The sequence below is a fragment of the Hyaena hyaena genome, unplaced genomic scaffold, assembly GCF_003009895.1.
Source record: "Hyaena hyaena isolate Hyena2069 unplaced genomic scaffold, ASM300989v1 scaffold_738, whole genome shotgun sequence".
In the NCBI taxonomy this organism is placed as follows: Eukaryota; Metazoa; Chordata; class Mammalia; order Carnivora; family Hyaenidae; genus Hyaena; species Hyaena hyaena.
This window is the reverse complement of record NW_024081374.1, coordinates 574069-811336: the sequence shown is the minus strand read 5'-3', so window position 1 is coordinate 811336 and position 237268 is coordinate 574069. Positions and strand designations below refer to the sequence as shown.

Sequence of the window (237268 nt, the reverse complement as noted above, 5' to 3'; positions counted from 1 at the left end):
GAGAGAGAGAGAGAGACAGCGTGAGCAGGGGAGGGTCAGAGAGAGAGGGAGTCACAGACTGAAACAGGCTCCAGGCTCTGAGCTGGCAGTCAGCACAGAGCCCGACGTGGGGCTCGAACCCACAAACCGCGAGATCATGACCTAAGCGAAAGTCGGACGCTTAACCAACTAAGCCACCCAGGCACCCCAAGATAGGTAAAATAATATGTTTAAAGTGCTTAAAAAGATGTCTGGTAGGGGTGATTTTGTTACTGTTTTTTTAAGTATTATTATTGTTGTTACTGTTATTGTTTTGGTGGTTGTTTTGTCAAGAATTATGAAGTCTTGTTCACAAGTTAACTAGCCACAATTTTCTGAATACTGGCAGAAGACATGATTCCTGAGTCAGAGACAGAAATCAGTTCTTTACTCAAAGCAATAACAATAACCAGCATAACATCAAGTTTGCATCCATTTCCTGAGCCCATTTCGTAAAGAGCAAGAAGAAGAAATTCAGGAGACACTGGCACACACAGTGGGTTATACATTACAAGAGAAGATCTTCCAGTTCAGGGAACCTACATATCTGGTATGGAAAATAAGCCTGACTTGTGCCCCAGAAAGAGACATTACCTTTATCATGCTGCACTGCAAACAACTTGACTTTGCTATTGTCTTTATCTTCTAAGACTATTTACTATACAAACATGTTTGAAAAGATAATTTGAAACAAAGGCAGCCAGTGCTTTTGCAGATGCACAGAAATGTGAAAAGCTCATGGAGAATTGTTTCAAAAAGATCCCTCCCTGGCTTGTATACTGTCTAGGCTTATGGTGAATTTTTCCATGAGTATATGCCACTTTATTGATTCCTCTGATAAATCATACTTATAGAGGCTTAGATTATGTCTGTTCACTTTATCTCATATAAGGTTTCACTAAGCCTATTATCAATGCTACTTTAAGAAGCAGGATGAAGCAAACCTGCAGTATTGCCCACAACAGTGGTCTCCCAGGTTCTCAACCAGCTGAACAAATCCCATAAATCATCAGGGCTTACTTTAGAAAGCCAGGAAATCTTCTCTATAAGCTTTTGTATAAAGCTTTCCACTTTTCTGACACATTAATCCATGTAGAAAAGAATGCATTAACAATCACAGACTCTGCCCAGGCACTCAAGAAGGAAGTCTTCAGACTATTCTGTCATCCCTAATAACCCCAGCTAGTGAGTTGAGGGTGAGCTGAATGTCTTTATGGGTCAAGGTGGTGTCACTGATCACTTCAGAGAAAGTCAGGAAACAAATTTTCTACTACTTTTTCTAATTGGATGACTCTCATTATAGGGATAAACTGCCCTCAGGATGCATATAAATAATGAGTCAGTTATCTCTCCAAGAAGCCCCCTTAAATAATCAAGGATAACCTCATTTTGGAAAGAGTTCTAAAGTCTGAAGTCTAAATGATCTACTGGCAATGTTGCCTTAAATATTTGAAGGTCTGTAAAGTACAATTTACCATGTGTTAAGGAGAAAAGTAAGTTTGTGCTTAGTTTCCATGCAAAAATTGTAGCCCTGGAGCACGCAGGATTCCCTTGGGGAAAAGTATTATTTGTAATTGTCAGAGATCTCCAACTGGGACCTATATAAGTTGAGAGAAGTACAGGATGCTTCTAGTGTGGCTGGAGACAAAATAAACATGAAATAGCCAGAAGAGGAGGAAAGTTATAATCATGAAGCATACTATATATATATATATATATATATATATATATATACTCTCTTCATTTTGTCTTTTTCTCCCTCTTTTGTCCATATTTCACATAACCTATAGTTGTGGAGATAGACTTCATATAATTGTGAATATCAACATAGAATTATGACTATACTAATGAAGGACTGAAACAGCTTCCAAAAAAATTTAAAGGCTTCTAGAAGATTTTCTTTCTCCTTTTGGAGCACTTTTGAGTATATTTCGCTGTTTGGTGATGGTTTCGTTAAGTTTCAGATGAGTGTATTGTTTTCTTTTTTTTTATTGTTAAATTTAAGTATGGGAAGAAGGATACTAGTCAAAATAGAAGAGTCAAATGGGCAAACTGTGGTTAATGTGGTAAACTGATAGTAGAGTGACTTCTTATATTTTGGGAGTTTAAAAGCTAAATATTATATAACCCAAGTTCTGGATGGTATATGTATGACCAATCAGATGCAATTCTCTGGGATTTGGGAGACTGATGCAAGATGAAGACTGCATCTCTTTTCACTAACTCCATATAGGCATAACACAGAGTAAAAATTTAGTTGATAAAAACCTGAAGCACCAGGTGGATCTGGACTAAGCAATATCATACTAGCTTCCTGATTAGGGGTTTTCTTGATTGTGGCTTTGGTGGATATGGATTCGGGTCAGTGATTTCCTAATCACAGAAGACATAACAGCCTTCTTGGCCTTGTCCTCCAATGTAGAAATTACTTTTTTTTTTTCTGAAAATTCATCCCAAGTTCTTTTTTATTATCCTTCCTAACAATCCCACAGGTTATTTTTTAAACTTTGTAATAAAAGTAACTTAGTTACTGCTTAAAATGCCTAGGTAGACTATTTTCTGCAAGTGAGGTATGATTAATATAGTGCCATAGGTTTACTCTATAAAAGTATTTATTTTTTAATGAGGTATACATCTTTAATGTCCTACAAACTATGACACAGCTCTTATAAGAAGAATATTCTTCATGTCCCTAGAGTTTTTTTCCCCCAAAGTTATATGCAATAGTTCTGATCCCTTCAAACCTAAAATCAAAATCAATTCATTTAGATTTTACTGCTTTGAGTAATTGTCCCCTCCAGGCACTGAATTTTTAAGCAGTTTCATATTTCAGTGTTTATGGAGATACTTGCAGTTTTTCTATGAGCAGTTAATTACAAATGAAGTGGCTTTTTTAATAGCAAATACGAACACGATGGCCCCAGCTGCATCCTGATGTATGCAATCTGAAGATGTTTTCTAGACACTTATCTCTTTAATAACATGAGTCTGCTTTGTTATTCAATTGAATAATAGAAGGCACAACTATCACAGACAATGATGCAAGATTGGATGTTTCGGCATCATTAAGATAAAGTCACTTCCCTTTGAGCTTTCAAGTAAAATCTGGCTGAAGTCAATTGCCAGAATTTCTTTTTAGAGACTTATTCAGTCAAGAAATCTGTTCATATTTATTGAATACTTAGTATATACAAAGAACTGAAGTCTGCAATAGAGCATAAGAAAAACAATAGACACAGCATCATTTTGAAAGGATGACATTCACTTACCCATGCCTGAGACTACATGCAGCAAGTGAAACAAACAAAACTCTAAGGGCTAGGATCTGAGGGCAACCAGCTGAGCTCATTTCCTTGAATCCTTTTCTAGTGCTCTGCCACAGATCACAGAGTTTCAGCCTGGCGTTTCTCCATGGGCTAACATGATTTTTGTGAAATACTATTAAATACGTAAGGTGTTTATATTCATATTAATTCCCATCAAGGGAAGAAACTTACAGAATGGCTGTGTAATTTAATGGCAAGACATGGTATTTGAAATTCAAAACACTTAAAGTGTGGTTTTAGGCAAGTCATTTAGCCTTAGTTAAAAACAAACCATCCAGAATGCAGCACACGGAGTTAAAGACATGGAAAACCAAAATAGAGGAGAGGAACCAAAAGGTTAAGGAACATGGGGGATACAACTACAAGAGTTAACATATTTAATGAACATTCCGGAAAGTGTTGAGAGAAAGGGGAAAGAAGGATTATTAAAGATATGATGGTTGACAATTTTCCAGAACTGATAAAAGAAACAACCCACAGGTTCAAAGAATCTCAGTGAATTTCAATCAAACACTTTGACATCAGATGGGCTCATGCTTGCCATTGAGAATATTATATGACAGGCATGTCCACTCTCACCGCTGTTGTTTAACATAGTGTTGGAAGTCCTAGCCTCAGCAATCAGAAGTACAGAATGAAATAAAAAGATCCAAACTGGCAAAGAAGTCAGACTTTCACTTTTTGCAGATGACATGATAGTCTACATGGAAAATTCGAAAGATCTCACGAAAAAACTGCTAGAACTGATATATGAATAGAACTGATATATCCTGAAAAATTGCAGGATATAAAGTGAGGATACAGAAATTGGTTGGATTTCTATACACCAATAATGAAGCAACAGAAAGATATACCAAGGGATCGATCCCATTTAAAACTGCACCAATAACCATAAGATGCCTAAGAATAAACCTAACCATAGAGGTAAAAGATCTGTACACTGAAAACTAAAGAAAGCCTGAGAAAATAATTGAAGAAGACACAAATAAATGGGAAAACATTCCATGCTCATGGATTGAAAGAACAAATATTGTTAAAATGTCGATACTACCCAAAACAATCTACACATTCAACGCAATCCCAATCAAAATAGCACCAGAATTCTTCTTAGATCCAGAGCAAATGATCTTAAAATCTGTATGGAACCACAAAAGACCCCAAATAGGTGAGTAATGTTAAAAAGAAAACCAAAGCAGGAGGCATCACAATCCCAGATTACAAAGCTGTAATCATCAAGACAGTATGGTATTGGCACAAAAACAGACACATAGACCAATGGAATAGAACAGACAACCCAGAATTTGATCCACAAATGTATGGCCAAGTAATCTTCAACAAAGTAGGAAAGAGTATCCAATAGAAAAAAGGCGGTCTCTTTAGCAAATGGTTCTGGGAAAGCTGGATAGCAACATGAAGAAGAATGAAACTGGACCATTTTCTTACATCATACACAAAAATAAACTCAAAATAGATGAAAGACCTAAATGTGAGACATGAAACCATCAAAATCCTAGGAAACAGGCAACACCTTTTTGACCTTGTCTGCAGCAACTTCTTACTTACATCTCTGAAAGCAAGGGAATTAAAAGCAAAAATGAACTATTGGAACCTCATCAAGATAAAAAGCCTCTGCACAGCAAAGGAAACAATCAAAGATTAAAAGGCAACTGACGGAATGGGAGAAAATATTTGCAATTGACATATTGGATAAAGTGTTAGTATTCAAAATCTATAAAAAAAACTTAACAAACTCAACACCTGAAAAACAAATAACCCAGTGAAGAAATGGGCAGAAGACATAAATATTGTTCTAAAGAAGATATCCAAATGGCTAACAGACACATGAAAAGATGCTCAACATTGCTCATCATCAAGGAAATACAAATCAAAAGTACGTTGAGATACCACCTCACACCTGTCAGAGTAGCTAAACTTAACAACATAGGCAACTACAGATACTGGCGAGGATGTGGAGAATTGGAAACCCTCTTGCACTGTTTTTGGGAATGCAAACTGTGCAGCTGCTCTGGAAAACAGTGTGGCGTTTCCTCAAAAAATTAAAAATAGAACTGCCTTATGACCCAGCAATAGCACTATTAGGAATTTATCCAAAGGATACAAGAGTGCTGATTCATAAGGGCACATGTACCCCAGTGTTTATAGCAGTGCTATCAACAATAGCCAAATTATAGAAAGAGCCCAAATGCCCATCAACTGATGAATGGATAAAGAAAACTACTCAGAGTACTGTAATACTGCTCAGCAATACAAAAGAATGAAATCTTGCCATTTCCGACAATGTGGACGGAACTGGAGGGTATTATGCTAAGGGAAATAAATTAGAGAAATACAGATATCATATGTTTCACTCATATGTGGAATTTGAGAAACTTAACATAAAACCATGGGGGAAGGGAAGGGAAAAAAAGTAGTTAAAAAGAGAAGGAGGCAAACATAAGAAACTCTTAAATACAGAGAATAAACAGGGCTGATGGGAGTGGAGAGGCAGGGGGAGGCGGAGAAAATGGGTGATGGGCATTGAGGAGTCACTTGTCGTGATGAGCACTGGGTGTTATATGTAAGTGATGAATCACGGAATCTACTCCAGAGGCCAAGAGCACACTGTACATACTGTCTGTTAGCTACTTGACAATTCATTATATTTAAAAAAAGAACATTATAGATTAACAAGGAAAACATATATTGGTAAATGTGGGCAACACTGGAGCCCACTGATAAGCACTGGGCCATCCAGTCAAGCACAAGTTTCCCACAAAGGTGACTTAGGCTTCATGCACAGTCCAGGTCAGTGGCAAGGGTATGGAAATAGCATGAGCTTCATATATAAACAGAACTCCTCTGCTCCAATACAATGTCTAGTTGTGAAATTGCTGAGAAATGCAAACAAAAAATGATGTGGAGCATAATTTTACTTAATGTGAGTTTGAGAAGTGTTATAAAAGTTTGTCGATGCTGTGCTCAAATCAAATAAATTATTATCTAGTGTTTCAGTTTTATTGTTATTAAAATATCAGCTATAGCTCCATCAGATTTAAAGTGCTAACTGGGGTTCAGTATTACAGAAATTATAAAGATGTAAGCTTAATAATGATATGTGCTTAACAAGTCATTAAGAGTGACACCTTGTATAAACAAAACTTCATTTTTCTGAGTAGAAAGTGAGGTGGTAAAATCATGCCTTCAGAAATTAGTGCTGTAGTGCCTTGAAATATGCTAATCAAATAAGTTAAGTACGTATTAAATTTTAGATGCAACCGTTATTTCTGTATCAAAATTTCTCAAGTGTTATAAAAAGTGCTCTAAGTAATGATGTTTGAATAAAGAAGCAGCAATGTACTACATGCACATTTTAACGGTAAAATTTAATATTAAGTAACAGTAACAGTAAATGGCAAATTTGAGTTTTTGGAAAGAGGGGAGACCAAGTCTTCAAATCTTGATCGCTACTTCCCTTTACTCACTTTCTAAGATTACCTATTTAGTTTCCGTTTCTGCCACTATCTAATTAAAATAGCATTGTATTCTCTTCCCAAAACTTTTATTTCATCTTATCTATTTAAGTAATATTAGTGTTACCCAGCATGCATTCTAAGTATAGGGGTAATGAAAACAAGGTTTTCTAGTTCATTCTTGGTCATCATTAGGGACTCAACTTGCTTCACTTACAACATGTGTTCCAATTCCATTCCGCTCATCTCTCAACCCTCTAAGTTTTGGCATTGTTCCTGCGATTGAAATGTGTCATTTGTAATTGTTTTATAATATTTTGTGCCAGAATAATTTCCATTTGACATTCAGCTTTGGTCTTTATCTAGTTCTGGAAATTTTAGAAAAGGAAACAGAGAAGGAAAACTTCTAACTCCATAGAAAACACTTTGATACCTCAGTTCCTCCCTTTCTGAATCCTATTGAGTAAAATAAAAATTTTGTTCTTTTATATATTGAATCTAAAAAAATTAATTTAATCAAAAATTTTAAATGTTTGTTTATTTATTTGAGAGAGAGACAGAGACAGAGAGACAGAGAAACAAGAGTGTGAGCATGGGAGGGGCAGAGAGGAAGAGAGACACAAAATGCGAAGCAGGCTCCAGGCTCTGAGCTGTCTGCACAGAGCCTGACACAGGGCTTGAACTCACAAACCATGATATCATGACCTGCTGAAGTTGGAAGTTGGACTGTTAACCAACTGAGCCACCCAGGTGCTCCAAAAATGAATTTAATTAAAAAGCTGAATTCATAGTAACTGTAGAATGGGGGTATCAAAGGCATGGATGTGGTGGAAAAGCAGGTAAAAGATAGAGTGGTAGTTGCCAGGGGCTAAAGGAAAGGGGCTCATGGGGAATACTTGTTTAATGCATACACAGTTTCAGTTTTGCAGGATGAAAAGACTTCTGGAGGTGGATGGTGGTGATGGCACCACAATATAAGTATACTTAACACCACTGAACTGTACACTTAAAATGCTTAAGGTAGTACATGTAATGTTATGTATTTTTACCACAATAAAAAAAAAGCTGGAAAAAAGAGAACACCTATGTAATATTTCTCTCCTACATTTTGTGATGAAAACATAATTCATTTTCACTTTTCCAACAACAGGATTTTTTTTCTACCAGAATAATTTCTAATAAATTTCTTTGGTGATGAAAAAAATTGTCATGTAGGTGGACCCAACATCTAAATCATGATCCACTTACCCGAGTCACCCATTACCTCCATACTTCTTGAGGAACCGTGCTGAGAGAGGCAGTTGTCAGTATCATAAAGTAGATGGCTTGTCATCCCACTGTAGACCAAGCATGGGTAACTTTGATAATGGAGACGTATATGACAAAATCTCTGATTCACATGTGTTGTCAGCTCTCCTATATGTTAATTAGTTGTTATATACATTATGCAGACATACACATATTAACAGCTCATTTATTAATTATATCATCCTTAAGTAGTTGATTTGTATCGATTGGAAAGTACAATGATATGTATATAAACATTGAGAACAATTGTCTTTTTATTGTCCCCCTTTTTTACATGTTTTTAAATTTTGTTTTCAGTTTTGGAGTTTTCCAAAGTAAAGAAAAAAAATCTTGTTCGAGTGTAATAGCCAATGTTTGAGGTGTAGCCTGAGCTTTGCCACTTTTCAGTGGACACTGTCTCTCTCTCTCTGTAGATGGGGGGCCGGGGAGCAGCTGTGCTCATCTTTTTTTACTTTATTTATTTATTTATTTATTTATTTATTTATTTTTTTTTTAAAATATTTTTATTTTATTTCTAGGAGAGAGAGAGAGAGAGAGAGAGAGAAAGAGAGAGAGAGACAGTGTGAGCAGGGGAGGGTCAGAGAGAGAGGGAGACACAGACTCTGAAATAGGCTCCAGGCTCTGAGCTGGCAGTTAGCACAGAGCCCGACGCGGGGCTCGAACCCACGAACCACGGGATGATGACCTAAGTGAAAGTCAGACGCTTAACCGACTAAGCCACCCAGGCGCCCCATCTTTTTTTACTTTAGATGATACAGCCGACTGAGATTATTTTACTCAAAAATTTGAATCAAGCTACACAAGCACTGAGTTGTTACTGTAACACATCAGTAAAGTCCATAAAACCCCAGTTCTACATTCCCCGACTTCAGGGGCTTTATGCTTACTCTGAGACGTCATATATCCTTTAGCGGGGTTCCTTTTGTACCCATAGTTGTTAGTAGTTCTTGCTCTAAGTGACTTTCAGGAAGCAGATACAAACTTTAAGAGAAATACTCTACCATAACTTCGACACTACTTAAAGTTACCTAGAGGAGTTAAAAAGTTCAATATAATTACTGGAGAGGATACCAGAACATCAAAAAGAGGAATGTAATAATCAGTATGAGATAAAGTTAAAAAAAAAAAAAGAAAAAGAAAGAAAAAGAATTAGAGAACTATAAACATTTTATCCTCAGGTGCAGACTCAGTTGTCTGGAACAAAGTGGAGTCTGAGATAAGCCTGAGGGTGACTCCAATTCACACTCATTGTGAAATCTTCCTGTAAACTGATCGGCGGGTCGGAATGAAGACTTTCAGAGATTGATAAAGTCTTTCACTTTCATATTTATCTGACCTTTCATGTGCATTTTATTTTGGAATTAAAGCTAGCTCTAATTTAAACAGTAAGTGTGAAAGCAATTCAAAACGTATTTTTCAGTTATTAGTTTATTTTTTAAAGTTTATTTTATTTATTTTGAAGGAGACAGAGAGATAAGATGAGCATGCACATCAGTGGGGGAGGTGCAGAGAGAGGGGCGGGGAGAGAGAGAATCCCAAGCAGGCTCTGCACTGTCAGCAATGGGCCACCTGGGGCTCAGTCTCAAGCACCTTGAGTTCATGACCTGAGCTGAGATCAAGTGCTAGTCATTTAACCAACTGAGCCACCCAGGCACCCCTCAGTTATTAATTCATATGTTTTACTATTCTACATGTTAAGCCATAATTTAGAAATTCTCTGTAAGACAATTTTTATTGATTCATGGAAGAAATGTATACAATTTTAAACCATTAATGGAATAGTGTTCCACCGGAGTGAGTTTTCCAAGTAAAAAGACACCAACTAATTAAACTCCCAAATGTGCACTAGCAAAAGGTTAAAATTTTTAAAAATATTAATTTCCTTGATTTCTTAAACCAAGGACCCTGGATCTAATTCAACGTTTTCTCAAGGGGCAACTGAGGGATTCAGTGCTATTTTTATTATTTGTTTCTGGTTGCTCCACTTTTCTAGTTTTCTACCTGCATTGGAAGACCTTCAAGAATTAGTATTGACTACAGACCTGAGAATATAAACCTTTCTCCATGTATAGTTTAGCAATCTTCAGGTACTACTATCATTTGAGTCTTACTACTTTCTCAGCAGTTCCTTTGGATTTACATTTTAAAGGTGGGACAAAACTTCTAACTCCATAGAAAACCCTATAAAACCTCAGTCGCTCCTTTCCTTCATTCTTCAGAGCAAACGTGACAGAAATACTTCCACTCATCGCATGCTTTCATCTACATGGATCTGCAGAGTCGGACTATCTACTGATATTGGGGAAATGAGCTGAATTCTGTTGAAGAACGTAGCATTTTGCTGGCTCTAATTTTACTGAGATGTGACTTCGGGGATGTAAATATTCACCTTAATATTAAATTTAGTGTACTTTCCCCACAGAAAAATAGTAGCAAAAACATGTTAGTCTAAATAACCTTTTTAAATATTTAAATTAAGAGTAAGTAAATTTAAATAACTATTAAATTTCAAGAATGAATACTTTCTTATATTCGGTTTGATATTATCACTTAATTAACTATATTATGTGAAAAATTAACTCGTAACATTCATTTCATTTTATGTTTTTTTCTTTTTTTTCTTTACTAATATAGACTAAACTAAAACCTATAGACAAGCAGTGTAGGACCAATTGTTTATTTTTAAACCTCCTCTAGTGATTTTAAAATGTGGGTAGAGTTGAGAAATATTGCATGAGAACTTACCGTGTCGATAAAAATTGCTTTGCTATTATACCTTTTTGACTTTTAAAATTATTTAATTTCAGTGCTACTTATAATAATGATTAAAAGAACTCATTGAAATAATATTGCACTAAATTAAACGAATAAGAAGGCTGTAAGACTTTCCATTCACACACAGAATGGTAAACTTGAGTCTATCTAACAAAAAGAAAATCTTATTTATTTTATTAAATACTTTTATGTAAATATGAACTTTTATGATAGAAGGCTGCCAGTTTTCTGAGTGAACTTGTGTTTTCCATAGCACCACTTTCTTAAAGTGTTAAAGGAATCAATATTAGCAATTCATGAACCCCTCCTAAAATTTTAAGGTAGGTTTATACTTTCTTGGTCACTGTATAATTTTTATTTTATTTTAAAGAGAAGTTTAAGAAATGAACAACATTTAAAATTGTTATCACAAAATATCAGTGTTATATCCCAATATAAAAAAATCACATTTACAGTAAGTTCAATTCTTATAAGGAAACATGTAGTGAATGATCAGAGTACAAAAAACACAATTTTCAGATTAAATGTATTTAAATTAATTTTAATAAGTACAAAAAGATATTGTTTAGCATTAATTTGCATGGGATTGATTAGCATTTTTTTTTAAACATCAAGCATGACACATTCAAGAAAGGTCAAATTATCTTACACAAGTGAAAAATAGTTGACTTTTCCCAATTACAACAAGGTCACAAATTACAAATATTATTAGCTCTCGAATGATTTTCTCAAGTGAGAAAAAACTACCATACAAATATATTGTCACCCAGGAAATCTCAAATTTCCCTAATGTGAGGAATTAATGTTTAGTGTTGGGAGCTTTATCATGCATTCCCTATGCATGTAATTTTATTATTAATGTGTCGCAAGGGAAAAACATTTCATTCCTTCCTGTTTTTCTTTTTCAAATTTAGCAACAAACATGAAACTTTCGTTAAGTTTCATGCACATCAACTCTAAAGAGAGCATTTCATGAAAAATCACATTCCTCATTTTAGAGCACACCAAAACATGAATTTGCATATGCTCAGAAGAATCTTGATGAAAATAACTGGATACCAACAAACTTGAAATCAATTATGGAGCAGGCGCCTAAGATCAATAAGTAATCGAGGACTTATCCATGGACGGTAAAGTTTAATTTGTAAAAGCTAAGGCTCAAAGTTCAGTTTCATTTACACCATTCTAATCCTACATCCAACTTCACACATTATGCAGAGTTTAAAACACAGCCAAGTGCTTCAACTACTACATTGAAGATCTATAAAATAAATAAATAAATGGGAACAAATCTATCAGCCATTATTTCTAAAGTAATTCTAGATCTGACTCCTTTATTTTGCTTTCCTAATATGATCTGTTCTCACAAATAAACTTTGTTGGAGACACTCATATTTATCCAATAATATAGGCTAGAATTTGACAGTATGTTATGGGTAAAATAAGTCTTCTAAAACAAAGCATGAAAGACTGAAATTTTCACACCAACTGACTTAATTCAACACTGACAATGCCACCACTGGCATTTATTTGGGGCCAGTTTAGACTTCTTTCTATAAATAGTAACTTACAACAAACTGGTCAAGTCAATACATAAATAATCCTTGAGTTTAAATGTCATGAAACCAACCATATGGTAAACAAAAACAAAACCTCTCTGACCCCAACAGAATTGGCAAAAGACAGAGCAGAGAAAGAGAGAGAGAGAGAGAGAGAGAGAGAGAAGAAAATAAAGAATAAAACAAAATAATGTACTTAATCAACTTTAAGCGTTTTTATATATTATCATTACTTATGAATCAAAAAAGAAAAATGCAACATATTCCTAGAAACTAAATTGTGACTGATATTAATGAATAACTAGTTTCACAAAAATGGATTCTTGGTTTCTATACAGTTTAGTGTTTGCTGTTTGCTTGTTTTTGTCATAAATAAACCCAGATAGTGGTCTTTAAAATGGACCTTTAAAATGGTGCTCCCCCAAAGGTATGAACATAAATTTGAATTAAAGCAAAGAAAAATATAGCTTTTATTTTTTTTTTTTTACTTTTTCTAAACTATGTGTTGGACTAGCATGTTGGTGTACTATATAGAAATTCTAAACTTCTCAAGAATCAACACAGTGATTTACGGCTGTTATGAGGACTGAATGAGGTAATCTATGTAAAGGGTTTAGAATATGGACCAGCATATGATGAGGTCTCCATTAGATTGAACTCAGAACCATTTCAATTCAAAAAGGTGTGAAACTAACCAGTAATGAATATAGACGACTTGTCATTCGCATACAATGAATCAGGTATTTAATTTAATGAAAGCTTTTTACAAACCTCCACTGAGAAACTTGGAATTCAAAGATTTTCTCTTCCGCCTTACAAGCAGAATTGTGATATCATTAGAAAAATGTTTACAACTTTATAGGAAGGATATTTGTAACCATACGTATGGCTCAAGATAAATTCCAACTAGTAAGTTTGTTATGGATCTACTGAAAAAAAGCCCAACTATTCTCTTGACTAAGTTAATTGCTAGCAAAAAAGCTATATTTGGGATTAGGCCCATTAATAAAATAAATGATTTAGATTTCATAAATTTGTCTAAATTCCTCAAAATGTTTTTTCATATGTGTGAATACAAACACACAAACACACTCATATACACACACTCTTCAAAGCTAAGAACTTATTAAGGATTCTTGGGGAAGATTACTATACACTGAAACATCTATCAGTTGTTCTTCCCTTCAGGCAATATTGAATGATCTTATGTAATACCTGCAACATAGAAAAAGTAATTTGAAGTGGGTATATTATTATGTATAAGAAAATGTTCTTTACATATACAGACAAATATAGGATCTTTCAATTAAAGTTGAAAACAGTGGTCTAAATACACTGGATGATTAAGAATTTTCAAGAAAAACATGATGAAACAAATTCTGATAAGAAACATTTTGAATAATTTTTTGATTACCTTTCCCACATGCCTTCACATGAGCTTCATCTATTTTAGTATTTTAATCATGATGCTTATGATAGGATCATAACTGTTAAGTGTTTCTGTATATACTTATGCATATTTAATTTCTCCCTTTTCTTGGAAGTTAAAAAGGGAAAATGCTTCACTGGGTTTAATTAGCAACAACCTCCTATTTTCCAGTGAATTTTTCTCTTTGATATTTCTTTCCCTGTTTTTGAGGTCCTGAATTTGTTTTTGAATTTATTGAAAATATGACTGCTTACACTAATGGAAAATATGTGTATTTTAATATAAATTTTGATTATAAAAGATTATGGATATTAAACATTTCATTAAATACTGAATTTCATCCTTTAAAGCATGAATTCAATAAAGAAAAAGATTATAATCTGTCTTGTCCACACTGTTATGAGTGATTTTGATACAGTGTCTCTGGTTTCCAAGCATGGATATTAAAAATAACCACATCACTCCCTAGTTCAAATGTGATGCTTCTATATAATCTGGAAACCCAAGGTGTCCATGGGACCTCAATTAAATGGAAAATAAATGCACTACAGGGTAACAATGAGTCAGCTTGATTCCCTTAAAATTCTGAATCTTTTTATATGAAAAACAAATCCTGGAAATTGCTTCAAAAATATGCAGATGGTTGTAAGACTTTCAAGATGAAGAACAGGATCAACCTATACAGGTTGGTGTTTGGTAAAGTTATTAATATTAATAAACTTATTGATAGGTCTTGGATCTCAAATTAAATAATAAACATCTCAGTGCTTCACAGGTATTGTCTAAGGCATCAAGAATGAAGCATTTGAAAAAAGTCTTAATTGATGCTGAAAAAACACGATTTTGCAGAGGGTGACTTGATTTACTTCCCTTGTCCTCCCACTGAAATAATGCCAGGCTGTGCCAAATATAATAAAGCAGACTCCATCGAGCTTTGGTGCCCCTCTACAATCTACAATATCATGGCAGAATTCAGTTCCCTTAGCTTTAGCCAGGACTATAAAAAGAACACATCATAAACACATGAGATTACATATACATCACACACACACACACACACACATACACACACACACACACCCCCCAAAGAAAAATACGAGTGAAATAATAGCATCTATGTCCTTTTTAAAGCAAACTATGAAACATTTAAGAAAAAAAATTGGAAATGTTGCTCAAGGGGCTCACTTATTCAAACCTGAGATAAATTCGAAAGAGAGAGATCCCTGAAGATTGCTAAGCAGTAACACTGGCATTTTAAATATCACTGAAGTTTAAAATAATTCCTAATGGGTTATATTTGTTCCATTTTTATATTTAAAAGATAGGAACACGATTAGGAAGAAAAAACAAAACAGACACTATCTTAGGACACACGATTTTATAGCTCATTAAAACAACTCTCAGTGCTAAATTAATTCACGTGTTCCATTTCGTCTTTGATTTCCAGTCTTTAGAAGAAGAAGATGCAATTTAATTTTTATCTAAATTCTGTGGGTGTGATATGAGTGTTATTAACACTCTTCCCATGGTATGGCACACAGCAGGAGGTAAAAAAAAATATTTGTTGAATAAATATTAGCTGAATCAGAGCAGCAGCTATACAAAAATGAGACTATATCTCTGTATATGTACATGTACTTATCTACATTTTGTACATACCGTAACTCTTTATGTCAATGTACAACTGCATAAAGTAGGCAAAATGTGGGCCTAAGAGACCTCTGTTAATATATTAAAAATGTAATTCCTGAAAAATTGGCATTATTTTAATAAATCAGTGTCACTTCTATTTTGTATCTTTAAAATGGTTTATGGAAGGGAGAATAATTTCAAACACTATGATTCTATAATTTAAAATAATTTTCCACGGAGTGCCTTCTCTCTCTCCAGAAACAGCAAAAGTTCCCTTTATCTAAACTTCAAAAGTTGAAGAAGTGAGTAAAAAAATACACGGAAGTGAGAGAAATAATTGAAAATCCCAATCCACATCATCGGAAGATCTGAACTGTCAGGGTATTATTGGGTTCAAATAGGATTTTGGCAATTAAAACTAAAAACAAGACTAACAAGCGTAATTTTTCTGGCCACTCTACCATAAATTTTAGTAAAACTAGTGCCATCGATGTAGGTGCAGCCCTTTGTCAAAGGTAAAGATGGGTCTCTTCTGTTGTCTTACAGAAACTGCTATTTACAACTATTTTTTACATATGTACATATTTATACATTTTTAATTTAGAGTCAGATATTAAGGGGAAAATGTAGAACTTACAAGAACAATGCTTTTAAAGTGTCTAGTAATGCATACCATACAAAGCATTTTTACTGCTTGCCTTCAAGCATGATGCACTTTCTCAGACTCTTATACACTCCCCTAAACTCTACAGAAGATCTATGTTATATTAAAATGTGTAGGAAAATAGGATATCTTCCATTCAAAGTATGAATAAAGTGTATATGTTGAAACTATTTACATGACAAAGAAGCTGTAATTGGAAGGGAATTAAAGAAATACATTTATTAGCTCATGTAACAATTTTATTTTATTATGGATTATGGATTACCTTTTGTGAGGGAACTTTTAACGTCAAGCCTGTCTTCACGGCAAATTCTATTAATAAGATGCATTTGTGACCTTGGTATTAATACAGTCATGCAAAGCACATAATAGAATCACGTTAAAACAAAGAAAATGAAAAAATAAATTTAAACGAGGCAAAGGAAGAGCAATTTTTGTTGTGATTTTGCTTATTTCCATAAGATACTTCTTTTATTGATTTTATGAACATACTTATTTATGCACTATACTGAAATACTGTACAAAACTGCAAGAAATGCCACTATTTGACTACTTATGTTTCTACAAAAACACCATCATAAAGGTGTATCTATTAGTAAAAGTCAACTAATAACTGCTAATGTAGATGTGAGTCAAAAGGATTTTGGGTTTGCCAAAAATGTTAAATCGAGGCATGACACACAATTGTTAACTTCTATTAACGTATTTCCGGGGCATAGAGAGTATATTTTAAATATTAAAAGAAAAATGAAATTTACCCATTAATAATTAGTAATTATATAAAATTGAAAATTGTGGTTTCTAATTTAGCTATGTTTTGTGTGTGCATTCTAATTAGTGTGTGTGTGTGTGTGTGTGTTTATATTTGTGCATGTGAACTAATCCACAATCTGTTGGTGATGCTTTAAAGTTTCTGTTTAAAAATGTTCAACTCTTACCAAAACCTCTTCTGGTATACAAAGCTATTGTAAATTTGAGTCCATGAAATTTAAAGTTGCGATTTACAAAAGCAGATTTACATAATTCTTATCTGAAAGCACTGCTTCAAGACAGAAAAATGTGCCAATTAACTGCCCTTTCCTTTGTAATTAGTGGCTTCTGTGTCCTGATGAAAAGAAGCCTTAAGGCAAAATTTGCAGTAAACAGGAAAGAAGAGAATCATATAAGTGCTCATCTTGATACCGTGACACCTATGAATTCTCATCAGGGGGAGTTTTTGGCACAAGTTTCTAATCCAGTATGAATGTTGTTCCACAGCAGCCAAACTGGACGGTTTTCCCAGTCTCCAGCACCAAGAAAATTTAGCTGATCGATTTCAATACAACACATACCTGGAGAGAGTAAGACACATTTGTCTTTTTTATTTTATGTTTTTATTTAAGGTAGTTTCCAATGATGAAAGTAATCTGTAGGATTTCAATGTTACTTTCAAATAAACTCTGATGCTAAAATGTAATGGCCGTGACATTCTGATAGTTATTAAATTCTAGGCATAATTAGCATTCTGTCAAGAGTGACTCGTAACTATTTGAGCTTGTCATGCTGTTATATGTGCTATAGATGCTATACAGAGTAATTAAAAGCTGATTTCAGATCTCTAGTTTTTCTTCTGATGTGTGCTAAAGCTTCCAATTACACTAGCAGGGATTCTGAGCACTCAGGAAGGGAACTGATGTGGCAGATACAACGTTCTATGATTTAGAAGAGTTCATCTTGGAATGATGACATTATTTTATGTTATAGTTAGGCAACAGTACAAAATAGTCCCATGTAAGACTTAAATCAGAAGAGTTCAGAAAGTGTGGTAGAGGATCCCCATTTTCATCACAATTAGAACAGTAGGAAATAAATTAGGTCATGTGAAATCCACTTTAAACGAGTTCCTAGGGTAAATCTTTAAAAAAGGCAATAGCTCTTTGGGCATGGGGTGCTTTCTGCCTGTAGTTCCACAAGTTAGCAAATGCGTGTCTCCATTAGAGGTCTACTGGTAAGCTATATAGCTATATACACACTGTACATGTTGGTTCACAAATTAGCAGTTATTAGTCAGACTGTACATAGCAAAACAAACAAAGTTTATGTTCCTATACATCCCAAAGATAACCCATGTCTAGATTCAAGGACTGACCCCTAATACAGGTTCTCTGTTTAAATATGTAGCCCAGTAAACTAAATTAAATGTACCAAACAAAACTGGGAAAACTATTCTAGACATTCTGTCAATTTTGCTAACACTGTTGAAGGTTTTCTTGGCTTCTGCTGGCTTGTTTTCCGGCTTCTTGTTGGGTTCTGGGGTGGTTGCACTCTTGGAGATGGTGGAGAGAACTGGGTCTTTTGAAAGATTCGGGGCATAATTGGCAACAGCCACCGCATAAGCATTGTTCTGTATCATGACAGAGGCTTTTTCTTTTTTCTATTGAGAAATACAAGAATTAACAGAATGTGGGTTGAGCCTGCCACTTAACATTTTCCAAACTCCAGTTCAAATTCTGCAGGAAAGCATCTTGATAAACATCATTATCCATTAGAAAAATCAACTTTAGGAAAATAAATAAAAGGAGTCCTAAAACCATGAGGAAATTCCCAGAGTAATATCAATGATACCATTTTCCTGGAGAACCATGTTTTTTATGTTATTGTTGTTTACACGGGAAACAAAACCATAAATTTAATGAATGATGCAACATTTTGAGTCTTACAAGTAGTTATCTAAATATTTGTTGAAAGGATGAGTGAATGAATAAATGGAATGTAGAAATAATTTGACAAGAGAAATAATCATCTACAACATATGACCTCAATTTCTGAACAAAGAAACTTATCTTCTTTAACTAGGTAACATCATTTCTCTCCTTTGTGTCAAATGCTTTACTCATATGGTGGTAAACTAACCATACACAGGTAGCAGTGAAATAAATACTAAAAACATAAAAGAAAGATAAAATACAAATTTTGCTTTTTGCCGAGCTCATCCACAAACTCTTTCTCCTCATATTCCTCAGTTCTGCTCCCACCCACTGTAATCTGGTTTACAATTATCTCCTGCCTGGACCAAATTAAATGCTTTGTGCTCTCCCAGCTTGGCTTGACCTCATCCAATCATTAGACACACTGTAGCCATGGGGACTTTTTTCAAGACATAAATGGGATCATGTCACTCCTCACCTTAAATCTCTTAAATATACTCTCATGGTACTGAGAATAAAATCAATACTACTTACCATAGCTTCTTTTCTTTGTCATATATCAGTCCCATGAGATAACTTGAAGTTTTCAAAATACTTCCTTGTTTGGTCCTTTTGGCCATGCTGCTCCCTAACTTGGATTGCCTTCCTTCCATCTTTCATTGTATGTCATCAGTCCTCTCTCATACTTTGGTCTTGGTTAGGCTTAGTCCTCAAAACGACTTTCCCAACCACTCTATCTAGCACAGTCTTTTTGCCCATATGCACTCCTCACAGCACTCAGTTTATGTCTATCGTGGCATTTTTTCAAAATGTGTAAGTTCTTTCTAGTGTGATTATTTGATTGACATTTTCCTTTCTCATTAGAATCTAAGTTCAGTAAAGTCTGGTGCTATTTCTGTCTTGTTTACCGTTATAAACTTACACTTACATGATGCCTTCTACCAGGTAGGCACATAATATGCATCTGAATTTATGAACCTGGAAACATCAATAACATTTACCTGCATTTCTATCTAATATAAATGTCTTCTTAGTTATCTAAATGAAAACAAAATTGAGCCAGCTATGAATTATCCAAAACACTGAAGAGTGTAAATCAACAGATGTAGAAGACCAATTGGCCTAGAATAGACTTTCAATTATCAATTATTTTCAATTAAGAATTTTCAAAATATTCAGGTAGAATGAGATAAGAAAGGTTCTCGGGAAGCCCAGAAGATCTGAAAACAGGCTTGGATTTCCTGTCCTTCACTGACACCAGGTTTCTCCCTCCTCTCTATCCCTAGCTGATGAGGCATTCTTCCAGACCTGGCTGGAGTATAAAACGAAAAAGGTTGAAGGTCTACCTTTATGAAAGCTAAAACGGCTTTTCTTCTGTAATGGCACATGCAGTTCCCGTGTTACCAGTGCAGGGGCAAACCCAAGAATATAACTGATAGCGAGATGATAACACCTGCTGAACACTAAGATGTGTCAGGTTGAGTGTTAAGACTGATAGCATTATTTGTGAAAAACTTCACTATTGGGTAGGTGGTAAGTCCAATTACTAACCCCATGTTACAAATTCCAAACTGGAGGCTAAAGAGGTTTTGTGACATAACCAGGTCTCCTGTCTGTTAAGTGGCTGAAAAAGCACAAAAACTCAGATATGTGTGACTTCTAAACCTCTGCTTTAAATATCACACTATGTAATATTTCTCTTGAAGAAGGTGTTTGAAACTTGGGAGTACATTCTTTCCTAAATTCCTAGTTTATATCATGAGGTCAATCTCCTAAAAGACTCTTTAAACCATAAAGTATGTATATTATCATTATTTCAAATATACCTAGAGATCATAAAGAATTTGGACTGACCATAAGAATATTCTTTAAACTCTACCTCTCTACCTGCTTCAGCTTCTAGTTTGAAAGCAGGGAGATAATTAAATGGACAAATGAATGTTAAAAGCACAATGAAAGTACAGCCTCTTAGCGGAGAGTAGAAATGGTTATGACTCAGTTACAAAGTCTTGATTACTGGCTTACAAGATGTACAGATAATATACTTTATACCTTTAAAAGAATACATAAACATTGTTTGGAGGAATCCCAAAAAGGCGACATGGAAGAGGGACATTTAAGTTAGGTCAGGATTTATGGTGCAGGGTTTAGACATTTTGAAAAGGAAACATAAATGTAAATGTCCTTTGTTGCAAGAAGAGTCTACAGATAGACTTTGTACTCTCACCAACACCCTTCCTGCCTGACGTAATACCTGTTGAGTGTATATAAACCCACAGGTGATGCTAAATTATTTAACAAACTCTGAAGCAGAGGCACTAACAAATCAGAATAGATACTCTGGCCAACCTGAACAAATATTGTCTGTGAACACCCAGAAGGGCTGTCCCAGAATGTACCAGACAAATACCTCCGTTGAATATTTTTGTATGTTGCTGTTTTTTTTTTTTCCTAAAACTATGGATAGTATCATAAGCAGTTAGAAATAATTTCAATGTATATTTTTAACTTTTATTGACTTAACTACTAAGAACAAAATTTCACCTTATTTTTCTCTCACTGTTCAAAGACTGGCTTCAATTTCAGAATAGAAGTATGAAGTTTAGAGGCAAGCTTAGTACCTGACAAGATGACAGCTTGGCTTCACAATGTTCTCTAGGAACTTGGAAACTTGATTATTTTCAGAACCAATACCAAGGGCAAAAGTGCAATCATCATGAGTACTATCTTTAGTCAAAACCCAGGAGTTAGCGCCTGTAAGTTCTTACCAATTCACTGAATGAAGCGCAGGGCACCCTCCTGGTACTAAACTTTCTCAATTCCTGGCTATAGCCCAGTAAAGCCTTTCTGGCTCGGATCTTATAAAGTCTTGTTTAAAAGGATAAAATAACTCCCCTCAATTCATTTGAAAATAATAATCACAAATATATAGTAAAGCAAATGTTCCTATCTATTTAAAATTAAAATCATGTAGACAGAGAAAAAATACTATTGAATTCATAGCTGACTTCCAGTTCTTAGATCTGCTAAAGCAGAGTATATAAAGTCCACATATACAATATATTCTATTACTATTCTTTGTAATTCATAGATCTGCTACTGATAGTACTAAAAAATATTAGTACTCTAGGCTATCACTAGAAGATATTACCTTGCCCTCTTCATTACTAACTTCCATTAAAAAGAACCAGATGGGTACATTATATTATAAATCCTCTTTGAATATCATGCAAGCCTTTGATAAAGGCAGACTATGACTATAAGCAGACTAGTATTGGGCCAATGATTTTGACCTTTCCAGACTAATTTTACTTTATCCAGTGTGACCCTTGGCTTACCCTCAGACCCTCAGATCTTTTAAGAGAAATAGTCCAATGGAGTCTATGGTTGCATTTACTATTTAAACCAGTACTAACTGCCATGAGATTATTTTTTATTTAAATTTTGGTTACTTAACCTACAGTGCAATATTGGTTTCAGGAGCAGAATTCAGTGATTCATCACTTACATATATCACCCAGTGCTCATCCCAACGGAGACTTTTTTTTTTAATGCTCACATCCCTATATAATGTTTTTGTTTCTTTTGGGAATTAGTCAAGCTCTGATAGTTCACACTACCTAATTTCTCATAGCCTAATTTTAACATTCTGAATTCTTGCCTTAGGTCTCTTAGGGAGGCCACTTCATTAGAATAAGGCCAGGAATGGCTGAAAATATAAGTAAAGAAAACAATGTTAAATAGAAAGAATGAAACCAAGCAGAAGAGAATGGTGGAAATGACAGCAAACTGACACTGCTATTTTCTATTAATTGTAAGTGACTCTTAAATGGCTTTTGCTACCAATACACAGACGACTGACATAATACCTCTTACCAGAATTATCACCCATTATGTTTCATTAGGTTTCTTTATCTACATGGTCCATAGGTAATTAAAACACAAAATATCCAGAAATGATTACAGGTTACTTTCACTCCCAACCTAATTCTGTACACCCTCCTTTATTCTCTAACCTGTGAAGGATACCACAATTCAGCTAGGAACTGATAATCAACCCATGCTGTTCCCCTAGTTAGATCCATTTTATACTGGTTCAGCTCAAAATCACATGTATTGAAACATCACTTCTTATTGCAATAATTACTCTTTCCATGGGCTTCCACTAGTGTTTGTCTCTATAATGGCATGTATACTTTTTTCATTTATTTTTTTTCTTCCACTTGACTTTAAGCTCCTTGAAAGCATAGACTATGTAATGCACAGCTCCTAGCATAGTTCCTGGTACAAAAGAGGCTCAAAAAATGTTTGCTTTATCATGAATGACTGTACTAGAATGATCAGTGTGACAAAAGATATATATTTAGAAAATATACTATATTAAATAAACATATAAAGTTATTTTATAGAATATTGTATTTATGAGATTCATGAAAATTAGATTCCCATAGTGTGTTCTATAATTCTATTATGTAAATGTCTTGAAAGTCCTCAATTTTACTATTCCACATGTTTGTCGAAGTTGTTCTGCTTGTAATTGAGACTTGTATAAGTGGGAAGGGGAAAATATGGCTAATCACATAATCAGTAGATATGTGTTTTTACACGTTATTTGGGGGAAAAAAGAGTAAAATATGCTGCTATAGAATTTGTTGATGGTGTAACTGAAGTGGAATGAAAAGTAAATATAACACCTTCTAATTACATTTTCTATTTTTAAACAATGTTTTATAGGATTCAGAATATTCTGAGTTTATCACTTCATTAGAATGTCTGAATATATATAAAATTTCAAGTCTGGAAAATTCTTGATTGTAGAAAACAAAATGTCTTACACCATGGAGCAAACTAGTCTTAGCTTCCTTAGAGACTTAGATAAAATATTGTGTTAGTAACTTGAGGAAATGCTCTTGCCAAAATACAGACATCTGTTAGGATAGTGACCTGGGATGTGAATAAAAATCATAAGCACATGGCTTCAGAATTGGAAAGAACTGCAGAGACTGTCCTTAGAATAAAGAAATGGAGATCTCATAAATGTAACACTAAATAAGATAGACTTTGGAAAAAACCCAAGGTTGCCAAAGTGGCAGATCTATGCTCTTTCTATATACCGTGTTGCTTTTTTAAAGTCATCGTGGCTACTAGCAAGCCCTTTTCTTATAAAGCAACAACATGCTCCTGGGTCAGGTAATGCTTTTGTTAACTGTCTGCTAACCATCCTCGCTGAGAAAAGTGATACTTACAGAAGATTGTTTGAAGGTTATACAGTCCATCCACTTCTCTAAGTACTCTAAAGTCTTTCCTTGGATTAAATTGGGCCATGAGAAAGCTATATACTTGGACCATATTAGCTTAGCTCCTTGAAGAATTGCCTTCACTGAGTTGTATGTTAATGTAATGCCTTCAGCTTTTATTGAAGGGGACTACAAGAAACATCAATATGAAATTCATTACTGCATTTATTGGGAAAATGTTGACATTACTTTCAACAGTACCCAGCTTTCCCTAATATAAAACCCATATGATATTGTTTTAAAGAATTCAATGTAGGAAAATATTTTCTCTAAGAAAATTTATGCTTCCATTTTTTTCTTAAAAATAGTAGTAACTCCCCCCACCCTACGGTTTACTCTGGTAGCCAAGAAGCTCAGAATTTAAAGCTCTACTCCTCTCACTATGGACTATAGCTAATATTCTGGCCCAAACGGTGGACATATTTGCATTCTATTTTCCTTCATCCTGATATCCTACTTCTATTTATATTTTATTTTGTAATAGTCTAAGTACATGCATTCTTTTGGTAAACTGCCTGAAATGCTTTTGGAAGAAGGCAGGATGTTGAAAAATGCAAATAAATTAAGAAAAAACTTGAAATGTGATGTTTTCTATGAATTGCATGGAGTGAATCACAAAACAATGGCATATTTCATGTTAGTTTGGATACTATGTTGCTAAGTCTTTTTTTAAAAAAAATTAACATTTATTTATTTTTGAGAGAGAGAGAGACAGAGAGACAGAGTGTGAGTGGGGGAGGAGCAGAGAGAATGGGAGACAGAGAATCTGAAGCAGGCTCCAGGCTCTGAGCTGTCAACACAGAGCCCAACACAGGGCTCGAATCCATGCACCATGAGATCGTGACCTGAGCTAAATTTGGTGGCTTAACCAACTGAGCCACCCAGTTCCCCCAAATAAGTCTGTGTTTTAAGTAATTTAATATCTAATGTGTTTCCAGAGAATATGCTTTTCTTGGTTAGTGTGGAACCATTGACTCAGATTTAGAAATGGAATCAATATCAAGAGATAAAAGTTACTTATTTTTTAAATTTAATTCAAATAAATTGTGTGTTAACTATAATGCCAGGTAATAGCAGAGAAAATGATAAGTGTGACAATACTATTATCCTCTTAGATCATTATATCATAAAATTGTGTTCCTAACACGATTGTGTTCCTAACACAATTTTATGATAAGAGTATAATATGGTAAGGTCACACAAAAGGAATTTGTGTCAGGTACTGTAGACAGATAATAGGGGGTGTTAATTAGATTCATTTAGAAAGATTCAATATTAAATAAAATCAGATGGATATTAAGAAATAAGTAGGAATTCCTCAGTTAGAGAAGGAAGAAGGGGCATTTAGTAAGAGGGATCTAAAGTCATGGAGATGTGTAGCAGCATGGATATTTGGGGAAGTTTATAATGGCTAGAGGAAGAATATGAGCATAACTTCAGATCTGTGTTCAATCTTGGATGTACCACTTAACTAGATGTGATCTTGAGTAAGTAACTTTATGTGATCATTCCTATGGTTTCTCATTTTTTTTTCCTTATTGTATTTATTATTTATTTATTTGAGGGAGGGATAGAGTATGAATGGGGGAGGGGGAGAGAGAGAGGGAGAGAGAATCCCAAGCAGGCTCTGCCCCATCAGTGAAGAGCCCAATGTGGAACTTGAACTTGTGAGTCAGTGAGATAATGACTCGAGTCGAAACCAAGAGTTGGATGCCTAGCCAACAGAGCAGCCCACATGTCCCTTTAGTTTCTCATTTCTAATAGAGAGAGTCCGAGGCACATGGTGGTAATGCACAATGAATTAACAATAGTAATTTTCTTATTATTCAACATGTAAACAAACATATGGAAAGCTATGTACTTGGACGATATTAGCTAACCAACTTGAATAATTCATTAAAGAGTTCAACAATTAATATTAAGATTTCAACAACTTATTAAAGAGCTGAGGGGCGCCTGGGTGGCTTAGTCGGTTAAGGGTCCGACTTCCGCTTAGGTCATGATCTCGCGGTTCGTGGGTTCGAGCCCCGCGTCGGGCTCTGTGCTGACTGCCAGCTCAGAGCCTGGAGCCTGTTTCAGAGTCTGTGATTCCCTCTCTCTCTGACCCTCCCCTGCTCACACTGTCTCTCTCTCTCTCTCTCCTAGAAATAAATAAAAACATAAAAAAAAAAGAGCTGAAAAATGAAATGATCAGATTTTTAGAAAGATGATCCTAAGACTAATGTAGAGAATGGATTAGAGGGAGACATGATTAGAGATAGTGAGAAATAAAGAGACTCAAAATAAAAGATAGCAAGGGCATAGTCCATGCCGAAGACAAGAAAATAGGCATCATGTGATGACACTTTAGATGTTAAGGGGTATTTCCAAGTTGTTGATATATAAGATTAGGTTTTGCCATGATTAAAGAAAGTAAATGTGGGCAAGGGAAAGATACAAAATCAATTTAGAAAGTTTTATCTTTGTTTTATTTTTTTTTGAAAAATAATATGTAAAGATTGAGATAGTAGAGTCATGTAGAAATGCCTAGGGAATAGATTGGATATATGATCCTAGAACTTAAAAGAAAGGTATGGGGTACAGTTATAGATAATAACTATGGAAGGTGAGATAAAGGCATGAGCTAACTAACCAATATATCCAAGACCCAGTTCAAAGAGCCAATGGTGAATGATTTATTGAAATAAACACGGTCATGTTATAATGATCAGTGAAGGAGATGAGGCATTATATACCATTACAAATTGTAATAAAGGATGTAATGCAAAAAATAAGGGTACTATACATACTTAAATGGGACTGAATCATTAGGGGGTTGCAGGGTTCACAAATTTCCTGAAGATTGACATTTGTGCCAAAGATGAGTAGGATTATCTATTTGGGGACAGTAAATGGGTGGACACTGCATAGTGTTGCAGATATTCCCACAAATATTATGAGTACAACCCTTAAAGTGAGAATCACATAGTGAATAGTAAAAACAAAAACAATAAAATAAGATCCAATGACTATCTTTGGGGATAAACAAAAGCAGATGTTAGGGAGACTGTATCTACTCTGAACTTGGGCAGGGACTCTTGGAATGGAATGAATAGGTGGGTGCCAAGCTTTGAGGGCAGTAAGTTGATATTCTAAGGCTTATTTTAAAGAAATGCTGCTGACTTGCGCCTGAAATGGAGCTCTGAAGCACAATATTCAAGGGTTGAATGGAGATCCCCTGAGGAAAATGAAAATTATTATCTGATTTGAAAATGTGGAGGTTATTGGTGTTCTTCTGTTACAGGGCAATAAATGGAAAGGAAATCAGATTACAGTGGGCTGAAAATTAAATTGAAAGTGAGAACATAGTCATTGTAGCAAGACTTTCAAAAAGCTTGAATGGAGAAAAAGATGGCAGAATCTGAGGGTGGTGGGAATGGGTGACACAGGCTTTAGAGAGAGTTTTGTTTCTGCCTCTATGGTAAATGAAACATATTAAGCATACTCTTTAACTGAAAAGAAGGAGGCAGCTGTAAAGGAGAAGATGGCTTTGATGAATTGAGAAGAAAATAATAACTGATGGCTTCAAGGTTGAGAAAATAACAAGAAAGAAAGAGATCAAGAGGTGGAGTGGAAGAATTAGTCTTAGGCAAGTGGAAGAATGTTGGATAGGAGGGAAGATTCCAGAAGAACTTGGGGAATTTCATAAGATACGTTCTGTGTATGGAAAGGAATAACAACTGGAATTGGAACAGTTGATCCAGCACTACAATTTTAGAGTGACAGGATTTTGTAATCTAGATTCACACCTGAGGCTCAAAGTGGTGTAACATCATGTCCAAGATCACAAGGCATCGTAGGCTATGTCTTCTAGCAGAGGGCTCAAATATAGCTTGAATATGAGTTGAGTGGATTTATGTATTTGCAAAAACTAACTTTAAGATCACCAGAGTGTAATCTACATATAAATTGTATATTAAATACATATTTCTTTTTTTAAATATATCCTAGTGGTATGTATCTTTGAGTCATTATTCTTATGATGCAAATTAATATTTGACAGTTTACAACTGTTTAAGAACTATTCATAGGCTCTTTTAGTTAACAGGCCATTTAGCTGCATTTACTTATGATATCAACTTCAAAACCAGAGCTTGTTCTAGTCTGATAAAACTGGAAAGGACACCAATATGGGCAGTGGAGAAAAATTCTGTAATTCAAGTAAATTATCATTTTCCAATTAAAAATAAAACCTAAGGAAAACTAAAGCAGAGGAGGCTGAAAGTAGACTGCACTGAAATCATTTTTCAGGCAGATGTGCCACTACTGCTACTGTGCATTCTGCCTGATTTCCTTTCACTCCTAAGGATGTGGTTATTTCCAAGCTAGGTTTAAGGAGCAACTCCCAAAATTAATTTGAATTGGGTTGAGTACCCACTGCTAAATTCACCATTGTAAAATTTTAAAATTCTTTCCATGAAGGCAAAGAAGTTTTCTCATTGGTGTTACATGTGCAGACTTCATAAAAGAAACTCATTGATTATTCAACCAAAAAATTCTTAAGTGCCTACCTAGTAAGTGGCTGTCTTTGTGCTTGGCACGCCTTGCTACGGAAAGGTGAGTAAGAACAAGCAACGTGCCTGATACAATGTTCCCTTTAACTTAACTGCTGAATTTCAACTTAGAACTGAAATAATATAAAATTTGTTAGCTGTTTTCCTGCAGATCAGATGGGAACAGCAATGATTTTGTCCTAGATTTATCTTTGCTCTGTGTGATTTGATATGTGGTTTAACTTCAATCCAGCCTTCCTCAGTACTAGGTTACTGCTTTCAGAATGCATCATCAAGAATGCAATTTTGCATTTCTAGGTACTTCTATTTTCCAAGTTCAGGGATAAAGTATTTTATTTGATATGCTAAATCAGTGTCAATTTGATTGGCAACCTCATCACATTAAAAATGACATATCAATGAATATCTATATGGAGTATTTATACCACAAACCACCATTTATCTTTGGTGACATATTTATAAACATGTCTGGCATTTATTAACGCTTCTGGCATTTCATCTTCAAAAAAAGTTAGTATGAAAGTGCATGTGTAACCAATATAACTAAAAAGAAGTAAATGCATAGATAACAATGAAAAAGCAGTACATTATATGGAAAATGAAAACATAAATCAATAATAAAATGTAATGGAAATACCGAAATAAACTAGAAGTTAAGCATAAAAAACTAATTACATTCTCTCTAATATTTACTCAGTGGCTGTCAGTATGCAAAACATTGCTTATAAAATGAAATAAACCAGTACTTATTAAAACTTACACAGTTTACAAAATTAGAAAAAAAAGCAAGACTTTAAGTTGTAACATCAACTGTTTATATGTTTAAATTGCAATATGGTCCTAAAAGTGAAAAAAAAATATATTTAAATAACTGACAAAGAAGTAAAATCATCAAGTATGTTATTCCAAATTTACTGGAAGAAGGATTTTAATAGATATATTGCTAAAAATAAAAGCCTTCCAAGTAGAACCTAACTATTAAGAATACTTCATATCTCATTGTGATACAGCCAAAACTTCCTCTTAATGCAGATGAATAATAATCCATTAAATAAGAAAGGGAACAGATGTTATATTAATGCTCAAAACTTCCACTAGCTTTAGTACTTGAAACCTAAAAATGGACACCAATAATTCCCAAAGAAATTACCCTTAAAAACAAGTAATTCTCATAGACTACATGAGCAACTTAAAATTTCTAAGCCTTCCAGAACCTAAGTACTTATTTCATACACCATGTAAGAGATAACAATGGTGACTGAACCTTTCTATCCAAGCATTAGCAATGGGGGTATGTGAAGAGTAACTCAATCCACTGATAGGGCCTGAGATTCTACAACAGGTGAAGTTAAAGGTCACGTTCTTTTCCAAATCTCTTTATTATAAAGCAGTGTGGTACTTAAGAGCATGAACTTCATGGGCAGATCTGCAGTCACACAGAGCTACTAACCAGTTTTGTGAGCTTGCGCAAGTAAATGACTTCACTAAGCCTTAGTCCCTTCATCAGACAAGTGAGAATTAAAAAGAGACGCTAGTCATAAAGTTGTAAAGATTACATGATAGAACATATGTAAAAAAACTTAGCACAGTGACTGACACACAGTCAGAGCTCAGCAGATGCTAGGGAGTGGTTTCAACAGAAATACTACTACAACAAGCACTCCTAAAGGATTTCAGGCAAAAGCATACTTTAAAAGATATCTGTATGACTCATATATATATATATATATATATACATATATATATACATATATATGTATATATATATATACATAATTTACATTTGAATGTTTTAATGTCAATTTTTAGGAACTTATTTGTTACAAACTAAATCTGTTGGGGAATTCTCACTTACCTTGTCATTGACTACACTCTTCCCATCCCAAGCCCATCCTCTTTTGGTGAAGTAGTTAACAGTTGCAAATTCAATTAGGGCAGAGAACACAAATGCGTAACAAACGGCAATAAACCAATCCATTGCGGTTGCATAAGCCACTTTGGGGAGGGAGTTCCGAGCACTGATGCTTAGAGTTGTCATTGTTAGAACGGTTGTTACTCCTGCAGAAAGACAGGAACCAAAAACATCAACAGAAACAAGAGAGCAGTGGAAATATTCTTTTTTTCAAAGCAACTTTCAAAACTACTCTATCCACTTAAAAAAAAATGGAAGAACAGTGCAAAGTTAATTATCACAAATGGCTGTTGTAATTCTTGAAGTAATAACTCTAAAATGGTTTCAGTTTGCATTTTTATTGGGATAAATCTCTTTTTTCTCTTTTTAATACTGTTAAGATTACAAAAGTTGGTGATAAGTGAAGTAGAATTTCCTAGGAGGAAAATAGGTACTTTAAATTGATCCATTGTGCATTAACATTATTTTTTTAAAAATCCCACACAAAGCCTCATATGAATGTATTCATCATTTATTTAAAACATGCTAAGCAATGGACCAATCATTCATACCAGTGATCACAATGGAATTATGATTAAGAAGTTCTTCATTCTAAGTATAGCTACCTAAATATGAAATTAATTCTGGATTGCTTAGCATCGTGAGGACATCATTTCTTTCATAATGAAGCTTAGATTCTGTAGAAAATAAAACAAGCAACTAAACCCTAAATCTTATAAAATGCAAATCATTGCATTTAAGGAATATTTTTGCCTCTGTTCATTTAAAAAATAATTTGGTTCCTTTCACTGTAAAGCTTTTCTGCCAGTAGTCAGGGAAGTCATAATGATTAAGTAAAAAAGAAAGCAATAACTCAGGAGGTAACTGCAACATCAGCCGTCAAATGTCTGCAATTACCTGTTTGATCAGAGATCCAATAGAAGTTTAATAATGTACATAGGGTATACATTAAGTTAAAAGAGATTTAAAATGTTAATGAAATGTTCATTCATATGCTAAAGTTGTATTGTATTGTATTTTTTGTTTTCCCTTAGGATAAATACAGCACCTTTTTCTTCTCATCTACAATAGAGTTAGTAATTCAAAATAGCAATAATTCTTTGATCATGAGTGAATGTGTCTAGGAATATGATGGTACTAGCAGGGGAAAAAAATAGAAAAGTCCTTGACCTGCTACTAAGTCAATATTAAAAAACACATTTACAGGAATGCATTGCCCTTTCATGCCTCAAAGTGAAAGGATTTAGACTGTGAAGATATATTCCTTTGAGAACTGGGTACAGAAGAATAAATAAATAGAAAACAAGACAGATACAATCACATATATCCACAACCAAAACCACATCTTCCCCAGCCCATGTGCTTGCACAAATGCATGTGTGCACACACGTGTACACACACAAATACAAAACAAATGATAAATCAATATATGAAAATATATTTAACTTCCTTAGCAATTAAGGAAATATAAACAAAGTGATAATAAGATGACTTTTTAAAACAATATAGTCACCAAAGTGTTAGCAAACTTCAAAAGATTTATACTATGGTAGTGTTGGAGAGGATGTAGGGACATCCTTTCTGAATACGGATTACAAATTGGTGTCAAATCTAAGAAGCTGTTGTCTAATTCAAGGTCATAAAGATTTAGGGGCACCTGGGTAGCTCAGTCAGTTAAGCATGCAACTTCAGCTCAGGTCATGATCTTGTGGTTCCTGGGTTCAAGCTCTGCACTGGGCTCTGTGCTGGTAGCTCAGAGCCTGGAGCCTGCTTCATATTCTGGGTTTCCCTCTCTGCCCATCCCCTGCTCACAGCTGTCTCTCCCTCTCTCAAAAATAAACATTAAGTTTTTTTTTAAATTTAAATGCATTTTAGGTATTTTATTTTTTAAAAAATTTACTGTTTTATTTTTCAGAGAGAGAGAAAGAGAGAGAATGAATGGGGGAGGGGCAGGGATATGGATCTATAGAGGTTTACTGTTTTTTCCCCTTGTTATTTCTTTGTCTGTTTTTGGTTTTCTTGGTATAATGACCCCATAGAATTAGTCAAGAAGGTCCCTCACTTCTGTTTTCAAAGTTTGAGAAACAATGGTGTTAAATCTTCTTTCAATGTTTGGTAAAATTTACCAGCAAAGTCATCTGGCCTTGGACTTTTATTAATATTTTGTTGTTACTGCTCACTTCATGGCTTTACTTGCTATAGATTTGTTGAGACTCTTGAGTCATTTTTGGTGATTTGTTGTTTCTAGGAATTGGTCCATTTATTCTACGTTCCTAATTTGGGGGCATACAATGGTTCAGATTCCCTTAAAATCTTTTTCATTTCCATAAGGTCAGTTGTACCCTCTGACTTCCTAAATTTAACATTTTGAGATTTCTCTTTTATTTTTTTGTTCAATCTAGCTATAGGCTTGTCAATTCTGTGGATCTTTACAGTTGTGCATTGATTTTCTCTGTTATGTCTATTCTCTATTCCATTGATCTCTCCTCGAATTTCTATTAATTCCCTTATTCTTGCTTTGGGTTGTGTTTGCTTTTATTTTCTATTTTTAAGGTGGATGGTTAGATTATTGATTTGACATCTTTTTAAACATTTTTTAATTGTGGTGTTGTTTACAGCTGTATGTTTCTCTCTGAGAACTGCTTTGTTGTATCTCACAAGTCATAGTATGGTGTATTTTCATTTCCACCATCCTAAATTTTTTTTCTAATTTCACCTGTGATTTCTTCTTTCATCCAATGGTTATTTATAAGTTTCTTATTTAATTTCTATGTATTTATACCTTTTCAAATTTCTTCTGTTACTGATTTTTAATTTCATGCCATGGGGTCAGAGGACACACTTTATATGATTTCAGTCTTTAAATGTATTGGGACTTGATTGTGGCTCAGCATAGAGTTGGACTGTGTTTTGATTTTTGTTTTCTAGCCATTCTTCTATTCTCTGCATTTTAATTGGTTAAGTTTAATCCATTCACATATAACATAATTACAGCTAAGGAAGAAGATAACTTCTGTCACTTTCTACAGGTATTTTATCTTCTTATTCTTCAATTCCTCCATCACTTCTTCTTTTTACATTAAGTAGATATTTTCTAGTGTACCATTTTAATTCCTTTAACTTCTTTTATTTTTCTTTTACTATATGTGTTTGAGTTATTTTCTTAAGGTGTGCCCTGGAGGTTCAAATGTATAGCAATCTAGTTTGCATTAATACCAAGCAAATATCAATAGTATACAGAAAACTGTTCTTCTACAGCTCCATGCACTCTTTTATGCTATTATCACAAATTATTTCTCCATACATTTTGTGCCCATCAATGCAGATGTACAATTATTGTTTTGTGCCATTGTCTTCCAAAACTGAAACAAGGGACTGACCAATAAAAAATATATTTAAACTGCCATTTATATTCACCTGATACTATTTATTTCTTCTTGTGGAGTTGAGTTATTGTTCAGTTCCTTACATGTCTGCCTCAAGGGCTCTTTTTAGCATTCCTTGTATGAAGGTTCTGCCAATGACAAATTCACTTGATTTTTGTTTTTACTGTGATCATAACTTCTAAAGAATAGTTGTGATGGATATAGAATTTTGACTGACAACTTTTTTTTTTTTCCTGTGGAGCCTTTTATTGCGATATCCTGCTGCCTGCCTTCTGCCCTCCACACTTTCTCAGGATTAGTTAGCTGTTAATCATATTGAGGGTCCTTTCTACGTGACAGCATTTTTCTCTTGCCAGTCTCAAGATTCTTTGTGTTTCCAGTTTGATTCTGATGTGTCTAGTTGTCTTTGAGCTTATTCTATTGCTAGTTTATTGAGCTTTTGCAATGTGATTAGTATTTTTCATTAAATTTGAAAGTTTGGGGCCATGATTTCTTCATATATATATTTAACCCTTCTTTCCTCTTCTCCATGACTACCCTTATACATACATTGATATGCTTGATAATGTACAACAGACCTTAGGCTCTTTTATTTTCTCTTTCTGTTCCTCATACTCAATAATCTTATTTGACCTATCTCTGAGTTCACGGATTCTTTCTTCTGATTGCTTCAATCTAGTGAGTTTCTCTAGTGAACTTTTCATTTCAGTAATAGTACTTTAGAACGACAGAATTTCTATTTGCTTCCTTTTTATAATTTCTATCTACTGATATTCTCTGTTTAATAAGACATCATAATTATACTTTTCTTTCATTCATTAGTCATGGCTTCCTAGCTCTGCTATTTTATCTAACATAGCTTATTTAAAGTCTTTATCTACTTAGTGCAATTGTACTTTTCATTAGGTATAATTTCTTTTTTTCCCTATGAGTAGTCTAAATTTTCTTTTTTTATTTGCATACTTCACATTTTTTTGTTGTATCCTGGACATTTTGAATATTAATGTGGCAATTCTGGAAATCATATTCTTGCCCTGTCTAGAGTTTGTTGTTAATTGCTGCTTATGGTATTTGTTGTTGCTTATTTAGTGACCTTTCTTTTTTAATGTTCATTTATTTTTGAGGGAGAGAGAGAGAGATATAGCATGCCTGCAGGGGACAGGCAGAGAGAAAAGGAGAGAGAGAATCCCAAGCAGGATCCGCCCTGTCAGGGCAGAGCCTGACATAGGGCTCGAACTCATGAACACTTGAGATCATGACCTGAGCCAAAATAAAGAGTTGTACACTTAACCAACTGAGCTACCCAGGTGCCTCTAATAACTTTTCCTAGCTAATTCTGTAAAGTCTGATTCTTTTTGTTTGGGGCCATTGAGTTCTCTGGGATTCTGTTTGTTTATTTTAGTGTAGTGGCCATCTGATGATTAGCAGTTTTCCTTAAATACCTGGAACCAAAAAACTTCCTCAGTCTTTGTCAAGTGGCTCTATGTGTCGGTTGGGGTAGGTCTTCAAATTTCAGCCAGGTAGTTTACAATTCTACTTTAGCATACACTTTCTGCTTCTTAGGGCTTAAGAGGTGAAAATGTCAGGCCTTTTTGGGTCTTTATTGAGTGTTCACAAAGCTCTGTGTATGCACGTGGGCTTTTAGATTCTAAAATACATGTCAGTGCTTTGAAACCACTTTTGTACAATTCATTCCTTAGCCTTTCCTCTCAAACTTCTTGTTTGTTCCAAATGTCATCCTTCACCTCAGGCAGAAGCAATGAAACATCTGCCTGTAAATACTTTCAGTGGCATCTCCTTGGTAGCAACTTTTGCACTAGGGGAATTCTGAGTTAGGTAATATACAAAGACAAGCCTTTTGCAAATGTCTTCTAGGGAGGCACCATAAAGTGATGATAATACCTTCTGAATGGGCTCCATTTCCTCACCCTCATACCAGGAGGCTTTTATTTGGAATTTCTTACTCCACCATTTTTGCTGGTATCTACCCGGAGCCCCGGCAATTCTTCTAGATGGGGCAAGGCAGTATAAAATATGAGTTAACCATGTTGTTATATCTTCAGATGGCCTCACAGTCACATGGCCTAGGTCTGAATTCTGGATCCACTATTTGCTGTTCTTCTGTGACTTAGAGCAAGTTCCTCAATGATTACTTTCCTCAAATACAAAACAGAATTATAAACTCTACCTTCTTCAGAGGTATGTTGTGAAGGTTAAGTACGCATTTGGCACAAAATCTGGCACATTAGAAGTATTCAGTAAATGTTAGCTATTTTAATTCTTCTTTTTTTGTTATCACTACTGCTATTATTAGAAATCTATCTTACTGAAATGACAACAGAAAATATAAAGTGATAAATGATACACAAGGCTTTTCACATGAACACATCTTGTAAAAGTAAAAAGGTGGCAAATATTGGCATATTCATTGATTGGAAAATAGTTTAATAATTTGTTGATTACCTACACTAGTAATATCACAACAATATTCCAAAGAGTAAAGTAGAGCTGTTAATTCGTTGCAAATATATCTACAATACATTTTGCTTAAAAATAGTTCATGACTCAATTTTCATGAAAATACATGTACTTGGATTTGTGTATCAATACAGACCCTGCATTAGCTTAGTAAATAAAAACTAAAATTAAAAAGGACACTTCAGTTACCATTTCAGGGAAGAAGGTAATATGTGGTTTGGATGGATAAAATATAAAATGGACTTGTGACTGATTTTTTATTGTTTCATTTCTTTGATATTTTCTAGAAAAACATGAAAGAATAAAATGTGTAAGGATACCATCTAAGATGGTATTATTAGTTATTTTGGGGAATTAATATTGGAGGGAACGCATTTTTTTCTTTTTTCCATTTTTTCTACAGTGAACTTGCCTTGCTTTTGTGATAAGACAAAACAACCCAAGAATTTTAATTTAAACAAGGGATACTCAAGTGTGAATTTCTGGGAATGATTGATCGTAACATTAATGCTGACTGATTTAAAGAAGATTAATCAAAAATATAAAGTTCAAATTATGGCAAACCGCAAATTTAACTATGACTCTAATTCTACGCTGCTATTTTAAAAGTAGATTTGGGTTCAGTCATTCAAACTACTAAAACATTAGAGCAATTCAATGAGTCTACTATGAGGCTATTTTTCACCATAATCAAATCTTCCCTATATCTAATTTTTTTTTTCATTCGATTGGGTAATCTTGATTAAAATTGGTAACACTGACTATGAGTTTCTACCTCTTTCCCTCCTTCCCCTTTTTTCTTTTCACTGGAAGGCTGTGATTCTCATATGCCAGCTTTTCTGTCTGTTAGTTTAGCCTTGCCTGCTCCCATCACACTATAAATACAAGATCCGGGCGTTAAATAAAGAGGTGCACTGACTGGAAAGCTCAGAGACCTTCCACATGCCTGTCCACCAACAATGGGCATTTTTCTATACCTACTAAGGGCTCCAAAAATGAATGTTCCCACATTTCTTCACCAGACTATCTCTTTCTTTATCTCTTCTGTGTGACTGCCATAACTCCATGCTTCCTTGGGGGACTTAAGTTTCTTTTTCAGTAAAATAAAAGGCAAATATCTTAAAGTGCTTTTAGCACTAAAATTCTATGTATGTATGTGAAATATATGTAAACATTTCCCACACACAGACAATATCTGACATGCAGCTCTTTGATATTCTGGTTTTATTTGATGTTAATATTTCTTATAAGGTATAAGTGCCAAGACCTCAACTCATAGGAGCTGAGCAAATAGTGTCAAAGTAAAGGAACACTAAGTGTTGGCTGCAAATATGTGCTGAGAGAATAAAATCAAATCAGGGGGAGTGATTTCAGCATAGAGACTGACACTGTGGGCTCCATGGACAGGTGCCAAATCTTAATTTTGTGACCCTGGGGGAAATTCCCTAGCCCCATGGTTCCACAGTATCTTCATTTGTGAAGTGAAGATTAAGAATAGTGTTTTCTTATAATTATGATATAGTGATCAAATGAATTACTGCATGTAAAGCAGCGTCTCTATTATAAAAAGATACTTCAGTGCATGTGCAGAAAAATATTGCCCTGAAAACACAGTCAAGATAGAGTTAAATCAGAGAAATGAAATAAAATGAAATGAAACAAAATAAATACAATACAATACAATCCCCCTTTAGATTTTTATCCACATCAAATGTTGTGTGTGAGTGTTTGTGGTTGGGGTGTAGGATGGAAGTCTTGGAAACCAAACAGTCACAACTGCAACAGAATACAAATGTAAAATTGTGTGATACCACCTGCTGGTTACTGGTAGAAATGGCAGAAACAAACAAACAAAAAAACCCCAAAAAACAAAAACAAAACCCCAGACACTCTGAAAACAAAAGTGCTAGATTTTTTTAACACTACAAATAGAATAATATATGCACTATAAGGTTATAATGTTATTTTATTTCATTTTTAAGGCTGCAATTTTAACTCACAACTGTACTACATCTGAATGATAAAAACATTGAAACTGTGTTAGGCACAGAAATGAGAACTTAGATAACAAATCTTGTCATAAAACCTAATTAATTCAAACTCCACTAAGTTAAAATTTGTGAGAATTTAGAAGCCATCAATTATAATCCAGAAGAAAATGTGTGAAAGGGGACGTCTAGTGTACAGAATATTGTGAAAGATTATATATTTTTTTCTTTTTGCTTACCTGAATGTACCCTGGACTTAATACATTTAAAACTCATATCCCTCTCCCCAGTCCTTTTCTTCCTGAAGCCCTTTTCTCAGAAAAAAAAAAAAAAAAAAAGGCCCCTATGACCTACAGGAAGCCGTTTTCATATCCGAGGTTGAAGCTTCAGTGACCTATTTCCTCAGTTTGGGTAATCTGTCAGTCTAGGTAACATATTATTTCCTCTACCTAGGATCTTTTCCTTCTTACTCATTCCTCTGTTTGAAGAACATCTAATTCTTATTCCTTCCCTAAGTACATTACTGAGTGCCTACTAAATGCCAGGTATTTTTGCAAGCTCTGGGAACATACCAATGAACACAAGTGCAAAGATTCCTGCACCTGGGAGCGCACCCTCTGCGAATGCTTATGTACACAGCGCAGTCTGCTTATTCTGCAGGATTTCACCCCTAAAGGTGCTTGTGACCTGGTCCTACTGATAGCTCCATCAAATTATGTCCTTCTTGAACTTTCTGTTGGCTTACATGACTGTATCCTTCCAGGAAACCACATGGAGTAGAGCCTTGTTCATCCCCAAGATAAAAGGGTGCTCAGCAGAGAGTAGGAGGTCATTAAATAGCTTTTAAATGAATTAATAAATATTTACTGAAACGACTTCTCCAATGATCTGCAACTGATAAGCATTAACTTATTAGGATGATTGCAAGGAATCTATTCCTTCTTTTGTAACACAAGTAAGCATTTAGTCCTCGTTTTGTGCTGCACATGGTAGAGCTGTGAATGGAATGTGAGCAAAACCAAAAAAAAGATAAAAGTTAAAAATATATTTTTTAAAAGAGCACAGAGTAACCTAACATCATAACTAGGCAAAGGTCTATGATGAACTGTAATCAAGTGATCTACCTAGTCTGGAAATTTGAGGTAGGCTTCGCAAAAAAAATAAGGGGAAAAGTTAAAGCAGTCATCAGGCAAGGGATGATAATACTAGACTGGGGTAAGAACATGCATAGGAAGCCAAGGACATAAGGAAAGCATTTAAGAGACATAGAAAGAAGCCTGGAAGGCAGGAAAACAGATCAGAGATTCATGGACAATGAGGCTCGAGGGGGAGGCAAGAGTCAGATAATTCAGAACCTGTTGGATGGTGTTAAGGTCATAAAACTTTCAAGAGCAATGGGAAACCATTATACTGTTCATTTTAAGCAAGGTAATGTCATGATCACTTCTTATGTAAGATCACTCCTTTTGATTCTTAGAGCTTCCAGTTCTTTACTTACGTTACTGATCTCTTCCATGTTGTTTACTTTTTCCATCAGAGACATTAACTGATTTAACAGATTAATCCTAGATATTTTTAATTCCTTGTCTAATCATTCCAACATCTCTGTCATAACTGAGTCTGGTTCTGCGGTCTGCTTTTCCCCTTTCAACTGTTTTGATTTTTTTTTTTCTTTTGGCATGACTTCTAATTTTTTTCATCTGTCCTCCCACCATCAAGTTTTATTGAGATATAATTTATACACATGGCTGATACTGTTTCACTGAAATTTGACAATGTTCATTTGGGTAACAGGAACTGAGATAAGCAGCTATTTAGTGCAGGATTTATGTTAGTCTAGCTGTAGGGTGGTTGTGTTTAATGTTTGCTATCATTATAGGTGTCACGGGATCCAAGTTCCTTTTGTGTTTTTGTTGTGGTTTCCCCTCTTGACTTTGAATTTCTCAAAGTACTCTTCCTCCCAGAGAGTCTGTCTTCATATCTTTCTGCTAAAAGCTATTGCTATGCCACTCCTGGAGCTTTGCTTGTGTGGTAGGAAGGTGTAAGGAAGGGGGGCTGTTCTATAATCTTCTGATTGAATCTCCGTCTTCCAGTGGGCCTGTGTGTTAGGCTGTAATCTTCACAAGTGTGTCTCCTCTGGTACAGTTTTATTCCCCATTCTCCTTGTTCTCTTCCCTGGCTGCGGCATGCCCAATCTATTTCCTTGAGGTTCTCATTTCTGTTGACAGTGTTTCATGAGTTCACACCCCTTAGATGAGGCAGTGAGGTTAGAGGGGCTGGAGTGTGAGGAATGTCCACCTATTGGCTGGGACGAGGCTCTGGCCAGTCCCTTCCCCTGGACATGGCTTCCATTATGGATAAGGCTCTGAGTGTATGTCAAAATGATTCTTCTTTCTTGCTTCTTATTCTGCCACAGTAGTCAGGAAAGCATATTTCTCAGCTCTTTACCTTGAGAATCTGGTGGGATTCCTCGAGGTAATGCCCATGAACCTGTTGGACTCCACCATGAAACTCTGGCCTTAGGAGCTCCTCACTGTTATACTTGTCCATACTCCAGCTCCAGCAATTCATCAGAATGAGCATGTAAGTGCCTCTACCAATGTGTGATGCTTTAGTAGCATCTCTTTCAGGTTAAAAAAAAAATCTTAGCTGCATCTCTCTGAATGTGCCTGCCTCTTCACAATTTGCGATGACACTTTGCCTGTCACCTTGATTCTCTTACACATACAATAAAAGTCTTTAATTTTCAGTTTGCTCAGCTTTTTCTTGTTGCAAGGATGAGAGTGACAACTTGCAAGCTCTTCACATGTCAGTGCTGAAGCCTGAAGCCCAGGATCTTGATTTTAATACATGATTTTTTTTATAACTTCCCATGTTATTAGTCAGATGTCTATATTTTTTCTACTTCTGAATTTCTGGTTGTGTTCTGGGCAGTTGAGTTTAACAGATAATCAGAAACACCGGGGAATATTTAGCAATCAATATAATATAGGCAACCTTCTGGAACTGATGTCAGGAGATGCCTGATAGTCATAAGGCAAATTCACAAATCTCTGAATTTGGCCAGCATAATTAAATTTGAAACATCGATGCTCTGACAGTTCACTGTGTTCCTGCTAAATGAATGTTAAAAGGGGAACTTTGAAAGCATATAAACATGAATCAAAATGAATTATAATATGAGAGTATTGCTGTATTTACATCATTTTAAAATTACTTGTGGAAAACAGGAAAATTCAAGAAAAACCAAGTTTTTAATCCTCTATACCTAATTTATTCAATTAGCTTACCTAATACTCCATTCCCCAACAAACACACACATTAACGTCTTGATTGTATTTTTGGGAAAAGTGTTACTTATGAAATCTGGCCAATTATTTAATTCTTTAACCATAAGCAAACTCAAAATTATATTTTAAGATTGAAAGGAAGAAGAAAGTTCATACAGTAATGTTACTAACCCTAATTTAACATCAATATACACTATTAAATTAGTAGTATGTTAAAACCTCCATAGATACAGACTAAAATTTATTTGCAACCATGATGAATAAAATAGTACATACATGATAATGTATATGAGTATTCAGGGACTCTGGGGAATCAGTAATAAATCCTCAAGCTATGAGGATCAGTTAATATTCCAAATGTGGGTTAAGTGCTCCTTCCATGTTACCAGACAGTGCACCTGCATATTTCTAGAACATAACATATCATATTTCCCCTCCCATCTCCTCAAACAGACTGTAACCTCTGTGAAGAGTAGGGATTATATCTTTCTTGTTTACCTTGTGTCTGAACAGTGTGACATAGTACCTGGCACATATTTTTGCATTGAATGAATAAATATAGTTTATGAAGCAAATATACCTATATGTTTGGATATAGACATGGAAATGAGTGCCTATGACTGTGTGTGTTTGGAGTTAAATATATCAATACATAAAAATAGCCTAATGCCAGATATTTTTTTTTCCAGAATTCAATTACTAGGAAAATGGATGCTTTGTAATATTTAAGATTAGAGAGTATGTATGATCATTGCAACAGAGTTTTTTATAAACATTTTATGTGTTCAATAACCTCATTCAAAATATTGTATATATAATAGTGTGTATGTAGTATATAGAGAATATTTGGTATATAGTGTGGATATATAAATACATATACATACATATATATAATATTAAACACATATTAATAAGTTAACCTTAGTTAAACCTTAGAAAGTTATTAAGCTAAGCATCAAGGCATCCAAGGACATTTTTTTCCATTTTTAAGGTATTGCCCATATTCTGGAAGTTGGAGAGGGCTTGCCAACACTTGATCTGCATTCCAGCAAACAAAAGGGGAAAGGAGGAGAGCCGTATCCACTCACTTTGTGGGCATGCTTCTGAGCCTAAGACTACAAATGGAAGATTATACATCTAATTTTTGCTCCTATGTATTTGAGAACTAGTTATACAACTACATCAAGCAATAAGAGAGGCAAAGAAAGGTAGTCCTGATTTGGTGTACACTGATAGAATCAAGATTTCTAGTATTCTGTAAGTTATTAAAAGACAATCATCTCTGACAGATGTATACCTGTGACTGTCCAGAAATTTTCCTATGAAAATTTGGGAAAGGAAGAAAGGAGTGTTTTGTACTGACCCTCTAACATGTCCTAATACCTGATAAATACAACTAAACTGAACAGACATACATTGGCCTCCTGCTATCCATGTGCTGGCTGTGCAAATAAAGCTTCAAGACAGCTCCAGGGCCCACTTCCAAACAGTGCAGTCCCATCTAAGGAGAGACTCCACAGTTACCAGTATTCCATGAACATTCCGTCTTTTAACTACTCTTCCATTCTCTTTGTAGCTGTCCTTTACCACTGGTCACTTAATTGTTCATATTCCACAAAGCAACATGCTGCTCTCCTAGTCTTTTTATGTTACTCCTCTTTCTTGACAATATCATTTGTTCCTATTTCCTAAGCCATATCATGAAGATCTTCAAGAATATATCTCATGAACCCTAGTCCCAAATATCTGAACATTTCCTGAATATCTCCACATGGACTCAATAAAAATTTATTGAATCTTCTAAATGACACTGATTTCTTCATTAAAAATGTATTTAGTCTACTACATGCCTGTCACTTCATTAAATATGACTATATAAAAAACATGAATTAAATGCTCAAGGAGAATATAACCTACTAGAAGGTGCAGATAAGTGATAGAGATGTTACACAGACAGTAGAGCAAATTATGGAAAAGGTTTCGGGTGCTCTAAGACTCCCTCTGGATACCTATTCATATTCTGGAGTAAGAGGAGGTTTCCAGGAAGTAGCAATACATAAAAGGAGATTTGAAAAGTCTGGGGAATATGTTTAGAGAAGGAAAAACATGTTCCTAGGTCTGATGTAGGTCAACATAGCAAAAGGAGGGGTCATAGTGGGTTAGGCTAGGGAGGTCTCACACAGATGTAATCATGGTGAAACTTTCCATCAGTGGCTGCAATGCAGAGCCACAGAAAGGATTCATGCAGGAGAGAGTTATATAACTGAATTTGAGCTTCAGAAAGATCACTTTTGCTGCACTGTGTAGAATGGAATGAAGGAAGGTAGACGAGGGGCAAGGAGAGCAGAGAAAACGTTGCTAGTAATCTGACACACAGGAGTCCAACAGAAATCTCAAATTTTAAGCCATCACAACTGAACCAAAATCTATGATGTCTTCCATAATTCTCTGTTGTAGGGAAAAACAGTACATTTATCTAGTCACTCAGTTGGAATCTAGGGGTTTTCTGCAATGCCTACATCCCTCAAACCCTTCAGACCCACCAGGTCCTGCACATCAGCCCTCCTTAGTGTCCACGTCTCGTCTGTAACTCTCTCCCCACCAATATCCATTATCCTGTTTTATGCCTTTATCATTTCTCACCCAGATGATGTCAATTATCTCTTAATCACCTTGTATCATTCATACCATTTCAATCTTTTTATTTGATATTCCCTATAAGACTCTTCTCCAAGTTCAAATATGTCAATTTTACTCCCTTGCTAAAACACCCTTCAAGCAGTTTCCATGCAGTTTCCATGGCTTTTGCATAGGATGTAAGGCTGTACAGGAACTGTCCTCCACCTGTCTAACCACCCTTACAAATAAAGGAATCCTATACCTAAGATAAACCCATCAATAATTTATTGTTTTCCATATGCTTCACGTTGCTTTTGATGACTACGTGCCCTCTGTTTAGAATATGTTCTTTCCCATCATACTAAATTAGAGGCTTGACTTGATTTTTCTTCCTTGTGGGCTTCTCTAGGTCTTCTTCCTCAGATATAATAGTTTCCTCTTTTTGCTCTTACCTTATTTTAACATATTTCTTTCTTGACACCCATAATCCTTTACTTCACTTACTTATTTACACGTCTGTCTCATTCCTCCACACTCTGAGCTGCTTGTGGGCATGTGACTCAGTCTGTCTTTTTAAAATGCTGTCACCTAACTCAGAATCTGGCAATAGTGAATACTCATTATCTGTTGGTTCACTGGTTGAAAGAACAACAAACACTGAACAGTAACAGCGGTGGACCATATTTGTAGTTGTTTAAGAAGTAAAATACAAGTTAAGAATTGAGTAAGCTTTAAAATAAAATGTAAGTTTAATCAGAACATTGTAATATAAATGTGATGTAAAGATAGTATAAATCTTGTGCACACAAGTCTCATAATCTTATATTACTCCAGAAAGGACAATAAAAAGTGTCACTTAGAAGCACCTACTACAGGTATTATCATCATACTCATTTGTGGTTGAGGAGACTGAGGTTAAATGAGTTTAACTGAAGTTCATAGTATGATCAAGTAGGGGTAGTGGGATACAAAACTCGCAGTCTGTCTCAAAAGCCCATGCTACTAAATTACACTGCCTAAGCTATAAATAGAATCCTCTTTCAAAGTCAATTGTATGTCCATATCATGTAATTTTCAAGATCATGAATTCTAACACTTGCATTTTACTGCTGAAGCCCCTAAGATCTTAAGAAATTTTAAAGTTATATCATGCATTAGAGTATTTACATTGCTTGAGCAGTGGCTATGCACAGAGAAATGTGCACTAAAATCAGGCAAGAGTTTGGATTCTGCTTCTACCACAGCAGCTAGGTGACTTTGCTAAGCTTTGATCCCTCCCCCATCTGCAAAATGGAAATGGTCTTGTTTATGGATTTGGGAGGATGGTACAAGCATAGACACAGAATTGTTCAACAAATATTAAATTCTCCCTTCCCTCTCTCTCAGCCTCAGTGACTTTATCTCTAAAATGGGAATTATGTATTTTATATGCTTGAACGTTAAATGATATAAGCAAATGCCTCTTTTGGAACCTGTCAGACAAAGGGTGCTAGCTTCTCTGTTATTTCTGAGTTTATGAAGGCCCCCAAGGTATGAATAAAGAAGCTAAGAATCTAAACCAAGGATGCAAGAGTACCATCTAGTGGTGGTTTAAGTAAAATCAAAAGACACACTTGCTGGGATGAGCCTGGGTGTTACATGGAAACCAACTTGACAACAAACTATGAAAGAAAAAAAAAAAGACAAAAAAAGTGAATCGAAAGTCAGCACCCACAGGGACACTGTTGTAGTTTGGGTAGTTTAAGTTTATTTTAGCTCCTAGAAATTTCCAGACACTTGATTTATTGTCAGTGATTTCTAAAAGGTTATGATTCAGCTCTTTGATTAGGCATATTTTGATAGCCTTTTGCTGTAACATGGGTTTAGGAGTGTCATTATGACTTAAGACCAGTGTCTTGTAAGAATCATCCACCAATCATAATTTATTATATTTGAGTGGTGATTTCTAAGAAACCGAGCATGGTTCACATCTAAGCACAAACAGTATCGGGGATGATGTAGGAATTCTGGATGAAAGTAAGACTGGATCTAAAAATGGTTGAATATAGCCGGCCACGAGGACCGCTCTGAGATCTCTGCACCTCTACTTCATTACCTAAGAAATAAGAATCTAGTCTGCGGTCACTGTAAATGTCGCAGTAATTGTTTTGGGCAGCAAAATTCGTATGTCTGTGTTCCTCCCAAATTCATATGTTGGAATCTAATCCCCAGTGTTACCAAGGGGTAACTCTGGGAGGTGATTTGGTCATAAAAGTGGAGCCTTCATGAATGGGATCAGTGCCCTTATAAGAAGCAGCCAGAAAGCTAAACTCTCTCTTTCGGCCAAGTAAGGACATAATGAGAGGTCGACAGTCCATACCTGAGGAGAGGTTCCTCACCAGAACCCCATCATGCTGGCATCCAGATCCCAAACTTCTAGCCTCCCAAGCCGTGTGAAATAAATTTCTATTGTCTCTGAAAGCCACCCAGTCTGTGTACTTTATTGAAGCAGCCTGAACTAAAACAGTAATATTCTGATTTCATGAGTTTAAAAGAAAATAATATATTCAATATGATGACAACAAGGCAATGAGAGAACAGGAGACTGCATCAAACACTATCCTGTATAAACTCTCCATTATTTTCAAATCTTTTTACTATTTCAGCCTTGTAATTGCATTGCCATAAAATGCAGAGTGACTATTCAAATGTTAATAGTGTTGGTGACTTCTTATAGCTCCCTGAGGTGATTTAGCTGGGGAGATAGTATGTTATTTGTGATGAATAATGCATTATTAAAAAAATTTTATCACAAAAAGTCACCCAAGTGGAAATCATTTCCTTGAAAGATTAGTATATTTTTTTGAGAGATCAAAAACTAGGGATAAATACCCACTCAAAATTTTGCTCTAGTGAAACTAAATATTTAATGACCCAAACCTGTGTGAACAGTAAAATACTCAGAGTATAAAAGTCATTAGTTTCCATTTTGTTATTGCAAAGCTTAAGGGAAGAAACCAAAATTGTATTTACAAAAAATTTAAAATAAAAAGCCCTCCTTTTGAAACACCTGAGTTCTCTCTCATATGTACTATAAGGACATCAGCTTTCATGGATGAGCTCAGAGAAAAAGTAAATTATAGAAAAATGGTTTCATAGACTGCAGTCAAAAGCAGTAATCAAATTCTTCACCTAGAATTAAACAGAAGTTTCTAATGACTATGGTGATGTTATTTTAAGGAGCTAATACTTTTGAAGACCTGGGTTAACCCAGTTAATTTTGCTTAAAATTCCAGAATATGACACCTGGAGGGGCGGAACTTTGAAAAGCCATTTAATATATTAGATGCTGTGCCATAATCAGATTGCATCAACTCTGGGGCAAGGACTAGGGCAAGCAAGGTATGTGAAATAACTTAATAAGTAACTGCTGATACTAACAGTTAACTGGCAAATTCAAATCTGAAGGTTCGCCTCAAGTTCTGATCTATGTTTAGTAAGCCTGACTCTCAAACAGAAATTACCTCTGTATGAAGAAATCACCTAGGATATTTCTGACTTCAGGCTCTAAAAGAAAAAGGGAAAAGAAGGAAAAAGTAGTTTCACAGCCTAACAGTGCAGTAGAAAATGTGAAAGCATTGGAATCAGAGAGCTGTAAGGTCAAATTCTTTGTTACTGACCTGCTGTCTGATAATGAAATAGTAGCTTATATCTCCAGGTTTCAATGTTCTTGTCTGAAAGGGGGGATAATTACTTTCCTATCTGGAGTTGTGGTTTTTGTTTTCTTTTCAGAATTAAATAATGAGTAAATCTGAAGTGCCTAAGAAAGTATATGAGGGACCAGAAAGTATGCAATAAATGCTATTATATTTTTCCTCATTATTATGATTACATAGATTTCGAGGTAGACAATGGGATAGGAATACCTGCCCTCATGATTTGGATGGTTATAACTCTATTGGTGATATTTATACACCCTGGACAAAATCTACAACTTAAAAGAAGCCAGACAAAACCACAGGATATACTTTTAATTCTTTTCCCGTGCCCTTACTAATAATTCACTCTCATCAATCAAGCTTAACCAGGCCACCTAGATTCCCAAAACAGCTTCTAAATCTGCCTCTAGACTAGAACTAGCAAAGCTTTCTAATTTTCCTTGCCATGGTTTATTAATGTATTTTGCCTCAGTCACTTTCCTAATTGGCAGTGGCTGACTGGGATGCGTCTCTGACAGCGGGAAGGAGGGCGGCTGGTGGGCTGGCAGCTTGCTGATTAGCATGTGCTGCCTTGTGCCAAAGTCAATTCTGGGCTGCCAGGTGTGCCTCCTGTTAGCTCTCCGCAGCCCAAGCCTTGTGGAAGACGGGGATCTGGGATGCGTTTTGCAGAGACTGCTTCTGTCCTGCTCAGGCTTTTCTTTCATTGGTATCAATTCCTGTTACCACCCAGGCATTCTACTTCCTCTGCCACCTTCTTGCTACTTTCCATTTAAAACCATCTATGTCTCCTTCCAAGGCTGCGCCAAGTGACTTTCTGATTTTCTCTCTTTGTTTTTCCTTAAATTTTTTCAGCTTTACTGAGGCATAAATTGACAAATACTATTATAACATATTTAAAATGTACCATGTGATGAATTGCTATACATTGTGAAATCCCCACCATAGTTAATTAATAGACCCATCACCTCACATATTTATTTACCTTTTCCCCTCTCTTCGGGGGAAAACACTGAGTTCTAGTCTCTTAGTAAATACCAGTACAATACAGTATTATCAACCACCATGTTATACATTAGACCTTCAACCCTTATTCATCTTATAATGACAGTTTGTGCCCTCCTACTAGTCTTTGCCTATTTCCCCCACCCTCCAGCCCCTGCCAGCCATCACTCCGCTCTGTTTCTGTGAGTTCAACATTCTCTCTCTTTGCTTTTGATTGTCTAGTTCATGTGGAATGTTCTTTCCTATCTCTTCACAGCTTCATCATAGGCTGCAAATTCCTATGTCCATAGGAACTAGGCAGGGAAAATACACAGGCAGAGTGGGCAACAGTGAGTAGTGAGTAGTAGGGTCGGTGGCAGACTAGAGACTGCATGTCCGAAGGGGCTGTTGCTACTCAGTTCCCGTTCAGTGTTGCCACGCAAGAAAAGGACTCCTCTTTTACCAAATTTTCTGATTTTTTACAATCACCCTTCTTTAAACAATGAAAATGACTGAAGCATCTATATATATAAATATGTGCCCACCATTAAATATACATATATTAAGATAATAAAAGATATAGTATATGCAAAAATCTATTTATCCATCTATCTACCATCTTTTATGTCCTATGTAACTCTATGGTATTCAGCAGCTGGTTCAGATAAAGTGAAAGAAATGGTCTTGTATACGAATATGGGAAGTAGTTGAAACCTTACAGAACTGGAGATTATAAGCTCTGGCCAAAGGAATTTGAATTCAAGAAAGAAACACACACACACACACACACACACACACACACACCATTTGGATTCAAAGAACCTTCTACAGTATCCTTGGTTCTCAGAAAATACCCAAAGTTGCTCTTTGTTAAATACATAAAGCAATAAAAGTATAGGTTTACTTTTAAGACTTAGAAACCCTGTGCATATACTGGTTCATGGATCCTCTCAGCACTACTATGAGGGAGAAGGCACACATTTTACATCCATTTACAGTGGAGAAAATGGTGTTTAGGGAGGCTCCACACTTGCTTAATCTAGAAGCAGAGACAGGACCTGACAAGAGACAGACTAAGCTCTCTTTGTTCTGAATGCAGTATTTTTTCAAACACGTAGTAAGCACTCAATAGTGTTAGCTGCTTTATAATTAAAGAAAAAAATCTATATTCATTACTTCAGATCACAATTCTCTATTTATTGAAAAACAATCACCTCATAATTAAGGAACTTTCTGCCTGACAGGTGACTAGTCTCCCAAAGTTTTAGTGGGATATTCTTCTTATGTACCAATTTTATGACCACCTACAGTATGTAGCTCATATGTTCACATAGCAGTGCACAAAGCCCATTTTGTGTATAGCTTTTTAGAACTAAATGAAGATGCAGGTTTTTCACTCACCAATTCCACTGTAGACAAGATGTTTCTGATATTAAATAACTTGCTGAACATGCTGCTAAGGGGAAAGGAATGCCCCAGAGTAGGACTAAATGTTGAGAGAATTAGACAATGATGGGGGAAACAGGCTAAAGGGAAGGTAAGAATGGGGAAGGGAGGAAGAAGACTAGAAACAATATTGACGAAATTATGAAGAAAACAGGTATATTGATAACTCTAAATGACAATCTAATAATTAGCTGTTTAACATTTGGCTTCATGATGTGTAATGTATGTTTAATAAAGAATTTTAACCATACCCAAAGAGAAGTTTGACCTTTGTCCTCAGCTTCTGGGAGGAAATGTCTAGGCCTTGGAATAACACAACTGAGAGGGGTGGCTGTTTGCCTGGGGGCTATGGGCCAGCCAGCCAGTAACAACTGGATTTAAGGCTGCAGGTTTTTTGTTTTGTTAATGTTCATTTATTTATTGGGGGGAGGGGAAGGGAGGGGGCGAGGGAGGGAGAGAGAGAGAGAAAGAGAGAGAGAGAATCCCAAGCAGGCTCCATGATGTCAGCACAGAGCCTGATGTGGGGCTTGAACTCATGAACCATGAGATCATGCATGACCTGAGCCAAAATCAAGAGGGAGACGCTTAACCAAATGAGCCACCCAGGAGTCCCAGGATGGCATTTTTTTGGTTTGTTGTTGCTGTTGTTTGTTGTTTTTATTATACCACATTAGCTTGTCCTTCCAAGCAAGTGGAAGCTGAGATCAGCCACAAGACCAGTCACCCATGTGACAGAGCCCCAGCAAAGACTCTGGACACCAAAGTGTAGGTGAGCCTTCCTGATGGGCAATGTTTATATGTATGGTCACATATCAATGTGAGGAAAGCAGTGCTGTCCATGGCTCCACATGGAAAGGACAAGGGGAGCTCTGCATCTGAACTTTGCCCACACTCTATGCGCTTCTTCCTCTGGTTGATTTTAGTCTGTACCTCTTCCCTGGAATAAACCATAACCAAGCACATGACAGCATTCAGTGTATTTTGTAAGCTCTAGTGTGTTATCAAAGCTGAGGCTAGTCTTGGGAACCCCTGATCTTAGTTAGTGTCAGAGTGACTGCAGCCCTCTGTACTGTATTCCTTCTAAACACAATTAGCTGACCAATTGCAATGGATAATTTTTATTAATTGTTTTCCCAATAGCCATTCAACCTTCTTTTGGAAGTAGCCCTCTCACTTCCAAATTTAAAGAATTAAGAAACTACTTTTTAGTTTATATGATTTTAGTTTTGCCTTCTTCTTTTTGAACTCACAAATAAAAATGCGTATCTGTCTACCTAAATCTATCGTCTATCTATTTAAAAGCAGTTTGCATTTACGTATTGTCTCAGTTCAACTTACTTTCTATCCATTTAGAAAGAGGCAAAAATAGTAACTGCACTCCTGAAATTTAAATTCTAGAGGGGGAGTCAAATTCTATAAAAAATATTTTTCTATAACATACTAAAAGATGATATGTGCAATGGAGGAAAAATTAGAGTAGACTGGAGAACAGAAACAGTTTTGGGAAGTAGTTTACAAAGTTAAGTTAGACTGCTAGGTAGTTCTCTTTGAGAAAATGACAGTCTAGAAAAGCCCAAAGGAAATTGAAGGAATGAAGCACACAGGTATCTGCGGTAAGAGTGGTCTGGGAAGTAAGAGAGACAAAGCTCATAAGTGAATGACTGGCATGTTTATGGAATAAGGAGGAGCCCAGTGTGGATGTCAGGGGAAGGATAAGAAATAAGAAGGGTAGCAGAACTAGAGCTTGGAGGTGAAAGAAGTCCATACTGCATTAAGACTTGCTGACTTATGACGGGCTTTTCATTTTCACTGAGTACATTGGTGAGCCAATGGGTTTAGAGAACAGGTGTGACATGATCTGACTTACGTTTCTAAAGTGTCCCTCTGGCTACCATGTTGGGAACAAAGTCCCACAAGAGTGGAAGCAAGAAACAATAAAAAGTCTAGTGCAGTGTTATGGATTAAATGTTTACATTCTTCCAAAGTTCGTATGTTGAAGCCTCAATGCTTAGTGTGGCTGTATTTAGAGATGGAGTCTCTAAGGAAGTAAATAATATTAATTGAGGTCATAAGGATAGGGTTCTGATTCAATAGGATTTGTGTCCTCCCTGTTTTTCTCTCCTCCCCCCTCAGCCCCATGTGAAGGCCGGGTGAGGACATATGAGAAGGTAGCCATCTGTAAGCCAGGAAGAAAGCTCTCACCAGAAGCCAACCCTGCTGGGCCTTGATCATGGATATTTAGCTTCTAGAATTGTGAGCATGCCAGAGTCCAGCTCTGGCCAGGTCCAGGGGTCCCTAAAGGATGGACGGTGTCAGCGAGAGAGAGTGAGAGAACCCCAAGATTCTTTCTGATCACCAGGCAGGCATCTCTGTCCTGTCAGTTTTGGTGTCTTTGTTTATGGGTCAAACATTAACATGGCATCAGAAAATGGAATTTTTACAACAGATAGTTCTCTGTGATAAGATGTTTTGGAAAATGTACAGAAACAGGTTTTACAGAAGTATTCTTGCAGAACTGCCCCAATTATAGTGGGCAAGATAATGTATTCATTTTGATAACACTAAGATTAAGTAATAGGTTAAGTTGTAGATACTCTTATCCATCCCCATCACAGCTGCCAGGGTAAGAGAAGGTGTTTGTGGAATATAGGCCTCAGGGAAGGGACTGCTATACATCCCCAGTTAGAAAAGTTATATGCAGTAACTTATGTTCTGCTCTTATCTGTTCCTTCTCTCTAAGTTAGGCTCTTTGTCTCCAGGCAAGACTTAATTGTCCAGTTATATTCTTTATGGCACCGGAGAGCCAACCATACCTTTAAAGAGTTTAGCTCATTTCCAATACATAGAATAGCCTCCTTGAGTGCATTTACCTTTGTGTCTAGTTTTATGATATTTTGAATAGCTAGGGCATGAGAGACATTTCTGGGTAGCTAATTTACATGTTGAGCTGTATGAGCCTCTTGGACTAATGCAATGGTAGAAACAAAATTGTACATGTAAAGGTCAATCTTTTATGAGTAAGGGTCATTAGCCTGTTTATAGCTCAAGGGAAGTATAGAAGGAAACAGGACCTGCTGGAGACACGATGTCTTTTTCCATAATCAAAAAAAGAAGTTCCCACAATAAGTTCCTTCACAAGGTGCAATCATCATACCAGGACCAGAATAAGGGGACAAGTCACTCCCAGTACCAATTGACAAGGTACCTTGGGGGCCAGTGCTCAAGCAGAAATAATTGAGTGGGGGTGGATATCAGTTGCCATCTGATGGCAAGAGACCGTGCAACTTGCTTTAACTTCACCAGGAGTTTTCTCGACTAGTGGGCTCAGACTGGTTCCCAACATGAGAAAATAAGTTTCTGTTGTTTAAGCCTCCCAGTCTGTGGCAATATGTTGTGGCATCCCAAGCAGATTAAGACATTCAGTGATCAAGGAGAGAAATGATGGTGGTTGAGTCTAGGGTATAAACAAGGTTACAGGTTTTAAGGAGGGGAGGAATGAAAGTTCAGTTTTGTGCATAGTGAATTTGAGATGTATACTAGAAATCCAAGTGGAGATATAAGGAAGACAATTGGAGGGAGGAGGTCTGAACAGAAAATATAAATTTGGTAACTTTTCCATGAAAATTGCAGCATTCCATGATAAAGGATGAGTTCACCCAAAGTAGGAAATATAGAGAAGAGAATGGCTAAATATTGAGCTCTGGAGTCCTCTGATATCTAAGTGGTCTGGGAAAGAGTGTGAAGCAAAGGAGACTTGGAAGACATGAAAAGTAAGGGATATCTCAAGACCATGCAGCTATCTTGGAAACCAAATGAAGAAATCGTTTCCAACAAATGCCTTCTCATTTAGTGGGGAGAAAGTACCCTTTCAAAGGCTGTTAGATCAAGTAAATTGATCTGAGAACTGGCCACTGGATTTAGCAATGATGAGGATTTTGTCAGCGGTAGTTTTGGTGGAACAATGGAGACAAAAGCTTAAGTTGAGTGGGTCTGAGAGATCGTGGGAGAATAAAAATTGAGGACATTTAAATAAACATAACTCTTCCAAGTAAAACTACTGAAAAGGAGAGAAGTAAAATGAGGTGGCAGATAGTGGGTTAGTAGAGTCATGGGAATTTGGTTTGAAGATGAGGTATATAACACCGTATTTGTATTTCTGTTGAGAAAGGATCAGTTCACCGCTGCCATTAGCGAGAATGGGGAGGTATTGTTGGAATAATGTCCTTGAAGCAGCTGAGAAGGGATGAATTCTAAGGACTTGCTTTTGCCCAAAGGTGATTCTCCAGAGGAAGGGGCTACAGAGGATCTTTAGCAGCCGATGATCCCAGCAGCTGGTTTACAGATCAGGAAGAAGTGTCTGTTCATATCTTCTGCCCATTTCTTCACTGGATTGTTTTTCAGAGGTGGAGTTTGGTGAGTTCCTTATAGATTTTGGATACTGACCCTTTATCTGGTATGTCATTTGCAACTATCTTTTCCCATTCCGTCGGTTGCCTATTAGTTTTGTGGATGGTTTCCTTTGCTCCCCAAAGAGGACATCCAGATGGCCAACAGACACATGAAATGATGCTCAGCATTCCTCCTCATCAGGGAAATGCAAATCAAAACCACACTGAGATACCACCTCACACCGGTCAGAGTGGCTAAAATGAGCAAATCAGAGGACTCTAGATGCTGGCAAGGATGTGGAGAAACGGGCACCCTCCTATACTGTTGGTGGGAATGTAAACTGGTGCAACCCTTCTGGAAAACAGTGTGGCAGTTCCTCAAAAAATTAACAATAGAACTCCTCTATGACCCAGCAATAGCACTGCTAAGAATTTACCCAAGGGATATAGGAGTGCTGATGCCTAGGGGCACATGGACCCCAATATTCATAGCAGCACTCTCAACAATAGCCAAAACATGGAAAGAGCCTAAATGTCATCAACAGACGAATAGATTAAGATGTGGTTTATCTATACGATGGAATACTACATGGCAATGAGAAAGAATGAAATCTGGCCATGTGTAGCAACATGGATGGACCTTGAGGGTGTTATGCTGAGCGAAATAAGTCAGACAGAGAAGGACATATACCATATGTTTCCACGTATAGGAGGATTAGGAGGAACTTAACGGAGGATAGTGGGGGAGAAGAAAGGGGAAATAGTGGGGGAGAGGGAAAGAGGCAAACCATGAGACTCTTGAATGATGAGAACAAACTGAGGACTGATGGGTGTGGGGGGCGAGGGGAGGTGATGGGCATGGAGGAGGGCACTTGTGAGGATGAGCACTGGGTGTTATATGGAAACCAACTTAATAAACTATTTGTAAAAGAAAAAAAAAGAAGGGATGAGTTCTAGTGCACTGGTGAAAGGTTCAGCATTATATAGAAACATAGTCAAGCAGAGTTTGTGAGTGGAGGCGCATTCTTGAATAGATGAGGCTGTGGGATTATAGACAGGTTCTTTCCAATTGCTTCCGTTTTCTCAGTGAAGTAGAAGTCAAGGTCATCATCACAGAGCTAAGTGAGATATAAATGTTATACAAAGAGCAGTGTGAGGAAGCGTGAGGAATTACTTCCTTCTAATAGCTCACAATTCTTCTTTCCTATAGGAACTACTCCTTCTCCATTTGCAGAGTGAATCTGACAATACCCACTGGCTCAAGGGGTGGCCTGTGACCCAAGTCTTGCTAATAATTGTGTGCCTGACCATGATAATGCATCAAGACAAGAATGTGAACTGTGTTCAACCAATGAGACTCAGTTATGGGACTCTGAGATGGAAAGCACATCTAAGATGTGTTTCTTGTCTACACCTATACAAGCTCATGGTTAATTATGAATGAAGTTAACTAGGGGGTATAAGCCAGCTTGATGTGTGTTTCATGTCACTGTAATTAAAAGAGTCTTGACTAAAATTGAATACACACTGGCATACTACACTTAAATAAAAGAATATAAAAGATTCTGAAATTCCCTTCAGACAAACCAAACACTGATGATATGATGTCAGAGAAGCTGGATTCTTGCCCAGATCTGTCTTCCTCAGAGGTTTACAGAGTTCATAACTCCTGAAATATGCCACTTGGGAAGTGATTACTGCTATTAAACCTAAAGCAAGATCTGACCATCCTTTATGTATATCCTGGTAAGAAGGGAAGAATTAATTAGTAGATAATAAATAGTAATAATAATGCAAATAACCACATAGCACTTACTATGTGCCTGAACTGTTCTAAGTGTTCCATGTGTGTATGAGTGTGTATATTTGTGTGTTTATTCCCTAAACTATGTTATGAGGGAGATATTATAATCACAATTTTACAGAGGGGTGAAACTAAAATGCAAGGTGGTTTAAAAAAATAAACTTGCCAGAAGTGACCTAAATTGATAGTAGCAGAACCAGATTTTGACCCAAGATACTATGGTTCCAGAATATGTGCTCTTAATAATTTTATGGGCTTTAGAGAAAACAACTATTTTTTTCTTATGGTAGCAGAAACTACTAGCTACCAATCTAATATTTAGTCAGAGTATAATATTTGAGCACTGAATTTGTTCCTCATGGCTATTTCTCAGACTCTCAGTTATGAGACCAAGTTGGGCTAATATATGTAAGTAGAGATTATTGGGAGGAACTTCTGGGAAACCTTATGACAGGTCTTTTTCCCTTTTTACTTATTTCTTCCTATTTTCTGGATATGAATGGGATGGCTGTAGCACCAACAGCCTTTCTGGCCCACGAAGCAAAACTCCATGCTAAGGATATCAAAGAAGAAAGAGCAAGAAAATTGAGTCCTTGATGCCTATAGTGTGGCCATACTAGTCTTGGACCATCTACTTGTGGACTTCTTTTATATGGATAACAAAAAGCCCCTCATATATTCAGCCACTATATTTTGGATTCCCTGGCAAATGCAGTCAAATTGAATCATGGATATCTGTAGAACTAAGAAGAAAAATGAGCAATCCAAATACATCCCTTTTGGAGCTTTAATTATTCCCCAATTCATCACATAAGACAAGCAGCTAAGGCCCTTGTATTTGCTGTGAATGATGCATGAAATAGAAAGCATTTGACCTCCCTGCACTCTTTTGCCTGACAAACTTACACCCTAACTGATGTTTGCTATTGGATTTTTAGTTTTTAATAGATAAAACCCTCTATTCCATGCTGAATATAATATTAAGACAAAAATTCCAATACATATTTCTTATATATAATCTTATTCATATGCTCGTATATAAATTTTTATATAAACTTAGTGATATATGTGTACACTTATCAATAAATCTGAAAAATGGTTTGAATTCAAATATAAAGATAACAATTGACAAATTTGTTATGATTATTTCTCATTTATATAAAGTTCTGAAGGATGTTAAGCAACTAAAAGGACCAGGGCCACAATTTCACAAAATAAAGAAATGTAGAGATATGTTTATACAAACACAAAATGACGTTGGTATATTGCAAATGCACTGTCTACTCATAGGAGCCTTGAAAGCACAAAGACTGAGTTATAAGGTTAAAATTACCCAAGTGATTTCTTATTCCATTGGCAACAGAGGGCAGTTACCTCATCATGAAGGGAGCTGTGTTTTATTTTTATTCAGGTACTTCCCCCCAAACATCTAGAACAGTGCTGATAAATACATGCTCAATAAGTATTTTGTTGGTGTTGAATGAATTGGGCATGAACACTCAGAGAAAATCAAAAAAGGCTCTTATCATCCCAAGATGCATGGGTAGTCCCTTTGAAAAAATATATTTGAAAAATATCAAGCTGACTTTACAGCCACAAAATAAATGCAATAGACAAAAAACTGAATCAATAAAGTCCAGTATAATGGAACAAAGTTTCTAATATCATGGGGTGCATATTGTAATTTCTTCTCCTATGCCTACCATCTTGTTTGCTCTGTTTTCTTTTTTATCTTTTATTTTTTTAATGCTTATTTATTTTTTAGAGAGAGAAAGGGGGAGAGAGAGAGAGAGAGGAGAGAGAGAAAGAGAGAGAGAGAGAGAGAGAGAGAATGAGTGGGGGAGGGGCAGAAAGAGAAGGATACACAGATCCAAAGGAGGCTCCAGGCTCTGTTCTTATTCTATTCATAGCATGAAGCCACATCTCAAAGGTTGAAAAATTTGACATCTGTCTCTCAGGGCATATTCATTTCTTAACTGTAATAGTTTTTAACCTGAGTGGGTTATCCATCACAGAAAGCCTTACAATCATGAGGAGGGCAGATGATTTAATGATCTCTCACTAGCTTATAAACCCGACATACGAATTCAGAGAGAGAAATTTGAAGAGGTTAGGAATTTGGCTTAGGTAACTGCTGTGTATCAGTCAGATGATGATGTTCAGATACAGAAAGAGGCAGAAAACAGTGAAAGATGGAATGAAGGTGTGGAGTAGGATGGCTGGGCAGCTTTCAAGTTCTACTGAGGCAAGACATAAGATTTTTGTTTATCTTTTACTTGTGCACACACACCTAACACATACACGCACACAGAATTATATTTATTACAAAACTCTACACCGAATAACTTGTAGAGATAATACTAAAAATGTTCTTATCACCTAACGGTTTTAATTGATATGAACATCTGACTTCTGGATGGATCCTTGCATCTGTATTGTAAATAATTCACATAAAACGTACACATTCAGATATGGCCTGGATTCTTAATTTTAACTTGTTACGTTTTATAACCAGTCTTTGAAAGCTTTTGTACATTTGCTACAGTCCAACCTAGCAGCCTTGACACTAACACATTCCATTGATTAAAAGTTAAATATTTATTCATCTATATATCTCTCCTGTATATTTAAGTAGAGTCCTATTAGCCTCTTTTAAAATACACATCTGTGTGATTTATGCTATGAAATCTTTCTTTGCCTCAATTTACTTTCCTCACAACCTCTATTAAACAAATACTTTCTTATTTTATTTTATCTGACCTATTATATATTTACATACAAGTTTAGATCTTTCTGGAATTCAGTAATAATTATGTAATTCTTTCCTGAAACTTTTCTTCTGTATTGTGTTCCGAAAATCATGCACCTTTACGGCTTAAACCATCTGAATGGAAGTTTTCTCTTATTTTTTGCCACATCATTTTTTTTTCTTTTTGACTCAAAAATTTGCAATTTTCGAAATAGGTATCTGAGTAGATACTTCTGAGTCTAAATCCTGGGAAATCTTTGATGTGCTTATTCCTTGCTGGGTTTTTTTTCCCAATCTTTGACTTTTAAAAATTATTTTACTGAGGTGAAATTCACACACATATACATATATAACCATTTTAAAGTATACAATTCAGTAGCATTTATGCATTCACAATGTTCTGCCAACCACCACCTCTCTCTAGTTTCAAACACTTTCATTACCCAATAAGAACATCTTGTTCCTTTTAAGGAATAACTCCCCATTTTCCCTGCCCTTCCATATACTGGCAACCACTAGACACTGTCTCTATGGATTTGCCTATTCTGGATAACTCTTATGAAAGGAATCATACAATGACTTTTTGTGACCACCTTCTTTCACTTAGCATGGTGTTTCTGAAGTTCCCCCATGTGGTAGCATGCTATCAGCATTTAGTCACTTTTATGGGTGAATAATATCCCATGGTAAGTATAAGGCACATTTTGGCTATCCATTTATCAGCTGGAGGAAATCTGCTTTGTTTCTAGCCTTTGGTTATTACAAACGATGCTGCTATAAACATTTGCGTACAAGTCTCTATGGGAACATATGTTTTCACTAATCTTAGGTATATACCTCAAGGTGGAACCCTGGGTCATATAGGAAAAATTCTATGTTGAACTTTTTAAGGAAGTGCCAAGCTCCTGTCCACTGAGTTTGCATCATTTACATTCCCACCAACAATGTATAAGGGTTTCTATTTCTCCGAAACATCACCAACACTTATTTCTTGTGTTTTTGTTTTGTTTTATATCATTATTATATTATTGCCATCCCAATGTATGTAAAATGCACTTTATTGTGGTTTTGACTTGTAAGTCTTTAATGTCAAATGTTGTTTCACAGTATTTCATATTCTTGTTTGCCATCTGTATACTTTTTTTTAGGAAAAAAAAGGGTCTATTCAAGTTCTTTGCCCATTTTTAAAATCTGCTTGTTTTTTTGTTTCTTTTTATTTTTGAGTTTTAAGAGTTCTTTATTAATTCAGGATATTAAATCCTTATCAGATATATGTTCTGAAAATATTGTCTCCCACATGTAAGTTGTCTTTTCACATTCTTGATAATGTTCTTTGAGGAACAAAAGTTTCCAAATTTAGTGAAATCCCATTTATTTTTTCTTTGTCACTCATGCTTTTGGTGTCCAATCTAAGAATCCATTGCTAGGTCTAGGGCGTAAAGATTTACCATATGTTTTCTTCTAATAGCTTTATGGTTTTAGATTTTATATTAAAGTTTTATCTGCATTTGAGTTCATTGCTCCATCTGGAGAGAGGCAGGAGTCCAGCTTCATTTCTTTGTATGTGGTGGTCTCTTAGCTGCCGGCACCCTTGCTGAAAGTCCCTAGACTGGTCTTAAGACACTCAATTCACCCTGAATGTTTGAGTGTGTTTCTGTCTTGATTTTATTCTATTGCTTTCTGTGTCCATCCTTATGCCCCTACCACGCTGTTTGGATTAATGTAGCTTTCTTTGTACTATTTTGACACTGGGAAATGTGAAGTCATCAACTTTGTTTTTCCTTTTCAATACTATTTGGGTTACTTGGAGACTTGTAATTCCATATGAATTTGAGGATTGGCCTTTGCCATTTTTATAAAAGAAGGCTGTTGGACTTTTGACAGGTATTGAATTGAATATATACCACTTTGGGGATTACTCCCATTTTAACAGTATTGTCTTCCGAACCATGAACATGGGAGGTCTTTCCATTTAATTAGGTATTCTTTAATTTCTCTCAGCAAAGTTTTGTAGTTTTCAGTGGACAAGTCCTTCACCTACTTGGTTAATTTATTCCCAGGTATTTTATTCATTTAGATGCCATTGTAAACAGAATCATTTTCTTACATTTCCTTTTGAATTATTCACTGCTGGTGTTGAAAATCAAACTGATTTCTGTGCACTGGTAAGAATAGCTAATGTTATATAGCATGTATTAAATGTCAGCCATTGTTCTAAAAGTTTTACATGTCTTCAAAATACTAAAATGGGCTGCTGTAGGCTATAAGATAGAGATACCTTGTTGTAGCCTGGGTTGCAAGGCCTTTGTCGTCTAGAGCTCAAACAATACTTCTATCTGTATGTATCTAAACTAACACTGAAGCAGTTCACTGTCACTGAACACACTATGTGATGTGCTTTCATCCTTTGATGTTACTGCACAGTTTATCCTTTCAGGTAGGATTCTTACCCACTCTCATCTGTCTGGGAAACTCCCACTCATCCTTCAAGACTTAGCTCAGATGTAAACTAAACCACTTAACCAGTTCTTTGGGGGAGGATCCTTGCTGTTCTCTTGTAATAACAACTTTTATATATCTCTTTTATAATGTCTTAATCTTGTATTGCTATTATCTCTTCTGCTTATTCTGTTGCCCTCTGCTATACTGAACTAGTTGAATGCAGGGAATGTATTTTGTATGTATGTGAGCTCTAAGGCCTGGTACATTATCCAACAGAGTGTATTCTCAATAAAACGATAAATCAATGAGAGGGACAAACACACAAAGGTAATCTACTTTGCACAAAATGTGCTCAGCCTACTCCAATTCATCCAAAAAGCAGTAATTCCCCTGTATGGGTAAAATCAAGAAAATTAACTTTGTTATTAAACACACTAGCGGAAGTGAATGAGGGGTCTCCTCCTCTTTCTCCTCTTCCCTTTCTCTCTCTAACATGAAATACAAAGATCATTTGTGTCCATCTAAACAGAGAACAAAACAGAAATAAACACAGAATGCCCAGAAATATGGTACTGTTATATTCCAAATCAAAGCTTCTAAGAATATTCTCTTTATGCCAACATGGAAACAAATGATGAAACGCAAAATGAAAAGAACAAAACAGAAAGAAGACTGAATATATTTCCATAAAATATGAGTAGTGTTTATATCTCTTATTAACGAGGTGGCACTGAGTCTGTATTTAACATCCTGAGCCTCAGCTTCCTCATCTCTAAAAGAAGCCAATATGCCCAGCTCCACACACCACAAATTACTGGTGTGAGTATCAACAGAGAGAATGCTTTTGAAAGTATGCTACGAAACATAATGTGCTGTACAAGAAAGTATGTAGTTATTCACTCACCGAACACAGTTCTAGCAGGCACAGATTCTCTGTTAAGCCAGAATGACACTTGGGAGAGAATGACAGTCATGATGCAAGGCAGATATGTCTGAATCACAAAATACCCAATTTTTCTTTTCAAGTGGAAATGAGCTGTCATTACGGTATATTCACCTAGAAGAAAAATTTAAGAAGCTTAAGGAACTGTAATAGTCAATAGTTTGAACATTTTGGAAATGGAACAGATTTGAGAAGGAACAGTCCCTGATTAAAAAAAAAAAAAAAAGAATTTATCACATATACGACATGAAGAGTATAAACCTTTAAATGCCTCTTTAGCATAGCAAGGATTTTTAAAAGAGAATTTTAATATTACCAAGAAACTTGTACTATATGTCTAAGGTATGACATTTATCTTTCTCTCCAGGTCATGCCTCTTGACCAAGGGGATACAAGATTCACAAATGCTCTCTGATCATGAATTATCTTACTTGCTCAGGTCCCTCATCCTCACTGGTACCAATTTCTAGTCTCTGCTTTGACTGTTCTAACGTGCTGGCTTTTTAAAGTGTCAGTCTCTGGTCACATCTTCAAGATCGACCCAGTCTTTTGGCCCAAATTTCCCACTTCTGACCCTGTCACCTATTTTGATTGTTTTAGTGTTGTATGTGTACTCTAATTTACTGTCATTATTTCTATCCAGTCCTTAGACCTACCTTCTTTTCTGCTCTCTGAGGTTACATCTGCCAGATATAAAATCATTAGTTCAACATGGCTGCTTTGTCTTAGATGAATGTGGCTCTTAAAAAAGGTATCAGCTTTCCCATCCAGGCCAATAGTAATTATCCATAAATTAAGAGTTGAATAGTCATAAATTGTCCAAAATAGGAGGAAAAGAATTAGAAAACTAGGGAAATTGTAACACTGTTTGAAGGTAAAATTGGCTTGTCTGAAAAGACACACGTTCTGTGAATTGGAAGTATATTTTAGACCAGTCTTTCTTACACTTTATGCACACCTCCTTGGAATCTCCTTGGAATCTTGTTAAAATGCAGATCTGGACTTAGTAAGAGGTCAGGTCTGAGACTGTAAATATCTAAAGAGCTCCTATAATCTACTAGTTCTTGGGCCCCAGGAACAAAAGTTTGTAAGCAAACTAACATATTGCCAATGACTTCAACTCATCCATTTTATTTTAAACTTGCTTTTTTGTGGGGGAAGACACCTGGGTGGCTAAGTCAGTTAAGCATCTGACTTTGGCTCAGATCATTATCTCATGGTTTGTGAGTTCAAGCCCCACATTGGGCTCTGTGCTAACAACTCAGAGCCTGGAGCCTGCTTTGGATTCTGTGTCTCCTTCACCCTCTGCTGCTCCCCCACTCATGCTCTATCTCTCAGTCTCAAAAATAAATAAACATGAAAAAATTAAAAAAAATAAGCTTGCTTCTTTTTAGGTTCATTTTACTAACCTGTACTGGATTTAATTGTCTCTTTCCCAATTGACTGGCCCAGCAGATCATACTGATTTAATCTGGAGCCATCAGGAGCAACTTGTACTGAATCAGATGCATTGTAAGTCCAGATATAAGTGACCTCTGAGGTTGTATACGCGTCTGTAGAAAATTAAAAAAATAAAATTAATCACATTAGTAAGAACCATCAACAAAGTGAAGCTTCAAAGGTTAGATATTGCATAGAATCACTGTTTATTATAAAACTTGATACTTATAGATAATATTTTGTAGGGTACAAAAAATGTCTTTGAAAAATACAACTTTCAATATGAAGAATGTGAAGCAGATCAAGAGAGAAAATCATGACCACAGAGTATTTTCATTGAAACCACTTTGAGATGTGAATGGCAAATTTATCTTTGGAGCTTGCAAAAATCACTGAGCCCTAATATCGTTAAAATATCTTCCACAATTCCAAGGTTAGTAGATGAAGTCATTGTAGTAAACAGCTTATAAATACCCAAAACCCATTTAAATGGCTTCTTTGGAAATATCAATAGCAATCATTTATGAAATAACATTTATCATTCAAAATGATAGAACTCTCTGGACATAAAAGTAACTTACTACCACATGAGAATACTGATAAATTGCATTGTATTTATTTTAAGGACTATTTTTGTAGTTTTATGTTTTTCTTCAAAACCTTCCCCTGGTTAAGAACTAAATGACTTTGCTTTCATGATACAATGTGTTTCATTAGAGGAATGAATACTAGTTATTGCAGAACGTGTAAAATAAATCGGAGTCCCATAATTTCATCAAGTTATATGTATTCCTTAAAATATGTTCATTTTAAAATCAATGCACGCAGATCTCACTGGACTACACTTTCATAGCATCACAGCTAAGTTATGGACTGGAAATAAACAAAACATATACAGACCAAGTATAAACTTCTGATTTATTTGGCCAGAGATGCAAAACTTAGCAGAAGTTAGATGATTCTGGTGCTGGAGGGCAGGCAGCATATCCTGTCTTACCTTTTCTCTGGCCTGGCATTTCCCCTGTGGCTGTATGACACTCTCCCTCTCTCCCCTCCAATGAAGACAGTCTCTACAGCAGCTGAATTAACAGACAGTCCTTGCTATACTGCTGACCTTCTGAAGAACTTCTACGTATACTTGGTCATGGGAATGTTTTAGAAACATTAGTTACTCTTGGTTCTTGAGCAAAATTCAGCATCACAGTTACATTCTCTATTAAAAGAGAGAAAGGACTAGATGTCTCCAGCAATATCCCTTGCCTAGCTCTCTGGGACTCTGGAAAGTTCATTTACCTGCCATCTACACATTTTCTAGTTTGATAACATTGTTCTGGGATGGGCCTGCTACCTACTTTGATCCAAGGTCTAAGATCACCAATAAATTCACACTTAAGCATTAGTAACAATAAAGTCAATGTTTATGAGTTTGTGTCTTATTGTCTGTGTGGTCTTTTAGTAGCATACTACAATGCTGCCTGATTTCTGAGTGTTAATACTAAATGCTCATCTGAGTGAAATACTGTTTTCATTGTATACATATTCACCTATATCCATAATTATATTCCGTGAAATAATATTTGAAATAGAATTCTACAAATATGTGTATGTCTGCTTATCTTTATATGTGATTAAATGTGTGAGTATACACATTTAATAGCAGATATATTTCTATGTTTGCATATGAATTTTAGTTACTCTAAAGTCTAAGTGTGTATTAATTTCAATGAGTTAATCACTGATGATTCTGTTATGATTACATAAGTGATGTTAGTAATGTGGATAACTAGCAATCCATTTACAGATCATCAAGTGACTTGTTTTGTTTTCCCCATGAATACACATCAGCAGTTGTGAATATTAATAAATTATGGTTTTCCTAAGTGTAATTAATGATTCTACTTTTGAGTTTTGATGTGTCACATCTAAACATCAATAAGAGAAAATAAAACCCTACATATGCAGTGACACTTTTAAGAAACTAATGAGACACCGAATGGCAGGGACTCTTATCTTGTTTGTATCTACACCTCTTGCATCTGGCACAGAGCCTGCCCAGAAAAAGTTCTCAGTTCATTCTTGCTAGATTAATCATTAAATTCATAATATTTTAATTATGTTATTTCCTTTTATGGAAGACGGAAATCTGCATAGAAGTCCAAGAATATGTTAAAGAAAATGACTGAGTCTTCTCATGTCTTTTATGAAAAAGCAATGATAGCATTTCGTTCGTCAGACAAGAATATGTTTTTTAGATTTAGAGACTGGAGAGAGTAAGCAGGAAGTTATGAAAGATAGACCAGAAAAGCGTTCCTGACTCACCAACACACAGATAAACCAGAGAAACATAGCAGTGTTTTTTTAATAAAGTGTAAAAAGAGAGAAAGATAGCTTGCTTTACAAATTTTACTATAAATTCTATCTCTAAGTTAGGCTTTCATTAAATAATCAAATTTAATTCTGTTAAATAACCCATTTAATTCTGCATTAAATATCAAACATATATTGGTTTGATTCTGACTATTTGATAACTAAAAAAAATCCTCAAGTTATTTTTAATTATTAATTTTTATCCTAGAAGATGATTTACAATTTCTTTTGGACTAATGCACAGAATATATCCAGACTCCCATTGAGGAACTTTTAAACAGCAAGAAAATATATAAAGATGTAAGGCAATAGAAATAAAGCAAAACAAAAATGAATTCAAAATTGTGAATTTATACAAAAGATGTTTCTTTAATTTGAGGACAACGATAAGTTTCCACAAATTCTATCACTTTGGGGGAGACAAGGAGGCTTGTGAGCAAGAGAGGAATAAATAAATGGCTCCTTCTGCCAAAATCTGTTGGGCCAACATTTTAAGGTTTGGGTTGGCTTCTTATACCAGGCCTAACGTGCATACTTTTAACACTTAGGAATCAGGCACCTAATATTGGCAAGGATCAGTAAGAGAATATACAAATCAAACTTTTGTTCAAAGTGTCAAAACAAACGTGAAGAAAATGAAAGAAAAAGCAATTACTTAGGGAATGCCTAACAATAAACGTGTTGTCTGTACCACTTTGAGATACAGAAAGCCATGTTCTCGAGCATGTAATATTTCACTACTACTTCACTACAAGGGATTTTTTAATTTCATTTAAAATATTTTTTAAGCATATTTATTTCATATTCAAAATGGAGACATCACGTCATTTGTATTCGGTGCCTTAATGGCACTGACTTGTCCAGTGAAAAATTCCTTCCCTTCTTATGCCATTGCTGCATTTTGAATAAATCCTTTCCTTGGTATCAAGGCTTTTCAATTTTCTCTTTAATGCCATTTATGTAATGCAAATGAGGTTTTCTCTGCTGCATCTGCTGTAGTTTTTTCAGCACCATGTTTATGTTGTATAACATGATTGACTATCTTAAATAATTTTGGAAAAAATGCCAGTATTGAAGTGATGGTTTCCATGACAATAAAGGAAGGCTTTGTAGTTAAACAAAGAAGACCTTCTCAAAGAAAACTAAGAGCTGACACCTTTTGTAGGAATTGACAGAACAAACAAGATTGAACTTCTCATTCCACAAAACCAAGGTCATCAAAATAATTAAAGGAGTTTGCCTTCACATTAGCTATCATCTTCCCTTTTCTTTCACTTGATACAGTCTGTAGGATAAAGGCACCTATTCAATCATACACCTTTTTAACCAGGTGAGGGAACTTCATTTCTATTCAAGGGAATGAAAAATCAAAAGTGCCCTGAGTTGACAAAGATACCAGGAAGAGCGAGGTTTCTGACAAGGTTAAGTAATGGGACAGGCTAACACAAGAGAGAAGGTGTATTAGCCCTGCCCATGAATTTTTCCTGAACCTGCCCTAAATGCTTTGTGGGCCTTGGGAGATGATTTAACCTCCCCTCTTTCCAATTATTTCAGGAGAGTGGATGCTTCTGCTTCACATACAAGATATAACCTCAGTGACCTAAAGAATGGTCAAATGCACCGAACGTTTTCTGAAATATTTCATATACACAGAAGACGCCTGCATGTAGCAATTTAGCCACATCATCTCCTTCAAATTTATTTTAGGAAATTAAAAAAAATCACTTCCATTTAGTTGAAAAGTAGGAAGGTAATTGTACAGATACAGCTTCTGGCCTGCCATTTGCAACAGGCTGATTACAACTTTAATAAACAATAGAATCTATCCCTTACAATTCATTCCTGGTTACAAAAAAATATATTTTGCATTTTTAATGTGCTAGCACTTGGAAAAAAAAAGGTGAATAACATGGCCTGGACCTTGACAAGGAGCTTCTAGACTACCTTTACCCATGTATAAAAACACATGATGGTCTTCATCAGCAGGAAAGCAAGTAATAATTTAAAACCCATGATTCAAATATAATGATACTTGAGAGTACTATAGGACTAGCCAATTAGTTCCTTGAGGGAAATCAGCAAGTTTTTTACTTCTATATCTTTTTGGGTAAATATTAAGCATTCCACAATTCTAGAAGAAATGCTACAGTGAAGCACTGCAGCGAGCTCTCCTTGATTATACAGACCCAAAATACGTATTTTGATCCCCATACTTACAGCTGCCAAATTTCAGAGGACATGAATGAGCATCCATAGGAAAATCCTCCAAGTGCATTGGACATTCAGCTTGAACCGTAAGCCTAAAAGTGAAAATTTCACTCTTTGTTTAAGTAAATTGGCAAGTCAAGACAAATCACTCCTTACTGCTGGGAACAACAGCATCAGCGATGAGGTGGGATCTTCATTATAGCATTGTTTTAGGCTAATTCATCTTTCAATGTTTTTGATCTTTCACATTTAGGTGATCCTTCAGAAGACATTAGCATATACAAAAATCTAAGCTCAAATAACAATATTTCTTTACAAATATTTTTAACCAATTTGTACTCTGTGATTTGTTAAGAAGTAAAGAAATTACATATGCATTTTTGAAGGGCTATTTGCACAATAGCATTCACTATTAACATTTGAAATCCTAGAGGAAAAAAAGAGAAAATAATCTGTAGTTTGAAAAGAACACTACTTTCACCCATCAGCTCATCAGCAACCTTAGTGCAAAACTGACACAAGAATTCAATATCGGCTCAAAGGAGCTCCCTTCAAAAATATGTAAAATGAGTATCACATACTACATATAGGTACATGGATTCAAATGTAGAAGTAGAAAAATAGATGCGCCTCCTAAAAATATCTTTTTGAAATTAGGCTATCTGCTAAATTATGGACACAAGTTATGTACTGTTAAACAAATACTTTTTCTGGAGTGATATGACCAACATTAAAGAGTAATCATAGCAACCTTGTTATAAAGAAAGTTATCAATTATTCCACGTCTCACATAGGTAAAGTAGATAGAAAAGGTATCAAATCAAATTTATAGAAGACTCTTAACATGAGCAAAAAAATGTGGCCAACAATTTAATTATAGCTTATATACTTCTAAGAGATTATTTAAGTGGAACTCCATGCAATATTTTCCAAAACTCTGTGTGTTCTCTGCCAATATTTTGTTTAAAGCCAAAATTTCCAGTCATTGACTTAACCCACAGGAATGATCAAAGTGTAGGGTCAATAGGGATACTGCATCTGTATTGCAGAATTCAGAGAGAGGGGCAGAGAATAGCTAGCATCTCCATTTTAGGCAATGGTCATTTAATAATGAGTCCTCAAGAGTTTCTTCTTTAAAGATGATGACTCTATTATTGTCACTTCTTAAATAACTTACACAAACTGAAATTTGCCACTTAACATTTCATATGAAATAATAAAACTTCAAATGTCTCGAATATACAACTAATCTATATTTACTTAGTTAAGTTTATTTATTTATTTTGGGAAAGAGTGCAAGTTGGGGAAGGGCAAAGAGAGAGGGAGAGAGAGAGAGGGAGAAAGAGAGAAAGAGAGACAGAGAGAGAGAGAGAGAGAGAGAGAGAGAATCCTAAGCAGACTCTGAACTGTCAGCAAGGAGCCTGACCCAGGGCTCGAAATAATGAACCATGAGATCATGACCTGAGCCAAAATCAAGAGTCAGATGCTTGACTGACTGAGGCACCCAGGTGCCCCATGACTAATCTATGTTTAATGCTGATAGTTAACCAATGCTTTAAAGCCTTTATTAAATATTTAAATTTTAGATTACACACCACTTCATTAGATTGGTGATTGTTTTGTTATATAAGTGACTTATTTTAAAAGATTAATTCATGAGAGGAGTTAAATGGAATAATTGCTAAAGTCAACAACTATATATTTCTTTACATGATTTTTGAAAGGTTGAATCATATGAAACTGATGCTACATGATATTATTTGATTTACAAAATGGAAATTCAGATTATTTAATATATATGCTTATGGTACTTGTAAGCCTTACTGAATAAAAACTATCTCTTTAAAAAAGTATTTTTTTCTTCAGAGTAATTTTATAAGGAGGACTAAAATATTAAGCAAAACCTTCCTTAAAAAATCACTTAAAATTTTGATGGCATATCTGACGAAAAATACTAAAAATAAAATTACATGCTGTTTTAAAGGAAATTTTAAATCATGATATTTAGGGGCACCTGGGTGGCTTAGTCAGTTAAGCGTCCGACTTTCGCTTGGGTCATGATCTTGCGGTTCGTGGGTTCGAGCCCCACGTCGGGCTCTGTGCTGACTGCCAGCTCAGAGCCTGGAGCCTGTTTCAGAGTCTGTGATTTCCTCTCTCTCTGACCCTCCCCTGCTCACGCTGTCTCTCTCTCTCTCTCTCTCTCTCTCTCCTAGAAATAAATAAAAACATTAAAAAAAAATCATGATATTTAAATTCTACTTAATTACAAGGTGGTGTCAAAAAGAAATGGCCAAAAATAATCAAATCCTCTTCTTCCTCTTTTTTAATTTTGTTTGTTTGTTTGTTTAGGTGCATGACAGGGAGGGGCAGGGGAGGGAGAAAGAGAATCTCAAGCAGGCTCCATGTCCAATGAGTGTCTGACCCAGGGCTCAATCTCACAACCATGAGATCATGACCTGAGCCAAAATTAAGTCTGATGCTTAACCAACTGAGCCACCCAGGCGCCCCAAAAATAATCAATTCATAATAGTTAAGGCAATGTTTAAGCTTTAACACTAAGATGAGAATCAATCTCATAAATACTATTTTACCTTATTTTCATATCCAGGGATTTACAAAGCATACTATGAATACTTCCATAATCTGTTATAAAAATGTTCAACTTGTGTTAATACTTGATGACTAGGTTGGCTGGTTGTTAATACATGGATTTCTTAGTATTTAAATTTTTTAATGTTTATTTTATTTTTTGAGAGAGAGAGAGAGCATGAGTAGGGGAGGAAGGGAGAGAGAATGAGACACAGAATCTGAAGCAGATTCCAGGCTCTGAGCCATCAGTACAGAGCCTGATGAGGGGCTCAACCCACCAACCGTGAGATCATGACCTGACCCAGAGTTGGAGGCTCAACAGACTGGGCCACCCAGGTGCCCCTAAATGTAACATATCAAACTTAAAAACATACCTCATTGTGTACAACAGAGTCCCATCATCCTGGATTCGAAGAAGCTTATTCGGCATTGTCATATTATGAGCTACTGATTTTTTCCCGTTATGAAAGAAGGTATCAGGAGTCCAGATTTTGCTAGCCATTAAATTGTTAAGTCGAAGAATGTTCATTGGACCTTTAAATTTTAACCGTTCATCTTTCCATTTTTGTCGAAAGAAAACATCAATTGTATATTCCTGAAATATAAAACAGAACTCCTTTGAATATAACAAATGTTTCAGATACAAAGACACTATAAAATTCCAACAAAAATAATAATATCGATAGTTTATAAAGAGGGAACATTGTACTGAGAGAAGTTTTGAAAGATCATTTCCTTATCAATAAATGTTGCCACTTAACAATGGGATAAGCATGTGTGTTTATACAATTAGCTACATATTATTATTAAAAGAAAAGAATAAATATACTTTATCTGGCCTCTTTAAATTGAACATTTTAAACTGCTTTACTGCATCCTATAGTTTACAAACATTGGACAGGGAGCATGTTTGGGCAGGTCTGGGTGATTATTCTAAGTATTTATCTCAAGAAAAAGCAGGTGGCCTCCTTGGTAGCTTTCTTGTCCCCCCCCTCCAAAAAAAAAGGAAAAAAGAAACAACTATTAAACACACTGTCAAATCTGTTTGAGTCATCATCTCTGTTGCCAAAGGAACTATAAAATATCACATTTCTTTTTTAATCTTAAAAATGGTAAGATAGCATATTGCTAGGAAGAAGTATTAGGGGATGATGATTTCAATAAGGTTTATTTTATAAAATTAGTTGTAATAAACATACTTGACATGTAACTGGAATGCTTAAAATAGAAGGATTTTGCAGATAAACACCCTGAGGTTAAGATGTACTTTTAAATATTCATACAGATCAGCTAGTGATCAATTCTTATGATTCTCCAACACTTTAAGTTAGTTTAATCAATCTCTTTCTTGCCCTCTCTCACATTCCTTTCTTTACTCCCTGACTTCCTCTCTCACTCTCTCTCAGAATAAAATGCATACATTTTTGACAGGAGATACAATTCACAGTTGTGACAATCCTGACAATCTATTAGATGTTAAAATTTTTGTCAGTGTATGTTTGTGCAAACTCACATGATAGATCACCGAAATGTTCAATTACACAGCCGAGAATGGAAAATCAGAAACTGTCCTCTGAGCCCAAAGCCACAGTCATCACATTTGAAATTAACACCTTAGCAACTGGCAATTTCACTCAACTACAATTATGCATGTAAAAAAGGACAGATTAAAAAGGCCATCTACTTAGAAAATATCAAATCATTTGTGGAAACATTAATCAAGTAAATGATTCCCAGTGAACTCTCAAAAACTGAATGGATGGATGAAGAGTATCAGTCATAGGCCGTGACTTAGGAACAGAAAATGAGTGGCTCTGAGCTCTGTCCCTGATCCCTGGGAGAAAAGTTCATGGTTGAGGCAATGCTCACTCTCAGTGGTTTAGTCCTTTTTAAAATGTTTAATTCCATAGAGATAGAACTCAATTTTTTTAAAGAAATACCTAGATAAAGAGATGAGTCTTTGCTATCTTAAGTTTTTATGTGTGTTTCCTTCCAACCACGGTTCCATCTAATCTGAGTCTAACATGAATACATAGGACATTTACTTGTCCAGGCAAACTGAATGCATATTACAACTTTTTATAAACATCAAACTCAGATTTTCCACTTCTGCAAAATTATGATAGGTTTTATCTGTTTCAGAAGCTATTTCTACAGCAATTATTTCCTGCAGATCTAACACATAGGAGATATGCAAGGTCTATGAACAGTAAGTTTCAGGTGAGTTTTTTTTAAAACTGTTTTCAAGAATACTGTTTGTTCCCGAGTATTCATAGTGTCCCAGGTGTGCCTACCAAACTAAAGAGAGTGATCTCTGCCTCTTTCTCCCCCACCCCATCCTAACCAGCAATCCACACTTCTTACCATTCCTCACCTAACCCAACTTTCCTACCTGCCCAAGTCAGGAACTACTCACAACCACGTTCCCAGTCCCTCAAACACCTGGAAAATACCTAGTCAGCTATCTGTATATCGTCATTACTCCCAAAGCTTTCCATTACTTTCAGATCCCACACTGCAACTGTATGTTTGTTCCTCGGCCTCCCAACAAGCTTGCAAATCTTCCCAACAAGCTTGCAAATCATCACAGAAGGCACCATGACTTTCATTTGTGTATTATCTTAGCTTGTCTTCAGACATATGCAAGAGTATAAAGAAGGTCATAAACATCTTGTAACCATCACCAGCAGAAATGTCATCATAAATATTGAAGCCTTCTTTCTCATTCATCCCTCCTCAATCACAATCCCTGATTCTTTGAGGAAAGAATTATCTTGAATTTGGTGTTTATCATTCTCCTACATGTGATTATATCTTTACTACATAAATATATGTGTTTCCGTATCACAGTTTTAACATTTATATAAATGGTATCATACAGTGTATACTTTCCTGACACTGACTTTTTAGTTATGTTATTGAAATCCATTCATGGCACTGTATCTAGTACTTGGACTCATTTTCATTGCTACATAGCATTACTTTTTAAGAATATTTCACAATATTCATCCTGTTTCTATGTTCTTATTTTTTTTCCTATTTCCAATCTGTCACTATTGCAAAGCAATACTGTAATGAGCATTATTATATAATGCTTTTAGGACAAAGGCCCAAGAATTACTCTAAACCAGAGGTCAGCAAACTTTTCCATAAGGGGCCAGTTAGTAAACATTGTAGGCTTTACAGGCCATATGGTAAAAGAACCACCCAACTTTGCTATTGTAGTGTGAAAGTCCTCACAAATATTATTTAAGTGAGTAACATATAACAGTTACTCCAGTATAGTTATAACAGCTATATTCCAGTAAGTCTTTATATATAAAAATAAGTAACTGACAGAATTTGGCCCATGGGCCATGGTATGCCACCACTATTCTAGAGTAAATTTAAGGGTAGGAATACTAGAATGTGTTGTATGTGGATCCTCAACAAGATATTTTCAAGTTGAAATCCTAGAGGTCTTGTTTGTACAACATGGTATAAATAGAATGTTTCATTTTAGCTATTATAGTTTTTGTGAATGGTTCATAGTGCTATCATTTGGATTTCTCTTTTAATAAGTGAAATTTACCACATTTGTGTATCTTTATTAAATACTCTAGTTTACTCTTTTATGTACTGTCTGTTCATTTCATTTTGTTAATTTCCTTTTAGGTTATCTTTTTCTAATTGAGTTACAGAAATTATTTATATTTCTTTATATAAATATTTTATTAAATATACTACTCAGTAAGAATTATACTAAAGATTATAAAGGCATACAAATGTCATAAATATATCCCTGTACATTTCTTCTAAGGATAAAAGCTCTGCTGTTTAACATTTAGGTCCTGGAATTATTATGTACCACATGAGATAAAGATTCAACATTGTTTGTTTGTTTGTTTGTTTTCAAATGGAAAAACAACTTTCTAGTTCATTTATTGACTAGTCCATTTTTCCCCATAGATCTGCAATGGCATTTCTCTCATTTATATAGTGCCATACAGGTATGGAAATGTTTCTGAGATTTCTCTTCTTTTCTATTGTTTATCTATCCCAGCATCAATTCCAAAGCCATGATTGCTATAGCTATCTAATAAGCATGATTAATAGTATTTTCATTATTATTCAAAGACATTTTATAATTGCCATTATGATTTTCCTTTTTCTATATGTAGGAGACAATGTGAAGCGTTTTTATGTTTCCAAATGTGTTGGCTTCTTTTATTTATTTATTTTTATCATTGATGTTTAATTTTACTGCATTTGTGATAGACAACTATGTTCTAAAGACACCATTTCCAATTTATTAACAACATCTTGGGAGATTTTTTGTTGTTGAATCTGATCATCTCTATCTTTTAACTGTAATTCAGTCCATTTACATATAATGTGATTATTAATATATCAGACATGTTCCCAGGATATATTGTTTTGAGCAGTGACAAAATGATGAGAATGAAGGAGCCACTTACATAGATATCTCATGACGATGAAAATAAATAAGAAAAAAAATTCTAGAAAATTAAGAAAAATGTACCATAAAAGAAGACACACACACACACACACTCACACAGAGTGAGTAGAGGGAAAGAAAATACCAAACTAAGAGAAAAGAAAACTTAAGAACCACGTGGAGTTAAATAGTGTCTAATAGTGCTGCAAGGTCTTGAGCTTAGTTTAGAAAAGAGTTCAGAAGCCAGAATGAAATGGGTCAAGAAGTGAACAGAAGATACAAATGGGGGAAGCTTAAAGTACTCTCCCTGCTCCTGAGTTTATAAATGCCATTAAGGAAAATCAGTTTAACCAGTAAAATCTAAGACCTGTTAACAGCAGTTAGCTATCACGGTGTAAGAAACACCTAAAATGAAGTTGCTTATAATAGCAACTTTTTATTATTACCTCAGAAGACATGAGACCTGAAGTCAGTTGATCTCACCTGGGCTCTGCTGATCTCAGCTGTTCTTGCTCTTGCCTTAGCTGGCCATTGGCTGATCTAGGCTGCCACTGCGTAGGGCCATTGGGGCAATTCAGCTCTCCTCCATGTGCCTCTTATCCTCCTCCAGGGACCACAGGGATACCTTGGGCTTATCTTTCTCATGACAATGGCAGAAGTAGAAAATAATAAAACCCAATGCCAATCCAAGCCATAGCTTACGTAAGTAATGTCTGTTAATGTCCCATTGGCCAAAGCAAGTCACATGGTTGAATTTAGTGAGAAGTATTATAGCAAGTCACCCCACTCTCAGTGAAAGGGCATTATAAAGTTAAATAGAAAAAGATGTGTATGTAAAAAGGAGTAAAGAGTGGGGGCTATGACTATACCCTATCACACGAGCTCATGTGGGAGAAAATTAAAGATTTTTGTGAATGAATGAAGAGTTTGAGAAAAATCTGAGACTCTACTTCATTAGTGACTCTAAAGAAAGCTACATGGGTCTATATCAAGGAAGCAGTTTGGTTTTAAGTCAGTAAATAGAATTGTAATCAACTGTATGGTAACTAAATGAAGAGGGAGACTGTGAGCAGAACAGGATATTCAGCTTAGAGCAGTGGTTTACAAAGTGGTGTATGTACATCCTTTTAGGTGTAAGAAGAAAATATAGAATCCTTTTTTGTATTTAATTATTATCTAAATATAAGTAAATGAAGCTTTGTTAATATAAGGAATGATGCTGGCACTCTCATTGTACCCAGAAGCCATTCTATGGGAAGAGAAGGCAGAACAACAGGAAAAGTCAGGTCATGCCTCATTCATTTGCTTGTAGTGTATTCTGATTTGGAATCAGGTGAATTTGCAAGTTATAATATCTAGTTTTGATTCAACTAACTTTAATAAAATTAGACAAGTGGTTTCAAAATTTATTGCTACATGACACCATAGATTGAAGTAAAGATAAAGGATCACACAGTGAACAACAACAAACACAGGGATGTCCGTTCTACGATTAATATGAGCTCTTCAGTAGCCACATAAAGAATGATGCTAAAAAGAAATGCTAAAAAGAAATCTGCAAAGGCAAATTTACAATTATCAGTGAGCTATTTAAACTATGAGTTAACTGCCACTATTTTTAATGGTAACATTCATCTTAAGCACATGCTGTACCCTGAAATCTGGTTATTGTGCCAGAAGGTTGCAAACAGCAAGTTGTTTTAAAAACTAAACATCCAGAACATGAGGACAAGCATTTAGAATTGGTGGATGACATTTTAAAAATTAGCATAATGGTTCAGTAACTAATAGCCAATGATGCACTTCTTAAACTAGAATTTATGTATCTTTTTCATCTATAAGTTATCAAAATATGCATTAAAGTATAAGCTTAGAATCATACATTTGATTGCTATTATTTTAAAGTACATGAGAAAGATACTTAAAAATAATAAAGTCCATTTAAACAGATTACTTGCTAAAATATTATATATAGCAATCTTAAATGAGAACAAAAATAAATCTATTTTATCAGTGTAATTACTTCTGAAATAATATGTATTTTAACTTTATATTATTCTGAGTTCTACGTTAGTGCTTATCTTATAATATTTTCATGTGTTAATATAAACGCATAAAGATATATAAATATGTAGATAAAAACAGTTAATTTACTAGTTTTCGTGGTTTTGTTTCCTAAATTTAAAAGCCAGGGTAAGGAGATTTTTTTAAAAATTTTTTTTAATGTTTATTTGTTTTTGAGAGAGAGAGAGAGCGAGATGGAGTACAAGCTGGGGAGGGGCAGAGAGAGAGGGAGACACAGAATCTAAAGCAGGCTTCAGGCTCTGAGCTGTCAGCACAGAGCCTAACGCAGGGCTCAAATCCACCAACCTTGAGATCATGACCTAAGCCAAGGCCAGATGCTTAATTGAATACGCCACCCAGGAACCCTAGGAAATATTTCAATCAAATAATATTTATTGCATATCCTCTAAGAAAAATAGGATTTCCAAATTACCTTTGAATCTGCATATAAAATGCACATTCTCAATATATGAAAAGAATATTCTTGAAAGGTTCCTTAAAATAAACTTCAGGTTTGCCATCAGTATGTGCTAATAGAGTAAATAATTGCTTGATTTGTGTGTTACAAGAATATTGCCAGAAATACAAAACAATTCAATTTCTTCATACATCCTAAGACTCAGACCCATGAATTGAGATTATATAAGAAATAAATAATAACAAGATCAACTACAAAATCCCCCAAGGAATAAACAAACAACTAAGAAGCAAATTTAGAAAGAAACCAAATAATTCACAAAGATGTAGCAACATGCAGCTGTCCCATGGTCTATACTTAGGAGACGTGAGTCTGGCTGTTATGTGAGACTGAAGAGTTGAGGAATCCATGCACTTCAAGATTTGAAAAATTCTTTACAGGAAACTAAATTCTATTTTTTCTTTTTAGAGATGGAGTGATAGATAGATTGAGTCAATTTTGTGTTTCCAAGCTTGGTAGGGGAAGAACATAGACTACGATAATATTTTCCAGTCCAGTATTTTAACTACCAATAAGTATGGCTTCCATAATTTGTATTGCAAACAAGGAAGTCACTCTTTATCACACAGTTCATTGTATAAACATGATTTCAAGGCCACGTTAACTCAGCAAAGGCAGCATATTTTTTAGTGCCTGACTACATTAATTATAAGTCAATGCATGTAGCCAATTTCTGAGGAATTATATCTACCCACTGAAACATAACCAAATTGCAAGGCTGCTCTTAGGGTGATTTCTCATTTACTTTGATTTACTGAGCATATTTTAAGTACCAAAACTTATTTTATTTTACCCTTTTTGCTAATAAAGGCTAGTCTCTTCTGAGTAAATTCCAACCAGTGTATTTCTTCTATAACAAAGAAAAATGTGGTTTATGAAGCAGGTATGTAGCTATTAAAGAAATGACACCCTTGGAATATACAAGAATGGTTAAGCTCAAACACTTCCAGCTGGTACTCAAAAGGGGGTGAACAACACATGTAGCCCAGGATTAGTATTGCAAAAAATGCCAAAAAACAAAACAAAACAAAACAAAACAAAAATCTTAAGAACAGAGTAGCAGAGTGCCAATCAGCCCAATGAATACAAGACCATAAAAGCCTATTATGAAAGTTCACACAGAGATCGCAGAATACCACAGCTACCGCATGTTCTGACCACTGTTCAGGGAAGATGTCTGGGCTTTCTCCTTGGAATCAGGGGCTAGACAAATTTTCACGAACAAATTAGAAACTGATACTAAAGATTCAGAATCCTACGGTGGATTATTAAAATTTATCTAATTGAAATAGTCAAAGTGATTAATAGTTCTAATAGTTCATTGCAATCCACTTTTAATATAATTGTTTTATTTAAACTTCATAATAATCTTATTAAATATGCTAAATATCCCCACTTCACAGCAGAAAATACGTCAGAAGCCATACTCATTTCAAAAAAGAGAGAGAATGCCAACCTTCGTGCTCAATTATGCTTCCTAATGCCATGCTATTTTTGTTATACCATATATAAAAATAATTCTTGGAGGCAGGACATCAGAGTGAAATTTCCATCTTTTTAGACCAATAAATGGATGAGAGACATGGATTATGGAAGGTTATAGGGAGAAGTTAGTTGCAGAACTGAGAATGAAGCTTTAGAATCTCTGCCAAATTCTTCTTTCCACGTTCAACATTGACTTAAACATAAGATCAGAAGACAACAAAAATAATAAATTAGGTAATATAAAATAGATGTTAAGAGCATGGGCTCTGAATTCAGGTTGATTAGGGTTCTTGACCCTGAGGTTACATAATCTTACTATTTCAGTTGACTTATCTATAAAATGGTGATAATAATAAAACATATTTCTTACAGGGATCAAGTTAAATATTATGTGCGAAGTTCTTAGAAACAGTTTGGATATCAGGAGAGGTAGCCAATATGACTCACCTTCAAAATATATTTCTCCCCCCACTCCCAGCCTCAACAAAAGAGCAGCCTGGCAAGTGAGAGACACTCAGCAACAAAAGATCACAAAGCAAAGTGCCAGGGGCACAGGCTGGGCCACAAAAGTCACAAAAGGTCGATTTAAGAAGCCACCTGTGTTTTGGTGTGGGGGCAATAAAGAAGTCACTGTGAAGAAATCACAACTCTGTCCCATGAGAGAGCCTGCATTTGCCAGCCATACAAATGGCACTAATGGCCAAGAGAGAACGACCAACAGAAGAAGCTAAGTGAATACATATTTTTCTCCTTCGTATAATCTCTCTTTCCCTTTCCCAACTCTGGAAGACCCAGAAAGAGGAGAGGAAGAGCAGATCACTGCGCATCCCATAGCTGTGAACATGGCTGAACAAAGGGGAGAAGATCTAACTAGCATAAGAGACTGATGTTTAAATCAGACTGTCTTGGACTCTTTGATAGTTGAGTGAATGGAAAGCTACAAGGTACACTCAAGATATTGTCATGGGGCGCCTGGGTGGCTTAGTCAGTTAAGCGTCCGACTTTCGCTTGGGTCATGATCTCGCGGTTCGTGGGTTCGAGACCCGCGTCGGGCTCTGTGCTGACTGCCAGCTCGGAGCCTGGAGCCTGTTTCACTCCCTCTCTCTCTGACCCTTCCCTGCTCATGCTGTCTCTCTCTCTCTCTCTCCTAGAAATAAATAAAACATTTAAAAAAAATTAAAAAAAAAAAAAGATATTGTCATGATGTGGGAAAGGAGATCCAAAAATGAAGTGCTGCTGAGTTTGGTTGGTTGAATCTCTAAAGCTCTTTCAGGGCGGGGGGTTGGGGGGGATGTCGAGATGCTTTCTCACAGCGTCCAAGTTCCAGCTTGATCTCTCCCTGCCTCTCCTCTCTAGCCTGGTGTTTAGCAGCCCCCCCTCCAACTGCACTCCACCTGTAGCGATATTGATACCGCCTCTGATGTGTCATGTTCCACAGTACTGCCCAAACTCACTGATCTCTGCGGCAGCGGCTCTTCCTTACCAGTCCCTACATTTGGCCAACTTTTACTCCACACTGAGAACAAAGACTATGATCACCTTCTTCAATGCTGTATCATTAGCATGTAACAAACTGTCTGGAACAATAATTACTTCATGAGTGAGTGAATGAGAGACATCATTAGAAATTATTTCATTGGGGCACCTGGATGGCTCAGTTAAGCATCCAGCTCTTGAGTTCAGCTCAGACAGGTTCCTGGGTTCGAGTGCAGAGCCTGCTTGGGATTGTCTGCCTGTCTCTGTCTCTGTCTCTCTCTCTCAAAATAAGTAAATAAACTTTAAAAAATAAGAATAAAAAGAAATTAAATGTAGTAACAAAGATTCTGGGCAACAACAGTTCTAATTCTATAAAGAGAAAGTCATCAGCAGAGGCAGATGGTAGAAAAGCTCTCAGATACTTGTGGCAAACAGTTACCTGCGTGCAATACCCCAATCCTTAAATTCACAAGTGTGAAGTGTGCATGTTTGCATGTGTGTCTGTGTAACTATATTAAAATAACCACAGTCGTTCTTTATTGTGTACAATAGTCACATTTTAAAGAACGTTGGCACATATCAAAAGAGCCATGCCATAACAAGTCCTCTGGGCAAAGCGATCTGCTGTTTTAAAGTTTCATCTGGGGATGGTTTTGCAGCTTTCTTTTTTGGGCAATTGGCTATAAGGCCTTCGTGATCTGGCTCTGAGTTCTTTTCTAGCCTCATCTCACCCCAAATCCCTTGAAGCATTCCAGGCTCTAGTCACACTGAATTTTTGCATTTTACTAAATTCAACCAGCCCTTCCAATTTATGCTAAAACTCTCCCCTCATTTGTCCTCTTCAGTTATGTTCTTTTCTTGGAAACTTTCTCAGATAGAGATATCCTATACCCACATCCCCTCTGCTCTATATTAATCCACAAATACTTCAATAAAAGCGTGATCTCACTGTTCTAAAGTTGATAACTTTTCTTAGCTGTTTCCCCACATCACTGCGAACAACTTGAGGATAAGCACTGGTTATACTTAGGTATTTCAGCTCCCACACTGTGACAGACAGAGTGTGTACTTAGTAAATCTTGCTGAAATGAACAAACACAACTCACGCCCTGTAGTGGCTCTGACGGCGGTAGAGAAGAAATACATGTAAAGACTTTTATAATCCAGTATGTAAAGGCATAAAAACGTGTGAACACCCTGTGATAGAACACAAGGACAAAAAGGACTGACCCTACTTGGAGTAGCCGACAGAGACACTAGAGAAGATGAAATTTGATCTTGGCCTTCAATAAATGAAAGATCTCCAGTTGGCAAAGGAGGAGGAAGCCTGACAAAAAAAGTGAAAAACATCTCCATAGAGTTGTTAAAGATAATGGCATGTTCAGAAGAAGGTGAGAAGTTCAATGCAGTCTTTAAAAATAAAAACCTCAGGGGCGCCTGTGTGGCTCAGTCAGTTAAACGTCCGACTTCAGTGCAGGTCATGATCACATGGTTTGTGGGTTCGAGTCCCGCATCGGGCTCTGTGCTGTCTGCTAGCTCAGGGCCTGGAGCCGGCTTCAGATTCTGTATCTCCCTCTCTCTCTGACCCTCCCCTGCTCACGCTCTCTCTCTCTCTCTCTCTCTCTCTCAGAAATAAATAAAACATTTAAAAAATAATAAAAAATTAAAAATATATAAAACCTCACCAATAATTATAATGCCTTACAGCGACTGCCCTCTGTCTCGCCTCCTCTCCTCAATCATGTTGCTTAAAAATGTTGCTTCCACAATTTCTCCATTTCCTCACCTCCCACATGCTCAACCCACTGCAATCTGGTTGCTTTTACCACGATCAGCAAATACCTCCTTGTTCCTAATCTAATGACACATTTGAATCCTTTTCTTGGCTTTACCACAACATATACATGGTGGTTTGCTCCCTACTTTTGCACTGCTCCCTTGCATTTGGTATTAAACTATTTTCTCCTGGTGCTGTAGGAAACCACTGGGAAAATCTTCACCATGGGATCTAAGTCCTTCTATGTCTGCCAACCATCTATAGGCAATGGTAACCCCTGGACAATGTATGGGAGTAGGCCCAATAGATAATATCTATTATTCTTGACCAAGGCAAACAAGTTCCATGTGGTTCTCTCCCAAAGACAGATTTAACTCTTGAAACCTGAGGAAAGAATATGTAACCTCAGAAATTTTAATTGAAAAAAAAAGAATCACTCATGTTCAGAAATCATAGCTGTTTATTATTTGGTTTATAAAAGGAATGGGCAAGTGTTAAGCAATACCCCTCTACTTAGAAGCCAAGACAGCTATGACTTGATGTGTTTGGTTCCTGCAACATCTCTCTTGCAGGATGGTAGGATGGAATCAAACTAGTCACATTGCCTTTATTTGCCTTCTTTTCTGAAACTGTTACCATACCCCCTAGGGTAGGTATTACTCTGAGCAAAACCCATGGGTTCTTCTCATTATGGAACAAACAATGCCACCTTCAGTATACAGAATCCTACCTTGACAGAGGCCTGTAAGTGATACAAATATCTGACTATTGCACATCACTGCATCTGAGAAGAAATAAAAGGCAGTAGTTTCTAACTTTTGTTGTTAAGGGTCAAAGCATAATCTGTTTCAGAGAAGAGAATTCCCCTTCGTGTGCACAGACATCTATCGCTGCTTCTCGGTCTCCTCTAAAATCTTTTTTATTCTTTGGGGTGCCCAGGTGGCTCAGTCAGTTAAGCATCTACCTCCTGATTTCTGCTCAGGTCATGATTCACTGTCATTGAGATTGAGCCCCATGTTGAACTGGATGTGAAGTGTGCTTAAGATTCTCTCTCTCCTTCTCCCTCTGCTTTTCTCTCTCTCTCTCTCTCTCAAAAAAAAAATTTTTTTTTTAAATTTTCTTGTATTCTGGAGTTTCTGTGAAAGCATGATGACCATTTCACTTCATATCTCTTTCCGTGCCCAATGCTACACATGACCATGGCTTCAACTACCATCAAATGGCTCCCCAAACCATCTACACTCTGGCCTTCTCCCTGAGCTCTGGATATATGCCTGAACCTAGACATCTCCGATTAAATTTCTCACGGAGACCTGAACTCAGTGTACCCCAAACAGAAGTTCTCATCCCCCAAACACCAAAACAAAAAAGCAAACAAAAACTTATCCTGCTATTTGTTATATCCCAGTGAATGGTACCATCAACCCAATCCCCCAGACTTTCATCCTGTTCTTCTTCAACTCCTACATCCAACAGATCACCCAGTCTTACAGATTCAAACCTGTGGTAATCTTTTAAATCTTTTCAGGTTTTCCATGTTTGGGACCACTATTTTGGCCCAGTCTACAGTCATTCTTGAGTGGCATTAAACAGTTTTCAAGCTATTTATTTCCTTTCCCTATACTCTAATACAAATTACTGGATTGCAGAAAATCTGACTCTATTCACACGCCCTCTATATTATCCCAACCCCCCAACCCTAAAATAGTTTTTTTGCTGCCTTCAGCATACAAATACCTTAAACTGTTAAAACACAGACTGGCATCCCCCACAACTAGCAATTATGATTGCACAGATTGTAGAAGGAGCCCAGGAAACAATCCAATCCAAGTGCCTATGAATAACATTTCAAGGAACATTATTAAAACTCTAAGAGGAGGGGCATCTGGAGGCTCAGTTGAGCATCTGACTCTTGATTTTAGCTCAGGTCATGATCCCAGGGTTGTGGGATCAAGGACCTTTGTCGGGCTCTGTACTGGGCCCGGAGTTTGCCTGACATTCCCTTTCTCTCTCTCTCTGCCCCTGTCCCTCTGCCCCCTTTCCCTGCTCTCTCTTTCTCTCTATATATATATCTCTCACACACACACATACACAAACACACAATCTCTCTTTTTCCTTCTCTCTAAGAAACAAACATCACACAAAGAAACAAACAAAACCTCTAAGAGGATACCAAAAAATATTGACCAAATGAATGATTGCTCTCGAAGTCTAATTTCTATTCTTCCAAATATCAATAACCTTCCAGTAACCAATCTCTTTTTTTTATTTTTTTACAAATACTTTATTGTCAAGTTAGTTTCCATATAACACCCAGTGCTCATCCCCACAAGTAACCAATTTCTACATGCCAGCTTTGCAGTCAGTTAACCTGATTACTTCTGATATGGCACACAGAATTTACCATGTTTATAACAGGCTCCTTATCTAGCTCCATTGACAAATGACAAGTTGATAAGGGTTCACACCCAAGTCCAGTGTCAATTTTTGACCAAATATCAAGGTCTAATAACTCTCAACCTCCCTATGGATGTTAACTACCAGAATACATTTTATCTCAATAGCTTCTGGTGAGTCGAAGAGATAATGCACTCTGTTTTCATAGAGACAGAAAAGTATCAACCAAGCGGATTGAGATGATCAACAAACCGAGGTCAAAGCTTACCTGACTGCTTGCTTCTTAACAGCCTAGTGGGAAACTCTGGCTCAGAAATCTTGAGCTGACTTCAAAGTTTGCACAGTTCAATTTCTCACCCTAACCCTTAACACTACAAGAGATTACTGTTTGCGCTGAAGCTCTAGTCTAGGTTTTAGTGCAGTAATTGGTAGCTCTACCACTTGTGCCTGAGGAATATGCACATGTAGTGAAAATGTTTACTAATATGGGAAAAGACCTATACAGAAACCAAGGAGAGAAGAAAAAAAACCAATACAACAAAGGAGTGAGTTACAAATTGCTAAAATGCACATGCCTGCTACAAACTTTGTCAACTGTCAGCTACCAGTACATTCCCAACTTTAATTACCTTCTTACTCATGAATTTTTTAAATGTTGAAATAAAAGATTTTTAAACTTAATTGCAGACACTGTAATTAGAATCTTTAATTATAATTTAGATCTGCAACTTTCTTTGGACAATTACACTAGTTAATGATTCTGAGCTAGCAGTGTGTACGTGTGTACGTGTGTGTGTGTGTGTGTTTGCGCGTGTGCGCATGTGTATTTGTTCTTTCGGTTCTTAATTCTTTTTGCTATGCTGCTTTTTCCTCTCCGGCTAATGTCACAACAAATCTACATCACTGACCTGAACAGGATGTAGGGGCTTGGGTCTATGCACACTGCATAGAAATGAGTGTATCAGCTAAGCTACTAAAAGTGAAATTAAATCTATCCTTTACTTTTTTCTCATTACCAAATTGCTCCTATAAGACATGAGTTGAATATCTTCCTATCTACTTGTATATATGAGTAACGGTAATATGAGTCCATCTTCCACATATAATAAATATCTTCCTCTTTAGAGTGTTACATGTAAGTTTCATTTCTTGGCCATCTATACTAATATAAATTCAGATTTTTCCTCATTATTTATATTGCTTCCCAGTAAAAGTAATATCAAGTTGAAAATCATTCCATTTGGTTATTATGAAGACCAAATAATTTCTTTTCTAAAATGTATTTATGGATATATGAGTTCTGTCTTTCTTAATAGGTTTAAATATGTGTGTGTGTGTGTGTGTGTGTGTGTGTGTTCCTTGCCTGTTCATGATGCTTCACCCCTAGAAGTAGATGCTGCCCTCTGAATTTGCTAGTTCTGTGTTGCTTTAGATTTGTCTTTTACTCTATTTCATTATACATATATTTTTTGAGAGAGAGACAGAGATAGAGAATCTTAGGCACCATCTTTGCCCAGTGTAGAGCCCAACACAGAGCTTGATCCCACAACCATGAGATCATGACCTGAGCCAAAATCAAGAGTTGGATGCTCAACCGACTGAGGCACCCAGGCACCCCTATCCTGTTCTATTACTAAAACACCTGTTCTAGGTAATAATTTATTATTAGATTTTGTGTGTTCAAATTACTATTATAGTTCCTCTGCTCTGACTGGACTGGTCTGATGACAGAGTAAATATATACCCACTTGGTGATCTTGCAATTCATCAGACTTCTTCCAAGCCAACTATTGGTAAGATTAAGTAAGCAAGGTGAACAAAGATGGAAATAATGTAGAAAATCTGACATAACCAAAATAATTCTACAGACCATATTAGGCTAGGTAATGCAAGGAAAATGCATCATTAGGAAAAAGGTCTAAGGCCTTCAAGTGTCTCAAGAGCCTACCATGATGTTAAATACATGTATCAGTTTAGAGAATATCTCCATATAAAAGTGCATGTGCACACACACAAATACACACTCCAAAACAGAAAAGGAAAACTAAGAAAATCAAAGTAAGTCATTTTTTATTCATTTAAACTTAATTTAAATGTTGCCAGCTACAGTTCCACTCAACTCAATTTAACCTATATCATATGGATCATGAGTGCACTTTAATGTTTAACACAATGTATGGTAGGGTCCCCCATGTGTGAAGCATATCTGGAACTAGCTAGAATTGTTTTAGAGTTCTTGAGCTAGACTCACTGAAGAGGGCAAAATTTTTAATTCAATTCAGATGAAGGAGTTTAAATTTGTTCTGTTGCTAATGACTGCACACCTAACAACAGCCACCAGCTTTTTACTTTTATTGTTTGTGCATCAACTTGTTAATGTGTACCTTATTTTTAAGAATGACAGCGGCAAAGAGAACCAAAGACATGTAACTGCTAGGATCATGATTCCCAGATAATGACTGCTTTTCTCACATGTGGTCCTGTCCTAGTTCTGGGGCACGTTGTCCTTAACCTTACAGTCTTCAACTTCACCTGTCAGCACTCCCTGCTCTTCGTCTCAACTTGACATCCATGGATTCCTTACGTTGACTGCTAAGCTTTCATTATTGCAGGAGAATTTTAATGATGTTCCCATTTTTTTACTTGATTTCTCCCAGAATTTAGGATTTGTAAAAATATATAAATTTCCCTGGGTACCTGGATGGCTCAGTTGGTTGAGTATCCGACTTCAGCTGAGGTCATGATCTTGCAGTTCATGGGTTCGAGCCCCACGTCAGGCTCTCTGCTGATACCTCAGAGCCTGAAGCCTGCTTCCAATTCTGTGAATCTCTCTCTCTGCCCCTCCCCCGTGTGTGCTCTGTCTCTCTTTCTCTCTCAAAAATGAATAAACATTAAAAAAAATTTAAATAAATTTCTCAACAAATGCCTGCATGGAATTCTTAAATAAACCACTAACTGAATGATCCCAGTTTCTTTTCCATTTTTATTTTTTTCTCTAAATTTGAACTTTAGTAAGGTATAATTGACAAATAAATTATAAGATAATTAAGAGTACAGAGTAATGATTAATATACATATACATTGTGAAAGGCTTCCCTCATTTGGTTAATTAACACATCTATCAATTTATATTTATGTTTGTGTGTGAAAACACTTAAGCACTACTTTCTTAGCAAATTTTAATTATACAATACCAAGTTATTAACTATAGTCACCATATTTTGCATCGGATCCTCAGACCTTATTCATCTTGTAGCTGAAATTTGTGTTCTTTCACCAACCTCTCCCTATTTCCTTTACCCCTAGCCCTTGGCAACCACTTAATCTACTCTGTTTCTGAGTTTGAATTTTTTTTTAAATGTGTTTCACATATAAGACATAGAATGCAGTATTGGTCTTCTTATGTCTGGCTGATTTAACTTAGCATAATACCCTCAAGGTCTATCTACGTTGCCGCAAACCCAGATTTTTGATTTTTCCCATGGCCAAATATTATTCATATATAAATATATATGAATTATATATGTGTGTATAATATATATAATGTTTCTATATCTTGCCCCTTGTGATTAATGTTGTAATGAACATGGAAGAGCATAAATCTCTCTGAAATCTTGTTTTCATGTCCTTTGCATATATACCCAGAGAGGGAATTGCTGAATTGTATAATAGTTCTCTTTTCAAATTTTGAGAAACCTTCTTACAGTTTTCCACAGTGGCTGCACCAATTTACATTTCCACCAACAGTGCACAAGGGCTCCCTTTCCTCCACATCACAAACAATACCAATCTCTTGTTTTTTTAATGACTGCCAGGTGTGAGGTGTGAGGTGATAGTTTATGGTGGTATTGATTTGCAGTTTCCTGATGATCAGTGATGGTACTTGTCATGTACCATTGGTCATTTGCATGTCTTTTTTGTAAAAATGTCTATTCAGTCTTCCTTTTATAAATTGGATTGTTTGTTTTTCTAATGAGTTGTGTCAGTTCTTTATTTATTTTGGTTATTAACACCTTATCAGATGCATGATTTGCAGATATTTTCTCCCATTGTGTAGGCTGTCTGTCCATTCTGTTGACAGTTTCCTTTGCTGTGCAGAAGCTTTTTAGTTTGATGTAGTCCCATCTGTTAATGTTTTATTTTGAGGTCAGGTCCAAAAAACCATTACCAAGACTGGTGTCTAAGGGCTTCTCTCCCATGTTTTCTTCTAATGGCAATACAGTTTCAGGTGTTCTGTTCATGTCTTTAAGCCATTTTGAGCTAAAGCTCCCTGCTTTCTAAACGTGTGTTAGTAATCCCACAGTATGCTCAGAAGAAAAAGAAGGAGGATTAGTCTAATCCTTTGTCACCACTGGAAAAAGTCACCTTATACATTTTGCCAAAAATATGTGAGTTTGTCCAAAACCTCCAGAAAATAAACATTTCATATATCTAAAAGAAGTATTTATTTTTCTATTTTTGATTTTTTAGTTAGAATAAACTTTGCAAAAATAAAAACACACAAAAAACATTAAAAGTAACTGTTAGCACCAATATTCACAACAAAAAAATCCACAACATTTAAAATTTGGTATCTTGGGTCCTATGTTATTTGCCTTTCTGATTTGCTGGTAAGAAGACACGAAAGGTAACACTAAAGGAACCATCATATATATACTATCTTGCTAATTTTTCAATGTCATGCCTGACAAAATTCTGACTGTTTGATTCCACATAGAGATCAGGTGCTCATTCTCACTCTCATTCTAATATTTGAGATCACCTACCGAGACAAAGTGTAAAGATATATAGTCTTTACAGCCAACCAATAATCTTTAGAATACATATTCTGGCTAAATACCTCTCTGTCATCTTTTCAAGTTCCTGTACACTTAAAGTTGACCTATAGAAAGAGGCAGATTAATATATCAGATCACAATTTAAGATAATGCAAGGGAGGGGATTGGATTAGTTTGAAAAGTAGGATTTTTTTGTGTTGCTGTAGAATTGTGGTAAGGCCTGGAGTTAAGAGAGGAAAAAAAGCACTTAAATCTGTACATTATAATATGAAAGAACTTCAAAGACCTGCCCATGTTCAGTATTATACCCATCCCCAAAGTTGAGGATCATTACCCCTGTGCTACCTTACATTTTCAGCTGTCCAAGTCAATTTAATAAAAAGGACTATGAGAAGTATCCGGGTGGCTCAGTCGGCTAAGCGTCTCACTTCAGCTCAGGTTAGGATCTTGATCTCACAGTTCCTGAGTTCTAGCCCTACATACGGCTCTTTGCTGTCAGGGTAGAGCCCACTTTGGATCCTCTCTCTGCCCCTCCCCCAAGTGCACATGGGTCAGAGTCGTGCTCTCTCTTTCTCTCTCAAAAATAAATAAACATTAAAAAAGTTAAAAAGGACTGAGGTCAAAGAAGTGATTCTGATGAAAGACAAAGCAAACTTCTTAAATGATAGAAGTAGCATATCTGCTTCCTGAAGGAAAGGTAGAGAGGTCCCAATGAATTAGTTAACATTTATTGCTGTCCACGTTAAAGGAAAACTTCATTTTTCTGTTTATTCCAGTGAAAAACCTCCAAACTTGGCATCCTTCCCAATGGGTTATTGGACAAAGAAGTCAGGGAAAGGTGCCATGATGGAGGGTAGCCAAGCAAAGAAGAGATAAGAGCATTTCCTCTAATTCTCACTTCCTGGGCCATGAAAAAGGTGGATGAAAAGTACTTCAACAAAACTTTCTATAACTGAGCACTATAGTTAGCAGCAGAAATGGAAGACTTAATACTAAAATTTTTATGCTTAATCAATAATTATCTATGATGTGTTTAGCCCACCGGTGTCTAGCCCAACTTACCAATTACCCTCTTACACCCATCTCATTAAAAAAAATACATAAACTCCAATTCCATTCAATCTAAGAACATCCAGATTCTAGTTTTCTTTAGACTGATTTATATATGTCTACTATGCATGTAGCTTATAGGTACTGGTATGTGTTTAGATGATGTGAGAAGCGACAAACCTTACTTAATACCAATGGAAGATTTCCATTTATAGCACTGACCATGAGCACATTCTGTAAGAAGCAGTGGTCTATGAAACTGTACAGATTTTACTCATCAAACTCCAAGCGGGTCCTTTAATCCTAGAAAATGGTCCTCAGTAATATCATTATTTTTATTTAACTAATTGTTTACCATACCATTGCTAGGTAGACAATCTTGAAAAGAATATGGAATATAATATGCTAATATAAACACTCAAGCAGGGATAGTGTACTGATATAAACAAGTATCCTTCATTCTCCAAGTATCTGGATAGACTAAATAGGCATGAGACAGACACATCATTCTACAACACTAAAAATGCCTGTTTATTTTAACCTTCCCCCATATAATGGGAACATTCTAAGAAGTAAAAATACTATTTAATGAAAAACTCACCATATCTGTATCTGAGACAGGGCCAAAACTGGTCACGTAGATGTTAGTGAAGACTTCAGTAATACTGTCTGATATGAGAAAAAGAGATTAAATATAGATAATATATAATGAAAAGAAAATGGGAAAGAGAAGGGGTCAAGTACATGGAGTGATTAGAAGACTGTGTGATATTTAGGGATGTTGCTCTTTACTTTCTTTTCAACCTTCACAAACAACAAATATTTCTATATTGTTCAATTAGTTTATAGGTTCCCACAATCATAAGTGCTAAATGCGTAGAAGTATTATGACATTCTTACTTGGAATCTACACTGGATATGGAGCATTCTGTTTTAAACATAATTCTGAGACTTAGTAATATCTTAGAATCTATTTTCAATGAATTAATTTACAATAAATTTACTATTAACGCTGAAAAATAAAGTGTGCTTAGTATACTTACTGTTTGATATAGTCCTAAATTTTATTTTTAAACTAAATATTTCAGATGGTATTTCATGATGGTAGAGGTTTAGTTTGTAGACTGTAAATTAGTATATCTTCTTAATAAGGCATAAAATGAATTGCTAATCATTAATAGTTCAAATTAATATAAAAAGCATTATTATTCAGTGGCATAAAAATAAAAGCAAATAACACACATTAATCACAATTGATTACTTCCAAACAAACTTGCCTTTAAATGTGCCCAGGAATGAAATGCTAAGATGGAATTGAATTAGATTCAAAAGTTATGTAACTTATTAACTGTAACACAATTAACTAAATTCCCCCTTTAACCAGGTGATTTGGATCTTTGTTTTTAAATAAGCCAAATGGTGATGGGGTAAAGGCTCAAAGAAAAGATTTAAAAAGAAAAATTCTTCTAGTGTATTTATACAAAAAACAATAAGTCACTAATTTTTATCATCATGAACTGAATGTCTCATCTGTCAAATTTGTAATTTCACACGAATACCACAAAATATTTTTAACATCATACTGGACACTAATTCACAACCATGAAAGAGAGTAAACCAAGTTTGAGATATTGTTTCTACCAGGCAGAAATTAAAAGTAAAAAGGATTTTGAAGTAACAGAGTAGACTGAATATGCATCAAAAGGACTTGAAAGATAATAATCCGCATGACAAACCTATGAGGTAGTTTCTCGGTTATCATCTCACTATACATATGTACATCTCACTGATGTACATACAGAAAGGTAAGGAAATGTGTCCAGTGACCCACATATGGTAGGGTGAATACAGCCCAGGTTTTAGAACCCAAGCAATCTGGCTCCGAAGCCCTCAGGGTAGACCAAAGCACTAACCACAGTCAACAATACATCTGAAACTAAAAATGTTTTCTCATTAACTACATGTTTCTATTTGCTGTAATACTCTGCACCAAAAACATATAGTGTTCTAAATATATACATTTATTCAACTTTATTATTTTTCTATTCTATTTTATTCCAAAAACTGTTTTCATGAAATTTTGCCACAAAAATCATGAGACACAAATATTTTTATGAAGTTAATTTTCAGCTGCCAGACACCCCAAAGACCTGAACAGGGTCAGGTTCATGGTCATGCAGCTCATCAGTCTCATACAGCCCTGTGCTCAGAAAAGCCCACGCTTAGTTTAATGTCCTGTTTTTGCTCTCTTGAAATTTCTTACTCATCTTTTGAATAAAGGGCTCTGTATTTTCATCTTGGACTAGGCCTCACAAATCACGTAGCTGGTCCTAGACTTGAATTATATATGCTACTAGAAAGAAATTATGAAAATGAGACTTGGGTTTCTTTGCTTTTTTCCTCTTATTCATACCAAATCAATATTGTCACATTTATTCAATACGCAATTGAATAAAACTTTAGTCATTACAGATATTGATTTAAAATGTTCCAGAGAAGAAAAACGTAAATGTTGAGGTAGTGTTCCTCCAAATAGAGGCAAGTGAAATTATTCTCCTTAGTCTGGAGTAGTAAAGTTAAAGAAGAGAGATGACAAAATATATGAGTATATTTACGCTAAGGATATGAAGAATATCCACTATATGCCAAATGGCAAGTAAAGGGTACAGAAGAGTGTTATCAGTCCCTTGTGGCTGTAGGGAAGTGCCAGCTAAGTATCCAGAGAGAGAAAATAAGATTACCTTCAAAGCTCTTAAGCAGTAAGAGCAACACCTAAAGACACAGAATAGAGATATGCAAAATTGCCTTAAATAAATGATTTCATGGTTTATTAACTTCATAAGCTTAGTTAAAGAATGTATGCACTGCAAAGGATATTCTCCTGCTATGGAAGTTCAAAAGAAGGCAAATCAGCAAGGCACACACTGACCATGAATACCCAATAGCTGTCTGAGATTGAGAACATGATTCCTGGTTGTTGCAAAATAGTTGTAAACAGCCAATGTGAATCAGTAAAATATTTTAGTGTGATGACTACAGATATCTGATACACCTAACACAGTTTTCTAAGGTTCTATATTCAAAATGCTATCATTGATTAGGATTTGCCTTTCCACAAAAGAAGAGAGGGGGAAGAAAGGGGAGGGGAAAGGAGGAGAGAGGAAATGAGATTTTATGAATATAGGTTATTTTGGTATCTTGTGACACTAATATGTCAAGGTCCACAGTATCTTCTGGTTAGTTCTTGTTTCCCCATATGGATTTAGAATGGGGTTGAGTTGTGTTGCTAATACCTGTTATATAATATTCTGATTCACATGGACAGATGTCTATTAGAGTAAACACATGAACTGACAATCTGGTGGCAACCTGTGTCTCTTCGGTTTAAGTACCATCAGTTACCTTCTCAAGTCCTGATCACATTGAGTGGACCCACCTTGACTGTCCTGACTCACAGCCTTCACATTGACTAGTACCTCTTTCTCTTCTGTTCTTAGTTGATTGCTTATCTGCTTTGAAGTCTCTATTTAAATATTTTCTCCTCAGAGAGAGGTCCACTATACCTCTATATAATGTAAGTCTACTTCCCTCATTTTTTCCCTCTTACGCTTCATTTTTTTCATAGGACATTTTAGAATTTGCCATTATTTTTATTCCTTAACTTTTGTATTCATTTTTGTTGTTGTTGTTTTTGTTTGGTTTATCTCTGCAACTCAATTCAGAGTCACGAAAAGGCAAGGACTATGCCAGTTCTGTCCACTATCCTGTCACCAGTGCCTAGCACAATGCCTGCCACATATTAGGTGCTTTATGTTTGAATTAACAAATAATTTCTAAATATATTCATGCAGATTACACACCTTTCCCCCAAATATTTCATCAACATTACACATGACCATGAATAGCTAAATGGGCACTGTCATTAGTGAAGACTGAGCCCAAACTGTCCACAGACAGAGAGCGGTTGAAAGCCTAAGGAATCGGATCCCAGTGAAGAAAATTTAAATCAAGTGAAGGGAAGAACAGACCTAGAGAAAGGACTATGTTAGTGGAAACAAAGATTTAACTGCTGATCAGTAACTGACTTTTTTTTTCTTAATTAATTTTTTTTAATGTTTTTTATTTATTTCTAAGAGAGAGAGAGAGACAGCGTAAGCAGGGGAGGGTCAGAGAGAGAGGGAGTCACAGACTGAAACAGGCTCCAGGCTCTGAGCTGGCAGTCAGCACAGAGCCCGACGCGGGGCTCGAACCCACGAACCGTGAGATCATGACCTAAGCGAAAGTCGGACGCTTAACCGACTAAGCCACCCAGGCGCCCCGATCAGTAACTGACTTTTAATAGAAATGTATACCATTAGTTATTTAAAATATTTATTTATATGCTAAATTCTTGGCTTTATAAATGCCAACAGCATAGTATGCCAATATGACATAATATGCCATGATCTTCTATACAGATTTTTCCAAAGGCAAAACACCATAAAGTTAAATATTAGGTGCTTGAGGAGAAAAAACAAATGTATGTAGTAAATATTAAAGAAGGTGTGATCCTTAGGAACAATCATCAAATTCAGGATTTGAAAGGCAGCTATCACTGGGGAGAGAGAAGGAGAGAGAACCTGCACAGGGTTACAGAAGGGGTTTCTAATATATTCTATTATTTCCCTTCCTTTAAAGTTCATCTTGATTTTGCCAAATTCTAACATTTGATGAAGCCAATCATGAAATAAATCATACTATTCTCTGTACTCTTTGGAAGGTTTGAAATACTTCATATAAAAATAGCAAAAATGGCCCTGATGGGTATCCAAAATGAACACATCAATAGTTTCAAGAAGGGCTTAAATTCATTGATAAAAATTGTTCTTCCTTGAGTAATGAAGCATACAATAAAAAACCAAACTCACTTTTAAAAATCCTTTGCAAATAGTTAAGTTTTGTTCATGCAAACAGTTAACACGTGTAGGAAGGTGGGGTATCAGGTTGTAAAGAAAGACAGATGTTGTATCAAAAGAGACACAATGTGCCACAATGATGAGAATATTATCTCTACATATATGGCAACAGGGCATTCACTGAAGGAAGGTCTTTGGGAGGATGTTAGCTGCAACATAACATTTCTAGTACAATGCAGATTGAAGATAATGTATCCAGTTTGGAAGATGTTGCAGTAGTTAAAGGAAAGATAAAAACAAAACAAAATAAACATGACACTGGGAAAAGGAAAGTGTAGAAATCAAGAGAATAAAATTTGGGTTTTTAAAGTAGTAGTATTTTTGTTTTTGTTTTTTTTTTTTAAATATTTTTATTTATTTCTAGGAGAGAGAGAGAGAGATACAGCGTGAGCAGGGGAGGGTCAGAGAGAGAGGGAGATACAGACTCTGAAATAGGCTCCAGGCTCTGAGCTGGCAGTCAGCACAGAGCCCAACGCGGGGCTCGAACCCACGAACCGCGAGATCATGACCTAAGCAAAAGTCGGACGCTTAACCGACTAAGCCACCAAGGCGCCCTTGTTTTTGTTTTTTAATATTTATTTTCAGGAGAGCACAAGCAAGGGAGGTGCAGAGAGAGGGGAACAGAGGATCTGAAGCAGGTTCTGCGCTGACAGCACTGAGCCTAATGTGACCAGTGAGACCATGATCTGAGCATAAGTCAGATGCTCAACGGACTGAGCCACCCACATGTCCCACCAGTATCGTTAAAAGATGCTGAAATACGACCTTTTGTTTGACTGGTGCAAAGGACTTGTAGAACCTGAAAATGAGTAGTTGCCATGGAACTGTAGGACATAAAAACAAATGAGAGAGGACTGGAAATCATTACATCCTCAGTGAGGTCCATCTTATTATCCTATTTTAAAGTGCACCTGCTCCATATTTTTCCCTGGCTCTGTATGTTCACAGACATGTTCTGTTTCCTGTCTATATTCATCAATAGGGTAGACACAACCTAAGTGTGGCTATCTAAATTTAATTTCAATTAGTTAAAATATTTGGTTCCTCAGTTATACTAGCCACATTTTATCCACATGTAACTACCGCTACCACGTTGCACAGCCCAGATGAACATTTCCATCACTGCAGGCAGTTGTATTAGATAGTACTGGTGTACATTCTCCCACTAGGAGTTAAGCTCCATGAAGACAGGGACTTCTGTCTGTTCACAAAAGTAAGGCCCCAGCACAGAATAACTCCTGACATAGTGTATATTCTTAATAAATTTTTCTCAAATAAATTAATAAATGAATTATCAGTCTTAGTTCAGAGTCATTTAAAGCAGATGTTGCATAATGTTATAGCCTACTGAAGAGAGATTCTATGCAAAATCAAATGTTATAGCCTACTGCAGAGAGATACTATGCAAAATCAAATAAATATACAATTGCAGATATGATAATATGCTGTGAGAACATAGAAGACTCCTCCTGAAAACGCCCAATTCACCTGGTCTCTATAAATCCATGACCTCTTGATTTTATTCCAACCTTTCAAGTTACTTTGCTCCTATACCCACATTCTGTTAATATTGGAATGTCCCAATATTCAGTTTTTGGTCCTCTTTATTTATTTATTTCATGTAGTCAAGGATTCCTGAAATTCTATTTTGAACCGGTGCTTTCTTCTAAAGTCTAGGCTCCTATATCTAACTATCCAGTTGACATTTCCATGTGGCTATCTGATAGATTTCTCAAACTCATCATATCCCAGACAAAACTGATTTTTCTCTCCCAAATCAATCACATTTAATGGTTTTCCCTATTGTATTCAATTGTTGTTCCAATCTTCTGGGCCACAAATCTTGGTTTCACCTACAACTTCTCTCTCTTCAACAGCAAGTCTGGCTGGCTCTCCAAGATATCTATAACCCAATGACTTCTCACCTCTTCTATTCTGTACTACTAGTTTGTTAAAGCTACTGTTATCTCTGTAGAGTAGGACTGCTTCCACTCATTCAGATATACAATCTCCTATTTATTAAAAAAAAATTTTTTTTGAGAGAGGGGAAAGAGAAAGTGTGTGAGTAGAGGAGGGGCAGAGAGAGTGGGAGACAGAATCTGAAGCAGGTTCCAGGCTCTGAGCTGTCTGCACAGAGCCCAACGTTGGCCTTGAATTCACAAATTGTGAGATCATGACCTGAGCCAAAGTTGGACACGTAAAGGACTGAGCCACCCAGGGACCTCTCTTATATTTTTTATGATAACTTTATTGAGATACAATTTACATAATACAAAATAAACCCTTTTTAAAGTATTTAATTCAGTGAGTTTTAGTATAGTTAGAGTTGTACAACATCACTCCTACCTAACCATAGGACATTTTTATCTCTTCTTGCAATGCCTTTGTCTTGTTTTAGTATCAGAGTAATACTGGAATAACAGAATGAGCGGATAAGCATTCTCTTGTTTATTAAGGAGAATTTATGAAATATTGGTTTTAATGTTCCTATAAATGTTTAGCAAGATTCTACAGTGAAGCCACATAAACCTATAATTTGCTTTTACAGGAGCTGTATATTATTGTTTTTAATTCTATCTCTTTCCTTTTTCAAATCTATTCAGATTTTATTTTGTTTCTTACTTCTTTTTATTTTTAATTTTTTAATATAGTTTATTGTTAAGTTGGTTTCCATATAACACCCAGTGCTCATCCCAACAAGTGCCCTCCTCAATGCTCATCACTCAATTTCCCTTCTCCCCCACCCCCATCAAGCCTCAGTTTGGTCTCAGTATTTAAGAGTCTCTATGGTTTGCCTCCCTCCCTCTCCTTAACTATTTTTCCCCTTTCCCTCCGCTATGGCCCTCTGTTAAGTTTCTCCTGTTCCACATATGAGTGAAAACATATGGCATCTGTCTTTCTCTGCCTGACTTATTTCATTTAGCATAATTCCCTTCAATTCCATCTACGTTGCAACATATGGCCAGATTTCATTCGTTCTCATTGCCATGTAGTATTCCATTAAATCTATACAGATTTTCAATCTTTTTGGAGCGAGTTTTGGTAGTTTGACTCTTTCTACGAATCTGTCCAATTCATCTAGCTTATTTAATTTCATGTCATACAAATATTGCCTACAGTATTTTTGTAAGATCATTGCAGCATTACTTACAAGAGCCAAGATACTGAAAGCAACCCAAGTGCCCAACAACAGGTGAATGGAAAAAGAAGATGTGATGTATATAAAGAATGGAGTATTACTCAGCCATAGAAAAGAAAGATCTTGCCATTTGCAACAACATGGATGGACCTAGAGGGGATTATGCTAAGTGAAATAGGTCAGAGAGAAAAAGACAAATTCTGTATGATTTCATTTATATGTGGAATCTAAAAAACAAAATGAACAAAGGAACAAAACAAACAGACTTTCAAATACAGAGAACAAACTGGTGGTTGTCTGGGGGAAAGGTGAGTGGAAGGATAAGCAAAATAGAAAAAGAAGATTAAGAGATACAAAAAAAAAAAAAAATCCCACAACAACAACAACAAAACCCACCTCCTAAAAGAAAATGATTAGTCAGGAAATTAGCCAGGAAGAAGAATCCAGAGAAGCAATGGAATCAAAAGTAGAGAAGAATATGGTGCCCCAAAGATTAAAGATAAGAGTTCTAGAAAGGCAAGTTACACCCCTATGAAGAAGGGAGTGATAGACAGTCACTGCTGCTGAGAGATCAAACAATCTGAGGTCTGGAATATTCACTGCATTTGGAGACATGAGGGCCATTGGTGGAGGAAAGAATATGCACAGAGGCCAACATGGAGTAGGAGAAGTGGGAGAGGAAGAAAAAGCTAGAGTGATTTTAAACAACTGTTAAAAGTTTGTGAAGGGAAAGAGAACTCTGGCAGCAGAGGAAGGTCGGGGGGAAGGGGGAGGAAGACACAGTTCTTTGTTTGCTTATTTAAGGTGGAAGATGTTTGAGCAGATGGCAATACAGATGGAGGGACTGAGGTAGAGAGAAAAGATCAGTGACAGAGGAACATTCCTGAGAAAGCAGGCAGTGCATGCATTAAAAGAGACTGACAATGCATACATGGCCGGAAGGAGGAGGAGGGAATATCCTTGATTACATCGGGAGTGAACAGAGAGTGTGGAAATAAATGGAAGTAGGTTTTTAGGTCTGGTGGCAGGAGGGTAAAGTAAGTTACTGGAGAAGAGAGAAATGGTATGTGCAAAGTATCCGTGCATCATTCTTAGTGTGATAGATAAAGATTCCAGTAAAAAGTTTGATCTTTAAACAATTATATTAACAACATTTAAAAGAGTACCTATCCACAGAGGACCACTGTGGCATCTGCTGCCACTTTTTTGTCCATACTCCCTTGACAATGACAATTCTCCTAAGAGCTATGATTTTCTGCTGCAAGTACCTTTGATTCTCTGCTTGAGGGCTCTCCCTGGCTGTGCGGGCCAGACTGGAATTGCAGAGAAGCTTATGATCCTGCGAACAACCATCAATCAACGACTGATGGCAGTGGGAGGAAATAGAACTCAGCTTTTTCTCTCGCTAAGTGGAGACAGCTCTAAGGCCTGTCCCACACCATTTCCTAGAAAACTCAGTGGGAGGGGGAACTAAACCCCAGGTGCCCTCAACAGTAACCTGCTCGGTGGCGTACCCTGTTTTGGCTCCTCTCTCTTCTCTGTGTCACTTAGCTGTCTCCTCTTCTAGTACCTCCTGGGACCACTTCCAAAGTTAATGCTTATCTTAGGGTCTGCTTCTGAGAGGAACCAAAGCTAAATGCAAAATTATTCAGTTATTCTAAGAAGAAAAAACGATAATAATGAAAGACATGGGAAAGACATTAATTGTATTCACTGGAGCTAACCATCCAAACAATAAGCTATATTGTCTCTACCTCTCTAATTTGGATATTAACAGTGATATTAATAAGGACATGAACTTACAATACTGAGAGAAGAATCAAACTGTGGATGATATTAGATCATACTAATAATTTTGCTTATCATGTATCATAAATAGAATGTCACACATATATTTTAAAACAAGTTAGTCACTGCTGTGTTTTACTTTAACTCTCTCAGCAACAACAAAGACATTTTGCTTTCTGGGATGATTCCCTTCACACCTACATGCGCCATTTGTCATCATTCAATTTGGTTTAAGTCAATAAATACTTAAGTAACTTGAGTATAAGGCACTTAGTGTTCCCTATTAAAAGCTGAAGACTTTGAATTCGATAATACAGTCTGTTGCCATTCTACCACAAAGGAATTGTTTTACTTTGCCCAATACCTTCACCCCAGGAGGCACTCAATACATGTTTTTTCTAAAAAAAGAATGATGACCAGTATCTGGGGCACCTGGGTGGCTCAGTCGGTTGAGCTTTCAACACTTGGTTCTGGCTCAGGTCATGATCTCCTGGATTTTGGGTTCAAGCCGTGCATCTGGCTCTGTGCCGACAGCATAGAAACTGCTTGGGATTCTCTCTCTCCCTCTCTGCACCTCCTCTGCTCGCTTGCTCTTTCTCTCTCAAAATAAAGAAATAAACACTAAAAACAGGGAGGGGGCACCTGGATGTCTCAGATGGTTATGCATCTGACTTCAGCTCAGGTCATCATCTCCTAGCTCCTGAGTTCGAGCCCTGCATTGGGCTCTGTGCTGACAGCTCAGAGCCTGAAGCCTACTTTGGATTCTGTGTTTCCCTTTCTCTCTGCCTCTCTCCCACTCATGCTCTATCTCTCTCTCTCTCTCAAAAATAATAACCATTAAAATTTTTCTTTAAATCTTAAAAAAAAAAAGGAACAATGACCAGTACAGTGCTACATTTGAATGGTCAGCAAAGTGCCTATAAAAATGCAGGATAGGGGGGGCCTGGGTGGCTCAGTTGGTTAGGCTTCTGACTTCAGCTTGGGTCATGATCTTTCGGTTTGTAAGTTCGAGCCCTGTGTTGGGCTCTGTGCCAGCAGCTCAGAGCCCGGAGCCTGCTTCAGATTCTGTGCCTCCATCTCTCTCTGACCCTCCCCTGCTTGTACTGTCTCTCTCTCGAAAATAAATAATAAACATTAAAAAAATTTTTTTTAAATGCAGGAAGAGTTAAGAACAATAATAAAACCAGTATGTACTGTGTTTCAATACAATCGTTTTACATAATAGCTTTACATTTTGGTCTTTGATTCTTTGTGAGGATTTGGAAATTTTAAATTATCAGCATATATTGAATATATAAAATTGCCTCTCAGTGTAATATTCCTGGTGCTTTTTAATTGTTCTTTCTTTATATATTCTGTTTGCTTTTGTAGTTTTGTTTACCGTGATCTTTTCCTACTAATGAAAATACATTAATTTAAAAAGCACCATTTAAGAATCCTGAACAAGAAGCAAGATGACTGTATACTTATGAAGGGGATACAAAAAGTCCTCAAAGAATAAACTAAATACATCCCACCGTGACAGTTACAGATTATGCTTTACCAATGAACCTGATTTAAAACCACTGGAGGTATTGTCTGTCCCCAACGGTTTGGGACTATTCTGACCAGACAGAACATTTGTAGTGCCTTCTCCCTCTTTGAAATGTCTTTTCTTTAATATGTAATGATTCAGCTTACTTTGGTGAGGAAGCTGAAGACACACCTCTCTCCCCAAAGCACCACAAAAAGAAATCAAATAGGACAGGGAAGGAGAGACTGAAGACACATTGATTCCCATCAGTTTAGTGGGGCCATTTGGCACAACTAACAAATAGCTACTAAGGGTTTACTAACTACAGTTCAGAGACATCCACAGCCTGACAGACAAGGGAGAGAATGTTTCCGAAGGGAAGCTGAATGTGGTACCAGAAGTAATTTATGTTCCTCAAGGTAATGGTTCATCAAGCAATTGCTACATGCTCGGTCTGGGCCTCTGACAAGTGAAAGACAGAAGATGTGCTCAAAAATATCACTTCTACTACTTCCAGCTATTCCCTTGTGAAAAGATTCTAGTATGCCCATCCTTTCAAACTCTAAAAGATGACATCCAGAGCGCATGGGATATACTAGAACACTCCCTACTCCCTGCTGACCGTAGAGCCTGCTGCTTAAGATTCCCTCTCTCTCTCTTTCTCTTTCTCTCTCTCTCTTGCTCTCTTTCTATCCCTCTAACTCATCTCTCTGTAAAATACAAAAAAATAAAATAAATAAAGAGTCCCTAAAATAAAGAGTCTGGGCACAGGATATTATAAACCTAGTATTCCTGAGTTAGTAACCTGGAGCCTATCAGTTGTTCTTGAAGTACAGAGAAAAACCAGATTAACAATGAAGCTGTCAGAATTTAAAAATAAAAGCTACGCTCATATAAATTTATACTTTGCTCCTAAAATGCACATTAATAAGAAAGGATTCTCATATCCAATATACAGTAAGGATAAATGTTTATCTTTTTAAGATAATGAATTATTTTATAAGTCAAAATGAATTGAAAATTCTAGTGCACTAAGAAATATAATTCATATATATTACTAACATCATAGGACTGAAAAAATCTTACTATATTCATTTTCTTTATTATGAAATGGTACATAAGTTAAAGCATGCTAGCTGACTTTTTTTATGATCATTTCACCATACCCACAGAATACTGCTGTCAACGGCAAAATAATGTTCACCTTGCAAAATAACTTCCTTTATTATTTTGTAAAAGGAAAGTGCTTAAATGTAATACAAGTATAACTGCTGAAGAACACAATCCAAACAATTTCAAAAGCTCATATTGAACACAGCTTTCAAATATTCAAAATTCTGCATCCTCTATTTCCAACGTTGGTAAAAGGTACTATGCCAGTTGTCAATCTCTTAGACTCAGTCTGACCTTCTTACTCATATTCTACATCTTAATCATTTGCTAGACTCTGTCAGTTACAATTGCTACATATTTACTGAATTTTCCTTTCATCCACTTCTCAGGCAATGACCTCTGGAATGGTATCTTGGGCATCTTACCAACTCCTATCAACCCTCCATGATACTATTAGAGAATCAGTATTTTCCAAGTGGAAATTGTAATGTTTCTTCTCCGATCATCTGATCAACCATTTTCTCAATGACTCTCCTTTACCTAAAGATGAAGTTTGAAGATTACAGAATGGCACATAAGACCCTTAATGATATGTCTCTGTCCACATTTCCATCCTGACCCAATGCCGTTCTATAACGCGAACCTCAACCATACAACACTCCATGTCATTCCCCTTCATTTCTTTTTTTGTTTTACACTTGCTCTTCCCTCTATATAAAATGTCCTCTCAATCAGTCCTTGTTCTTAAAAACTGAGCTCAGATAACAGTTCTTCTGTGAAGCCGTTCTTGCCATCCCTGAGGTATTTAATTAGTCTTTCTCTTGGTTCCAGGAGTTTTTACTCCTTCAAATGAAATAATCAAATCACCTTGCAACTTTTAATGCATGAGAAGTTATCAGATGGTCCTGTGTTCCCATCCTCTATTCACCATTCAACAGCTCCCAGCACTTTGCTTTATATAAGTACCATAGAGTGTCACAGATAATCATAGCATGATATAAAGCAACATGCTAACAACAGTCATTTACCATTCACTGTCCTCTCTCAGGTAATTTATGTTTTCTTTAGAAATATGGCTTAAGTAGGAAATTCATTTTGATCTTCTTGTTCAACTCTAAATGGATAGCAGATTATGATCAAGGATAAGGCCATACCAATCTCGACACACTTAAATATGAAATAAATGAAGTAATACCTTTATAACTTAGATACATTTTTCTGAAATAAATTACATGTAGGAGTATTATGATGATGTTAAAATTGCTGAATTACATTAATCGTAATGGAAAAATTTTTAAGGCAAACTTTTACATTTAGATGCTAAAAACTGTTCATTTGCTTTTTTTCAAGTAGAATGCAATTTCACATTCAAAAATCCAACATTTTTCATCTATAACATTCCAGAGTTAAATGCATGGGGAGCCTTGCTGGCAATATTACAAATCATTGCTATCTTTCCCTGAATCTTCTGGATCAGCCTCAAAAGAAACTGTACTTATAACATAGAGCTTATTGATATTCTAATTTGATGATAGTATCACTTTTCTTCTTAAAAAAAATTTGGCTTAAAGTAGCATAGAAGGAAAAAGAAATCTCCTAAAGTAATTAACTTTATCACCCATTACTGGATGCTATTTCCTGATGGCATGTGCATTGGAAAATATTATGATTACTCTACACTTAACCTATAATTAGGAACTTTTAGAAACTTATGTAGCAACCCTTAAGTACTTGTCCTATCTGTTGAATTCCCATTGTGTGGTAATAAAAGGAACTTACTGCCTATTAAGCATTTGCTGTATGTCTGGACCAGATTAAATTTATATATATTAAATATATATATTTATATTTATTATATATATAATTATATATATAATTAAAATTTATTTTCAGGATCCCCCTATAAACTATACAGAATGATGCTCAATTTATTCCTCATCTAGGCTCAATAGCTAATAAGACACAGAGCCACAATGAAACATTTTTCTCTAGCTTAAATGTTATGCTCATAACTACTCCAATAACAAAATGTCATTCAAAAATACAAAGATTTTTCATTTAGGTTAAGACAGTTTGGGCCGCCTGGGTGGCCCAGTTGGTTAAGCGTCCGACTTCGGCTCAGGTCAGATCTCACAGTTCGTGGGTTTGAGCCCCGCATCAGGCTCTGTGCTGACAGCTCAGAGCCTGGAGCCTGTTTCGAATTCTGTGTCTCCCTCTCTCTCTGCCCCTCCGCCACTCATGCTCTGTCTCTCTCTGTCTCAAAAATAAATGAACTATAAAAAAAAATTTTTTTAAAGATTGGTATCATGAGTAGTGCCAGTATAATCAAACCATATATTTATTACACATCTGTCAAACATGAGCCTCAAGGTGTATATATATACAGAGATACAATAATACAGAAATAATAGTAAAAGAATCTGCCATCCAGTTAAGTAATCAGTACTAGTTTCATGCAAAAGACAATGTCATTTAAATTTCAATATGATGTGTATGTGACACACATATATTTTCATCTTATCATATATATCATAAATGTATCTTATCACGTGTATACATATATACACGCTATGTATGTGTGTGTCTGTGTTAGGTATATACATAGTGGTAGAACATACACATATATATATTGGTATATATATATGTATATATAGGTACATAATATATATATAAATGTGTTATATGTATGTGTGTGTGTACACATACCAATATATAACTTTTGGTAATGTACTGCCCCCATAATGAAATCAAAACACATATCACTCTAGCTTAAATCTGGAACTGGTGAAGACAGCTATATGTAGAAAGACAGAGAAATGAATAAATGAATTTTCTTTCTTCCCTCTCTTCTTTCTTCCTGTTTTCCTTCCTTCAAAATAAAACATACTTGAGTGTCTGTTACACTATGTAATTCTCTTAGATAAAAGACAACATAGTATGTGGCCATTGTGGTCTTGGAGGGAAAATAAACAAATAACTGGATTATTGTCCATGAAGTGTGCATAAATGGTAAACAGAATCAAACTGCTAAGGTGCGGTGTGAGGAAGTGGGAAATGGTAATGGGTGAGGAGACAGGAGACCCTGTAGTTGACCTGGGAGTCAGAGGAGGCTTCTTAAGCCATCCTTTTTTTTAATTTTATCTTTTTTAATGTTTATTTATCTTTGAGAGAGACAGACAGAGTGCAAGCCGGGGACGGACAGAGAGAGAGGGAGACACAGAATCTGAAGCAGGCTCCAGGCTCTGAACTCTTAGCAGGGTTTGAATTTAAGAACCGCGAGATCATGACCTGAGCCGAAGTCGAACACTTAACTGACTGAGCCACCCAGGCGCCCCAGCCATCTTTTTATCTACAAAACATGCTTCTTTTTACTTATTCTTTTTTCTTTTGATGTCAGAACCTTTCCCTTCTATCACTTCAACTCATTTGATTACAGGGCTACATAGCTGCAAGCTAAGAAGAAAGGGAAGGTGTAATTATTATCTTTACTAAGATTTTTATGCTTGTGATAGGCCCCTTTGGTGAAATTTTAGGAGACTTGGATTTTTCCCAAGGAAGAAAATCTTAAGCAAGTAGATTACGGAAAAGAATCTGCACCTCAAAAATGAGTGCAAAAACCTGTAGTAAAAGGAGCTCCAATGATTCACTAGATCTGAGAGAGATATGGGAGGATTTTTCAAAATTAACTATGAAATTAAAGTGATATAGATCTTTCTGGTGGTCTTTATAATTATTTTGGATGCTGCACCCAGATGTAGTCAGGAAACGCTCTCAGTTTAATTCAAGCTCCCAAAGTCGTCATTCTTTGCAATTCGTAACACTACTTTACTTTGATCGGTTCTAGATCTGTCCCTGAATCCTAATTACATCTACGTATTTTTCAGATCAAAATATTTTTATTTTAGACAATGGCAATGTAGAGATACCAGAATTCTTTCACCATAAAAATGTTTAAAGTCAGAATATTTGAGAAGATATACATAGGTAACATGTTAAGACTTCTGTATGAAAAACTGACATTTAAAATTAATGACTCCAGACCATATTTGAAATCAAAACTGGACTTACTATTTATTATTACTGGCTTTACTACAGCATACTTTTAATTTCTCAGCTTTGATCATATGTCTCACATGATATATTTCAATGTAAATGTTTAAGTTGCTTTATACCTTTTTGATTTGCACTTAAATTTTATTCTTTTTCCTTCTGTGCTCTGATACAATGTTACGAACAGTTGATCCCCATCCCACCCTAAAGTCAGATTCTAGCACCACTTCTCATAAAAGTATTTGTTAGATTCTAGTTTGTAAGTTGATACATTTGGGGTTTTCCCTGAAAATGATTCCCCCTGTTCACCCTTACTTATTCCTGTCATTCCTGGTAGTCTTTTAAACTGCTGTTTCAACTCTCCAGACAGTTTTAAAAAGCAGCTGTGGTACAACCCCAGCTAACAGACCAAAGAGATTCGCCCCATGTTTGCCTTCACTGAGCTCAAAACGTGGGACTCTGAGCCCTTTGCTGGAAGAGCAGAGAGTCACTGACGAATGAGCCTTTGCACCTCATGCAATGAAAACACATCCGGTTTATTGTCATAGGGACAGTTACAGCTAAGTCAAGGTATTTCATTGGCGCCCTGATACTCTTCTTCACCCGAAGCTCTCCTGGTTGGAACTGACACTACATTTCTGAACTCTATTTACAACTGTTGAGTTTCAACATTCTGCTTATATTTGTGACTCACTGATTACGATGAAAAAACAGAAATAGCAAGTGAGCTACAGAATTTATTTTTCCTTTGGTCCTCCCCAAAATAATGTTTGCTTCTCCTCTCAGTGTGAAAGTTTTTATGTATCCCATCTGTAAGTGTTCACAAGAATATAAATCCAATGTAGAAATGAAATACATCATTTCCAGAAAATATTGTGGCAGTTCTCTTTAGTTCCTGAGGATACATCACCACATAAAGAAATAAAATCCCCTCTTGCCCAAGTAGGAGGAAATTTACAGACTTTTTAGGACTTATTTAGTCAGGTAATTTCATCCATTGTCCATTTCCATTGACTGCATAGTACTTGCCTCTATGTGGCCAGAAAACAGTGAGGCCAGATCACTACTAAGGCTCTTAACAAGGGAGACTATTTTCAGGGCGCCTGGGTGGCTTAGTCGGTTAAGCGCCCGACTTTCGCTTAGGTCATGATTTCGCGGTTCGTGGGTTCGAGCCCCGTGACAGGCTCTGTGCTGACTGCCAGCTCAGAGCCTGGAGCCTGTTTCGGCCTGTGACTCCCTCTCTCTCTGACCCTCCCCTGCTCACGCAGTCTCTCTCTCCTAGAAATAAATTAAAAAAAAACACAACAACAACAACAACAAGGGAGACTATTTTCTACAATCAAGAAGGCTGTGGACATCCATATTGATTTTGGAGAATGTCTGTAGCAAGTGCCCAGATCAGACAACTTGATGAGAGATGAAGAGGCAGGGCTGGACCTAGATCAAGCTGTAAAGAAGTTTTCTCTGAAAGGCCTTATTATTTTTTCATGCCTACTGTTTTCTCTGAGCAACAGAGTTGTCCCCATACAACTCAAAGGTTCAGCCATTATTTATTCAGCACCAACTTTATGCATATCATTTTCACAGTGCTGTGGAAGATGCAAAGAAGCACAAGTGAGTTCGATGTTATTTTTTAAGTGCATAAAACGATAAGCTACAAATTTTAAGATAATCATTGTATTATAAGCATTCCAGATGCTTAGGCCAAGACCTTGTAATTATCCTTGACTTTCATTTTCCATACCCACATCCATATGTGAGGAAATCTGTTGGCTCTATCATCACAATATATCCCAGACCTTACCACTTGTCCACCTGTGATCCACCCCGTCATCATCTCTCACCTGGATAACAATAATGCCCTCTTAACTGGTCCCCCAACTCTAACTTTGCCCTCATGTAGCCTCCTTTCATCGTATAACACAGAGTCGATATAAGACATAAGAAAATGGCATCTTGCCATGTTTCTCCTTGGAATTCTGAGATTTATTACCTATTTCACTTAGGGTAAAAGCCAAAGCTCATATGATGTCCAACAAATCCCTAAGTGATGTAAGCCATCCTCCCCATTACATACCTCACTTTGTCTCCTACTAATTTCCCCGTTTATCAACTTGGCCTGCTTGCTCCGGCACACTTTCACCTGAAAGGCTTTGAACTGACTGACTGCACGCTTCCCCGTCCTAAACTTGCTCTTTTCCCAGCTGTACACATAGATGTCTCCTTCGACCTTCTTCATATCCTCATGGAAATGTCAGCATCTCAATGTGGCCAATACTGATGACTCTGTATACATTGGAAAATGCTCTCTTACTCCCAGTTTCCTCACTATTCATGTCCCTGCTCTAGTTTTATTTATTTATTTTCTCCATAGTATTCATCACTTATGGCTAGACTATATATTGTACTAATTTACTATGTTTATTTATTTCTGCTCAATTCACAAAGATGTAACCTTAGGAGCAGGAATTTGTTTTACCATTGATGTATTCCAATGGATTAAAACAACTCCTGGTAATACTAGGCACCTAATGAATACTTATTAAATGAATGAATAAATTTATGGAAGAATGAATAAAAAATAGCTACCTTTTACTGAATGCATACTATATGCAAGTGCTCTGCCAAGTATTTTGCATACATTACCTTGCCTCCTCTCATAAAACCCTGCGAGGTAGGTACTATTCTTCCTCTTGGCAAATGCAGAAACTGACATGGAGAAAAGTTTGTTACTTGGGGCACCTGGGTGGTTCAGTCAGTTGGGCATCGGAGTTTGGTTCAGGTCATGATCTGGTTGCTTATTGGTTTCAGCCTCACACCAGGCTCTGTGCTGACAGCTCAGAGCCTGGAGCCTGCCTCAGACTCTGTTTCCCTGTCTCTCTGCCCCTCCCATGTTCACTCTCTCTCTCTCTCTCTCTCTCTCTCTCTCAAAAATAAATAATTTTTTTAAAAATATTGTTACTTGTCCAAGATTACACAGCAGGTAAGTGGCAGAGCCAAGATTGAAAGTCATGTCCAACTCTGAGACTTTGGATGTTAGCACCGTGACAGGCTGAAAATAGCAACTTGATTCACTACTCAGTTCTGCATAATCATAAGCTCTGTTAGGTTAGGAAAGGATTTAAGCTTTGTAGACTGAGAAGCAGAAAGTGATTATCAAGAGATATGTTATTCTCAGAGTCTAATCCTAATTTACAACAATTTTCAAAACAAGATACTGGCTCATAATTTTTATAAAAAAAGGCAAGAAAAACAGCAGGCACACATGTGATTTTTAATTTGTTAACCTTTTAATTCATTTCCTTGTATCTTGATTCTCAGTTTTCTCATGGGAATTATTCCCAAGTTTCTCTAATACTTAACCTCTGCTCTTGACCTTCAATGAATCCAATACTTATAGCTTCCCTCTTCTTGTGCACATGATCTCATTTCAAATTTGAATTTCCCATCCAGTTTTGCTCCATCCATGTCAGACCTGGCACCACCTGTGTCTTGGATCCAAAATTCCTTGGAGGAGGAGAGGCCTGACTATAATTAGGCACACCAACTCACTGGATACATACCTTACAGGCAGCCATCAACGGAGCAGACTCTTAATATGTGCATTCTGATAAAAATATCCCGGTCTACTCCCTTCGGAGGCACCCTCCACCCACGCCAACACTTCATTTTCTTTCTCATTTGCTTGGTGAGTCATATCAGTGCTGGCAATTTATATTAAATGCTTCAATCCCAATTTTTTGCTTTCTTTTTTTTTTTTTGCCAGTATTTTCTTAACTTGAATAGTCCTTATAACTGCAATTGTTCACTTCTTATGGTAGAAACAGGGAGGAATGTATGGCAGTCAATAGACTCCTACTATTTTCAATGCGTTAAACAATATTTTTTTTAGGATTAAACATCCATCATGCTTTAAAAATACTTCAACAGATTGTCTTTCTAAATGGTGCCTTAAACAGCAGTTGTCCCTTCCTTTGCAAGCTCAGTGAAGAGATAATATATCCTTTGGGGTCAGGCTATGCTCCATTTTCTCCCCAGTAGACCCTTTAACTGCAAATAAGTTTTCTTAAATGGATTCTTAAATTTCTTTTTAAATCAAAGTTATTATTAAATTAAAGAAAATAAGAGAAGAATTGTTACGTGTGCAAAGCATTCACTGTAGCACTTCCTGCAGGGTAGCTCATTTAAATATGCAGGATTCCTGATTTTCCCATTGCCAAACATGCCCCCTGAGCACAAGAACCCTCAAACAATCAGGACGATGCTAGCAGCACTACCAGAACACTATTGGAAGAAACTACATCACAGTCTAATATGCTACCAGTTTTCTGCCCTGTTTTCATTTCTTTATAATTTTGTGCATCACTTTAAACTATAACTAGGTCAATCAGAATGGCAGTTCAACAGTAAGACTTTTTAAGGCTCTTTCTAAATATACGCTTCATCAGCTTATTAGACCACTTGGAACTAAATGTGGTTACACTTTTGTTTACATTTCTCTTCCATTATTCTCATAATGGCACCAATGAATTGCCTCTTCCAAGAGTCATGAACACTTCTCTCCAGCTTCATTGAACCTGCTCGAATGTAACGTCTCTTGCTTCACGTAAGCCTCCAACGTCATGTGCCTGTTCATTGCTAGTTGGATCATAGCCCTCGGTGCCTCAGCCCACATCAATTGCATAAAAGTATACCACTTACTTCCGAATTCAGCTTTTAAGCTCCTAAAATCAAATTCCTTGACCACTGTTCTATGCTCCTTGCAAAATGTTAATAGTTCTGGAGTTCCCTAAAAATCAAATCTGCTTTCCTTTGCTCAATTTGTAATCTCTTTTCCCAAGACCTCTGTTTTCTGATTTGATCCTGTCCAGTCCTTCTCTGTGAATCTGCCAAAGCCAGTCTGCTAGTTAATTTTCTGACTTTCTTGAAATCTCCCATTCAAAAAGCTGTTTGCTACAGAATCTTCACATGCCTGACCAGGTACAAAGCATCCTCACAATTATCTGGGAGATACAACCAAACCCACTGAGCAGAAAGTGACCACTGCTTTCCAGCTTCCCAAACTTATGGAATCGAACAGCTCCTCTCCTTGATATCAGGCATTCACAGGGGCTGGTGGCAGCTGTATCAAAATAAGTATGCCTTTGAGAGATCTGGAATCTGCATATCCAAATCACGGAGACTTACATGAACCCTGGGTCTGCAGAGATTGTCACAAGACAATCAAGGACAAATCTAATGGCTTCAGAATTAGCATATTTTAATTTCCTAGGGAGGCGAGAGGATCAAGACAAAACTGCTGCCCTACGGTGGTTTGATCTAGTGTTAGACAGAACCCTTATTTCTCACTCCTCACATTTTCATGGACCTTCTCTTCCCAAGTGGAAGTAATATTGAAATACCACTTTTAGTTCCATTGCTGGTGAGGACGGCATAATGTACAGAGATGCTGAATCACTATGCTCTACACCTGAAACTAATACAACATGAGTGTCAACTAAACTCAAATATAATGATGATGATGATGATGATGATGATGATGACGATGATGATATCCAAAGAAGCATACTGGGGAGGGGAAGGAAATAAGAAATAACATTTCCAGCCCCATTCACTACTTATTCATACCTCCCTGAGAGGGAAGTAACTTTTATGGCAAGTGAGGTTGGGAGAAAGAACTGAGTATAGCAGCTCGGCCACCTTCTCTGGTTTACCATCTACCTGTCCCAGGAGAGCTGTATCCTGTCTTCTTTCTTCCCGTGACAAGCACACATCAGGCATAAGCCTGACATCTAGAGACAGAGCTGAAAGTGAGTTGACAGTGTCTCTTTCTGTTTCTACTTTTGGGGGCTTCACACACATGGAACAGTGACCAGGAGTACGTGTGTGCATCATCAGGCCTGAGTACTCCGTGGGGTGAAGTATTAGGGAGAATGAAGATGACCAACATCTAAGCCACATTCTCCAATCTAGGCTCCAACCAGTAACAAATCTGATACTCTGTGCTCTTTATGTCTAGGTTTTATTTGAGTTGGGATTTAGGATGGGAAAAAAAAAAAAGAATCTTCATACTGGCCTTATAAACCCTCAACAGCTGGCAAGGAGCAATTATACATACTTTTCACCCCAAATGTGAAATTTCACTTGATTAGTGTCTCAGTTTCCTCAATTGTGCATTCAACTAATATTTAATGAGCACATTATAAGTGCCAGGTGCTGTTCTAGGGTCTGAGCACACACAACGACAACCAGACTAAAGTGTCTGCATTCACAGCATTTTCATTCCATAAAACTGAAATAGTTGTATGACTTATGGTAGGTATGAGGATTAAGTGGGTTAGTATATAAGATGCACTTACAGGGAGCACCTGGGTGGCTCAGTTGCTCAAGCTTTCAACTCTGGATTTTGGCTCCAGTCATGATCTCACGGTTAATGAGATCAAGCCCCACATTGGTCTCTATCCTGACTGCGCGGAGCCCACTTGGTATTCATTTTTTCCTTCTCTCTCTGCCCTTGATCCCCCTTAAAATAAAACACACACACATACACACACACACACACACACACACACACACACACACACACAAGATACATTTACAGTGGTGCCTGGAGCATTGTAAGCACTCAGTAAGTGATGAAGATGATGATGATACTCTTTCCTTCAGTTAGGGAAGCAAGACCAACCCTAACCGAACAATCCTTGCTACAAATGCATTCTTTTTTCTCTGTGATTATCTCTGAGTTTCAGAGCCCCAGGATGTAATGATGGTTCTCAGGTGAAAATATCTTATAACTTCTGATTTCTCAATTCCACTGGCACACCCTATGTACAGCTCTTCAGAGGATACTGTTGTTTAATATACCATGCTGTGTCAGGAGAAATATTTTTCTCACTTTGAAAATACAAGACTTTCATTTGGCATGTGTGTTTTGTCCTGCAACATTCAAGTTAAACATCCTATATATATCATACTTTTAGTTAGATTGTGGTGGCAATATTGAAAAAAAAATATTCTCTCACAGTCTCCTTAGGACAGTACAGAGCTGCTAAATAAACACACGGCCATGTGGTCAATGCAGATGTTGACAAACAGAGCTGGCATTTCTTTTTCTTTTTTTTTTTTAACTCATGATCTAGGATTTTATGTAACTGTTGAAGGAACCAGGCAGAAGTATAGAGAAAGAGGGAAGGGAGAGGAAAAGAAGGGAAAAGAGAGAGGGAAGGAAGAAAGATACTTGGTAGGTGGGCAATGGTGAAGATCCCAATAAGGCCTTTGTACAGGTACTGGCTCATTCAAGTTGTTTTTGCCATTGCAGAGACAGGTCATTAGATTTCAATGGATTTTCTCTCCTTCCGTCTCACAAGCTTCATCCCAACCACAGAGCTCAGCACCCTGTGGGCCTCCTGCCACCCACCCAGCACTTTTGCACACAGCACTGGTATTTCTTTAAGAGTATTCTAATTATTATCTCAGTTACACACATTGGCCAGTCAAGGATTGCAGACTTAGTATTTGTTGGGTTGGTTGTAGCATAGAAATGGCTATACTAACACACTCCTGACATTAGGTCCGCATATAGCCATGTTCTCCCATGCAACAGGTCTAGATTTGTCTCAGATGGAACTGTATGCATACTCTTCTCTCAGGGTCCTTTTATCTGCACACCATGCCAATTATGAAGGTCTTATGTACTAGCTTGGTTAGTTGTTAGAATCTGTCCATTTGGATTCCTGTTTAACCGTCTGTGATGGATCTATTTATCTCAGCTACGCTACTGTTCGGTATAGAAGGACTAATTGTTTTCACAGATAATGGATTAACTATCAAACACAGCTCATTTCCTCATCCATCCGTTGAACCACTAAGATTCATGTCATTATTTACAAATGCTGTGATCTGCAATTTTGTCTTCATTTTGAAACGGGAAATCAAAACTTGGAGAACTTGAATATTGTAGTATACACGGGGTCATAGAGATAATAAGTAGTTGAGGCATTCACCAAAATATGTTCCTCCTGACCCAAGGTCTATCAAACTACAGACACTGTCTGCAGAATTTTGTCAAAAATTGGCCATTCATGTTTTAAAGTCTAATGAAAATCATTCACTGAAAACTTAAGGAGGAACTGTGGAACAAATTCTTTATGAGACCTAACATTCTCTGATATGTCTCCTGTTATATTCCAAATTTAAGGAAATATTCTTAAACTACAACTTAATGGGACTTAACGTTTCTGATACTTTAGAGCCCACTTTTCCTTGTGGCCACTCATTGATATTCGTTATTCTTAACTCTGCAGGACCCAAACAAAGGCAAGGGCAGTCCTGTCGAATATAACCGATAAGTGTCCTCTCCTTCAAAACTCGGTTATGTGTTGTATATTATCTACAATTGCCCGTTTCTAATACATTTTTAATAAACCAAGTAATATTTGGAAAACATTTGATGAGCTTTCTGTTTGGAATTCTATTTTTTTTTCAAAAGTAATTATTTTCAGTATGGAAGGACTCCTCACTTAGTGACTTTTATTTTCACATTATAATGCAGTGGTAAATGACCTTAATAGCAGTGAGATCTCCATTCACATCCCTTAAAAGATAGGGATGGAGAGAAGAAAACCAACTAGTGAAAACAAGAATCCCCTCCTTCTGTCCTACGAGTTCTGGGAGAAATAAAACTGGATACAATGCCTTAGAGCTCTTTGGGAATGCGATACATTCAGGAAATCCAAAAATAATAAAGACGGCATTCCTTACAGCTTGAAAAAAGAAACTCCATTAAAAAAGAAAAAAACATTTTGTATGGTAGAGGTTAACTTCTATTCCATCCAACATGAAAAGCACAGTTTAGAAACAGAGCTAGATTCAAAAATCTTTAGATGATATCATCACAACAAAACCATAAAAAGCTACTAAGCAAATGACTTGGGATTGTTTCTTAAGTTTTAATGACTAGTTATAAGCATATGCCATATGGTTGCTGGTCATTATTAAGAAGAGAGAAATTCAAGTCTTAGCTGACTCCCATGCAGTGAAGCTATGGTTTGCCAAAGGACAAAGATGAAGTTAAACCGGCTTATTCAATTGTTAAACATTTACTGAGTGACATTCTATGCAGGGTGTTGTGCTCAGTGCTGTAGGGATAAGACAATCAAGAAGACTTAGTTACTAGAGTCAAGAAATTCATAATCTTCTCAGGAAGCTAAGGCATGTACAAAAATAACAGTAATTCAGATCTTTCCTATTTAAGTAAAAGCAAGCAGTTTTTTCCCACCAAATTTGCCTAAGTCAAAATCCTTTGAGCCATCCTTGGCTCCTCTAGTCTGACAAGTTATATATGCACTAAATATAAGACATATATATAATCAGGTGTTTTAGGAAATGGATGAAGCAGCAATGGATAAGATAAATGACAAAGGATGGATAATGAATATAAGGAATGAAAGAATAAAGTACTTCAAAAGGCCTGAAAGGAGACAGGTGTCAAAGGGGGTGTTAAAAAATTAGTGGAGATAGCTAACAGATAAGCATTAATGGGCACAGCTAGGAGATGTTTACACCTGCAGAGGTGCAGAAGGCGTGAAGCCTCCAAGTTAAGAAAAGACTTTAGCAACGTGAACACACAAGGGCAGTTACATCCCACCATCAAGAATGAAAATGAGAGCAAGAAATACCTATATGTATTGAAGGAGAAAGAGAAGTGGTCATCAGAGAGAAAAGAGGCAGAAACACACGAATACTAACATGACAAGATAATGGCCCACTGGAGAATATATAATGACTTTTAACTAACTTAAAGATCAATTTAGCAATGGAATGCTTAAAGAAAAAAAAAACTTTATTATATAGAATTTCTAATGTGCAGTAGTTTAGCCTTTCAGCTGTAAAGTTAATATTCTGAGTATATTTTGTAAGATATTTAATAAAAATGCAAAGCCATTAACAATCTTAAAATGGTTTCCAAAGACATTTATTCAATATAGGCAAGGATGATAAAAACAATCATTATGAATTATCAATAATGCACTTTAAAACTCAGTCATTTCAGAATATGTCATTTTATTCAGATGAATGTCAATTCTGAGCAACAATAGATAATCTAAAAAACATTACTGAACCATTCAACTTTTCCAGAACAATTTAAAGAGGAAAAAAGCATTCACATATAATGGCTTAAAACTACAACACCTAGCACTGGTAATTTTGTTACATAAAAGAATAAAATGAAATTTCTTTATCTCTTGCTAAGGCTTCATAAAGAAAATATTTTGAAGATCATGTATCACCTCAATGTCCTATCTCATCCTATCCATGGCATGACATCATCTCCATGAAATGTCCATTCCTACACAATTATTGGACATATAAGATCCCAAAACTTGGAATCAGAGAAATCTCAGTTAAAATCAGAGTTATATACTAACAATTTTGTCAACCTGTGCACATTACTTAAATTGTATGTGTTAACAATTTTCTCTCAGGTAGGGTTTAGAATGCTAATCTCTCACAGTCTTTTTATAAGAATTAATTGAAATGGTGTTTATAAAGTATATTGTCCAGCAGAGTTTAAACAATTCTTAAAAATGGCATATTTTATTTTTTAATTTTTTTACATTTATTTATTTTTGAGAGACAGAGAGAGGCAGAGCACAAGTAGGGGAGGAGCAGAGAGAGAATGGGACACAGAATCCGAAGCAGGCTCCAGGCTCTAAACTGTCGGCACAGAGTCCGACGCAGAGCTCGAACCCACAAACCGTGAGATCATAACCTGAGCCAGAGTCGGGCACAACAGATTAAGCTACCCAGGCGTCCCCAAAATGGTATATTTTAATTAGTAATAGGAATTGTATTAATTTTATATTGCATAACAAATTATTCAAGCTTGAAACAACACAGTTTCTTAGTTCAGTAGGTCAGTAGCCCAGCTTGGTGCAATTGTGTTCTCTGCTCAGGGTCTGAAGTGGAAATCAAGGTGTCAGCTGGGCTATGTTCCTTTCTGGACATGAGGGACAGATCAGCTTACAAGCTCATTCAAATCGTTGACCAAATTCAGTTTCTTGCAGGTGTAAAACTAAGCTCTCCATATCCTCTCCAGCTGCCATGTCTCATCTATAAGCAGCTGTCCACGTTTCTTGCTATGTGCTCCACTCCCATCGGTGGAGAATCTCCTTCACATTAACTCCCTATCCTGTTTGAATTCTCCCTGACTTATCCACCTCTGACCTCCAGAACCAGACTTAAAGGGTTTGTAAGATTAGGTCAAGTCCAAGTCCACCTGAAACCTCTCCTTTCTTAAAGGCCAAGTACCATACCAAAGTCTACTGATGAGACTGATAAATTCACAATCCCAGGGATGTTAAAGGACTTGTAAAACATGCTACAGGAATAATGAGGGACATCTTAGAATTCTATCTACCACACTGGTTGTGGTAATAGTCCTAATAATTGTCTATTGGATTATGCTTTCAATTATTTAAAAAAGTTATCTTTTTTAAGTTTTGAAGAAATAACTAATTAGGATTAGAAGCCTAATAAAACCCTTATGTTGCCATACCAATTTAATGTTTACATATATTTATACACAGGATATTTATGGGAGTTTGAATTTCTAAAGAAAATCCAGAAGAAACTCAACTACCTTTTACCTGCCAGCTCATGTTTTCCCAGAAATACTTTTATCTCCTGTTCCGTAAACATAATCTCAAAAGCCAGAAATTCCTTTTCATTTAGTTCCAATGTGTGACAGGAAATCTATGTGATTCATAGATTCTGACAAACTTCAAAAGTTTGGTTCTGAAACAAACTTCTGGAAAGGAACCCCATAAAGGAAAAGTTTAATCACAGCTAACCCTCAGGTAAGTAAAGATCATCCAATTTCATGAAATCTCTTTAAAAAATAGCGATGCCTGCCCTATTTTTAAAGGATCTCTCATTTAAATTTGTTATTTCCTAAACTGTGAACAAATATCCATGTGATGACATATTAGCAAAAATCAAAGGGCAACTGGGAAGTTGGCCACCAAGAAACACCTACCACACGCCAGACATGCTTATGGGACCATTACACACATAATTCCATTGAACCCTTTTAACACTGCCGTGAATGGTAGTTTTTTTTAAGTTTATTGATTTATTTTGAGATAGAGAGACAGAGCACGAGTAGGAAATGGGCAGAGAGAGTACCAGGCAGGCTCTGTCCAGTCCGCACGGTCAGCATAAGAGCCAGATGCAGAGCTCCATTTCATGAACTGAGATCATGATCTTTGCTGAACTCAGGAGTCAAACAGTTAACTGACTGAGCCACTGAGATGCCCCAATGGTAGCGTGCCTATTTCATACCTATTTTACCCCTAATAAACTGGAGTTCAGAGAAGGTAACTAATGTATACACATAAATAGAATTCTAAAGCCAGAATAGAAATCTAGGTTCATCAGACTCCAAAGGCTGATCTCTTTCCAAAGTATACTACACTGCCTCATAAGATTAACATGAGCCAAACAGTGGGAAAAAAAAAAAAAAAAAAAAGCACCTAAGAAAAAGTCATCTTGCATGTAATAATCCTTAATTTCTTTGGCTTTCATAGACTTATACCTTCTTCACATGTCATATTCTTTAAATTTAATTTACAGTTTATTGCCAGTTAAAGTGGAAATTTATATGAACGATCACATTAATTGCACAAATAATCTAAGTACCAATATACTATGTATCAGATAACATTTGGATTATCTACCTAAACCACATGTTCTTCTCGTGTCTTCTTTAGCTACTCTTGGGCATCGAAACAGTAAAATGTCTGACTCACATCAAGTAAGGGGTAAAACCAGCAAAGTGAAAATCAAAGATTCTGCCTTGAATTCACCAATGCCCTAAGAGATTTTCTACTAATAAATGTTCTTTCTGTCTCTTCATATCTAAAGCCAGATCCAAGCCCAGGATGTATGCCAAAGTCAAAGCTAAGAAATGTGATAATAAGAACCCCAAAGCGAACAAATGAGTAGTGTTGCAAACAATCCTTTTCTCCCCAGAGGTACTTACTTATCCAGAGGCTAATGGTTGCACAATTGTAATAAACAATGACCTCCTGATATCCAGAGCAGAGATATTCTCATTGCTATTCAGCACCTTTGTTGGTTTTGGGAGTTCTTTTTATTTTTCATGTTTATTTATTTTTGAGAGACAGAGTGGCAAAGCATGAGTGCGAGAGGGGCAAAGAAAGAAGACATAATCCAAAGCAGGCTCCAGGCTCAGAGCTGTTAGCACAGAGCCCAGTGCGGGACTTGAACTCAGGAACCATGAGATCATGACCTGGCTGAAGTTCGACGCTTAACTGACTGAGCCACCCTGGGGCTTAACTGACCTGAGCCCCAGGATTTGGGAGTTCTTAATTTCTGATTTGAAGGCTCTGGAGAAAGATGCATCCATTGGAATGCCCACACTATCACAAAATAATTATGTGACAAAGGGCAAACATTTGGCCTCAGGCTCTCTTTTTCTTATTAGGAAAGTAAGGGTCATCAAATTACCTACCTCGTGGGACTAACAATGAGTATTAAATCATAGGTAAAGTGCTTAGTATATTATCTATTACTCAAAACACGTTAGATATTAGTAGCAATTTATTATGATTAGCAATATTTTATAATATTTAATTAGATAGCCTCCACAAGACAATTGAGAAATGTAAATAGACTGCATAAGCTAATAATGGTTTTTGTGTAATCTTAACATAGAAAACCATTTTAGACTTAGGCTACCCAGCTTTTTGAAATACATTTCTGCAGTTTTGTTTCTGTTTCTATCTTATGCAACTGGTGGCTCTTTCAGAGCTTTGTTTTCAGAGTTAGAATGCAGTGCCCTGTGCACTACAGACAAAGGAACCCACTGAGTCTTTTGCCCATGACCACTGCTCAGATGGTCCCCAATTCAGTAACAGCAAGGGCTGCTGAATTAGTCTACTTTGCTGTATTAAGTGCAAGATCATCCTAATGGTTCTAATTTCATGTGCTAAAAGGTCGGCATAGCCACTGAACCCAACCAACACTGTTTCTAAGAAAGATGACTCATTGGAAGGGGTGTCAGAAGTCTAAATCACTCAACATTAAAGATAAAACTGATTGTTAAATGCCTACAATGTATATGAGAACTGAAAATAGGTAACTATCCTAAGTACGGATGTGTCTCTGCATTTTTATGTATATGAGTGTTGGATTCACATACGTTGTCATTGACAAATAATGAATTCTAGGTACAGTGCCAGCCACTGAGGACCTAGTAATGAACTGGAATGACATGGCCTCTGTTCCTTGCCCATTTAATTCCACTCTTCCTGGCAATTACTGTCACAGAGGTTTCAGATTTCAGGCTAACACTTCAAAGACTATCTCCTCTTAAATACCTGCAATTCAGGCTATGGTTTTACAGCCCAAGTGGCAAACCTCTTTATTCCTGGGATCTGGCGGAGGTCCTGAAGGCACTTCAAGTCAATATGTCAAAAAGGCATTAACGATTATCTAATAAACATACTGTGTATGTCATACACAAAACACAGTTCATAAATTACATGTCTTGAAATAAGATCTTACCTGTGCCACCAAACAGTCTATTATCTGTCATTACTGGAGATGGGCTGCGCTCTGAGAAATGGGTAATTCTTGCAAATTGTGGTAAAAATGAGGCTGCCAAGGATCTTCCATTTTACTTCTGAGTTGTACTTCCCCTCTTCCTTGAAGTTAAGGAGTCGATATGCCTGCCTTTGAGCAGAGAATCTGAGCAGAGGTGAGGTGACATAGTGTCACATCTGGGCGCAACCTCTAAGCAACAATATGGGCCTTTCCCTGACAAAGCGACCAGCAATATTTTAAGTGGTGTAAGTCCAGCAGCCTGAGACCTTAAGTGAGGATGGTGTATCAGATGGCCCAAACCCTGCAGACCCATCCACCCTCAGTGAACAGTGTTAGGTCGTGAGCAAGATGAATGAGAGAGAAATAAAATGTGATGTTTCAAACTAAGAGTTGTTACTGAAGCCTAAACCAGTTAATTCAGACTAATACACTTAACAAACAAAAGGAGGTCTCTGACCCTATAAAACAGAGCTAGCTCAGAACAGTGGTGCACAAAGGCCTCTCTTGAAAGTCATCGAGGAAAATGCTACCAATCTCATCTGGTAATGGACTGATCATACTATACACTTTGACTTCTCACTTTATCCAGAAGAGCACCAACAAAGTACTATAAGAGAAAGAAGAAGATAACCATGATTTTTAAACAGAAACTTGAAGACACAGGATTCAGTCCAATGAGTCCATAGAGATCACCTACATCAGAATCGAGAACATTTGATGAAAAATGCAGATTCCTGGACCCACACCAAAACCGATTAAATTTTTGAGGATCTGCTAAATTTGTATTTAACAAATTCCCCAACGGATTCCTTCATAACCTTTATAAAAATTCCTGGTTTATGGACAGAGGCTGTAAACTAATAATGCTCAGGTGTGTTTTCTTTGGGATACACCAAGATTTTATTTGTTTTGATTTGAATTAGAACTGGTTGCCCTTTAAATATTAAGAAATTTCTCATAAAAACTGGTATTCCCAGCTTTTGAAAACTAATTGGAGTATATGGCAGCTCTTATCTAAAATACATATAAAACCCAGCCACTTTTGCACAAGGCATGCATGTGCCTCAATTCTCATCTCCATAATGTCAACTCATTCTTTTATTTGACCTGCCCAAGGGAATAATAGAATTTGGTCCCTTTATTCTGATTTCTGACTGTTGTGTTATATAGACTGGAAATTATACTCTGGAAAGGGAGAAAAAGGAAAATCATTGAAGAATGTTGAGCCGAAGAATTACATACTCAAATTTAACTAAGAAATAAAAAGCTGGAAATATAGAAAATGGAATAGGGCTACATTTACATACTCAAGTGTTTGGGGCTGGGGGGCAGCACATAATTTACTGGCCAGGCAGGTAACCTGACTGAGTGACATGAACTAAATGAGATCTCTAGCTAAGTGTGAAGGCCATACCTCCTCCATTTGGAAAGCTGTTACTTAGTTTCAATTGCTATCATCAATTTAATTTCTATTTCAGTTTCTGTCACCAGGAATTTCAGCCTGGGCTCACCAGATCTGCGATTTTTAAAAGAGAAGACAGTAATCCACATTTTTATTGGAAATGTCCTGACTGCTAAATGCTTTAAGTTGATTATTTATTTTAAACCAAAAAATAAGCCAATCAATCAGGTTTTTATCTATTAGGGGACAGCAGAATCAGAGCCAGGAGACTGGAAAGAAGTAAAGAGAATGTGAACAATTATTCTCAGTGGATTTTAGCATTTATAGATTGACAAATACAGACTCCATTAAGAACTACTGGACAAAAACCAGTTTTAGGTGACAAAAATTCGAATTTCTTTTCTGGAATTTAGGAAATTCATACAAAAGGACACAGCTTATCAGTTCATCATTAGTTTGTCATCTATTCAACGGGTGCTATGATTACCCTCTGCCTCCTAGAAGTATTACATGTGGTACTGGAGCTAGAACACGAGACAAGGGGTCAAAATGTTTGCCTGTAGAGATTTTAGATTCCAACAAGTGGGACACCGAGTTACAAAACAGTTGATTCATGTTTTGCCAAATATAGTAATGGATGATTTGTTCCATAGAGATGTGCTGTATGAAAGGGTGGCAGTCATGTAAGAGTGGCATCTATGTTAGAACCTGAGGAAAGGAAAATGTATGTCCCCAAGAGAAGCAACAGCCTGTGTAAAGGTCCACAGGCTAAGAAAAGCCAACTGTATTAAAAAACAAAAACTGAAACAAGGAGAGTGAATCAAAAGCACTTTGTGAAAGGTAGTAATTAATTGTGAGAAATGAGGACAGAAAGGTGATCAGATGCTAGAGTCTGGAGAGACTGACTACCCTACGTGCTCTAGACTTGCTCCTGAAAGTAGCCTGTGGTCACAGAAGGGACTTCACCTAGACAATGACAAGGAAATCCATGCCAAAAACCAGCATCAGAATCAGAGATAATCTACATATGGGTCAATATTTGAGGATATGAAATTTAATGAGAATGTTCTGAAAAAATCATTAAGGTGCTAATCAGTAGGTGTGGAAAGTAAAGAACCTTGCAAGGCACATTTAAGAAGAGAAAAGATAAAGAGAAACCAAAGAATGAGACAGACCAAGAAGGGTAAAGAGACCAAGAGGAAAGAGTTTCAAGAGAGGGTAGATCTATGATATCTAACCAAACACAGAAGTCAAAGAGGGTGAGCCCTGAAGAGGTGCCACCGTTCTCATCACTTACACAAAGAGTGCAGAGCAATGTTTCGGAACGTAAACAGATATTGGTGAACACAACTTTGTACATTTATCGCTACCTTACAGTAGCAATCACTTCCTAATCAAACAGCACCCAGCTTTAAGAGAAGCTCTTAACTGAAATTGTCATGCAATCAAACTACCTAGTTTTGTACCAAGTCCTAATTGCTGGCAGTGGGCAGACCAAACAGCCTTTGTGCTTTTCTTGGCAGGCCAGACTGGCGAGGTTTAGCAGCCTTATTCGGCTAGCTTGTATTCAGGCTGGTACTCTATTTCTCTACACTGAAAAAAAGCATTGGTTTTAGATTTCTGTTCCAAGAACCTTATTTTCTACTCTATTTGCCTTGAAACAAGACAAAAGATGAGAGAAATTTTAGATGGAAGGGACATTTCAAGTCTCAGCTACAGTCTCCCCATCTTTGTGTTGGAGAAACTGAGACACAGAGACGTTAACTGGCTTGCTCAAGGTCATAGAGCTTTTATTTTTAAAAAGGGTTCTTTTTAATGGTTTTTGTGCTTTTATATACTGCTTTGCCATCACAGACTCTTCTGATCATAGCAGAGGCCCTTTCCCTCTCAGTGTCTTTAAAATTAAAATATAATCAGTTATTTAAGAATTTAGGATCCTCCCAGTTTATAATCTTGTCTCTGTTAGGCACTGGAATACAAGCCATGTATAATATTTTTAAAGGAAATCACACTTTTTTCTGTCCAAAGAGAACATTTTGAAGCATCTTAAATAGAACATGCAACAAGTAGAGAGCTCTATTATTTTTTTTACCCTGGAAATTACACCCATAGTAAAATTTTATTTACCACAATACTACATTAAGGATTAAATTAGTTCTTTTATAATCAATTATTTATACTAGCTTAGTTTACAACCTTCATGTTAATATTTTTTCTACAACTAGTGAGTGCTGCAATATCCAACACATTCAAATATCACCATGTCATTGTCAGAGATTAGTGTTAATTTTTCAATAAATATAAGGATATGTTCTTACTTATGGAGTAGGCAGAATTAAGGTATACTCATAGCTAAAGAAAAAGATTGCACTTAATATTACTAAGCATAATCTGAGGAATCAATGGTCAATCTAATAACTTACTAGAAATTTTATAAAAGCATACCAGAAGGAATAAATCTATGATTATACTTTGGATTAAAGATAAGGTTTATCACCACAACCTTTAGAAACAGAAATTATGAATGTCTCATTGTCAGAATGAAGCATAACAATAGTAACAATGGCAGTAGTAGTAGTAATAATAATAATAATAATAATAATAACAGCAACATTTAATGAGCACTTGAAGAAGGTCTACATTGCATTATATTCTTTACAGATACCCCTAATGTTGTACAATATGGTAGCCATAACTGAGTACTCAAAATGTAGCCCACAGACCCGCGGGTATCACATGGGAGCTTGACATGGGAGCTTGTTAACAAATGCATCTTGAGCATCTTGAGCTCCACAGGGACATATGGAATCAAAATCTGCATTTTAACAATCACTATCCAAGTTATTCACATGCAAATTAAAGTTTTAAATACTTCAGGTAAATCAACTCATTGGAACTAACATTTTCCATTTTATGGAGCAGGAAATTGAGGCACAAAGAGATTGAGTAATTTTTCTATTAGCATCAGTAGATGTGACAGGCATTGCTAGAAACATACTGAATATCCAACGCATCTTTCTAATAATCTCCAATTTTCCCAGATGCTCTCCTAGCTTCAAATAGCAACCAGATAAATGTGCAAATCAGCTACAATACCGAGGAAAGTTTACTTTTCTAATGAAAGGAACTAACAGAGCTAGTGCCATCCCTCCATTTTACTCCAGCCTTCACCATGGATATGACAGCTGGAGCTGCAGCAGCCATCTTGGGATCATGAGGTGACAGCATAAGGACAGAAGCCAATGCTAAGGAAGAGGAAGTGGCAAAATAAAAAAAATCTGGGTTCTTGAAGCTCTCAATGCCATCACTTAAGAACTCAGTCTTTATTTGAAGCCATAAGACCTTCGTGAGGAAAAACTGACCCCCACTGAAATCACCATAGATGAGTTTTCTGTTAGTTTCAGATGAACACATCCTTAACTGATAAAGGCTATAATAACATTCTTTCATCTATATTTTATTGTTTTATTTCAACACGAGGAAGCAAAGTTTCCTTTATTTCCCACTGGCATTAAATCTGCACTCTAAAAAGCCACTTGGAATTACTATATCTTCTAATGTCTTCAAACAGAAGTTTTTAAAGTGTGATCTGCCCTCTCCTGACCGGGTGGGGAAAATTATAGAAATGACAGGCCATAAAACAGTTCCCTAAAAGGAAGGGATTTGATGAAGAGACATGTGCTTTCCACTCCACTAACTTTCGTATTCACTCACTTAAACTTGCACCTGCCCACTTTCTGTATCTGCTGAGGGGTTTTGCTTAACCTCCCAGCTGGTCCAAGGCAGCAGCAACAGTGGCAGAAATTACAGCTGCCCTCTGCACCTGGTGGCAATCAGATGTCTGAGAGTAAGATGCCTGTATTAGAAGCTGTCACCAAAAATGACAAAAAAGTCTAGATGGGGTGTGGCAGAGTCGAAGGAGAGTGACAAAAGCAGTGTAACACACAGAACTGCATCAAAATGTATCTATTTCTGAGTCAGCAGCTGGGTCCCAGGGGATGTTTAGTCACCCCCATATTTCATGGAGAGTAATGTAAATCTTAAATGACCCACCCTGCCTGCTAAAGTTATGAGTCATTCCATCAGCTCCGTGGTAGCCAAAAATACCTCCAAGAGCCCTTCAGATTATTGGGGAACTTGACGGAAGGAAAGTTGAAAAGAAGTCTGCCGCAGCAACCAGCAACCATCCCCTCACAGTTTTATCTGCCTGATCCTCTCCTTTAAGAATTCAGACACTGTTACTCGAATTTATGTTTCAAGGATAACAAGTCAATTTTTTAAAATATTTCATCTATTTTATTTTTTAATTTTTTAATGTTTTATTTACTTCTGAGAGAGAGAGAGAGACAGTGTGGGCAGGGGAGGGTCAGAGAGAGAGGGAGATAGAGAATCTGAAGGCAGGCTCCAGCCTCTGAGCTAGCTGTCAGCATAGAGCCCAACGCGGGGCTCGAACCCACGAATCTTGAGATCATAACTTAAGCCGAAGTCGGATGCTTAACTGATTGAGCCACCCAGGCGCCCCATATTTCATCTATTTTAAAGGGTGACATACTCAAATATAAGCACCGCTAATCATATGGTTCCATATATAGCTTTCTTGTTAGTTATCTTTGATCCTATAATTCTGTTATCATTATTAAGGCAAAAACTACTCAAATGATGAAAGGATAACTTAGTTTTAATTTTTAGCATCAAGGGACTTGATGTTCTCCCAGTAATGCTCCAATGATGACTTCCTTTAAAATGGCTCTACATTCACCCCCATTCCTTTATAACATTTTCGCCACCTAAAGCCATCCCACTTACTCTCTTAAAAGTGTAAAGTTTCTCTTCTGATATCTGCTGGATGATTCTTTTGCTGTTCTACAAAGCACAATCATCAGCCTCACATTTTTTGCTTCGATGATTATCCTCTCACATGCCCTAGATAACTAATTAAATCTATCCTCCCCTAACCATTCTACCTGACCTGAACACCAGCCTGGTGATTCCATTTTCTTTTAATTAAGACTTCCCTCTTGGTATCCAAACTTTAATCTTCCTTGTAAACCTGGCTGGCATTTTACCCCACTCTGTCCTTTTTTTGAGAAATTGGAGAGTTTATGTAATCGTTGTAACAAAAATGAGTTTGTTCCACATTTACCCTAATTTTCTGACTAGGGCAGATTTGCTTACTTTCTATTGTAAAGGCTTCTAAAGAATTCATAGAACTGAATACATTTGGACTCTCCAACCCAAATATCTGAGTAGGAAGTCAACGCCTTTTGTTTCAAACGCTAAAATCTTCTTATGAGGAATAAGAGGTAAAGTGGACCCTTCGTGTTTTTCTGAAAGTCCCTCATGAGGTTCCTCTTCCTCTCCACACCAATGCAAGTCTGGAGATCTTTTCTGTCCCAGAAAGCTTTTTAACATAGGCCATTCTAAAACCACCTGACCCTTTTACCTTCTTAATGAAAAGCAAATGGTTCCCAAATACTTACTAAAATAGCATAGGTATCTCCACAAAAGATAATCTAAATATGGGTTTGGGGATGCTATTAAAAGATACTGTATATGAGTATATACACAGTTTTATATTTTTTAATTTACTATTTTATGTGAGAGACAGATAGACAGAGACAGAGACAGAGAGAGGGAGAGAACACAAGCCAGGAGAGAGATGGGGGGAGAGAGAGACAGAGAGAGAGACAGAGAGAGAGAGAGAATCTTAAGCAGCCTCTACATTCAGTGCAGAGCCCAATATGGCCCTGGATCATGACTTGAGCCAAAATCAAGAGTCAGACGCTCAACTGACTGAGTCTCCCTGGCGCCCAAACATTTATAATTTTTATCCTCTCTTCAACCTTCCTTAACCTTGTGACATAACTCTACTCTTCTATTCAGACACAAAATCCAATGGTACTACTCATTATATCATATCCTGAAATATCCCCCAAATCGATTACAATTTATTAACCACCTTCACAAAATAGTTGAAATCTCAGTACCTTCTTTTTGACATCTAGTTTTCCTATGGGCACTATATCAGAAGAAGAACCATACTTTCTCGTTTATTGCATTTTAAATCAAATTGACAATGCCCTAACTAAACATATCCTCCAAAAATGTTGAAATACTTTTATGCAGAAAGAATGTCACCACACATGTTCCTGGAATAATCTTTGTACTATATTTTGCATTCATTCCCCTAAAAAAGAACTAGCATCCCAAATAATAAAGATACTTTTTAAAATAATGCTCTTATAAGAGTACTGTTATTTTTAATTTTATGTGAAAACTTTTTTTTTGTTTTAACATACTTTACATATTGAAATAAACAAGAAGGAACATAAAAAAGATAAAATGGAAATCAACATCACAGCTTAAGTCAAGACTGAGATCGACTCACATTTTTCTACATGCTAGTTTTTCAGTTGATTAAAAAGGTATAATAAAAACATACAAAGATATCAAACTACCAATGAATCAAAGTTACTTAGAATGCCCAAAACCAATGGAAATTTGAGAGATCTACATTTTATGATAAGTGATATCCCTAATTTGATGAGGTTCTATATGAAATACTTTCAGATTTAAACATTAGTTGTATTCTTATACATTACTTTTAAATGAAAAGATCTGCACCTCAAGGGATAAGGGTATTTCAAGTTAACAGCAAGTTTTCAGAATTCTGTGTGGTGTCATGACCATTAAAAATTCAAAACAAATAAACACTCATTACATTACACATCATGTAATTTATTTTTTCCCCCACAGAAAATGTCTATTTTTTGTTTACCTTATCTCTAGATCACAATTAAGGCAGAAAGAAAAGGTTTTCTTTTTTTTCACAAAGAGATCTGAGAAGGGGCCCCTGGTTGGCTCAGTTGGTTAAAAGCATCCGACTTCGGATGCCTCAGGTCATTATCTCATGGTTCAAGGGATTGAACCCCACATTGGGCTCTGTGCTGACAGCTCAGAGCTAGGAGCCTGCTTTGGATTCTGTGTCTCCCTCTCTTCCTGCCTCTCCCCCACTTGCACTCTGTTTTTCTCTCTCTCTCTCTCAAAACTAAATAAACACTAAAAAAATAAAAGAAAAAGAGAACTGAGAATTGTTCAGAAATTTCAGCTATTTTGAGGGGCGCCTGGGTGGCTTAGTCGGTTAAGCGTCCAATTTTCACTTAGGTCATGATCTCGCGGTTCGTGGGTTCGAGCCCCGCATCGGGCTCTGTGCTGACTGCCAGCTCAGAGCCTGGAGCCTGTTTTAGTCTGTGACTTCCTCTCTCTCTGACCCTCCCCTGCTCACGCTGTCTCTCTCTCTCTTTCTCTCTCTCCTAGAAATAAATAAAACATTAAAAAAAAAAAGAAATTTCACCTATTTTGAGAATTAACACTTACCTTACTACCTCTGAGAAAGCTATTCTTAACATAAATACCCTCAACACCTCTGCTACAGACACAGGAAGATATGTTCTCTGGATGTTATACTCTTCTACAGATAAAATTCTCAGTCTGACAGCAAATATACCCCAAATCACTCTTCCCATTATGATAAAAGACATATGTTCAGTAAAGAAAACATAGGGTGATTATATAGTATTTTTAATTAAGGAGGGAAAGAAGAAACCAGTGTTTAGGACACTTGAAAGGCAGAAAGCCCCCAAATATGGTGTGATATGAATTTCTGCAAAGTTTGGGTCTTATTCATCAAAATATTTCCAGCATTTCAAAAAAACCCAGAAAATACTTGGCCCTTAGTAAGAAATACTTGAATGCATGAATCATGTTATAGAGATAGAACTTGGCCAACTCCAGTTATAGTACCAGAAAAGTGATTTCTTACATCTCTAAACTTCAATAGCATGTTCCTATAATGAAACATATGCTGTACTATTTCAAGCTATTTTGAGAATCATAGTGTATCTACTTCATCTGTCCTCCAGGGGACTTCAACCACCGGAGGCGAAGACTTCACCCTATACCTCTTTATATTCTGCAGAATGCCTGGCACATCATCAGCCTTCAATAGACATGTATTAAGAAACAAAATACTAGAATAATTTAATTTGATTCTTTCCATGTTAACACATTGAAAAGTAATGAATTACTGACTGGCCAAGCTGTTCACTTGGCCACCTCCACTACCAATATAGATTTCTACAATATGATTGAGCTGTAGCAATCAAAAAATAACACCAAAACAAATGGATCGGTCATGCTTATGGTCCAATTTCTCCAGTGTGTTAAGGGAGTACAAAGAGAAACACGGATTGCACCTGAGCTTAAATGCTAGAGAGGAAACGCAGTGAGTGAGAGGCATGCTTGTGTCTGAAAAAGCAAAAATAACAGTCCCTCAAAATTATGACTGAGGGCAACACTTTTCCAGCAGTGATGGTTGAGAGAAAAAATTGTCGTTAACTAAGTGTGCTTTAAGTGTGCTTTTAAGGCTAAAAGCCTTATTTTATGAAAACCTGAGCAGTATTCTCTTGGTCATGCACTTTGGTGATGTCACCATGAATTTTGTTGGAGAAATGGTGTTTGGGAAGAAAACACCACCATCCAATCCAATGCATACCATTGCTGTCAATCTATCTAGTTTGCCCTTCCTAAAAATAAGTCACATGCTGTGTACCTAGTTCAAATAACAAACCAAGAAATAGTTCTGCAAAACTTCCTCAATCTAACCATTTCTGAAGATGCCTATCTTGGTAACATTCTCTACCAGGGAGTGGACCAGCAGCACAGCGTTAGAGGGGGTGTGCAGAAACGCTAAGATGTTCCTTGGTCTTGCCTCATACTAAAAAGAAAATCCAGAAGCCTGTACATAACATTACTATGCTTCCAGTTTAAGGGAGCATGCGATGTGATGAAGCCCATACTATTTCCATGCCAGAGGGACAGCACTACAAACAGACCCCAGACAAAATGGAGGGAACTGATTTTGGAGGTCGGACCCAGAGTTTCCAGCCTCCCTATAGTACCCCAATTCAGGCAACTAGTACCTTTCTGCTTTTTATGTTTCGTGCCTCCCACAAGATAATTTTAAATAAACAGAAAATGACAATTGATAATGGTCACTTACACTTTTATCAAAAGCTCTTTTACACACTTGTGTGAAATCTTCCCAACTTATTTCTATTTCCTCATTCATGAAATAATCAAATGCATTGTTCCCTGTGATCTTTAGGCAAACTTAAGTGAGTGGAGAAGACAGTGGCCAAGACCATTAAAAGACTCTGGAATCTTCTTTTGCCTACAGCTGATTCTGAATGATATCCTACTCCAGCACTGCAGGGAACCCCAGAAGCCTGAGTCAGAAGGGAAGTAAGATAAGCTTCTCATCTGCCTTGAGCCTCTTTGGGAACATCAGTCCCAACCAGCCGCTAAATGACAATGCCAAACATCACAGCTTTACAGAGAAGCAGAGGCCCCATTACTAAAGGCATTCCCTCTGCCTCCATCTGAGACAAGAACTTTTTAACACACAATCTCTCTTTTCCTGCTCATCTTGCAATCCGCTTTTCCCCTCCCCCACTTCCAATTCTACGTAGAGATACCAGACTATTCTTTGTGCATTCTTTCAGTCCCAATGGCTCCACTGCCTGTCACTTCCTAAGATACTGTCAAGCATCAGACATATACTCTGGCTACAAGGCCCAGATATTTGCTATTCAAGTACCCAGCATGGTAGGCAGATCAACATGCTTTCAGTTTTATATCCCTAAAATCATCATTAATGTTATATGGCAAAGTTCTACTCTGTAAACATATCTTTTTCTCCTATCCGCAAATTTATTACCATGCACTGATGATGCCAAATTATTATATGTCATGATAATAATTATACAGAGCAATACATATGTCATCCTTCTTCTGTGACTGGTTTTGTTTTCAGAGATTCTGTACATATACAAAGGTGTGTCTACAAGTGAAACTAACTACATAAGAAATATACAACCTCTCCTTTCTTTAAAACTGGGTTATGTGTGCTACAAACTTATCATTTTTGGAGAAGTCATAGCTTTTATAAATTAAATGAAACACTGAGTGATGCCCTCCATTGCATTCTATTGTAACAACAGCAGCAATAAAGCATGTATTGAGTTCTTTCTCTGCTTGCCATATACTGTCCAAAGGATTTAGATGTAAAAAAAAAAAATTAACTCCCAAACAAACCAAAGAGTCACATATTTTTACTCCTATTTTACAAATAAAGAAACCAAAGCAAGGAGAGACTGAGTAGCATGCTGAAAGTTTTATAGTTATTTTATAATGGCAACAGAATTCAAACCCAAAGGTGTTGGTATCTTAAGGCATTGATCTTAAGCATTACTTTATAAAGTAATCCAATGCTATTTTGAGGACAGAATCCCTCTTAGGTTCTGGGACAGATCAGATTTTTCTTTATTAAACTTTCCCACTGAATAGCCTATATTTTATTTCTTATAAATTCGAGAGTAGTAAAATCCATTGAAACGTGTTGTCGTCCATCTCTCTACAGCCTGAAGGTAAATATACAAAAGTGAAGCTAGAAAACTGACCCTCAGACCCTAAGCCTATGATTTGACATCATATTTTCATAGCTTTAAGCAGAAAGCTTCTTCAAGGTTTCAGAGTATAAAACAAGAGTACAGATAGAAAATAAATCTATCTAGACGACCTCTTCGAAACAGCTTTTCAAAATGCAGTTAAGCATGGTACTCAATCTAGATTTTCCAGATTGAATCTATAATTTAGATACCAAGCCTTGTCATTTCTAATAGTTGTCACTGTTGAGCATTGTGGATGCTAGCTGTCATAAATGTACCAGGCCTGTCTACACATTCATCTTTCCAATGACCCCATAAAAATTGGCCCAAAAAACAAATGCTGTTCTTTTTATTTAGTTAACAATTTGAAAGCTTATAGAATATAAAAATCCATACTGGGGTGCGATACTCCAAGTTGTTAGCTCTGATGACTAAAATGAAGACAAGAGGAAAAACTGATTCAGTTATTAGTTCTAGCTAATCTCAATGTATGGTGTCAGTAGATAAGATGTCAAGGCAAACCCATCTCAGGTTTCCAGACTCACAAAGAATTAAGCCTACCAAATGCACAAGACCTAGCAACATTTTCTTGGCGTGTTTTCAAAGAACACTACCTCCTAAGATGTTTTTCTTGAAGAATTCTCCCTGTACTCCCAACAAGACTAACACTTATCAATTGTATGTCACATTATGTTCTCTTAAGAATTTTCATTTACCCGAACCACATCATATCCTTGTGAGATGTAAACAGAATAGGTGGATCCTCACTTCCCTTTTCACAGATGAGTAAATTAAGTCGCATATGGGATAAATGAATCACCCCAAATCGCACAGTTCAAAGGCAGAATCACAACGAACAGGAGTCAGGATTGAGTAACTGGGGTTATAATAGCTCTAATTCACCAAGATGTCATCCCAAAATATGCTGATGCTAATAGTGGAAGGTCACTGTGTAAATTAAGTGATAACTGTTCCACTGATTTTAAGGATAAGGTAAGTTCTATAGTTGATTCTTTTCATGGTAGCACAGTAAAAAATAATAATAATAAAATACATGAATAAAATTAAAATCCTTCAAAAAATATTTCAGTGCTTACCATATGCCAGGTCCTGTTCTAGATGCTGGGATAGATGACGCACCAGTGAATCAAGCAACAAAACTGACAAAAATCCCTGACCTCAATGAGCCTACATTCTAGCAAAAGAGCCAAAAATAAGCAATTTCCATGAAAGTAATAAAGAAATAAATTACTTTATATATCAAAATATAGTAAGTGTTGAGGAAATAGAAAATGAAGCTGGGTAAGGGAGATTATTAAGAGGTAGCCAGGTTCTGGTATTTATTTGTTTGGTCAGGGTAGGTTTCATTGAGAAGAAGAGATCAAAAGATATCCAGGGAAGAGGGAGCAGCCAGAGGAAAAGCTCCAAAGAGTACCCTGGTGTGTTCAAAGAACAGAAAGGAAGCCAATGTGACTGCAGCAGGGTTAGCAAGAGGGTGAGTTGTGCGAGGTCAAAGAAAGAATAAGGAGACAGATCATGCACGGCTGTGGAGATGACCACAACAAACCCGAGTTTTACTCTGAATGAAGTAGAAATGACTGCAGAATTTTGAACAGTTGAGTGGCATAATATAACAAATTTTAAAGAGACTCTTATTCATCATAAAATACTTTAACATTTTATCACTCAATGTATTTTTTAAATTTTTTCATGTTTATTTATTTTGAGAGAGAGAGAGCAAGAGCAGGAAAGGGACAGAGAGAGAGGGAGGGAGAGAGTAAATCCCAAGCAGGCACCACTCTGTCAGTGTAGAGCCCCACACGGGGCTCAATCTCATGAACTACAAGATCATGACATGAGTCGAAATCAAGAGCCAGACGCTTAACCGACTGAAGCACCCAAGTGCCTCTTTCACTCAATGTATTGCATCATCTTTATCATATACATGAATCTCAATTTACCTTCCTCCTCTCAGGATAAAAAACTATTATTGCCATTTTCCCAAGGAAAATCCCAAGGCTCAGAATGTCTAAGGAACTTGACGAGGGTAAAATCAAGTAAGTGGTCGAGCCAAGTGAAAAGAACAATTTTTTTTTAACTTGTAGTCCAAACTGATTGTGCTTTCCTATATACTGATTTGCGTTAAAGTTATAAAGGAAAGAAAATAATAATTGAAATTAATTATCTAGGTTTTTCATCAATAGAGATGTTCTGTTTGATATATTAAAATTGAATCAAACCCATTTTCTCCTTTTTATTAATTTCTGGGACATAACGACACAAGTAATTTCTTTGGACTTTCTATGTGAAATGACATATGAACAGGCAGGCAAAGAGTTTTGGAAGCAGAAGTAATCATAATAATAATGTAAATTTATAAGTTTCTGAAAGTCTTTTAGGTACTGTTATTTATTAATTCTCTACCATATGCCCGGCACTGTGCCAGCTTCTTAGCATATATCATACTATTTAATATTCATCAAATGCTCTAAGAACAAGATGAGTAATCACCCTCTATAGATGACAGATGTGGACCCAGAGAGGTTAAGTGTTGAAAGGTCATAGGACCACTCACAACAAGAGCTGGGATTGTACCTAAATCTTCAAAATCGTAAGTTAGGTCTTCACTAAGCCCCATTACCTCTCCGCAGCACACTACCCAACATATTATCTCAACATTCCTAAGTTAAAGGTGAGCCCAATATGAGTAACCCCATTTTACAGATGATTAACTGGTCATAGAAAAGTTAATCAAGCAATCAACATTTATTTGATGGCCACAATATGCAAATCAATATTTAGTTGCTGAGAGTAGAGAGGATTTATGATACAATATCTTGCCTCAAAGAGCTTACAGTGTTGTTAAGGTAACAAGAGACACACAAAAAGGTAATATATAATCCAAGATAGCACATAATAAGTTCCAAATGAGATATAGAGCTGACAACTGCTAAAGAAATTCAACAAAGAGAAAATTGAATCTGGGTGCTTCAATTCAGTTACGAAAGATCTTTACTCGAGGAACAGTGTTGAGGTGGTCTTTATAGAAAAAGGGTTTCGATCATCAAAGAGGATGAGAAAAACACTTCCAGTGAGAGGAAATAATACAACCAAAGGCCAAGGGAACAGATGTGAATGGATTATCAAGAGAAAATGAACAAATGCATTTGAAGTGCAGGATAAAAGGGAGGAAAAATAAAAATGAAGCCAGGAAGTAGAATGTAGAAAACCCTGCTTGGCAAATTAAGAATCTAAGTGAGGAGGGAAGAGCTAGATCTTTGTTGAATTCCTACCATGTGGCACCAGCTTCATAAGCACTTTTTGTTTCTAGAATTCTCTCAACAAGCCTATAACGCAGAAAGGTAGGTATATTGTGGCCATTTTACATGAAAAACAGATTATCTGGCCAAGAAAAGATGATCAAGAAAAGACAGGGATGTGTGGAAACCATTGTAAGAATAAAAGAACAGTAATGTGAATGGGAGATATTAGCACGTGCCCAATATCAGAGAAGGACTGAGGAAGACACTAGACAAGAAAAGCCACTTAGTCTATTGCATTACCTCAATAATACAGTGACAAGGATCTATGTTTGAGTGGTGACAGTGGAAGTAAAAAAGAATGTAAGAGATATTACAAAAGAAATATGAAGAGCTAAACAGCAATACCCATGTCCTGAATCAGGTAGTTTCTGCTCCCCAACCACATACCCACAGTGTGGATATTTCTTCTAAAAACTCACAGAGACAAAACCCAAGGTCTCAGTCAAATATTGAGATTTTTGACAGCGCATAATTTACTTTAAAAAATAAAATCTATGACTTGGAAAAAATGTCTGCCTTAGCATAATCTTCCTCATAAACCACCATCATGAATTAGGATAGACTTATGCTTGGCAATAGTTCATTTTCACATGCTAACATGGAGAGTGATTCCTTATATTCATGCTCATTAGACATATTAATTACTAAAGAAGTATTATTTTCCATTTAGTTTTTTTTTTCCTTTTAAAGGTACCTCTCAGGGATTCCAAGAAAAACTAATAGCAATAAATAGTGTATTATTTAACAACAAGTTGGGTCTTTCCTGGCTTTTTCTGACTCCTGGACAATCCAAACCATACACTGGCAAATATATATAGAATTAACAATAACCTACTTTTTTCAAAGAAAGTATTCACATAAACATCTAGGCATCTAGTCAGTACACATCTTTACAAGCAATTTAATATTACAAAGTTGTCAGCCTCATAATAAACTAGCTAACTGTATAACTATATAAATCTTTTATGAATTGTTCAACTAATTTTTCTTTACTTTTAATTAATAAACTAAACATCTAAATAAGTATTACATACACATGTGAAATGTGTGTACAGATATATATTTATACATACACATATATATTATAATTAACAAGTAACAATGTTTTGAGTCAGAATCATACTTTACCTAATTTCCTTAGTATCATGTAGCTAAGGATAAATAGAAGTTAATTAAAATTTAACATATTTTTAAAAATTAATATATTAGCCAAGCCTAATTTCCTTTAGCTTTATGGATAAAAGCTGACTTGTTTTTCTGAATTGAAAATTAATGTTTACATCTGAAATCAAACTATGCCACAGTCCAATAAATTTAGGCCTACAGCTAATGTGTATCTGAAATGTCTTTGAAGTTTCAAGCATGCCAAACCTGTACTATATTTTAGAAATACCATATGCATGCGTAAAGAAGTATCATCATAGAATCCTAAGTTGTGTATTTGTTGAAATACAACCCAGACATACTTTTTATCATGTGCCTCATTTCTTCCTATCTGTACTACTGTGAAAACAAGCGTCTGTAAAACATGAAGATATGACATGGGCATATCTACCCAATAATATTTCCTTTTAATATACTTTAAGTTTGAAAAACTTAGCCATTATAAATAAACTAATCTAAAAACTCTTAATGCAGAACAGGTGGGTTCTACATGACTTTAAGCAAAAAATACGTTAAATACATTGTGTGTGTATGAAAGGAAACACAAATAATGTTTATTTCATATACCTTACTTTCAATTATCCGTGGTTATTTAATACATGCACTCATACATAAAATGTATTAAAATATGTATACTACTCTTAACTTTTAGACGCATCATTGTATGAGAATTTTAAAAAAGTAAAACTACTTTTACCTCCCAGTCCTGGTCTAAGTCGATTATCGTACCCATCCAGAAGTCTGTCTAGAATTCTTGTAAAGATGGTAATGTTATTTTTAGCCTCATCTTCTTGGATGTTAGCCAGCACCAACCTAAACAGATAATTTTACAAGCTGATGTAGACATAGATATATACATATATATACGGATGTATGTTGTAGAAGTACCAACATGCTCTGCTTCCTTGATTTGAATTTTAAGTCTCTCTAAGCTATTAGGGCCACCCATTTTCTCTCTTTTGTCACTTCTATAAATACCAGCATGTCTATGGAGGAGATAAATATGTTGTGGAAAATGGATACTAAACACTAGATTATCAGAAAGATTGACGTCAAACTTATTTCAGGTTTCTGCCACTTAGCACCCAATGTGGGCACTCATTTTCTAAAATCCATCCTCTAGAATATATTATGATTGTAGACGATCACATGCAGACACTACTAGTAATGTTACTCTGCATTAAAAAAAGGTACAATAACCAAAATGACTCCTGAAATAATACTTCAATGATTTGAATATTAATTGAAAAATAAATGGCTTCCTTGGAGGCAGAAAATTTCTCTATCTTCCTCATAAACGCCTTTTTTTTTTTTCTGTATGTCGTTTTTCTCTTTCAAACAGAGATTATTTCCTTACTTTGGGTATACCTCCACCCAATGGCCAACTGCAATATAGACATCAGGGAAACTCCACTGGCTGTGTTCCAGGCTCCACTGTAGCCAGGCGGCACATGCAGGGGAGCAGAAAGGAACAGGGGCACATACAGGGGTGAAGGAAGCCTTGGAGATATACCCCTCCTGACTGGTCTCTGAGGAGAGCGATAGGGGTTACCTAAAGATTAAAATGCTCACTACTTATGTGTGTGTGTATGTGTGTGTGTGTGCGCATGCGTGTGCGTGTGCGTGTGTGTGTGTGTGTGTGTGTGTGTGTGAGATAAATTTGCAGAGAGAACAAATGGTCTTAAAATATCACCAGAAAAGGGTTTGAGGCAGTGATTTTCTCCATTATTTCTCCATCAGAAAGCCAGAGACCTGATTCTGTGACATCCAGCAATTTGGTGCATAAAACAGAATGTCCCTTTTCACTGCCATTTTTTTTTCCCCTAGAATGATTCAGAGATTTAAATTACTGGCCCAAAAAAAGAATCATTTATATAATAGAATAAAATACTGGCATGAGCATTACTGGTCAAATATAGAACAGAAAACTAGTAGAGGGAAATAATGGTTAAACACTGAGGACCTTCAGCGGTTACTAACTGACCATGGTATGCTCCTTCCTTTAAAATCAAAGATTATACATGAGAAAGAGCAGTCTGATCAAGGTGTACTATGTAAAAGGTCATTGACAGAGTCCATTTGCATTTAAATGATTACACAGCTAGTAACTAAAAAGGTAACCAACTTCAAATAAATATTGTCTTGAGAGCACAGAAAATATTAAAACACTGAAATACAGGTAAATATTTACAAATTATGTCAGCAAATGAGTTTCTCAAAACTCCAGCATCCAAAGTTTCTATGTTACCTTAAGCTAATTCCAAAACCAATCACTACAATAATCGTAAAGTTCCACAGAGGTTTTCACTGAAAAGTGTTATTTAATCATATGTTAAATTCTTTTTCTAAGTTCAATATTAAGATGTTAAATGAGGAGCTGTTTTCCAACTAAAAATAAGCCTTTATGAAGAGGTTCTTCTTAATTCTACAAAAAATATTTGCATACTGTGACAGCTACTGACAGGAAAATGAAAAATTAAAAGGGAAATAAAGATATAAAAAGACATTTTTTAAAAGGACTGGTTAGATGAACATTCTTATCATTTATATTTCAAGGCCTCTAACATTTTGAAAATCATAGCCTAAATTTGGACAATAAATTAAAGATGCCCATTTGATAATAAAAATCAGAAAAGACGACAACTAAGATGATATTATGGAAAGCATTAAGAATTAACTTCATGTTTGTAGAACACAGGCAAAGTAAAATCAGTCTCATGTCTAAAATAAGTACTGTGCAAGACAGTGACCATTTTACGAATAAAAGATTTGTAAATCAATAATAGGAAAAGTTGATGAATAAATCAAGCTTTTGTTTTATTGTTTGTAATTGTGAAGTTGTATACTACCTCCACCTAGAGGTTAAAGACTCACACATCCTTTGGGGCTTTCTATGTTGACTAAAGAGCCAGGACTACTTAAAAAAAAAAAAAAAAAAAAGGAAAAGAAAAGAAAAAAGAAGAAAGAAAGAAAAGAAAAGAAGGAAGGAAGTCAGAAAAAAAATCAAGTTAACAGTCAAACCATTTTAGCTTGCGCTTTTCTGTTTGGCTTAAAGAAAAACTGTTGGCTTCTTTACTGAATGTTGGTGTCATAAATGCATACAACTTAACCACTTCAAAACCTTGCAAGAATATGCCACTCAAAGGATATTCTTTTCTTTGGTGATTTTCGTTTCTTTTTTAAGGAAATGTTCCTGATCACTTGCGTTATTTTATCACTAAGAACCATAAGCTGTGAACTTTTTATAGTCTCTGCCACTTCATAGTTCAATCTCCTGATACAATCTTTTTTTTTTCCCCATTAGAATTGATTCTTCAAAATACTTCAGCTTCTCAAAGGCCAGCCCTCCATTGATGGATGGCATTCAAGAAACACACCTGAATCTAAAAAGTCAAATACAATAAATAAGTGTCTCACCTGGCTGGGTCCCACACCAAGAAAACAAGAAGAATCAACTGCATGTTGTAAGTGTTTAATTTCATCTTCATCGCCGCTCTTTGGAAAGCCATGAAAGAAAAACAAAATACACTTAAAATTACAGTCAGTCCTACCATCCAAATAGCCCAAAAGAATGCCAATGGATGTGAGAAATGGACTTAATGCTATTGAATTATTCCACCGGAGCGAGTGTGGGGTGTGATGAAGGGGTTTCGGGGGGTGTCTTCTCTTTTCTTTCTTTTTTTCCCTCTTGACAGTAAGATGACCAAATAACCAGACTTTGCTCTGCCGGTAACTTCCCCGGCCCCATCGCCAGCAAACCCTGTTTTGTGCTCACACAGACACGTAATAACAACACCCGGGACCCTGAACTGACACAGGAGCTGGCGAAGAGAATGGGTCGGAGGGGAGAGTGTGAAGGGGGAGGGGAGCTGGGCACGGGGTGCCACAACCCCTCAACCAAGACCACCCCCGCAACCCCAACGGGAAAAGCAAGGGGCAGCCAGCCCACTTTTTCGATTATTCTTCTTTTCGTAAGAGGGACCGGCAGTCCTCGCGTCTCCACTTCTTCACCCCTTTCTAAAATAATAGGAAATAAAATAAAAGACGCTCCCTCCCCGCCCCTGCACAGTTGCCGGAGACCACGTCTCGCGGGCAGCCGGGTTCGGCTCGACCGCGGCGAAACGACGCGTCGGACAGCGGTTCCGGGGCCGAGCCACACTCGGCGCAGGGGCGGGCGGCCCCCGGGTCCAGCACGGGCGGGCAGGCGGCGGCAATCACAGCGTGCAAAGTTGCAGACTGTACAAGAGCCAGGCTAACGTGCAGCCTGCCGGGCGGCCGGGCGGCCGGGCGTCTCGGCTCTTATTGTAGTTGCGGATGCGCTTCTGGTGAGGAGTATCGAAATTATTTTCTAAATGTGCTGGGGAGGAGGAGGCGAGCTGAACCGCCTCGGTTTCCAAGGGGCGCCGGAGAGTGGGGTGGGGGAGACGAGGCGGGCGCGGGAGGCAGAGGCGGACGCGAAGGGGTCCCCGCGGGGGCCAACGTGCGCGACCTTACCTGAAACAGCAGGCAGCATCGGGTGTTTTCCTCCCTTTGCCCAGATCTGAGGAGATGGGAAACTTGAGGGAGAGCGAGAGAGAGCGCGAGTGAGAGAGAGGAGAGGGAGCGACTGCAGCAGCCGAGCGAGCGGGGAGCGATGGGCTGGTGGAAGCCGGAGGGAGCGCGGAGCACGGCGGCCGCGGCGCGAGGAGTAGACGGAGGCGAAGGCGTCCGTAGTGGCGGTGATGGGCGGAGGAGGAGGAAGAGGAGGAGGGGAAGCGTTGGCAGGGGCGGGGGGGGGGGGATGCGAGCCGAGGCGCGGTGCGCGCCGGCAGTGGCGGGCACGAGCCCCACGCCTGGAGGAGGAGGAGCCAAGCCCGGGAGGAGGGCTAGCAAGGTTCCCCGGCACACAGGGACCCCCCCACCCCACCCCCGCCCCAACCGGGATAACCGCCCCGCCGCCCGCCGGGCACCTGCAGCGGCTCAGCCCGGGGCGGCGGCGAGCTCCCCGGTGCGCCCTGAGCGCAGCTCCCCGCGCCCACGCCGCGCAAGAGGAGCGGAGCCCACGCTCCACCCGGGACGGCTCCCCCGAGGCCCCGCGGTCCCTGGGGGCCGGGAGGGGGGAGGGCGGGGGGGCTGCCGGCGGGTGTGGGTGCAGAGTCGCGAGCGCAGTGTGTCTGCGCGGCCCTAGATCCCGGGGGCCTCGCCCTGCCGCCCGCCCCCCTGCATCCCCTGGCTCTGGAGCGACGTGGCTGCTGAGCAGAGGTAAAGAGGTATCACTCCCGCTGGAGGGCGAGGGGACTAATCAGCCTGTACGTAGTCGTCAGCGCATCCACGCAGGAGCAAGTTCAACGCGTGTTGCGAGGAACCAGACGGCAGGAAGTTTCTTTGATTTCCTGAGCCCTCTTGATACACCACTCATTCCTTCACACTCCTGCAGTCAAGACCAGGTTCCTCCCAAAGCTCTGAGGGCTGGAGACCTCCCTCCAGCGGGTCAGGAAAGTCCGTCTGCGGATTATGCACCTGGGGAGACCTCCCGCTCACTCTCAGCAGTTCTTTTCCCCAACGTCTTTAAACAGGCGTCCTCTCTACGAGGTGATCAAATTCAATCCACAGCTCTAAAAAAGTTTACATTCTGCAACCCCGCACCACCACCACCCCAAGCAAAAAGGTACCTGTTGTGCTTCTACTACGCCTGCAATTCTTTGGGGGCAAGGGGGCGGGCAGGGGATGTAGCGTGGCGGGGTTTGAGGTTTTCCCCTGTAGGGCTTTTTGCTGGTGAAGGGACCTGTTGTAATTCCAGTCCTACAGTACACTTTAAACATTGTGTTGGATCTGCCTCCTTTCTCTTCTATTTTATCTGAGGTGATAAAAATCCAAACGTGCAACTTCAACCAAAAGAGAGAGAGATTTTCCTTTTTGTACTGCACATAAGGATGTTATGCTTACATCTTACTAAGGCAAAGCAGAGCAGGTGTTTATCTCTTCAAGTTGTTAATAAACGTTAGACACTTTTAAAGGGGGAAAAAGATAAGCATGCTGATATGTTTTTTCTCATATTACATTCAGAGTCAATATGTGCCCAACACTTCAATTTTGTTAGTTATGAACCAAAAATTCAGATGTTTTTCCTAGATGGTGCAGTTTTCCTAACAACGGGCACTGCTAATCTACAGTAAATTTTAGCTTTGCTTTGAAGATTATGTGAGGAGAGTAAAACCTTTACATTGTAAATATTTCAAGCTGTTCTTTTTAACCTATTAATCACCACTTTCTGAATGAGCATTTAATATGCTACCACCTAAACAAACATTTGCTCTCTTCTGTAGCTGGCTCTGTGAAGAATGGAACGCCCCAGCTTTCTCCTCCATCATTAATATTCCCTTCCTGACTTGCTGTTGCAGAGTCTAATTGAAATTCACAAAGATAAAAAGCTTGCCATTTAAAACCTTGCAACCAGGGAATCTAAACGTCTTCTACATGGTGTGAACACTTTACTTCCTACTGTATTTTCCCATTTTCCATTTCTAGGAGTCAATCTTCATTAAGATCTCTATCACTTTGCCATTTACATTACTACTAAATTGTTTATATTTTGATAATGGAAGTTGAACAGCTAGTGGTTTCTTCCTGACCTTAATTGCTGTGCTCCAACAAAATTTCTCTTTTATGAATGTCACAATTTTTGTAAATATCTTCATAGATTATTTTCACATTTACCACTGTAGTTGATTTTTCCTGGATTCTAATACTGAGTTACAGATTTTAGGGTTTTTTTTAATCTCAAAATTTGTATCTATTGGAATGATTTGTTCTAAAAAAGTTAGGCTTTCCCTTTAGCACGCTTCATAAATTTGTAATCTCATTGCCATATGACCCATTGACATGGAACTTCACAAAGTTCGTGATATTTGGGATGATTTTCACCATTTGTTTATTTTTTTAACTGTCTGTTCGAACTGTCTATAGATTTGGGTATGCACTTTCTTGAGACAGATTCAGTAAAAACTAGATTCCAACAATTCATTATAAACCATAATTTTTAGGGGCACCTGGGTGGCTCAGTTGGTTAAGTAAGCATCCGACTTTGGCTCAGGTCATGATCTAGCAGTTTGTGAGCTCCAGCCAGGGCTCTTTGCTGACAGCTCAGAGCCTGGACCCTGCTTGGGATTTTGTGTCTCCCTCTCTCTCTGTTCCTCCCCCACTCACACTCTGTCTCTCTCTCTATGAAAAATAAATAAATATTAAAAAAAATAAGGGGCATCTGGGTGGCTCAGTCGGTTAAGCATCCGACTTCGGCTGAGGTCATGATCTCACGGTTCCTGGGTTCGAGCCCCATGTCAGGCTCTCTGCTGACAGCCAGCTCAGAGCCTGGAGACTGCTTTGGATTCTGTATCTCCCTCTCTCTCTGACCCTCCTCTGATCACGCTGTCTCTCTCTCTCTCTCTCTCTCAGAAATAAATGAAAACATTAATTTTTTTAAAAGATTAAAAAAATTAAATCAAAAATAAAGAAACCATAATGTTTAGTTCTTCACCACAAAATGCTTTGCAATTTTATTGAAGTTCAGTAGCTGTGATTTAAACTTCAAATCACATTAAAGGCAATAGAAATCAAAAAAGCTGATTGCAGGCAGTGGACCTCTACTTTTATTGCTGTACCTTTACTGGTATTTCACTGTGTTCCTAGTTCTGCCAAATATCTTCCAGGATTGTCCCACAAACATCTAATAAATCCAGTCTGATTTTTTTCTCCTGTCTGTGATGGAGCACAGTGAACTGTCTGTGGTTTGAGAGCCTGCCTGAGTAGGTCGTGACTAAGCTCTTCCTACCCACTCCTTTGGAAGCATGTCCTCAGGCACCCAATCCTGTAGAAGAATTGACAACTAATTGGTTACCAGTAAATCTAAATCTGTTCCTGCCCAGGCTAGGGCAGTGCAAAGCCTTCTGTTTGGATGTGTTTGAATTACCCTCCCGCTAATTAGATTGGGAGGTGCGGGTCCCTTCTTACATATTCCTCACGTTTAACACCCAAATCTGAAAGAGGATTTCCACACGATGAACAAGAATAAAAAAGAGGCAAGGAATTGGGGAGATTTTGGTTCTCTTTGATTTTTCTTTCCTGATATCTTACAATATTGCACAATTTTAAAATTCATTATAAAACTGTTTTTGCTCTTGAACAGATATTTTGTAGAGTTTTGCTTTTTCGGGCCCAGCTATATAGACTAGGCACTACTGTTCTAGAGAACTACTACACTATATGCTCTAGGCGACCTCATAACTATTAAAGTTCCGTAAGATAATATGTGTATATTATATATAATGCACACACAGGTATTTAATATACACAAATGAATGCATACAGATATACAGACATTTATCTGTAGGAAAATAGATATCTGAACTCATAAAAGTAGGCATAAGGATTTTTATGAGAATAACATTTATATAATACATTTCTACAAAATTCATTTATTCTCACTAACATAATTTAATCAGAGTGATTTTTACCTACTTTGAAAAGAAGTACCAGAATTCAACAAAAATAACCACTCACTATATTTACAATTTTAAAATATAAGTATGTACTCTACATGATAAATTTATGTACACTTTAACTACACCTTCCCATATGAGTCATCTATTTGAATGAGAATACACATTTGTGAAAAATTAAACTAAAGCATGAATTGCCCTCTTTTCACAGAATTAAATACTATCCTGGACTTTCCCCCAGAATGCTTTACTAATTGCAAAGTGCTTGGAGTACTCGCTTGTTCTCATATATTTACCACATTATCATTAAAAACAAAACAAACAAAAGCTAGAGCAAATACCAGTTTGGTAATTCTTAGGTCAAAACCGTGGTTTGGTCAAGCTCCATTTTTTTCCTGTAAGTTGAATGTAGATGGATGGTCCTAATGCATCCACTAGGCTCTAAGCTTCTAAAAGAAGATACAGATGGAAAGAGAGAGTAACTAGCCTTATAAACAAATAATTCCAAAACAACTCTCTTACATCAATGTATTTAGGTCACATATCATTAGAACTGTATATATTATGTATACTAGCTTAGAGTATGCATATTACCTTCTTCAAACAGAGTAACTGTTAAGTAACCTTGCAGATCCTTATCTAACTTGCAAATCAAATATATAATGCATTCAGGGTATCCTGGTGGTTTCTGAGATTTTAAAAACTACTTACATCAAACTCTTTAAAGAGTAATTTGTAAGCAAATCCTTTTGCCTTCTTTTTGTGAAATTATAGATAAAATTTATTTTCAAGTTATTCAACGAGTTCCTAAAATAAAGATAACATTCCAGTAATGCAACACAGAAGTAGACTGTGCATTTCATGAAACTACATGATTGGCATCTTTTGCCTCTGAGGCATGTTTTATAAATAGTAATTATAGTAATGAATAATAAAAATAAACCTAAAATGTCTTCACTTGTATAACAAAATAGATCCCATTCCAAATATTTGCATGTATTTACTTATTTAATCATCACAAGGTAAGGATTAGGCTTTTGTTATTCCCATTTCACTGATAAGAAATTGAGGCACAGAAAGCTTAACTGGGTGAAGATCTCCTCCTGGTAGAGTCCAGCAGTATGGTCCACAGTCTTCATGCTTAACTACTTTACTATGTTGCCCTTAAGTTCCTCCATGACAGCCGAAATTCTAACTTTTTATGCGCAATCTCAACATTGAAGGTTTGGGCAAGATATTTAACTGTTAACGTGGTGGTGTTAGGAAGGCAGTATAAATCTGCGAATAATAGCCAAATACTCAACAAGTCTTGTTGAGTGTCAGCAATTTACCAGACACTCTATTCTGTACCAATCTGGATATAATAATGGTTAAGGCATGGTCCCTACCCTCAGAGAGCTTATAGGAAATTGAAAAATATGAAGTAACATATGTTGTTAATTGCAAACAAATTAATGACGAAGGCTTATACATATGCTCTAAAAACTTACACTAGGTTCACTAAGGAGTAACAGGCAGCTTTAGAAAAAGAGTGCAACATTGGGAGCTTTACTTCTAATTAACAATTTACAAGTTTAGTTGTTCCCATATAATAATTAATAAATGGATTATTACTAAGGATGTAAGTAAGCATTTTCTATTACACAAAAAGCCAGTTAAGAACTCCCAGGACCTGGAAAGCTTATGCCCAGAATGAAAAAAAATTGTTTTATATGATATTTTCTAAATAATTACCTCATCAGCCCAAGTTATGGCTAATTTTGAAGAAGCTAATAACAATAACAACAACAAAATCAGAGGATAGAGGGAGTCCAGGACCTAATTTGAGCCCATTTACATACATTTCAAGTGGGCTAAGATTGATCCCAAATAAGGATTATTTCAATTTCATTATTTTTAGCTTCAAAAGTATTCCATCTTGAGAGGAAGAGAAAGTATATGAATTGTGAAGAAATAAATGAAAAATATAGTCAGGCTATGAGTACTTCGTGGTCAGTTAAAAAGACATGAAAGAGAAAATAGAAACCAATTACTTCTAAGAAAAAGTGAATAATGCCATGGCAAATTAATTATGGATATCAACTGATTTTAAATAATAATATGGAGATCATTTCTCCTTGCTACAGACCTCTTTGTATTTGCCAAAGGGACTTGATCATAGATGCACAATAAATAATTGCTGATTTCTTTGTAGAGTTAAGCACTTTGGAATACAAATGGGGAGCGTTGGTACCAGAGTTAAAAATGGCATGACCTTGGGCAGCCTTGGCTTAAATATCTGCTGAGAAGTCTCAAAGCTCTCTGTCTCTGAAAGCTCATTGTGTATCACCAGTAGACTTTTTTTTTCTCTCAAAAAGCATCTCCACTGGTGTTCTCTATCTTAGCACCGTCCCGCCACCAAAATCCTGAAAACTGGGAGTCATTCTAGACTCTTTTTTGGCAACACACACACACACACACACAACCACCACCACCACCACCACACATTTGCTGTTACTGAGAAAATGCCTCCTACCTATACATTGCCTCCATCCATTCCGTTTATTACCAATTCTATAGCCTTCGCTCCATTCTTACTTGAACTACTGCATTACCAGTAAGCAGTAGCTTGCTAACTAGTTTCTCTCCTCCAATCTCTGCTTTCTCTAGTTCACTTTCTATAGGGCCAACATGAGTCTTCCTAAACCAACTTGATAGTGTCATTTGATCATCTAAAATCCTTTCTTGATAAAAGTATAAGGTGTGAACTCCTTTGTATATCACACTGATACTGTTTATATCTCCAGCCTCAACTCTGCTCTTTCCACATGCATCTTGTCACACATGTGCACACGTGTGTGCATACACATACAACCTCCATAATCAGCATTAATTTTTTTCTTTTTTTAAATTATTTTTAGTGTTTATTTATTTTTGAGAGAGAAAGACAGAGTGCAAACAGGGGAGGGGCAGGGAGAGAGGAAGACACAGAATCCAAAGCAGGCTCTAGACTGAGCTGTCAGCATAGAGCCTGATGCGGGGCTTGAACTCACAAACTGTGAGATCATGACCTGAACCGAAGTGGGGCACACGACCGACTGAGCCACCCAGCCACCCCAGCATTAATTTTTCAACATCACCAAGTCCTCTTTGCTCCCTACAAATGAAAATGTCTATATATTTTTCTCAACAACTGAATATTTCATGCCTCTATGCTTTTGGTTCCCATTGCTCCTTTCAACTGGAATGCCACTGTCTGCATGGTAGCACTTCAGGCTTCAGCCCTATAAAATACTTCTTACCCTTTCAGATAAAATTGTCCACCCCATCCTGAATTTAGTATAAGCATTTAACATGAAACCTGAAGAAAACTCCTTTGAACTTATTTACTAACTTTTCTATCTTACCCTATTTGCCTGTGAGCCTTTTAAATCAATGAACCTCACCTCAATTATCTTTACCTACCAAGTGTCTAGTCCAGAACTGGGCATATATAATCTCTCAAGAAATTCTTGAGGAATCAATGAATGAGTGAACAACCTAATGAATAAATAAAAGCATACATGAGCATCTGTGCCCTTCATATGGACATGAGAACCACAGTGCTCTCTTCCAAGGAAATGAGATCCAGTAGAAAATAGAAGTTATAGTTAAGAACTCCAATTCTGGTGCTAAACTCTTAGGTTCAAATCCTGGTTCTACTACTTACTCACTATACAGCCTTGATTAATTCATTAGCTTTGCTACGCCTTAGTTTTCTTACCTGTAGAGTAAGAGTAACTGTGAGTCCACCTCACATGATCTTTGTGAGTACTCTGTGAGTTGATATTTGTGCACAGGACATGTGGATCATAGGCAAGACTACACAGTGTTTGCTGATATTACTGAAGTATTTGAAAACTGTTCACTGCTTCAACATTTAGTAGATGAAATGAGATGCTATTAACTTTATTGAATCTTCTGACTCCTCTTTTTCCATCTGTTCACTTCCACTCTTTCCCAGTGACATTCATGTGCCCACCTTTGCAGAGCAGTTGGTCAGAACCCTCCGTGTATCCCCACATTTCTCATGAATGCATTGTTTCCCTCATTCTCTCTCTCTCTCTCTCTCTCCCTCCCTCTCTCCCTGCTCTGCTTTTTTCTCTTCCTCTTTTTAGTATGCCATACCCTCCTTTTCATTCCAGCTTGGCCTGTACTCCCTCCTTTTATTAGTTGTCTATCGTTCCCTTTTCCTCTCCCTTTCTCAATAATATTCATACACAGCGTAAGTCGGCGTTTGTATGTACACTTGTCTTTTGGCTTATGGAAGAAAGTGTGTTATGAGAATAGGTACAGATGAGAAAGTGTGTTTATTTAGGCATAGAAATGTGAATGTTGGTGCTGCAAAAGCATGGGCATCCCTGTCTTTCTGTGTGTAGGTCTCTGTGTACGTCGTGTATCAAATCTGCTCATGTATTTTACTGTTTTGCTATATGAATTGAAAAGAATAGTCAAGTGACTTTCTCTTTTGAATTGGCTACTGGATTGCCTGCAACAAAGAAATAGCTGCATATTGGATCTTCTGTTTAAAAGAGATCCACGTCTGTAATATGCAGAGAGCAACAGTCAGTAATCAACATAGAAGCTTCCTGCTATCCTCTTAGTCACACCCTAGATTAAAATATGATTACAAGTTGCTCTTCCTTTTTGTGTATGTGTAACTTCTAGGTACCTAGTATTCTTATGCTATTCATTTGAAAGCAAGAAATAAGGAGACTCGGCATTACGAGTTAGGAGATAACAAATTAATACTTAAAGGATTTTTTTTTTTTTTTGAAGAGAGATTTTTCAGAGAGACTTTTGACAGATGTTAGTGCCATCCAGCAAACAGTGCCATTTTGCAGCCTCGGTGTATGAACAGATTGAATTATTTTACTCTCCTTGAAATTACAGGTGACAATGAAACTTGCTCCTCTGATCAATGAAAGGCAAGAGACATGGTCCATTTCTAGGAGGCTGAATGAGCCAGTGTCAGATTCACCGTGCTGTCTCCTGCCCCACTGCTTGTGCCCGGTGAGAACTCTACATGTTGGTCACTCAGTGGGACCTGGAGTGAGGACAACAAAGACTGGAGGTCCTCGCTGACCTGCATTGAGTTATGACATGAATTACAAATAAATATTTGTTTTAAGTCTCTAAAATTCAGGGTGATATTTAATCATAAAATAACTTGGTCTACGTGACTTCCGAAAGATGAAAAGGAAACTTTGTTGTATGTCTGTTTTTCTTCTTCTTTTTTAATTGTTCATTTATTTATTTTGGGAGAGAGAGACAGAGACAGAGAGAGAATCCCAAGCAGACTCCCTGCTGTCAGTGCAGACACTGATGTGGGGCTTGATCCCGTGAGCCATGAGATCATGACCTGATCCTAAACCATGAGTCGGATGCTTAACCAACTGAGCAACCCAGGTGTCCTTATGTATCTTTTTAAAATACCAACTATGGAATGATGGAATGGTGCATAAAATATTTTCTGGCAGAGAGGCTTTCTTAAAGATCTTGAAATCACAGCATATAAATGATTGCTTGCCTAAATCGGAACCAATTGATCTTTGGTAATATCTGTGTTTTGTTTCCATCTCTTAATGGTCCTTTGCTTTCTTTCTGTATCTAAGCACCCAGAGGGATTGAGACAAAGTCTGAGGTTATTTTTGAAAAATAGTTCTCAGTCTCTATTTCAATATCCCCACAGTGGCCAGACATTGAAAGTGGTGGCAATGAGGGTTGTGGGGGCCGGTGGGGAGGGGCTGAAGAGGGGGTGGCATTCATTAAATTCCAGCAGGAACTCCCATTGCCAAATATCCAACAGGTCCTAGAAATGTAATGGAAAATGATTTTAAAAAAAGAGAGAAAGGGTGAGAAAAGACACCTAACTGGCCCAGCAAGTGCTAGATATTAAACTTTAAGAGAGATGGGTAAGAAGACTGGTTCTGAATAGAAAGTCATGTTAGGAATATGTCTCCTTATCTCTACTCCATAAAGAAAAACGAAAGAAATTGACTTTGACCTAAATATAGAGTGTGCAAATTTTAAAGCCATTTTCAGAGATTTTTCAAAAAGGTAGAAAAGGCCAGTTAGTCATGATTTTAATACAAACTATGTTGTCATTACACAACTCACTGGACCAAAAATTTCTAGATCCAAATTGCTTTTAGCTAGTCAATCAACATCATTCAAATACAAACCATTGTAACAATTTAACATTCAAATTGTGGGAAGAAAACTATATAAGTTTTTAATAAGCTTTTGAGGGACTAGAAAGTATGATCTGTTTCTTTTTTTTATCCCTTACCATGCTTCTCATATTGCAGGTGTTTAATAAATGTTAATAAAAGAATAAATGAGTGGATAAATAATTGAGTAAATTAATAAATTAATGCAAGGATATGTCAAAGAGTTCATAAATGTTGTTCACCAAAGCTCATGTTCTCCCCTTATTCATGTTGACATTCCATCCTGGCCTCTATGCAGTGGTCTGAGTGATCTTTCCAAAATACAGACCTTTCATATCACCGCATAACTTAAAATCCTTCAGGTATTTTCTGTTTCTTATAAGGTCAAGACCAAGATCCTTATGATGGCCTTTGTCCTGGATGTCTTGACTCCTATCTGGCCTTGAACCATTGTTTTCTTTGCTCCATAAACACAAGCCTTTCAGTTCCTGGAATGTGCGTGGCTTCCTACTGTCATTTCTCCTTCTGCCATAAGGCGTTGTAGCACATGTTCTCGCTGCTGGAAAGCTCCTGCCCCCTCTACACACCTGTTCCTAAAAAATTAGGAAGCACTTACTCAAGAAGCCTCCCTGACATAGCGCCCAGCCACCAGTCTCCATTAGATTTCTTTATTATATGTACTTTCTGTTGGAGAATTGTCTCTCTCTTTCATGTCTCCGTTTATCATTGTGTGTGATTATTTAATTAACTTCTGTTTCCTACATATGCTATATGTTACATATAGGAGTTCAGAGACCATGCTTATTTTTACTTAACATTGTAGCTGCTGCAATTAGTGCACTACCTTACTTAGAGTAAGCACTCAATGAATAGCTGCTGGGGAAAAAAATGAAGGAATAAATGAACATATGACAAACATAGTATTAAATGTATAATGTTACTTTCAAAACATTTCATATCCCTGAAAATAAATACTGAAAGTTAGTCACTTGGATTGTTGCCACATTCATAGAGTCTATGGAGAACTAATGGCTGCAGACCATGTAATGAGAAATGAGAAGAAGGTACATGTTATTGATGGCAGGGTGCTGGAAAGTAGTTTCATCAAACTATAACAGCAAAAGGAAATAAGAAAGTTAACAGTGTTTCGGTTCGCAATGAGGAAGGCTGTTTCTGCTTAACCAGTGGTATTTGATAATGACGGAGGTCAATGGATTCTCGACTTCAAAGGATAAGACCATATATATGTATTTTCCAGTGTTCAAAAATAGAGAATTCCAATAAACCTTACCTTAGTATTCTCTGCCTAGAATGGGGTGATGCATTCTTATTTAGCTGGGATGCAGGACTGATTAGCAGCCCCATATGAACTGTATGGATACGAGATCAACAAGTATTCTATAAGATCTTTGTCATGAAGGAGTTGCAGTGGATGAACTGTATGATGGCTTTTATCACTTTTATATTCTTATTTTATAAAAATTCTCCTTATCTGCTCAGAGACTAATTTCCCTAGGAATTTTACTAAAAATGATAATTATCTTTTTGTATCAATTACTACTATATCTTAAGCTTTTGAGTCAAATGAACTGTTCATCTGTTTTTTATCCCTATAATCCAAGTGTATGTATATTCAGAGAAATGTATTCTACTTAAATATATAACTAAAGGAATATTTGCATATTTTAATATACACACATTTATAGTATGATAAATACTATGTAATTATTATAGTACTAGTCAGTTAAGACAGGAGTCAGTAAACAACTGTCACACAAATCTGTTCTGCCACCTGTTTTTGTATACAGAAGTTTATTGGGTCATAGCCATGCACATATATTTATGTAATATCTAATGACCCCTTGTGCTATAATGGCAGAACCCAGTAGTTGCAACAGAATGCATGTGGCCCACAAAGCCTAAAACATTTCTATCCGATCCTTTAAGACATAAAATTTGCCAGCCTCTGAGCTAAGTGAAAGAGTTGCACATTGAGCTGTATAACAAGGTGGTTCTTTTATATATACCTCCAACAATTACTATTTGAAATGCTTCTTTCTAGCTCCTATGGGAATATTGTTCAATTAGTACCAAAAATGATTTAAGAATTAAGCAGTTATCTTTTTGTTTTCCAAAAAAGAATTGAAAAATATTTTAATATATAATTTATAAAATATAAAGCACTATGATAGGTCTTATTTTGAATTAAAAACAGAAAAAACTTCTCTCTCTCTCTCAAAAAAAAAAACAAAAAAACAAAAAAACGGGCGCTTGGGTGGCCCAGTCAGTTAAGCATCCGACTTTGCCTCAGGTCATGATCTCATGGTTTGTGAGTTCAAGCCCCATGTAGGGCTCCATGCTGATAGCTCAGAACCTGGAGCCTGCTTCAGATTCTGTCTTCCTCTCTCCCTGTTCCTCCCCTGCTTGCACTCTGTCTCTTTCTCTCTCTCAAAAGTAAACAAATATTTAAAAAAATTAAAAAACCAGAATCGCCACCTCTTTAAGAAACAGTTTGATGAAAGAATGTGTGATTTGTACCAAGATCTAAAATAAAAACTCTGTATACATATTCTGTATTGGTACATGCCCTTCTCCTGTGCACCCATACCATCCTCTGCTCAAATCATCACACTATATTGGCAAAATATGTTCACCCATCTCCCCATATGGAATGTGAACTCTTTGAGGACAGAAGCTAATGACTTACTTCTGTGTCCCCTTCTGTATAACACAGTAATGAATTCTCAATAAAAATTTGTTGAAAGAATGAATACATTGATATATGGATGGATAACTAGGTCAAATGAACATTGATATTCTGCATGATTATACCAGCCATCAGTCATAAGATCCTGAAACAAGTTGACCTGAAGAGGGAAAAAAAAAAATATGTTCTGTACAGACAAACATCTTCCTACCTGATAATTCTATAAATGTTCATGTTGATGTCACCTGTGCATTGTTACCTATGCTCAACATTGGAATTTCCTGGTGTTTTAGCACAGTTTTTATTTTGTCACACAATTGTCTTGTTTCTACTATTTAACTTTCAAAATGCAATCAACTGAACAACAACCACCATTCACTTCATCTAATGGATGAAGAAGAACACTGACTTTAGAGAATCAGAGACTCAAGTGTTGCAAGAGACTTGAAATGTTCCCTATACCTCTTCTACTAACTTCTACCTAGGAGTATGTCTGATCTGTAAGACTGAATAACTTCAGATTCCTTTGATTTTATTTATTAAGTCATTGAGGATATTATTGAAGAATCTTCTCACCAGCTAGTTTGCTCGTTTTATTTTCTGGGTGTAAGTCACCGTAAATATTTCAGTATTAAGTAGTATGACATATGTGTATGGACAAATTAAATTTAACTAACACTCTAGAGAGAGTTAATTAGCCTAAGAAATGTCTCACTATCAATCAACCCTTTTGGGTTAATTAATTTACATAAGACCTATAGGAAATAACCTTTTGTTGGTGATGGTAATGGGATTTGGGATATATGAAAAGTGAAAAGGAGTTTAAGATCCTTGCGTGAATAAAGTATGAGAAGACTGAGCTCAGTAACAATCAACACTTCAGAGTACAACACTCCATTACTAGACCCTTTTACCAGAGACATTTTGCCACTGGCTCCAGTCACAAAGCCTGCATATTCTGTCATTAGAACTGCTTGTCCCTTACTCAGAGTGAGTGTTTTTCATGGATGATGCTCATCTGTGAACCTAAGGGCAAAAGAATACACTTTCTTAATTAGGCTTCAGAAGTTCTGTGATTACGCCTGCTTATTAATAAATGTCTTCCATAAAGCAGGCAGATTTTGACCTAAGATTTATTTTCACCATGACTTAACATCTGCTAGAGAGGTTGCGGAGTGGGGATTGCCTCTAACCAGAGGTGCTTACTGATGTTTACCAAGAAAACCTGACTTTCACTGAAGGACTGAATCGGTTTTGGCACACTTGAGAAATTTGGAACTGTTCAAAGGAACTGTAGAGTTTGAAAATGAGAAAACAAGGAGTGAGCAGCTGGTGTTTAAGAAAATGTTGCCAGGGCTTTATAGTTGGCATAAGGCTAAAGGTAGCAATAGTGACACAAGTTGGCTGAAGTGGGTACAGAAAGGGAAGACTTACTCACATCTGAGCTGAGGCTCTTAAATTTGGGCAGGGCTTCCCTGGAGAAAGAAACTTAAAACCTGAGTAGGAGAGTTTGGGGGCAGAAAAGGTGTTTTATTTCTAGAACACTTGCAGATAATATGGAAAGCAACTTTTGAACATGTTTGTTGGTACATAAATCACAGCCAAAGATATTTTAAGTCTTAGTATCTTTCCCCAAAGAAGGCTAACCATGGCACAGGCTAGTATGAGTAGGATTGAAATTGAGAGATAACAGATTTATAGCCACAAATCAGAGCTCAAGAAAACGACGAAAAGTTAGTAAGTCTAAGCTGCTGGCCAAGAACCCATTTGATACTATTAGATTCTCTACTTGGGGGAGGGCATGATTAATGAGTTAATAACGAGGATTGGGAAGGTTAGAACACTGCAGGGACAGAAAACCATGGAGAGTCTTAAACCATCTGACCTTGAGAAGGTCTACATTGTCCCCACGTGCAGATTGACATTTATATCAGAGTCTATTTGGAGAAGATTAATGTTCAGGTCACTCTTTCCCTTCACTTTCCATCATTTTTTTTTTTTTTTTTTGGTCAGAAAAGCAGCAAATAATATTAGGAATGTTTCGTTTTTTATCTGTTTGGCCAGAACTTTGGCTGCCATCACTGGCTGCCAGGGAAGGAAAGATACACTATGATTTTATTTTATTCCTTTACTTTTCACAAGAATTCTAGCATGCTTCATATTGTAGATGTAAGGTTTATACACAACCGTTTTTTCAAATTAAAATAAATTGCAGTCACTTTTTAGGAATTTGGTCAAAAATTTAGTTTTTCACTCATTTATAAATCATCAAATAAAAAATAAATATAAATTGACACAAAGTTCGTAAAGTACTTGGGTTCCATATAAGCTAAGGAATCTGACTGCAGAACACAAGACATTTCAGTGTAAGGTCTGGGTAGTTAAAAACAAGCAGTTAACTTATAAAGCCATCAGGGATCTTTATAAAGAAATTTTCTAATTGAATTTGCCTAACCTCTCAATCAGCTTCACCCAGCAGCAATGTAGTGTTAAAAGAAAGAAACAGAAACAGAGAAATGGAGCTCCTTAGCCATTTTACTATAGAGCCAAATTCCCCATTTTCACTAAAAGAATGCTATTTCACACTTATTGAGCACCAACACTGTGCATGACACTATATGAAGAATTTTATATATAGCATCTCACCCGTTTCTTGTAATAGCTCTCTCAGATATTAGCTCTGCCTTAAGGATTAGGAAAATGAGGTTCAACTTGGTTAAGCTATTCATTCAGGGTAATAGAGCCACTCAGATCTGTTATTATAACTTCATAAGCCTTAGGCTGTTTTGCCTTTGGGGACCCAAATATCATAAAATGGAAGCAATATTTTGTTAATTTCCTATGTATAAAGACTTATTATCCAGGCTAGGTCTGCTTTTTTTTTTCTGTTTTCAAGAAAAACTAAAATCCGGGCACCTGGGTGGCTCAGTCGGTTAAGTGTCCAACTTTGGCTCAGCTCATGATCTCACGGTTCGTGGGTTCAAGCTCCGCATCCGGCTGTGTGCTGACAGCTCAGAGCCTGGGAAGCCTGCTTCGGATTCTGTCTCCCTCCCCGCCCTGCCTCTCCTCTTCTTGTGCTCTCTCTGTCTGTCTCTGTCTTTCTCTCTCTCAAAAATAAATAAATGTTAAAAAAAATAAGAGAAACTAAAATCAAAACATTTTGTGAGTCACTAAAAATTTAAAAAATAAATAAGTAAAAAAAGCATGGGCCCAAGTACCATGCCTACTGTGCCTAAGAGGTATGTTGGCCCTATAGACAGAGGATTCAAACTCAGTCCATGAAGTGAATTCAGAAGCTATGTTTTTCCACTTACTGCTCTCATTTTGACCATCAAATCACCAGTTTCACATTTCTCCCCACTTCTCCCAAATTAAAATATAATAATAATAATAATAAGGTAACAACCTTATCTGCCTGAATTCCATGAGTTTTTAGAACTCTGGTTCCTTTGCTTCCAAGATACAACACTGCAGAATTAATTCAAGAATTTACAAAGAAAGTTGTCACAGTGTTTGCATTGCTGCAAAGTAAAAGGAAATGTTTTGTTCATAATCGTTTGAACTCTTAAAGCCATAAAGAACAAAGACGCCTAACCTATCTTTATCATTCATTTCTGTATTATTGAACTGCCTGCAGGTGCATGTGGCTATTTAAAGTGAATTGTAAATCGCTTTCATATCTTACCAATGTAGTGAGGATGTATAAATAGTTGCACATGGCAGATAATTAGTTTATGCCAACACATTATTGTGCTTACGAGCATCTGGATATCAACTACTTGGCAAAGGAGCCAAAGGCAGTTATTGCTAACAAAATACTCTGAAGTCATTTGCAAAACGCTGAGTGGCGAATATTTAAGTGACAAAAAGAATATTTAAACTTTAGCTAATGTATAAGACTTAAGTTAACAAAATTTAGAGAAAGTAACCTATCAAGTAAGGGTGTGCGTAATATGTTAATGTTTCTTGAAACCTGTTTTCTTCTCCTTTTAGTCTTATAAAATAATAGAGAACAAATGCGTATAGATACCCATGTAAGTTATACTTTGTCTACTTTGCATTATTAGGAAATATTAGAAATTCTTATTTCTACAAGAGATATATATAGTATAGCATATTTTTTAAAAATTCTAAAAGAACCTAGGGTAAATTGGCACTCTTTTTCTTGGCAGGCAGTCTGAAATATGTCTATCCACAGAGGGCTAAATTGCCTGTAGTCCTCAGAAACTGAGGCCCTTTTTTCTGTTATGCCCCATGTACCATTCAGCCATTTCCTTGTCTCCTATGCTGGATCCTCCTCACCATTATTACTTCTAAACTTCAGAGTGACTATGATTCCACCCTCATACAGTATTTCTTCACTTTCTATGCTCACTCCTTAGGTGACCTCATCATTCATGGCTTAAATACCATCTATACATGGACTCTTCAGTCTGTATCTCTAGCTTAGAACTATTCCCAGATTCCAGACTCCTATATCTAATGTCACTTGACAATTCCATTGAGATGTTTGGTAGGACCAGCAAGTTTCTCATGTCCAATACAGAATTCTTGGCTTTAATTCCTCAGAATATATTCCTCATACAGTCTTCTCCTTAAGTGGCAGTTAAATTATTTACGTTGTTCAGATCCAAACTGTAAAGTCCTCGTTGACTCTGCTCTTTTTCTCAGAGTCAATAACCAGTCTATCTGCAAATCTGTTGTTTCTTCCTTCAAAGCTAGAATACTTCCCATGCTCACTGACTCTCCTGTTTAGTCTAGACTTAAGCTCTGTCACTTAGACTATGAAAATTGCTGCTGAATGTTCTCTCTGCCTCTATTCTTGCCTCCCTACAGCCAAGTCCCTATATACCTGCATCTCTGTGTAAGAGGTGCTTCCACTTCTAGCCCCAGCCATGGATCTAAGCCAACTGTACCACCTGCCCTCATGGGAGAAGAAATGGACACCAGATCTATAAATTCATATCATTCTGACCAGTATTAAGCATTTCTCATGTCTTAAATCACTTAAAATAAATGCTAGTTCTAATTTGAGTGATATATATGTGTGATGATAATTCCCAGTATTACAGAGATGTATACTGAGAATCCTGCCCTTCAATTGCATCACATCAGAAGCAACAAGATTTAACCCTTCCCACTGTTTTCCTCTGGCAGTTATTTCTCTCCATACGAGCAACATGCACAGACTGATGTTTACTGATTATTTGATTTCAAACATTGTCCACAGAGTGCTGCTGGGAAGATTTAGGCCTCTTACAACTCAACCCCACCTTTCTATCTCATAGGCCCTATTTGGTTTTATCACTATTTCTAGTTGAATAAATAAATAGTACATACACGATTATGGCTAGGTAAATATTTTGCTCTAGAGAGCCAAGTAGGCTAATTCTTATTCCATTTTCTTTCTTTCACAGTATTTTCTTTTTCCCTAAAGTTTTAATTATCTCGCACTTTCTTGGCTATATTCTCAAATGTTGCCTCAAACACTCATGATGTCAGGAATTCTACTGAGGCTGTCTCTTTACTTCTTTCTTTTCCTCCTAAAGACCTTCCTGCTGGAGTAGTCATTCTCCTAAAGTGAATAATAAAAATACTTATTTAAGATTCATTTGATTTACATATAACATAGAGACAGGAAAAATCTATATGCCGTGTATAGTTATTATGAAGCTTAAATATAAGAAAATACTTGGTCAACCATAAAGCACTAAAAATACATGATGGTATTATTATTTTTTAATGTTTATTTACTTATTTTTGAGAGAGAGAGAGAGAGAGAGAGAGAAAACACGCAGGTGCACACATAAGTGGCAGGGGGGTGGGGCGGGCAGAAAAAGATGGAGACACAGAATCCAATGCAGGCTCCAGGCTCTGAGCTGTCAGCACAGAGACTGATGCAGGGCTCTGACCAGCTAACTGTGAGATCATGACCTGAGCCAAAGTCAGACACTTAACTGACTGAGCCACCCAGGCTCCCCTTATTATTATCATTATCAAAATTACCATTCTCATGGTGAGTCACCAAATCAACGTCATGAATGCAAGATACTAAATTCAAGACTTCAGAAAGGAGAAGCTCTTCTACCAGTAACCCTGCTTAGCCAATGCCGGTTAGTGGTTTGGCTGGGAGGCATCACAAACTGTTTTAAGGGACACAGGCTTTGTACTGAAAAGACTCGGGTTGGAAACTTGGGTGTTTCGCACTTTATTTAAGGCATTTAACTCTTCCACATTTCACCTTCTACAATATGCTAGAGTAGAAATAGCCATTTTTATTTAGTCAGGGTAACTATTGAAAACAGTCCCAGTCAAATAAGAGGAGTGAAGGAAGACCAAGAAATATAGGTTCTGCCTAGATAGTCACTTTTCAGAAACTACTTTGTATTACCAATGAAGAAATATAAATTCTATGGGCATCTTCTCCGCACTCTTTCACAGGTGTTTATGGAGGTAAAATCTGATAATACACCTTAAACTACTTTGTAAACTCTAACCTACAATTAAAATACCAGCTCCATGTGTAAGTATGCATGTGCCTGTGTGTGAAGTGTGAATATTTCATTATTAGGACCACATGCCCGACTAAATATCAATCATGGAATACCCTGCCTTGCTCAAGTCAATGCAACAGATATTCCTTGAGCATCTATCACATGCTAGGCACTGTGCTAGGTGCTAAACATATATGAGGAGATAGAAGGTATTCCCTGCCCATGTAGCACCTACAGGCAAGAATGCAGGGAGAGAGATGGCGAATGAGTCCCAGTGCATGATAACCATATGTGTAGGTATGCAGGAAGCTGTTACTTAGTGTTTCATTCAAAAAAAATTTTTAAACGTACCGTAGGGAAATAAAATATGAAATAGTGATACTAACAAAGCTAGACTGATTTCCTTACAGCACAACTTCTCATGCATTGTGAATCACCAACATAAAACAAAAATACAAATTCCTAAACGTATCTGATCACTGACATGTGCTCCCACTAAAATCTGACAGAACACTGCCATTTGAGAATTTGACAAGTAGAGCATTTTCTTTCACAGTCGTATCATAGTCCTCCTGTGCCAAGCACATAAAAAAGTTCACCTGTAAATATTGTTTCTATTTTCTTTGGTGATTTGACTTGAATTTTAGATGGAAAACTCTGATTTTTTGTCAGCTAAGTATTTTTGAAAACTTTCCCATTTAGGACACTGTGGGAAACTAGAAGAAACGCCATCTGTTGACACTGTTGACATTAGGCCCCCAAGGATGGGAATTTGAGCCGTTCTTTTTTTGTTACTTATGATTTATTTAATATATATCTTAATTCTCCCTTCGCCGTCTTCTAGCTCCTCTGCTCCCTGAGGTATCAAGTCAAAACTAACACATTATGTTCGAAAAAATAATAGACAGTTTCTGGAAAGACTTGCTCCTGAACTCTATTATTGCTCACACTGTCTGCCCTGAAACTCACTCCTGAGCTGCATCATTTTCAATCCTGTTCAGTAAAATTTCGATTATAATTACCCCCAAGCCACTTCTATCTGGCCATCATTTTAATTTATAATCCCTGGATTTATTTATTAATTTATTTATTTACTTACTTACTTATTTATTTGCTGCTGATTCAAGAACGATTTATTTTAGTGACAAATTTTAAAAAACTGATTTATTAAGCTTTATTGGAAAAGACACTAAATTTTTGTCATCTCTCAGGATTGTTTTTGTTTCCTAAGTAATTCAAGGTGGAATTTTTGTTTTATGTTTTTTTTTTGTTTTTGCTTTTAAGAAGATTACCCAGATGTCATCATCGAGGGCACATTTTAATAAAGCCAGGCATGTGTTCCAATGTGTTGTAAAATTAATATTCATAACTTTTACTCAACAGATGGTAAAAGAACTTTCTGCAGTGTTCATTTTGTCTTTTCATCAGTAACAATCGTCCTTACTGAGAGCTGGTCACTGGCTCCTGTTAAAAAGGGGGGCACCAACCTGGGTTGGTTAAGCTTAACCTGGGTTGGTTAAGCATCAGACTCTTGGTTTCGCCTCATGTCATAGTCTCATGATTCATGAGATTGAGCCCCGCATTGGGTTCTCCACAGGCAATGCAGAGCCTGCTTGAGATTCTCTCTCCCTCTCTCTCTCTGCTCTTCCCCCACTCATGCTGGCTCTCTCTCTCTCTCTCTCTCTCTCAGAATAAATAAGTAAACTTAAAAAAAAAGGAAGCTGGGAGTTACACAACCCCCAGTTCTTCCTTGTTATGAACTGAAGTTGTTGGGGAGTTAATCTGACAATTTCCTGAGCCATTGATAAGTAGCAGGAAAAATGCAGGGTCCAGCCAGATGGAGCCCTTGCTGGGAGTGTAGGGGTGACAAGCTAGGGAAGATTGGAAGCCCTAGCAGAGACTGAGAGCTAAACATGCGAAGACAAGCTCCTCCGCTCTGTTTTTTCAAACTATTTTCCTGCTTTTTTTTTTTTTTAATGTTTTATTTATTTCTGAAAGAAAGTGTGAGCAGGGGAGGGTGAGAGAGAGAGAGGGAGACAGAGAATCCGAAGCAGGCTCCAGGCTCTGAGCTGTCAGCACAGAGCCCAACGTGGGGCTTGAACTCACAGACTGAGATATCATGACCTGAGCTGAAATCGGAAGCTTAAGCGAATGAGCCACCCAGGCGCCCCATGTTTTCCGGCTTTCTTTGAGAGATCATAATTGTAATAAACATTACCTGACATTTGCAAAACACCAAGAATTTTCTTTCATTTTTCATTTCATTTGACCTACTCTGGAGAAAGCAGGTGATTTTCCCCACAGTTTTACAGAAGATGATATTGAGACCTGAACAGATGAATTTAGATAGTTTGGGGTGTGGTGAAATATGCAGGCTTAGTCATCAGGCAGAGGTTAGCTCACAGCCCTTTCGGGCATTGATTTTGTATTATGCCTCTTTCTAAGCCTCTAATTCTCATGTAGAAAATGATGACAGAATATTTATCTGGAAGGATTGTTAGAAGGATTAAATGGGTTACTTATAGTGCCTGACTTAGAATAAATACTTGACATGGGAGCTATCTCAAAAAGGACTCATAATAAAATTGAGCTTGGAGCTGGGCTATTCTTTCTTTCCTAAATCTCATAAAAGTTGGTTAATACAGATTTTCAAATTAGAAAAAATCATAAAAGTCTGCACAATTCTCTACCCAACTAGACACAATGCAGTCTACTCAGAATATGAAAGTGACCCAGGAAGCATGTTTCCTTTGTAGTTCTTTCTACCATTTCTTCTTCTGAATCAATTTTCTCTTCCTCTCTCTTTTTTTTTAGATGATTCACCTATTTTACTACTTGTTTTTCAAATAAGCATTTCCAATTATATTATTTATGTAATGGTTTTCAACATTAATGAATAAGAAAATGATAAATCTTGGTGATTTTATACTGTTAAAGCCAAATTTGTAAAGAGCACCTTACATATTTGAAATTTAAATTTAAACTTTATTTACATGAATATATAATGACAAGAATTAATGCATATATAATAACAAGAATAGGATGAAAGCTTTGAAGATGCAGGTCGACTGATTCTTAAATTCTTTCATCATAAGCTATTTTTGCCCGAGTTGTTTTGCAGCAACATTGGACCCTTTAAAGTAAAATTAATCAGTTATTAGGGTGCCTGGCTGGCTCAGTAGGTAGAGCAAGAGACTCTTGATCTCAGAGTTGTAAGTTTGAGCCCCACGCTGGGCACGGCGCCTACTGAAAACAAACTAATCAGTCATTCTAAGCCAGAAGTAAAGACATATACAGAGATATCAATATAATAAGAAAATCAGTGGTAGGTGTAAAAGTTAGTTTTATAGTGCATCCAGTAAAAATGATATAGACATTTCTTAAACATTTTAGTTTTAACTTTGAAAACACACATGTGCATTTATTGGTGAATATTTGATATAGAGATGCAGAAATCTGACATTTTCTCTGGATTTATTAAAGTTTTACATTGTCTACCTCACATGAATCACATCCCAAATACATCATTTTTAGTTCCAGTTTGTTTCTTTTTTGTTTCTTTCTGGGTTTTTTTTCCACTTTCTTCGTGGACTTCTATTTGCAGTCTTCCGTTCCTCCTTGTGGCCCTCCTCCCTCAACCATTTCCAGTTTAATGAGAGCTTGAAAAGTCAGATGAAGCGACCTGTGTTCCAAATTTGATTACAACTCAGGACTTGGTTATCATCCTTCATTAATCTTTATCATTTCATCCTAGTTTTTAGTTATCTCTCCAACACCAAATCCTGAGACTTGTTTTGGCAACCCACATTCATCCACATGTAGAAATACACTACATTTGTTTTCATGTCTATCAATTTACAAATATCTCATCAAGTTAAGTATTGCCCTGATATGTACAATTGGCATATACAGATTGGGAACAAATACAATCTTGAGAAACATACTAATCCTAGAGGGAGTAAGAAGGCATCAGACCTTGTAGAGAGAAGCTATGTCGGGGAGCAAGGCGACTTGTTATCAGTCAGTGCATTTTTTTTTTTTTTTCAATTTAAATTCAAGTTAGTTAAAGCACAGCATAGTCTTGGGTTCATGAATAGAATCCAGTGATTCATCTCTTACACATGATACCCAGGGCTCATCTGGAAAAGTGCCCTTCTTAATGCCCATCACCCATTTAAGCCATCCCCATCCCCACTCCTCTCCAGCAACCTTCAGTTTGTTCTCTGTATTTAAAAGTCTTTTATGGTTTATGGCCAACTAATTTTCAACAAAGCAGGAAAGAGTATACAATGGAAAAAAAGGCAGTCTTTTCAGCAAATGGTGCTGGGAAAACTGGACGGCAACATGCAGAAGAATGAAGCTGGACTACTTTCTTACACCATAGACAAAAATAAAATTCAAAATGGATGAAAAACCTAAATGTGAGCTAGGAAACCATCAAAATCCTCCTCAGGCTCAGCAACTTCTTACTTTTGACATGTCTCTGGAGGCAAGGGAAATAAAAGCAAAAATGAACTATTGGAACCTCATCAAGATAAAAAGTTTCTGCACAGAAAAGGAAACAATCAACAAAACTAAAAGGCAACTGATAGAATGGGAGAAGATATTTCAAATGGAGTATTAGATAAAGGGTTAGTATCCAAACTCTAGAAAGAACTTACCAAACTCAACACCTGAAAAACACATAATCCAGTGAAGAAATGAGCAGAAGACATGAATAGACACTTTTCAAAAAAGACATCCAGAAGGCTAACAGACACTTGAAAAGAGGCTCAATATTTCTCATCATAAGGGAAATACAAATCAAAACCACATTGAGATACCACCTCAAACCATTCAGAGTGGCTAAAATGAACGACTCAGGAAACAAATATTGGAGAGGATTTGGAGAAACAGTAACCCTCTTGCACTGTTGGTGGGAATGCAGCTGCTCTGGAAAACAGTGTGAAGTTTCTTCAAAAAATTAAAAATAAGGTTACCCTACAACTCAGCAATAGTACTGCTGTGAATTTATCAAATAATACAAGAGTGCTGATTCACAGGGGCACATGTACCCCAATGTTTATAGCAGCAGTTTCAACAATAGCCAAATTATGGAAAGAGCCCAAATGGTCATCAACTGATGGATGGATAAAGAAGATGTGTGTCTGTCAGACACACATACACACACGCACACAATGAAAGACTCCTTGGCGGTGAGAAAATCCTGCCATTTGCAACAATGTGAATGGAACTGGAGGGTATTATGATAATGAAATAAATCAGTCAGAGAAAGACAGGTATCATATGTTTCCACTCATATGTAGAACTTGAGAAACTTAACAGAAGACCATGGAGGAAGGGAAGCAGAGAAAATAGTTTCAAACAGAGAGGGAGGCAAACCATTACAGATTCTTACATACAGAGAACAAACTGAGGGTTGATGGGGGTACAGGGGAAGGGGTGAGGGGAAAATGGATGACGGGCATTGAGGAAGGCACTTGTTGGGATGAGTACTGGGTGTTATGTAAGTGATGTATCACAAGAATCTACTCCCCAAGCCAAGAGCACACTGTACACACTGTATGTTAGCTAACTTGACAATAAATTATATATATATAAATACAAAGTGAGGAACCAAACATGAGTGATGCATTTCTTTTTTAATTTTTAATGTAATTTAATGTAATTTAATTTAATTTAATTTTCACTTTTAGAGAGAGATTGAGAGAGCATGAGCCAGGGATAGAAACAGAGGGGGAGAGAGAATCCTGAGCAGGCTCCATGTTGAGTGTGGAGACTGACACAGGGCTAGATCCCACCACCTTGGATTCATGACCCCAGCAGAAACCAAGAGTCCTACACTTAACCAACTGAGCCACCCACGTGCCCCAACTGATGCATTTTTAATGGGCTATGAGCACCTAGTATAAGCTGGATACTTGGCTGAGTATTGGACACTCAGAGATTATTTGGAAATGCTCCCTGGGTCACCTGGCTGGCTCAGTCAGTTAAGTGTCTGACTCATTTTTTTAAAATTTCTTTTTATGTTTATTCAGCTTTGAGAGAGAGAGAGAGAGAGAGAGAACAAGCAGAGGAGGGGCAGAAAGAGAGGGATACGCAGAATCCAAAGCCAGCTCCAGGCTCTGAGCTGTCAGCACAGAGTTGGATACAGGGTTCGAACCCACGAACCGTGAGAACATGACCTGAGCAGAAGTCAGACGAGGTGCCCCTTAGTGTCTGACTCTTGATTTTGGCTCAGGTCATGATCTCAGTCATAAAATTGAGCCCCACAACAGGCTCCATGTTGAGTGTGGAGCCTGCTTAAGATTCTCTCTCTCCCTCTGCTCTTCAACTGCTCTCTCTCAGAAAGAAAGAAAGAAAGAAAGAAAGAAAGAAAGAAAGAAAGAAAGAAAGAAAGAAAGAAAGAAAGAAAGAAAGAAAGAAAGAAAAAGAGAGAAAGAAAGACAGAAAGAAAGAAAAAGAGAGAAAGAAAGACAGAAGGAAAGAAAATGTATCCTGAGTTTCAAAGGTTTTAAGTTGAGGAAAACACTGAAATAAATATAGTGCCCTGTGGTAAGTAAAATAGATGTATGAACCCTTTATATACTTTGTGGGGCCCAAATTGAGAAGGGCTCATACTGTGCTAAATATAGCTGAGTTGCAAAAGACTTCCCAAAGGATTCTTGTGCCAAATTAACTTTTAGCTAAAATTCTGTATATATGTCTTTTTATTTCTTGTAAGTTGACTTGATGAAGACATCATAATTTATTCTCAGAAGTTATCGTTTATTCTATTAAAAACTTTATTCTACTTAGTATTCCTTCTCCTCGACAGATTGAAGACAAGTATTTTTCCTATCAGTCTACACTTCCAAAGGAAATGTAGAAAAAATATAATGTAGTTAGTGAAGCAGAATACATGTCAGATATGTTATATTACCAGAGTTTCAGTTTTTGTTCTTTTTTAATGTTTACACAAAATTCACGAGGCAAATCTGAACACTTTGGTGACATTGGCTGTTTTATGCATAGCATTCAGCTCTATTAAGCAGACGACATAGGTTGAAACAGACTTTAAAACGAAAGAAATGAAGAGTGAAAATATTTTAATGACATTGCTTTTTTATAATCCTTGAGAAAGTATTTCTTAGAAGCAGTTGACAAGAAACAAAATTATTTCCAAGTGGCTTAAAAACATCACACTATATATACTATACTATATATATTTTTCCTATATACTCAGCTTAATTACTTTGTCTATGCAGTTAAAGTAAAATCTCTATAAACTGATGGAGATAGTATGTATGAAACTAATTAGGATCACAATATAAAACATGCATCTCAAAATTGTTTTCTCCGTTCTATTTCCAACACAAACACACGCACAGACACATACACACACAGAGAGAGATTTTACCTGGTTAATTGAAATAGGTTTTCAACAAGTTTTAACTTACATTGAGTAGCTTGGGGTGCCAGAAAACTCCTAAATTCTCTTAAATTATTGTACACACTCTTAACTACTATCTACAATTTTTTGGCACAGAAAAACAAAACGTCCTTTTTCCTACCATTAAAGATTAATTTTTAAATCACATAATTCAGGTGGAGGCACACATGTTCGATTTCACCCTCCAGCATAACTGACCGGCAATAGAAAATTTCCAGTAAACAGATTCTTACATAGCTTTGGGCCTCTGGAAGAAGGAGGTTAAGTGAAAGGAAAAAAAAAAATAACAGAGAGGTGAGGATAATTGAGCATAAGATCTCCCTAATTTAAAAATTGGCTTAGGAAGTTATCTCGTCTAAAATTTATTATTTAAAAAGGTGACTCAGAGAACCTTAGGCTTAGTCATAGCCAACATTTTAATGCAAACAATATATGTAATGTACGGTCATCAAGACAATTAAACAGTTTTGGCAGAAGATTCCAGTCACTGATCCTCTGGATAGTATCCCCCTGACTCAGGATATACATTCGCCTCCTCAATCCATTGAAAACCAACTTGAGAAGGAGGAACATTATTCACCTTTTTGAGAGGGGCCATTGGTTACAGTCATGCTCGAATCTAAGCCCCACTGTTGACATTTCTAACACACTGAAAAGCCTCCATTTTGTCCTAATATCCATCTGCTCACCTCATGTGAACAGAATTCTTCCAGAACCAAGATAAACATAGTAGTATTATTCTTCTTTCCATCTATTGGTGTAGAGGCAAGCACATAAACCAGTTTCAACTAGAAGACATAGGAAGTCTCCTAGGGGCTCCTGGAAAATGCTTCGTCCCACCTAAATAGAGTCACCAAAGAAGAATTTATTCTATTTCTCCCCCTGAACACTGTGACATTTTCAACAAAGCAATGAATCTGTAACAGCCATTTTGCAATTAAAAAGAGACTCAGCCTGGAGGGACTACACTAGTAGGAGTCATGAGAACAGAAAGATGAGAAAAAAACTTGCCCCAGATGACATCACTGGCTTACAAAATGAACCAAATCTGAAACCATTCTCTCTGAACTTTTTCTTTCTTTCCTTTTGGTATGATTCTTTCCTTGTTATTGATGTTATTTCGTTACTTGCAGCCAAAACCACTTTATAGAAAATCCAAGGGAAGAATCATGCATAGCTATAATTTTTAAGATGCATAATTAAATTACAAGAAGCCACAAAACCCAGGTTTATTCACCACACTTCAAACTGAGATTCCTTTATCCCTAATGCTCACACCCAGATAAGGACATAGATTGCAAACATGTTGCAGCTACTGAATGACTCAGCCTGGCAAGTTTCCTGTCTAGAAGTATGGGCTTCTCTGAGCACCTGTCATCAAACATTTATCCCAGAAGCATAAGGACATACATTCAGCAGATATTTATTAGACACCCTTCTGAAAGTAGGAATCATACAGAACATAGGATAAGTCTAAAACATGATCTCTGCCATTATGATGCTGACCAACAAGTTAAGAGAAGAAAGCATGAAAAAATAAATTAATAATTAATTTCATATAAATAGGAAAAGAATATCACAGATAGTATAAAACCTAATGTTAAATAAATAGTGTCAGAAATATATCCCACAAACTGAAAAGAGAAAACAAATAAGTATAATCTAGAGCACTCAGTAGCAACGATGGAGTTTATAGGAAGCCTATTACACAAGTAGAATAGGGAGATTCAGAAAGGACAAGATTTTTCAGTGTTTTTTAACTCTGCACAGAACTGTTAGAGCCGGCAGGTAGTTAGGTTCTAGCAGGACAACTGGAAGCCAGCGCTGAAGAAGACACAGCCAGCTGCCTGGAAGATCAGCTGTCCTGGCAGCACTCCACAAAAACTGGGTCGAACCAGACAGGCCCAAGATGGCGGATACCTTGACAGAAAACCCCTGACCAAATTAGCAAGAAAAAAGTGCAAAACCCTCATTTTTGCCCCGAGTAATAAATACTCCAACCCCTAGTTAACGACTACGATAGGACTGAAACCCAACCCTGAGGGTGCACAGCTCTCTCTCGAGCTCACATATCTCCAGAGGGTGCTTTTCCCTTTAATAAACTTTCCCACTTGTGTTACTCATCTGCTGTGCTGTGTGTCTGTCCTTAAATTCTAGTGACAAAATCAAACTTTCAGTGACGCATTCTGGCTGTGTCAAGACTCCAGGGTCCAGGGGTCTCCCCAGTTTACTCAGCAATCATACCAGGTATTTCCACAAGAACATAGAACAAGAATGATATAAAAAAGGAGTCAGAAATAAGAGAAGCACATTGGATTAAAGTTTGGATTAATTCTGGACATCTTGGACATCAGACTAAGAAGTATGACCTTGATCCTATAGGTGAGAAAGTAATTGGAGATTTTGAACAGGGCTATACAAGGTTGAAAATAATCTACTTGAAAGAGAAATCTGATGTCTGTGTGAAGGATTGGAAGGGAAGAATTGGAAGCAGGATGCAGTGAATAAGGCATTGCAAAAAATCTGTTCTCTTGAGCAAAAGCTAAACTCATAATTCACATCATTAAGCAACGTTGTCACTAAATAGAACGAAATTGACTTGAATGAGATTGACAATTAAGTAAAAGAAGAAAAACAAGTACAAGGGATTTGATACCATGATGATTAATAAGCAAAATACTGATTGATTTTCCTCTTTTGGAAACTACCATTATTGTAATAGAGCTTCTTGTTCAATATGGGAGTCTCCAGTTGATACAAAGGGAGATGCAGATCAATGGCATAAGGTCCCTCATTCCATTATTGCTGTTAATTTGTGGTTGTAGGATCTGCCCAGAGTAGTCAAGGGAAATGCAGCTCCATTGTTCCATAAACAACAGATATAGCCTTCATTAACCAAGTTGGAAAACGAGGATGTCACTTCTTCTTAACAGGATTTTTGTTACTACTTACAGTCCTTAATTATGAGATTCGTTTATTCAGTTTTTGATTATACAGTCTTTAATTATCAGGTTCACTTATTCATCCAAGCATTTATTCATTCATCCAAGAACTTATTCCACTCATTTATAACTTACATTCAACAAATATTTATTGATTGCCTTTTCTGTGCTAGCTTTCCTGTGCTCATTACTGGAGATACTTAAAAACATAAACAAGATAGCCTCTTTCCCCTCTTTTTCCTCTGGAATTCATAGTCCAGTTAGGGAAGTATCCCATGAACTTTAGGCTATTATAGACTGTAACAGTGATCAACACAGGCTACCTGAGAGCACACAGGAAAGGAAATTAGCCTATCCTGGAAATATTCCCAGCAAAAATGATATTTCTATTCTATTTCCATCACTTAATAGCTATGTTATCTTGAACAATTAATTAATTGTTTCCTCTGTGCATCATTTTTTTATATGTAAAATGGTACCTCCTTTATCAGACTATTATAACGAGAAAATTTCGTACACCTGTGATGTGTGTGTGTATATAATGACCTTTACCTCATAAACCACTCAGTGAATGTTAATAATTATCATCATTGTTATTACTATATTATTATTATCATTATTATTATTCTGAGTCATGAAAAATTAGTAAAGGTCACCAAAGAAATGAAGCAGCGAGGAGGGGAGGGGGAAAGAGAGAGTCTAACTTATGGGTAAGGATGGGGGAAATTAAGAGCAGAGCTTACGGAAGGAAGACAGTTCTTTCTATGACATCTGTTAATAATGAATTTTTGCTGCAGCAGCGTTTTCTCTCAGTTTGAAGCCTGTTGCTTTCTCTCCCTTATCTTAGTGTTTCCTATTCTCCAAGCACCAATTTCTGTGTCTCGCCCTGCTGTGGTGCCCAAAGCATGTTTCTCCATGTTCACTGTGGGCTGAGAAAGCAATTCCGATTCAGAGTTAAACCTATCTCCCATTGGGTAGACACCTGAATGCCCAAAGTCTTCCTGTGTATTCCTTTTTTATTTTTGAGGTATAAGTGACATATAACATTATATTGGTTTTAGGTGTATAACAAAATGGTTTCATATTTGTATATGTTGAGAAATGATCTCCACAATAATTCTAGTTGACATCTATCACCATACATAGTTACAGTTTCTTTCCTTGTGGTGAGAACTTTTAAGATCTACTCTCCTAGTGTATAATGCTTGTAACCAGACTAGTTCCAACCCAGCTGCAAATATCCCAAAATTATATGCAAATATCTGTTCATGTGCACCCTTTAAACTTTATTTTTCCTCGAGAGCAATGTTGTCCATCAAATTCTCTAAGGGATCTATGAGACCTGAAAATTTGCTTTAATGATTAATGATAGTACTGGGCCACCCTTTACCACTACTGTGGATATAGCATAATTTTTCACCAACTTTAAATTTATTTACATATATATTACACTTGGGTTTTCAGCTTATGGTATCTTCTGGGGCATTGAATCCCACAAGGGTACTCTCCATTATAGAGAGTAATTATTTCCATTTTCTTGTACTAAAAAGCCTTCAAGCATCAAGCTATATCCATAAGTTCTAGTATTATAGGATCTTGAGAACAAGTCCCCAGCGAGAAGCAAATTATCTGTGAAAAAAGACTTCTTTTCCTTTCTGTTTCTCTCTGATCTGTTGCAGAGAGACACGGTTGAAAAATAAAATTTTAAAATGCAGCAATGTCAAACTTGTGTAAAAATTTCTAAGTGCGTGCTCTCAATTTTTTGCACTTATTACAGATCAGTAACAGTAGTTCACAGACCAGCACCAGTTAATTGGTCCACACTTTGTGCAGCACTATTATAGAACACTGGAGATGGAATGGATGATTTTCCAGAGACATTTGCATTTTATACGTGAGTTGGTGAAGACTGAAAGACCTATATTTGTATTGTATAAGTGACTTGGTCAAGATTAAAAGACTTTAAATAATTTCAGAGAAATTATTTTTTTTTTATTCTGGTAAAGAACATGTAACAGGAGATCTACTCTCTTAACAAACATTTAAGTGCATAGTCCAGTATTGTGAAGTATAAGCATAGTGTTGTACAACGATCTCTAGAATGTTTCCATCTGGGGAATCTCTATATCCATTTAACAGTTCTCCCCTCAGAAAGAAATTCTTTTTAATGCTAAAAAGTCAGTATGTGAAGGAGATAGGAAGGAAGGGCAAGTTCTCAGCCCCATTTTAATGTGTTTATGGAATGGCTAAATCAGATGGCATGCATAATCAGGTGATAGGACTCAATTAGAATAGTGATTGCAATACATTTATTTCCTTTTTCCCTTCCCATACCATGCCTGGAAATATCATGATGATAGGAGTTACTGTGTTCTTTGTTCACATAAAAAATCAGCTATTATCCTATGTATAGCCTTCATTTTTATAGGCTTTCTCTTAAAAATAAGGATCTTAATGCAAACTGCTTGAAACAAATCACCTCCAATCACTATATTATGATCAATGCTCACACAAGGATATATGACAAATTAAGTCAGGCTTCAAGGTGCTTGCTATGTAACAAGAAAGAGAGCATAGAGATAAGTCCAATACAAGGCATTGTAGGACCAGCATCTTAAGAGGCATGCAGAAAAGAGGAACCAAAATGCTTAGCGGGGAGAAGAAACACATGCTTTCTATGGGTGGGGATGAGTTAATGTGAATGACTTCTTATTTGCACTGCTTCATTATTAAAATTATCCTGGGCATTCCAGTCTCTTGGGGAAGTGATTTTACTGTTTCCTGTTATGAGATACACATGCATTGGGCAAGGATTCAGAAACTATAGACCAGATATGTTTAAGGGCAGAGGCAGTGAGATTGAAGATGCTAAAGTGAAACAAATAACGAGGGGGACAGATCTTGGAGTTGTTATGAAAGGTTACATTTTCAAAACATGTACCTAATAAATGGGCAGAAGAGAAAAGTCATAAGTATCTTAAAGCGAGGAAGAGATTGGAGAAGATGAAAGAGATCATACCAATTTTTCTACATAAAATAGACAATATTGAGACATCAAGCTTAATTTTCAAAGAAAAGAGGAAATGTGATAATCGGAAAGGGACAGGGAAGTGAATGGAACGTAGACATGAAAGAAGCAAGGGGTATTTTAGAATAATTTGTACAGTGAATGTGTTGGCAAATCATCAAGATACGAATAATGTTATTTTCATTGAGAATCCAGCTAAAGCCAAACAGCACAGTTCAGTTCTTAGAGTCATCAACATTGAGAAAATTCCCTGAATTGATTATGGGGAGATTCCCTGAGTCATCTTTACTGTTCCTGAGGTAATAGAAACATATTTTTTATAGATGAAAATGCACAAAATTATGCCTGCATTCTTCTTCTGGAAAAAAAACATACAGTACGATTATATAAGTGTAGGCAATGACTTAGAGTCTGTATCCATGAGACTACAAGGCTTGATTGTGAAATAGTTTATCTCTTTGTTTAGATTTCATTCAAGACAGACTTTGATTGCTGTATGATCATGATGATCAGCTTAATGAAAACTAATTCACTTGATAAAAATCAAAAGCACAACTAAAGTGGCACCTGCGTGGTTCAGTCGGTTAAGTGTCCAACTTGGGCTCAGGTCATGATCTTGTGGCTTGTGAGTTTGAGCCCCACACTGGGCTCTGTGCTGACAGCTCAGAGCCTGGAGCATGCTTTGAATTCTGTGTCTCCCTCTCTTGCTATCCCACTTGCACTTTGGCTCTCTTCGTCTAAAAAATAAACATTAAAAAAAATGTTTAAAGCACAATTAAAAATCTAGTTATCTGTTTGGATCTTGTCATAGCCATTTTTTTTACAACGTGGTGAGTTGGCAGCTCATTCCTAATCGTTGGGACCATTAGTTCTAACTGCCTAATGCCTAAGTCCTATGTGGACATCCCACAAACCCTTCAAACAAAAGATGTAACTGAAATAAAAATGTGGTTATTATCTTCTCTTCTATAGCTCTTTTGCCTCCTATATTCTCAAATTCTGTTGATGTCATTCTTATTCCAGGCACTCAAGCTAGAATGATTTTTCATTCTTTCTTTCGTCTTGGTATTCATAGCTAATATGCTACTAAACTTATTTGACTTTCCAATAGTAATAATGAAATAGGCAATATTTCTTGAGGACCTACTATGAGCTAGACTCTGTATTAAATACTTTGTATTTCTCATTCAGTCCCCATCTTTTTACAAATCCATATGTAATGGCTATATTATCCTCATTTGTAAAATGAGGTAAAGACTAGAGCAATTGAGTAATGTATACAAATTTGTGCTGCTGGTAAGGAGGGCAGCAAGAACATGAATTTATGCTCTTATCAATATACTATAGTCCGCCTCCTTTCTATGGAGTTGCATTATCCTCATTCAGCATTTTATCACTTTTTTATGTCTTTTAAACTTTCTTGTAGACTGCTGTCTAGCTGTCTTTCTCCAGCAAGTTCCCACTATAAAATCATAAATATTTTCACTGCTTAATAAAAGGAAATCAAAACCTTTCATACTTTGGATCCAATTCACCTCTCCAGCCCTATCTCCCCCATTTCCAGGCATATAATCAGCACTCCAGTCAATTTACAATGACTTTTTTCCTCTGAAGGCTATGCATGTGCATAAGCTGGGAAGTATCAAGTGTTTGAGGAAAGGGAGAGTCCCATCTGTACGATAGTGGGGACTAAGCTAGAAAGGTGGTTGTGGCCAGAATGCAGAGGAATTTAAGTCTCATGAGAGTAGGTTTGGCCTGGAGTCAAATGAGTTTGACTTTTGGCAGAGGTGGGGATGCCTAGGTAGGCTCTGTGTGTGTTAAGTGGCAATGTCTTTATTTTTGCTATGTTTTGATAGTTTGTGTCTAAAAAAAAATACAAGTGGTCTTTTTTATTTTTGGTTTGTATGAGAATGATTAAGGAAATTAGAATGTAATATCAGTTAGATTGGGTTGCTTCAAAAAACTAAATGGTTAACATGGACTGTAAGACAATCTTGAACCAAAGTTTTTGATTTTCTCAAAATTTTAAAAAGTATCAGGGTGAGGAAAATGTCAAAGACATTCAAGCAAAGCTAATAATATAAAATTATTTTCAGGGCACCTGGGTGGCTCAGTTGGTTGAGTGTCCAACTCTTGATCTCAGCTCAGGTCGTGATCTCATGGTTGGTGAGTTCAAGATCCACACTGGACTCTGCACTGACAGCACGGGGCCTGCTTGGAATTCTCTCTCCCTCTCTCTCTGCCCCTACTCCACCCATGCTCTCTCTCTCTCTCAAAATAGATAAATAAACAAAAAAAATGTTTAATTGCTTTCAAAAGATGAAAGTAATAAATAGCAGTTATTTTGATGCAATAAGATAGCCAGATCAACCTATTATAGGATATATATATAATAATATATATAATATTAAATATATATATAATATGATAGTAAATAATAGCAGATATTTCATTAATCAATGTATAAATTTAACTTAAAAATTCTAATCATTTAAAAATAAAATTTTTGATTGGGGCACCTGGGTGGCTCAATGGGTTGAGTGTCTGACTTCAGCTCAGGTCATGATCTCACAGGTGGTGGGTTCTAGTCCTGCATCGGGCTCTGTGCTGACAGCTCAGAGCCTGGAGTTTGCATCAGATTCTGTGTCTCCCTCTCTCCCTCTCTGCCTCTTCCCCACTCATGCTCTGTCCCTCTCTGTCTCTCAAAACTAAATAAACATTAAAAAATATATTTTTGATCAATTTGATCATGTCTTTACTCAACTTTCTTAGAAATATCTAAACATAAAATGTCCATTTTTCACATTTTGTGTTATTTTATGAAGTGTGAAAATAAAAAAAAATACGATATGTTAATAATGAGGCAGCCTTGCATTTTATATTCCAAATAATGACCTGCAGCTAGTTTTCTCTTAGGTTTTAAAAAATTATTTATTAAAGAATTAGAAACACAATGGTAGTTCTCATTTAAGAGAGCATTTCAAAGCACCAAATAGTTTCCATTGGGTGATTTAAGAAATAACTTACATACATTATAGAGCAGCATTCTCTATCTTGCATTCCATGCATGTGAGAAAGAGAACTGAAGCCCAGAAGTGCATGTATTTGGAAGGCTGAGAATTCGATGGGCATGACATTTTCTAGCCAGATAAAAATACACATGCATATGTCTGCATGACTCATTCCACACAACTCAAAATTGCTGGAGAGTGGGTGTAGCTATGAATATTACTGCACAATGAAGTTTTCAAAGAAAAAAAACAAATTTGGCAGTTTCCAATCTTCCTGGATAACTTTAGATTAATTGAAATTTCAATTAATAAAATTCCCAAACTAAAAATGCATTAAAAGCTTGTCAAGTGCTGGAGAACAAATGAGGGAGCATGAATAATGCAAAACCAAAGTGATAACTGTTCTATAAATGCACATATTTCGTCTGTCTGTCTGACTATATTTTAACAAAGTTAGGTCATGTCTCAGCCAGAATTGAAGTCAGTAATTGATTTTTTTGTCAGGACTTCAATTTCATTGTATTTCATATCCAAATTGTAAAATCTGAATTGTCCAGTTAGTTTGTTTCGATTTCAAATATCTTTCTATAAATTGTGACTTGATTATTAGTCATGAGTGCAGGTTCTAGTAAATAAGAAAAATAATACAGACTGCTTTAAAGGTATCATTGTTTGAGTTTTGCTTTATGCCAGGTACTGTGGTTAGTGACTCTATATGCATTAACTCTTTTAAACCTAAAAGAAACCTATATAAATTTTTATTATCTTCTTTCTTGTTTGTGTGTGTATTATACAAAATTAATAAATAACATTGTCAAGATGCAGTCCCAGGTTTGTCTGATGCCAGATTTCTTCTCTGACCATGCTATTCAGCAAGTCTAAGAAAGAATTATTTCAATTATTTCAATTTAGCAAAGGTTGTGGGGCTGTAGGCATACAAAACCAGCGACCCCAAGATGTGCCATTTTGGCACACGGATTTTTTTCAAGCTGAAAACAATCAAGGTCTGAAAAACTCAGGAAGATGCTTGAACTTCCCCCTAACTACCTGCTCCAGGATGGGAACTATCACCAGAGATAACTATAGTCTAATATGAACTAAGAATGGTAGACAGGGAAGAACTTAGCCCAGTTAGTTTGTGAAAATTCCTCTCTGTGTCCCATTGTTCCTGTATGATGCAGCAAACATTTGTTTACCAAACATTTCCTCTTTTTCATCTTCCCATAAATTGTTTTCCTGCCCTTTGAAGTCCCAGACCCCTAGGTGTTCTCCTCGGTTCAGGATGACATATATACCTCATTTTGCCTGACTGTCTTTGGAAGCTCACATATTTATATGCATCCCCTGTGCAGATATAATGTAATTAAATTTGATTTTCTTCTGTTAATCTGTCTCATGCCAGTTTGATTCTTATATCAGCCAGAAGAATCTTTAAGAGTAAAGAATCTTTAAGAGAAAAAAACTTCCCCTCTCAACAGGGTCGATATTAATAATTAAAATACAGGTGAAAGAAATGGTATAAAAGTATGTCCTGTCCACAGAGGTTCAAACACGTATGTGAAGGTTTATATATAAACAATCACGTATTCATATAATATTAGTTTAATCACTGCATATTCCTATTGTATATAAATTGTGCACATGATTCACTCAACTCGAATGTAGCAAAACCATTATTATCATTTTATTTTTTACACAAAGGCTCATACAAACATAGTAATGTACAGAAGTTGTGTAGGAAGCCTGTTGTTGGAAAGTTTATAAATGGACTATATTTTATCCATAACAGAGCTGAGTGCACAGAGTTTAGTCTCTGTAAATTGCTTTATAGAAATGTTTGAAAATTGGGTGGGTGATAAAGGTTAGGGCCCAACCAGACCCATAGCTAATGAACCCACTTCATGATGACATCGTTATGTGAGAGAGGGAAAATAAGATAAAGTATGGAAAATAATGTACATGGTTCATTTCTGAGCATCTTAATGGTCAGTACCAGTCACTGCAGCTTTTGCTGCTGCTATTGATTATGAAATTGGCATCGTGAACCTTGAAGGCTCTGCTTGCTGTCCTTCCATCCATTTTATTGACTTAGGCATAAGTGAGCTTCAATCAGTAGCTATTTGCTTTGTGCACGTTGAACAAAGCAAAGAGCAAACAAGAAAATAGCATTACTTTTCTCTACTACTGTCTGCTCTTCTAACCTCGCCTTAAAGGCTTCATTCACAAATTCACAACTGTGCGTATGTTTGTGATGTGTGCAATGGCTCACACTGATCTCATCTCCCCCAATCCCATATAGCCCATTTCATCTAAATAATACATTTAGTCTTTATGATTAGTCAGATTTGAACCTCCCAATTGGATCCCAATTGTTTTTCTTTCCTCAGATAGTAAATATTCCCCAGATGGTAAATATAAGCTCATTAGAGGCAGGATGTGTCATATTAATTCATTTACTAGTGCATGAGGGCATTATTTTGTTCCTTCAGAAAGGATTTATTACCATGAAACTATCACAGCTTTTTCCTACTTGAAACTAGAAAAAGTCACTTAGCCACCCCGAGCTTTAGTTTTCTCATGTCGAATTTGTGGCCTAGCAAAGTTAATTATAATTATAGTGAAAATTAAATGAAAAAAAAATCTGGAAGAGGCTTAAAACATGGCCTGGAAGATCCTCAGCGCATGGAGGTTCCTGCATTTCCCTGGGAAAGACCTTGGTAAATGCTGAACTGAATGTGAACAACTGGTTAGTTCCATCAAACTGGTCAAAGAAATTCTCTGTTTAGATGTAGCCATTCACTTCTCTAACTGATTAATGAAATTAAACTTCAGAGGCACCTTGGTGGCTCATTCAGTTAAGTGTCTGACTTCGGCTCAGATCTTGATCTCATAGTTCATGAGTTTGAGCCCCACACTGGGCTTCATGCTGACAGACAGCTCAGAACCTGGAGCCTCTCTGGATTCCATCTTTCTCTCTCTCTGCCCCTCCTTCCTTCCCTCCCTCCCTCTCTCTCTCTCTCTCTCAAAAATAAATAAACATTAAAAAATGACAACAAATAAAATTGGACTTTAAAACATGAAAATAAATTGTGTTCATCTGATATATTCAGAAAAATATATCAAATGCATTGTAGAAGACACTCTTCGAAAAGAAGAGAAGGAAGTAAATGAGGATCTGGGACAGAGGGAGTGGCAAATAGGAGAGGGACCTTACACCAACCTTAAATGACAGTGCACATGGGCCTTAGGATTAAATTAACCTCTGCTCCTGAGCAACTGGGGAGGGAAAGGGAAAAGCAACAGACAATAACAAAACCAAAAATGCATTCATTTAGTTGGAAGGCACCAAGAATAATAAATAAATATGACATGTCCAAATGTGAGTAAAGATAGTAAATCCCACGTGTTTGTAGAGTTTATATAGTCTCTCTGTTACTTGCCTAGCTAGCTGCTTAGCTGTCTAGCTATCAAACTAGTTAGCTACTTAACTACCTAGCTTCTTATCTAGCTGTTCATGTTACTTCCAGGGATGACATGAACATTCACATTCACGTCATGATCTTGAATTTGCACAGGTGCTTCCAGCTTAACACTTCCCTTTCACGTTTCCCCACAAAGGGCGTTTATGGTGGACAGAATTGCAACCTTACTCTAGGCACTTCTAAACAATGATATACATCAGTGTTATTGAGAAAAAAATGATGTCTTCTAAACACGGACTTTAAGCTACAGAGTGAAATGTAATAGATTTCATCATGAAAGAGAATTTATACTTCTATAAGATAATTTAAAATCCTGACATGAGTTTAAGACTGGAAGTACTTTCCTTTAAGGACTGAAGTCATAATTCTTAGTGAAATTTAATTATTTGTAATGGGGAAAGCAAGATGTCAGGCAATCAGAGTGGTGTGGGCGCTTAGTTAAGATTATTTTCAACCAAAAAAGAATGCATTTTATTTAAAATATAATAATGATAGTATTTCATATATTTATGAGGCATTTTTTAAGTTTATTTATTTATTTTGAGAAAGAGAGAAAGAAGAGAGAGAGAGTGCGTGGGGGAGAGAAAGAGAGATTCCAAAGTAGGCTCCTCACCTAGCATGGAGCTTGATATGGGGCTCGATCCCATGACCAGGAGACCATGACCTGAGCTGAAACCAAGAGTCGAATGCTTAACCGACTGAGTCCCCCAGGCTTCCTTATGAGATTTTTTAAAGCCAAACATCCATGATCTACATTCTCATATTGATAAAAGTTACATCATTTGTTACCTTTATAGAAATCAACTTCCTAGATTTCTACTCTACTTAAAATTATTTAAGATTTACCCTTCAGCAGAAAAAGAGTATATATACAGGAACAATAGTAGAATATTTCTGAGAAAAGTTTCCTTTGTAGCTTTTTCTGTGCTGCTCTTTTGGCACAGAGCACCTAGAAGACAAGACACTTAGAACACAGAGCAATGCTAATTGGTTCTCACATGTTAGTCAAAATGATATCTTAAATATCTTCTTTCAGAGGATAGAGAGGTCACTCACTCTCCACAGAGCATACCTTGAATGATATGCCTTGAAAGTATTTTTTTTAATTTTGCAATTTTACACTGTGCCAATGCATTTTCAAGGAAGAGTCGAATTTGAACTAACGTCTGGATGCATACATAAAATCCAAGGCATTGAGATAAAGTTATATGTGTTTTAATCCTTAGGTTATTGTATTACTTTTATTGTCTCCTTTTTAAAAAAATATGAACTGTGCCTCTGTAAAATTTTAGTGAGATGACATACTAATATAGAGAACAGATTTTGTACGGTGAATAGAGTAATTTGCTTAAGCTTAAAAATTATAAAAAAATTATGATGCCACAAATATAATAAGAAGAAATGATGGTTTTCTGATAAAATTATGATTTATAATTACAGTAGAATTTTGTTTTTAATATTTGATAATAAATTATGTAGGAAATTGTACAGCAATGTGCCCATGGTGTAGTAAGTTTTAATGCAGTCACAATAAAAAACAATTTGCTAAGAATGAAGTGTTACCAAGAGAAACCTCATGCTTATAGTAAGAAGAATTACAAGGGGCCTTCACTCAATGGTCTAGGGACAATGTTACTTCACACGTGCGTGAGAATATGGACACAGATGCCTGGGATTCATGCATGAACACTCCCATTTACCAGACCTAAAACCCAGACCCATGCCCAGATGATTCTGTTGTAGGTTGTTTTTGACTGCACTTTGAGAAACACTGCTTTAGAGTCTGACTCGCATCCTTATAGACTCAGAAAGCTGGACATTTTTAAGTACATCAAGAATAGATCTATCTGTCTGGAGCAGACTCATGTGCACAGACAGAAATGTACAGTTGACTCTTGAACAACACAAGTTTGACTTCTGTGGGTCCAATCATGTGCAGACTCTTTTCAATACAGCCCAGTACTATAAATATACTTTACTTTCTTATGATTTCCTTAATAACATTTGTATCATACTTTATTGAAAGACTATAGCGTATAACATATAAAATATGTGCTATATAACATATAAACTATGTGCTAATTGACTATGCTATCAGTTAGGCTTCTGGTCAACAGTAGGCGATTAGCAGTTAAGTTTTGGGGGAGTCAAAAGTTATACGCAGATTTTAACCACATGGGTCAGTAAAGGTCAACACCCTTAATTATCATGTTCAACTAGCACACAAAATGCTAAAGTATTAATTAAAAGGAAAACTATATCTCTTGCAAAGCAGTACACTTAGATCACTAAGGGAGGCAGTTAGAATCAGAAAGCTGCCTAGAAAGTATAATCTTAAAATGATCTAAGGGTTCAAATAAAGTGCCATCAAGTCAAACATTGGTACTGATTTCACACACAAAAATATCTTGTTAATTATGAGGAATGGTTTTCATTTTGATGAAGAAATATGAATATTCGGAAATTTACAAAGAACACTCAGAATAAACAAATGTTACAAGTGTAATATATTTCAACCTTAAGTACATCAATCCCTTAATACTTAAATTTCCATAATTTATATTATACATATGATATGTGCACATATTGTGCCTTAGCTTATGAAACATTGAAGAAGTCCCTGTTGAAAACCATTTAGCCCCTTCTTTTATAGCATATTGCAAGCTGTTTTCTTGCATCATGCATAAGCTGTCAGGAATAATGTTCACTTACATGAAAGTACTGAATGTCTGTTGCCATCTTGTCACTGTCAGCTGTTAGCTTACCATGCTGCTACCGTCAGTCCCTTTAAAATGTATCCAGGGGTATTGACAGGGTGCTTACTCAGTAGAGCAGCTAGAAGGATATTTTACATTTGTAGATACAAACAAATAATACAAGAGGAAAAAATGATGACTAGCAACTCATTTTAAAGGTATAGGCCAACAGTAAGAATCAAGAAAAAAATAAGAATTAGAAATTTCACCCTTCAAAAAGGAACATGCATTACAAACAGAAAGATAAGATTCATCTATTAAAGGATATAATTCTTAGATGAAAGAGTAAAAATTTGCATAGCTACTATGGCTCTAAAATAAAGCATAATAGCCTAAAATGGAGATCATTGAGAAAGGGCTTTTGGGACAAGGAGATTTGGACCTAAATCATAGCAGTCCTGGCAATAAGCGAAGAGGAAAAGGAAGACGATCTTTGCCGGGAACAATTCATGCACAAAGTCACAGAAGTGGAAATGAATAAGCTTTGTGTAGACCATGTCCCAAGATCACCTAGACTATGGCTTGTGACAATTACTGAGATTTTAAAAATGGGTGAGCTGATAGATTTTAACAGTAGGTTTTTTCAAAATGATTTTCAAAGATTAGTTTTCCTTTCATGGTGTTTTTTGTTTAATGTTTATTTATTTTGAGAAAGGGGAGAGTGGGGGAAGTAGGCAGAGAAGGGGAGAGAGAGAGAGAGAGAGACAGAGACAGAGAGAGACAGAGAGAGAGAGAATTCCAAACAGGTTCCACTCTGTCAGTACAGTGGGACTCAATCCCACAAATGGTGAGATCATGTCCTGAGCTGAAATCAGGACCCAGACGCACAACTGACCGAGCCACCAGGTTACCTTCATGGTGATTTGAAACACATTGGCATTCTGTTATATATTAATACTATCTCCTTTCCCCTCCAAAATAATATATGCTATTTGGGAACTACTATCCTTTCTATATACTCCTGGCAATTTACAGCAAGTATTAGCATATCATAGTTTCTATGGGGTTGTATAGCAAAGAAACATCTTTACATTTGTTCACTTTAGTCCCTGAGCTCTTTTGCATAAGAGGTAACAATTTGGGGGTTTGGTAACATTTGTAAGAGATAGTGAGAATGAGTACAGATTCTTGAAAATTTTGCAGTGTGGTAAACGATATCTTTGGAAGGAAAGGCTGGAATCTGGTGAAAGAAATGTGTGGAGGTGTAGAGGGGAAAAGAGAATCATGTCAGAAAATCAGCAAGGTGGCTAAAGCCTTCCTGCAGGTGACAGGTAGCAAGGATCAGACCTGCATGGTACAGAGGAAATAAGATGCAATCTGAGAAACAATGAAGCAAATGAAAAGAACATATTGGTTGCTTGGATATAAAGGAATGAACAAAAGAGAGGGACAAAAACAGCTATGACTTCATAAAAAGCTACTTACTAGCTTTTTCTCTTTATTGTCTTCAAAAGACAGAAAGAGCTCAGGGCACCTGGGTGGTCCAGTCAGTTAAGCCTCTGACTCTTGATTTCGGCTCAGGTCATGATCTCCAGGTTCCCGGCTTCCAGCCCTGCATCTGTCTCTGCGCTCTCAGCCCCTCCCCTGCTCTCTCTCTCTCTTAAAGATAAAGAAATAAACTTCAAAGATAATAAATACATTAATTAAATAAATAAACTTTTAAAAAGGCAGAAAAGGGCCTAAAGAAGTCAATGAGGACAAAAACATAGTTCTATGGTGACTATGTAGATGCTATGCAGAATAAAAGTAGAATTAATGAATTCAAAGAAAATGGAAGATAGTTAACTAGTGCATTAATCAAGAAAATGATCTATGAAATTTGGGTCACCCATGATATTAATATTTATATATCTACACTATTTACATATGTATAAATCTACTCTATCAATGTTATATATTGATACATACATATAAATATTATGTTGGCTTTAAATCGTAAGGTCTGGAACTCAAGGAGATTTTAAATGTTTATTTTGTTTATTTTTGAGAGACAGAGAGAGAGAGCATGGGAGTGAGGAAGGTGCAGAATGAGAGAGAGAGAAAAAAGTAGAGAGAGAAAACCAAGGACACTCCTTACTGTCAACAGAGAGCCCATCATGGGCTCAATCTCATGACCTTGAGATCAGAACCTGAGCTAGATTCAAGAGTCACACTCTTAACCAACTGAGCCACCTAGGCACCCTTCAAAAGAGATTTTAATACTGAGTTCAGACGATATATATGGAGGAAAATATATTTAAAATATATATGGGAAACATATACTAAAGTTTATATATAATTCATATGTTAGTGTGCATAGAAAAAAATAACATCATGATTAATTTTTCCTGAATCCTGTGAGGCAACAAAAATGTCAGTTTATTCTCTATCCACTGTCAATACTGGCTTCCTGTGGAATGACAAAGTAAGAGAAGTCAGGCAACAGTAATTTCAATCACCTCAAGATTGATTTATTTTCAATTGCAAGTTCAGTCTGCTGAAAGGTGTTATAATGGCAGCTTGAGATCCCCAAAGTAAAGTAGAACATGAGAAGCAGTAATTTAAACTGTTCTACACGTAGGTGTCTATCTGGACCTAGAGAATCACTATGGGCATCCAATTATTGAATTCCTCTTTCGTTTATACTAATGCTCCTTAACTTGAATCTTGTCTACAGAGTGAAAGTCCTTTATGTAATTTCTATCCATGCCTTCAATAGATAAAATATACAGTGTATTAGCCTTCAGTTACAATAACGGGACACTGGACTATTGTCACTGTGGCCCTAAGGAAATGTGAAGCATTTATGTAGATGATACTCTCAAAAATGGGTACAGCACTTTACCGCTTTACAAAGTACTTCTATGTTATTATTTCATTTGGTATTTAGCAATAACATCCTGTTTAAAAATGGGAACAACTGACTGCGTACTTTCTCATGAATGTGCTGAGCACCACAGAACTACATGCTTTCAACCTGGATTTTTCCATCTTGGATCAGTAGCACCCTAGTATGCAAATGTACATATTACTATTTTTAAAAATTTTCTATTTCGTGTTATTAGTACGAAACGTGAATTTATTCTGAATTTATTTAAATGATCATCTTATAATTGAATACCAATAAATTTTCATTCCTGCTTTGGAATTGGGATTTGCAATCACATGTCATTTACCAAGTGAAACTCTAAAATAATGACACTTAACATGAAATGCAATGCTTCTCCGACTGGAGTTCAGAGACTGAGGCATCTGAAAGTGCATTCTTGGAATGCTGAATACTTGGGGTTCAAGTTTCAGTTTCAGAGAACAGAAATCACTAGAGTTAGTTTAAGCAGAATACAATTCAGTACAGAGAATTATTAAATGTGCAGAATCACCGGGAGGTCATAAGAAACATACCTCAGGAAGAACAATTCCCAAAGACGCTACAGAAATAGAAGCCAAAGTTGCTGTTGCTGCCGTCACATCATACAAGTGCTGCCTGTGGAGTCAGCAAACTGACGCCACAGTTAGCTGCCCCAGAACCACACAGCCTCCGCTACAAGATGCACCAGCACTTTGTAATTCATCTGCGTGTGTCCCGGGGGCACGGTGTTTAGCATGAGGGAGATAGCCAATGAGTCCTTCCTGGAGAGACGAAAGGATATTCTTTCTTCTCTGTTACACTGCTCCAAGTTCATTTGCACAAATGGCTAAAGGGCTTAAGAGAGTGAACGGTGGCCATGAAGAGAAGCTGGAGAGCAATACTGTTAGACATAGTGTCATGGATGTCTGTAGTATTTGCTGTAATTAGTCACTAAGATAAAACACAGTCCGTACAATTTTCATGGCTTAAAAGAATAGTAGTTCATTCCTCACAGTCAGGTGAATTTATAGGCAGTGGGAGGATTGGGGGCTCCTTGGCTTCACATAGACTGGGTAGTTTGGGAGCAATCCATGGAGATAGAAATCTTTCTGCAGCCTGGGTTGACATCCAGTTGGCATTCAGAAGGGTAAAGGTGCTTATGGTCCAGGCCTTGAAGGGGTACACATAATTCTCATTCACCTGGCATTGGTAGGTCACACAGCCCCAGCTGACTACCTCGGGGAGCAAAGAACACAGAAGAGTTGTTCGTTTTACCCACAGGAAGAATAGGAAATATGTATTTTTAGATTTTTTTTTAACGTGTATTTATTTGATTTTGAGAGAGAGAGTAAGCATGAGCAGGGGAGGAGCAGAGACAGAGAGGAAAAGAATTGCAAGCAGGCTTCACGCTCAGCCCAACGTGGGGCTTGATCTCACAACTGTTGAGATCATGACCTAACCTGACATCAAGAGTCAGATGCTTAACCAATTAAGCCACCCAGGCCATAACTGGGTTTAATGGACATAACTGACTTCGTGACAGTGTTGGAAGAGAAATGTAGCATTTGGTTTATAAAAATTCACTAAGTGTGAAGCTTGCTTAAGATGGCCTCTGTGTGTGTGTGTCTCTCTCTCTACTCCTTTCCTGTGTGCACACACTCTCTGTCTCTCCAAAATAAAAACAATTTTAAAACTTAAAAAAAAATCATTACGGCAAATTGTATTGTGAATGCTGTTTTTGAGAGACATTACCAAATAGCAGAGACAGAAACATCTTATCTGTCCAAGTAGTAATGATAGTACTCTAAATAACCTCTGGGACAACAAAGTTAGGTTTTAATATATCTTTAAGTGGTAGATAACAATTTGTGCGATTTATCTTTTTCTGTATAACAGGCCGAGGTAATTTGCATTGCGCTAAGCATCTAAACCTTTTCCAAGGAAAGCAGCTCACCATTGCCGCCTCTCCCCAAATGAGGTATTTTCTGCTTCCGGACATGTTGTGCACTGCTACTCCACCCATTGTATTTCATGGGAATGTCATTTAATTAACACTAATTCTAAATTTTATTCCTAACTATGGACCCCTGAAAAAAGAAGATCAATGTTGAATCTAAGAAAATGTATGCAAAAACAAAAACAAAAACATAGATAAGAACTGTGAAGAGTTGAAAGAAATGTAAAGGTACGTGATAGATAAAGACTTTTAGAAAAAGGGTAGGATTCTAAAGTTGCCCTACCTCTATGGAGTTTGCTTCCTCCTGTACATTTTTAGTGTTCTGAATGCCCCAAATCCAGTAAATTAATTTTTGACAATAGCTGGTTTTATATATTTAAAAGATAGTACATGATATATATTCTAGAAAAAAATGGAGGAATTAGAGACAACATTCCCAAGACTAGAAGAGGATATTCTGGTTTTAGTTCTTAAGAATAATGGATTATGAGAAATTTTCTTTTTGGTTAACCATGGAAACTTATCTGTTCTCCTCTAACAGTAAAGAAAGTTCAGAAATCCCATAAGCAAAAGATTATGTTGCAAAAACTTCATTTCATTTTGACTTCCAAGAATATCTAGCTTTTTCCAATTAGCAGTTAAGACTTGGGGATATGATTCTCATAACATAAACTTTGCTCTTACAGTATCTTACATGTATATTGGCAGTGCATTTTATCTTTATAATATTTCCTCTTTACAATCTGATTACACAGATCTCTCTCCCTTATTTTCTTTGTTTCTTAAAAATGGTAAAATTTCTCATTTATCTTTTCACAAATCAGATATCTAATAAATGTGTGTTGTTGATGTTGGTCAGGTACACATTTGTACATCTTGTCTAATCATCAGCATGCGGTCAGAAAAATAGAACATTGTTAGTGAACAATGAAATCATTGTTCTTGGTTTTTCAAAGAAATTCTTCTTATTTTCACTAAATTTGCTTAGAGTTGCATATTTTGCTTTAATAGGCAATATTAGTATGTCAGATATAAAAACCACTAACTTTTTCCACCACTGACACAGTGAAGTCCAAAATTCAATAGTCAGTAGATAACACAACGCTAGCAATTTTGCTGACTAGAGAGGCTTTTCCCAGTAAGGATTTGGCTTGTTATTGGGATTCTTCAAGGTGTCAATGTGTACATAACTTTACATATTAATGTCATAATTGAAATAAATTGTAATTCATTTAGTGTATATCATTATAATTTATTCACTATATATATTTGTGTATATATATATATATTTGTATATATGTATATATATCTTTTGTTATTCATTGTTCAATGTTCCAGGAGAGAGCAGTGATAGAAGACTGATAAGGAGTCTGCATTCATGGATTTTCAGTTCTCACAGACAATAAGAATATAAATAGACAGATGAAATAAAGCAGATAGCAGTATGTGCATGGAGAAAAGAAAGCAGGAAAACGTTACACAGGCTGACTGTGATAGTGTACAACATTACACAGAGGAGTGAGGAGAGATCTCTCATGAGGTGACATTTGTGCTAAGCTCTGAATGACAAAGTTGTCAGCCATGTGAAAATCTGGAGGAAGGGCTCTCCAGGGAGAAGACGCCATGATGACAGAATGAGTTTGGTTTATTTGCAAGGAGAGAAAGGGAATGTGGCTAGAAATCTGGATGAGAGGGAGAGGCCTGGGAGAGGAGATTGGAAAGGAAGCCAGGGCCCTGTCTTTAGTGATGATTCCCTCGTTTCTCGTGCTAGGCTGGAGGCCTCCAGAGACAAGGCAGCTATTTGCAACTACTCATGTAAGAATATTCTTAGCAATTGTGCATATGAGTTACTTTTATTTTTATTAGTTTTTCCAATTTTGTCCAAACATCGCCATAATATCTATTCATTGTGAAAATTTTAGAAAATGGAAACAAGTATTAAAAACTAAAAAGTATCTTAAATCCAAAATTTTCAAGTAAGTACTATGACAATTTTGTTTTTATGCCTACATTTCCTAAGTATTTAGGGTAGTGGGTCAACAAACTCTTTCTGTAAGGACCTAAATAGTAAACATTTTAGGCTTTGTGGGTCATGTGATCTCTGAGATCAGTACTCATCTCTGCTGCTTACAGAGATGTAATCATTTACAGGCATATGTAAATGAAGGGTCATGACTATGTTTCCAATATAATTTATGTATGTATACCGACATTTGAATTTCAGACAATTTTTGTGTATCACTAAATATTAACCACTTAATTATGTTAAAGGCCATTCTTAACTGGTTGGTCATATAAAAACAAGCAGCTAGGCAGATTTGACAAGGGCCTGTTGAGCTGATCCTTCGTTTAGACACATAAGTATGTAAATGTAGCTATATCCATCCATATACATATAAATGCTGTTATGAACAAGAAAAAAAGTGAGACCAACAATATCTACCTGTATACCTGTATAATCTTCTTATCTCACTAATTTTGTGGTTCGATGACAGGTAATCGCTTCTCCGCCTTTTGGCTAAGATCAAGTGTCTATGACAGGTAAAAGGAAGACATTTCACACCTCTCTTGCAGGTACCCAGAAGCATATGGCTAGTTGAGGTAATTGGATTCATGCATCGAAGATTGGAGGTGAACCCTCAAGTCCAGGCTTAGCTGGTGGGGCCACCACACACAAGCCGACTGAGGCACCAAAGCACCACTTGCCGGGGAGCCTGCTAAGCCCACAGCAAATGTTTCATGAATGAGAAATGAATCTTTGTGCTAAGCCTCAGAGCCATTAATAATTGTTACTGTAGCAGAGCCTAATATGACTAGTACAGTGTTGTATATATGTGACTTTTAGCCTTTAATAGTGCCTTCCCAAAGATCATCTTTGAAGACACCATCTTCATAGCATTACAGCATATAAAGGTACATTATAATGTATATAACCAGCCATCTAATTCGTTTTCAGACTTGAGTTATTCTCTATTTTTTTCCCAACGTAAACTCAACCATAGTGAAAAGACTTTCAGTAAATACTCATAGAGATAGCCCCCACTGTTTTACAAGTTTGTGTCACACCACTTTGCTTTTACCAAAGACCTGCATTAGTACCTGTTTTTGCTGACCTATAGCAATCCAGAGAGGAATTTTACTTTTAGGGAATAAAGGTGAAAAGTGGTAATAATGTTCAGCATTTGCTTTGCAGCAAGCTGTTAGGACACACCCCAAGAGCAAGAGGGCCCCCACTAAGCTCCTTCCCCTGAACTACACTCAGAATCAAGTACCAGTTTTGAACTGTGTCTGTGAGCATCGGTGCTCTTTAATTCATCACCTCATCACACATCAGGTTAGCAAGATGTGTCCTAAGGTATCAGAAAGGCCTCAAAGAGGTTATTTTTGGGGGTCTGAGAATGTGCAAAATTGTTTCTATGTACATTAATGGTAATTGTTTCTTCATTTATGCCAGTTTAGTTTACAAAACTTTTCATAGGAATGTTCTACTTTTAGATACCAGGGGAAACCTATATTTTCATTTCATTCATTTTTTAATTTTAGAAATGTAATCATTAAGATAAAGCACTACTTTAAGTACCATTTATATAGATTCCCAAATTATCCATCATATAGTTTGTGACATTTAAAACTCCTATAAGCTATATATGTTCTACAGCCATTTTATTATCATTAGTCAATATTGTTTTTTAAATCTTGCTTGATTTGGTAAGGAAAATGGTATTTCTTTGTACTAGTTCACATTTCTTAACTAGTAAGGTTGAATCTTTTTCATGTTTGTTATTGGTCTTTAAATTACCTTTGTCAATTTGTAGGTCTGTAAACTTGAGCTACATGTTGGCCCTCTCTGAACGTCGATTTCCTCTCCTGTAAAATGGAGACAGTAATAGAAACCATCTTTTGAGAACAATTTGAAGCCTATATTACATAATAAGTGTAAAGTATTTGGGCAATGTCAAAGTCCACATTTAGTTAATTTTGCATTTTTATTCTTTCTCTCCATAGCTTTCTAATGTTACCTACCCTTCAATGTCCAAACTAACTATAATTCAAAACTTATATCTGGCCATCTTATATCATAACACACTTTCCCCTCTTTGGGATTTTTATAAACTACTATACTAAAAATTAAATATTCTTACCTCATTATTTTAATAATAATATGCTGCTTAATTTTAATTTTTATTATTTAATTTAAAAATTTAATGTTTATTTATTTTTAGAGAGAGAGAGAGACAGAGCACAAGCAGGGGAGGGGCAGAGAGAGAGAAAGAGACACAGAATCTGAAGTAGGCTCCAGGCTCTGAGCTGTCAGCACAGAGGCCGACATGGGGCTTGAACCCATGGGTCAGAGGATCATGACCTGAACTGAAGTTGGACACCCAACCAACTGAGCCACCTAGGTACCCTTTAATATTTATTTTGTATATCTTTTTATTCAATGTATGTATTATAACAAGCAATTGTTAGGATCTGTTACTCAGTTTCCTTGTTTATAAAGTGGGATACAAATAGTACTGATAGCCTTTCTCTGAAAACAGAGTTTATGTCTGTAAAATGTTTGGAATGATGCTTGGCACAAGGAAAGGCTAAACAAGTATTATTTTTTACAACAATATTTATTACTATTGCTATTATCATCTTTATTGTTATATGCAAAACACCATAAAATTAACATTACAAAAAACAACACACTTCTTTTATACCTTCCTTATGCCACATGGTAAATTTTCAACAGATATCAAGTCAACAAATGCAAAATGCAAAAACAAACTGCGGAAAATTGAAATTTGGATGCAGTAATTTAAGGGAAAATTTGACGTGTGATTAGATGTGTGAATGTATATATATTTCAAAAAAAAAAGGAAGAATGAGGAATGTACAAGCACCCTGCTCTTGTTTTAAACTTGATTTATGTTAAGAAAGAGAGCATGAGCATGTGAGGGGCAGACAGAAAAAGGGAGAGTGAGAATCCCAAGCAGGCTCAGCACTATCTGCACAGAGCCCAACGTGAGGCTTGAACTCATGAAGAGTGAGATCATGACCTGAGCCGAAATCAAGAGCTGGACACTCAACCCACTGAGCCCCCCAGGTGTCCCAGCACCCTGCATTTTTTATGTATCCAACCAACTGAGAGGATTTTGGTGGCTTATTCATAAAGGCAATACGAATGAAAACAATAACAGCAATGACTAATAGTCTATACAAAAAAATAGCTAGACATTTGAAAGAGCATAAGATTGTAGGATGTTAATTCACATGCCCATGCTAACCCTTTGTAACAAAGTCAGTAAAAAGGAGAATGTGACAGTTGATAGGATTAGTGTGTAAGAAGGAATTTAGCTTGCAAAATATGAAAGAAGTTCCCTTTTCTTACAATGCCCTAGGAAAAGCAGAAATTTCCCATAAGCTGAGAAATTTGGCAGAAAGTATAATTTGGAAAGAGGCCAGAAAGGAAGTTTCTTTAGATAACAAAGGGTATCACTAAAGCACATACTAATTATCAGTGCCCAGCTATTTTTAGGTGAAGTTTCCCCTGGAAGGTCTACTCCTTTCTAGATATATCTGCCAGTCAGAAGGGGAAAAAGAAAGAGAGCAATTCAGCCTCTGTGAGGTACCCATTCTTACATATTCTAGGTTATATACATTCTCTTCAGTTGCTAGCTTGTTTCTCTGAATGCATTATTTTTTATATGATTCATTCTTGCATTAGTTCATTTATTCAATAAGTATTGATTTAGCACTATTGTATGACAAATAGAATACTCTAGATATCCTGGGGATGTGTCTGTGACTAATAATAATAGTATTAATATCATATAATATTTATCAGATACAATAATGCATAATAATATATGATCATATATAGTAATAATAACTATTATTATAGTAAACTTTATAGCAAACTTTACAGAGCACTTACTATGAGTCTGGCTGGGAATTTTTCTAAACATTTGATTATCATAAACAAAAAATGTCAAGACAAGTATAATAATATCCCTGATTTATAGGTGAAGAAATGAGGCAGAGTAACTCCCCCAAGTGCATAAGCCAGTAGTTGTCACAGCTAGCATAACTCCAGTCTGTACCTCTAGCCACCATGTTGAAGATGCCTTGATGAGCATATGCTCTCAAAAAACTTATAGACAGGCACGAGTCACCAAATAGCTATAATAAAGCATGACAAAAGCTATGTCAGGGTATATTTAAGGTATTATGAGAACACATATGCTAAGCATCCAGCCTAAGGAATGAGAGCAGAAAAGAGCCTACCTAGACTGAAGTTTGAAGTATGAAGTATAATCATTGGATGTCAGGATGGGAAGCCACAGTGTTCCAGGAAGAGGAAACAACATGAGATCCCCAAGGTAAGAGACAATAAGATCTGGTCCATTTGAGAAATGAAGTAAAGTTCATTGGACCTGATGGGGAGAGATGATGAGGATGAGACCAAAGACTGAAGAAAACAAAGTGAGGATGTCGGAACTGCAGACCCAGTTCTTCTCTTACAAGTGTCTCCAAAGAGGTGCTGTCTGGCTCATCTTCCAGAGCCCCACTTGTTAAAAAAAGAAAAAAGAAAAAAGTGCATGCGTATTTGAAGGGCCTCTACTCTGCCAAGCACCATTCTGGGAAGATTTCATGCGAAATCCGCCTCTCTACCCAGTCCTTCGCCTTTTCTTATAATCAATAGCAGAAAATCTTTTCTTTGAAAATGCTCTATAAAGGTTTTTGTAGAATAGTTTTAGAGCAAAAGGAAGTAACCTATAATGATAAACAGGATGAGTTGTTAGAACAGAAAGAGCTTTTGGGAGGATTGGTTAAGAGTGGAATCTCAATGCCCTTTTTCAGACGTCAGAGTGAGTGAAAAAGTTAAAAGTGATATTGAGGAATGATTTAACAGGAGTTGAGTAAAGACAAGGCTTTCAAGAAGAAAGTCAATATTCTATAAGACTGCAGAAGCATTTGATGGAGAGAGTAAGAACAGAACAGCAAAAGAGAGAAAATCAATAAAATAGCAAAGATCTAAACACAGGCCAGAGAATTTGTCTGTGCCATCGAGTAGAAACTATAAGGAAAATGTCAGACGAGAATAAAATATCAGACAGGAAACACAGAATAGGCAAAGAAGAGAAAGTTAGAATTGGTTTTAATATATTAACAATAAAGAAGAAGACGGCAAAGAAAGAGAAATCCAAAGTCAAGGAAATGTTCCTTAAGAAAGAAAAATGAGGTGTACCAATGCCAAGGAATTAATCAAGAAGTTAAAAATTATTCTACAGCAAACATATCAACTTAAAAATTGCACAGAAGGATTAGGGTTGAGTTTGATGTTTCTCTTGGGTTTGATATTTGATGGTTCTCTGGTGAGTCTTTCAGCTCTTTTAAACAAAAGGAATTCTAAAAAAAACCTCTCAATTAAAAGTATATTTAATAAAAGGTGAAAAGGTCAGTACGGGGAGATTACCAATAATACTTATGAGGGAGAGAGGAGAAACATTAGAACGTAGAGGCCACTAACATAACTGAACCCTGGTCATAAGACGTATGTCGACATCTCACTGCAAAGGTTGACTCAGCAGAATGCATGAGACAGGGGGCAAATGATGTGCCAGCAATCCAAAAATAGCTGACTGTGAATTTCAGAGGAGATCTGAAATGGGCTAAAATAGGGAGGTGGGAAAAGTTATTAATTAGTTTATTCAAAAGTATGGCTTTGATGATTAACTATAATAATTCTTTCCTTAAATCCTGAACTGAAATAGCGTTTGCCAGATAAGCTGCTAAAAATAAGCGAGGATGTTATATATCAAAGTGACCCACATTCTAATGCTCAATGGGTGGAGGAAGAAATAAATTAATGTGACAAAGAGAGTGAGGCAAGTCTACCCACACAGGCCTTTCTTTTCATGCGTGCTCTGCAGACTCTCTCAAGAGAAAATAAATAACAAATCAGAGAGAAGACAAATGGGAATGATTAAAAAAAGAGATGCTATCAGAGGTTAGTTAATAATCCTAGGTGCCTTATGCAGATAACATCATTTTGACAAGAATGGACAAACCCCAGACGCGAATATTTAAAACCGACAAAGGGTACTCTAGGAGAGCTGAAGCAAGAGGCACAGAGCTATCAAACTAGACCGAGGGAGATAATATTGAGAACCTCAGAGTGTAGGCTGGGCCACTGGCGAGGCTTGACTTGCTTTGGAGATGGAGAAGATGTAAACTGGCATTAGTGCAATGAAAATAAGAGAACAGAAGATGAAAATAAACAGAGGGGATTTGAACATTATTTGGACGCCGTATACATATAATTAAGCACTGCCAAGTGCCAATTCGTGTTTCCACATTGCAGCTCCCACCACGGCGCTCAGCTCCTTCATTAAGCAGTCATTTTAAAGCCCTCATAGCACAACAGGGGCAAGAAAACTAAAGGGGAGGTTTTGTATCTTTCATGAGAGGATGATCAATGTCAACGTATTTTATCACTCAGTGTGTTTGTCTTTCAAATATGTGAAGGCAGAAGGTGGCAAAAACCTGGGCTAGATGATGATATACAGCACAGTGGGAAAGCACCCGTTTTGTCAGGTGCAAAGCCCCTTTGACACCAGGTTTTACGATCTCAGCTGCGAGGCTGGGCCACTTAACTCACCCCTCTTGTGTGTCTGCATCCTACAGTTACGATGAGAATTAAACGGGGCAATATATACCAAGTGCTCAAATATGTTGGTAGATTTTCATAGAGATGGAATTTGAAAATCTAAAGACTCAGAAAGGGGGATGCACAGGAATACAACATTGAAATAATAAAACAGAATTGAAGAATTTAATGTCGAGAGGTTTAGAGATGTTTTTCAGTAGCTGCTAGAAGTCATGATGATGTGGAATGTTTTACATAAAACAACAAAAACACAGAAAGCACCTCCCAAGCATGAGAAATGTGAGGAGACAAAGCAACAGCATAGGAAGGCTTTCGGAGACACTCCTTTGTGGAAGGGGAGTGTCAAGGAGGGCTGGGGGAGTGGAAAACTCTCTGTGGCAACAACAGTGTTAATGGGGCTATATTTAAAGAGAACTGCAGAGAGCAGAAAGAATAAATTATTCATTCATTAGTTCATTCATTCATTCACTCATACATTTGACAAACATTTACTGCCTTCGGCATGGTGAAATAGTTAAAATAACTAACTGGGAAAGGAAATTACACTGAAAGGGATATTAAGGGCACACACATATTTGTTCACATTATAAATTATGACGTCAGATGCCGATGATAGAAGAATAAGAATATTCGTCGAGAAATTCACAGGACGCCCGCCTGATTCGTCGAGAAATTCACAGGACGCCCGCCTGAGTCTGTAGAGCACACGACTCTTGATCTCAGCATCTAGGGCTTGAGCCCCACTCTGGGTGTAGAATTTACTTTTAAAAATGAAAATGTGTTCATGAATCTTTATTAAAAAAAGGAAGAAGAAATTCAGGGCACTACATATATGACACAGTCACATGTGAAATCCCTGGTCTAATTTTCACAAATTTGAGAGAAGCTTTTAGTTGGTCTGACTCAACCCACAACTGGCACTTGGGGAAGAGAGAGGGAGGCATGCTTCACAGAGGTTTCTGGTCTGCCTTCGAGCTGCTTTGAACTTCCACAGATCATAGCTTTGATGAAGAGGAGGAGCAGAAATGTATGAATTTACTGATGGTTAGCGCTGCTTCTGAACAACCTCTAAGAGGCCAGCTAGGTACAAATCATGCATAAATAAACTTTAAACTATTCACTTCATGCTAGATATAAGAGATCTGTGAAAGATCTGAATAATAAAAATTGTAAGAGATTATTATTTGCCACTGGTCCATGAACTACACAAGGGCCAGGCTTTTTCATTTTTATCCACACAGTACCCTGCACAGACAGGACATTTAGTATGAGTGGAACTTAAGAACTTATTTGTCTTTCAGTGGCTCTGTTTACTTATGCCTTTATGTCATATACTTTGTAAGCGAATTTCACAGATACGCCTAGACTAATAAATGAAAGCCCAGAGTGTTCTTTCTAACATGTTTCTAGTTAACAGAAGAGGCTGAAATCCTCCTTCCTCCGATCTTTCTCTAATGGAAATGTTAAGAAATACTTCTCAAGATTAAAAAAAAATTGGACAAAATAGTGACTTGTCAGCCAGGCAGCGTAGCTGAGTTAATTAAGTTAAGTGGCACTTTAAAGATTTCTTTCCACCACAGCAAAACTAAACAAGAACAAATAAAACAAGCGTTACTGTATTTAAGAAAGACTTATAATGTCAAGATGACATACAGTTTCTGTAGTTATAATGTTGCTATCACTCAGCAAGGGGCTGAATAAATTAGACACAGAGCACAATATTATCCTTTAAAAAAAAATAACGCAACACAAAAGGTTGCCAAGATACTGAGCTTTTATCATCGCTAATGCTTGTTCTCCTGGTAACTTTTGTTCTGTCTACCCTATGTGACAATGTTTGTTGCTATTGTTAAAACCAATTCTCATTTTTGGTGCTGTTGCATGCTGCTGAGATGCACAAAAGGGTAACAACATTGTGTCTTTAGGCAAAACTCCTCTATGGGGGGTGGGGGGCAACTTAAGCTTATTTCCCGGAGTAATTTTTCAAAGTCGAAGTGGCATCAAAAATGTTTAGCTTGTGCCAAGTTTTTTTCAAGTAAAAATATATTCTCACTTACCTGGTAATTGTGTTATAGGGTAGAGAATTCTCCTTTTCACCCTTATGTATTACTTCCATATAATGCATAATGTGCAGTACTGATTGCATATTAAAATTGCATATTGAATATAGGAGTTAATACTTAATGGATCTCATCTTCATAAAGACTTTATCTTTGATAATGGGTTTAACAACCTTGAATTCAGTTTACATATTCAAGGAATCAGCAGCTTAAAAGGAGGATGAACCCAGATAAGTGAAGTGTAATGTTTATCGCTAGGAAGTGGAATCTGTAAGGAATAAAAACTATATATAGAGAGAGATAGATATATAAATAACTTATCTATCTATCTATCCATCTGTCTATAGTGACATAAATATATATATAGTCTGTATATGTAGGTTACATACTAATATAATATAATATAATATGTAATATATATATAATGGCTATATTTGTAATTCATATCAAACGTATTTTCCTATACTTCCAAATTTTCTCTACTAAATTGCTTTTTTTCCCAAAAAACAGCAATACACATTGAAAACAACACAGTGTGAAAACTGGCATAATCAGACTCTAAGGTGTTTTGGAGACAAATGCCTTCTATTGAAGAAAGAGGTGCAAGGCATGGAGACAGGAATTAGCAGATGGCTTGTGGGTAAGAAGAAAGCAAAGCAGTAAATAATGATAAATAAGCTTTTAGCTGAGGTGTTACCTTCTTTAATTACCTTCTCCATGCCTTTCTGTATTGTACCCTACTATTAGAAAAGATTCACACTTCATCATTAGTGTCCATCATCTTTTTCAAGACTCAGTTCACAAGACACATGTCCATCATTGTCCCATAAAATGAATAGAAATGCCTTTTCTGGGAAGTCTATCCTGAATAATTCCATCTCATTTTTAAATCCAATACTTAGTTTAAAAAAATCAGGTGAAAAGATTCAAGGTTAACCAGATTCATATCAGTATCTGTGTGCCAAGGTGTGACACAGCTGCCAAAATTTAATGAGTCTATGAGCTACATCTCAGGTCAACTTCATAGAATTGTAGGGCCCGCCCAGGCCAAGAAAAGTAATGGTGCCGTTGTGTCCTCAGATTGTATGCTCACTTTTGAAGTATTATGACTGCCACAATTCAAACATGCTCATAGAAGAGGGACCCAAATGGTAATGATCTGGAACCCTGAAGAAAGTAGACATATTTAATCCAAAATGAAGAAGATTTGGTATATGTGATGTCTTTCTTCACGTATTTGAAAGATGTTCATGTGAAAGAAGGAGGAGAAATGTTATTCATGTTTCCAAAAGGAAAGTTCTAGGACCAATGGGAGGAAATGATGATATGTTCTCAGCTCAACAGGAAGGAGAACTTTCTCATAATTGGATACAATGTTAAAGAAAAATTATCTTGGCACTTGTTAAAATAGTAAGCAAGGCTTCTGTCAAGACTATTCCAAAGAGATATTGAACAGAGGAGAGAGATGAGGCTAAACACCAAATACAGCAAAGACAGTTGGGGTTTTATAACCAAGAAGCAGAGTGAGGAGTCCGTGGATGGAAAGCTACTACGAGGAGACATAATGAATAGGGAGATGCTTATTAAACTTAACTTAATAGGATTCTTACAGAAGATGGACCAGAAGGATTAGATATAAAGGGTGGGGATGAGGAATTTAACCAGCTGTCAGGGTGACATTTACCAAGGGTGGGGGACTCTCGAGAAACTGACTTAGCAGAATTCTTGCTCCAACTGGGCTTGGCACAGATGGACACAAAAACCCAGTTGAGAAGAGGGCTCGAAGTCTAATTAAAATTTAGTCAAAGAGAGAGTCTTTGTCAATCACATTAATACTAATGATAGTAATAATAACATCTTTATTTTTATTAATGTTTATTTCTTTTTGAGAGAGATAGTGAGAGAGAGAGAGAGAGAGCATGAGAGGGGCAGGGGCAGAGAGAGAGTGAGACACAGAATCTGAAGCAGGCTCCAGGCTCTGAGCTGGCAGTCAGCACAGAGCCCAAAGGGGGGCTCTAACTCACAATATGCGAGATCATGACCTGAGCCAAAGTCAGATGCTCAACCGACAAAGCCACCCAGGTGCTTCTATCATCTTTTTAAATAAATGATAACACTGAGGCTTACAGAGATTAACCAGCTGTCAACCATGGAGCTCTTCCACTGATCTGCTAAAGAATTCCTGAATTGTATAGGAGGTACAGTGATTGCTGAGGTATGTTCTAACTTTAAGTGCCCATGGCTTTATGATTCTACTGTGATGACTGCTTTCATTTTTAATCTAGAAGGAAACTTAAAATAATCTTTTTTCCACATCCTTGTCAACACTTGTTATTATTTCTTGTCTTTTCTTTTTAAATAGTCATTCTAATAGGTGTGAGGTGATATCTCATTGTGGGGAGCATGGTGACTAATAGGTAGTAATTACTGTAACTCTAGTTAGCAACATAGATATAGGTGGAAGAACTCCATGGTTGACTATTGGAGCTCTAGGATTATGCCCTTTTGAGTATGAATCTCTGCTCACTAGCTAAGTGACCTTAGGAAGGTTAACCTCTGTAAAATAATCAATGCATATATACAAACATAAAAAAGTAACATAGCATCCTCATTTTATTTAAAATTTATTTATTTATTTTTCTTGTGAGATGCAATTCAATCGGTAATTTTCAGGGAAATGGTAGGATTATTATTTTTTTTATTGAGGTATAGTCGACACACAATGGTACATTAATTTCAGGTGTACAACATAGTGATTTGACAATTCTGTACTTGATGCTATGCTCACTACAAGTATAGTCACCATCTGTCACCACGTAATCCTATTAAGATACTATTAACTATATTCCCTACACTGTGCCTTTCCTCCCCATGACTTATCCTTTCTATACTTGGAAACCTGTACCTCCCACTCCCCTTCACCCATTTTGCCCATCTCTCCACCTCCCTTCCCAGTTGACAACCATCAATTTGTTCTTTGTATTTATGGGTCGGTTTCTGCCTTTTTTTAACACTCTCTTTTTAGAAGTCATGAAACAAACTAAGAAATGTAAGATGAATTGTTGATGATCACACAGTAGGTTTGTTACAGAACAGAGACTCGGAAAAGTTCACGTACTCATGGGTCTGAAATTATGCCTGTCTACTATTTTATGATTATCCAATTCATGCCCAAACATCTTATTCACTAATTTTCCGTAAACAGTATGTCTTCACTCTTGAAAAAGTATAAGAAAGCGCAGCATTGCCTAACACAACCCAGACAAAGGATTCTTGACTTCCAAGATCCTCAGAAATTTGGTCTTTAACTGTCCTCAGAATGGATGGACTTTTTTCAATGAAGGGGGGTGTGGGGAGTAATCTGAAAGATCTTTCCACTAATGTATTAACTCCTTAACTGGTCCAGGATATCTGCATTTTACAAGATGACCTAGTGATCCAAATGAAGCTGAAAGAGGAATTTCAGTTGATATGACTTTGCTATTTAAGTGAAAGGAACTATTGTGGGGATAGAGCTATCTCTTACCTTGCAGAAGAAATGAAATGGCTTGTCTTCCTGCAGACTCCCAAGTTATTGATCCAGAAGCCTAAGAACCACATGCACCACATTTTCTTATCACAGCTGGTTCTAAATATAATGAGATAATTCCAGGCTTTATAAGCTCATCTCAATTTAGTTTCAGGTAGATTATTTTATTTTCCCAGGGGTTATGCTATGCATGTAAGGAGACAGTTTGGGGTTCCAATCAATTGTGTCAATAGGAAACTTCTGGAGTGTCATATGCTGTCTCCTTGGAGATGAGCTAGAATCTGGAGAACTGGGCTGTCAGCACAGCAGATCTCTGCACAAGATACGAAGCAACATCTACTTATGGATGTTCACTCTCATGTATTGTTAATCAGGAAACCTAAATGTCTAGGTTCAATTAAACAAACAAACTCTTTAGGCCTGCTTTTCCAAAGTGAAGTATGATAGTTTATGAAACTAAATTATTTAGGTAATCTTAGGGAAAAGAAAACAACCAAAAACAATGGCAGTAAATTTCATGTTTATTTTGTACCTAATAAATAATGTATTAAGTTTTGATCAAAACCCAAACATTTGCTGGTAATTTCACAGTGCTGGATTGAAGTAAACAAAAATAGTTTGTAAAGGGCCTACTGGAAGAATGCAAGCTAAAATGTTATTTTTAATTATAGCTTAAATTATTCCTAATAACTTAAGCAAGAACAGGATAACACTGGAAAAAAGCTTTTACAACATTGTGACAAAAGATTACAAGTCGAGCTTTGTTAAAATACGTGACTCATAGGAACATGGGAGAAATTATGCCTTTGCAGCCCTAGCGATGCTCAGTTTCAAAGCTACAAGATACTTTATATTTTGGATGTGATGAAGGAAGGGCTGCACCGGAGCTTTGTTATTGCCTCGGGGAACTGGTTCTCAAAAGTAATAGAGAAATAAGTCTGAAGCATTCCCTATGAGCAAACGATCAGTGTTTCTGGGTTCAATACAGTAAGTGGCCTTTGTGCAGAGAATGGGAAGTCGGGAAGTCAGTCCAGAGTGAAAGTATACCTCTTGAAGAGTTAGATTTCTCAGATTCTTATATTGGGTTTTCTTCAGGAATATTCAGAGAAACTTAGAGGACTTTATCAAATGCTAAGTATGTATATATGCTGTTATTTTCAAAAGAATGGGTGCTTGGTAGAAAAATCATTTAGCAAAGTGGAAAGAACAACATGTTCGAAGTAAAAGAATTGATCTGGTTTGAGTTCCGGCTGCACTACCTTCTATCACTGCAACTTTGACAAAATTAACTCTTCCCCGTCTCCTCTTTAGTTTATCTCAGTTGTGGAAAAAAAGCCAATATTATTTTTTACATAGTTTGCTTTTACATAGTTTGTTCTAACAATCATATAGTATTTACTATAGATGAATCATAAATGAAGAGTTCTGCTAAATCACTTACTGGATTTTTGGAAGTATTTATTTTATTGTGAGATGTTCCAGTATTTTGACATGGTAGGAATTAGAACAGATATATGTATTTAGTGACATTTTGTTTAAAATGCTGCTAGCCTCCTCAATTTGCTTGTTATAATGGCCACACCTCCCTTTCCTTGTTTCAAATTCAACATTTATCACTTCCATTCTAAATATAGGGATTTAGAGTACTGGTTCTAAATCCAAACTCATGAGTTGGATTCTCAGTTCTGCCACTTACTAGTGGCCTATGTTAATTCATTTTACTTTTCACTACCTTATGTTTCTTCTCTATAAATGGGGATAGTAATAACATTACTTAACCAATTAGGGTTATTTAGAGGATTCAAAGACATAATATATGTCAAGTTCTCAGTATAATGCTTCACACATTCGTGTTAGGACCAATACCTGCTGGCTATTTGTACTATTTGCGTACCCAGATGACATAGTCAAATAAAATAAAAACACTTATCCCACCTAAATGCAACTTGATGCTCCTACCTGTGTCTCTCAGACCATCCATGATCGTTTTTTAAAAGACCCTGTTTCTTCCTATGTTTCTCTACTTTTCTCTTTTCTGAAAACCTTTGGTTTTTCATGCTTATTGTATGCTATCTTTACACCTCACAAGCCTTCTCAATTCATCATTACTAAATGACTCCTTTGATAGATCCTGAGAATTGATACATCTAATGTACTTTTTTCTATCCTCTCTATTCTTGTTCTCTCTCATGCCTTGGATAATTCTAAATAAATTATCTTTGGGTGGGAAAGTTAATTCCGTGCTAATACGTGTATGTAGGATACATGCATATCTAACTCCATGCTTCTGTAACTTCTCTGCCTCCTTCCACCCCCTAACTGTAGCTTCCCTCTTAATCTTCTTTTATTTTTGCACTCTTTTATTCGAAATAGCTCAGTCATTTTCTTGGTTTTAGTGGTAGTCCCTATGACGATGACTCATATATCATATTTCTATCATGTGACCTGATCTCTGTTCCAGGCAGTAGGCTCCCCAACTTTCCACTGAATGGTTCATCTCAAATAATAAAAAACTAACATATTTACTCCAAACACAAGGTTTTCACTCAAAATTAGCCCTTTCTTCTAATTTTCCTGTCTCTGTCCCTGGTGTTTCCATTGTCCCAGCTCCTTAGATTTGGAAGTATGAAGTCATCTTTGACTCATTCTTCTTCTCTATTCTCTATATTCTGTAAAGATAGAGAACTCCATAGTTTAACTTATAATTATTTTGTTCTTCACCTTCTTATCCCCACTGTTACGGGCCACATTTCACCCATAATTCAATGACAATTACAGCTCTTTCCTTAGCTTTTCCAGAATTTCTGTTGCTTTGTCACCCAGCTTTTCTGATTGTAATTAACAGCCAAATTAGCTATCATTACATGGGTTTTCATCTTGTGAGCCTCTGATTGGAAGTAAATGTCCATCAGTGTTACTATATCAAGCCTAAACTCCTGTGCCTAGTTTTCAGATTCCCCATTGCCTAAAGAATACCTATATACAAATGTCCATACCCCACTTCTTTGTAACACTTCTGTTCTACCCAGGCTTACCTCTTCATTTCTCCTCACAAGCATTTTGCCGTGTTCTTTACTCATGTCAGCTATTTTTATATGAGAATATATCTTTCCTTCCACGAGGGCAAGCTCTACCACTCTGTATCAGTCAGCTTGTGTAAGTTATACTACAGTAACACACAGCTCCTAGTTCTTAGTGATTTACAACAACAAAAGTTTATTGCTCACTCATGCTGTACTAATCTCAAATGGCTCTGGGATTCTCTCTCCATAATCTCTATACTAGTCTCAACCTGATACAGCAGTCTCACCTGAGGCAATGACATTCTTCTTGCAGAGGGTACAAAACAACATGGTAGGGGTTATTAAAGCTTTTGTTCAAACTGTAACATTTCGTATCTGTTCGCATTTCTCTAGACAAAGCAAGTCACTTGGTGAAGCTTGATATTCGCAGGATGTCGGTGAGTGGGTCTACAACTTAAAGGTTTGAGGTGAGGCATAATACAACATCAAAAGGATGCCTTTTCATGTGAAGAGGCACAGAAAATCCCAAGGCTAAGCCCTATATCAATAGAACTGAGATATATAATACTTCCATAAAGAGGAGCAGCTAATATTTTTAAAATTTACGAAGAAGTCTATTACACTTTACTCTCTTTGGAGCAAATATTTACTTTCTTCTGCCCACAAAATATACTCACTCCCTCTTCATGAAAGATAATTTGACATTCAACACACAAGATCAACATTCTTGTCTTATGATATTCTATAACTACATTAGGTCAAGATATGGTTCCTCTTGATTTATATATTTATAAACTAAAAAGTCAAATTATATGCCCACCACTTACCCTATGGTAGTATGGGGACACAAAAATATGAGTAAATATTCACATTTGGGAAGGAAAAAAGAGACAACATATGGCAGTGATTGGTCAAAAGCAATGTTCAAAAATTACTAGAGGGAAGTGATGAGGCATTCTACCATGGAGAGGCAGCAAGTTCTGAATCAGACTCTGGGTCGACTCCTTCAAAGCAGCTCCCTGGTACACTGTTCTCTGTCTTTTCCAGGGCACACTGATCTACTTCTTTTATGAATTCATGGAGTACTGGTATGTGTTATCACATTGTGTATGTTTATTTTAGACATTCTGATCTTATTTCATGTATATTAACATGATCTCACCAAACAATTTGTAATTCCTTAATTTAGTAAGACTGAATCTTATCAGTGTTGCCAATGCATTATTAAGCATGTAATAGCTTTTAGGACAAATTATTAAAAGTACAGTAGGGGCGCCTGGGTGACTTAGTCGGTAAAGCATCCGACTATGGCTCAAGTCACGATCTCATGGCTCAGGAGTTTGAACCCTGCCTTGGGCTTCATGCTGACAGCTCAGGGCCTGGACCCTGCTGCAGATTCTGTGTCTCCCTCTCTCTCTCCCTCTCTCTCCTTCTCTCTGTCAAAAGTAAATAAACATTTAAAAATAGAGTAAAAATACAAAACCATTCATTTCAGGGTTACTCTTCTTAAGGATAAGAGTTGGTCTACCAAAAGGAGCTTCAAAAGTAACAACTTTATAAGAATTATGTATGTAAGAAAGGGTGCAAAGGGGCAGATGATAGGTTGATACTCAGCTTTTCAAGTGCAGATATGACCATTTGGCTGATTCTCTTGATTTTCTTGATTTCATGCACCTTTTATAGGCCTGGGTTTAGTTTATGTTTTTGCTAAGGAGACATTACTGGTACAGGAAAGTCTTAGGACCAGTCAGTAAAACGGAAGAGACAGCTCTTCTCCCACCTGCCTGGCCCTCACCCCATATTGTGACTTTGAAAACTAATAACTTTATCCAAGGCTCCATTTGTAGATTGGGGGAATTACATTCTGCCTTTCACTGTTTCCACAGTGTCATGAGACTACCCAACGTCACATAATTGACTGTTTTGAGTCCTTTACTGTTTGAATAAAGAAAATTTCATAGTGATTATTAAAGTCAGGCCTAGATAAAGCTGTGAAGTAATCAAATGTGCCTTTATGTTCTTTGGTCTCTCAATGCATTTATATGAAGTGAGAAAACCGAGAATACTGTGGAAGTAATTATGTTTGGTTGTGTTGGTGATGGAGATGATTTTGGACAATGAGCCATTTGTGACCCCTTCAAAAATACCACCAATATACTTTTTGCCATTTGTGTAGCATAGAAAACTGTTTCCCCACCCAATGCTGTGAGATAGATATTAAGAACTGTTAATATTTCAACAATAGCCAAATTGTGGAGAGAGCCCAAATGTGCATTAACTGATGAATGGATAAAGAATATGGGACACACACACACCAGCATATTACTCAGCCATCAAAAAGAATGAAATCTTGACATTTGTAACTACCTGGATGCAGCTGGGGTGTATCATGCTAAGCAAGATAAGTCAGTCACAGACAAGACAAACCATATGATTTCATTCATATGTGGAATTTAAGAAACAAAACAGACGAACATATGGGAGGGGAGAAATGAGAGAGAGAGAGGGAGACAGAGAGAGAGAAAGAGAGAGAGAGAGAAACCGTAAGAGATTCTTAAAGACAGAGAGCTAAGTGAGGATTGATGGAAGGGAGGTGGGTGGGAGATGGGCTAGATGGGTGATGGGTATTAAGGAGGGCACTTGTTGTGATGAACACTGAGTGTTGTATGTAAGTGATGAATCACTGAATTCTAATCTGGAAACCAATATTGCACTGTATGTTAACTAACTAGAATTTAAACAAAAAACTTCAAAGTGGAAAAATAGAATTGTTAATAGTACAAAGACTATACTATAAAATTCCCTAGAGACTGTCTTCTCTGTATCACTGGAGGCCAGAGTATAATAGGGAGGCCTGAACTGATATGGAAAGAATACCTTTTCATTAGAAGAATTAATATTTCCTTTCATTCATTCATTTGCAACATCATCATCTGAAATGTGTAACAGCAATGTTTTCTATTGTATACATGTATTGTTGAGACTCTGCAGGGCAAATTAATAGTTCAAATAAGCTTTTAATGCATATGTTTAACACTTAGAATAGTAATGTGCACATAGAAATTAGGGATCCTGATGTTACTTATAGGTTAGCTAAAATCTTATTCTTTCACTCAAACACTATTTTTATTACCTGATCATTAAGTAAATGTTTGTCCCAGATTTCTCACTTCCTCCTCATTCTAGAGCTCTCTGCTTGTTCAGTTTATATTTGTTGCTCTCTGACATCTACCTTCTTTGCATGTCTGAAATATATACCTGCTCTAATTATGTTATGCCTACAACCCATCTCTTCTCTTCTTATCTATTAATATGTATCTGTAGCCAGATTTTGCTTCTCCAACTCCTTATACTCACCTTAGAAATATGTTGGAAACACAGAATGAGTGATGCTTCTCAGCCATTTTCATATCAAGATGTGCAGAGAAAATGAATTTTGCTAAGAATTTGTACATTATTTCATTCCTTCATTCAGTGAATACTTTTTAAGCATCTGCTCAAAATATCTGCCTGTCTACCAGGCACTCTTGCGCCATCAAGATATAGCAATATTCACAACAAATCCCAGCTTGCTTGTAATTTCATTCTTGGGAGTGAGACAGAATTATTCTTCAAAGGTACCCGCCTTTCATTTATGTCGGTGTGTCTATTCTACACATTGGATCTACCGCTCAAACCAGGGTTAGGAACCAGGTAGAAGGTGTAATGAATTGCTTCAATGTCATGAGGTCACTACTTTTGCCCAGTTCAGTTCTTATCTTGATGCTGTCACTCACAATTCTTGAATTGTAGTGTATGAGTGACTGAGCTCTTGGAAAAAAGCACAATGTTCTCATGGCTGGTGAGGAACAAGTGGCTGTCATCTATGTGGGTGTAAACAGGTAACTTGATAAATTGGAGTCTGACAAAATAACGATGTTTGAGAATGCTCCCTTAGCTCTTGTTGTCTGCCAACACCAAGCCTGGCTGGGCAACTTTGGGACTAAAGGAAAGATCTCAGAACAGTCAGAAGCAAAACTGAAGACTTGTAACCAACTTTTTGGCTGGTATCGAAACTTAAGCTCCAATGGATTCACATAAAATATTAGTTGTCTTTGCCATTGTTTCTTCTGGTAATCATTTCCATTTATAAGAAAGATCACTTGCATACTTCTGACATACAGTTGATTATGTTAAAAATAAAGGTGCCATATCTTAGGTGAAAAAATATATAATGTCATGTTGTAATATTCTTTGAGGAAAATAGAAGGACAATGTAGCAGAACAGATGATGGTATTGAGGAGGATGGCTATTATTTTAGATTGTATAAGACAGGAATAGCCTTCTGTAAAGGTGAATGTTCAAACAAATGCTTAGATGCAGTAAAGAATATGAATCAAGAAATAATTCAACAAATGATAACATAATAATAAGGAAAATAGTTGAGGGTGATGATCTGAGTTTTAGGTGCAGATAGTCTGGCATATAATTTTAAAAGGCCTTTCTGCTTCATAACAAAAATGTTTCTATTTGGTTGGAGGTGAAAATTGTCCAAAGCCATCAAGGGAGAAGAATGTGGACAAGTCAATTCAATGTGTGAAAGTCGATTATTCTAAAATTTTAGTATTAATATTTTTTTATTTTTTAGAGAGAGAGAGATCACAAATGGGGGAGAAAGGAAGAGGGAGAGATAAAAAGCATGGAGCCTGGTGTGGGGTCCAATATCAGAACCCTGCAGTCATGACCTGAGCTGAAAACCAACTGAGCCACTCAGGCAGCTCTAAAATTTAAGTATCTTTACATCAATTTAAAAATGTATGCAGATACACAGGCCCTCCATCCACTCTCCAAATGTCTTTTGTAAGCATAACAAATATTTTAAGAACAGGGGCGTCTGGGTGGCTCAGTTAGTTAAGCGTCCAGATTTGCCTCAGGTCATTATCTCGCAGTTCATGATTTCAAACCCTACATTGGGCTCTGCGCTGACAGCTAGGAGCCTGGAGCCTGCTTCTCCCTCTCTCTTCCCTTCTTCTACTCTCAGACTCTCTCAAAAATAAATAAATGTTAAAAAAATGTTTAAAAACACATTTTAAGAACAATTCTTAAAGCAAGAAGTACAATTTGATAGAATGATAAAAATAATACCCTGTGCTAAAAAGTAACTAAATTTAAATAAATTTATCAGTGACTTAAGATACATGAAAGAAATTGCTATGTCACAGATGTCTTGTCCACGAAGAATATTCTAGAAAAACATATCATTAAGGCATGAAGACACTTTCTGCCTAAATTTCCACAGTTGAGAAACAGAAACAATGATGTGAAGAGTTAGCTTCTCCATACCTTTGTTGAATAGTTTCATATATTTTTAGTATTCACAAATTCATTGGGGGTCCCTTTTTGCCTAAGATATGGAGTTTTGGAGAAAATATTGCCATTACCTAGATAGCAACAAGAGACAACCAGATAGATAAAGTGCAAAATAAATTTTCCTTAGCACATCAGGGAGCTAAAATGATTTGTGATTCCCAAATCACAAAAGAAGCCTAAAATCCAATGAGAGATAGGTTCCCACAAGATAAAAACAAGACTGGCTTATCACAGATCAACGAAGTATAAGAACCGATAGTGACACTACACAAGCGAGTAAGGAGAAATGGCTAGACTTTTCATAAATTTATGAAGGCTTGGTACAGGTTAACATGACTACATAGAACTCCTAGAACTGTGAAAACAAGGGAATTTGTACCCATAGGTAGATCTGTATCCCTCTGTGGACTTCCTCTGGACACTCATAAGAAAGACTGAGGACAGGTGGAAAGGGTCTCCTTTTTAATTGCAGGCATGCAGGAAAGTATTAGTTTCCCCTAGGAAAGTCACAAAACCCCATCCCTTTTTCTCAAAAACCTTAAATCTCCGAAGAAGAGGCAGCCAACTCTATCACTACCAGGCACAGGAAAAAGCCCTTCACCCAAGGAGAAGTCGCATCTAATAGCTCTGAGAACATTATCTTACACCAACATTCATAGAGGTTTTCTACATCTGGGGAAAGAAAAAATAAACAATAAAACTGAAAACAGAAAACAACCAATACAATAAATGAAACCAAATGGTGATTGTTAAAAAATATCGATATAATCATTAAACCTTAGCAATATTACTTACAAAAAAAGGAATGTAAAAATAAACAATATTAGAAAGAAGGGGACACACCAGCAGGTCATCATAATATTAATAAATTAATACGGGAACATTATAAAAAACTTGATGTTAATAGATTCTGAACTTTAGATAAAATGGGCAAATTTCTTGAATGACACAATACCAAAGATTTTTCAAGAATGCATATATTGCTAGAATCATATATTTCCAGAATAATTTTATATTTATTAAGGAAATTGAATTGTAAGCTAATAATTTTCCACCAACAACCACCAAAAACAAAAACAAGCCACAAAAACAATTCTAGGCCCAGATAGGTCAGCAGTGAATTTTATCAAACATTTAAGGAAGATAACATCAATATACAAGCCTCCAGAAAACAGAGGGTAAAAAACACTTCCAGTGCATATTACAAGACCAGGATTACACTAATACAGTAGATAAAGATATTACAAGAAAAGAAAATACACACCAACATCTCTCATGAATATAGACATAAAAAGCCCCAAACAATACTACAAATCAAACCCAGAAAGGCATAAAACATCCTGAATTGAGCATTATCAGGAATGCAGGAATGCATTTTCACATATGAAAACAAATCAATTTAATTTTTCATTTAATAAGCTGAGGAAGAAAAACAGATAGTCCCCTCAATAAAAGCAGACAATATCTATGATATAATTCAACAATTGATTTATGACAAAAATATCTTCACAAACTAAGAATGGAAGGAAACTTCTTTCAACCCAATAATGAGCATGTATAAAATCAAAACCAAACCAAAACAACAACAACAAAAACTAGAGGTAAATCATATAAATCATACTTCATGATAAATGAGTAAAGGTTTCCCCTCTTATATCAAGATCAAAACAAGTGTGTTTTCTCTAACCATTCCTAACCAACATCACATTGGTGGTCCTAGCTTGTGCAACATGGTAAAAAGAAAGAGAAGAAGAAGAAGAAGAAGAAGAAGAAGAAGAAGAAGAAGAAGAAGAAGAAGAGAAAGAAAGAGGAGAAAGAAAGAAAGAAAGAAAGGTGACTCAATTAATGTACAGCATGATGTTCTACATAGAAATCTCTCTCTTTTTTTTAATGTTTTATTTATTTCTGAGAGAGAGAGAGCGTGAGCAGGGGAGGGTCAGAGAGAGAGAGGGAGACACAGAATCTGAAGCAGTCTCCAGGCTCTGAGCTAGCTGTCAGCACAGAGCCGGACGCAGGGTTCGAACCCATGAACCGTGAGATCATGACCTGAAGTGAAGTCAGATGCTTAACTGACTGAGCCACCCAGGCACCCCAAAATATCTCTTAAAAACTACAAGAAAAGCAGCTAGGGCCAATAAGTAAATTCAGGTATAATGAGGTATACTAGAAAACCTAATTTCACATATAAGTCATCATAATTAGAAATTGAAATAGCAATTACCATTTACAATTGTAGCAAAAATAATTTGATGTATTTTTTCATTTAAATAGACTTGCACAATGTATGGAAGATTTGTATACTAAAACCCTGAAAACATTGAGGAGAAATCAAAGACATAGATAAATGGGAAAATATATTGTGTTCAAAAATTGAGTCAATATTGTTAATGTTTCAATTCTCTCCAAATTTACTGAAACATTTAATTCAATTCTAATTAAAACCCAAGGTACTTTTGTTTGCTTGTTTGTTTTGTAGAAATCAATAAGCTGATATTAAAATGTATGTAGAGAAACAAAGGAACTAGAATAGCCATTAGAAAAAGAAGAAAGAGAAGAAGGAAGGAGAAAGTTGTAGGTGGAATCACAGAAACTAATTTTAAGACTAACTATAATGAAGAGAGTTATTGGCAAAAGCATAGACTCATAGATCAAGAGAACAGAGGAGTCCAAAAATAGATAAACAAATATATGGCAGTTAACTTTTGAGAAAGATGCCAAAGGATTAAATGGAGAAAGGATGGTATTTTCAACAAATACTGATAGAGCTATTGGACATCGATAAGCAAAAAACAAAACAAAACAAAAACCCAGTTCAATGCACACCTTGTACCACAAACAAAAATTAATTAATTAATTAATTAATTAAAATTATTAGTAGACAATAGACATCAAAATAAAATGCAAAATCTAAGATTTCTTGAGAAAATATAGAAGAAAAATTTTTGCACCCTCAAGTTAAGCAGAGATTTCCTAAATGGGGCACCACAAGTATGAATCATAAAGAAAAACATGATAAATTATTCTTCCTCAAAGTTAATATTTGGCCCCTCAAAAGTTTTTGAAAATGAAAACACAAACCACAGACTACTGGAAGAAAATGCAAAACATGCCTCTAACAAAGGAGTGGTGCCCAAAATACATAAAGAATCTCTTCAGAATATGAAAATAAGGTCACCATTAAAAATAGGTAAAAGGTTTGGACAGCTGCTTCACAAAAGAAGATATATAGATGATATGTAAGCATATGCAAAGATCTTCAACATTACTACCAATAGAGAAATGCCCATTGGACCTATGATAAGATACCAGGACACGCTTATAAGAATGGATAAAAAACAATGCAATGGCAATATCATTTGCTGGTGAGAGTCCAAAATACCTCAATCCCATACATTGCTGCCGGGAATAAAAAATAGTCATGGTGGAAAGCAAATTGGTAGTATCTGATAAAATTAAGCATACATTTACCATCTAACCCAAAGATCCTGTCCCAAAGTATTTCTCTGAAATAATAAAAACAATGTTCACTTAAAGATCTGTGTGCAAGAGTTACAGTGTTTGTAATCACAATTACCTAAAACACAAATGCCCTTCAGCTGGTGAACGGGTAAATTATGGTGCTACTATACAATGGAATGTCACTTAGGTAAATAAGGTAAAAGGTAAAAAGGTAAATAAAAAGTACCAAACTACTGATCCATGCAATAGCATGGCCAGATCTCAGATGCATCATGCAAAGTGAAAGAAGCCAGACTCTAAAAGGTTAATACTATATATTTTCATTTATATGACACTCTAGAAAAGATACAGATAAGAAGTTGCCAGTTTCTGACTTGGGGCAGACGAAAGTAACTCTTAAATAATCTAAGGAAACTGTGTTGGGATGGATATATGCCATGCCTTAATGATGTGGTGTGAATAGTCATGGAAATGTATACCTAAAGAGTGTATTTTACTGTGTGTATACTCCTATGATCTTGACTTAACACAAGCCAACAAAACAAAGAAAATAATGAGGAGAAACCCATGAGAGTCAAACAAAACTTAGAATGTTCCTTGACAACTTTAGAGTATATTATTCATTGTTGGAAGTATGGACTAATAAGCCGGGGCTTTGCTTAAGTATTCTGAAATATATATCTATAGATAGATATAGACATAGATATATAGATATAAAGATAAATTATCTAGAAATATCTAGATAATATATATATATAAAGATAAATATATCTAGATATATCTAGATACAAAGATAAATATCTATATATCTATGTCTATATCTATCTATCTATCTATCATCTATCTATCTATCTATCTATATAGAGAGATCTGGTTGGTGATCATGAAACTCAGGTTTCAATTCAAGTTAGAACTGAAATTCAGTGACTTATTTGACCTACTTTATTCTGATTTCTACTGTCGTTTTATGTCTTGGTTTTCTTGGAACATCTCTATTTATGCCTGATTTAATTATTAATAGCATCCTGTTTTCCTCTGTAAAGTATCTCTATGTGGGCAATAATCACATGGGCACCCTACTTAAGTACATATACTGACAGATACAGGTAGAAGAACAGCTTTCTCCCTGTGGAGTTGCTAGAAAAAGGTGAGGTTCATGCTAAGTTCTCTTGGAGGAGAATGCTGTGTCAGTGTGAAGTTTAATCTTATAGTTACAAAAAAGGAAATATGTACTCAGCATCTTTAATATGCTATCAGACATCAATTAAAAGTTTGCTGAACATGATACAAATCTTGGTCAGCACTTTTTGTTTTGTTTCTTAGCCATTTAGTTACTTTTTTAAATAGGAAAATTAAGTCATTAGTGAAAATGAAGTCTAAAACCACATTTAGTGCTGGCACCTCTCTATTCTTATTCCACAGAGCATCAGCAGAGAGATAAAAACAAACAAACAAATAACAACAAAAAAAGGAAGATGAGGTCAATGATGAGCTCTTCTCCAGGGTTTAATGAGATCAAGTTACAGATTTTTGCCTCTTCTTAGGTCATTGCTCCAAGGGCAGAAAGAAAACACAAATCAGTATGGAATTTAAACTATTCATGAAAAATTCCACTGAGAAGAAGGCATGGCCCCATTTTATATCCTACTTTGTGCCTTAAAGAAGTAAAATGAACTTGGAACCATTACTGAATTCCAATGAAGCTGCACTGAGAATCACAGGGAGGATGACGGGGCTGGTCTTTTCTCCCCACCACTGGACCCAAAGACAAAGTCCAATGAATGAATTAGATAGTGCTTGTTTTGGTAAGTGGAAGAAAGATAAAGCAAATTAAGCTATTGGGAAAATTCGAAATCAAATTATAAATTTTAAGACTATTAGAAAGATATTTCTATGAAAATATAGATATTGGCCCCATTTCCCTTCTTTAAGTCTTATTAAACCATACAAAATATTTAACTTATTTCTTCTTCTAGGACACAGTAAATCTTATTAGCTTGGAAAATTAATTCTCCAAATCCCTGTGAAACATCTAAATTTTTCTATCTGTAGGTCTAAAATAGCCATAATTCAAACTGTTGTTTGAAGAATTAGACAACCATTAGTAGAGCGGTTAATACCTAGGAAAAGTTGGCATAATTCCAAAGTAATGTTCAAGTCGAAAGCTCCATTTGGGATATTTTACTCACTGTTCAGTTAGTCTCAGCTGTGAAGTAGGAGAGGCAACATAATTTACCTCAAGAAATAGGTGAGTCATTTTTTAGCAAAGCAGATATATAGTAAAGTGGTCCAGAAAATACATTAAGGGAACAGATCTTGGAAGAAAAATATAATAGAAGGAAATGGCTAAAGTCTGTGCTAATTCCATCAGAAGCCAAACTACTTCATTACTTGGATTTTGATACCTGCTTAAGATCTGGGCTTGTGGGGGGTGGGGAGGGGGGAAGTGCTTTCTATTCTATAAGAAAATGCATGAAATAAATCCAGTAGTTTTATGACATGTCAGTTAAGGGATGTGACAGTATTTCACAGGAGGATCAACATTCTTTCAACAAATAGATCCTGGCCTTAAATGAGTTCTCCACATAATAAATATTCCATTTTAACCTAAAGTTCCTCCTAAAATACCACTGTAGGATTCAATTAAAATATTCTTTCATTCTTTAAATAACAACACAATATCAATTTGTTGGCTAGGTTCTTTCACATACTTTTGTATTATCTGAATTTGTTTTTTACGCATTGGCTTAAATTATTTCACTTTGGATTTTATTATGTCATTTTACATGTATTTTAAATTTTAGATTTTATTGATATACAGCATCCATAGTTTTAAGGGGTAGGCTGTATGCAGTCAAAAAGAAAAAGAAGGAAAACCAAAAAATGGACTATTAATTGTAAAGAACAAACTGATGATTACCAGAGGGGAGGTGAATGAGGGGATGAGATAAATAGTTGATGGGGAACAAGGAGAGCACTTATGATGAGAACTGGGCTTTATTGTATGGAAGTATTGAATGACTAAACTCTCTACCTGAAACTAAATTATACTGCATGTTAACGAACTGGAATTTAAATTAAAAATTGGAAGAAAAAATAAATATATATATCATTTAAAAAATATTTGGATAAAATATGAACAATATGTTTATGAATTTTATAACCCATATTAACTGGGTCACCAAGTGAGTCTTTTTTCCCTTAGCTCATTAAATTACTTCCATATTGATTTCATTTGGTCAATATGTAGCAGTAATAATTTTTTGTGTCAGATTTTGTGTCAGTATATTCAGTTATCAAAGCATCAAGTGATTTCAAAATCTTCCTAAAATCGACATATTTAACATTTTGACCTGAATTCAGTGCTAGTCCTCTAAATGACTATGAATATATATATGTATATTTGTGTTGGGTGACATGTGACTGAATGCTTTACAAGACCTTCCAAATCTTCTATATTGGGTAAGTATCATCTTAAACAGATCAAAATAAACAGATACAAAATTCCATGGTTCGTGCATGTTAGAACATAAGCTTCGTGATGAAATGAATACAGCTAACATACCCAAGATGAGAAAAAATTTTGAGCAAGCTTCCAGCAACAAATAACGGCAGAGAAACTAGGTAGTACAATGGGATATCAAACTAGCCTACATGGAACTTAGTACCAAAAGTATCAGTAGGAATCAAGGGCGTAAGCACCAACCATGTGTTTCAGAGATAACTCCATTCCTGAGGGGAACTGAAGACTAGGTCAAACAGAACCCTCATCTCAGAAATTACCTCAAAATACCAAGTTAGAGATTGCCATATTTCAAATTGTCAAACTGCTGAATCTTGCTCTAGCTGAGCCTATTAGTATCTCTGTGGAAAGGACAAGTAACTGTCAGTTCCATATACTTACATGGAAATCCTAACCATGGGAAACAGAGCCAGAACTTATGTGAAAGGATATTATTGTTCCACCTGCACGATTTCTACTGGACCTCTTCACTGATCTTGGTCTTAGAACTCTGATTTCTCTAATGGAAGAAGAGATTATCCTAAAGCTTAAAGCTTGATCTTGGCAAAGGCTAAATGTCCGCATCCTGGTACGACACAAATGTCCAGGTCTATCTCTCACACTATACAGTGTGTAAAGAGATGAGAGGGAAGAACTTCATGAATTAATTTAATAGGAGTCCCTAGAGTTACATAACATCCAGAAAAGGAGTGCCTAAAGCCACACTATCTGTTAAGTGTACAAAGAAACAAATTGGTCCCAGATCTTAGAGCATTAATTAATTTCTAGGTAGGATGTAAATTGTTCCAACAGTGATAATTGGAATAACTCATTCATTCCTTCAATAATTACATCTTCGAGGGAACAAATATTTGAATAAAAGTAGACTATTTGGAAGGTTATTATAGTAGTTCAAAAGACAGATGAGTAGGGTAGAGGTGGGGAGAAATGATGACTTTCAGTGATGAGAAATAAATAAGATTAAAATAGATAAAATATATAAGACATAATAACATTGTTTGGGGAATCAGTGTGAAGAAGGACTTCCATATTTCTGATTGAGGACTTGTTTGGATTCCTCCTATATGGGAGATTATAGAGAGCAAAAAGTTTCAGGGAAATAAGGAATCGAGTTCAATTTTGACCATGTAAAATTTGAAATACTTCTGATATATCCAAGTGTAAATGTCAAAGAGGCAAATAATTGTATAGATCTGTATCTCAGAAAAAATCTTGGCTCAATATATAAAAATTAAAACATTCAGTTTATAGATCTTGATTGAAGTTCTGGAAATGGATGTGTGTGGAGAGGTTAGGCTAAGTAAAGAAAGTAGGAAAATACTTAGGAACTATGATATTTAAAGATCTTGTAGATAAAAACAGCCAAGAGACAAGGCTGAGTAGTAAAGAAATGGTAAGAAGAAAACCAAGAGGAGTGTATTATGGAATAAAGGATCATACTGCTGAAAAATTAAGTAACATTTTAAATTAAGATTCCATAGTTTTATTGAAGTGGATCTGTCACATTCAATTCAATAAATTGGATTGGAGTGGGTTAAAGAGTGAAAAAATGTAAAGAAAATGGAAGTTCTAGGCGACTCTTGAGAAATAATGTTTTCTCTATTTTAAACATGGGAAAAAAGAGGCTGGCTAAGGATTCAGAGAGGTATTTATGTTTAGTGGTGGGAGGTTGACGAAGTTCCAGAATGCTGGCTTTTACTTTCCACAGGAAGAGACTTCTGAAACTGCTTAGTATGGTGAAGTAGGAGAGGCTGGGAGTCTGGACAGAATGGGTAGAACTGAAATTGTTATTATGGAAAGTAGGACAATTTGCCAAATAGGAAAATGTCATTTAAAATTTAAGCAGTGTTTATACTGGTGAATAAAATTGTGGATAGTCTTATTCCAGTCTGGGTGTGTGGTTGCCCTCAGCAATGATTACTTGCCCAGGAAGAGATACAGAGAACAGGCGGACTCATTGGAATAAAGACAAAGAGTTTCAGGCTTTGAAGATAGTGACTGAGACAAGGGAATATGTAATCTAATCTGAAGAGAGAAGGAGGTGAATAAAAGAGGTAGTAAAGGATAATGAGAAAAATGGGCTATCAGTGAGTTGAAATCTCAGTGAGGCCAAAGAAGATAAATGGTTAAACAAGGATTCTGCAAGGTACTATGCTGGGGTTGGAGGACGGGTGTTTCAAATGGAAATGAGAGAGTTAAGGTGACTGCAGAGGGTGAGCTGAGATGGATGAGCGATGCTAGAGATGTTATTTTCGCTGAGGTGCAGCAGGAATGGAGGAGTCTCTTGACCAGGAACCGAAGCCTTCACTAATGTAGATTTCATAAAATGATCTAATGCTCTCCAGAAGGAAGCATGGAAGACAGTATAGCTGGGAAAATAAAAAGGGATTTCACAAGCTCATAGGTGAGAATTAGTCTGGAGTCTGTTTTGTAAATTACTTCCTTAAGGGGACTGCAGAGGAAGCAGTGTCTGCAAGAGAGCAAGTTGGAGGAAATAGGGAAATGTAATAACTGCTTAAAACTGAAGCTGACATCAAAGAGTTAGATGACTGTGCTGCAGTCGTAGGAAGTAGAAGAATGTTCAAACTAAAGCGTTTGGATCTAATTTGCTCTATTTAGCCTTTGTTTATTTATGCATTCAGAATATAACAGAGCCAAAATCTATATAACTCACAGAGGCAAAGTAATCATGCAAATGCATGGGATCTCTTAATGAATGAATAAAGAAGATTTCAGTTTCAGGATTATATTATTATATTAAATAATAATAATATACATAAAAATGACAAAAAAGATTTTGGAATTTAAAAGAATGGGAAGGAGAAGGAAAAGAAAGAAAAGAATAAAGCTCAGTGACTACCATTTGTCTCTGACATTACCTTCAAAACAAATAAAAATACATTTCAACAGTTATACACACACATTGAATTGACTTCTTCATCATCATCACCTCTCTATGCTGTACAGTCTCCTATTTTTTATTCCCAAGGGTGTAAGTCCTTGCTTCCTTTCTCTGACACACTAAATATGTTTATTGTAAAGACAGAATCTAATTATTCTATTAACTACTTCTTTGAATGCAAATTCCAACAGTTGAGTTTGTTAGACTTTCTTAAACTTGGGTTTTCTTAAATATATGATTATTGAGTTTACTTTATTTATTTTTAAATTTTAAGTATTTAAGTGTTTATTTATTTATTTATTTACTTACTTATTTATTTATTTATTTATTTATAGAACATGAGCAGGGAGGGGTAGAGAAAGGAAGAGAGAGAATCCCAAGCAGGCTTTGTGCTGTCTGTGCAAAGCTTGATGTGGGGCTTAAATTCAGGAAACCTGAGGTCATGACCAGAGCTAAAATCAAGAGTTTGTTGCCTAACTGACTGAACCACCCAGGCGCCCCTGGTGATTATGTTTATTGTAAGATATATTTGCAACACTTTCTACATTTGAACTGCAGCTTCCTAAAGTAGCCATGGGCCTCTTGGGGCGACTGACCTCAGCTACCTGTGTTAGCTCTGTTTCTAATGGTAGTCATGAATTGTAGATGCAACTTCCTTTCTACTTTCCTTATTTTGGTGAGGAATTCATTTCAGTTTCTTGTTTATTGATAGTTCCCTTTCTTAGTTTCAAACATGATATGTACTTATTTATCTTGATAATGTTTCTATTGTTTCTGAGTTTGACAGATATAGAGATGAAGTATAAATGTAGTGTACTATTTTGGAATTAGAAATCTTAAGAAAAGTATACATACACCTAGAAACAATTCATTGAATGCAATGAGAACTAGAGCTTTATCAATGCTACTTTTATTCAAACTAAAAGATTAATTAAGGAAAGCATTGCACAATGTAAGTTATTATCTAATTAAAAATTAAAACTATTATTAGCCACTTATATGGTGAGTCAGTTTTTCAATCATATTATTTCCAATTTTCTATAAATACAGAATCATGGTATATGCTTATTGGTTTCAAACTTCTGCTACTTATTTGTAAAATTCTAAGAGCTTATTAGATTTTTGTAAAGATTTGTTTTCTCATCGAATTATACATTTGGTTTCCCTCCAAGTCTATTTAATTTGATAGAATGTCTGGAATCACACTTTATTATAAAATAAAATAAAACAGCCTAAACTCTAGTAGGAAAATAACTTAATTAGCCCATGAATATTAACAAAGGAAATTGTATCTGAACTTAACTAGGTTGTATGCCAACCAAAGCACCAAACAAGTGAGCTTATATGTTTTAACACAAACTATATACATCCAGCCCATAAGATGATAACCTAATTTGAAAATCTGAAGTGAAAGCAATATTTTAGCTATATTGATCTATAGCTTCAGTATTTGCCTTTTTCTTCTCATAATCATACATCTATTGCATTAAAAAATGTCATTATAGGAGGAATCACAAACATCATATCCTTTTGAAAGACGCAGCATGCTTGGGAACTGAAGTCCTACATGGCTATGTTGAAATACTGAAATATTTCACAATCAAGTCTAAAAACTTAAGATCACATAACATTAAAATGTTGGGGTCATCTGGATTCTTGTATACTTCATATTTGAAATTTTTATCTCAAAATACCTGAAAAATCTGAAAAAGTGGCATTATTGTACTGACAGATACAATTGGGACCTAGAAACATTAGATAGATTGCCCAAGGTTAAAGAGTGGTGGTTAATGTTCAAATCAGGGTTCAAAGCCAAGGGTGTTTGCCTCTAAAATCTATTATTCCCCTATAGTACATAGTACATGATGGCCAGAGACTTAGAATTTTTCTTACTCAGGTACTATATTTCAATAACTCACACACACACAAACACACACACACACACACACACACACACACACACACTGAATATATATGTTTTATGTGAATATATATATGACTATAAATATGTGTTTATGTCTGTGCAAAAACCTAGAAATAGGTATATATGTACATACGTATGTGTACATATGCACATACATGCATATATTCATAGGCAGAGGTTTTTTATTCATTTAACAAATATTTCCTGAATAACTATGTGAATGGGTGAGTTAAGCGACTTACAAATGTGAACTCAGCTCCATCCTCTCTGCTAGCTCAAAGCATCATAAACTGGAAACCAAAAAACCTCAATGCTAATTTTATGCATGATAGAAATCTTTGTTTATGAAAAGGAAATAAACATAATATAATATAATCCCAGAATTTGAAGTTTTTGTTTTATGTATGGATCTTATTACAATATTTATTTTTGCTTTCTTCCAGGTATTTTTGGTTAGAATTTAAAGCAATACAACTTTTCTTCCATAAAATTGTTTTACTGCTAACCCTCAATTAAAACTTATAAAAGGGAATAAAAGGAAAATTAATGCCAGAGATCCTTCAGAAGTCCATTCATGTACAATGCCCAATTTTCCCCAATTATTACCATTTGCCTTCTTGTACAGAACATCCTGCAACATTTGCCAAGTACCTTTTAGAATCACAATCAAAAAATGAAAGTGAACCTCAATGATTTTTGGCTCATGTAGATAGTGTCCTCAGTAGCAGCTTATGGCTTTGATTTGCCCCAATGGAATGCTGTTTCCGGAAAGAGGGTGCATGAATCACTTTTATGGGCTAAGAGTCTTTCTCTGCACGTCACCTTGCATTATTAATGGCTGATTCAATTTTGCTGGCTAGAATTAGAGTTCTTTCTAGGGTAAGGTTAAATTCAAGTAGCTCTATGATTTCCTATGTGGCCAACCATTAGTATTATTTAGACCCAGCGCATTTAATTTCTATTTTACATAAATTTGAATATATTTTTAATTTCAATTTTAGCTTCTGGAACATACTTTTGGCACTTGTGAATCAATACTTTATGACATGGGCTTTGCAATCAAATACACCTAGATTTGATTCCTGGATCTATCATTTAAGCTTTATAACCTTGAACATGTTAATATCTCTAAGGCACAATTTCCTTGTTTCAAAAATAAGGAATAAAATGACCTATTTTATTGGAATTATTGTAAGGATGAAGAAGATAATAAAAGCTTCAGTAGGGTTCTTGGCAATGTAGGAAGCCTTTAATAAATGATAGGCATAATAATTTGTCAGACACTGGTTGCATTAAGCAGTCAACAAAAATAATGGCCATAATTCAAGTCCAAAAACTAACACAGGTCTAAATTAGCTTTTGCATAAGAATTTTTATTTTGTTGTTCTTTCAAGTTTAGGGTTACATTCTATTTTCATATTTAGTTTACAGTTATTAATTGGACAACTGCTATATGGGTTGCAACATAATAAATATTAGGGGCTTTATGATTCCAAACATTAAGGGATTTAAATCTATCTGAAGCATAAAGATCAAGACGTAAGGACCTGTGAATAATGCAAATGATACATATATACATGTTGCATTGTATAATAAGGAAAATGAATACAGGAATTGAAAAGAAGAAAATTAATAAAAAAGAAAAATTTACATAGTCATGATAAAGGACCTAGGAACACAAGTATGATCTTGAAAGGCAGTTGTATTTTTTTTTTCTTTTTTAAATAGTTATCCTTCTTTGATAGAGAGAGACAGAGTACAAATAGGGTAGACAAAGAGAGAGGGAGACACAGAACCCCAAGCAGACACCAGATTCTGAGCTGTCAGCACAGAGCCCGATGCAGGGCTCAAACCCATGGACCGTGAGATCATGACCTGAGCCAGAGTCGGACACTCAACCAACTGAGCCACCCAGGCGCCCCAAGGTTGTTGCAATTCCTATATCAGCTGGAAAATAGTCAATTTGTACAATATATGAAGAAATGAATATGAATATGTCTCATTCACAAAAACTTGGAGTTAAATATATTTAATATATATACTTATATATGTATGCGTACTTATATTTAATATATACTCACACACGCACAATCTCTCTTTCTCTCACAGGTAGATTAGAAAATTTATGTTGCTTGCTCGGGTAAATACTAGTCAGTAGTTAAGTTCAAACTGATGTCTAGGTCCTGTTGCTTTACTTTTTTGCTGCAATATGTTGAGTGAGCAAGTCTTCAAAAGCTTCTTGAATTATTTATATAAAATATGGACAATCCTATCTTATTGCATAAGGGATTTCCATTAATAGGTATTAGGACTGTTAAGATATTGCATCTTGATGACTAATTCCTGCACCATCAGTCTCAGCAGTATGCTGGAGCTGGATTCTACAAGTTACTGGAAGTCTCAAATCCGTGTTCAGTGATATCACATTGATAGCTTGAGAAAAGCCGCCCTGGTGAGAATATTTCCCACCTTGGTAAGAAAGGTTACAAATTATGGCTTTTATTTTTCCTCTGAAGAGTCAATTGACAAACGTTTTCCAGCACACCACTCTTTGTAATCACTGATTCTGTACAATTACACTATTAAAATGGCTAAAAATATAAAATTATGTTTTTAACGTCATACAAGTGGACTTTAGAGAAAGATATGGAAAGGTCAAAGAAATAACAGCCTTTTAAGGAAAGTAGTGAACAAAGAATTATTAGGTTCTACTAGAAGATTCTCTCATAAGTAAAAAAGATCAGTTTTGATATATAATGCATGTGGAATTTGCAATTGTAGTAAGTTTTGTAATCTATATAAACTTACATAAAGTAAATAGAAATAACATACCATGAATAGATCATTCTACCCCAGGAACACAAGGTCATTACTATTCCAAACAATCTATAAATTTAACCTGTTATTCCTCAATTGGTAAAATATTTTTAAAATGATTATTTCAATAGATGAGGATAAAGCACTTGATTAGTGATTAGGTACAATGGGATAATGACATATGCAAGCTACATATAGAAAAATTCAATACTTCTTTTTATATAAGTAAATAATAGTTACAAAATACAATCATTACATATAACCAACAAAGATGCTGTATTTTATAAATATAAACATACACCTGGAAGATTATGCTGCAAATGTTAATCAGATAACATATTGTTGGTGATTTTTCTTTCTACATTAGAATTTTCTCTATTTTAAAAATTTCTCTACAAAAAAGCACTTAGACTATGTACATTTATGAAAACTAGGAAAAGGAAATATAGAGACCAGACCTCATTCATAACAACATCGAAACTTTAAATTTTCAAGATGAGCTTTATTTATGCATTCATTTTTAAAATTTTTATTTGCTTTTTATTTATTTGAAGAGAGAGAGAGAGCATGAGCAGGGGAGGGGCAGAGAGAGAGGGAGAGAATCCTAGGCAGGCTCCAGGCTCTGAACTGTCAGCACAGAACTCCATGAGGAGCCCGAACTCATGAACCTGCGATCATGATCTCAGCCCAAATCAAGTCAGATGCTTAACTGACTGAGCCACCCAGGTGCCCCATTCAAGAGGAGCTTTAAACGAGAAGAAATTAAAATTAAAATTATATCAATCCTTAATGTGTAAGCATAAAAAGAAAGAATTGGAGAAGGAAGTGAAAAAAAGAAGCAGAGGAAGAGTATTCAGGGAGTAATATGAATTTTACTGAAGTGTGGCATGGGACAAAACTGGAAAGAAATAAAAAATAACCTTAAGAGTAGTATTTTCATAATATGACCATATATGTTTTGGTTTTATTCTACACACTTGAAAAAGTATCTTCCTATTTTTTAAAACATATGTAAATTATTGCAATTTTATTTTTGATATTTAAATAAAAGGGGAGCCTAGGTGGCTCAGTCATTAAGCGTATGACTTCAGCTCAGGTTATGATCTCACAGTCTGTGGGTTTGAGCCCTGTGTTGGGCTCTGTGCTGACAGCTCAGAGCCTGGAGCCTGCTTGGGATTCTGTGTCTCACTTTCTCTCTATGCCCCTCCTCCACTCATGCTCTGTCTCCCTCTGTCTCTTTCTGTGTCTCAAAATTAATAAAAGTTAAAATTTTAATATTTAAAGAAAAGATGCTATATAGTTTATTTTCTCAAAGGTCCCAGGACTTCTAGCAGGAATTCTCTTCAAACACACTGCACCTCCAAACTTTTTGTACATGGCTGATCTCCCTCATTATTTAGGTCTTGGAGGTGATCCTTGACGGTTTAATCTAGTTTTATTTTAATTTTTATTTTTGAGAGAGAGAGACACACACACACACAGTGTGAGCAGGGGAGGGTTAGAGAGAGAGGGAGACACAGAATCGGAAACAGGCTCCAGCCTCTGAGCTAGCTGTCAGCACAGAGCCCAAGGGGGGCTCGAACCCACGAACTATGAGATCATGACCTGAGCCGAAGTCCAACGCTTAACCGACTGAGCCACTCAGGTGCCCCCCCTTGACAGTTTAATCTAATATGAACCAATAATAGTAGATATTCCTGTTTATTTTATTGTCCTTACCACAGTGATAAGTACATGTTAATTTACTTATATATATGTTAAATGTCTCCTGCTCTCTCACTTATCCACTCCAAAGGGGCGGTCACCTTTCTCTTCTATTCACCACCAGCCACAAGGACTGACACATTCGGTAGCCACTCAATTAATACCTTTGAATGAATAAATATGTAAACCAGGAAAGTGAAATTATAGTACAATTTGGAGGCATAATTAAAAATCTGTAAGTATAAAATAAACATTGATTTGCTGGAACAAATGACTGCAAATTTGTCATCACAAAATGGGCCATAGTGTCCAGATATTTTTTTCCTTTTTTGATACTCTTTTATTACTACTCTTCATTGAAATTTGCTATTCCCAAATCTGAATTATAGGCATATCATAAGAGAAAAGAATAAATAAATGTTTTTGACATATATCAGCTCCAGAACTGGTCTAAGGCAAGACAACTGATGCATTGAGGGCACACATTGTGAGCAGGCATTCACTCCTAGGTTTGTGCAAGGCCTGACCCTGAACCTGCATGACCCTGCAAGTGAGTGCCTCCTTAAACTTTGTACTCTCGGGGCCTCACTTGCCTCATTCTGTGTGGCTCTGAAAACTTATCTATTTGTGTTTCTTTCTTTTAGCTCATCCTTGAAAGAGAAAGGAGTGCATCTCCAGGCTGTTTCAGCTTTCCAGTATATGGGCTCCTCCCTTCATACACAGATTCCTTTTCATCTCTCAATCACCTGCCAGACCCACAAAAAAGAACTTCTTAAGAGATCTTTTTTTTTTTTTTTTAGTTTATTTTGAGAGAGACAGAGAGAGCACAGGTGAACAGGGGACTGGCAGAGAGAGAGGTAGAATCCCAAGCAGGCTCCACGCTGTTAGTGCAGAGCCTAACATGGGGCTCAAACTCAGGAACCTTAAGCTTTTAAGCTGAACCAAATCAAAAGTCAGCCAATTAACCGACTGAGCCGCCCAGGTAACCATAACAAAACTTCTATGCTGTTAGGTGGAGCCATCCATTTTCTTTCGTCCAATCCCATACTGCTGACTATGACCAAGCTTACTGGCTGCACTATACATTTTTACTATGCTATCCAGCCTTAGCTGGTCTAAGACTTGCTTATTCTTCTCATTTCCATCACTTTGACTGTGCAGGCCAGAGATTACAAATGAGGTCTTGTGTCGCAATTCAGTGCATACACACTTTTCTTTGCCTTCACCATAACTAATTCTAACTACTTCCCAACATTTCAAAATGGCAAGTTACATCATAATCCAGAACAGAAAATCTCAAGCAAAACAAAACAAAACAAAACATATTAAAAAGAAAAATAAAAGAAAATCTGACGAAAGTACACCCTCTTTTAATGCACGGCTCCAGTAAGCTGGAACTTTCTTATTATTCGACTGAAATAAATGCCTTTCTTAGAAGCTGCCAAATGAGCTTCCTACAGACAAAAAGAGCTTTCCTTTCAGTTTTCAATTAATTTCAGAGATCTGCAGCATTTTTCAGTGATACTTGGCATCTATATATTAAAACTCTTGTGAAATACTGGTGATGGGATGTGGAGACCCCGCTCTCTTTCTAACAAATGTAAGTTACTGATCAACTCACTCTAAAAAAAAAAAAAAAAGATCTCAAACCTTTCCACATCACATTTGTGGACACAAACTCTCATGCTGAAAAATGCCCCTTTCACATCCCAGTCACCCCTGGAACTAGTATTGTTCTTTTCATTTAATTTTATTTTATTTTTAAAACATTTAAAAATGTATTCAATGTTTTTAAAGTATAATTAACATACGATGTTATATTAGTTTCAAGTGTTCAATAGAATGATTCGATATTTTTGTGCATTTCTTAATGCTCACCAGTATATGTGTAGCCACGATCTGACACTATACAATGTTATTACAATATTATTGACTATATTCCCTATGCTGCACTTTCAATCTCTGTGGCTTATTTATTTTGTAACTGAAAGTTTGTGCCTCTTAATCCACTTTATCTATTTTTCCCATACTCCCACCCACCTCCCCTTTGGCAACCACCAGTTTATTCTCTGTATTTGGGAGTTCCTTTATTTTTTGTTTTGTTTTTTAGATTCCACATATAAGTGAAATCATATGATACTGTTATTTTTATAGAACTGTCACTCCTCTTAAACTTCACATGTCCTGTCTTTTAAAATCTGTCCCACAGGGGGTTGGAAAATTACCAAACCTGTATCCCATGTAATGAATATATATACTATATCCACATATATAGTATACAGGATGGATAGATGATAGATAGATAGATAGATAGATAGATAGATAGATAGATAGATGATAGATAGTGTGAATAACAAAGTGTGATAGTTGAGAGCCATGGAGTTAAAAACCCAAACTCTGAGAACTGGATCACTGGTTTAAATCTCAGCATTACTCTTTCCTACCTTGTTGGCCAGGAGTTACACTCATAATCCCTTTGCTGAAGTATTCTAGCCAATAATCCTTAGTGTTCTCTCCAGAACAAGCTTTGCTAATGGTTTTTGGTGTGGATACACTGAGCGTTTCCTGACTACTCAAAGTCCGTTTCCTTTTTGCTCAACAATTCCTTGTTAAATTCATCTCTACCCTCTTGCACTGTACTATAAACAACTTGCACTCTTAAGTTTTCTTCTTAGAGACCTCCGCAGTTAAATATCTAAGTTCACCACAAACAAGTTCTACTTTCCACAAAACACGAAGCACAATTCAGTCATGCACTTTGCCACTTTCTAACATGGATCACCTTCTGGCTTCCAATAACATTCCTCATTTCATCTGAGAGCTCATGAGCCTCATCTTTACATGTTCAGACTTCTACCAACAGTCTCTTCAAGGCAATCCAGCCTTTCCTACATTCACCTTAAAACTCTTCCAGCCTCTCCCCATCTTACTTCCACATTTGTAGGAATTGGTTACAGCAGCTTCCCACTTTTCTATACCAAAATGTATGTTCTTTTGCTAGGGCTGTGTCAGCAAAATACCAGCCACCAGACTCGGTGGCTTAAACAAGAGAAATTTATTTTTTTTTCTGAGCTCTGGAGTTAGAAGCCCAAGATCAAGGTGTCAGCAGCTTTGGTTTCTCCTGAAGCATCTCCTCCTGGCTTGCAGATAGCACCTTCTTGCTGTGTCCTCACATGGCCTTCCTCTGTGCATATCCATCCCTTGCATTTCTTCCTCTTCTTATAAGGACACAAGTCTTATTGGATTAAGGGCCCACCTTGTGATTTAATTTAACCTAATTGCTATCTCTAAGCACAGTCACATCTGTGGTGTACTGGGAGCGGGCGGGGGTGGGGGGTTAGGACTTCAGCATATAAATTTGGAGAGTATATGGTACAGTCCTAACACTTGTTTTTTCCATTTAGTTTTGAGACCCTACCACCAGCACCAGCACCAGCACCAGCACAGGAAAAGGAGGTCTTGGTTTATGAACAAATCTGCTCAAGTCCTGGTGTTCTTCAGTGAGGGCTACCACTTTAAGAGGCACCTGAGAGTCAGAGACCAGTGTCATTAATGGGGCTGGTACCCCACATTGCACTGCTTCCTAGCCCACAGTGGTGCCACCCAGACACTTCCACCCTCAACCAAACACTGTAATAATCTCCCATGAACAAAACAGCACTATGTTCCTCCAGTCCTTACTAAGGCTTGAATCTTGATAAATCCTGTGAGATTTGTCAAAATTTGGAAACCTTTTTTTTTCCTTTGATAAGGTTCAAACCTGTCTATGAGGCTAGTTTCACGAACACATGTGTCTCCCTTCATCTTGCCTCTGTGATACATTGGACTATTATTGGTAATTCTTCATTACCCTACATCAACATGCGTGCTATACCTCATGCTGGGCAGAGTATACTTTCTTGCTCCTTGATATTAAGCTTGGCCATGTGACTTGCTTTGGCCCATGTGATATTGACATGTATAACAGAAGCAGATGCCTTAGATGACCTTGCATGGTTTGACTTATCTCTTGTGGCTCAGAAATCTGCCATGATAATTTTTCATAATAGCTGATGTCCCATCAACCTGTCCCTAGAACAAACCACATGGAATAAATATGAGCCTTGAACTCAGCTAATGACCTAGAGTTAGGTTTAGCTTATACACACCCTGAAGTAGACTGCCCAAAGGAACCAGCTTAGATTGGCAAACCATTCAACTTCTTGACCTGTGAGCATATGAATAAATCTTTATTGTTGCTAGCCACTGCGTTTTGGGGTGATTTGTTATATGTTTTATTGTTGATAAAGGCTGACTGATATGATATATAAAGAAAATGAACAACAACTGTCCTCCTTGAGATTCCTTCCATCATTCACACTAAATAAATAAAGCCAGTAGACAACTGGGGCCATCTGTTCACCAGTTTCTTAGATATATGCAGGTCCTAAATTTCAGTTTAGCAGACTTAAATCATAGTCTCAGTCAGAAATATTGCTTCATGTAACCTTACTATTAAGGATGGTTTTCTCACTTTTCATGGATTCATAGGTCTTCTGAGGGTATTGAAATCACAATAGAAGCCATATCATAACCCACCGATTGATGTAATATTTGAGACCCATAGAGAGAAAATTACTTACATGAGGCCACACTATTAGACAATAACAGTGCCAATGTTATACACTGGGCATCCTGACTCCTAATCCAGCACTCTTCTAGTATCATTCTCACAGTGTAGTTGGATTAGGAAAATTACCCGTGAAAGATTTTTATTAAAAGCATTCATGGTGGCAAGGAACTTGCTTAGTAATTCCCTGATTAGAGCATGCAATTATCATCTTATTTTTGTAGTTTCCTTCAAGGTCAATCTTAGATAATTTTGACCCAGATTTTGATAAACTTGACTATAAAGGCATATTTTAGAGAAAGGGAGTACGAGCCGTGAAGAATAATGAACTACACCAAATATCGAGATCTATAAACTGCTTGAAAGCCTCCAGTCATTAAGTTAAATCTATTTAGAAGAATAAGAATGCTTTTCACTAAGGTTTCATCTAGAAAGATGCACTAAAAGGAACCATCTCAATTGTAGTTGCTTTCTTTCTATGGTTGAGATTTTCAATTGCAAAGGAAAAATATTAGAATTCTGGGAGGGAGTATAATTTGAAGGGAAATTTCAACAATACTCAAATGTAGAATATCCATCTGTGTGATGGACTTGTTTCTTGTTATATTGTATTTTTCTAAAAATTCTGAAAATGTGTGCGTAAACTGGGGGCATGGTAATGGGACAGAGAAGCAAAATTGTTAAGAAGGGTCATTTGTCTTTACAGGCAATATGAAAGTTTCAGGTTCACATGTTGTTTTTCCTTTCTTTCAATGTAAAGCAATATTCCATGGTTTTTTGAGCTCAGACTCTGTAGTCATATTATCGGCATTTGACTTGGGCTTTTTCAATTATTTTTTGCACAATCAGGGAAATTTGTTTGCCTCTTTGTGCATCTGTTTGTGCATTTGTAACCTGAAGGTAATAATAATAATAATAATAATAATAATAATACCTATCATAAAGAGTTGTTTTAAGACATTAATTTGTTCTGTAAGTATTTTTTATTGAGTGCCTACTATCTGCCAGACATTGTTTCTCTAGGTATTTGCACCACATGAATTAACAAAAGTACAAATATCTCTGCTGCCATAAAATGTATATTCTAAAAGGAAGAGATAGACAGTAAAAAGAAATCTAATAAATGAGTAATGATATATGGTGTACTTGAAAACCATAAGTACTATGGGAAAGAATAAAAATCAAGCAGGGTAAAAAGAATGAAGAATGCTGAAGGAAGGGGTACCTTGCAATTTAAAATAGATTGGTTGGATAGATTTCCCTGAGAAGGTGCCTCTTGAGCAATGACCTATAGAAGATATTGCAATATCTGGGAAGAGCATTCATTCGTAGCTGAAGGAAGAACTTCAGTTGCCTAAGTCTCCTAAGATGGGAACAGGAGATAATGGGTATGGAAACTGAAGCTCAGGAATATTAAGTGACTTGATCAAGTTTGGATGAACCTAAATGAAAGAGTATTTCAGCAGTGTGGAGTATAATGGACAAAAAAATATATTTTTTCAGTCATTAGGAAATTCACATACTTGGTGCCACCCAACTTTCCCATAAAACCCATTCTGATAATGCATATAACTTACAAGTGAATAAACTTATTCCACTCATGAATGTTCAGAATAATTTGATATCATGAATCATGAACACCCCTATATTTGAATCTCTCAAGGTTTAGTCCCAGAGGAGAGAATTCCAATACTCAAGTATACAAAAGCTCAATAGCCCTTTGGGTCCCGTGAACACAGCCTCTCACTGTAGCAGATAGTCTAAGATGGCTCCAATTATTCCCACCTCCTGGGAACTCCTACCCTTCTCTATTCCCTTCCCCCAGAGTAGGAGCGGGAACTGCAACTTTTTTCTGACCAAAAGAATACTGCAAAAATGATGGGATATACACAATTATGTGTACATTATTATATTACATAAGATTATAATGTTCACCTTGCTAGAAGAATCTCTCCCTTGCTGGCTTTGAAAAGGCAAGCTGCCTTATTGAGAAATCCACATAGCAAGGAGCTGCGGATAGTCTCTGGTCAGTAGCCAAGACGAAATTGAAGCTTACAATAGGACGAACTGTGAGCTTTTGGATTCTACTAACAGCCATACGAGCCATGTGAGCTTGGGGAACTCTGTCTTTCCCAAGTTGAGCCTCAGATGAGAACACAACCATAGCTGACACTTGAAGTATAACCTTGTAGAGGATCCAGAGAAGCTAAGCTTAGACTCAACCTATAGAAACTGTGAAATGATACCTGTATACAGTTTTAAGCTACTATGTTTGTAGTAATTTTTACACAGCAGAAGACAACTAATTCACTACAGACTCGTCTGAAGTTATGCAGAAGCAAACCAAGACATTCATTAGAGTGTATGACTCAGACCTACTTCAAGAGAGAAGCTGCTGCAAGGAATGTAGTTAACCAAGCCTGTAGCTACTACACTTTTGGGACCCACTGCAGTGTTCTGACCCCTCCTCTCCTCCTACTATACCCCCAGGATGCTCTCAGCCAATGGCTGAACAATGACAAGTGATAATTAGAGCTGAGGCATTTCTGCCCAATGAGGGACTCCTCTAAAGATTCATCTTTGCTCTGGACACTCCACCAACCTAGCTGACTCTTTCTCAGAACTCTACAGCAATCAGAGTCTCTTCATTCTTTCCCTTCTCATTCACGGTGTCAGACTAGCATTGTGATATGAAGCCTCTTTCCCTCTTTTATTCTTCTCATTCTTTTTATGCTTCATAGGTACCTCTCCCAATAAATCTCATGCCTTTCTAATTCTATCTTGCCATCAGCTTCCCCAGAGAGCTCAAACTGATATAGGGACATTTGATAGTTCTACAATTTTCCTTGTCTGGGACTTCAGCTTCAAGCTAGGCTGGAAAGGCAGTCTCATAAACTAGGAAACACATGAATGTAAGTATAGCAACATTCATTCACATCTCTGCTGTTACCAAGAATCCATGCAGACTCTGAGCATGATGTCGCTACTTCTCTGAGGCTGCTTCTTTTTGTTAAAGTGAGATATTGAATTAGATGATTTTTAATATTTTCATTTCTTTTTCTACTCTCACTAATTGTAAAATGAGAGCGAACACTAAAAATGGCTTAAAAATAAACAAAATTATAGGGATGTAGAAAAGAAAGAGGGAAAATGAGAACATAGGTAGACCCAAGGGAAAGGTTTAAGAGAAAAGAATCACAATGCTACATTAACCCTTGCAAACAGTTCCTGATTTACATCCAGATATCTGTCATGTTTAAATTTTTGTAACTAGTTTGACTTGGCTGGCATAGTTAACAGTAGACTTGCTTTAAGCCACTCTATCACTTTTCTCGGGATTTCAGATTATAAAATTTGCAGGGCTGTGTTTAAGGTGAAGGCCAGTTTCCGTGGGGGGGGGGGGGGGGTGCGCCCCCCCGCCTCCGCCTTCGGCGCC

The 237268-nt window shown here is 36.5% G+C and overlaps 1 protein-coding gene across 2 annotated transcripts; it reads right to left on the bottom strand.

The window, feature by feature from the left end:
* Positions 1-16407: 16407 nt before the first annotated feature.
* GABRA2 (gamma-aminobutyric acid type A receptor subunit alpha2) lies at positions 16408-143608 on the bottom strand. 2 transcript variants are annotated; one of them, XM_039218183.1, is made up of 10 exons: positions 143467-143608; positions 142390-142467; positions 139670-139785; positions 91991-92058; positions 71821-72041; positions 68867-68949; positions 64252-64395; positions 62804-62956; positions 30574-30776; positions 16408-18594 (listed from the first exon to the last, which is right to left on the bottom strand). In XM_039218183.1, the coding sequence occupies exons 2-10, from the start codon at positions 142458-142460 to the stop codon at positions 18298-18300; spliced, it is 1356 nt and encodes a 451-aa protein (XP_039074114.1). In that variant the 5' UTR covers positions 142461-142467; positions 143467-143608; the 3' UTR covers positions 16408-18297. The 2 variants fall into 2 exon arrangements, with proteins under 2 accessions (XP_039074114.1, XP_039074115.1); XM_039218184.1 differs by having other exon boundaries at positions 18335-18594; positions 30570-30776.
* Positions 143609-237268: the final 93660 nt, after the last annotated feature.

What these genes read in the sequence shown, in the direction of transcription:
- GABRA2 (XM_039218183.1), bottom strand. Translation starts at nt 142,460, where the DNA reads ATGAAGATGAAATTAAACACTTACAACATGCAGTTGATTCTTCTTGTT. An exon ending in TTGGTGTGGGACCCAGCCAG is followed by an intron (nt 139,786 to 142,389) that starts GTGAGACACTTA and finishes TTATCTGTTTAG; the next exon opens with GTTGGTGCTGGCTAACATCC. An exon ending in ACTCTGTTGTACACAATGAG is followed by an intron (nt 68,950 to 71,820) that starts GTATGTTTTTAA and finishes TTTCACTTTTAG; the next exon opens with GCTTACGGTTCAAGCTGAAT.